Source organism: Rhinopithecus roxellana, chromosome 1 (assembly GCF_007565055.1).
Source record: "Rhinopithecus roxellana isolate Shanxi Qingling chromosome 1, ASM756505v1, whole genome shotgun sequence".
Taxonomy (NCBI): Eukaryota; Metazoa; Chordata; class Mammalia; order Primates; family Cercopithecidae; genus Rhinopithecus; species Rhinopithecus roxellana.
In genome coordinates, this window is record NC_044549.1 from 107,847,443 (window position 1) to 108,114,823 (window position 267,381).

At 39.1% G+C, this 267,381-nt stretch overlaps 4 protein-coding genes and 1 pseudogene across 14 annotated transcripts; 4 read left to right on the top strand and 1 right to left on the bottom strand.

Annotated features, from left to right (window-relative positions):
• The first annotated feature begins 16,160 nt into the window (after positions 1–16,160).
• TM4SF18 (transmembrane 4 L six family member 18) lies at positions 16,161–35,391 on the top strand. Of its 3 annotated transcripts, XM_010356834.2 has the most exons (6): positions 16,161–16,409; positions 16,518–16,711; positions 20,010–20,099; positions 21,184–21,326; positions 31,461–31,641; positions 32,406–35,391. In XM_010356834.2, the coding sequence occupies exons 2-6, from the start codon at positions 16,535–16,537 to the stop codon at positions 32,418–32,420; spliced, it is 606 nt and encodes a 201-aa protein (XP_010355136.2). In that variant the 5' UTR covers positions 16,161–16,409; positions 16,518–16,534; the 3' UTR covers positions 32,421–35,391. The 3 variants fall into 3 exon arrangements, with proteins under 3 accessions (XP_010355136.2, XP_030784832.1, XP_030784827.1); XM_030928972.1 differs by lacking the exon at positions 20,010–20,099 and having other exon boundaries at positions 16,270–16,409; XM_030928967.1 differs by having other exon boundaries at positions 16,285–16,711.
• Positions 35,392–68,910: 33,519 nt separating this feature from the next.
• LOC104657103 (ceruloplasmin-like) lies at positions 68,911–114,427 on the top strand. Its single transcript, XM_030939287.1, has 19 exons — positions 68,911–69,065; positions 69,883–70,118; positions 71,837–72,049; positions 73,727–73,897; positions 74,587–74,829; positions 77,808–77,979; positions 87,376–87,506; positions 88,384–88,524; positions 88,780–88,991; positions 90,654–90,804; positions 91,872–92,084; positions 94,747–94,954; positions 95,756–95,895; positions 97,445–97,573; positions 99,168–99,274; positions 100,467–100,668; positions 103,417–103,556; positions 112,634–112,796; positions 114,302–114,427. Exons 1-19 carry the CDS (start codon positions 68,911–68,913, stop codon positions 114,304–114,306), a joined length of 3,132 nt encoding a protein of 1,043 aa, XP_030795147.1. The 3' UTR covers positions 114,307–114,427.
• Positions 114,428–121,532: 7,105 nt separating this feature from the next.
• Positions 121,533–179,459, top strand: LOC104671562 (ceruloplasmin). Of its 4 annotated transcripts, none has more exons than XM_030928981.1 (19): positions 121,533–121,884; positions 131,112–131,359; positions 133,466–133,678; positions 134,460–134,633; positions 136,554–136,808; positions 145,929–146,100; positions 149,712–149,851; positions 152,145–152,297; positions 153,432–153,643; positions 163,718–163,868; positions 165,191–165,403; positions 166,868–167,075; positions 168,394–168,533; positions 169,782–169,910; positions 172,262–172,368; positions 173,293–173,509; positions 173,947–174,086; positions 175,510–175,684; positions 178,232–179,459. In XM_030928981.1, the coding sequence occupies exons 1-19, from the start codon at positions 121,739–121,741 to the stop codon at positions 178,246–178,248; spliced, it is 3,210 nt and encodes a 1,069-aa protein (XP_030784841.1). In that variant the 5' UTR covers positions 121,533–121,738; the 3' UTR covers positions 178,249–179,459. The 4 variants fall into 4 exon arrangements, with proteins under 4 accessions (XP_030784841.1, XP_030784845.1, XP_030784851.1 ...); XM_030928985.1 differs by having other exon boundaries at positions 175,510–175,672; positions 178,232–179,207; XM_030928991.1 differs by lacking the exon at positions 175,510–175,684.
• Positions 179,000–224,040, bottom strand: HPS3 (HPS3 biogenesis of lysosomal organelles complex 2 subunit 1). Of its 6 annotated transcripts, none has more exons than XM_010375065.2 (17): positions 223,687–224,040; positions 213,114–213,608; positions 212,422–212,593; positions 212,235–212,320; positions 207,589–207,781; positions 201,343–201,424; positions 198,428–198,582; positions 196,889–196,997; positions 194,608–194,789; positions 193,477–193,657; positions 192,048–192,281; positions 189,957–190,142; positions 189,420–189,608; positions 188,333–188,440; positions 185,044–185,250; positions 184,312–184,402; positions 179,000–179,843 (listed from the first exon to the last, which is right to left on the bottom strand). In XM_010375065.2, the coding sequence occupies exons 1-17, from the start codon at positions 223,901–223,903 to the stop codon at positions 179,716–179,718; spliced, it is 3,015 nt and encodes a 1,004-aa protein (XP_010373367.1). In that variant the 5' UTR covers positions 223,904–224,040; the 3' UTR covers positions 179,000–179,715. The 6 variants fall into 6 exon arrangements, 3 of the variants coding, with proteins under 3 accessions (XP_010373367.1, XP_030784874.1, XP_030784868.1); XM_030929014.1 differs by lacking the exon at positions 223,687–224,040 and adding an exon at positions 214,014–214,066; XR_004056859.1 differs by having other exon boundaries at positions 179,673–179,843; positions 184,312–184,406; positions 223,687–224,023.
• Positions 203,753–204,119, top strand: LOC115897531 (annotated as a pseudogene).
• Positions 224,041–267,381: the final 43,341 nt, after the last annotated feature.

A 267,381-nucleotide genomic window follows, 5' to 3' on the forward strand; every position in this document is an offset into this window, starting at 1 on the left:
AAGCACGAAAAAATTCTTATGACTGGGTTTGGAGATAATTATTTTCAAAGCTATAAAATGAGATACCAAAGCAATAATAGAAAATCTTGATAAATTTGACTACATGAAAATAAAGGTTTTTTTTTTTTTTTTTTTTTTGGCAAGGCATACATCATAAACAAAGTCAAAAGACAAATAAATACTAGTAAAAATACTTGTAACTTATATTGCAAAGGACTAATCTCTTTAATATATAAAGAGTGAGTAAAAATCAAAAGAATAAAATTTAGAAACCTGATGGAAAAATTGACACAATCATAAACAGTTCACGGAAAGAGATATATAAATGGCCCTTAACCACATAAAAAGATGTTGAACTTTACTGATAATAAGAAAAATGTACATTAAAAGTATGTAGAGATATCATTTATTATTTATTATACTGGCAATAATTCAAGCACTTGAGAACACACTTTGTTGGTGAGGCTGGGGGGAACCAAGCACTGTCATACAATGCTGGTGGAAATGCAGAATGATACAACCCCTGATGGAGGAAACTGGGAAATATCTAACAGTTATGATTATGGTTATTTACCTTCCCACCCAGAAAATGCACTTCTGGGAAACTACCTTGAAGGTACATCTCCACTAATATGAAAGAACACGCATACAAAATTTTTCATCACAATACCATTTAAACTGTGAAATACTGGAAGCAACCCAAGCTGCCATCATGTGGCACAGCTACATGATGGAGTACTATGCAGACACAATAACAATAACAACAAGTTTTTTTTTGTTGTTGTTGTTGTTTTCGTTTTTTTGAAACGGAGTTTCACTCTGTTGCCCAGGCTGGAGTGCAGTGGTGCAATCTCGGCTCACTGCAACCTCCGCCTCCTGGGTTCAAGCCATTCTCCTGCCTCAGCTTCCCCAGTAGCTGGGATTACAGGCGCATGCCACCACATCCGGCTAATTTTTGTATTTTTAGTAGAGATGGGATATCACCATGTTGGCCAGGCTGGTCTTGAACTCCTGACCTCAAGTAATCCACCTACCTTGGCCTCCCAAAGTGCTGGGATTACAGGCATGAGCCACCTCACCTGACCAACAACAAGATTTTTATAAACTAATATGCAGTGACTTCTGGGAGATGTTATTAAGTGAAAAAAAGAGAACATATATAGGACAGTACCGTGTGGAAAATAAGGAGAAATGTGTGTGTGTGTGCTTATTTTTGCAAAACAAAACAAAAAAAAGAAACAAAAAGGATAAAACAGAGACTAATGAAAATATCTACTTATGGAGGAGGGTAGGAACAGAATGGAAGCAAAGGATGGCAGTGGCACTTCTTTAAATATACCTTTTTATATTGTGCTGACTGTCAAACCAAGTAAAAGTGATTCATCTAATTAAAAGATTTTAAAAAGCAAACCCTAAAGGAGAATATAAAAGAAAACAAATGAATGTCTATGTCAAATTATTATCAAGATTTCTTTGCAAGACCCCTTTGTCCTTAGAACACAACTTACTTTGTCAGATGAGTAGATTGCAAAAATTTTCTCCCATTCTGTAGGTTGCCTGTTCACTCTGATGGTAGTTTCTTTTGCTGTGCAAAAGCTCTTTAGTTTAATCATATCCCATTTGTCAATTTTGGCTTTTGCTGCCACTGCTTTTGGTGTTTTAGACATGAAGTCCTTGCACATGCCTATGTCCTGAATGGTACTACCTAGGTTTTCTTCTAGGGTTTTTATGGTATTAGGTCTAACATTTAAGTCTCTAATCCATCTTGAATTAATTTTCGTATAAGGAGTAAGGAAAGGATCCAGTTTCAGCTTTCTACTTATGGCTAGCCAATTTTCCCAGCATCATTTATTAAATAGGGAGTCCTTTCCCCATTTCTTGTTTCTCTCAGGTTTGTCAAAGATCAGATGGCTGTAGATGTGTGGTATTATTTCTGAGGACTCTGTTCTGTTCCATTGGTCTATATCTCTGTTTTGGTACCAGTACCATGCTGTTTTGGTTACTGTAGCCTCGTAGTATAGTTTGAAGTCAGGTAGCGTGATGCCTCCAGCTTTGTTCTTTTGACTTAGGATTGTCTTGGCAATGCGGGCTCTTTTTTGGTTCCATATGAACTTTAAAGCCGTTTTTTCCAATTCTGTGAAGAAACTCATTGGTAGCTTGATGGGGATGGCATTGAATCTATAAATAACCTTGGGCAGTATGGCCATTTTCACGATATTGATTCTTCCTATCCATGAGCATGGTATGTTCTTCCATTTGTTAGTGTCCTCTTTTATTTCACTGAGCAGTGGTTTGTAGTTCTCCTTGAAGAGGTCCTTGACATCCCTTGTAAGTTGGATTCCTAGGTATTTCATTCTCTTTGAAGCAATTGTGAATGGAAGTTCATTCATGATTTGGCTCTCTGTTTGTCTGTTACTGGTGTATAAGAATGCTTGTGATTTTTGCACATTGATTTTGTATCCTGAGACTTTGCTGAAGTTGCTTATCAGCTTAAGGAGATTTTGGGCTGAGACAATGGGGTTTTCTAAATATACAATCATGTCATCTGCAAACAGGAACAATTTGACTTCTTCTTTTCCTAACTGGATACCCTTTATTTCTTTCTCTTGCCTGATTGCCCTAGCCAGAACTTCCAAGACTATGTTGAATAGGAGTGGTGAGAGAGGGCATCCCTGTCTTGTGCCAGTTTTCAAAGGGAATTTTTCCAGTTTTTGCCCATTCAGTATGATATTGGCTGTGGGTTTGTCATAAATAGCTCTTATTATCTGACAAAGGGCTAATATCCAGAATCTACAAAGAACTCAAACAAATTTACAAGAACAAAACAAACAAACCCATCAAAAAGTGGGCAAAGGATATGAACAGACATTTCTCAAAAGAAGACATTCATACAGCCAACAGACACATGAAAAAATGCTCATCATCACTGGCCATCAGAGAAATGCAAAGCAAAACCACAATGAGATACCATCTCACACCAGTTAGAATGGCAATCATTAAAAAGTCAGGAAACAACAGGTGCTGGAGAGGATGTGGAGAAATAGGAACACTTTTACACTGTTGGTGGGATTGTAAACTAGTTCAACCATTATGGAAAACAGTATGGCGATTCCTCAAGGATCTAGAACTAGATGTACCATATGATCCAGCCATCCCACTACTGGGTATATACCCAAAGGATTATAAATCATGCTGCTATAAAGACACATGCACACGTATGTTTATTGCGGCACTATTCACAATAGCAAAGACTTGGAATCAACCCAAATGTCCATCAGTGACAGACTGGATTAAGAAAATGTGGCACATATACACCATGGAATATTATGCAGCCATAAAAAAGGATGAGTTTGCATCCTTTGTAGGGACATGGATGCAGCTGGAAACCATCATTCTTAGCAAACTATCACAAGAACAGAAAACCAAACACCACATGTTCTCACTCATAGGTGGGAACTGAACAATGAGATCACTTGGACTCGGGAAGGGGAACATTACACATCGCGGCCTATCATGGGGGGGGGAGGGATTGCATTGGGAGTTATATCTGATATAAATGACCAATTGATGGGTGCTGACAAGTTGATGGGTGCAGCACACAAACATGGCACAAGTATACGTAACAAACCTGCACGTTATGCACATGTACCCTAGAATTTAAAGTATAATAAAAAAAAAAAGAAAAAAAAAGAACACAACTTACTAAGAATATATAGTCAGAGTACTGTTTTCAAAGTTACTTGAGAGCTGGACATGGTGGCTCATGCCTGTAGTCCTGGCTACTCAGGAGGCTGAGAAGGGAGGATTACTTGAGGCCAGAAATTTGAGACCAGCCTAGGCAATATAATGAGATTCCATTTTTAATATCTGAAAAGTAAAAATAAACCCAAAGGTTACTTGAATTACTCTTTTCCATTCCAAACACAATACCCTGATGACCTATGCTTAGTGTCTTTATATTCTAAAGAAAAAAAAGGACCACAAGAAATCTAAACTTTACTTCATAGATGTATAATTTATAGTTATGTTGGTATTGGAATTCTAAAATTATTTTATGTACATCGTAGAATTTTAAAATATGGTAATTCAATAAGGAATCAAGATTTTCCATTTTCAATGTGGCCATGTAGAAGAATGTTCTTGGTTTTAGAAGGTGCCTATGAAGTTTTTTTAGTGAAGTTTCATGATGTCTACAACTTTCAGATGGTTCAGAAAGAAATTATGTGAGAAAGATAAAGAGGATAAAACATGAACAATTGATGAATCTGGTTGAAAGATAAACGGTGATCATTGTGTTATTCCTTCAGTTTTTCAAAGTACAAAATTTTCAGGAGAAACATTTTAGAATAAAGTAATATATTTACTTTTTTGGAATTTTTAAAAACGTATGTTTTTCTATTTAACTCTAATCAGAAACACATCATTTATTTCAGCAAAATGAGCTAGATTATGCTTCAGTAAGCAGCAGTATCAAAATAGCAAGGGCTTAGAAAATCAGAGGTTTATTTCTTGCTTATGTGATATGCCCATTAGAGTCAATATAGAAAGTCTGTTCATCATACTACAATTGTAGAGTCATCTCTAACATTGCCATTCTCCATGCAAGACGCAAAAACCAGCCATGGAGAGTCTCTCACAATTAAAATGCTTGACTGGAAATGACACATACAGCTCATTAATCACATGACCCAACTCACCCCTAGGGGGAGTCAATGATTTGGAAATATCAGATGATTAGTGTTAATGACTATCACTCCATTCATTTGTTGTGTTTTATGCCACAGTAAACACTGATAGATGCAGTAAATTAATACAGGGTATGTAGTGGTCAAGAGCACAGATTTTGCCGCCAGATTATCACAGTTATAACTCTCACTTGCTTGAGAACCTTTGGCACATTATTTAGCCTCTTTGTGCCTCGATTTCTTCCTGTGTAAAAATTGGGTCTAATAGTTGTAACTGGGGAAAAAAATTTGGTGAGTTAATATACCAAAAGCATTTAACAATGGCTGTCATTTACTATCAGCAGTGTCATTATTCTTCTGAAGCATGAAACTCATACTTGATGCAGTAAGGAAATTTCTCAATGTTTTTCCCACAAATCAAGCAGTACAAAGATTTACAGTGAAAAGTAAGTTTCTCTCTCACATCTGAGCCTCATCATCCAGTTTTTCTCCCTAGATATGACTGCTACCAGCTGTGGCATTTATGAACCTATTGCCTTTCTGTGCCAAACGCACCCTTCCTTTCTCTGCTTGAGATACTGAAACATCTTTCCTTTGCCAGCTGACACAGTGTTAAGTTTTGCCACTAGAAGGCCTGGAGGGACTCTGGAAGAAAAAAGGGGATTCTCTTCCTTCCTGATTCTGGTAGACCTTCTGCTCTTGCTCCTGTGGTGTTGGGCTGGTATGTGAGCGACGCAGTGATGGAGCTCACACCAAGTTTGGTGGGTGCCCCAGCTGGTTTCCCTGTGACCAGTTCCTCAATGGTCCTACAGCAGCATCCTGGAAGCTTTCCAGTGTGTCCCCACAGTGGCCCAATCAGTTTCCCATAAGTTTAACAGCACTCCCCATGGGCAGTTTCCCCATGAATTTTGTCAGCACCCCTCAGCCATTGATTTCTTGCCTGCCAGCCTCAGCCTGCTGGTTCCCCCGTGGGGGGATTTCCACCTCGCTAGCCCTGGCTTATTACTCCCAACCTGTCAACTGGGGATCCGCTCTGACCTGGAGCAGTCCAGCAAAATGCACATCCAGAGGACTGCACCCTCTCCCAGGAAGTCTGGATCCAACCTTGAGGGACACCCCTTTCCAAGCTCATTTCTTCCTTGGTACTCTTTGTCAGCCCTAGGGTATTGTTTAGAGTTCTCTTAGTGTTCCTTTTTAGTAAATTCCCTGTAAATAATCATTCTTCATATTAAACCTTCTGTATTCAAATTATTTGTGGTTTCTGTCCCCTGAATGGATCCTGACTAATGCAACAGCTTTCTATTGTAGTCTTCCAGAGATCTTTTATGCCTATGCAGGTGTATGTGTGTATACACACGCTTTTGTTATGTAATGGGAACACTTTATACACAGTCTTTTTATTTTTATTTTTTTTGAAAATAGGGTCTCTTTCTGTCATTGCAACCTCGAACTCCTGGGCTCAAGCCATCCTTTTGCCTCAGTCTTCTGAGTAGCTGGGACTACAGGTGTGTGCCACCACGGTCAGCTAATTTTTAAATCCTTTGTAGAGTCAGGGTCTGGTTACTTTGCCCAGGCTGGTCTCGAACTTTTGGACTCAAGTGATCGTCCCACTTCTGTCTCCCAAAGTGCTAGGGTTACAGGTGTCAGCCACTGTGCCCAGTCACATGTTTGTTTGTTTGTTTGTTTGTTTTGTTTTGTTTTTTTTGAGACGGAGTCTCGCTCTGTAGCCCAGGCTGGAGTGCAGTGGCGCGATCTCAGCTCACTGCAAGCTCCGCCTCCCGGGTTCCCGCCATTCTCCTGCCTCAGCCTCCCCAGTAGCTGGGACTACAGGCGCCCGCCATCTCGCCCGGCTAGTTTTTTGTATTTTTTTTAGTAGAGACGGGGTTTCACCGTGTAGACCAGGATGGTCTCGATCTCCTGACCTCGTGATCCAGTTTGTTTGTTTTTAAACTTAGCTATCATTGCATATCAGCAAAAATATATTTATCTCATTTTTAACAATCGTATAGTAGTTCATTGCATAAATAATTCCATAATCTATTTCACCAGTGTTCTATGGATGGGGAGATAGATTTCCAGTCCTTTCTTTCCACAGTAGAATTCTTATTTGATAGGTTTGTATGCCCATGTGCAACCATATCTTATCTGAAAAATTCTTCCTGGAAAAGATTCTACTCTTAAATTATCTCCACGTTCAGTGCCACCACCATATTATAGGTGTTCCTCATTTATAAAAGATGGATGTGTAGTATTTTTTATTGATTAGAATTAAGAAAGCATTTTTATACATTTTAATTGTTTAAAGAACATATAAAATCAATGAAAAATATATCCCAAGGAAGTGCTTCTAGACAGGCATTCCCATGCATATATGCACACAGAGAAACTTAACTCTGTGTGATCCTAGAACACAAATTTCTTCTTGAGAATCCTTTATGCGCTTTTTAAAGTTATACACATTTAAAGTTAATAATACTTGTGCCAAATTGGCCTCTGCCTCCATTCAAGTTGCTATAACAAAATATTTTAAATCCACGAATTTACAAAGAACAGAAATTTATTTCTCCCAGTTCTAGAATCTGGGAAGTCCACGATCAAGACATCAGCATATTCAGTATCTGGTGAGAGCTGTTCTCTGCTCCATGGATGGCACCTTCTATGTGTCCTCATGTGGCAGGAGGGAAAGGCAGCTCCCTTCAACCTCTTTTATAAGGGCATTAATTCAATTCATGAGGCAGAGCCCTCATGACTTAATCACCCTCTAAAGGCCCCACCTCTTCATATTATTGCACTGTGAGTTAGGTTTCAGCATATGAATTTAGGGGGAATACCAACACTCAGATCACAGTAGCCTCTAACGTAACAACATGAAAATGGACAAAAATACTTTAGTACATTCTGAATTACGCCAAGATGTAACTTGGTTCAGCATTTCATCCTTGCGGTAGTCACTTGGCTGTATCAGGTGCTATTCTCTCATATCGCTACTTCTTTTATTAGTGTATCCATCTTTTGATCACTAAAACATCTTTCACTTTTCCTATAGAATGTTTCCATTGAGTAAAATTTACACTTATAGGTACACGGTTTTGATAAATGTATACAGTTGTGTAACTACCACCAGAAAGATACTGTAGAAAGTATTTCCATGACCCCAGCAAATTCTATGTGCCCCTTTGTCATCAACTGCTTCCCCTACCCCCGCTCCTCGTAACTACTGATCTGATTTCTGCTCCAACAGCTTTGTCTTTTTCAGAATGTCATATGAATGAAGTGACTTAGTATGTAGTCTGGCTTCTTTCACTTAGCATAAAGCTTTTGAGATTTATCCATGTTGTAGTATGAGCAGTTCTTTCCTTTTTATTGATAAGTATTCTATTTATGAATGTACAATTTGTTTAATTATTTGCCAGTCAATGCTTCCAGTTTTTGGTGATTATGAATAAAGCTACTCTAAATAGTCCTCTCTAGGTTTTTATGTGAACATATTTTCATTTTTCATTAATAGAAATCTAGGAGTGGAACTGCTGAATTATATGGTATGTGCGTGTCTAAGTTTGTAAAATAAATAAATAAATAAAACAAAAACAAACAAACAAAAACCAAAAACAAAACTGCCAAACTGCCTTCCAAAGTGTCTGTACCATTTTGTGTTCCCACCAGCAATGAATAAGAATTTCTGTTGCTCCCCCTTCACATCAGCATTTGGCCTTTATCTCTGATGGAACAACTGTAGTTGTCTCTGGACTGATCTCTTAGTCCTATACCTTCCAAACTCTAATCTGTCTTTCAAACAGAAACCAGAATGAGTCTCTAAAAATGCCCTCAAATCCTTAGTGTCTCTGACATCCTCAGGATAAAGTCCAAATTACTCAGCATGACATAGAGAAGATCCTTCAAGCTCTGAGCTCCATCCTCACCCACCCTCCCAATCATATCTCTTGCACCCTACGAGCAGCTGGACACAGCTAAGCTTAATTGGCTCCAAGTTACAGCGGGTGCCACTCTTTTCTAACACAGTGAGCCTGTGCTGGCAAGTGCAGTAGTTTGGACAGAGCATTTACTTTCTTCTTTGTATTCCCAAGATGAAATTATCCTCTGAATTCTGGAAAACATTGCCATTCATGTAACTGAGTGTCTGCTAGTTTCTTCTGCTGCAACTACTTTTTACGAAAATTTCAGGAAAGTGGAAAAACTAGTACAATGAACATTCAGATTTAAGTTCAACAATGGTTAATATTTTGTCACATTTGCTTCATTTATCTATCTACCATTCTTCTTCTCCTCCTCTTCCTCCTCCTTCTCTTTATTCTTTTGCTAAACCATTTCAGGGAAATTTAGAGCAACTCCTTCATAACACCATCATTACATCCAAGTTAATAACAACCTTCTAATATTGTCTAATACTGTCTACATTCATATATTCATATTTTTCCAATCATCCCCAAAATGTGTCTTACCATGTTTTTTCTAAACCAATATCCAATCAAGCTTCACACTGCATTTATCTACCAGTGAATATCTAGCTTTTTTAGTTTATTTTTATTTATTTATTATTTGTGTGTGACAGGATCTCACTCTGTCACCCTGGTTGAAATACAGTGGCACAATCACGGTTCACTGCAGCCTCATCCTCCCAGACTCAAGCAATCCTCTCACCTCAGCCTCCCAAATAGTTGGGACTACAGACATGTGCCACCATGACTGGCTAATTTTTTAAAAATTTTATTCAGAGACGAGGTCTCCCCATGTTATTCCGACTGGTCTCTAACTCCTGGACTCAAGTGATCCTCCTGCCTCGGTCTCCCAAAGTGTCGCGATTACAGGAATGAGCCACCACACCTGGCAACATTTAGCTTTGATGGAGGCTCAGTTTACCAGATACTTGCATCTTAACCTTGAAGACTCCGTTTTGTCCCCCAGACTTCCAAGAAATCTCACTTGAACTCCAGCTCCATTCAAGGTTCTTGTGTCTTTCAAAAAGCCTACGGTTGAATCTATTGGATATTCAACACTTTGTATTACAAATTTGTTGTTTAACTTTTTTATTTCCTCAACTAGACTCTGAGCATTTTGAGGGAATGAGTGTTCTTTGCATCAGTCATCATGTGTCTTCATGTAAATGTTTAATACACGTTTTAAAAATAAATGACTGAATACAGTTTCTTGCTCACCTACTATGAAGAGCTTCAATAAATAAATCAATTCTGGGAGGCAGGGAGCCAGTCAGAAGGGAGTAAAGGGAGGATTCAACAATGGTCTGAGAGGACATTTCAAATACAGGAAGCTGCTTTGGAGAACTTTGAATAGAAATAGGAATATTCTTCTCTCTGTCTCAGTAGGGAAAAAGCTTAATGTTTATCATTAATTAGAGATAAACCTGGAATCTATTGGCACTATGGACATTTTGGCCAGATAATTCTAGAGAAAGGACTATAAATACAAAATTCAGGAAAACTGCATCAAAACAGCACACTTCTGTTTACACAGCTGCCCTGCTGTTGCTTTTCTAATGTGTTTTTAAGCAAACATTCACTCCCAGTGGGTCCCTAAGTTGGACCCAGACCAGTGCTTTATGCCCATGCTCCATGGAAGAAGTCACAGTTTATCTACTTTAAACTCTGAAGGTGAGATTTCTCCCTGAATATTAGACTTTTCTGCTGTTAAAAAGTCATATTCATGGACAATTTCTCTTTTGGATAAACTTTTTTTCAGATATTTCCTTCTTCCCCACTTCCCATCACCTGTGGGGCTAATTCCAGGATCTTATATTAACTGATTTCAAAGTGAAGTGACTCAGAGACTGCATACCACGACTATTTTAGGTGGAGTCTTTCCTCCTGAGTCACCCTGTCCCCTGGTAGCAGGCATCCTGCGGATTTCCTCAACTCTGCTGTGGAGAACAGGAAGCCAAGGCCAGAAGCAGCCAAAAAGCAAGGCATCCCAGTGGCTCCTCCCAGTTACTGGAGGACTAGCAAGAAAACCCTGATTTAGTAAGAATTCTTTGGCAAAAAAATTAAGAGTTTACCGGAGGCGAACGGCTTTAAGAATGTTATTTATGAGCAAACATAGTTTTTTTCCAGAGGCAGGTTAAAAGTGTTTTCTTAGAAATGAAATTAAGTAAAATGCTGAGTTATCTGGGGAGACTTCATTAGCTATTTTCACTAAAAGGGTAACCAAAGACAAATAAATTACTCAACTCCCTTTTCAACAATTTTATCAAGTTTTCCAGCCAGGGATATCCTCTTCATTCACTTCTGTCATTCTTCTGGAACCATCTTCCAAATAACAATTGGTCATGTACTTTCTCACCAAGCCTTCATAACTACCTGTGACATGATACCATCAGTAGAGACATCGTTTGGGGCTGGACAAAGACTAGGGAATACTAGCCTTGCATGTTGTTCTTCTCTGACCCCATCCCCACAACAGACATCATTAATCTATCTAGCTAATCTGTATATCTCTCCCACTGTAACCAGTGTGCCTTTCTGTAGGAAGCTACTACCAAGGAATCAGAACCTCCAAATTTGAAATCAATTTACAATGAAGAAGAGAGGGGTAATGCACAGCAATGTTATCAGGCAAGGGTGAACATGACAGAATAGTATAAAGAACATGAAAGTCAGACTTAACTGCTAGTTTCTGAACAAGTTTTAAAATTTCTTTTGTAGAAAAATCCATGTTCTACCCAAAAGACACGTGTATGCTCATCACAGCACTATTCACAATAGCAAAGACATAGAGTCAACCTAGGTGCCCATCAATGGTAGATAGGATAAAGAACATGTGGTAGACATACACCATAGAATACTAGGCAGCCATAAAAAGGAATGAAATCATGTTCTTTGTGGCAAAGTGGATGCAGCTGGAGGCCATTATTCTAAGTGAATTAATGCAGTAACAGAAAACCAAATACCTCATGTTCTCACTTATAAGTGGAAACTAAGTATTAGGCACTCATGGACATAAAGATAGCAATAATAGACACTGGAGACCACCAGAGTGAAGCAGAAGGAAAGGAAGGACTTTAAAACTACCGACTAAGTACTATACTCACTACCTGGGTGATGGGACCATTTATACCAAATGGTCCAAAACCTCAGCATCATGCAACATACCCATGTAACAAACTTGCACATGTACCTTCTGAATCTAAAATAAAGGTGGAAATTATTTTTTAAATATCAATAAAGTAAAAAGGACAGTTTTTTTTTCTTATATCCATTTTTTTATACATGCAAAATGGGGTTAATAATTCCTTTACTTTAGTGTTATTGTAAGAATTCATTTTTTGGCTTTTTGTTTTTAATGCATGTGAAAACTTCTAGCATAGTGCCTCCACATAGAAGATATTCAATAGATGTCAATTTATCATAGTTAATTGAAAGGAGACCCTGACTGAGAGTGACAGTTCGCTTCACTGACACTGAAGATTCCTAGGAGCCACAGCATTTTTACAAGGCAGAAAATGCTTAATGATTCTGCTCACCACAAACGTTAACAAAACGTAATCTTAGTCACTGCTCTCCAAAGAGCAAAATATTGGCAATAAAAAGTTTTTAAAAATCTAATCACAATTAAGTTAACCATCCTTACAACCTTGCAAGAATGTCTGGTAGAACACAGCTACTTCTGGGTTTCCTGGTAGCCAATGACCCCCTTCAGCGATTATTCTGCCCCCACCCCTTCTTAATTCTCGTTTTGGTGCCTGTTAGAACCTCTACGAGACAAGGTTTCACATAGAGGAAAACTAAGAGCCAAATCAAACACTTTCTTTTTTTTTTTTAAACTCTTGTTAAAAATTATTGGGAAGGGAAGTGGTGACTACTGGTTTAAGAAACTGTAAATTTCAATGCTAGATGATATTTCCATCTCCCATCTGCAGTTCAGTCCCCCTCGAGATTACTTTCTTTCATTCCTTGAAGAGTCTAGCACCTGGCTTTCTATATGTAGTCATTCTCTCCCAAATTGACACTGTCTAATTTTTTTATTTTAGTATTCATTATAAATAATCATTCCAAATACACCGCCCTTTCCTTTCCTTTTCATCAGTCATCTTGTCCTCTACCTCCCTACGCTGCTCACTCCTAGGGTCACACCTTGTGTCAGCCTGCTAGGACTGACATAACAAAACACCACAGACTGGGTGACTTGAACATAAGACATTTATTTTCTCATGGTTCTGGAGGCCAGAAGTCCAAGGTCAAAGCAGATTTGTAAATTATGTGCCAAATCTTTGTTGGCAGATTGGTTTCTCCTGGGGCCTTTCTCTCTTTGGCTTGCAGATAGCCCCTTCTCACTGTGTCCTCACAAGGTCTTTTCTCTTTGCACCCCTGGAATCTCTTTGTGTGTCCAAATTCCCTCTTTTATAAGGACATCAATCTGATTGGATTAACCCCACCATGCTGGCCTCATTTTAACTTCACCACCTCTTTAAATGCGCTATCCAAATACAGTCACGTTTGAGAGTATGGGAGTTAGAGCTTCAACGTATGCATTTAGGAGAGATATGATCAGCCCATAACACACTTCCAAACTTTTTCTTCACCTATTCCTGAAACATCTCTAAAATCTCAAATTCCAGCATCACACTTCTCAATCACTACCTCCTCTCTTTCTAGCTCGCTCTGTTACCTAAAACCAGTAATTTTTCAGCCACACTGAGACACACAATTTACAAATCCAGTGCCTCTTTTACTATTATTTCTCACACTCCCTCACATCTTTACTTCCCTCCTTATTCAGCTTAAGTTCCACAGTCCATCATTGTAACCATTCACTTGCATATATTCTTGAATCCTTTGCCCATCCCTCTCTTCGTGGTATCTGCCTGGCAAAGTCCCAATCCAGGTTGACTCCAGCTTTCTTCCCACTTGCTGGCTACACCTCTGCCAGTGAACCTTACTAGGAAAAATACCCAAGTCTCCTGTCTAGTCTCACTATCCATTCACGGTCACAGACTCAAGTGGTCCCTCAGCACCTGCCACGTTTCTCTAGTCTGTTCACTCTCCCACTTTCCAAGCCAACTGTTTGAACCTCTCCTCTCTTCTTTTAAACCTTTAACACCTTCTCCCCATCCTCATTCTCAGCTGATAAAATTGCCTCCTGTTTCACTGAGAAAACAGAAGTATAATAATGAGAAGTTCCCACTGACAACCTCCAAGCCCATTGCTATGTCCCCCTTCTGTTGCTGACACTGACCTGCCCTGCTGCCATCTAAGGTCAGCTCCTCCATCTGTGCACACACTCCCACCCTTTCTCACCTACTCAAGGCGCCTGTGCCAGCAATTCTCTCCTTTATCTCCTTTATGGTAAATACCTACCTCCCCTCCCTCATCCCCCCTCCCATAACAGTATACAAATACGCTACAATTTTTTCCATTAATTTTTCCCCTTGACTTCTACTTTTCCTCTAGCTGCTGCCCAATTTCTCTGCTCTCCTCTACAGCAAAGCTCTGCAGAAGAGTTACCTCTTCTATTTCCAATTTCTGTCCTCCCATTCTCTCATGAACCCACTCCAGTTGTACTCTCATCTCATCTCTAACTCACCAAGAAAGCTCCTGTTATCAAGGCCACCAGTGACCTCCACATTGCTCAACCCAGTAGCCGATTCTCAGTTCTTTCATATGATGTGCGCTTTGGCAGCATTTAACTTAGTTGATCATGCCTTCTTCTTAGAAAGTCAACTTTGAGAATAAGCTCCGGATCTTCATTTCTGACTCACTGGCCATTTCTCAGTATCCTTTCTGCTTTCCTCTCATGCCCCCAAACTCGGTCCTGGGCTGCCCAGGATTTAGTCCTTGGGCTTCTTTTCTATCAACATGCATTTCCTTAGTGTCTCATGGCTTTAAATACCATTTATATGCTGACAACTGTCATATTTATATGTCACCCAGACCTCTTCCTTGAACTTCATATTTGTATATCCAGCCACCTAGTTGACATCTCCACTTGGATTTTTAAAAGGTATTTCAAAACCTAGTACGTTCGAAACTGACCATGTCATCCCTCTTCTCCCTGCCCTGCTCAGTCAGCTGACTTGCTCACTTCTGTTAATGACAATTTTATTCTCCCAGTTTCTCAGGCCCAAATTATGTCGTCTTTGACTTCTCTTTCTCTTACACCCACATCCAATCTGCCACCAATCTTGTTGGCACAAGCTTCAAAATATATCCCAAATCCAGCTTCTTTTCACCACTTCTGCTACTACTACCATCATGATCCGAGTCATCATCATCTCTTACCTGGATGGTGGAAATGGCTTCAGAACTCATCTCCTTTATCTCCTCCACACCCTTTACCACCTATTTACAACACAGCAGCCAGAGTGAACCTTTTAAAACATCAAGCACAATGCCTGCCACATAAGCGATGCTCAATGAATACTCAACCAAAAATATTATTCTCTTCCCAATCATCCCAGGAACTCTAGTAAATATGATTTTATGCTGCTTCTATGTGACTGGAAAAAATGTCTAATGCCCAGATTTTTTGATGCACTTAGATCAAAAGCACTAGAGGGAAAAAAATCATATCCACAAGGGGGTGCCAAGAAACCTCTTTGGAACCTGGACTGCTAGTTTCTTTCTTTCTTTCTTTCTTTCTTTCTTTCTTTCTTTCTTTCTTTCTTTCTTTCTTTCTTTCTTTCTTTCTTTCTTTCTTTCTTTCTTTCTTTCTTTCTTTCTTTCTTTCTTTCTTTCTTTCTTTCTTTCTTTCTTTCTTTCTTTCTTTCTTTCTTTCTTTCTTTCTTTCTTTCTTTCTTTCTTTCTTTCTTTCTTTCTTTCTTTCTTTCTTTCTTTCTTTTTTTTTTGAAACGGAGTCTCACTTTGTCACCCAGGCTGGAGTGCAGTAGAACGATCTCGGCTCACTGCCACCGCCATCTCCCAGGTTCAAGTGATTCTCCTGCCTCAGCCTCCGGAGTAGCTGGGATTACAGGCGCCCACCACCATGCCCAGCTAATTTTTGTATTTTTAGTAGAGATCAGGTTTCACCATGTTGGCCAGGCTGGTCTCGAACTCCTGACCTCAGATGATCCACCTGCCTCGGCCTCTCAAAGTGCTGAGATTACAGGAGTGAGCCACTGCACCAGCCCTACCTTTGTTTTCTTAATAGTAGGGAAAATATGCATTTATTTCTGTTATGATTTTTCAGAGAGGTAGAGATAATAGATGCAAACTCTTGGAAAGAAAGCTGTACTGATCTAACCAAGATATTTTGTTTTTCTCATCCACCAGTTCCTTTCTCAGTCCTTTCTGTATCCCTTGCAATTTGAGCAAAGCTTGGTGAATAGTGAGCACACAAAAGCATACTAGGTGAAAGACAGATACATAAAGAGGGTAAAGTCAGGACATTTTAACAAACATATCAAGCTCTAAATATAAGCCTCATTGGTAGTTTTCTCTTTAACCCTCTCTCCACTGTTGGATGAAATTTGCTACATTCAATCCCAGTCCCCACCCCAACTTCCTTCTTAACACAGGGTCAGGGTTAAGCCTTCAGTGCTTTAATCCAGAGGAAAATGACTTATTTTAAAAAGCAGTGAAAAACACCGCATTCCTTTGGCACAGGATGAAGACCAGCTCAGCTCTTCAGTTGTTGATCATTGTCTATTGTTCTCCAAACAGTAAACCACTATTTCACACTGAGATTGTCGGCTGCGGATATATTCCAATTCCCCGGCTCCTCATGAATATGAAGTGAAGGGCTCTGACCCTGAAAGTGGTAGGTAATCTCAAAAAACAAAAATCAAAAAAAGAGAGAGAAAAAAGGTCAGGTAGGAAGAAGAAAACTAGACTTTCTGTGGCTGTATACTCTTGAAATCTCCCACAGGTTCTAAGCAGGGCAAAATGGGGTCTCGGAAGTGTGGAGGCTGCTTAAGTTGTCTGCTGATTCCGCTTGCACTTTGGAGTATAATCGTGAACATATTATTGTATTTCCCGAATGGGCAAACTTCCTATGCATCCAGCCATAAACTCACCAACTACGTGTGGTATTTTGAAGGAATCTGTTTCTCAGGCGTCATGGTAAGTGTGATTTTGGAGACTTGGGAGAGAAGGGGGAGTTGTAATTGAGACTTACCTTGTACCTAGTAAAAATAATGAACAATGGAAAAATCATTCTGCTAATCTTGGGTGTAAGATTTGAAAGAGGGATGGGGATGAAGGGGCAGGTAATCTGCTAGGATTTGGGGCATAACTCTGTTTTCAATAAGCTGCTCAGCAATGCAGCTTCAGTAATGCAGGAAATTAGTCCTAATGAAAGTCTGTGGGACACTGGCCTGTAAAAATAATATGTTCTCATGAACACTGCATATCAATTTAAGCTATTTGATCTTCAATGGCATTACTGTTTTCTAGAATGGATTTTCTGTCTGCACTCATGTCTTTCTAGCTTGAATGCGCTTTAGGACAGCATGAAAAAAAAGCAGCAACTTGAATATTCAGACAAACCTGCATGTCAATCTAAGTTCTGTCGTTTGTGACATGGACCTTTAGCAAGTTACTCAGTATCTTTGAGCCTCAGTATTCTAATGTGAAAGATAAAATTCTAAAATTTCAAGATAAAATATGTATATATATAGATAAAGTGCCCAGGAGAGAGACTGACATGTAGTAGATAGTCAGTGACTGTTGTAATTATGATTATTAAAGAATGAGCTATGTCATCATTAAATAATCCTACATTGAGACCCTAATAATGGAGGGAGTTTTTAAAAAGTAAATTGAATTATCAATGGTAAGAATCCATGAACGTTTTCCTGATGACTTTGTGTTCTTTAAAAATAAAAAAACTGATAGTAAATCATGTTGGCAGCTCAGAGGAAAAGACAATTTCCTGGTCAAGTCATTTCTCTTTTTTAAATTTTTTTTATTATTATACTTTAAGTTCTAGGGTACATGTGCACAACGTACAGGTTTGTTACATATGTATACATGTACCATGTTGGTGTGCTGCACCCATTAACTCGTCATTTACATTAGGTATTTCTCCTAATGCTATCCCTCCCCCCAGCCCCTCCCCACAATAGGCCCTGGTGAGTGATGTTCCCCTTCCTGTGTCCAAGTGATCTCATTGTTCAATTCCCACCTATGAGTGAGAATATGCCGTGTTTGGTTTTCTGTTTTTGCGATAGTTTGCTGAGAATGATGGTTTCCAGCTGCATCCATGTCCCTACAAAGGACATAAATTCATCCTTTTTTGTGGCTGCATAGCATTCCATGGTGTATATATGCCACATTTTCTTAATCCAGTCTGTCACTAATGAACATTTGGGTTGATTCCAAGTCTTTGCTATTGTGAATAGTGCTGCAGTAAACATACATGTGCATGTGTCTTTATAGCAGCATGATTTATAATCCTTTGGGTATATACCCAGTAATAGTGCATTATGGACTGTAAGCTAATCAGACCACCAATAATGTAGAAGAAAATTCATTATGATCTATTTCTACATGTTTTAGGGGTGTTTAATTGTAATATTTGAATAGCTATGTTGTAAAGCAATTTTCATTTAGTTATTCATTTTGCACATTAAATTAATAAACTTTACAATATTAATATCCAATGCTATTGAAGTTGCTATGAAATAAGTACATAACTAATGTTGGCTGCACTACAAATAAATGTCAGTCTTTTGGGGGAAGAGTTTGGTGTAATATATCAAGATCCACGAAAATGCTTATGTCCTTTGACTCAGTAATCCTATGTCTCATCATTTATTCTGAGGAAATCATCCAAAATAAGGAAAGAGCTATGTGCACAGATGTTTGTGGCTGCATTGGTATAATAGTAAATAATTAGAAGAAGCATCTTACAGAGAAGTAGTGAAATAAATTATGGTACATTCACTTCATACAGTGGTGAAAATTATAATTATGAAGATGTAACAACATGGAAAATGCACATTATTTCATGTTAAGTGAAAAAAGGCACAACAACGTTGTGGGTAAATTACTATTGCAGCTGTGTCAAATAGACACACGTGGGAAAACACCAGAAATAAATGCATGATGACACACGAGGGTGGTGGAATTATGTGTAATTTACCTCCATTATTCTTGACTCCTCTACATTGCACTTACATTTTAAAACAAAAAAAGAAGGCAGTGTCTCTTTCGACAGTTGATGTCTGAGCAATAAGACTATAGGCTCCAGGTCTAATTATCTCTGTCAATATTGTAATGAGACTGGTTACTATGCTTTGGCCTTGTCTCATCAGTTTCCCTCAATATGCAATTGCAATAGATGGAAGAGTTGCAAGACATAACTAAGATTAGACCAGAATTTCTTTCAGTCTGTCATAACTAACGATGTTGAAAGGAGGGGAATATAGGACTCTTTTGCTTATATTCCATGTAAAAATTAAAACTGGGAAAAGAAACCTGTTCTCTATTTTTTTTTCGTTTTCCAGGAATTATTAAAATATATTACTATAACTACATCAAATCCTCTCAGGAGAAAAGGAGAAGAATATAGGTAAATAACTAAATGAACAAAAAAATTAATGAAAGCTGAAGAAATTTGGAAACTAGAAACATTGGCTGCAAAGAGTAAAATAACAGTGAACTCAGCTGTAGGATTCAGTCCTGAATAGTAAGAGTAAAAACTGGGTGGAGAATTTCCCATGAGCAATTCATGGTCTGTATCTAGCCTAACCAGAGATTATAATGGTAAAGAAATACGTGTTCTTTCCAGAGCTCTGGCCTTTTGCCTAAAATAAAATTTTAAAAAGGCAATAAGATGCATCGATTCTCCCACTTTGTTGGCTTGATACAGACAAAACACATTGAAACAATTTAAACCTGAGATGGTTTGAATGCATGGGGAAATTGAAGTCACTTTAAAGAGATATGGTTTCGGATTAACTGAGCCTCTCACCTGCATTCCCAGAGGACAGTAAACGAAGAGAGGTTGGCAAACTACCAAGCCTGCTGAATGATTTTCCTTGGTTCTCCACAACTGAGTCATTGAGAAAGGCAGGTTTTGCTGCCCAGGGTGGTATTCTCATGTCCACATCATTTACTTCGCCTTAATCGTTAGCTTTTGATGGTTGCTAACCAGGATAGTGATAGCTAACATTTATCAGTCACTTACTATCAATTAACCACTATACTCAAAATGTCACATATATTACCTCATGACAACCTCTTGATATGATTTTATAGAGAAGGTGTTTCAAATTCACACAGCTAGAAACGGGCAGAGCTTGGATTCAACTCCAGATCTACCTGACCCCAGAGTCTGTGCTTGAAGTCACTGTCCTCGAAGTACAAATGTAAACGAGCATTTCATTGCTAACAGTTTATGTCTTCCCTCCTATAGATGCTTATAGTAGCAACAGTTCTTCTGGTACTGGAGAATAATAACAACTATAAATGTTGTCAGAGTGAAAACTGCAGCAAAAAATATGTGGTAAGAGCGATAGTTTTTTGAGGATGGTTGAGTGGGTTCCAGCTTTCTTTCCTCTCACTCAGAAACACAAAAGTATTGACAGTATTGTACCCTCACTACTGTTGAGTACGGTACAGAGATCAAGAATTTACTGCCAAGATCATCTTCCATTTTGCTTAGTCTTTCCTCCATCTTTGTTCTACTGATGTGCTTTCAGAAAATCAACATTTAAAGATACCTAAAATTAGGAAATCTTACTTTTTCTTAACTACTGAGTTTCTATTAGTCTATTTTTTCTTTATAAACTTTATTGAGGGCTAAATTACATATAATAAATGGCATCCATTAAAAGTATGCAATATCATGAGTTTTAACAGTTGACTATACCCATGAAACCACCATTGCAGTCAAGATAACAGAATATTTCTGCCAAACCCAAAAGATTAACCGTTGATTTACTTTTTGTCATTATAGATTAGTTTGTATTTTATATATGTGGAATCACACAGTATTTGTCTTTTTTTATCTGTTTTTTTTTATCTAGGATAATAATTTTTAGATTCCTCCATGTTGTTGGGTGTATGTGATGTGCATTTTTTAAGTTGGCACTTTAAAAATAATGAAAATAGTATCAGGAAGAATAATACAACCAAATTTTCTAAGCCGGTGCTCCTGCATTTCTACCGTTCTCCTTATCCTCTTCCTCCTCTTCATCATTATTCATACTTGCATAGAGAACCCACTCTACCTAGAAAATAACAGGTCTTCAATAGATAGTTATGGGTTGATTGATCACGTCCTTCAGTGCATTTTCATAAGAGGTGATCATTATTTTGATATCAAAATTCCAGAAGGAAAGAATAAATTTAGTAAATTACCTAGTTACTTCTATGTGATGCCAAACAAAACGTTATTTAAAAACTTATTTTTAACATCAAATAGGTTTTGGTTACTTTTTTTTGTTTATTTGTATGTGGGCATTTAGTATTGTATAGACTGCATGAGCTTGGATGAATAGGGGAATGTAGTTCTCTGATAATTTATCCACAATATTCCCTTTTCATTGCATTCTATGCTACTAACCTGCTTCTGTGTTTTAATTTAGACACTGCTGTCGATTATCTTTTCTTCCCTTGGAATTGCTTTTTCTGGATACTGCCTGGTCATCTCTGCCTTGGGTCTTATCCAGGGGCCATATTGCCGCACCCTTGATGGCTGGGAGTATGCTTTTGAAGGCACTGCTGGACGGTAAGGAATAATTCCCCAAACCAAGGAGGTCAGAAAATCAGAAATACCTGGCCTCATGCTCATGCTCGTGCTCATTTTCCATGATCACTTTGGGGTTCTATGTGGCTGTTTTAGTGCAGAATTTTCCTGTTAGTTTACTAGCATCCAGACCAATTTATTCTTGCACAGATATTTGTTTAGATTTTTTTCTTCAGTCTTTTAATGCGCTTTTCATTCAATGTCTTGAGGCTGTCATGGAGCTATCCAAATGAAAGGTGTGTTTCTCCCTACCTCAGATTAAAGTCGTGTAGTTACTATGGTCTGGTCTGATAACAGCTGGAGCTTATGGCCTGGGTGGATCCAGGAACTCAGTTTTGTTTTATGGCCAGGTTGGACATATGGTCTGTTACAACTGTGAAAGGGCTTGGGAAGGAGAGAAACCATGGTGCTCTTGGATGGTGCCACTCAGGGCTATAGTAGGAGGGATGATAAACAGATAGAACAAGGCAGGGTGAGCAGGAAAGTGCAGTCTGCAATCCAGGGACATGATTAGGTGCAGGAGTTTGTGAAATGACCCAGAGCTTATGCAGTTTTTACTGGAGAAGTGTCTAAAGAGGTGGTCTTGCTCAGAAGGCTAGTAATTCAGTCAGGAGGTCTCACAACCCAAACCCAGATCTCAGAATGCCTCACACTAGCCTTGTGCTGGGCTTATTGGGTTCCCAGCACCAGATGCAGATTAGGAGGTAGCAGGGCCCAGAAAGAAATACAGAAGAAGTCCATTGAATCTCTCCTTGTTTTTATCCTGTGCTCAGAATTCTAATGGAGTAAAATGAGGGAATGTCTGTACCATTCACTGAGGGAAGTTACATTTTCTTCTCAACTCTCCATGATTGGCTTTATTGTTCAAGGCCCATGTCCATCTGAGGTCTTACATGTGCATCTAGGCCTGCATGGCAGAGTTGCTTCTGTGCCTGTACCTGCCTTCATTCTGAAGATTTTTACAGGGTGCTACATACCATGACCTTTCTTAGCAAACATGAATCTCCCTCAGGTCAGGAAAACCTAGACAATAACCTCAGGCTTTCCTGAGAAATTGGAAGAGACACTCCTGGGGGATTGGCAGGGCTCAGTAAAGAAGACCCTAATGTAGAAATTCCCACTAGGCGCGAGAGACCCCTTTTTAATGCCATCAGCCCCTGAACTTTTCCCTACCTCAAAACCAAAACTTCCCCTTTTAAGTCATGACTCTCTAGGCTGCCTGTATGCCCCTCCATTACTCCCTTAAGCTGCCCCGGAGGCTTGTTTTCACCTGTTTCCATCTATGTAAAAATGTTTCAAGGTGAAACATTGATAGGTGGCAACACAGGGAAGCTAAGTCTCTGGTCCCCTCAAGAAGTTTCCAAGGCCTGACAAATACAGTGTGGAGCAGGTGTTAATATTGAATTGTGCATATCAATTATTCATTAGTGCATTTATTCAGCAAATATTCATTGAGCACTGACTAGGTCCAAGCCTTGCACTAAGTACTGGAGAATCAGAGGTAAATCACACAGAGTCCTTTCTCTCCGGAAACTCACACAGACCTGACAGAACATTCTACTGAGATGGAAACCTTAAGGTGAATGAACATTGCCATTGGAGTACAGGTGTTTGGTGGTTATAGATCAAGATTCAAGTCCCTCCCTCCTACTTATAAGCTACATGACTTAGACAAGTATCTGGCTATCTCTGAGCCTCTGTAAGTTGGGAACAATAATCACTTCTACCTCATAGAATTTAGAATTAAATGGAAGTAATGGACAAATGTGATGTGATAAATTTTCAGGTTTTATTATTAACATTATTTCCCTGTATATTCCTTTATGCCACATGACATTCCCCACCTGCCAGGTAGCCGGCAGGTTTAGTCACTGCCATGGTGGCTGGTGAAGATCCTGAGTTAGTTTTCTTTTTTTTTTTTTTTTTTTTTTTTTTGAGACGGAGTCTCGCTCTGTCACCCCGGCTGGAGTGCAGTGGCCGGATCTCAGCTCACTGCAAGCTCCGCCTCCCGGGTTCATGCCATTCTCCTGCCTCAGCCTCCTGGGTAGCTGGGACTACAGGCGCCCACCACCTCGCCGGGCTAGTTTTTTTGTATTTTTTAGTAGAGACGGGGTTTCACCATGTTAGCCAGGATGGTCTCGATCTCCTGACCTCGTGATCCGCCCGTCTCGGCCTCCCAAAGTGCTGGGATTACAGGCTTGAGCCACCGTGCCCGGCCCTGAGTTAGTTTTCATTCAACAAATACTTACTGATCTTTACAATTTGTCAAGCATGACCTTAGAGCTTAGACCTGGCAATTCAGAGTGAACAAAACATAGTCAGTGCTCTCAGAGTACACAGCCTGCTAAGGAAATAGAAATAGATGCAGATACAGATGCAGCCACAAATAGATATATAGATACAGATAGAATTACAATGAATGAAGTAAATGCTGCCATAGAGCTGCATGTGGAGGTAGTGGAAGGAGTGGGTATCAGGGCAAGCTTCTATGTTCCTCCCCAACCCTGCCAGGGCACTTATGTCCCTCTGCAGCTTACAAGAAGGATTAAACAGTATCATAGTCTGGGAAAAAAACAAGAGCCTTGCAATATCGGGGGAACTCCTGCCAATATTTCAGTGTAGGTTCTTTCTATTTTCCATAAGTGTTGGCTGGCTGAGAAATAAAGGGAAAGAGTACAAAGAGAGGAATTTTACAGCTGGACTGCCGGGAGTGACGTCACATATCGGTAGGACCGTGATGCCCACCTGAGTCTCAGATCAGCAAATTTTTATTAAGGGTTTCGAAAGGGGAGGGGGTGTAAGAACAGGGAGTAGGTACAAAGATCACATGCTTCAAAGGGCAAAAAGCAGAACTACTAATAAGGGTCTAACAAAGATCACAAGGCAAAGGGCAAAAGCAGAACTACTGATAAGAGTTGATGTTCAGCAGTGCATGTATTGTCTTGATAAACGTCTTAAACAACAGAAAACAGGGTTTGAGAGCAGAGAACTTGTCTGACCACAAATTTACCAGGGCAGAGTTTCCCAATCCTAGCAAGCCTGAGGGTACTGCAGGAGACCAGGGCGTATCTCAGTCTTTATCTCAACCACATAAGACAGACATTCCCAGAGTGGCTGTTTACAGACCTCCCCCCAGGAATGCATTCCTTTCCCAGGGTATTAATATTAATATTCCTTGCTAGGAGATAAGAGTTGATGGTCAGCAGAGCATATATTATCTTGATAAACATATTAAACAACAGAAAACAGGGTTTGAGAGCAGAGAACTGGTCTGACCACAAATTTACCAAGGCAGGGTTTCCCAACCCTAGTAAGCCTGAGGATATTGCAGGAGACTAGGGCATATCTCAGTCTTTATCTCAACCATGTAAGACAGACATTCCCAGAGTGGCCATTTATAGACATCCCCCAAGGAATGCATTCATTTGCCAAGGTATTAATATTAATATTCCTTGCTAGGAAAAGAATTTAGTGATATCTCTCCTACTTGCATGTCTGTTTATAGGATCTCTGCAAGAAGAAAACTATGGCTTTTTTTGCCTGACCATGCAGGCAGTCAGACCTTATGGTTGTCTTTCCTTGTTCCCTAAAAATCACTGTTATTCTGTTCTTTTTCATGGTGCACTGATTTCATATTGTTCAAGCACACATGTTTTACAATCAATTTGTACAGTTAACACAATTACCACAGTGGTCCTGAGGTGATGTACATCCTCAGCTTACGAAGATAGCAGGATTAAGAGATTAGAGTAAAGACAGGTGTAAGAAATTATAAAAGAATTATTTGGGAACTGATAAATGTCCATGAAATCTTCACAATTTATGTTTGTCTGCCACAGGTCCAGCCGGTCCCTCCATTTGGGGTCCCTGACTTCCCACAACATCTCTCCCTTTCTTTTTATATAAATGTGCCATGGCGATGAAGGCTTGTTCATTCTCTCAGTTTTGATGCAGGATTCTTTGACTGCTCTGGCACACTAAAAGCAAGCCAATTAAACAGAGAAGCATAATTCCAAAATTTACTACAGTGGAGCCCCCAATAGACTTAATGCAAGTAGTGGGGTTTAGTGCAGAAATACTTTCTGCCACCTGATCTAATGCCTCAGCTCCAGACACAATGGATAAATGAGCTTGAGAGCCTTCAAAACTTTGTTTCTTTAATTTAGTTATGTCCAAGGATAAATTATCTTCCCTACCCAGAAGGTGTCCTGTGACCATTTCCTATGAATGGTCAGTCTCATTGTAGGAATATGGTGTGATACAGAAATCAGAAGTATTCCAATCATTCTGCATTTGGACATGCGATGTTCGAGACTCATTAGCCAATCTCCAAGCCAAATAACAGATTGTCTTAAACCATTAATTTGATTAGCAAATTTTTGATCAATGCTCTGTTGAGAATTCCACATTTGGGTGGAATTGGCTTGCCAATCATTAACAAAATGAGCTGTTTGAATAGATTGGTGTAATGCCAGTCCGGCAGTGGTAGCCAGTGCAGTGACTGTAATTAGGCCCATGATCACAGCGATTAAAGTGAAAACAAATCTCTTAGATCTTTTGAGAATTTGTTGTAATGCTTCATTAATTAAATGTACTGAGGGGGAAGATTCCCAGCGTCTGGGTAAAGTTACCTGTATCCAGATTCCTTCTCGAGCTCGAACCAACATTACACTTTTCCTGGAGTCAAAACGGGAGTTAATACAAGTATATAAATGACAGTTAATGCATTGGACAGTTTGATTGTTCATCCAAATTTTAATATTTCCCACTGATAGCATGGAAGGAGGCTTAACACAGCTCTATATAGGAATAGTGAGACTGGAGGTAAACAAAGCAGAATGTTTGAATCTACGTTGATACAGAGGGAAAGGAGCAGCAGTGGCAACGCCTGATGTTCTCTGCCACAAAGAAGCAATCCAAGGTGCCCAGGGATGCCGAAGAGGTAGAGGGGCATACCTGGGTCAAGAAGAATTATCATAATGCCAATCAGAGTCCCATAAAGGAGGATCAGCATCAAAAAGAGGAAAAGGGTTCAAAGGGGATTTATCATAGGGTTCAGAATCACAGATGCTAGGGTCAGTAGTGGTGACAACAGACAGAAAATTTCCCCTTCCCATACTTGCAGTCCGTACATGGCAATAGCCAATTTCCAAAGTTCTGGGTGTTCTGGGCTCAGAATGGGGAATATCATACGAGGCCTCAGGGGTGTTATGCCCTTATCTTCCCATTTTAAGAGAAAGAATGAGCTGAACCTTCTATGCAAAGTAGGATGATGATTCTTGTCCTCCCAATAAGAAATAAACTAAGTAGCCTCCAGGCATTCCCTTCTGCCAGATGAGCAATTGTTTCTTAAATAGCCTTTTGGTGCCCAGTCTATTACTAAACCATATGTGTCATTTTTTAATACCACTGCATGTGAGTTAACACAATCTTCTCAAATTAAAGTTTTAGATGGGCCCTCAAAATTTTTTGGACATAGTTTTCCTACAGGTTTATTTTGAAAGTATGGGGTATCTCCTATTACTCCCCTTCACATTTGTCTTAAGGGAGGAAAAGAGAGGCCAGAGACCAAATGTCCCTATTCTCTTGTGGCTAATCACTCCAGAAGAAAAGCAGCCCAGACTTGAGTTTCTAGATAGATACAACCAGGTGCATGTCCAAGGGACAGAGGAGGGTATTTATAACCCATAGTAACATTAAATGCAGTGCCTTCCTCTGTTGGTTGAATTGGGCAACAGTCATCTGTAGCTCCAGGCATCCACATACTATCATTAGTATAGATTTCTGCAGGAGCATCCATGCAGGTGAGAGGTCGAATAAGTGGAGGAAAAGGCACATAAGCCCAATAAGAATAATTTTGTGTAGCAGGTAAATCAGTATGAGGGGAAACTGGTGAGACAGAAAGTATAAGGAGGAGAATTATTAAATAAAACCTATCTTAAGTGAGATCCAGTGCTGAATGAGGAAGAGAACAGGGGGATATTATTTTCAGGCTAATAGAAATGGTGAGATTTTTAGATTCATAAGGGGAAAAAGAAAGGGAATTAGGAGAAGTGGAATTAGTTAGAGGGGTCTCCATTGCAATTAGAGAGGATTGAGCCAGACCCATTTTGACTTGGTGTGCCAGTTTTTGGAGTCGGCACAGATCTCACCAGGTATGAGGGTAGTCTCTGATGTGGACATCTTTTCCCTGTGGTTTTCATTGTTAGTATTCACACGAAGTTTAAGTCTTCTAGTGGGCACCCAGACAGGGGATTGATGATCTCCTGGTGAAACACAAGCATACCCTCTTCTCCACATTATAATTATTCCAGGTTCCCAGGTATTGGTCTGGGAGTTTTTCCATAATACTGGCTTGCCTTCATTTAGGGAGAATTTTTTACCTGTGTAATGGCATTCAGCTGCAGTCAGAGTATTGTCTTTAGGAACATTTAGAAAGTTTAAAATAAATCATGGCAAATGTAATTGAGGTAAATTTTGTCGTTGAATGAAATGCATGGCCACTTTACACTCATGGTTCGCATTCTCAAAAGCTAACATACAAAGGAGAATACCTTGAGCATGCTCATCAGAGACAGATTTTTCAACAGCATCTTGTAATTTAGCCAAAAATCAGGATATAATTCATTGTGACTCTGTTTAACAGTAGTAAAAGAAACAAGAGCTTAGCCCGGGGTGCATAACTTATCCCAAGCTCTCATACACAGTTTTATTGCTTGTTCTGTGGTAAGAGCATCAAAGCCTAATTGGCTGGTAGTGTCAAAGTAATTATAGGAGCCTGTGAGCTGAACCTGAGTAATTGGAATGCCATCAGCCCGATTTAGCTGAGCCTGCAGATGGGCCTCCTCTGATCACCAGGTATGGAATTGTAAATGCTGAGATGGAGTTAGAACAGCTTTTCCCAAAAGGTCCCAGGCTAAAGGAAGCAAAATGACCTCAGTAGAAAGAGTCTGTAATACCATTTTAACATATGGAGAAGTAGGACCATACTGAGTACAAGCATCTTTGAATTCTTTTAAAAAGGTAGGATTGAGCTGCACATATCGATGCACTTGTACCCCTTCAGCATTGGGAGGTTCGAGCACAACCAGATAAGCCCATGCCTCTAATCCACTTGTTTCTTTGTTCTGGCATAATAAGCATTGCATGGAAGTTTCAAGAACAGGCACATGAGAGTATGTGTAGATGAGGGAAACTAAGGCTGAGGAGGTCAGACCAGTATGAGAACATGAGAAAAGGGCATTGGGGGAGCAGAAAAGGCAGAAGCATACTGGTGATTATTGTCCCAATCCTGTGCAACCAAAGTGGCAGGGGCGTCCAGGTGTGAGAAGGGTACAGAGAAGCAGGTTGAGTGGATGGCAAAGTAACCAGTTGAGGGACTGAAATGACAGGAGGGTGAGGGACTGTGGTGGACAGGGGAGGGCCTGCAGAATTACAGGTAAATTGTAGTTTGGTCCTAGAGCCATTAGATGGCTCCAGAGGCAAAGGCTGCAAAGGTTTGAAGAGGGAAGAGTTAGCATAGATAGGTTCCCGGCTGTCCGAGTTGGGCCTTCGGGGGCTACAAGTACCGGCTCTTCGTGAAAAGAAATAAGATCATCAGGGGATGACGTTAAGCCAAAGTCAGTGGAGTTAGATATTGAATCTTCAATATTGTCAGGTGGGGGAGAAGTAGGTGAAGGGAGAGGCTGAGCAGATAAGGAAGGCTGAGTGGGAAAGGAAAGCCGAGGAAGAGGTAGATGGTCACCAGATTCAGAAAACTGTGGTAACTGCAGGGGGTCACAGGATTGGTATGTCATTAGGATGGCATGTACCAAGGCCCAATCACCCCAAACAGTGATGGGAGCATAATTCCCTGTCGGGACCAGTTCCTGGAATTTTGCACCAACACAATCCCATAGTTCCACATCTAATGTTCCCTTTTCAGGAAACCAAGGACAGTGTTTTTCCACCATTCCAAATAGGGTGACCATATTTTCCATGGGTACCCGAACTCCTCCCTGTTTTAAAAGGAGTTTAATATAGCAGAGATAAGCATAATATTTAGACTCCACGTGACCCATAGTTACCCTGGACAATAAATATAGGTACTGGTACCTCCCCCGACACAGGTATTGACTGGTCAGTGGTCATTTTCTCTTGCCCATTGAGCATGTTCCCTAGCTGCTCACTTATTTTAAGGCTACCTCTTCTAGTCCATCACACTCACCAATCATCAGGGAGCCAAACAAGCATTTCTGTGAAGTGGGCCAATGAACATTTCTATGCACCTACCAAAGGGAATTGGGTTCCCATATGCACTTAGGAAAAAGAAAACCATGTTGGTGCACCAGATGTTGGGGGAACCCGCCCCAATATTTCAAAATAGGTTCTTTCTATTTTCCATGTGTCGACTGGCTGAGAAATAAAGAGAAAGAGTACAAAGAGAGGAATTTTACAGCTGGGCCACCGGGAGTGACATCACATATTAGTAGGACCATGATGCCCACCTGGGTCTCAGATCAGCAAATTTTTATTAAGGGTTTCAAAAGGGGAGGGTGTGTAAGAACAGGGAGTAGGTACAAAGATCACATGCTTCAAAGGGCAAAAAGCAGAACTACTAATAAGGGTCTAACAAAGATCACAAGGCAAAGGGCGAAAGCAGAACTACTGATAAGAGTTGATGGTCAGCAGTGCATGTATTGTCTTGATAAACATCTTAAACAACAGAAAATAGGGTTTGAGAGCAGAGAACTGGTCTGACCACAAATTTACCAACGCAGAGTTTCCCAACCCTAGTAAGCCTGAGGGTACTGCAGGAGACCAGGGCGTATCTCAGTCTTTATCTCAACCATGTAAGACAGACATTCCCAGAGTGGCCATTTATAGATGTCCCCCAAGGAATGCATTCCTTTCCCAGGGTATTAATATTAATATTCCTTGCTAGGAAAAGAATTTAGTGATATCTTTCCTACTTGCATGTCTGTTTATAGGTTCTCTGCAAGAAGAAAACTATGGCTTTTTTTGCCTGACCATGCAGGCAGTCAGACCTTATGGTTGTCTTTCCTTGTTCCCTAAAAATTGCTGTTATTCTGTTCTTTTTCAAGGTGCACTGATTTCATATTGTTCAAACACACATGTTTTACAATCAATTTGTACAGTTAACACAATTATCACAGTGGTCCTGAGGTGACATACATCCTCAGCTTATGAAGATAGCAGGATTAAGAGATTAAAGACAGGTGTAAGAAATTATAAAAGAATTATTTGGGAACTGATAAATGTCCATGAAATCTTCACAATTTATGTTTGTCTGCCACAGGTCCAGCCGGTCCCTCCATTTGGGGTCCCTGACTTCCTGCAACATTGCAAGTCATCTTGTTTTAAATTGCTAGATGATCTGTGCAGAGCATGTACTAGGAACAGTCTAGAGGAGGGATCTGGAGGGACTGATTTCCCTGGTGGCTGAGACGGAGATAGGGGCAAATGGGGATATGAGATAGGTCTAGGGAAATTTAACAGAAAACCACATCCGTGTTGTACTTTACAGGTTCCAAACCACTTGTATACACACTCTTACGAAATATTCACAATTACTCTGGAGTTAGATATTTAACCCCATTATCAAGATAAGAGTCTGTAGGCCAGAAGGGTAAAGTTCTTTGCTCAACATCCTACAGATCCAGGAATTCTGATTTCATATTCAGTGTTCTTTCCCATTGGAGATAAGAGCCATTAACAATATAAAGTAATTCTCAGAGTGTCTCTGTTTCCTGGAGCATTAGAAGGTAGGAGATAAATAAAGGGGCAGAAAGAGTAAAAAAGAAGGAAGTAGGAAAGAAATGGAAGAGGGAGAAAGAAAAACGGAGAGGCCATGGGGGTGGTAAGGCAAGCACAACATTTATAGTAAACTATGTATCTAGCTCAGTGCTATGCATATGATGTGTCCAATATGTGTATCTGAATGATGTGTCCAATATGTGTATCTAATATGAATTAATATATTTTAGTCACACAGTAATTTTATATATTTATATAAAACTATATATTTTAGTCACACAGTAATTTCTCAAACATACAAATACCTGTAGCTTTCTTCCTTGGACCCAGTATGTAGATTTGGCTGTGGGTCTCTCTCAGTTTCCTTACAGATTCCAGCATATGGATTCAGTGCGTGGAACCTGCACATGTTGTGGAGTGGAATATCATTTTATTTTCCATTCTCATAACCCTCAGTGGGCTTCAAGTGATCATCTGCCTCATCAGAGTAGCCATGCAATTATCCAAGATACTGTGTGGAAGCTATTCAGTGATCATCCAGGTAACAGATTCTCATGGGCACCTGTAGCTCCTCCATATTATCCCCACTTCCCAGGATTCAATGAGGCTTTTTGAAAAGATTCTAGAATTCCATCACTTTCCCCCCATTTCTATTGCCCTCATCTTTATTCAAGCTCTAATATCTCATTTTTTTCTGATATCCCAATGTGTCTTGGCTTATGTATAAGGGTTGAATCACCTCAGTAATTGTAAAATCTGCATTTCTTGTTGTATGGTAAGGCTTCATAAGTGTTTTGAATGAGCAATGTTTTAGTATTCTACATAGAGATAACTCAAAGCATGAAGAAATTTTACCATTTATCAAGAATTTCCCTGTTCATAAGATAAGCAAAGGCTCCTAACCTTATCTCATTGAAATAACTTCTCTTCTGAATGCTGCTACATTCAACTAACAAACCTTTATCTTGAGTGCATAGTGAGTGCTTTTGAAGAAGAAGGGAAATATGTATGTATCCTCTTGAAATTACTTCTACTTCATCTGCTAAAATACTAATGTTAATTTAGTTATGGTTGAAACTGCTATGAACAAGTCCAGTGAGAAGAAAATTTATGAATGAGATATCTTGTATTTTGTTTAGCAACATAGAATGTGTAATACTTTTCCTACAAATTTCTAAGAGATGTGTTTCTGTTCTATCATATTTTGAATATGAAATATAAGTTTATGTTGCTACCTGGATTATGGATTACTAATCAAGCCAAGTTTATAACTTTAATCACTTTGTTTTTCCTTTTTTCCTATAGCCTGGAATCATTTGAATAAGAACAAAAATGTTTTCCATTATCAAGACATGGCCATCTATCTAAGTATTATATCAACTGTGTAGACTTAAGGACAATATTGAAATGATGGTGCTTTCTCCATTTGGTGTTTATTTGTAAAATTTGCAGTCCTCACTGCACATGCAAGTATGCCACTCTTTCATTTAAAATGTTTTTTAAGTAATATGCATCAGGAACTTCAGAAATATTGCTGCCCTTTGATCAAACAAATCCATTTCCAAGAATCTATACTAGGGAAGTAAATAAGAATATGAGAGAAAACTTTATGCAAATATGTATATTGCAGCATTATTTAATATTCTGGAAAATTAGAAACACCTCAAAATTCTAAATTCAGAGGAAGGATTAAGTAAAGAGTGGTACATACTGTAAATGCTTTCTGATATTAAAAAATAAATTAAATAAAAAATAAAGAGTACTAAATGGTTATAAAATTATAGTCATTACAAATGATGTTTTAAAAATTATGAATGCTAAATCAAAAAGCAGGTCACAAATTCATGTTTACAGTATAACTATTTAAAGCAAATGAAACACTAATAATCAAAATTTAGGATGAAAACTGAATCTAAAAGGAAATATAACAAAATGCCAATTATGCTTGGTTTGGGTCATTGATGGCCCTTCTTCCCACTTTTCTATATTTTCCAAGATTTCTTTATTGAATGTTTTACTATAAATCTTTTCTAAACTCATATTTCCACTATTAATTTTTTTTATTTTTCCAAACTTTAAGGCATATGCTCTTTCCACATTCCTCAACATTATTTGCAAACATCATGAAATGACACTTCCATTCAACATTCAATGAGGAAAGTAGTGATATAGATAAGCCAAAAAGAGTTTTATATAAACTTATACAATTTAAACTCTTGCTCTTCCTTTCTGACTCCTGATGGTGAGTGTCATGGACTAGAAGAGGTAGCCTTAAAATAAGTGAGCAGCTAGGGAACATGCTCAATGGGCAAGAGAAAATGACCACTGACCAGTCAATACCTGTGTCAGGGGGAGGTACCAGTACCTATATTTATTTTTAAAGTAATTAAAAAGTAGAACACTTACAAATTTTCCACCTATACATGCCATGATTTCCTCAGGGACAGTAGTCACATCTTATATTTTCCCACCATCCATAGGACCCAGTACACAGTGGAGCCGGTAGGCACTCAGTGTTGAATGCTCATACCAGGTTTTCTGCTTCCTGTAGTTACCCTGCTGAACACTGCTTCCATCACAGGTGCACTGGGCCTCTACACTTCTGCTATTTCCCCATTTGTCTCCTCCATGGACACTGTCAACAATGGTCTGTCAACACCTGCTCTGTGCCAAAGCCAGGGAGTAGGCTGGGGGGATACGGAAGAGAGTATCTTTCTCCTTGATGCCTGCTGTGCCAACAGCCCCCTTTAAGCCCTGTTTACAGCTTTTGCTGAAACAAGCATCTTGAAAGCAAGCCATGTTATATACCACGTGACCTTCATACTCTGGGCCCAGCTGACTGAACTGGGGCAAGCCCCAGAGTCTTGGGCAGCCTATTGTCTTGCTAATGGCCTCTGACTTAGGCTGGAGTAAAAGACTATCCAAGCAAGACTGGTGGCTATTCAAGCATGAGAATTTGAACTAGGAAGCCAAGAATGAAGCAACTGGAGTATTACCATCAAAAAGTGGTTAAAGGATGAAGAAGGAAGCCAATATTTAGAGAGAGTATCTGGTTCATGTTAATAACGGTATCATATTAAAAGGAAGATATGTGAACTTCTGCTCCAAAAGTTCCTAAAACTGCCTTTGCCCACAGTGACAGTGTACACTAGGCCTGGTTTCTGTTCTTGGATTCCTAGATAGTCTTTCTTCTTTGTCACTGTGCTGATCATTTCAGTAAACCCCACCACTAAATCAGTGCAGCTCTGCCTATTGCAACCAAAATGACACAACCAAAGTCTCCCTTTTCTAGATGTTGGGTTGGAGGGATGCTAAGACAAAGATGCTTAGGCTCCAGAGTTTTAAGGAGCTTCATTCAATAACACTCTACTTTCCAAAGAACTTAAACATGAGATCCGAAGGACTTGGTCCAAGAGACAAACCCACGCTACAGACACCATGTTGTACTCAGAGTGACTTCTCCTCTCTGACAACCCAGGATTTCTCTATCAAGTCCATAAGCTAGTCATATCCAGGACCATCTTGTTAAAGATTCTCCCAGAGTCTCCTCAGCCCTCTTGTAAACAGACTTCTGGAAGGTCCACCTCATCGGTTTGTCAGATACTTTCAGACTGTCTATCTGTTGTTTAGATTCAGCATGGCACCATACATCGAATGGACTATGAATAGATGTTTGCTGAATGACTCCAACACAGCATTGGACACATCAGGGGTGCAGCCAAATGCAGCATGATATCTCTATCAGGAAAATTAAATTTTAACACAGCCACCAAATATTCTATATTTGAAGAGTATATGCTAATCATGCAATTTTAAGTAAAAAAAGCTGAATACAAAAAAAGCTGAATATGTGTGTTTTATATCTTTGTGAATTCAAAGGAAAAAGGAAAAAAACTCAAAAACCCAATGTATGTACACAGTTTGAGGCCAAATTTTTAATTAAGTGACCATATAATTACATGTAGACATGCGTAAACCTTCAGATATGTAAAGACCAGAAAAATATTTAAAAGTTAATAGTTACATCATCTGTGGTCATAACACCCTGAAAATGCCTAATATTGGAAGCTTAAGCAGGGTTGGGCCAGGTTATTACTTGGATGGGATACCAGATGCTATAGGCTGAAAAAAGAAAGCATAAGTATATACAAGTTAATACTTAATAATTATCTCCTGATGATAGGACTATGAGTTAGTTATATCTCTTTTCTTTACATTGTTCAGTATTTTCAAATTTCCCTTTGAAAATGTGTTATGTTATTAGAAAAAATAAATGTCATTTAAAAAGCAATGGTCCTCTAATTCTTTCTGTAAAATTCATTTAAGGAGTTAAAATAGAAAATATATATAGGTATGTGTGTGACTGGCCTTCTCTTACCCTTTCCAGAAATAATCTTTCTACTTCCTAATTCTGAAAGAGAGTATTATCAGCTAATCCTAATTGAGAATGATTTATGTTTTATGCATTTCTGCACTTATTATTTATCTACTATTCTCCTTGCTTCTGTCTCATTGTTATTTTCCTAACTTCTTAAATTGAATACCTAGCTTATTGATTTTCTAACTTTCTTTTTCTTAAAACAAGCATTTAAGACTAGACATTTTTCTTTAATTACCGTTTTGGCTGAATCTCACAAGCTTTAAAATGTTGCATTTTCCTTGTTTAGTTACAAATATTTTCTAGTTTTCTTTATGATTTATTTTTTGTTCCGTGAGATTTTTAATGTGCTTCAAAATTTCCAAGTATACGCCTGGGTGCAGTGGCTCATGCTTGTAATCCCACGGCTTTGGGAGGCCGAGGAGGGTGGATCATAAGGTCAGGAGTTCGAGACCAGCCTGGCCAACATAGTGAAACCCTGTCTCTACTAAAAATACAAAAAAATTAGCCAGGCTTGGTAGTGGGCGCCTGTAATCCCAGCTACCTGGAAGGCTGAGGTGGAGAATCGCTTGAACCTGGGAGGCGGAGGTTGCAGTGAGCCAAGATTGTGCCACTGTACTCCAGCCCAGGCAACAATGTGAGACTCCATCTCAAAAAAAAAAAAAAGAAACAAACAAACAAACAAAAAAAACTTTCCAAGTATATGAGTTTATGTTATGTTTTTATGATTTTGAACTTAATTGTATTGTGATCATAGAAAGTGGTCTGTATGATTCCGATAATTTGAAAGTTTTTAAGATTTATTTTATGATTCCTTTTTGTAAATGTTCTATGTGCTGTAAAATTATGTGTTTTCTCCAAATATGGAGGTCAGAATTCTATATATGTACTAATATTAGGTCAAGTCGTTAATTTGGTTCAGGTCTTCAATATTCTGTTTGGTTCTTTGCTTGATTTAGGGTTGCTGTGAGGATTAAATGAATATATAGAGTAATTTTATACTTTTATTGATATACATATCAGAAAACAGTATATGGCACATAGATATGATTTATAAGTGGCCTATAGCACAGTGGAATAAAGATGTACTTTGGAGTCAAGTTGCTTGGGTTCGAATCTGGGCTCTGCCTTATTAGGTGTGCGACTTTGGTCAAGTTTACTTAACCTCTGTGAGCATCAGTTTCTGAGTCTGTAAAACAGGAATAATAATAGGGTTGTTGTGAAGATTAATTGAGTTCAAACATGTAAAGTTCTTAGTGCCTGGGTGACTTAAATCAGAACCCAGGTGCAGTTGGAGCAGATTTGGGATGGTGGGGACATGGAAATGCCACAAAAACAACAGAAGGGGAAGAGGATGGAGAAAGGTCATAGGGTCATAGAGACAGCAAAGGGTCAGCCCTTTTAGGAGAGAAAGAAGGTGAAAGTAGATAGGCATCGTTAGGCTAGACAAAGTGCACAAGAGGCCAGCACTGCCTTACCTTTTGTCACATACTTGGAGACGGTGAGCTTAGCAGACATCATATTCAGATTCCTAAAACCCCTGCCTCTGGCCTATACATTTCCATCCCTTTGGAAAGCTATAAGAAATAGGGGCAATCCAAGGTTACTATTGTGAAAACCATAACTATTTGTATTCAGAAAGAATCCTGCTAGCTCTGCTTCCTGCTTTGTGAGATGAAGGTGAAAATTAAGGACAAGATTCCAGTTCTAGAAGAACCGAGATCTATGGCAGGAAATTAAGTTAAGGAGTCAAGTTTGAGTGTGTGCAGCTGGACAGGCAGGGCAAGATACACAAACCTGGCCACTGAAATCTTTTTATGTTAGAAAGAGCACTGGATGTGGTGCCTGGCTACCGAGATCAGAGATCACACCATACCTAGTCAGTCCAAGGAACTTAACCAATTCAGATAAAATGCTTTATCTGGATTAAGATGAAAACACACACACACACACACACACACATTTCACTCCTGCCTAAAATCACACTAAATTTACAATAAAAGTTTTTTTTTATTAAGACATAAAACCACAAATATGGGGAGATTAGGAGAGGTGTCAAAAGAAATAAAATTTTGGAAGCTACAAAACATATTGATGACAGGTAACTTGATCAAACCAACTCAAGAAACATGAGAATCCTGAGCTGTCAGTGGGGGAAGCTGAAGGCTACCTGATTTATACCTCAGAATGTTCCAGAGACTCCCAAATTGATAGTGTCAGAGCCCTCTGGACTTGGAAGTGAAGGAAGACCATTAAAACAGGAATTCTGTGAGTCCCTGCATCCTTTCTCCTCTCCATGCCACTGGGAAGTGACTGGCATCTGAAAATTCTCTGGACAGGGTAAAATAGACGGTCTTCTCTGAGTTGGAGGAAACCAGATTCACTAAAGATGTGAATACAACCTCAAAAATCAGAAGAATTAAGTAAGTGGTATATCCTGAAGGATGAATGCTGAGGCACTCCTCCCACAAAGTCGTCTTAACCCACTCAGATCTCAGAATGCTGGTGGCCAGTCAGAGCTTGACCTTCCCAGCTGGAGACTCTCTAGCGAGTCTGCCTAGTACAAGGGGAAAATTTTAGATACTGGCTGTAGTAGGCTAAATAATAGCCCCGACAAAATGCCATATCCTAATCCATGAGACCTGTGAATATGTTACACAGGAAAGGAAGGAAATGCATTTTGCAGTTGTGATTAAATTAAGGATCTTAAAATGGGGGTCGAGGGGGTTCCTGGATTTTCCAGGGGAGCCCGAGGTAATCATACAATCCTTATAGAGGGAGGTAACAGTATTAGATTCAGAGAGAAAATATGTAAAGATAGAAGTAGGAAATCAGAGAAGAGAGAAGTCGCTACACTGCTGGCATTGACCATGAAGGAAGGGGCACAAACTGAGGAGTGCGAGGCCTCTAATAACTGGAAAAGACAATGAAACAGATTCTCACCTAGAGCTGCCAGAAGAACACCAGCCTACCAACACCTTTATTTTAGTCCAGTGCAACTGATTCTGGATTTTTGCTCTTTAGAACTGCAGATACTGCAAACAATAAATTTGTGTTTTTTGGTCACGAAGTCTGTGGTTATTTTTCACAGAAGCAATAAGAAACTAATATCTTGGCATTGGAAATTCTTCAGTCAGTGGTTCACCCAATTCACACAACAGTGAAATTCAGAGGAAATAAGCTCAAAGCTCACTCTCAGTTTCCAAGCAGCACTTTTCTTGACTCATAAGTACAAGTAAATAGTCAAGTGTCCTAGACATCTGATGAAAGTCTCTTACATGAAAGATAGAGAACAAATAAGTTTTTATTTTTTAAATTTATTTTCCATTTGAGTTTTAGATTCGAGGGTACATGTGCAGGTTTGTTATAAGGGTATATTGCATGATGCTGAGGTTGGGGGTGCTATTGATTCTATTACTCAGTTCGTGAACATAGTACCCAATAGGAAGTTTTGCAGCCCTTGCCCCACTCCCTTCCTCCCTCCTTCTGGAGTCCTCACTGTCTATTGTTTCCATCTTTGTATCCAAGTGAACCAAAGATTTCTCTCTCACTTTTACGTGAGAACATGCAATATTTGTTTTTCTGTTTCTGCATTAATTCGCTTAGGATAATGGCCTCCAACTGCATTCATCTTGCTGCAAAGGACATGAAATCATTTTTTAAATGGCTGCATAGTATTTCATGGTATATATGTGCAACAGTTTCTTTATCCACTCTCCCACTGATGAACATTTAGGGTAATTCCATGCCTTTGTTACTGCAAGTAGTGCTGCAATTAATATACATGTGCACATATCTTTTTTGTAGAACAATTTATTTTCCTTTGGGTATGTACCCAGTAATGGGATTGCTGGGTCAAATGGTAGTTCTATTATTAGTTCTTTGAGAAATCTCCTAACTGCTTTCCACAAGGGCTGAACTAATTTGCATTCCCACCAACAATGTATAAGCATTCCCTTTTCTCTGTAACCTCACCAACATCTGTTATTTTTTGACTTTTTAATAATAGCCATTCTAACTAGTGTGAGGTTATATCTCATTGTGGTTTTGATTTGCATCTCTCTGATGATTAGTGATGCTGAGCATCTTTTTCATATGTTTGTTGGCCACTTGCATGTCTTATTTTGAGAAGTGTCTGATCATGTTCTTTGACCACTTTTAAATGGGGTTTTTGGTTTTTTCTTGTTGATTCATTTAAGTTTCTTATAGATTCTGGATATTAGATCTTTGCCAGATGCATAGTTTGAAAATATTTTCTCCCATTCTGTAGGTTGTCTGTTCACTCTGTTGATAGTTTCTTTTGCTGTGCAGAAGCTCTTTCGTTTAATTAAGTCCCATTTGTCTATTTTTTATTTTGTTGCATTTGCTTTAAGGGTCTTCATCATAAATTATTTGCATAGGCCAATGTCTAAAAGATCACTTCCTAGGTTTTCTTTTAGAATTTTTATAGTTTTAGGTCTTACATTTAAGTCTTTAATCCATTTTGAGTTAATTTTTGTATGTAATGACAGATAAGGGTCCAGTTTTATTCTTCTGCATATGGTTAGCCAGCTATCCTAGCAGCATCTATTGAATAGAGTATCCTTTCTGCATTGTTTATTTTTGTCAACTTTGTCAAAGATCAGTTGGTTGTAGGGGTGTGGCTTTATTTCAGGGGTCACTATTCTGGTCCATTGGTCTATGTGTCTATTTTTGTACCAGTACCATGATGTTTTATTCATAGTTACTGCAGCCTTGTATTACAGTTTGAACTGGCTTTGTTCTTTTTGCCCAGGATTGCTTTGACTATTTGGGCTGTTTTTGGGTTGCATATAAATTTTAAAATAGTTTTTCTAATTTTGTGAAAAATGATGCGGTTATTTGATAGGAATAGTGTTGAATCTGTAGATTGCTTTGGGCAGTATGGAAATTTTAATAATATTGATTCTCTCAACCCGTGAGCATGGAATGAGTTTCCATTTATTTGTGTCATCTATTATTTCTTGCAGCAGTGTTTTGTAGTTTTCCTCATAGACATAGTTCACCTCTTTGGTTAGATGTATTTCCAGGTTATTTGAGTGTGTGTGTGTGTGTGTGTGTGTGTGCCTGTTATAAATAGAATTGCATTCTTGATTTGGTTCTCAGCTTGAATGTTATCAGTGTACAGAAATGCTACTAAATTTTGTACATTGATTTTTGTGTTCACAGACATTCCTGGATTTGTTTACCAGGTCTGGGAGCCTTTTGGTGGAATCTTTTGGATTTTCTAGGTATAGATCATATCTTCAGCAAAGAAGGGGGTCATTTAATTTCCTCATTTTCTATTTGGATGCCTTTTACTTCTTTCTCTTGCCTGATTGTTCTGGTTAGGACTTCCATTACTATGTTGAACAGGAGTAGTGAGAGTCGGTACCTTGTTCCAGTTCTTAGGGGGAAGGCTTCTAGCTTTTTCCCATTCAGTGTGATGTTAGCTGTGTGTTTGTCATAGATGGCTCTTACTACTTTAAGGTATGCTCTTTTAATACCTAGTTTGTTGAGGGTTTTTATCATGAAGGTATGTTGGACTTTATTGAATGTTTTTTCTGCATCATTGAGATGATCATATGGTTTTCCTTTTTAATTCTGCTCATGTGGTAAATTACATTTATTGATTTGTATATGTTGAACCTTACATCCCAGGAATAAAGCCCACTTGAAATAACTTTTTGATGTGCTGCTGGATTTGGTTTGCTAGTAGTTTGTTGAGGATTTTTGCATCTATGTGCATCAGGGATATTGGAATGTCATTTTCTTTTTTTATTGTTCCTTGATAGATTTTTGGTATCACGATGACAGATTTCATAGAATGAGTTAAGGAGGAGTCCCTCTTCCTCAGTTCAGGGCTTTTTTGACTGATAGGTTTTTAATTACTGCTTCAATTTCATTACTTGTTTCTGTTCTATTCAATATTTCTGTTCCTTCCTTGTTTAACTTTGTTCAGTCTTCCTTGTTCAATTCCTTGTGTTTCTATAAATTTATTCATTTCCTCTAGTTTGTGTAAATAGATATGCTCATAGTAGCTTCTGAGGCTCTTTTGTATTTCTGTGGGATCTATTTTGATGTCACCTTTATTAATTCCTAATTGTGCTTGTTTCGATCTTCTTTCTTTTTTCTTTGTTAATCTAGCTAGTGGTCTACCCTTTCAAAAAACCAACTTTTTATTTTATTGACCCTTAGTATGTTTTTTTAAAAGGACAATTTTTTTAAAAGATCAATTTGGATGAAACAATCTTGGAGAGAAGAAAACTTTTTAAAAAACTGTTATCAATATTGTTAGAGGGGTAAAAAATGATCCTCTGTTCAGGAAGCAATATGAAAATGCTTTAATAAAAACCCATTCACAGAGTAACACAAAAATAATTCTTGAGATTTAAAAATAAGATAGCATAAATGAGAAACTCAATCAAAAATTTGTGAAATGAAGTAAAGGAATCATCCAAAGACTAAAGCAAAAAGAATAAGAGGTCTTTTTTAATGGAGAAAAAAGCTAAGAAAATTAGAAAGCCAGTCAGTCTATGTAGTCCCAGCCCAAGTAATAGGAATTTCTTGAAAGAACATAGGATTGGAAGGCATAATTCACTATTTTAAAACTCTGAGGTGATATGGATAGTTACAAGCCTCCAAGAGAAATAGCAAAGGTCACAAAGAAAGTGTAGGGAATTACATTGGCTTTAGACTTCTGAATAGCTAAACTGGATTAAGACTGTGGAGCAATGCCTTTAAAATTCTGAAGAAAATTATTTCCATCATTTTCACATTTTCAAATGAGCAAATTCTCAAAAACTCTCCCTTCCAAGAAGCCAATGGAGAATGCACTCCACCAAGATGAGAGATTTCCTCTTTTTCCAAGAACAGGAAGAAATGGGATTCAGGAAACAGGGCACAGGAGAGAGGCAAGAGGAATGCCCAGGTAAGAGCGTCCCAGAATGACAGCCGTTCAGCAGGTGTAGAGCAATCAGTCCATGGGAGCCGTGTGACCTGAGAGTTAGCTATGCCAAGAGTGCTCATCAGCAAGATCCCTGCTACCAATGTACATTTCTTTTAACTTCAGAAAAGTATGCCTGGGTGAGAGTCTCATCTTTACTTGGCTTGACTTAACTTTGTGCTGAAGATGTTCCTGCTTTCCCTTCCACGTTCTTCTGTTTGGATCAGCTAAGAACACTCATTTTCCTACACAGAAGTGCTTCTCTTGGCCTACTTCTGAGAGCTGGAGTTAGGCCATGGGAGCTTTAAAGGGGAAAAGACAGCAGCTCATCACGCCTGGCATACTCTTGTCAAATATTTAGTAACTGGTCCAAACCACAAGCTTGCTAGCCTCTCTGACTCTGGCGAGCCCTGTGTTTAGCAGAAGTCACTCTTGACTTTCCAAGACTCTTAAAACTTCAGGTAACTGAAACCAAACTGTGACTTAAAAAAACACCTCAGCTGATCTTCTCCCAGGAACCTTCATCAAACAGTAGCACAGTTGCCCTTATCTCACAAATAGTTTTGTGAAAGGAAAATAAAAACTTGGGAACCTAATTCACTATGCCAAAAGGAAAATTTAAGCTGAAAGCTGAGTCATGCAAGAAGCTGCCTTTCCTTTTGTTCCTAAGTAAACAACTACAGAAAAAAGGTTAAATATCTTCACAGGCAACTGTTCTGTGTTCACCTCATCTTATGTAAAGTCCTGATTTACTGAGTATGAGATGGATACACAATTGGCTATTCCCCATCTGCTTATTTTCTCTTGCAACATGTGGATTCAGTATTGTGACCATACTCTTCATTTTCCCCTCCAGCCTCCTTTTTCCCTTTAAATACTGAATCCCTCAAAATCATCTTTGGAGAAAGACACAGACTAATTTCCCAGGCATACCCCAACCCTGGCAAAATAAACTTCTAAATTGATTGAGACTAGGTTATACTTGCTGGATTAGTACATTCTCACATTGCTATAAAGAAATACCTGAGACTGGGTAATTTATAAAGAAAAGTGGTTTAATTGCCTCATGTTTCAGCAGGTTGTGCAGGAAGCATGATGCCGACATCTGCTCAGCTTCTGGGGAGGCCTCAGGAAACTTACAATCATGGCAGAAGGCAGAGGGGAGCAGGTATTTCACATGGCAAGACCAGGAGCAAAAGAGAGAGGAGGGAGGTGCCACACACTTTTAAATGACAAGATATTGCAAGAACTCACTCACTATCACAAGAACAGTACCAAGGAGATGGTACTAAACCATTCATGAGAAATCTGCCCCCACAATCCAATCACCTCCCACCAGGCCCCACCTCTAACATTGGAGATTACATTTCAATATGAGATTTGGGTGGGGACACAGACCCAAACCATATTACTTGTTATACCTTTTTCTTCAAAAATAAACAATACATTGTTTAGTGTTAGAAATACAGGTGATACATGATACAGGAGAGAGTATTTTCCAGGAGATGAGCTGTGTTCACCAAGGTAGATTCCAGTGTCACTCTGGCTATTGCTGGGTCTTTAGCAATAAGTTCTGGATTTTTTACAAAAGGTCTTATTGGAGGAATCTTGAGGAATTCAAGTTTACAAAAAGCCTCAAGCACAGCAGCTGAAGAACTGATGTTAATACTGAGGTCTTGGGGCTTTATCATATTCTCCAAAATTTGTAAGTAACCTCTGTATAACTCAGATCTTGTTCTGCTCCATCTGCCTTCAGATGTTTAAGTACCTTTGAGAACCTTGGTTGTGGTAGAGCTCATAACCTAACATTCTAGGCACAAAGACTAATATAGTTGAGTGATTCTAAACATATTGAGAGGAACTCACTTGGGTCTATAGACAAATTTGGAGCCTGAAATCCTTACAGAGCAACTCGATACAGCTTCTGGGCTCCCCCACCCCCCTTTTATCTTCAGTGTGGTTCTGTTTCTCCACTTCCAGAAACACTATACCTAGTAGGGATATAACAGAAGGCACTCATTGGTAGTTAGAGCTTGTTTAGCTTTCCTTGGGCTGGGAGCTGGAATTTCCTCTGAGGATAAAGGACACAAAACCCTGCTAAATGGGAACTGAAGGAGCTTTCTTGGCCTTAGGGCATCCAGATGAAGCTATTCCTGAGGGATCTATGGGGAAAAAAGACCCTAGAAATGAGAAGCCTGGGAAATGAATGGGACATGGGAGCTTCCACCTCAGAAGGCAGGCTAGAGTATGTTAGCTGAGTCCTGCTGCTCTAGGGAATCCATCAAGTCTACCATAATGGGAACTCTAGTAAGTACAAACACTGCCTCCCATGGGACAGTCCTTCATGTTCACTTGAGCTAAAAAATGAGATTCCTAAGAGTCTCTTAGTGTTCTTGAATATGAGAGGGTAAGTCTCTTTGTTCTGCCTCTGAGCTCTAGGCCTTTCCTTTTTATTTAGTTTGGCAAAGTGCAGATGGACCCAGCTGTAGGCATAGGGACAGAGAGATTGAAAGAAAAACGTGTGCAAGAATCCTGGAGGCAGTTCCTGGCATCTTGGGTCAGATTCTATAACACTAGAAAAACTCTAGGGATGAGTTCCTTTGAACAGGAAGACCTGAGCTGATAGCCAGAGGGGAAGACTCAAAGGCATCAGGAGCTCAGGTGAGGTTAAACTTCATTAATTATAAATTTTTGGAGCCCAGAGATCAGAACTAGGATCTGATCCACTGTGTTAAGGAGTTATGAATGAATAATACTAAGATTAAGTGAAAATGTGCTTGGGTATTAAGATATTCATTTGATCTCAAAATCTTACCTTTGAGATTACTTATAAATTACAAAAGGGGAAAGATACTTTTATAATGAAGAGCTCTGGCAGACACCACCTTCTTCAAGTGACCAAGTTGAGTGTCACCATGGGCTAAAGTGCTCTGGGATCCCAAATAAATGAAAGGCAGCCTAGGCTGCAAGGATTGCAGCTCCTACACAAGTACTAGTGCTGTGCTGAGCTGGGAGCCAGTGAACTTGGGCAGCACATAACCTAGTGAGACACCAATCAGGGTGGCTAAGAGAATGATGGTACCACCCTTCCCCAACGCCAAGCAGCACAGCTTGTAGCAATGAAAGTGACTCTTTCCTTCTACTTGAGGAGAAAAGAGAGGAGTAAAGAGAACTTTGTCTTCCATCTTGGATACCAGCTCGGCCACAGTAGGATACGGCACTGGGCAGAGTCATGAGGCCCCCATTCCAGGCCCCAGCTCCAGGATGATGTCTCTTGACACACCTTGGGCAAAAAGGGAACCCATTGCCTTGAATATAAGGAACCAGTCTTTCCAGGATTCATCACCTGCTGACTAAAGAGCCCTCAGGCCCTGAATAACCATCAGCAAGACACCATGGGCCTTGGGTGAGACTCTGAGATGTGCTGGCTTCAGGTGAGACCCAACACATTCCCAGCTATGGTGGCTAAGAGGAAAGACTCCTTCTGCTTGAGAAAAGCAGAGAGCAAACTAAAGGGAACTTTGTCTTGCATCTTAGGTACCAGCTCAATGACAGTAATGTAGAGCACCAAGCAGGCTCTTGGGGTCCCCAATTGTAGGCCTTGACACTTGGGTGGCATTTCTGGACCTGCCCTGGGCCAGAGGGGAGCCCACTGTGTTGAAATGTGAGACTCAGGCCTGGCAGTGTTCACTATAAGTTGACAGAAGAGCCCTTGGGCCTTAAGTGAACATCATTAGTACCCTGGCAGTAGTGCCCAAGGGCTTGTGATGGTGGTGGCCATGGGGAGAGGCTCCTCTGCCTGTGGAAAGAGGAAGGAAGAGTGGAAAGGACTTTGTCTCCATGTTTGAGTGCCAGCTTAGCTCCAACAGAAAAAGCACCAGGTGTGGCCGGGCGCGGTGGCTCAAGCCTGTAATCCCAGCACTTTGGGAGGCCGAGACGGGCGGATCACGAGGTCAGGAGATCGAGACCATCCTGGCTAACATGGTGAAACCCCGTCTCTACTAAAAATACAAAAACTAGCTGGGCGAGGTGGCGGGCGCCTGTAGTCCCAGCTACTCGGGAGGCTGAGGCAGGAGAATGGCGTAAACCCGGGAGGCAGAGCTTGCAGTGAGCTGAGATCTGGCCACTGCACTCCAGTCCGGGCAACAGAGCGAGACTCCGCCTCAAAAAAAAAAAAAAAAGCACCAGGTAGATTTCTAAGGTTTTTAACTTGAGTTCCTGCCTCTCAGACAAGATCTCTGGACCCACCCAGGGCCTGGGGGAACTTGCCATTCTGAGGAGAAGGACACAAGCCTGGATGGCTTCACCACCTGGTGACTGTAGAGCCCTAAGGGTCTTAAGTGAACATAGGCAGAAGCCCTAAGGGTCTTAAGTGGGCCGGGGGCGAGACCCAGTGCTGTGCTGGTTTCAGATCTGACTCAGCACAGTCCCAGTATTGGTGGCCACAGGGGTCCTTGTGTCACCCCACCCCTAGTTCTATGGAGCTCAGTACAGAGAGACATTCCATTTGTTTGGGAGAAAGTAAGGGAAGAGACCAAGAGTATCTGCTTTGTAATCAAGAGAATTTTTCCAGATCTTATTCAATACCACCAAGGGAGTTCCTCTACAAGTTTGCAAGAACTACAGCATTATGAAGCTTGGGGTGCTCCCTAATGCTGATACAGTTTAGATCACAACACCCAATCCCTTCAAATACTTGAAAACCCTTCCTAAGGACAGGTATAAACAAGCCCAGAGTGCAAAAGTCTACAGTAAATATCTAACTCTGCAGAGCCCAGACACTTACAAACATCCACAAACATCAAGTCTATTCAGGAAAACATGACCTAACCACATGATCTGAATAAGGCACCAGGGACCACTTCTGGAGAGAGAGATATGTGACCTTTCAGACAGAGAATTCAAAATAGCTGTGTTGGGGAAACAAAAAAATTCAAGATATCACAGAGAATAAATTCAGAATTATCCCAAAGTGCTGGGATTACAGGCTTGAGCCACCGCGCCCGGCTGGAAAAAGTTTTAAAACTATTCCATAATTTTTACAATTATTTTAGTTGTCAGATTTGTATCTGAATTGTCTTCCATGATTTTTATTATAAATATAATTACATGAGAATGGAGTGTTTCTTAGAAGTGACCACTTATGATATTAGTCTCCATGTAAACATTTCTTCCCATGTGATGCAAAAATATTTCCATATTTATTGTGTCAATATATTTGTTATTCTCATGAAGCAGACAGAATGCCAACTAAATGCAAATAGCAGGATTTAAAAGTGATCAGATGTGATGAGGAACTACTTAAGTCACACATAAAGATTTGACAAATAAGAATCTGGTAAACGTCTGAAGAAAAGCAAAGGGGGTAATGATAGATTATGCATGTCAAAAGAACAGTTTGAATAGCATAGATTAAGAGATGCCCTTGGAAAAAGTGAAGTGCCCTCTAATATTTAGGCAAAATGACTCTATTTGTGAAGGTACTGCAAAAATTAACAGTGAAATAAAGGACTTGATATTGTGTTCCTCTTACAGCTTTGTCAACAAAAATTGTAGCATTCAAATCCAAACACTTGATTTATTCTTGGTTCATTCTAAGATTTGGTAAAGAGTTACAAACATAATCAAAATTGTGTTAAATATTGGTTTGAGCCACAATAACTGCCATTTTTAATAAATTTTAAACAGTAGGGTTTAACATAATATAAGATAAAATCAGCTTATTTTCTTGATTGGTTTCATTTCTCATGATAAAATCCTAATACAATATTTTGATTTGTTTCCAGTTTCCAATGGATTCATTTTAAATGGATAATTTTTAGTAGCAATTATCCTTGATTATTTTATCTACATTTGGGTTTACAATGGCATTGGGAAGGCAAAAATGAAATCCACCAACCACTTGCAACATTGCTTCAATGGAGAAAAGTCATTGTGAGGCCCAAATGATGAATTGCAAATAAATTTTTGCAATCGGCTTATATTTGTCTTTTTTAGCTAACAGTATGCTAAAAAGTTGTGACTATGACATACTGTAAATGTTTTCAATAGAAACACATTCAGCACTTTGGGAGGCCAAGGCAGGAGGTTCACTAGAGGTGAGGAGTTCATGGCCAGCCTGGGCAACACAGCAAGACTTTATCTCTACAAAAAAAAAAAAAAAGTTAAAAAGTTAACTGAGTGTGGTGGTGCATGTTCGTATTCTCAGCTACTTGGGAGGCTGAGATGGGAGGATTGCTTGAACCCAAGAGTTCAAGGCTATAATGAGCCATGATCGCTCCACTGCACTCTCGCCTGAGTGACAGAGTAAAACTAATACTGTCTCAAAGAAGGAAAGAAAGAGAGACACCAGAATGTGAATTTTCACATTCTGTAGGTGTAGGTCTTCCCAGAGTCATCAGTCTCAGAGGTTATATGGACATTTTAATAATAGGGGCATAGTCCCTAACAGTTGCTGGGTCTCCTCTGGAATTGCCCTGAAAAATTCTGTGGCAATAATTCTTTCTATTGTCTTTTTTTTTTTTTTTTTTTTTTTTTTTTTTTGGCAGAGTCGTACTCTGTCACCCAGGCTGGAGTGCAGGGTGCAATCTCGGCTCATTGCAACCTCTGCCTCTTGAGTTTAAGCAATACTCGTGCCTCAGCCTTCCGAGGTAGCTGGAATTACAGGCATGTGGCACCATGCCCGGCAACTTTTTGTAATTTTAGTAGAGACTAGTTTTCACCATGTTGGCCAGGCTGGTCACAAACTCCATCTGCCCATCTCAGCCTCTCAAAGTGCTGGGATTACAGGCATGAGCCACCACACCCTGCTTTCTTGCTGTCGTTTGAGTTGGCAAATATTCATCCACTGAAGATGGGGTTGCTTTTAATAAGTAAACAGGTAAATAAGTAAGTAAGCTGGTCAATACATATGAGAGTATAGAAAAGCATAAATACTGTTTGTATTTTACTTGTGGCTGCACCATGATTGCAGACCCTCTGTACTCATTATACTGGCTCCATTTTTAATATATATTAGCCATATATATAGCCAATAGCAGTTGGACAAAAGGCTAGAGGCACAGAAAGTCTCAAATATTTGCTGAATGTTGAATATATGGATGATCTGATTCCCTCTTTAGAACTGTCATTCACATATATAGTGAAGTAGGAATGGCTCATAGTTAGGGAACAAAGAAAGTAAAACATAGTTTTTTTCCCAATACAATTTTCTTTATCCATCCTGCCACTTTATTCCATCCCAGTATTTTTTGCTCATTGAATATCTCTAAGCTGTGCCAGATTCCCCTGGTCTCTTTCCCACAAAAGTCCTGATCTACTCCTAACCGCAGGAGTTGCGGCTTTGCCTAGTTTTGATTAACCTGTCTGTTTAAAATTGTTCTGTTTCCTTTGAAAAATAAAATGACTGTTTGCTTATCCTTAAGAATACTAGGACCATGGATAGTCGGAACTGGTTGTTATTGTATCATCATGCCACAGGGAAAAAAAAGTTTTCTCATACACACTTGTATCATTGCATTTGGAAAAAGGAGAGGAACATTGTGAAGGATCTACAATGTGAGGTCCACAGAAAAACAGAACAACTAGTTCCTAGTTCCATCAGGTCATTATCTGGCAATTTTGTCTGCAGTATATTGGTGAAGTGGATAAAATGGTGAAACAGAGTGATATATCATTTGTGGATCTGAAAGGATCTCTAAAAATAATCTGGCACAACAACTTGTAATAAAGGAGAAAATGCTTTTGGTGCAGAAAGGATAATCCTCTTTCCCACACAGCACGTTGATTAAGAACATGGCTTTGGAATCAAAGCATGGCTCTGCCTCTAACCAGCTATGTGAGCCTGGATAGGAGTCTTACATTTCTTCTGCTTTAGTTGGCTTGCACTTGGGATTGTAAGAATTGAATTGTCAACTAATGAATGATGAGGTTCAAACATTTGGAAAGGAGAGCTTTATTTCTCATAAAGAGTTGCAGCTGGCAGGGTGGCCATTCTGATAGGCCAGAAGCCAGCAACCAATACTTTGAGGGTTGGAAGAATAAGATAGGGATTGATGCTGAATGGGGTGGCCAAGCATACATATTCAATAAACTATAGGAGAAGTCATGAGTATTTATGAAAGGAGAAACATGTACTTGAGCTTCTTGTTCCTCCATGGGAGCCATGTTCAAAAAATGGTGGCATTAGCGTGATCTGAGGGTAAAGTTTTCAGCTCTGTGACATCAAAAGATGAAGCAGAGAACACAAAAACCCTCAGTGCATCATCCCTAGATGGGCAAGAACCACTCCATAGTTGGTTGTCTCTTATTAGGAAGGAAGGCTGGTCGGTTGTGTCAAAACCACTAAAGGGAGGGGCAGCGTCAGGCAGTTGGTTGAAAGCAGTGATGGTTTTTGGAAAAGGCTGGTTTCTGTTTGTCCTTTAGTAAAGAAACCTTAATGGCAGTGAGCAAGGGAGGAGGCATTACAGACCTCACATCCTATCATTGCCCAGAACTCAGCTTCCAAGGTTTCTCTGGGGTCCCCTTGGCCAAGGTGGGAGTTGGGTCAGTTGGTTAGGGAACTGAGAATTTTACTTTCATTTCTCAAAATGAATTAAGCTCATTAAGCACTTAACATACAGAAAGTGCCTTCAAAATGGTATCATTTATTATTAGCATCATTATTGTTGCTGCTGTTATTTTCCTAGGTCACAAAGCCAGTTTCAGAGTATCTCACAATACTTATATCCAACAAATATTTATTAGGCACCTACTTGTTGCCAAACACTGTTCCGTGCACTGGGGATATATCAACAAACAAAAATAACAGATTCCTGTCCTTGCAGAGCTTCCATTTTAGTAATGAGAGAAAGATCAGTTATAAACCTGATAACTAAGAGAAATTTTCAGTAAATCAGAAGATGACTATCACAATAGAGAAAAGAATAACTCTGAGGATGGAGAGACAGGAAACTAAACCTTGGGGACCCTGAGTGAGGGGTAGGGCAGAGGATACAAAACAGAGTAGACCTCGTTGAGAGGGTGACATTTGAGTTAAGACCTGAAGAAGGGGAAGACGGTAGTCATGAAGATATTTGAGGGAAGAGGATTCTAGGCAAGAGAAAGAGTTAGTGCAAGGGCCTTAAGGTGTAAACATGACTGGTATGCACAAGGAGCAGCAGGAAGGAAAGACTAGCTGGAGTAATGTGAGCAAGAGAGAGGAGTAGGAGATAAGAGAAAACACATAATGGGAGGTGAGATCTCTAAGGAGCTTTGAAAGCCATAGAAAGAACTATAGTTTTTACTCTGTATGAAATAGAAATAGGAGAGTTCCCTGATCCCCCTCGCAGGATGTGCGACAGCAGTGTGGCTCACCTGTTCAGTCGCCACTGCTGCGCAAACCCTTGAGGGGAGGCAGAGCACACAGACAGACAGGTGCAGGAGCCCAAGTGGGCATGTGTTACAGTGTGCCCTTTTAGTGCTGCCATCTGCAGATGGTTTCAGTGTTAACTAGCTCAATGGACCCTTTGCCTTTTTGCAAGGGCAGAGGGCCAGTGTGACAGCTTTCTGTTTCCCAACTTCTTGCTCAGCGTCCTGGAACTATCAGGTCACACATGGGTTTGAAGGATGAACGTGGGTTTTATTCAGTGGTGGAGGTGGTTCTCACCAGGATGGATGGGGAGCTGGAAAGGGGATGGAGTGGGAAGACTATCTTCCCCTGAAATGTGGCCGCCCGGCAGCTGAACTCCTCTCTGACTGCCCCCAGCCAAACTCCTCCTGGCATTCAAATGTTCCTCTTCTCTCTTTTTCTGCCACATCATTCTGCCATTCATCGGCTTGTCTCGTCTCCTTGTCTACTCATATGCTTCTGGAGCCTGGAGTTCAGGGTTTATATGGGTACAGGATAGGGAGCCATGGCAGGCCAAAAGGCAACTTTTTGGGCACAAAAACAGAAATGCCTGTTCCCACTTAGGGCCACGGGTCTCCAGGCTTGAGGGTAAGACCTTTGCCAGGGAACTGCCCTCTTCCTGTCTCCTGTCCATATCATCCCCACTCTGAAAAGGCACATCTAAGTGCCGTTAGAATATGGACCATGACCAATCTTAGCTACTTCCCGCTGACAGGGGTTGTTGTTTGGGGAAAAAGGCAATCAGATTTCTCCCAGAGGTCTAAGGGTCCCCAGGAAAAGGGAGCCATAGTCTGAGGCTCCAGTTGCCTGACCATTTGGAGTTTAATGACCTCTAGATGAGAGAGAGAGAGGAAAAAAAACAAGTTTTATAATGTTAAGTGTGCATGGATTAAACATGTGTATTACACAAGGAAAGAATCTAGTGCCAAAGATTACAGAAATAAGAAGTAAGATATACTATTTGTTCTGAAAACACTATTGTGCCCCATAGTATAGAACAGAACAAAGATAAGAACAGCAGGCATAGACAAGACAGTAAGGAGGATATCCACCGAAGGTTAGTTATTACCATTTATCTTTTGTGATTTTTAGCTTGAGGCCCCCAATCTCTTCACATTGGTACTTTGAGTGCTCTCCTGGGTCAACAGAGGTGACTCCATTGGTTTTCCAGGCCTTTACTCGGGTATAGTGAATCCAAAAGTCTATTTCAGTGACCTTCACTGCTGTAGGAGTAGAAAGAAGTACAATGTAGGGTCCCTCCTAACTTGGGCTATAGAAGGAGAAAGGGATGGAAGTACCTTTACTAGCACTAGGTCCCCTGGGTTGAATAGAGGTGGCCTGGTACGCAGGATTGGGCTTCCAACAGTTGTTTCAGTTCCTATTGGAAATGGGCCAAATATATTATGTACTTAATTAAATCAGGGGTTTCTTAGTCTAACAAGAAATCATTGGTGAGAAAAGATCAATCATACATCATTTCAAAGAGACTGAAACTTAGCTTTGAAGGAGTATTTCTAATACTTAACAGGGGCTATGGGGAAAAGGATAGTCCAGGGGAGATGAGTCTCCTGAGACAGTTTCCTGAGGTACCTTTTGATAATACCATTTGTCTTTTCTACCTTTCCTGAGGATTGTGGTCTCCAGGCACAATGAAGATGGTGCTGTATACCCAGTGCTTTGAGACACCCTGAGTGACAGCTGCCTTGAATGAAGGGTCATTATTGCTCTGGAGGTACTTAGGAAGTCCAAAACAAGGAATTATCTCATTGATTAGTACTTTTATTACCTCCGAGGCTTTCTTTGTCCGACATGGAAATGTTTCTACTCAGTTAGTGAAAGTATCTATCCACACTAGGAGGTACTTGCATGTACCTTTCCTTTGGCATATGGGTGAATCCATTTGCCAGTTTTCCCCTGGGTAGCCTCCTATCCTTTGGGTTCCTGGGAGAATAAGCTGTCAATTAAGGGGACTGTTTTCAAGGCAGGTCTTGCAAGTATTAATGACCTGTTTAACCGTTTGTATCAGGTTTTTACCTGAGAACAATCTCTGGGCAAGTTGATAGGTTTTATCCTTACCTAGGTGGAAGGCCTGGTGAAGGCTTTTAAGAACTTTCCATGGGTTGGCAGCTGGTAGATGAAGCTTGCCATCCTCTGATTATAGCCATCCTGAGGACTGAAGGATATATCCCTAAGAGGTGGCCCATCCTATTTCCGCAAGAGAATATTGAGGTTTTATTTCTATCATGGGGACCTCCTAGATCAGTGGGGCTTCAAATGGGTCAGAGACCTGGGGCCCACTTGCTGCTGATTGAACTGCTTGGTCTGCCAGCCTATTTCCCTCAACTATTTCATCTGTCCCTCTTTGGTAGTCTTTACAATGTATTACTGCCACTTCCTATGGGAGGAAAACTGAAGATAATAGTCTATTAATTTTCTGATGATATTTAATGGGAGACCCATTAGCAATGAGGAAGTTCCTCTTTCCAGATAGCGGCATAGGCATGGAGGACCAGGAAAGCATACTTATAATTAGTATAAATGCTAACGTTTTTCCTTTGCTTAATTCGAGCACCCTCGTGAGGGTGATTAGTTCAGTTAGCTGACCACTTGTGCCAAAGGAGAGAGGTGCATTAACAACAATATCATTCAGAGTAACTACTGCATACCCTGCTCTGTGGGTTCCTTTTTCTACAAAAACTTCCGTCCATAAACAGAATCCAGTCTGGGTTATCTAAGGGGGTTTCCTTGAGGTCCTCTCTGGCTGCATGGGTTTGTACTACTATTTGCTGGCAGTCATGTTCGAGTTCCTGGCTTCCTCTTGGAGGAAGGTGGCTGGATTTAGGGACAAGTTCTTAATTAGAAGGACTGCACCTGAGACTGTTGGGGTGGGGGTGGTGATGACACCTCTAAGAATAAACAGAAACCACATTGTTCTGAATTGCATATTTTTTCTTTTCTTTTTTTTTTTTTTTTTTGAGATGGAGTCTCGCTGTGTTGCCAGGTTGCAGTGCAGTGGCACAATCTCGGCTCACTGCAACCTCCACCTCCCGGGTTCAAGCAATTCTCCCGCCTCAGCCTCACGAGTGGCTGGGACTACAGGCACCCGCCACCACGCCCGGCTAATTTTTGTACTTTTAGTAGAGACAGGGTTTCACCATGTTGGCCAGGCTGGTCTCAACGTCTTGACCTTGTGATCTGCCTGCCTCGGCCTCCCAAAGTGCTGGGACTACAGGTGTAAGCCACCGCCCCCGGCCTGAATTGCACTTCTGATGGCTGAGTCAAATGCTCATTCTATTTAATATTGCGTAGCCTGAACGAAAACCTGTAACATTATAAAGGAAAAGATAAGAGCCATTTCAAACTGTGAGAGAAGAGAAGACACAGAGCAAAATCTGGGGGTTTTGGCCAACAGAATTCAGTCCTGGGGTCTTCCAGCAAAAAATACCTTCAATTGCCCCAGGGCTTTATAGGGTATGGCTCGCTTGTTCTGTTGCTACGCGCTGAAACCCCTAAGGGGAGGGGAGCACGCAGATGGACAGGTTCAGGAGCCTAAATGGGCATGTGTTACAGTGTGCCCTTTTAGCTCTGTTGTCCATGGATGGCTTGAGTGTTAATCAGCTCAATGGACCCTCTGCATTTTCACAAGGGCAGAGGGCCAGTGTGACCACTTTCTGTATCCTGAGCTCTTGCCCAGCATCCTGGAAGAATCAGGCCACACATGAGCCTGAAGGTTGAATGCAGGGTTTTATTGAGTGGTGGAGGTGGCTCTCTGAAGGATGGATGCAGAGCCAGAACAGGGGATGGAGTGGGAAGGGGAAGATGATCTTCCTGCTGGGCGGCCAAACTCCTCTCTGACCATCCTCCGCTGAACTCCTCTTGGCGTTCAGATGTTCTTCTTCTCTCTTTCTCTGCTGTGTCATTTCACCATTCATCTGCTTGTCTGGAGTGGTGAAGACAGCTGTTTGCTCATTCTAAACAACAGAGAATAGAGGTGTCTCCTCATCTGCTCATCTGCTTCTGGAGCCTGAGTTTTGGGGTTTATATGGGTACAGGATAGGGGAGCATGGCAGGATAAAAGGCCACTTTTGGGGTGTGAAAACAGAAATGGCTGTTCCCATTTAAGGCCATGGGTCTCCAAGCTTGAGGGTGGGGCCTTTGCCAGGGAACTGCCCTCTTCTATCCAGTATTTCCCTGTCTCCTGTCCATATCAAAATATGGGCCCGTTATAAGGCAATGAGCGGAGGAATTACCTGATTGGATTTATATTTTTAAAGGGCCACTCAGGTTGCTTTACTAAGAATAACCTGAAGAGAGGTAGAAGCAAGAAAGTCATTTAGGACACTATTGAAGTACTCTAGGGAGGTATACTGGTGGTTTGGACCTGAGGAGTATTAGTAAGAGATGGTGAGAAATTGCTTGATTTGGGGGATACTTTGAAGAGGTGACAGATTGGATGTGAAGTGTAAGACAGAGAGGAGCTAAGGTTTTGCAGCCTAAACTGCTGGAAGATAGGAGTTGCTATTAACTGAAATGAGAAAGGCAGTGGTTGAAGTGACTTTGGAGGGTAAGAAATATTAGTTAAGTTTTATAATTCTTACCCTTGTTTCCCTTGTGAACTCCCAAAATGTAAGATAGGTCTCGGTTAATTTAGAAAGTTTATTTTGCCAAGGTTGAGGACACACCCATGATACAGCCTCAGGAAGTCCTGACAACACGTGCCCAAGACGATCAGGGCACAGCTTGGTTTTCTACATTTTAGGGAGACATGAGACATCAATCAATATATGTAAGAAGTACAATGGTTTGATCTGGAAAGGTGGGACAACTTGAAGCAAAGACAGGAAGACTGGAAGCAGAGAGACAGTTTACAGGTCACAGGTAGGTGATACACAAACAGTTACATTATTTTCAGTTTCTGATTAGCCTTTCCAAATGAAGCAATCAGATACGCATCTATCTCAGTGGAGGGGGACTTTGATTAGAATGGGAGGCAGCTTTGCCCTAAGCAGTTTCCAGCTTGAATTTTCCTAGTGATTTTGGGGACCCAAGATATTTTCCTTTCACATTTCCCTCCTTTTCTTTTTAAAAATCTTTTGGAGAAAGCATTTTACAAGAAAATTGTTGTGGGAAGTCAGGGACCCCAAATGGAGGGACCGACTGGAGCTGCGGCAGAAGAACATAAATTGTGAAGATTTCATGGACATTCATTAGATCCCCAAATTAATACTTTTATAATTTCTTATGCTTGTCTTTACTGCAGTCTCTGAACATAAATTGTGAAGATTTCACAGACACTTATCACTTCCCCAGTCAATACCCTTGTGATTTCCTATGCCTGTCTTTACTTTAATCTCTTAATCCCATCATCTTCGTAAGCTGAGGAGGAGGTATGTTGCCTCAGGAACCTGTGATGATTGCGTTAACTGCACAAATTGTTTGTAGAACATGTGTGTTTGAACAATATAAAATCTGGGCACCTTGAAAAAAAAACAGGATAACAGCAATATTCAGGGAACAAGAGAGATAAGACTTTGGACTCTGACTGCCAGTGAGCCGGACGGAACGAGACATATTTCTCTTCTTTCAAAGGCAAATAGGAGAAATATCGCTGAATTCTTTTTCTCAGCAAGGAGCATCCCTGAGAAAGAGAATGAACCCTGAGGGTAGGCCTATGAATGGCCCCTGTGGGGGCGGTCGCCATTTACAGTCAAAGCCGAAGGGATGAAATAAGCCCTGGTCTCCTGTAGCACTCCCAGGCTTATTAGAATGAGGAAATTCCCGCTTGATAAATTTTGGTCAGACAGGTTGTCTGCTCTCAGACCCTGTCTCCTGATAAGATGTTATCAATGACAATGGTGCTCGGAACTTCATTAGCAATTCCAATTTTGCCCCATCCTGTGGTCCTGTGATCTTGCCCTGCCTCCATTTGCTTTGTGATATTTTATTACCTTGTGAAGCATGTGATCTCTGTGACCCACACCCTATTGGTGCACTCCCTCCCTTTTTGAAAATCGCTAATAAAAACTTGATGGTTTTAAGGCTCAGGGAACATCACAGAATCTGCCGACATGTGATGTCTCCCCTGGACACCCAGCTTTAAAACTTATCTCTCTTGTACTCTTTCCCTTTATTTCTCAAACCAGCCAAGACACTTATGGAATAGAAAAGAACCCACATTAAATATCAGGGGTGGGGTTTCCCCCATAGAAAATGAGTCTCTGGTCTCAGGTTTCATCTGATCTTTCGTGGCTAGGATGGTTTATTCCTAGATAGATAGGTCCCAAAAGCTCATTTTTAGCAGATTGTGAAGTCTCATGTCCTGTGAAGCTAAAATAAGTGGGAGGAAGGAAGAAAAAACAACAACAAACAAAAGAACAATCCTGGAAAAATTGATGTAGGCTACATTACTCTGAAGTCTATACATGAGTAAGCAGGAATGAAAGTGGCTTATGCATATAAACAGGTTTCTGCTACTTTCTTCTGAAGTTTAAGTTGTCTGGCTTCAGTTTGCAGGGTTTTAAGAAACCACAGCTTAGTTTTCAGGGACTCCAAATTAGTAAAAAACGGGGAAAAAACAAAGGAGGAAAAAATGAAAACATTATTCCGAAGACTTGTAGCCAAGAAAAATTAGAATTCAGTACAAACTGTAGAAAATAATAAAAAAAATTAGAAAACATTAGTTAAGACTAGAGTATAACAACAGGTCTACTGTAGTTTTGAAACATAATTTTTCTTTCTCCATTTTCTTATTTTTACTAAACACAAATCATGATAGGACTGGTTTGCTTTATTATATTTGGCATAATTATTTGTAAAGAGTGCAGCAAGAATAATTATTTTTTACATTGGCTTTTAAATGGACTTTGATGGAACTTTGTTCCAAAGGAGGAATCTCAGATTGACTTTTTGAAAGCTGAGCCGAGCCATGGATTTGTGCCGTTGGATACCTATGAGTTGGGTGAATTCCCTATCCTCTTGAGGTTCCAAGGTAAACCTGGGGCTTCTGTTCCTGTCAGAAGGTTATAGTCTTTACTACCACAGGTCAGAAATCCTGTACAGGAACTGTGTGTACAAAATATGAGATCAGTTTTTCCAAGGGCTTTATTGGCTTCCATAAGTCAAGTTTGATTTCTTAAAGGAAAGCACACCATTCCAGTCAAACCCTTGGTAAAATAACCAATTTCTCCAATTATGTCCTATTGTGAAACAAAAGATTCTTATTGTACTTATGCAAATAATTATATTGCCATAATTTAAGAATACTCACAAATAGTTTCAAATTCTGGAGAAATCACAGAAACAAATATGCTCCAAATTTTATTCACGGGAGTATAATTTGCTCAAGTGTTAAAAGCTATAAATAGCTTAAAAGAAAAGTTTTCCCTAACTCTGCAAAACAAAACAAAAACAATGTATCAGCGACCTTTTAAGCAAAAAGTCAAAAATATTACTTCAGTTTTCTATTGATTCAGTTAATTCAGTTAACTCCTGTTCTGTTTGGTAGTCATGAATATTTCAGCTCTCCGTGAGAGTTCTGAAATTCTTTTCCTTTATTCCAATGTCACAATTTCCAAAGTTAACAGAAAACCTGCATTTATGTACACCTGTTAGAATCCTATAGCTGATTATAAACCCACCTTTTAAAGAGGGTTTAAAACAAGACAAAACAAGACAATTGTCTGTGGATGAAAAACATAGTTTTAAGGCAGCCATAAATGACACAACTGACAAGGAAATTTGTGACCTCTGTGGCACACAATAATTTTAATGTAACAATTATAATTATTGCTGATAATGTACACTAAGTTATATCAGAATTTCAGGAGTTTCCCATAATTGTGAAACACATACCAATAACATATTTATATAAATACAGCAAATGCAGCTCCCCAAAAACCAAATGCCATTTCATAGTTGACAATGCTTCCTCTATAATTTGTATACCATATTATGTCATTTTTGAACTTTAGGGAGCCTAAACCTAACGTCTTAAAGGATTAATTACATTAGAAAAAGACATAATTTAACATTTGATTTTGGAAAGCCTGTCAAATATAAAAGGTTTTAAACACTTGGTATTGCAAAATAGGATTACAGGTCATCGTAAAGTCATTTATTTAACCAAAGTGATAATTCAAGGATTTCAGAAAACCATGAAAACCTTCATTCTTTGAGAGAGGAGACTTAATTTTCTAAACAAGAAGCCCTAATAGAAACAGCAGGAAGCCAATTACATTTGTTTTTCAAAATTCTGTGAACAATCTATAACATTTCGTCTTGATTATAAAATATAACTTTCATAAGCCTTTTATAACCTTTATAATCTTTATTGAGGAGTTGGTTAATGCTTTAAGAAAATCTTGTTAATCTGGCAGGAGTCCATATACTGGTTTTGCATCAGTGTGCCTTTGACATTAATAATTAATTTATAGAGAAACTGAACTTTTTTAATCTTTCAAAATCAGCCCTTACAATCTTACATGCCCACCTCTTCCACAATAGTCCTTGAGCTTTGAGGAGTTGAATAGCTTTAATTTCTTGCCCTGTGTCTCAGGAATGCAGTTTATTTTGACTGGCATCTTCTACGGGGCTTGAAGGTGAGGCTTTAATTGCTGTCAGTGTTTAAGATTTAGCGGGACTGTGTACTTTATAGACCAAGGTGTAAAAAACCCTGTAACTCAATGTTATGAAGATTCTAAAAGCATACACAAGAAAGATACATAAATATAATAACCTTAATTAAAAAAAAATTATCTGTTTTTTTCTAAGCAAACCAAAACTTAATAATAATATAACAACTTGATTATATAAAAGGTTTATGTATGTATTTCTAAGCAAACCAAAACTTAATAATAATATGACAACTTGATTATATAAAAGATATATATATATATATCATCTTATTGTGACTTATACTGACTGTTCATGACATGGTCAGGCTTTCTAATTTGTTCTGAACGTTCTTTTTAAACAACAAGCTATTTTATTTTAGGACTATATTTACCATGCAAAATTTTTTCTTACATAAAATTATTTCTCTTTAAGCTTTTTTACCTAAAAAAACTCTTTATTTTTATAACTTTTTATGCATTTTTTTATTTCCTGGTTCCTTTTACCTTGTTTTATACATGACCTTTAAATAAGCTTTGAATTAGACAAAACTTGTTCACCATTTTTTTAAAGACAAATTTTTTTTAGCAAGAATGTTTTCCTGCATTATATATTTATTGGAAAATACTCAAATAGTAAAATATCTATTATTTAATTGAGTATAACTTTATATTCTAAATTATGACCAGTTTGTCTACAAGTATTTATCCCATTACATTTACCTAATTATTTTGTTTTAATTGTTTACCTAGACTATTTATGAAAATTGTTTACCTAGATTATTTACAAGTATTTATCCCATTACATTTACCTAATTATTTCATTTTAATTGTTTACCTAGATTATTTATGAAAACTATGATAGTCATGATTTAAAGTTGTGAAACCACAATTGCAAAATTATAATTGAGACACTGAGAAAAGATTTGACCTAACTGGTTCCATCTTGCCCTAAGCTGTCCTTGCTCATTCCTCGGGCATAGGCCAAGCTAACTTTGGGAAGGAATTCAGTTCAAGGTTTGACTCTGAAACAAAATTGGTAGCAGCCCTTTCCCAAAAAGACCCCCCTTCTTGCCTGGGGTCTAGTTTGCCTTTGTAGGACTAACAAATTAAGTACAAGATTGGAAATAACAGTTTAGGGATAATGCAGACTCTGTCTCCAAGAGTCTAAACATCCCCAAATTGCCCCTGGGGGTAACATCACTATTGTAAAACCTAATAGTGCTTGAGATTTGTTGCAAACCCTGCACTCGATGGATCAGTGGACACCATTCCGATCTGGCCCAACCCGTTCTGCCATCGCACCCAGGAACAGAAGACATTAAGAAAACCTAACTTGACCCCCTATGATTCCATCTCTTACTTGACCAATCAACAGTCCCTACCTTCCAAGCCCCTACCTGCCAAATTATATTTTAAAACTCTGATCCCCAAATGCTCAGGGAGATTGATTTGAGTAATAATAAAACTCCGGTCTCCCGAACTGCGGCTCTGCGTGAATTGCTCTTTCTCCATTGCAATTCTCCTATCTTGATAAATCAGTCTGTCTTGGCAAGATGAATCCATTGGGTGTTTACAGTACATTTTATAGATTTACAAAGACTCCTTCCTTTTTTATTTTCCTATCTTAGACTTCTAGATTCTTGATAACCTGTTTCACAATCCTAGGCAGTTGTCAGCTAGATAGTCTAAAATGTGCACATTAAAGGAAACAACTCAGGTGAAAATCAAATAGCAAAATTTACATTATAAAATAGAAAGAGAAAATGTCTGGTGGTGCTAGAAGGAGACACTTTTATTTTTCTTTGAGCCAAATTAAACATAAAATTAATCTACACTCTTCCTTAAAATCCGAAGGGTAGCCTCTGTTGCAGTAACAACTTTAGTCAAAAAAACAAACAAATGAAAAAACCAGGTGAAAACAGAATTCAGTCAACTGAGAAAAAAAGAAAAAAATAAACTTTTGCTCAAAAAGACAAGGTCTTAGGAGAGAAAAACAAACCAACAAACAAAACCAAAAACATGAAGGCCTTTCAAATACAAACACGCACACATGCACCCATACACACACACACACATCTTGGATGTTAGCCTTTTAATTAAGCTGACTTTTATCCAGTCCAAACTCAGCCTCCAGCAGCTGTTAAAATTACCAGTTTATTTTGCCAGTGGCTTCTGCTCCAGGTAAGTGTATTTCTTCTGTGACCCTAGATTGCCTGTCTCTGCAGATTTGGGGATTTGCCCTACAAACTCCATTATCTGATGGGTTTAAGAAAAGCTGTTGATTTTCAGTTTGTCCAGTTTCTCTCATTGTAAAGATGATGACTTCCATGCTTTTTACATGCTGGAGCTGAAACTGGAAGTCTAAGGGGTTTGTATTTGGGCATGTTGAGTTTGAAGAGTTCATTAGACTTTTGCTTCTCAAAGTGTGGTTCATGGACTTGCAGCACTGGCATCATCTGAGAGCCAGTGAGGAAATGCACAATTTCAGACCCACCCAGACATATAGAATACAGATTTGCTTTTAAAAAAAATCTCCAGATAATTTCTTTGTGCGTGAACATTTAAGAAGTTGCTACATTAACCAGCTAAGTAGAAATGTGGCATAGATTATTGTATATACTGTTAGGCAGAGAGGTTCAAGCCGGAGACATACATTTCTGAGTTTTTTGTCATGTTGGCACTATTTTAAGCCATGAAACAGATTCCCTGACCTACATTATGGACTTTGGTATCAGTGCACTCCAACTAAACCACAGGAACACATCTGTATGAACAAGTTGTGTTTGTTGCTTAACGCATTAAGAGAGAACACACATGATATAGAACCTTGAGGTATCTCAGAAAAAAAAAAAAGGTGTTCAAAAGAACTTATTATACAATTGGGGTTTGTGTTAGGTGATTTGTGGGGGATGTTTGAGGAAGCAGGGCTTTGCTCTGGATCAGAGGCAGTGAGAAAGTGGGAGAAATTTATAATTGGGTATCTTAATAAATGTAATCTATAAGACAAGAAGAATGAAATAAAGCTAAAGCTATAATTGGTAGAGTAAAACAAAGTTAGAGCCATAAATATAGTTAGGGAATGCATGGTTATTTTTGAGATTTGGACAATGTTAATGTTTCTCATGTATACTGTAAACCAAAAATAAAATTCTAAGGCCCCCCAACCATCTGAAAGGACTTCCTCCTCAGCCAGGGCTCTTTTAAAATTTTGCCTGGAGACTGTTTCAGGCCTTGACGGGCAGCAGAGATTGGACATGCCTCATTACACCTCTCAGCATTAACACCAACACAGACTTTTAAGTCTGATAAAAAACATTTTTACAACCTATTGTCTCTGAAGCCTACTACCTAAAGGCTTCCTCTGCAAATAACAACTTGGGTCTTCACAATTCTTTATCTTAACCCAGACATGCCTTTCTGTTGATCCAAGGTCTTTAGACAAACTCAACCAATTTTCAACCAGAAAATGTTTAAATTTACTTAGAGCCTGGAAGCCCCTACTCCAGGTTGTCCTGTCTTTCTGACCAAACCAATGTATTTCTTAAATGTATTTGATTGATGGCTCATGCCTCTGTAAAATGGTATAAAACCAAGTTGCACCCAACCACCTTGGGCACATGTTCTCAGGACCTCCTAAGGGCTGTGTCACCAGCCAATGTCACTCATATTTGGTTCAGAATAAATGTCTTCAAATATTTTACGGAGTTTGACTCTTTTCATTGACAATATTTGGACATTTTCTAGAGTGGTATTGTTTTTTTTCTTTCTAGCTCCATTAGGGTCACAGCTGTCTGATGCTGGTGTTCTGGGAGATTGTTTATGCCCAAGAGGAGGACACCAGGGCCTAGCTGTGAGTGCCAGGCCAGCTCCTAGTTGGGCAAAGCTTACCCACTAGTACCAGGACAACTCCTGGATGTTGGGGGTTGCTTTTCTCTTTCTTACTGTTCTTCGGTATCTTCCCACTATTCCCTTCTGTGCCTTGCTTTGTAGGCCTCCAGTCTCTTATGTAGTCTACCCCATACTGCGAAAGCTTGTGATGTGCATAGCCTTAAACTGTGAAGGACTCAGAGCTCCAGCGCAAGTGGAACTCTCTGCCCCAGCTGCTAGTTGCTCTACTAATTTAAATTTTTCTAATCTTGTTGATAGTTTTCCATAGAGTAACCTCGATTATAAGGCAAGGAGTTTAATGATAGGGCATCCACCAGGCTTTAAGGCCTGGATTTAAATTCTGGTAATAACATTTAGTTGTTTTGGCTAGTTGTTTAAAACTTCCAAGTTCCAGTTTCCTTATCTATAAAAGGGAACTTAATAAGCTTCCCTTTCAGGGTTGCTGGCAAAATTAGAGCTAATATTTACAAAAGGGTTAAGGAAGAGCTGACTTTCAACGCATGGTGGTTATTGGTAGACATAATACAAAGAATAGAAATGGATCTAACAGTGACTGACATCCTCCATGGTGTCTTTAAACTCCCCATCTTGCCCCAGCATCTTTTATATCTAATTTATCAGCCTTATTGGAAGATATAATTAGAGCCATATACTCTGAGAAAAACTGAGCATTAGTAGATAATATAGAAGTCTACACACTTAAACTATTAAAGCCACTGCTATTACAGGTAACACGAAAAGAGCAGAAAATTTTATTTGGATCCAATAATCTTTATCTGACTACTGGCACTACAATTTGGAAATGTGCATTCTATAGTAAATTACTTGACCTTTTGAGTTTTTGATCTCTTATCTACAAAACAAGTGTAAAGAAGGGGCAGGAGTAAGGGAGAGACTGTTGGGAAAATTACATAGGGTAATAATTTTCATTTATAAAATATTTTCTGTATAGTAGAGTTTTTTACAAACATAAGATGCTATTATCACTAGTCCCTTATGTACATTTTTATTATCTCTATTTATTTAATAAACTTATTTACAGTTCTGGAATGGAACAACCAGGAAGGAATCTAAATTTCCTCCAAGGTATTTAGCCTCACAATCAGGTTAAATTCAGTGAAGTTTAGCTAAGTAAACTTACTAAAGTGAGTTATGTTCTTGAGCTGTAACCAAGAACACAATTAAATGATAGTGACCAACTTTAAACACTGCTGTACCAAAAGGCTGATCTACTGAGGGCTATTCAGGGGGGGACAGAAAGGACTGGAACAGTTATTGTCATCTTGACAAACAATAATATGTAACATGACCTAAGAAAAAGTGCTTGACCCTTCACCCTTCAACTGAGAAAAGAAAATAGAAGCCAGTTTTCCTAGTCACCTGTTGAGAAGAACCAAAACAACAAATATTTACCAATACCATGCTCTACCATTTTCATTGTCAGGGGGCCGAAAGCTAACTTACTCCATGTACCTGCTCTGTATCAGGTCCTCGCAGGAGCCATAAACTTTAATTATTATTACCCTTGCTTACAAATAACAGGTCTCTGGGTCAGAATGATTATGCAACTCGTCATTTACTAGATTATACAGTTAGTAAATGGTGGAGTTGAACTGGAGGTAGATCTGCTTGAATTGAATATAGGAGATTTTTTTGCACTTTCTGGGGTACCTTCTGTACAAAAAAACAATGCCAGCTGAATCAATCTTTTGCTATCCACATTCCAGGGTAAAATTAATGTTCCTATGAGAATGAGGAAGAAGTCATAGAATGTTGGGAGGAAGGGGCCTTTGAAAGCTCATTTAAAGAATCCCATTCCCACCTGGTGGGTGGGTCCTTTTACAGCTGCTGGTCCAGGCCACAGTAACAGGGTAGGTTTTAAGGTTCTTCCATATACAGAGCTAAATTTGTGGGCCTATAGCTTCCAACTATTCAAATCCAGTTGAGTTTCTCCTTGAGGCAGAGAACCCATGTGTAATCCTTTTCTCTTGTGACATGTTGTGCTTGACTGGGCTCTTCTTGCCAGCCCTTTCAACTGTTTCCCAAAAGGTGTGGAACGTGAATCTCTTCTCTTGGTTCTCCTGTGGGTGGTTTCTCCCAATGCTAAGGTCTCTCAAGGAGACCCAGCTTTTCTGAATTCCTTCCAAGATCTGCTGGTGACTTTAAATCTGCCAAAGCACTTGGTGGCTCAGGCAATTAAATGTATACACAATCCTAAATCATGGAATGTGATCTACTCCTTGAGAGCTAAAGTAACCTTGAAGTGAGGCTAGAAACATATAGATGGTTCAGCCCAATTTGGTATGTCTTTTAAAACAAAATGCCACATGTATTACTTGCTACATTTTATATTTGATCTCTTCATCCAAAACTCCAACACTTTTTGGAGTATCGATATTTGGAGTATGTGGCATTTTCTTAAATATGTATAGACATCTATGTGTACACATGGGAAAAATATACTTTGATTTTGTGTGTTTTGAAAAATAGGCCAGGTGTCATGGCTCATGCCAGTAATCCTGCCATTTTGGAAGGCCTAGGCAGGCAAATCACTTGAGGCAAGGAGTTTGAGACCAGCCTGGCCAACATGGTGAAACTCCGTATCTACTAAAAACACAAAAATTAGCCTGGTGTGGTTACACACACCTGTAATCCCAGCTACTCGGAGTCTGAGGCACAAGAATCTCTTGAACTCAGGAGGCAGAGGTTGCAGTGAGCTGAGATTGGACCACTGCACTCCAGCCTGGGTGACAGAGTGAAACTCTGTCTCGAAAAAAAAAAAAAAAAAAAAAAAAAAAGAAAAGAAAGTATAGTATATTTGTATATTAATAGTATATCCAAAATAGGAAAAGCTATGCTGCAGTTAAAATGAAAGAACTAGACTTCTAGGTATTGACATAAAAGACATCTAAGACATATAGTTGAGGAATAAAAGCAAGCTACAGAATTATACACACCATATTCTTTACATTTTAAAAAAATTTTGGTGGATATATAGTAGGTGCATATATTTATGGGGTACATGAGATGTTTTGATACAGGCATGCAATGTGAAATAAACGTATCATGAACAATGGGGTATCCATCCCCTCAAGCATTTATTCATTGAATTTCAAACAATCCAATTACATTCTTTATGTTATTTTATGTATAGTTGTTATTATTGATTATAGTCACCCTGTTGTGTTATCAAATAGTAGGTCTTACTCATATATCATATGATTGTGTTGTCTTAATATTTCTAACCATGGGTTTCTAAACCAAAATCAGAGTCTAACTTTTGAAACACACTGTGGCTTTCCAATTCTAAAATCTCAAACAATACCTAATAGTAATAGATATTACAATACATGATAATACCCAGATCATATCAATGGCTTATAAACACTCCTTCTCCTTTCCTTACTTAATGTATTCTCAGTCAAGGCACTCTGTTTGTTCAATAAATTTGACATTTAAATTTAACATTTCTTGGTAGCTCCAGGAAATAAAAAGAATAAATGCTTCCTAATCTATAGGAGTTATAACCTCCTGGAGTAAAGTAAATACCACATGGAAATGTAAGCAACAGTCTGAAGCAGGATGTGGTTGGCTGACAGTCTGTGTTACAGCTGGTGAATTCAGAGAGGAGCATGTTTGTAAGCTGAAATGGTCAGGGAAGTCTTTACTGAAAAGGTGAAGTTTCAGTTGAGCCTTGAAGAATGATAAAAATTTGGATTAGCTGAGAAAAAGAGAGGCAGAGGGAGGCAAAATCAGGCTGGGAAATGGGTACAAATAAGATGGGAAAAATTCAGAAAGCACATTATCACAAGAAGGAAAAGGAAGTACTGTAAATAACACTTGTTAAATGTTGCCTATGCATCAGCTTCCTTGTGTGTCCGCAAGCTCCTCTATAAGATGGCTGTCATTGAATTTACACAAGTTCCTAACTGAGTAGGTAATACTATCAATTTATAAATGAAGAAATGAAGTTACATAATTACACATTGCTGATAACTGACAGAGCTAAGAGTCAAACTCAGGCTGTTTGATTCCAGGTTTTCTGCATTCTGTCCCACCTCACACTGTGTTACTAGTAAGAAAACTCCCCAAAGGGAAGGGATCATATAAGTGAATGCTGGGGACAAATCTGGAATATCAGAGCTACCAGATTGGGGCCTAAATTATATGGATAATCTTAAATGCTAAGAAATTTGAGAATAACTTAATGAAAGTCTTAAATGACAAGAAATTTTCAATTATCATCTAGTAGTAAAACTTGATAAAGGTAGCATTTCAAGAATTTTCTGGGAATGATATGTAGAATGGACTAAGTAGTAAGAAAGTGGAGACTGGAGACTAGACAGGAGAATATTCCTGTAATTTAGGAATAGATAATCATTATCAAGGGACAGTGGATGATGGGCAACCTAACATCCAGTGTGTTGTGCAACATTTCACCTCACCTGACAATAAAATCCAAAACTACTTGAAATGCAAATGACATATATGCTAATGAAGACATAATATATGTAAATAGACACAAGTGAAAGAAGAAAGCCTGGATTATAAAAGGTGGGCAAGCCCTACTCAGTTAGCTTCTCCAGACTCCGAATTTGAAAATGAAGTCGCTTTTACCATTGATCTTTCTGTTTTTTATTAGTTTTCCAAGTTGGGCAATAGATAGGCACTACTACATAGGCATTGAAGAAAGCATTTGGAACTATGCTCCTTCTGGTAAAAACATGCTCAATGGAAAGCCTTTTTCTGAAGACCTGTAAGTAATCCTTTGCATTTAAAAAGTTACTATCTGAAGCAAAAGTTGGTAATTGTTGATCATTGATGAAATGCTGATGAAGACTTTCTCGTGACTGACACTTGCAGGGCACATATGCCATTAGAACCACATTTTTTTAGTTTGTTTAGCTTAAACATGGTATGGAAAAGAGGTAGTAAATCCAAAATTGCTCTTTCCTGGGATGATCACCACTCTTGTCCTCCTGACACGTTATTTCGCAGATCATAGCTAATTCTGTTTATCATTAATTTTGTTCACATGATAAGGTATAAAACAACACTTTCCTTTTGATATGTATGTGGCTGTTTTCTCGATTTTTCTCTTCAGATAATTGAGAGAGGGAAATATAGAGGACATGAGTGGGGTTCTGATTTACCATAGTTTAAGAGGAAAACACCTTAATGCTACCAACAAATCCACAAATCCATTTAAATGTGTAAACAGTCCTAAATCATGGAAATTGATCGACTATTTAAATGCTAAAGTAACCTTAAAGTGGGGTTAGAAACTTAGACGCAGTTCAGTTTAAAGCATTTCGTATGTCTTTTAAACCAAAATGCCACGTTTTACTTACTACATTTGTATTTGATTTCTTCATTCAGTATTTCAACATTCTTCTCACCAATTACACCTGTTTTTAACTCCCTTCACATTTTCTCCAGCCTCTGGGTTTTATCTGCCAAAATTAGGCTGTAGAGCTTCTGACTTCTCATTTTAGCTTATTTAACCTTTGTTTCTTATTTGCTTATTTAACAAAAGTCAACATTTGTTAAAGTTCTCTCTTGTTTGTTTGTAGAGAATTTCTACAAGGAAGTCAAGCAAGGAAGAGTTTTGTTTATAAAAAGGCGTTGTATTTTCAATATGCTGATAATACATTTCAAAGGATCATTGAAAAACCATCCTGGTTGGGATTTTTAGGTCCAATGATTAAGGCAGAGACTGGAGACTTCATTTATGTACATGTAAAAAATAATGCTTCAAGAGCTTATAGTTATCATCCTCATGGACTCACCTACTCCAAAGAAAATGAAGGTAAGCGGATCCTCTTTCCTGATATTCTTGAGTTTTGCTTATGGAGAGTATGAGCACATTGCATTAGAAAAAGCCAGGTGATCAGCATTATGAGCTACATGGAGTTTAGAGTGGATGCAGACTCTACTTCTCATATATTTAATGTTTATCCCCAAGACAGTCCTTTTTCAGTTTCTTATCTTGAGTGACAGCCCTTATGCAATTCCTAGAAAATAAAACACTTTCCCCTTAATCACCAGAAAAGAAAAAAAAAGGCGTTTTATTTTGTTTTGTTTTGTAGGAAACACAGCTAAATGTTAGGTTGGCAGAAATCCTGATCTGCCCCCACCTCCTTTCCATTTCCTAGTAGATGAGGATCACCCTCTGGGAAGATATCAGTGTCAAGAGAAATCACTACTCTCCAGACAGAATCTTCTCTCCTACACAATTATAGTCACAGATACATCATGATTTTGAAAAAAAGGAAGGGAAGAGAAAGCCAACAAATAGGATTTTGTGAGTTTTTGGAAGACAACAAGGAAAGCAAGGAAAAGAGAGTTTGGACTTGTCTTTAGTAGAACACAGATATTTTTTCCCAGTGTTTGAAATACGGTTTTTAAAAGGCCTATCATAAATCTTTAGAAAACTGGAACTTTAGGCCAAGTTGATAAGAGTACCACCTATAGGATATGTGCTCCTTCCAACAGAGGCTCTATGATAATACAGGGCAGTGGAAATCCCACATGCCATTCCATTCATTGTCATTATTATTTTGCCATGTTACATGACCATCTTGCAATGATTATTGCCCTTTAAATATATTCTATGAAAAAAATAAAAGAAAAATAGTCTATATTATAGACATAAAATGTGAAAAATGTTAACAAGAGTTTGCTTTATTTGTTTATTTTTTAATCAAGTTTTGAAACTTAGACTGAGGTTTGATGATTCCCTCAGGGAAGCATGAAGAAGAACTAGAAACAGGCCTTGAATTAATCCTCTGGACTGAAACAGACTCAGGAAACCGGACCATGACTGGAGCCAGTTCCAGATGGGCCGCTGGGTAGGAAGAAAGTACGAAAGTCAGTCAGTCAAAATTTCTTCATGATCAGTGTGGAACAGGAGGGTCCCAAAAGAAGAACAGAGAATCAGAGGCTGCTCATGTTTCAAAGTTTTTTATTGACTAAAGGAATTTTATTCATAGTTAGCAGGACCCCAGCCACAAGGGGTAAGGATCTGAGGCAACATTTTAGCCAGAGAAGAAGAAAGAAAGGAGAGAAGGGTCCAAAGTCAGAACTGAGGTAAAGTTCAGAGTAGTGGCGTGGGCCACCTTCAGATTGCAGTGGGCTACTTGGAAGTAACAAGGACATCTTTGGATGCCCTGGGTCCCAAGTCTGACTGGCAATGAAGAAAATATGGAGGGCAACTCGGGAGTCCAGAGGTTACCTCTGCATCTGAGATCTAGGCACATGGTAGGTGCAAAATAAATATTTGTTGTATCTATCAGTAAAGGTGATGATAATCTATTAATATACTGCCTGCCTCATTCTCATTTAGTCTAAAAACTGCAGCCAAGCTGAGCATTCAGGTAGAAGCCAACTAAAGGGGATTTAGGGAGGTAGGAATATGGGAAGTGGTGGGGAGAAATGCAAAATAGCTTAATGGAGGAAGCCCGAGTCACATTCAAAATAGTGTTATCCAATATTTACTGTAACCACAGTGCAGAATATGTTTTCCAGGTGCCATCTATCCTGATAATACAACAGGCCAGGAAAAGGAAGATGACTATCTGGAGCCAGGGAAACAATATACCTACAAGTGGTATGTAGAAGAACATCAGGGGCCGGGCCCCAATGACAGTAATTGTGTGACAAGGATTTACCACTCCCATATAGACACTGCAAGAGACGTAGCTTCGGGACTTATTGGACCAATTCTGACTTGTAAAAGAGGTAACTTTGTTAAAAAATCTCATTGCCGTAAAAGAGTAAACCAGAATGTGTAGGCTGTCCTCTGCTCTCCTAGAGGAATTTTACCATCCAAGGCACTCCATTTTCCTGCCGTAACCTTGGTCTTCCAGTCGAGTGGAAACTCGCCATCTTGGACTCTGAGCACTAGATGGCGATCTCAAATCCAACCCTCAGTTCAACCAATAATGCAGGTTGGTCACTAGATGGTAGTCAAACCCAATGAACCTCACTTCAGCCATCTTCATTCAAAATTACTGCCACCTTCTTGTGTTTATGTTTTAAGGTGAATCAGTTAGAATCATCAGTTTATTAATTCTTGCAAGGAGGAAGTTTTACCGATATGTTTCTAACTTGCAAGGGAATATAGAGTTTTGAAAATTCTGATTTGGTTCGTTAAAACAAGATCAACAAAGCGACAGCACTAGATTAATTATGAAGTTAATGAGCAAATTTAACTTCCTATGACAATCAAAGTTTAAATTTTAGGTGAATAAACAACTCTCCACAATAAATATTTTAACAATTGCAGTTTCCTGTGGCAAACACACATAGTCTCATGATTACAAATTACATTCCTTGGGAGATAACCTTTTTTTTTTGAGACAGAGTCTCGCTGTATCGCCCAGGCTGGTGTGCAGTGGCTTGATCTCGGTTCACTGCAAGCTCCACCTTCCGGGTTCAAGCAATTTTCCTGCCTCAGCCTATACAGACACATGTCACCACGCACAGCCAATTTTTTTGTATTTTTAGTAGAGGCAGGGTTTCACCATATTGGCCAGGCTGGTCTTGAACTCCTGACCTTGTGATCCTCCCGTCTCGGCCTCCCAAAGGGCTGGGATTAAAGGTGTGAGCCACCGCGCCCGGCTGGGAGATAACTTTTTAAATCAACTTTGGAAGAGCTTTTTGCTCTTCTCAAACTTGCAAGGAACTCAATTGCATAATGGCAAGACTGCTGAATGTTCTGACGATAAAGTCCAAATTCCTTTTGTCTTAATTGCTGCCTGTAATCTTCTCTACAGGTACACTCCAGCAAACTTCTCATCCTTTAACTATCAACTGAGGTGTTACTGCCTTCAGAAAAGATTTCCATACCCAAGATTAAATTAACCAGCTCCCAAACACTGAGCTCTTCCCTGCTATAGAACTTTACACACTATAGTATCTTATTAATTATAGCGTCCACCCTTGATTATATGCCCTGCCAGGGTAGATAACTGTTTTGTTCACTTCTATGAACTTAATTTGCCGTACTACCTAACACATTACAAATATTCAATAAATGTTTGTTCAATATAAGCATAGAAGAATAAATAAATTGGTATGAACTAAAGTTATCCTTCGTTTGAGGAAGTACAAATTTTGAGACTTTGAACAATCTCATGCGATAATGGTCATCAGATGCAGACACTGCAGAAAGTTACTGATTTGATGTAGAGATGAGTATGGATTATTTAAATATGGCTTCATATAGATAATATGCTTTTAAAAGTTTGTTATGAACTTTACAAAAACTGGCATCCCACATCCCAAACATTTACCTTTTTCATGTGCCCTAACAATTAACAAAACTGTAGATCATAAAAGTAGTTTAGTTATATCTGTAACAATGGTTCTAATTAATGTGTATATGAAAAGTAAGAAATGTGTTTTTTGTTTCAGGGACACTGAATGGAGACACTGAAAAAGATATCGACAGGTCTTATTTTCTGCTGTTTTCTACAACTGATGAAAGCAGAAGCTGGTATAGTGATGAAAATATTCGTGCATTTACTGAATCTGGCAAAATTAATACTAGTGATCCCGGTTTTGAGGAGAGCATGAGCATGCAATGTACGATTAAAAAGAACTTTCTCATACATAATATCTTATAATTCTAACTTCTATGATCGTATTCAGTCATTTCCCTTTGTTCAAGTTTATTTAGTTGAGTTTATATTTTGCAGCGTTTCACTCAGAGCATACTGGGTTGACATGCAAATGCAAATCACTAGTTAAAGCCTACTCATTTCCTAAGTCCTATAGCAAGTAAAGTTTGGCCAACATTTGTTTTCTGAAGTCTGATATTGATATAAATAGATAGTAAATACCTAAGAAAGATGTAACTTTAAGTAATAAAATATGGAATAACAAAGACATAATTGACCAAATATTTTATGAATATGTGTTTTTATCCGACATAGAATTTTTCAGAAATGATGTTGTCATAATCCGTCACCCTTATCCTTGCTTTCTTCTCTCATGAACGTAGTTTCTATTTTTTCCCCTTTTCACTGCCTTCCTGCCTTTCAGCTGACTTTTTCTCCTCTTGCCTTTAAACCTTTGTGCTCTGCTCACTTCTCATCATACACAATGCATATGAACTCCTTTCCCATGAAACACAAATCAGATGTTGTAGATTATGTATGAGAACAATGTTGACATTGTGAGGTTTGTATTAATATAACGAGGAAATACATAGAATTTTTACAAGGTTGCACTGATCTATCATGCCTGATTGATTAATACACATTTATTTTCAGCAATAAATGGATACATCTATGGAAATCTGCCCAATCTCACCATGTGTGCTGAAGATAGGGTCAAGTGGTATTTTGTTGGCATGGGTGGCGAGGCTGACATACACTCCATCTACCTCCATGGACAAACTCTGATCTCTCGGAATCACAGAAAGGACATCATTGTGGTCTTCCCCTCCTCACTGGAAGATGCCTTCATGGTGGCCAAGGGCACTGGAGTGTGGATGCTGGGATGCCAGATACATGGTAGGGATTTATTAGTTTTGCATAACACAGAGTCAGAGAACTTCCAAGGTCATAGCCCATTACAAATGTCTTACCTTACAAATGAAGAAACCGATATCCAAGAAAGTGATATGATTCCTTTTGGAAACAGTCGGTGATGGAGCCCAGGACCCTGACAACTTTTCACTCGATTACTATAAATCCTTTTAAGTATATAGAATTGGGTTGCTGTTTTTACAAAAACTTTTATATTCATTGTGAGAATATAAACCCTGAGTGTCAGACAGAGCAGATATTATTACAGCTTTTTCTTTAATTGAGGAAACAAGTGTCAAAATCCTATGAGAAGCAGAGCAAGAAATTATGCAGAACCCAATAATTCTAATTGATTACTCAAGTAAACCTCCTTATTTTTGTTTATTTCCCTCTCCAATCACATTTGCCATTTAATAACAGAATGGTCAGTTATGATGTTATTTATCTTTTTTATTCTCGAATATGACAAAACCTATATATGATCATGTAAATGTTCTGTGTTATTTTTCAATCAGAAAACATAATTTTCATTAGAATTAAGGAATTTAACTTTATTTTTTTGGTAGAAAAATGGAGTTTACTTCTCTGATGAAACCTTTCTTTTTGTAAGTCCTGAACTTTGGTTAGTATCATGTTTCAATTAATTATTCAAACTAGATGATAAGTATTTACAAGGATTTTCTATGTGCTGCATCCCTCCCAGGGGTGTAAGGAAAAGAAGAACCACTCACGACTATTATAACTCAAGGACTGAATTTAGTGATAAAAAGCTGTCACTTAGAAAAGATGATCATTTTCAGACTAAAATGTAAACTCGGCTCCACCAATACGTCCTATCTACCTTATTCTCAGATCATGCCCTCAAGCCAGTCTTTCCACCTCAGCCCTGCAGAAAGACTACTGTCAGCCCTAGACCAAGTGAAAAAATGCCTCAGAGCCTAGTTGGCTGATGGGATCCCATCACTTTCTCCTGTGTGTCTTCTCTTTCTATGTCCTTCTGAAGCTTTTCTGCTCTTTAATTTACTCCTTTTTTTTTTTTTTTTTTTTTAGTAATTACAAGAATATATAAATAGACCTTTGCTGGAAAGAAAGGTAGGAAGGAAAGAAAGGAGGAAAAAAAGAGAGAGAAATGGAAGGACGAAAGGAGGAAAATAGGCAGAAAAATAGGTGGAGGAAAGCAGGCAGAAAAAGTGAAAGAAGTCTAATGCAGCATACATTAGCCTGTTCATACCAGCTCAAAAGAGCTGAGAGTTGAGAGTTAAATAATCCAGCTGTTAAACTATTGGTAACTTCAAATTAGTCACAATGGGAGTGCTTACACTGCAAAAAATTAGCACATAAATCAGAGTTTGTGTTTAGTTTAGGAGAGCTGCTTTAAGGACACACCATTAGTCCAACTCCACCCCACCACCATCTAAGCCACTGTGATCAATTTGTGTAAGTATTTGAAAACCTGTTCACTATGCACTTTCACACAACATAAACATGAATATGTAGAAAAAAAACCACATAGCTATGTTTTGTGTTTGGTTTTATGTAAGTAGATCACACTGCATATAATATTCTGTTGTTTTCATCACTCATATCAAAGTCTTGAAGTCTCTTTCCATGCATTCCCTATACATTTAGCTAATTCTTTTTAACTGTTGCATAGTTTTCCATATTTTGGTTGTATTGTAATTTATTTAACCATTTGCGTACAGACAGATGTTTAAGTTGCTACTGCTTTTTTGGTTTATTAACAATGTTATAGTTAATACCTTTTTTATATATATTTTTATTTTTTGAGATGGAGTTTCCCTCTTGTTGTCCAGACTGGAGTGCAACGGCATGATCTCAGCTCACCACAACCTCTGCCTCCCAGGTTCAAGTGATTCTCCTGCCTCAGCCTCCCGAGTAGCTGGATTACAGGCATGCGCCATCATGCCCAGCTAATTTTGTATTTTTAGTAGAGATGGGGTTTCTCCATATTGGTCAGGCTGGTCTTGAACTCTCGACCTCAGGTGATCCGCCTTGGCCTCCCAAAGTGCTGGGAATACAGTCATGAACCACCATGCCTGGCCTTAGTTAATACATTTTTATATGTCTCTTCATGTGTGTGAAAATATTTCTCATGACTCTCAAGAAGTAAAACTATATAATGGCAGAGAGCTTTTTTTTTTTTTTTTTTTTTTTTTTTTTTTTTTTTTAAGTCGTGCTCTGTTGCTCAGGCTGGAGTTCAGTGGTGCAGTCATGGCTCACTGCAACCTCAATGTTCTGGGCTCAAGCAATCTTCCCACCTTAGCCTCTAGAGTAGTTGGCATTACAGGAACACACCATCACACCCAGCTGATTTTTTGTTTTTTGTAGAGATGGGGTTTTGTCATGTTGCCCAGGGCTGGTCTCAAACTCCTGGGCTCAAATGAGGCCACTTGCCTTGGCCTCCAAAAGTGCTGAGATTACACATGTGACCCACTGCCTGCCAGGGCTTTTAATTTTAACAAATTTTGCCAAATTGTCTTCCATAAAGTCTATATTAATTTCCATTCCTACCAACAGTGCCCCGAAACTAAAACGCAGGACTGATCTTCTCATGCCTTTAGTTTCTTTCTTCCAGCCAACTAGTTAATTGAATAAACCAACTAACTCATCAGTGACTAGTAGTAGTAATTTCATATTCATGAGGGAAGATGTTCTTGGACTCTCAAATTCTTCTCAGTATGTAGGTACCATCTTCACATAAGAGTTGGTCCAAAGCTGGTTATTATTCTCTAATAATATATATCCCTTTAATATTCATTTCTGCATCCTGACTTTTGTGCTTGTTTCATACATCTTAAATTTTTCCATACATTTCGTACATCATATTTCTCAAAGAAATAGGAAGTCTCAATATTGTTGGCTAAAATTGAAAATATGTATTGACCAAGAAAATTGTCTTAATGTTTTAATAACATTCTCTATCTGGGTTTATTGTTTTTCAGAGAGTATGCAGGCATTTTTCAAAGTAAGTAATTGCCAGAAACCTTCAACAGAAGCCTTTGTTACTGGGACACATGTTATACATTACTATATTGCTGCTAAAGAAATTCTTTGGAACTATGCTCCATCTGGTATAGATTTCTTCACTAAAAAATATTTAACAGCAGCTGGAAGGTAATGATTCACTGGCTAAAATATTTATAGTTAAATAATTAAGATAACTGAAATATTTCATAATCTAGTTCTTTCTAAAAAGGATTTAGGCATCTAATTAAAATATACTGATAAAATAAATATAAGAAAATAACTGGAAAATTTTGAAGCTAAGGAGCATTGCCAGACAAAATTCTTCTCTAAATGGCCTGGCCAACAATGTAAAGGAAAATATACTATTCATCTTTTTCCTAGCACAAAACTTTAAAATGGATTTATTTTATACTTATGAAACATTTAACAACATAGCAGACAATGTCATCAATAACATTTTATTAAAATTTTAAAACATTCTTTATGTGTAACTTATACACTCCTGCTAAGATCTGAAGGCATAATTAAATCATTGAACGTAATATCCTTCAACTATATTCTATAAATATTATTTACTCAATAACACCTAAGACTATGCTAGCAATTGTTGTCTTAATAACCAAAAACTAACACTAAAATACATTACTCTGGTATTAGCATTTAAAAGTGGTCAAAAAGTTTTTCTGATAGTCCAACTGCCAAGTATATTTACCATATTGAGGACAAGAGCAGATTTAATTCTTCTGGCTACTGAATGAAGATACATGTTAGAACAAAGTTCTAAAACCACCAGAAAATAACTTTCTTTATGATACTTATTTTTCTCTAATTCACTCAGGAATTTGAGAAAGCAAAGAATATTATGTCAAGTAGACATTTTCCCTTTTTTTTTTAATTGTTTTTTAATGATACATGATATTTGTACAGATTTAGGGGGTACATGTAATGTTTTGATATGTGCATACAACATGTGATAACTAAATCAGAGCATTTAGGATATCCATTGTCTCAAACATTCATCATTTCTTTGTGGTGGAAACTTTTCAATTTTTTTTCTTATGGCTATTTTGAAATATATGATATATTGTTGTTAACCATAGTCACCCCACTGAGCTATTGGACACTAGGACATATTTCTTCTATCTAATTGTATGTTTGTACCCATTAACCAACCTCTCTTCATTATCCATTACTCCCCACCACCACCCCCAAACATTCTTCCAAGCCTCTGGTAACCAGCACTCTATTTTCTACCTCCATAAGATCAACTTTTCTAGCTCCCATGTATGAGGACATATGATATTTGTCTTTCTGTGCCTGGTTTATTTTGCTTAATATAATGTGCCCTAGTTACATCCATGTTGTTGCAAATGACATGGTCTCAGTCTTTTTATGGCTGAATAGCATTCCATTGTGTATATATACTACATTTTCTTTACTATTCACCTGTTAATGCGCACTTGGCTTTTGGGAATAATACTGCAATAAACATGGAGGTGTAGTTACCCTTTGATATACTGATTTATTTTCCTTTGGATAAATACCCAGTAGTGGATTGCTAGATTGTATGATAGTTCTAATTTTAGTTTTTTGATGAAACTCTGTACTGTGTTCCCTAATGGCTGTACTAATTTACATTCTCACCAACAGTGTGTAAGAATTCCTTCTCAACAACTTCAGCAGCATTTGCTACTTTTTGTATTTTTGATAATAGCCATCTTAACTGGGGTGAGATGATATCTCCTTGTGATTTTGATTTGCCTTTCCTTGATGAAGAGTAATGCTGAGCATTTTTTCATGTATCTGTTGGCTACTCGTGTATCTTCTGTTGAGAAATGTCTCTTCATTTGACCCTTTGCCCATTTTTTAATGGGAAGATTATTATTGTTATTATTATTATTAATTATTATTATTATTACTGTTAAGCTCTTTGAATTCCTTGTATATTCTGGATATTCATCCTTCATCAGATGAATAGTTTGCAAATATTTTCTCTCATTCAGCGGGTTTTCTTTTCACTCTGTTGATTGTTTCCTTTGGTGTGCAGAAGCATTTTAGTTTAACATAATTGAAATTGTCTATGTTTGTTTTTGTTGTCTGTGCTTTTGAGATATTAGCTATAAAATATTTGCCTAGATCAATGTCCTGGAGTGTTTCTCCCACGGTTTTTCTGGTCAGTTTTTATATTTGGGTCTTACATGTAAGTACTTAATCCCTTTTGAGCTGATTTTTTGCATATGATGAGATATGGCCTCTAATTTCATTCCTCTGCATATGGATATCCTGTTTTCCCAGCACCATTTATTGAAGAAGGTGTCCTTTCCCGAGTGTATATTCTATGTTCTTGGCACTTTTTCTTAAAAGAAGGTTAGTTGGCTGTAAATATGTGGGCTTATTTCTTTCTGGGTTCTCTATTCTTTTTCATAGGCCTATATGTCATTGGGTTCTCTATTCTTTTTCATTGGCCTATATGTCATTGGGTTTTCTATTCTTTTTCATTGGCCTATATGTCGTTGGCCTATAGGATTTTTTTTTCTATTTTTGTGAATAATGTTATTGGTATTTTATAGGGTTGCCTTAAATCTGTAGATTGCTTTTTGTGTAATTGTCGTTTTAACAATATTAATTTGGATCCATGAGCATGGGTGTCTTTCCACTTTTTGTGTCCTCTTCAATTTCTTTCATCAGTGTTTTGTGATTTTCCTTGTAAACATCTTTCACCTCTTTGGGTAAATTTATTCTTAGGTTTTTTGTGTGGTTTGGTTTTTGTTTTGTAACTATTGTGAATGGGATTGTTGTCTTGATTTCTTCTTCAGCTACTGTGTTATTGGTATATAGAAACACTACTGATCTTTGTAGGTTGATTTTGTATCCAGCAACTTTACTGAATTCATTTATTAATTCTAAGAGTTATTTGGTAGTGTCTTTAGATTTTTCTATATATAAGATCATGTCATCTGCAAAAAGAACAATTTGACTTCCCCTTTTCTAATTTGAATGCCTTTTATTTCTTTCTCTTGCTTGACTGCTCTGGGTAGGACTTCCAATACTATGTCAAATAGGAATGGTAAAAGTGGGCATCCTTGTCTTGTTCCAGTTCTTGGAGGAAAGGCTTTCTGGTTTTCTCTATTCAATATGTTAGCAGTGGGATTGTCATATATAGCCTTTATTATGTTGAGAGTGTACTTCCTATGCCTGATTCGTTGAGAGTTTTTGTCACGAAAGGATGTTGAATTTTATCAAACACTTTTTCTGTACCTACTGATATGATCGTATGGTTTTTGTCCTTTATTCTGTTAATGTAATATATCACATTGATTGATTCGCATATGTTGAAACATCTTTGCATCCCTGGGGGAAAAAAAAACCACTTGATCATGGTGTATTATCTTTTTGATATTTGTTGGATTTGGTTTGCAAGTATCTTGTTGAGGATTTTTTCATCTATGTTTATCAGAGATAAGTAGTTTTCTTTTTTTGTTGTGTCCTTGTCTAGTTTTGGTATTAAGGTAATGGTGGCCTTGCAGAATGAGTTAGGAAGAATTCCCTCCTCTTCAATTTTCTGAAATAGTTTGAGAAGAATTGGTATTAATTCTTCTTTGTAAGTTTGGTAGAATTTGTCAGTAAAGCCATCCAGTCCTGGGCTTTTCTTTCGTGGGGGATATTTTATTACTGATTCAATCTCATCACTAAATATTGGAGTGTTCAGGTTTTCTGTTTCTTCCTGGTTCAATCTTAGTAGGTTGTCTGTGTCCAGGAACTTATCCATTTCCTCTAGGTTTTTCTGTTTGTTACTGTACAGTTGTTCATAATAATCTCTAATGATCCTCTGTATTTCTATGGTATCAGTTGTAATGTCTACTTTTGTATTTCTAATTCTGTTTATTTGTGTCGTTTATCTTTTCTCTTGGTCAGTCTAGCTAGTGGTTTATCTATTTTGCTTACCTTTTTTCAAACTGACTTTTCATTTAGTTGATCCTTTGTATTTTTTTTTTTAGTCTCCTTTTAACTGAATTCTGATCTGACCTTTATCATTTCTTTCCCTTCTACTAATTTGGGGTTTGGTTTATCTTGCTTTTCTAGTTCATTGAGGTGCATCATTAGGATGTTTACTTGAAATCTTTCTACTTTTTTTTTTTTTTTTGAGACAGAGTCTCATACTGTCATTCAGGCTAGAGATCAGTGGCATGATCTCAGCTCACTATAACCTTCACCTCCCTGGTTCAAGTGATTCTCCTGCCTCAGCCTCCCAAGTATCTGGGATTACAGGCACCCACCACCACACCCAGCTAATTATTGTATTTTTAGTAGAGACAGGGTTTCACCATGTCAGCCATGCTGGTCTTGGACTCCTGACCTCAAGTGATCCTCCCACCCTGGTCTCACAAAGTGCTGGGATTACAGGTGTGAGCCACCACACCCGATATTTTTCAACTTTTTTAATGTAGGCATTTATTGCTATAAAATACTCTCTTAGCACTGCTTTTGCTGAATCTTAGAGGATTTGTTATGTTGCATTTCCATTTTGATTTGTTTCAATAAATTTTTAAATTTCTTTCTTAATTTCTTCATTGACCCAGTGATCACTCAGGATCATGTTGTTTAATTTTAATGTATTTGTACAGTTTCCAAAGTTCCTCTTGATTTCTAGCTTTATTCCATTATACAATGATAAGATTTCAATGTTTTAAAAATTTGTTGAAATAGTTTGTGGCCCATCATATGGTCTACCCTGCAGAATTTTCCATGTGCTGATGAAAAGAATGTGTGTTCTACAGCTAGTGGTTAAAATGTTTTGTAAATATCTGTTAGGTCCATTTGGTCCAAAGTATAGTTTAAATCTAATGTTTCTTTGTTGATTTTCTGTCTAGATGATTGGCCCAATGCTGAGAATGGGGAGTTGAAGTCCCCAACTATTACTGTGTTAGAGCTTATCTCTTCCTTTAGCTCTAATAATATTTACATTATGTATCTGGGTGCTCTGGTGTTGGGCATATACATTTAGACTTGTTACATTCCCTCACTGAATTGATCCTGTTATCATTATAAAATGACATTATCTCTTTTTACATTTTTGACTTAAAGTCTGCTTTATCTGATATAAGGATAGCTACTCCTACTCACTTTTGGTTTTTGTTTCTGTGGAATATCTTTTTTCATCCCTTCGTGTTTAGTCTTTATGTGTCTTTACAAGTGAAGTGAGTTTCTTGTAGGTAGCATATATTTGGGTCATTTAAACAAATTCATTCAGCCAGTCTATATCTTTTAATTGGGGAATCTAATTCATTTATATTCAAAGTTATTATTGATAGGCAAGAACTTATTCCTGTCATTTTGGTAATTGTTTTCTGGTTATTTCATGTATCCTGTTCCCTTCTGTTTCTCTCTTATTGTTTATAATTTCAGTTTGGTGGTTTTCTGTAGTCCTTGAGTCCTTTGTCTTTCTCATTTGTGTGTTTGCTGTGCCAATGAGTTTTATGTTTTCATGTGTTTTCAGGATGGTAGATATTATCCTATTGCTTCCAGATATAGTACTCCCTTAAGCATTTCTTATAGGGCCTGTCTAATGATGATGAATTTCCTCAGTTTTTGCTTGTCTGGGAAATATTTTATTTCTCCTTCATTTTTGAAAAACAGCTTTGCTGAGTATAGTACTCTTTGTTGACTCTTTTTTCTTCTTCTTCTTCTTTCAGTGTCTTGAGTATATCATCTTATGCTGTTTTGGCCTATAAGAGTTCTGCTGAGAAATCTGCTATTAGTCTGATGGGGATTTCTTTATACGAGACTTGATGCTCTTCTCTTGCTGTTTTTAGAATTCTCTTTTTTCTGTCTTTGTTTTTGACTCTTGACTGTAATGTGCCTTTTCAAGTTGATCTATTTGGGGATCCTTGAGTTTCCTGTACCTGAATGTGTATATCTGTTGTAAGACTCTGGAACTTTTCAGTTTGTTATTATTATTTTGCATTAACAGTGTGTGTTGTGTGTGTGTGTGTGTGTGTGTGTGTGTGTGTGTGTTTCAACAAGGAATGAAAACAACATTTTTTCTTTCTTTTTTTAGACGGAGTCCTGCTCTGTCACCCAAGTTGGAGGGCAGTTGCATGATCACAGCTCACTGCTGCCTCAAACTCTTTGGCTCAAGTGATCCTTCCACCTCAGTCTCTCAGTCTCCCAAGTAGCTAGGTCTATAGGCACATGCCACCACACCCAGTTAATTTTTCAAATGCTCTGTAGAGATAGAGTCTTACTACGTTGCCGTGTCTAGTCTCAAACTCCTGGCCTCAAGTGATTTTCCCAACCTCCCAAAGTGCTGGGATTATAGACATGAGCTACTATGCCCAGTCCTCAGCTATTATTTTGTTGAATAGGTTTTCTATGTCTTTGTCAATTTCTTCTCCTTCTGGATTACCCAACATTTGAATATTTGGTAGCTTTATGTCACTCATATGTCACATATGCTTTTTTCATTCTTTTTAATTCTTCATTTCTTTCTCTCTCTGTTTCTTTTTCTTTTCTTTTCTTTTTTTTTTTTTTTTTTTGGTCTGACTGGGTTGTTTCAAAATACCAGCCCTTACGTTCAAAAATTATTTTTTCGAGTCTATTGTTGAAGCTCTAGATCATATTTTTAATGTTTAAAAAATTCTTCAGTTCTAGGATTTCTTTTTGGATTTTAAAAGTTGTATCTGTTGAATTTCTTATTCGGATCATGAATTTTTTCTGATTTCTTTGTATTGCTTATCTGTGTTCTGTTGTATCTCGCTGAGCTTCAATACTGTTCTTTTGATTTTCTTTTTTTTTTTTTTTGGCATTCCATGGATTTCTTTTTCATTGTAATCTGTTGCTGGAGAATCATTGTGTTCTTTTGGAAGTGTCATGTTTCCTTGCTTTTTCTTGCTTCTTGTGTTTTACATTGATATCTGCACTTCTTCCCATTTTGGGGGGACGGGGGTTGGCTTTTGTAGGAAAAGACTTTTTCTATAGATGTATTTATAGTGTGGATTGGGTAGGATGTTTGAACTTTGATTCTTGCTGCAGGCAGTCATGTGGTTTCTGTACGATTTCTTCAGCTGTAATCAGCATCAGTGGTGCTTGTGAGTTCCTTGGTGGCTTATGCTGTGGTTGTTAGTGGAGGCTGTGGTTTTGCTGGGGATGGGGATGCCAGATGGGACAGTTCTTGGGCCCCAGTGGTGGTGGCAGCAGGCTGAGTCTTCCCGTCCCTGGGGCCCAGCAGTATACATGGGCACTGGTGTTAGAGGATCCAGACAGGCTAATTATTGGGCCTCCAAGTGGCTTTCTTAGATGTCAGCAGTGGCAATGGTGATTTGGGCATGTCTTTGGGTCCCTGGGTGGCATGTATGGTGTTGGTGATGGCAGGAGTGGTAGCAGGCCAACCCTCAGGCCCCCAGATGACATACATAAGTGCCAGTGGTGGAAGCAACAGTCTGAGCAGGTCATTCCCTAGAGCCGCAGGTGGTACATGCAGGTGGGTGCTAGCAGTGGTGATGGCAGCAGGTTGGGCAGACCTGTCCTCATACCCTGGAAGTAGTGTACAAATTCAGCGGTGGTTGGTGGAGAAGGTTGATCCTCAGGCCTCGATAACACTTGTGGGTTCTGGCAGGCCAGGCAGGTCCCCAGGAGAAGTGCATAGATGCTGGTGATGGCAGGCAGGGCGGATCGATCTCCAGGTCCCTGGACAGCACATGTGGGCAATGGCAGAGGTGGCATCAGGCATAGTGGGCCTGTTCTCAGGCCCTCGATGATGTGCATGAGTGTAGACTGTGGTGGATAGGATGGGTCAATCCCTAGGTTCCCAGTTAATGTGTGTGGGCACCAGCAGAGTGGGCAGGCTCGCCCTCAGGTCCCTAGATGGCATGCCTGGGTGCCAATAGCAGGTGGGGCAAGACAGTCTTCAGGTCCCCTGATAGTGCACATGAGGAACAGCTGTGGCAGGCAGGGCAAGTTGATCCCCAGTGCCCAAGATGGCACACTTGGGTAGAAGCAGCAGTGGGCAGGTGTGCCTGTCCTCAGACTCCAGGACAGCATCTAGATGGGCTGGTTTCATGTCCACCAAAGGTGCATTCAGGTGTGTGGTAGCTCTGCTGCTCAAAGGGCAATGTTTGCTATCAGTGGCAGTCACTCCAGGCAGGTGGCTGTCAGGCTCTGGAGAGGGTATGCACAGCTTACCTTGTTCTGGGGTAGCCTCCCTGGTGCACTGCACAGCCCATCCCCCACAGTGTAGAACATCATATGGGCTGGAGTGTTGGAGACCCTGCCACTCTACTGGATCCGGCTAGTGTCACTGTGCTTCAGCCATCTGAGTAGGACACAGGGGAATTTCAGTGGGGTTCTAGGGATGTGGAGATACAGGGGCTGTTGGGCCCTGGGGCAGGATACAGTCTGGTGGGGGCTGGGAGCTCAAAATGGTGCCATGCTATAGCTATTTGGGTCTCGGGGGTTGCATGGGACCCAGCATGAACTCCCTCTCTGGAATGATGCCATTATATCAACTCCAAGCCACTCTCTCTACTGGTCTCACAGCCTGCAAGGGCTGAGGGGTTCTCCTGTGGCTAGGATTGCAAGAATCCATGGTTGAAGTATGGACTGCTGAAGATCTCTCACTTATCTTTTTCCCACACTGGGGAGCCTCTCCTGGCTCCCAGCCAGTCTGAGCAGTGACAGCTGCCTTGCTTCCCTTTCCTTCTGTGTCTCAGATGTTCTTTGACACTTCCCTGCCGAATTCCAGTGTTCTCTCTTCGATGCTCTATCCAACTTGTGATTATCTACTCAGTGTTTTGGTCCTTCTTTGTGAATGTGAGTGCTGGGTGCCTTTAGTCCTTTTCTTACATTTTAAGCTTATCAATAAATTACTCAATCTGTGTAATGGAAATTTTGTTATTAAATGTCAGAAAGATAACTGGGCTTAGAGCAAAGAACTAGATTTAGATTTAGGGCTTACTCTCATTTTATATCGACTAAAATAAGTATGAATTAATAGATTCATTTTGCTTGATCCTCCTGGCTGTAGAATTCTATGATGTTTTGGCACAGCAAGTTACCACTTCGTTGTTAGGAAATACTTCTTCTCAGAGGCTCCTTTTTATTACAATAATTTAAAAAATAATAACGTCTATCTTTTTAATATTATAGCATCTCTGCAAATAATTGTTTTAATAGCAATATTTGTTATTACCTGCCTGAAAAAAAGTCAGATATCATATCTTTTTAATTTTTATTCCAAAAGAAAGTTTGCAGACAAATAACTAGGTAAATACATATAGATAATTATATATATGTGCATAGACAAAAGACTGAAAGGATATTTACATAAAATATTGACTATAGTAACATATAGATGGGATTACGGAGATTTCTGTTTTCTTTGTTGTATTTTTCTTTCTTTTTCCAATTTTAGGTAATGAGCATGCATTACTTTTATAATCAGAAATAAATTAAAAATATTTTAAACATGTGTTTGGATTCTTTCTATCTTTTCACATGATAACTGTAAATATAAAAGTTCTTTGTGTATCTACCTTCTCTGCACAGTAAATCCCAGTTATTTTTTGAACGAAGTCCAATCAGAATTGGAGGAACTTACAGAAAACTCGTTTACCGTGAATATACAGATGCTTCCTTCCAAACACAGAAGGCAAGAGAAGAACACCTTGGAATCCTTGGTAAAATTCTATTCATAGCTTGTGGGGTTATAAACATTATTTATAAATATTCTGCAATCAAAATAGTATTCATCAACCCAGTTAGAGAGTTTAGCAATCATATTATAGCTTTATGAAAATAATACATCAATTCACCCAATGACTTTATTTTATTTTATTTGAGACAGTCTTGCTCTGTTGCCCAGGGTGGAGTGCAGTGGTGTGACCTCTGTTTACTGCAGGCTTTGCCTCTCAGGCTCAAATGATCCTCTCATCTCAGCCTCTGGAATAGCTGGGACTACAGGAACACACCATCATACTCAGCTAATTTTTGTGATGTTTTTGTTTTGTTTTTTTTTTTGAGACAGGGTCTCACTCTTTTGCTCAGGTTGGAGTGCAATGGCACAATCTCAGTTCACTGCAATCTCCCCTCTCAGATTCAAGCAATTCTCGTCCTTCAGCCTCCCAAGTAGCTGGGACCACAGACACACATCACCACACCCAGATAATTTTTGTATTTTTTGTAGAGACCGGGTTTCAACATGTTGCCCAGGCTGGTCTCAAACTCCTGGGCTCAAGCCATACACCAATCTCGGCCTTCCAAATTGCTGGGATTACAAGCGTGAGCCACTGAGCCCAGCCCACCGTGATTTTAACTACATTCTTTGTTCCTATAAATCCAAAGAGACTAATCTTCATCTAATATCTAATATCTTTGATTCAAAGTGACTTTATAAGACCTTGAATCATCTAGTCTTCTTGCAGTTGCACCCATTTCTGGGTTCATGGCATCATCCCTTTAATTTCTTCCTAAAAGAATTTTACTCAAGTAACACAACTTGACAATTAATTAACTTTATGAAAACAAAGGATAACTACTAACTCTGTTGGTTTCTAGGCCCTGTTATTAAGGCAGAGGTGGGACAGACCATCAAAATCACTTTCTATAACAATGCTTCCCTACCACTCAGCATTCAGCCTCATGGACTCCTTTACAACAAGAGCAAAGAGGGTTCATTCTACAAAACACCTGGAGAAAGTAAGTAGAGCTCAAGGGAGGTCCAAGTGAGCCATACCACCATATAATGCCAGCAAGAAATATAACTCCTATTGTGCAGCCTACCTGTCACAGTGTAACAGCTCTGCATACTTATTGTGGCAGAGTTATTACTTTAGTTCCTATTCCACTGTCACCTAAAGAGAAAGATCTGTTCTTGCTCTCAGAGATCTCACAGTCTAGACTAGTGTACTTATGGTTTTAGGTTATATTCTATAAATGTTTATCTCTTGTTAGGTACCCCTTCACCCTCTTCACATGTAAATCCTGGCACAACATTTGTCTATACATGGGAAGTTCCAAAAGATGTGGGTCCCACCTCCACAGATCCCATCTGCTTGACCTGGTTCTATTACTCTTCAGTAAATGGGAAAAGAAACATCAACAGTGGCCTTCTGGGGCCTCTCCTTGTATGTAGAAATGGAAGTCTTGGAGAGGATGGCAAACAGGTGAGTCCTGAGGCATATGGCCAGGTAACCCTTGGTGAGAGGTGCCTGAGACAGAACTGCAGAGGAATGACAATGTCTCAGGGCCAGAGGAATCAGCAGCTTCAACTTCTGTGTACTGATGTCTCCCAAGTCTATTCTTTCCTCAACTGAACACCTGGTTCTGCCCAATAAACATGCACTCTGGCATGTCCCACAGACATCTCATCCTTTTGGGCAGACATTTACCTCCCCTCCCTTTCCTAAATCAGCCTCTTTTCTTCCTCTGTTCTATCCCTTAGTTAATAATATCACTAAACCTTGGACTTTCATCAACAACTCCTTCTGTCTCATGTACACATTTATCACTAAGTCTCCAATACCTCTGCATTATTTTAGGCACTGTCATCTCTTTCTGAATTCCTTTCATTCTCAACTTCTGTCTCCACTCTTACCTTGCTTTAGTACAGCTAGTCCACATCCCTCCCTAAGGAATCTGGTTATAGCACTCCCTGAAACAAAAATCTCCCCACAATTTGTTGACTCAGAAGCCAACACATCAGATCCTGACAATTCCTTCAGATTTATGTCCCCTCCCACCCCTACACTGCAGAATTTGCTTCTTCTAAGTGGCAAAGTAGAATTCTGCATTATGGTGGAATTAGCTCCTTAGGCCCTGAGTAAGGAAGGTTATTTGACATCTCTGATTTTCCTCTCTTCTCTCCATCTGGAATGGCCTTTCCTCACTGTTTTATCTGCCAAAAGTGGGAGACATTTTTGAAACTCAGACTGAGAGTACCTTCCTTTGGACAATGTTCCCTGACTAAAGTTAGTTGAAGCTCCTGCAGGTTACCATAGTCCCTTAGGTATGTTTCTCTTAGAATATTTATCCATGCAATTGTTTTCATTGGTCTGTTTCTTCCACTAGGCTGTTTCTAGTGGAAGTATACACAAGATTTTCTAGAAAGTTTCTAGAAAGTATACACAAGATTTTATTAATTTTTTAATAATAACCACAGCTCCTCTTGGGCATATAATAGGTGCTCAATAAATGTTAATTAAATGAGTTTCCCTTTTTTCTCACTCAGAAGTGAACTAATATCTAGTTCTTTTCTACATTTATATAAAAAGTATAGGTAACAAAGCTTTATAAATCCATACATATATAACAATGTATATCTTATTCAAAATTATAAATATATATTTATATTTATATAATGAGTCATATTTATAGTGTCATCATTCTTATAACACATATAATTTTTACATTTAATCTAGTAATATGTTTATATTAAATTTGTTCAAAAGCCCTAAAAATTCAGACTTTCTAGAATTGAAAACTATTTATTTAACTTACTTTCCATAGAGTACATTGTGTTAAAAGCCACTATTAACATCTTATGGTTTAGTTTATGAAGTTTAGATATAGGAATCTCTGGAGTAAACACTTTATATTAAAAAAGTCATAGAGATTTCTCCCAACTTCTTAGTTCTGTGATAATTCATTCACTGGGACTTGTGCCTTTCTATGGACTATCCAAAATCAGGAAGTCCATTGATCAAATTTTTCACAAGTACACAATCTCCTTGTGTGGGACACACTGTATGCAGATCAACCATTTGGCTAGATTTGTATGTGGACTGTCTATACTTCATGTCTATTCCTTTTTCTATTCTCTTCCACAGAAAGGAGTAGACAAAGAGTTTTACCTACTTGCCACAATATTTGATGAAAATGAAAGTGATCTCTTGGAGGAAAATATCAGAACATTTATCACAGAGCCTGAAAACATAGATAAAGAGGATCCAGACTTCCAAGCCTCAAATAAGATGTACTGTAAGAAACAATTTAACTTACAAGATAAATGCATTAAACACTGAATTTTATTTTGCCTAAAGAACTATGGATTAAAACCGACTTAGGTTTTCCCCACAACGGTCGGCTAATACACTTATGTTTCCTTTAAATATCATTTCCCAGTCAGGTGCGGTCGCTCACACCTGTAATCCCAGCACTTTGAGAGGCCGAGGTGGGTGGATCACCTGAGGTCAGGAGTTTGATACAAGCCTGGCCAACACGGATGAAACCCCGTCTCTACTAAAAATACAAAAATTAGCCGGGAGAGGTGGTGCATGCCTGTAATCCCAGCTACCTTGGGAGGCTGAGGCAGGAGAATCACTTGAACCCAGGAAGCAGAGGTTACAGTGAGCTGAGATCGTGCCATTGCCCTCCAGCCTGGGTAACAAGAGCAAAACTCCATCTCAAAAAATAAATAAATATATACATAATAAGTAAATATCATTTCCTAAGAAGAATATTGTCTACTAGGGTGATTATTTTGAATTTAACTTAGCAAATATTTACCAACACCTTCTTGGTGCAATATATTTTATCTATAGCTAAATGTTAAAAGTCACTATACTTCTCTATTGCCAAATTCGAAGAGTGGGTGGAGTAGGGTGTTTGATGAGCTGGTTGGGTGGGTTGGTAGGTGGCTGGTTGGTTGGTTGTTGGTTTTTGAAGACTGCACAGTGCAGTGGGAAAAGGATTGATCCAGAATCTGGAGACATGGACTTCGGTCTTAACATTTTCGTTTATTAGCCATATGACATTGGACAAGTAACTACTTCTCTGGCCTTGGTTTCCTCAACTCTAAAAGGAAGGGCTTGACTGGAATGACCCAGTGAGAGTATCATGGAATTCTGTCATTCTCTAATTCTATAATGTCAGTTTTAGCCCCCATGAAGTGATTAAATAACAATAGAGGAGAGGCAAAGTTGAAAAAATTGCTTTGCTTTTTTTACATAAATGAGCTGCTTCATGATTAATGTTTTGTTGGGTTTCAAAAGATATCAAGTACTAGTACATTAAATACTCTTTCCTTTGTTACAAATGCCTTGCAGCCATAAATGGATACATGTATGGAAATCTGCCTGGATTGGATATGTGCTTAGGAGACAACGTTTTGTGGCACGTTTTCAGTGTAGGATCAGTGGAAGATTTACACGGGATATATTTTTCAGGAAATACCTTCACTTCTTTAGGAGCAAGAAAGGACACAATACCTGTGTTTCCTCATACTTCTCAGACGCTTTTGATGACACCTGATTCTATAGGTGAGCAGTGGGTCTTTTCATTCAGCCTGAAACATTAAAGTATGCAGAAGCACTATCTTTATATGCACTGAATATTCTGTACAGGAAAAAAAATTGAACTGATACAAACAATGCTTGAGAAACCTTTGCCCTGCTCCATTTCATTTATAAGAGCCTTAGTGTCACATTTTCCTGTACACATAAATCCCCTCAGTTTTTTCAGGTCCTCTTCCTAGTCCTTTAGGCTTTAAACCATCCCAATGCTCTTCAAACATAATGCAGATGTTTTAAACCCTTTAAACTCATTTTCATTCTGTTGTCTTCTGCATTTCTTACTCTTCGGTCCATTTGTTTCCCAGACCTTCCTCCTGCTTCGACCTTACCCTGCTGCCTTGTGCCTTCCTCTTTCTATCCTCCTTACTTGCTTTGCTCTCTAGATCAGTGTTTTAGCTTCAGTGAGGTTGATCCTTGCTGGCAACATTTTTTTTTTAAGAAGGCACCCCGTATCAAAGAACTTTGTGGGGATCAAAGGAAACCAGCCTTCTTTCTGAACCTCATTTTCTCATTTGTAAAACAGGAATTGTAAAAACTTGTAATTTGCAAAAAGGAATAGACAGTGATCAATGAGATAGGTAAAGTATAGTAAAGTGCCTGGCATATGTTAGACTTTCAATAAATGTGAGTTCCTTCTTTAATCCAGTAGATCAGCCCTTGTCCTTTATACTTGTCCCCCCAAAATCCATCTATCTTGGTCAAAAATGACTGATACCAACCAAAATCTGGCTATATGATAAACTACTGTATAAATACCATGAATTGGTATCTTGACTCTTTGTGATGCCAGATATTCATTTGACCACATTTTCTTCATTTCAACATTTAAAATTTTACTTTTCAAACAAGCAAAATTTGTGATTCAGAGTAATTGGAGGGGAAAAGAAAGAGATCTTTGGCCGGGTGCGGTGGCTCACGCCTGTAATCCCAGCACTTTGGGAGGCCGAGACAGGTGGATCATGAGGTCAGGAGATCGAGACCATCCTGCCTAACACGGTGAAACCTCATCTCTACTAAAAATACAAAAAACTTAGCTAGGGCGTAGTGGTGGGCGCCTGTAGTCCCAGTTAGTCGGGAGGCTGAGGCACGGAGAATGGTGTGAACCCAGGAGGTGGAGCTTACAGTGAGAGATCACACCACTGTACTCCACCCTGGTCAACAGAGCAAGACTCAGTCTCAAAAAAAAAAAAAAAAAAAAAAAAAGAGAGAGAGAGAGATCTTTCTCTGGTGCTTTTTTCCCTCCTCTTTGTTAGAGATGTACCTCCATGCTCATTCAGGGACAAGTTATTTCTTTTTCCTGCCCCAGTCCTTCCTCTCCTCTCCCCTGCAGGTGTTTTTCTGGATTTAAAAACTACCTTGTCTCATTCTCTTTTCCAAGGCATATCAACTGTAGCAAACAAGTGGAGACATGTACACTATATGTCAAACATGGTGCTAGAGCTTGTACAGGGATTATTTCATTTTAAACAAATTCTTTTTCTCAAACCCTCTGAGTCTGAAGGTTTTGCTTCCTTGTACATCTTCTTAAACCTTACTCTCCACAAAAGTCACAGCAACAACAGAAATATGTAGAGTTGAAAAGAGCATTCATCAAGAAGCAGTGTCAGCACGTGGTGGGCCTAAAATTACCAAGGTAAAAGAAAGAAAACTGGAATTCAGGTGGAATGTTCTGGTCGGAATCAGGCTAGAGTTTTTTTTTGTTATGGTGGTTTGTTTTCAGTTTTTGTCATTGTTTTGGATTTTTAATGTATTTTTAATGTATTCAACTTTTTTTCACTCCCTCCTCTGCTACCTACTACTCTGATCAAAGCCATCATCTCTCATCGATTATTTTTGATAGCCTCTCAACAGATCCCGTTTCTTCCACCATTGTACACGCCAGTCTATTCTCAGCACAGCTGCTAGAGTATCCTTGTACCCTTCATTGACTTAAAATCCCACAGTGGTTCTCCATTTCACTCAGTGAAAGCTATCATGTATTCAGTGGCCCACAAGGGCTCCACGACCCGGCCCTCCTGCTCACTAGTACTTTCACCCTTGCTCCCTCCCTCCAGACACACTGGCCTCTTGGGTGGTCTTCATACACACCAAACAGTCTCCTGGCCTGGGGCCTTTGCTACCTGTTTCTTCTGCCTAGAGAGAACACACTTTTATACTTTTCCTCCAGACCCACCTCATCTCTTATAAACTTTTGCCCAGATATCACCCTCTCATCAAGGCCTACCCTGCTTACCCATGATATTGCTCACTGCTGTCTTGAGCCCTTCCCAACATCCAGAATTCTCAGTCCTCCTTACGCTGTTTTCCTTTTTTTCTTTAATCATATCTCTTACCACCTTTCAGCATACATACAAGTTGCTTAACATGTTTCTTGTCTGTCTCCACAACACCTTGCAATATGAACTCTGAGAGCAAGAATTTTTAACTATTTTGTTCTCTGATGTTTCCTGAATGCCTAGAAATACGTCTGACACAAAGAAGGTGATCAATAAATATTTGTTGAATTAATGAAAGAATGAATGAATGATTTTACTGTACTTCTTTTGAGGGTTGCAGCTTATGAATAATTTTACAGAGGAAAGAAATCTGAAGGCAAAGCTTTAACCATTCCTTTCTTACTCATCTGTAGGAACTTTTGATTTGGTTTGCATAACAATAAAACACAATCTAGGAGGTATGAAACATAAATATCACGTGAGGCAATGTGGGAAGCCAAACCCTGATCAAACACAATACCAGGAGGAGAAAATTATTTACATTGCAGCTGAGGAAATGGAATGGGATTATTCTCCTAGCAGAAACTGGGAGAATGAACTCCACCGCTTACAAAGAGAGAAGTATGGTGATAGCTCCAGTCTCTAAATGGGAAGGGTTCTAAGGGTTCTTTCTGAGTCTTCCTCTCTTTCCTTTCAGTCTGTCTGTGTGTGTCTGTGTCTGTGTGTGTGTTGTATTTATTTGTGTTTGGTATGGTGGGTGTGTGTGGTATATTTACTTGTGTTTGTTATGGTGTTTGTGTGCATAACGGGTATATGGGTGTGATATTTGTGTGTTTAGGATATTCTCAATTATAAATCACTTCAAAATTTGTGTGTGTGTATATGTGTGCGTGTGTGTGACATATTCAATTGCAAAGGGCTTCAAATCTTTCTAAATGTCTATATAACTTACTTATGGGTTTTATTTCTTCCTGCCTGTCTTTTCACTTCTTGCATCCTTCCTGGACGTATGTTACTGTCTGATCTCACCACAGGAACAGTAACATAACTTCAGCTACTTTCAGTATTTACAATCTGTCAGGTTTTTCTTTTGTCTTCATTTTCTTCTACCTCTGTTCTTCTGAGAACTTCAAATTAAAGACACCCGTTTTTCTCTTTTTGTACAATTTGATTTCTTTTTCTGGTTTTTCTCTTACTATTTATAAAAACTAAATTTTATCCAGAAAATATGCTTTAAAATGTAGAGTGAATAACTATCTTGCTAAAATTAATATATTTTTAAAAAAGATGACTTACAGTTCTAGGTAAAACCGCTTCCAGATATAAGAAGTTCTTCCATATGAGTTCTTTGTCTAAATTAATGGTTAAATTAACGAACTCTGTGGGGTTTTTTTTTTTGTTTTTGCTTTTATTTTCTTAAAGCCAAACGAGCATGTTTGTGGATAAAAGTGGAACACTTCTTGGGTCCAAATACAAGAAAGTCTTATATCGTCAATATGATGATGACACGTTCACAAATCAAACAAAAAGGAATGAAGATGAAAAACATCTCGATATACTAGGTATTGATATACCATAAGATTGGTTTTTGAGTTTTTCTTGTCTTCAGCCATTAGAAATTGTTGTACGCATGGAGGCCGTTGTCAACCTCTACTTTGAAAGAGGAAAGTTCCTGTAATTCTAATTTGTTTGCTGATAGGCATTTTCACTGGGGAAAAAAATGATTCAAGTGTTGTTTCCTAAAAAATAAGGAGAATGTGGAAAAGTAATGTGCTCAGTGTCAGATTACCTGGATTCTTGCTCTCAGAATTAAAAAATTCTAGAAAGGAGTTTAGAAGTAGCATTTAGGGATCATTTCAATAAAATTAAAACAAAGTCCAGGGGACCCTAATATAGTGAGGAAAGGAACTTCTTTATGTAAATTTAAGTGTTTTCTGTCTGAGTGAGGAAATTACAACTCTTTCTTCCACCCTTGATAGATCAACTAGGAAACCTCTGAGTCACCCCAGGTGCCCACATGTGACATTTCCACACGACCAACTCCTGTTTCAGTCTTAATATCTATGTGTATGTGTATGTTAGAGGTTATTTTATGATGTGGGACTCTGAGGAGATGGATTTACACGCTGATGAAGAGGAACTTTTGCTCCTCTTGGCTCTCCATGAGCCTCTAGAGCTTGTCTCTTTGTGAGCCCTGGAGGGAAGCCTCTTTGGAGGGAAGCCTACGCTATCCTGTTGCTGCTGCTTTTGAGTGGGCTCCTATCTTTAGTAACCACAGGATGTTTGTTTTCTCTAGGATTCTGGCTAAATGCATGAAGATAAATAATGCAATCTGACCCTCAAGGTTCTATTATTATGTATGCAAAAAGGAAAACACTTATTAAAAAGAAAAAACATGCATATTGTTTGGGGAGGTGAAATGGTCACAGGGAGCAAAGAGGCCCTGTCTTTAGCTAGCATTTAACCTCCAGCAGGCATCTTCAGGGCTCTAATTTTAGTAACTGTAGCACAGGTTTGCAGAGTTCTTGCTGCTTATCTCATCTCAAAACCACCTGTGTTTCAGAAGTTTTCAGAGCCACTGATTCAATCTGCTTCCAAATAGAAAGAAGATTTAAAATTAATTTTATATCTGTAGTTCTTGGCTTAGGATGAAAGGGAGAGAGAGTAAAATGAAGGTTTTTAGTCTGTAAGAGAGAAACTCACTTTGGGTCAATAAACAGGCCTTGCAGTGCCTTGCAATCCTCCAGTAGAATAAGGAGCAAGAGAATAAAAGCCTTGAAATTTGAGATTGGTCAAGAAAGAAAAGAAAGGGTTTCATCTTTAAATTGTATGTTTTCATAGGCATAAACCGATGTTCATTAAAATAAGTTTTCTGGCAAAAACAAAACAAAGCAAAAACTCATAAAATCCTAAATGATTTAAAAATTTCAGGCAAAAATCATGTCTCATAAATGAGCAGTGATCTACTTGTTAAATGTTTTTATTTCATTTGGCTACATGTTAAGTAAAAGGATAAGAATAAGTCACTGTGTAAATACTTAAGAAGACAGATGACTCATAATTTAAAATAAATAACAATTATCCAGACATATTCCTTTTTATATTCTCTAGGTCCATTAATATTGCTCAACCCTGGTCAAAAAATTCAAATTATCTTTAAAAATAAAGCCTCAAGACCGTATTCTATTCATGCTCATGGAGTGAAAACAAATAATTCCACTGTTGTTCCAACTCAGCCAGGTAATTACTCTGGGAGAAAAAAAAAATCCCCAAAGCTTTTATGCAGGACTACGAGGCTAATGTTCTTTTAAATATATGGGTGCAGTTCCAGATGAGAGAGACCAGTGGACTAGTAAGATGGGCCTGAAGAAACATTTGGCGGGGAAGTTCCTTCTGCAAGTCAAGTTTACTTCCAGATTGGGGCACCATGAGCAGAACTGTGAAGTGAAGGTTTGGTCTTCAGGGACCACCTCCCCAGTGTATCAATTTATCCTCTAGATCCACCCTCCCTTCCACCTCTTTACCTATCCAGCTGCCAGGTATTCTTATACTATATTTAATCTCTCCAACTAAGGTGCTAAAGTAGGAGTTGAGTACAAGATGCAATATGTGAGAAAGTAGGGGAGGATTGAGCCAATAAGAGGAAATGATGGACCCCATATATTAACATTTCCATGAAATGGAATCACTGCTACACAGCATGCCGTTCAACATAAATAACTCAGAAGAACATTAATATTTTTTAATAAAAAATGCCCATTAAGCAGACTCTGATATGAGGATTTGTGTGTAGATAGTGCTCTTGGAATCAGCTAATATGGAAAGAATGAGAAATGAGTAGGATTGGACAAGGAGTGAGGTTGAGCAGAGATGCAGCCTCAACAGAAGTCACAGCCAACCCCGCTCTGAAGATAGGGTGACCCTCAGCTGTCCTAAGCTGGAGTGAGAGAGCTGGGCTGTTATGTCCCTGCAGCAGTCATTAGATGCAATCTTGAGCGAGGTGGCTTTCTTCAGCCAAGTCTCTCTCTAAAGCGGGCTACACCTGCTGGAGTGAAATGTTCTTCATTCTTGATTGCGGATCTAGGGGTGGCATCAGAATGTCCACTATAGTTGCTCACCAAAACAAGTAGTTTTGGAAATTAAGAGTATCAATGAAAGCCAAATTCAGAAAGAAAAGATTTGTAAAGCAGAGGGACTGATGATAGACTTTGATGGTGGGCGAAATATTTCTTTTTGTTTTTAAAAACAGTCTTATGGTCTGTTGAGTCTTGTATTAAGGGAGTTTGCAAGTCAGCCCTCTGTTCTGATTAGTTAGGAAAGGATCTACTACATGCATTCCACAAACACTTCTGACTACTCTACCTGCTATATGCCAGGCATTGTGTGGTGTACTGGAAGGCAAGGGTTAGTGCTAAGTAGATTGTTACAGATTTGGGAGCTGGGGGTAGGGTTGGTTAATGTCACAGGACCATAACTCCCATGGAGCTTTGGAAGTGGGAGACACAGGATTATGGTGGGAAGGGAGCAAAAGAATTTTACTGCAAGAATATAGAATTAAGATCCAATGGGACTAATATGCACAGCCTTGAGGGCAGGGAGGAGGTACATGTGATCCACACATTGGAAGGTTCAGAACTGGGATTCAAGGCTTTGTCACATTGAGTAATTGCCACATTGACTAAGATCAGAAAGCAAGAAGTGAAACCAGAAGTGAAAGCTAGGACTATGCTGCCTACTATTTTTATAGCTTTAGTGTTTGCTCATCGTCTGGTTCTCCGTAAAGAAGTCTGATTTTAAAAGCTCTATTTAAATACACTTCATTTGTCTATTTCAGGAGAGATTCAAATATATAATTGGCAGATACCTGATAGAACTGGTCCTACCTCACTGGACTTTGAATGCATACCTTGGTTTTACTATTCAACTGTATCTGTGGCTAAGGTAAAGTTTAAATCAAATAAGAGTTCTTATCCTATCTCCTCCTAGAAATTATAATGGAAGAAAGAAGGTGTTTATCATTGTTCTTAAAAATCTTAGTTCTGTGTAAACTTTCCATTAAGTAACTTAACTACTGTTCAGCTTTTATTCCTACATGGGTCTGCATTTTTCAAAAGCAAAATAAATTATTACATTATGATTACTTAAGTTTATAATTCTTTGCATAATCTCACTGTGAATTGAAAAATATAACTAATTATACAATAATAGACTATACTTTGTTCCACTGAATAGTATTTGAATTACAGAAAACAACATACTGTAAAGAATTTTAAAATTCAGTTGGATGTGGTGGCTGATGTCTATACAAAAAGTTTTAAAATTAGCCAGGCGCAGTGGCACATGCTGTAGTCCTAGCAATGGGAGGCTGAGATAGGAGGATCGCGTGAGTCCAGGAGTTCAAGATTATGCTGAGCTATGGTCACACTATTACCTAGGTAACACAGCAAGACTCGGTCTCTAAACAATAATAATAATAGTAACAATAGTAATAATAAATGAAGAATGGTATAATTCTATGATTAATAAGAAATGAATATATACATATTGTGTGTGTGTGTGTAGGGGGTGTATGTGTGTGTTTATATTTAAAACCCTCAACTATAGGGTTCAAGTTTGTTTGCACTAAAAAAAAAAACAGTGCAAGCGTTCTGTTTGAACTCTTATCTTGGCCCACTCTGCCTGAAACAAGAATCCACACAGAGATTTAATTCAAAAACAAAATGAAGACTCTCAACTAAAAGTTGCTGCAGGGGCAAAAGCACAAAGGTGAAAGGACTAACTCCTTTAGACTTCCTGCCAACCAACTTCAATGCCAGGAATTCTAATTAAAACCAAAATTCTTTTTTTATTAAAATGTCAAAAATAGAGCTAAATCCACTGAAAAATGTATCTAAAATCCCTTTCAGAGGTCTGTTGTTCTCTTTAGACTTCAACTCTAATGAATGAGGTTACAATTTTTCTTCAATCAAGCATTGAGCACGTCAAACATTTTGTTCCTAAATCTCAGAATCCTGATAATTAAAAACCCAGGATCTGACCTCATTAAAAAGTAAAACTTGAATCTACCTCTTTTATTTTGTGAGGGAAAATGTTAGTTGTGGCCACAGTGAATGATCTTGCTTTGCCTCCTCAGGACCTTTACAGTGGACTGGTAGGCCCTCTGATTGTATGCCGCAAAGACATCAACCCCAACATAGTTCACCGTGTTCTTCACTTCATGGTTTTCGATGAGAATGAATCCTGGTACTTTGAAGACAATATCAACACCTATGCTTCAGAGCCAAACAAAGTGGACAAGGAAGATGATACTTTTCAACTCAGCAACCACATGCATGGTAACATTCACTCACTGACTCACCAATGGTAACCCACAGGTTGCTCTGCATAAATGAAACAGATGAAAGGGCCTCACTCAGCACAGTTTATAGAATTCAACTACATAGGTCTGGTATAGATCATGTAGACCAGGGATCGGCAAATTTTTTCTGCAAGGGCTAGATAGTAAAGAAGTTAGGCTTGCAGGCCACATGGTCTCTGTCATAAGCCATACTCTACTCTGCCACTGTAGAACGAAAGTAGTCATAGACAATAGGAAAGCAAATGAAAGTGACTGAGAACCAAAAACTTCATTTATGGATGCTGAAATTTTTATCTCATATACCATGTCAAGAAATAATATTATTTACCTTTTTTTCCAACAATTTAGAAATTTTAAAACCATTCTTAGCTCATGGGCTGCAGTAACAGAGGCAGTGTGTTGGGCCTTGCCCATATGCCACAGACTGCTGACTTAGCCAGCACAGCAAATGCTCATGCTTTCTAGAGCTATGCAGACAATGTAAAACCAGGAACATCAGCTGTCATTTCAGGAAGGCCTTACTATCATAATTTTCTAAGTATTTTGCCTGGATGAACACAGGGAGAGGTGGGGCTTGGAGCAAACCAAAGTGAACATGGCCCCACCCACCCTTCCATCACATTACCTTCACAGGCAGAAGTTTTGAAAACTTCATACTCATCAGCCAAAATTATTTTATAGGTTGACTGTGACTAGATGCATCTAGGTACACCTAGATGACCTCCCCCCATCTAGAATCACAGTAACAAGACAATTATTCCAATAGAAAGCACATAAACAATCTCACTTACTTTCTTAGCCAGGGAAACTTCTGGTCTTCAGCCGCTCAGCTGAGGGGGCTCAGAGATATGACTGGGTAAAAGATCCTTAACTAAGGCAAATTCAAATATAGTAATTTCCCACTTCTAAGGTTTCTTTTTTCTTTTTTAGAAATATATGTAAATTTAAAGTTAATTCAAGGGTGACATCCATTTTACCAATAGTCTTTTTAATAAGTGTCATAGAGGGCACAAAACACCTTGCAAGGCCCTAAAGAGATACAAAGGCCCATAATATTGGTCATCTGCCCTCATGTTGTTTACAGTCTAAGAGACGCCAGACTTGCGACAATCCAAGGAGTATGACGCGGGGTGGGATGCTGTCATGGGAATTTAAACACAGTGCAGTGCTTTAAATCCTTATTTGGAAGATTTGGAAAGCCTTCATGATAGGGAAGAGACATTCAAGTTGATTTTTTAAGGTTGCATAGGAGTCTGTCCACTTAGAAAAGGAGGGAAATGACATTCTGGGTAGATGGAAGAATGTGATCTAAGTCACATAGCGCTTGGGAAGAAAGAGCCAACAGAATTGTGGAAGACCTCAAACACCTTGTTAAGAATTTAGACTTAATCTAAACCAGAGTTTCTTAACTTCCTGACCTTTTAGGTTAAATAACTCTTTGTTGTATGGAGTTATCCAGTGCATTGTAGATGTTTATCAGCATCTATATCCTCCACCTACTAGATGCCAGTAGCATCTCCCTACAAGTTATGACAACCAAAAATATTTCTAGGCATTGCCAAATGTCTCCTGTGGAACAAAATCACTTCCTGTAGAGAACCACTGTACTAAAGCACCAAGTATACTGAGCTAGGGATTGGTGGGGATAGATTTTAGGAATAACTCTGGCACTCGTCTGGGCACTTGTACTCCAAGTATATGGCCCAAGGACCAGCAGCATGAGCATCATTTGGGAGCTTGCTAGAAATACAGAATTTCAGGCTTCACAGACCTAAGTCAGAATCTGAATTTTAACAAAATCCCCAGACCATATTCACATTAAAGTGTGAGAAGCACTAGTCTAGAGCAGTGTCTTCTAGTTTCTTCTATTACATCCCTCCATCAGCTGAAAGCATTAGAGTTTAGCCTCCATAGATATATTAGTTATAGATTATATACTTGCACCACTGTACCAATGCATTTTATACATTTTAAAGATGCACACAAAATAGCAAAGTAAAAAGAGGATATGTGTGTGTGTATGTGTGTGTATATATGAGTGTGTGTGTGTATGTGTGTGCGTGTGTGTGTATGTGTGTATATATAATCTTCATATTTTATTTACATTACCCTTTGGAGACCACACCTATAGAGGATAAGAGGGGGCCCAGACCTCACAAATGGCCATTCCAGACATACAAGTGGCAGATCACAGAGGTTTGACTTAGGGCAGTTAAATAAGAATGCATGCTCTTAATATTTTTCTTTGTTTTTTATGGAGACAGGGTCTCACTATGTTGCCCAGGCTGTTCTTGAACTCCTGAACTCAAGTGATCCTCTTGCCTCAGCCTCCCAAAGTGCTAAGATTAAAAGCATGAGCCACCATGCTTGGCCATTCCTGATATTCTAAGTCTCTTGTGATAATTTTAAATACACAATTCACCAATATAAGTATGCTTAGCTGTGAAATAGTCAAATTCAACCCGATTGTGTTAACACAAAGTCAGTGCCTCAATTCCTTGGGCAAAATAAACTCCTTAGAATTAGACACATCCATGAATGGATGTCTTGGTCACATTTAACAGCTTCCTCAGGCTGGGTTTAAGATCCCCATTGCTTCTGAAAACATCCATGATATTTTCTATAAGGATGATTATGCTTTCTTAAGTGGTTATTTTTTAAAAGCCCACATTATTTTAAATCCTTGTTGAATATAATAAACTGTGCCTTTCCCTGCCACTCACAGCAATTAATGGAAGACTGTTTGGAAATAACCAAGGTCTAACATTTCACGTTGGGGATGTAGTCAATTGGTATCTGATTGGCATGGGAAATGAAGCTGACGTGCACACAGTTCACTTGCATGGCCATAGCTATGAATACAAGGTAAGAGCCTTTAACGGGTCCATATACTGTGAGGCCTTGTAAACCAGTTATGGGGTAGTATGGATAACAGGGCTGGAAAGAAAATGACCAAGTCAGAAATTTGATCCATATCATCTATATCAGGTACAAGAAAATAATTATAATTTAGCTCTTTATATCCCATGGACACTTGATAAATGCTGACCAAAGAATGAAATGACGACCAAAGAAAGAGATTCTCACTCTAATCTAGTTAGTTAATAGATAAATAAGACTTTTATAGTCATTTCTAGTTTTTCACTTTCTATCCCAACTTAAAAATTTTTTTTATGCCCTCAGTAACATAAAGAAAAATACTCTGAATGCTCATATGCATTTTGCCACATTAGCTTTCTCTTCTATGTTTTTTTCTGAATGCAATTCAAAGTACGTTGCAAACCTTATGACTCTTTACCCCTAAATACTGAATCATCCCTAAGAATAAGGACAGTCTCCACCCCAACTACAATAAAATGATCACACCCCCAAATTAACATTAATTCAATAATATAGTCTAATGTACAATCCATTCAAATATCCCAAGTTGTCCTAAAAATGTTCCGTATAGCTGTTTTTTTGTTTGTTTGCTTTTAAAATCTAGGACCTGATCAAGATGCATACATAGCATTTGGTTGCCATTGCCATACCGTTCCTAAAATCTGAAGAGATCCCCTTGCCTTTTAAGAAAATTCCTCCCTCATAACATTTCATTTTTGAAGGGTCCAGGCCAGTTGTTTTGTAGAATGTTCCATATTCTGCATTGGCCTGATAGTTTCCTCATGATTGGATCCATGTTTAACAAATTTGCCAAGAACACCACAAAGGTGATGTTGTATGCTCCCCATGCATCGCATCAAGAGGTACATGATGGCAATAGGTCCTCATATTGCTGAGGCTAAGTTTAAGAACTTGATTAAGGTGATTCTGAGAATATAGGAATAAAAACCATATCAAAGTGATTTTCCTGTTCTCTCTCACTCAAAATCAGTTACACAGAAGACTTCTTTGATCTCTGGTCACAAATAAGTGTGTGGAGATTTCTCTCCCTCTGCAACCAATCAATCAGTTCTGCATTGGACACCAGCTAGGTGTCCTCCAATTCAATTTTGACACTATCTACCTGGATACAGCATCAGATCCCACAGGTTCTACAAGGCTGCCCCCACTTCCAATGCCAATCATAAGCTCCAGGTTGTTTTCATATGCTTCTGTGCAGCAGGCTATAAATTGGGATTCCTATGACCCATCCTTGAATTCAATTAATTCCCTAGAATGACTTACAGAATGATGGGAAATACTTGCTTGCATTTACTGGTTTATCAAAAAGGATATTAGAAAGTGTATTAATGAATACCAGGTGAAGAGATGCTAGGGTAGGGTATGGGAGGAGCACATGGAACTTCTATCCCCTCTCCAGGCAAGCTACCCTCCAGGAACCACATGTTTGGCTATCTGGAGCCTCTCTGTCCATTTGGGTTTTTATGGAGGCTTCATTACATAGGCATGATTGATTAGATGATTGCCCATTGGTGATTAACTTAACCTTCAGCCTCTCTTCCCTCCCCAGAGGTTAGGGGATGCGGCTGAATGTCCCAATCCTCTAATCCTGCCCTGGTCTTTCTGGTGACCAATCCTCACTGTAAACCAAAAATAAAATTCTAAGCCCTCCAAACAATTGAAAAATTGAATGAAATTCTAAGTATCCTCTAGACCAAGTGCATTCCTAAGTTAACCTGAAGAACTAATTCAGGCCATGATGGGAAGTGAGGGTTGGATATGCCTCATTATACTCTCCACCCTTTGGAATTCATTCTTAGCTGACCAGCATTAACATTAAAATGAAGACCTTAAGACTGAAAGAACAGACTCTTTGTAGTAATAAGATACCAACATGACAGTTAGCAGGCCCTAAATTAGGAAATCAAAGTATTTTACTCCAAAATATATTTCTTTGATATTTTTTGAAACAGCCCTGCAAATCTAACTGTTATGGGGAAAATCTGCATTCTGCAGAGAATCCTCTTCCCTTTCCAGGTCTTTTTCCTGATCCAGGAGAGAATGAACTTACAAGAGTCTGGTACTTTTTTTTTTTTTTTTTTTTTTTTTTTGAGATGAAGTCTCGCTCTGTCGCCCAGGCTGGAGTGCAGTGGCATGATCTCGGCTCACTGAAAGCTCTGCCTCTCAGGTTCATGCCATTCTCCTGCCTCAGCCTCCTGAATAGCTGGGACTACAAGTGCCTGCCACTACGCCTGTCTAATTTTTTTGTATTTTTAGTAGAGACGGGGTTTCACTGTGTTAGCCAGGATGGTCTCGATCTCCTGACCTCATGATCTGCCCACCTTCGCCTCCCAAAGTGCTGGGATTACAGGCATGAGCCACCATGCCCGACTGGTTTGGAATGAATTTCTTAAAATGGATCTCTAATTTGATAATGCTGTGGTCTGAGTGACTGTTGTGGTTTTAATTATTTTTGCATTTGCTAAGGAGTATTTTACTTCTGATTATGTGATCAATTTTAGAGTTAAGTACCATGTGGTGATGAGAAGAATGTATATTCTTTTCTTTTTGTGTGGAGAGTTCTGTAGATATCTGTCAGGTCTGCTTGATCCAGAGCTGAGTTCAGGTTCTGAATATCTTTGTTAAGTTTCTGTCTTGATGGTCTGTCTAATATTGTTAGGAGGGGGTGTTAAAGTCTTCCACTATTATTGTGTGGAAGTCTAAGTCTTTTTGTAGGTCTCTGAGAACTTGCATGATGAATCTGGGTGCTCTGTATTGGGCACATATATATTTAGGATAGTTAGTGCTTCTTGTTGAATTGAACCTTTTACCATTATGTAATCCCCTTCTTTGTCTTGTTTTATTTTTGTTGGTTTAAAGTCTGTTTTGTCAGAAACTAGGATTGCTTTTTCTGTTTTCCATTTGCTTGCTAAATTTGCCTCCATCCTTTTATCTCAAGCCTATGGGTGTCACTGCATGTGAGATGGGTCTCTTGAAGACAGCATACAGATGGGTCTTGGTTTTTTATCCAGCTTGCTAGTCTGTGTCTCTTAACTGGGCCATTCAGCCCATTTACATTTAAGATTAGTGTGTGAATTTGATCCTGTCATCATAATGCTAGCTGGTTATTTTGCAGACTTGTTTATGTGGCTGTTTCATAAACCACTATATGGTTGCTTCATAGTGTCACTGGTCTCTGTACTTCACTGTGGTTTTATAGTGGCTGGTAATGGTTTTGTCTTTCCATATTTAATGCTTCCTTCTGGAGCTCTTGCAAAGCAGGGTGGTGGTGACAAGTTCCTTCTGTATTTGCTTGTCTGAAAAGAATCTTATTTTTCCTTCACTTACGAAGAAGCTTAGTTTGGCCAGATATGAAATTCTGGGTTGGAAATTCTTTTCTTTAAGAATGTTGAATATTGGCCCCCTATCTCTTCTGGCTTATAGGGTTTCCACTGAGAAGTCCACTGTTAGTCTCATGGGCTTCCCTTTGTAGGTGTCCTGGCCTTTCTCTCTGGCTGCCCTTAACATTTTTTCTTTCATTTCAATCTTGGAGAATTTGATGATTTTGTGTGTTGGGTTGATCTTCTCATGGAGTATCTTACTGGGGTTCTCTGTATTTCCAGAATTTGAAACTTGGCCTGTCTTACTAGGTTGGGGAAGTTCTGTATGATAGCCTGAAGAATGTTTTCCAATTTGGTTCCATTCTCCCCATCTCTTTCAGGTACCCCAATCAGTCATAGGTTCAGTCTTTTTATATAATCCCATATTTCTCAAAAGTTTTATTCATTCCTTTTTATTCTTTTTTCTCTCTTCTTGTCTGCCTGTCTTATTTCAGAAAGATACTCTTCAAGCTCTGAGATTCTTTCCTCCATTTGGTCTATTGTACTATTGTTACTTGTGATTGCATTGTGAAGTTCTCGTGTTGTTTTTCAGCTCCATCAGGTCAGTTATGTTCCTCTCTAAACTGGCTATTCTGTTTATCAGCTCCAGTATTGTTTTATCATGATTCTTAGTTTCTTTGCATTGGGTTACAAGATGGACCTTTAGCTCAGTGAAGTTTGTTATTACCCACCTTCTGAAGCCTACTTTTGTCAATTCAGCCAACTCAGCCTCAGTCCAGTTCTGTGCCCTTTTTGGAGAGGTGTTGTGGTCATTTGGAGTAGAAGAGGCACTCTGGCTTTTTGAGTGTTCAGCATCTTCACGTTGATTTTTTTCTCATCTTTGTGGGCTTATTTACCTTTGATCTTTGAGGTTGCTGACCCTTGAATGAGGCTTTTAAGGGGTCTTGTGTCATTGTTGTTTTCTCTTTGTTCTCTTTGTTTATTTTTAACAGTCAGGCCACTTTTCCATAGGGCTGCTGTGGTTTGCCGGGAGTCTGCTCCAGACCCTAGTTGTCTTGGTTTTTCCTGTACCTGGAGGTATCAACAGTGAAGACTGCAAAACAGCAAAGATGGCAGCCTGATACTTCCTCTGGAAGCTCCATCCCAGAGGGGTACTAACATGTTGCTCGCCCGAATGCTCTTGTAGGAGGTGTCTGGAGACCCCTGTTGGGACGTCTTGCCCAGTCATGAGGAACAGGTTCAGGGATTTGCTTAAAGCAGCAGTCTGGCTGCTTTTTGGTAGGGCAGGAGTGCTGCATTGCTGGGGACCCTTCCTGGACTCTTCAGAGCCAGCAGGGTGGAATGGCTGAGTCAACTGAACTGCAGAGATGGCAGCTGCCCATTTCCCTGGGAGTTCTGTCTCAGGGAGAGGTCAGAGTTCTGTCTGTATAACCCTGGCTGAAACCAGTTGCTGAAACCCCTGCAGGGAGGCCTCGCCCAGTAGGAGGAATGGATCAGGGTTCCACTTAAAGAAGCAGTTTGGCCATGCATGATCTGGCACAGTGACTGTGCTATGTTGTAGGAGACCCCTCCTCATCCGGATTGCCTGGGCTTTCCAGAGTTGGCAGGCTGAAACAGCTGAGTTGACTGAACCACAGAGATGGTGGTTGTCCTTCCCCCTAGGAATTCTATGCTGTCCCAGGCAATTTCCAACCTGTTGCCATTGGCTGCCTGGAATTCCAAGCCAGTGGGTCTTAACTTGTGAGGTGCCATGGAATTGGGGCTTGCAGAACAATGCTGCTTGGCTCCTTGGATTCAGCCCCCTTTCTAGGGGAATGTATGGATGGATCTCCTGACTTGCCAGGATTCCTGGGGCCGGAGTATATAAAACTTCTGGGTCTCTGTGTGTGACTCCACGGCTGCTCTGCTGAGTCCATACAGTTTTGTGTATGGGGCCAAGGCCCTGGTGGCATGGGCTCATGAGGGGATCTCCTAATCCTCAGGTTGCAAAGATCCATGGGAGAAGCATGGTTTCCTGGGTGGTGTCACACAACCACTTACCACTTTCTTTAGCTGGGGTTGGGAGTTCCTTTGGCTCCATGCCACTCCCACATGCCATGGAGCCAAAGGGCTATCGCCACACCCTGCTTTTCTTCATTCTCCATGGATCCGAGTGGTTTGCCTAGTCAGTCCCAATGCAAGAACCTGAAAATTTCAGTTGAAGTTGCTGAATTCACTTGCTTCTTTCATTCCTCTCCACGAGTGCTGCAGACCACAGCTGCTTCTAATCGGCCATCTTGGCCCCTCCCCCATACTTCTTTACAATTGTTATCACGGCCACTTTTGACTCATCATTTCTTTATGATAATTATTTTAAATTTTATCCTTCCTCTTTCAGTTTCCAAGTTCGTATCATTCATTAATGTTTACTTAAAGAGCTTTTTATTTCTTCATCCTAATTCCTTATATAAACATTAATGTATAATTTAGGATCAATTATATTCTCTGTGTTTCACACCTTAGACATTTAATCCAACCACTAGGCATTAGTACAGTTCACATTTTCCACACAGATAAAAGTTTCAGATAAAGCTTTCCTGAATTCCCTATGTATCATGTTAATAGCTTCTTTAATGCAGTGTCTATTGTACAAATAAATTAGATAAGCAAGCACCTCTTGGTTTGCACAAAGCCTTATTGGTGTGCTGCTTTATTTCCCACCATTTAATGAACAAATTTATTCCTCTTAAATTTATTTTTGGCATAAAAACTCTTTATTATGGAGAATTTTATATAATAAACAGAATAATGTAACAAACCCCTAATACCCAAATCTAATCACCATGAACTCACTACACTTTCATCTACACTCCCCAGTTTTTTTAAAGCAAAAGCCTACATATTAGGATTACTCATTTCATAAGTGTTTATATTAAAGACTTTTAAAATTGGGCCAAAAGAGGGCCGGGTGTGGTGGCTCACGCCTGTAATCCCAGCACTTTGGGAGGCCAAGGTGGGCAGATCACAAGGTCAGGATATCGAGACCATCCTGGCTAACACGGTGAAACCCCATTCTACTAAAAATACAAAAAATTAGTCGGGCATGGTGGCAGGTGCTTGTAGTCCCAGCTACTTGGGAGGCTGAGGCAGGAGAATCACTTGAACCCAGGAGGTGGAGGTTGCAGTGAGCCAAGATCATGCTGCTGCACTCTAGCCTGGGCAATAGAGTGAGATGCTGTCAAAAAAAAAAAAAAAAAAAAAAAAAAAAAATTGGGCCAAAAGAGATATTTAAAATCTGGTCATCATGTTTTACAGATTATCTGATTTTGTCAAATATAATAGTTCAGTCCAGCAAATGCCTCTAACATGCCTAGAACCGTGCTAAGTGTTGCATGGAGCTGAAAGGAAATCAGAATTGTTTTTCAGGGACAATTGCAGGGAAATTATATGAAGCATTAACAAAATAAGGAACTTTCCTACAAGCAGGAAGTGATAGAAGTTGGATGTAAACCCTGGCTCTCACTCTAGAGTCTGAACTCTTTAGTGCTTCACAAAACTACCTCCCTTAAGTATAATCCTATTTATACCACAGAGCCTAGTATCACTGGCTCTCCACTTTAACCACTCACTCTAAACCCATTGCAGGATATATCTAGCCTCCCACCTTGAGGCAGAATGCTATCACACCAGCATCTATGCAGACACTGGGCTCTAATCCCTGAAACTCCCAGGGCAGTGAAGCAGCCCTTTGTGGTTACTAACCGAGTTCTGGGACAAGCCAGCCAGTCACAGCTTGTTCCCTAAAGCTACAGTCTTCTTGGGTGCCAGGGCTCTAAGAATATTTTCCCCATTTACTGGAGCTTTGGACATTGTCAATTTGTAGTTAAATTTTTTTTTCATACTGTTCTCTACATTTTTCTGATATCCAAAAAGTGTATCCTAAGTCATCTGTATTATTTTCACTTTAGTTGCAAAATTAATGTTCCTAAGTAACCATGGCTTGAGCTCCAACTTTGCATCCAGTAAGAAACAGCTCAGTCTTCCTCCTGTCTGCCTTCTGATATCTGCAGGGAGTCTTGAGAGCTTAAATGTCTTCTATTCACCCCAACTCTAACTTCCTGCTTCTGCTCATCTCCCTTGCCTCTCAACTCCTGTGGCTGGTATTTTTTCATATCTGTGTGCAATTCCAAACATGGAGCACATCCCATTTCCTTTGGTACTCTTAAGCAACCACAACATCAACGTCATCGTGAGTCACAGACTTTTAGTGAAAGAGTGGGGATAAATGAAGTTTTTTTTTCAGTGCTACATAATGAAAGCACTTACCATTTGACATTAGATGCCCCACCCCCAATTACCCTTTCACCAGCATCACTGAGAGCCTCTAGCTCATTTGCCTTTCACGCTCACCCTCAGGACTTGTTTTTATCACATTTTTCCTCTCTAGACTCTCTGGCATCCCTTCTCTCCTCAAAGTATTCAGAATTCTTGAGCTGCAGTTCCCCAACCCACCCCTACCACCATCCTCCAGATACTTCCCATTTTATTTTGTAGAGCAATTCACCTTCCTTTTAGTCTCTTCCAATCCATCTGGACTAGGGCCTAGGACTTCATCTCTAAAACTCTAAGCAGCCTATAGAGATAGTTTCCTAAACATTGGGTTCTCTGCTTAGGAGAGAAATTAGCTAAAAAGTGCCCTCAGCCCTCAGCCCTCAGCCCTCAGCTCCAATCTCCAGAAGGCAGACTTGGTTGCAGATGCCAAGGGAGCTCCTCTTCCCTTCTCCTCCCTTTCCCCTTCTCTTTCCTGTAACAATGAGTTTTTCTGATTAGCTGCATCTCAAGAAATGACAATCCTTCACATCAACATGTTATGTCACATCTACATAACATCTTGAGTTAGAAATATGTCAGTTAGAACCTTTGGGATTTGAGACTAGAAGTTCTCTGAAATCTAGAGTGCTCAGTGGTGTGAGACATTGGCAAGTTTCTAACACCAGTACTAATTACAGGTACCCTTGTAGAGTGAAACATTTTCTTTGCGTTCTACCTAACACTGGAATATTCTGGGACTTACTTCTCCAAAGCCTCAAGTGTACTCAGAGAAGAGGACAAAATAGCTTTAATAGCTTAATCCTTCCCTTCCCTTCCCTTCTCTTCCCTTCCCTTCCCTTCCCTTCCCTTCTCTTCCCTTCCTTTCCTTTGCTTTCCCTTTTCTCTTCCCTTTTTTTCTCCCTCCCCTCTCCTCCCCTCCCCTCCCTTCTCTTGGCTTCCACTCCCTTCTCTTGCCCTCCACTCCCTTCCCTTCCCCTTCCCTTTCTTTTTCCTTTTCAGATGGCATCTTGCTCTGTCACCCAGGCTGGAATACTGGAGTGCAGTGGCATGATCATAGTTTACTGCAGCCTTGAACTGGACTCAAGCAATCCTTCCACCTCAGCTTCCCAGGTAGCTGGGACTATGGGCATGCACCACCGCCTGGCTAATTTTTAAAATATATATTTTTTTAGAGATGAGGAGCTTGCTATGTTGCTCAGGCTGGTCTTGAACTCCTGAGCTCAAATCATCCTCCCCTGCCGCCCCAGCTTCCCAAGTGATGGATTACAGACATAAGCCACCGTGCCCAGCCCAGCACCTAATGCTTTCTAATTGTCACCTAATTAGGTATATCAGAATTTGGGAATTATAGCAAGTGGTAAAGTGACATCTTTTAGAAGCCATGTAATGGTGTTTAATCTCCTTGTGAAGGATTGGGGAGTGTATCGATCTGATGTTTATGACCTTCCTCCTGGGGTCTATCGAACTGTAAAAATGTATCCAAGAGATGCTGGAACCTGGTTATTTCATTGCCATGTTTTTGAGCACATTGGTGGTGGAATGGAAAGCACTTACACTGTACTTGAAAAAAAAGGTAAGATCCATTGGCTAAATTAATTAGAAGTGATATTTAAACAAATGCAGTATTTCTATAAGGATATTATAAATGCATTGTACAGTCACATAATTTGATGTGTCACTCATTCATTCAAAGATTACTATTTGGAGATGACCAAGATACTCTAGTTTTATTTTCTTCGTAAAACTCAGATAACTTTTCATGATCTGATAAAAGATACTCTAGAGTTAAATGTAATTTCCAGATTCACATAAGATATACATACAAGGTATAAACAGACAATTCATAGAAGATCAAAAACAAATATCTTTTGAACCTATAAAAATATCCAAACTTGCCAATAATCAAATCACTTCAAAATCACATTTAAGCAACAATAAAATACCTTTTTGAGTATATTTTGGCAAATATTTATCTATTTTTAATGATAGCATCAATAACAGTGCAGTGAGATAGGGTGCATTGCATATACTTTGGTGGATGAGTAAATTGGTTCTGCAGATCTTGCAGGAACCTAAATCATGATCCCCATATTTTGACTCAGTATTTCCACCTGGCATTTGATCTCAGAAAATTATCAACAATGAAGAAAAATATGTATCACCACATTATTTTATGCTAATGGAAAACTGAAAACAAGCAAATGATATACGTAATGTGTGTAAAAATTGCAACATATCATCTAAAATATCCAACTTTAAAAATTATGTCTTAAAAATTTTAATCAGTAAATGCTTATAATACCATATTGGGTGGCAAAAAAAGCAATCTACAAAATAGTATCTGAAATATATATATGAAGACTGAATAGAAATTTAGTGAGATATTACTGATGACTCTCTCTAGGTAGTGAAATTATTAGTGAGATTTATTAAGAAAATAATAAGATATATATTAAGAAATAATATATCTCACTAATAATCTGTTTCTTCCAAGGTTTCTGTAAAGTTTAAGTTACTTTCAAAATTAGGAAAACAGTTTCTCAGAATCTTCTCTCAATATCAGGACTACATTTGTCAACAAAACCAAAAACTGATTAGCCACCAATATAATTTTTATCTACAACATCCTATTAATGTCAATAATATCATTATTGATACAATTCTAATAATCATTACCTTTATTCCTATCAGTGTTCATGCACATTCTTAGTAAAAGAGACTTTGGTGTGCTGTCCATGAAATAAATCCCCCATTGCTAACACTCTTTCTTTGGGAAAGTAGATTTTGCATTTCAAAGAATATGAAGTCAAGTTTGATTGGATTTATAGGTCATCTGTTCCCACAGAAGGGTGATATTGATGTTGCTATTAACTTAGTAAGTAAACTTTTTGGGGCAAAAGTGATGGTAATCAAAAAAAAAAAAAAAGTGATGGTAATCATTTGAAGGATGTTCCTAAGACTAATATATATTTTGTATTTATTCCTTAAATGTATGTAATCATTTTGGTTTAGTATTTTAACTTAGAACTGCATGCTATTATATAATATTATCTATTTTTGAAACTTCCTTTTCTACAGCATAAATATTTGATATGATATGAATATTGACAAGCTTACAAACCAAGGTAAAACTGCCAAAGTAGGAAAACTCCAGGGACAAAGGAGTCTGGGAGGAACCAGCTAAAGACTTTCATGACAATGTGCCAGGAAAAGTAGTTTGAAATAAAAGTTTTCTTAGTAAGTTTTGTGTGAGAGCTGCTTCTTGTTTTCATAAATTGACCCTGAAGTGGTGTCTGCATTGTCTTGTGAGTGATGTAATAAGGTTTTAACCAATGCAATGGGGGTAGGTAGGAGAGACAAAGAGAGCAAGAGCAAAGTCTTGCTCATTTATAAAATGTACCAAACGTATGCAACCCAAGACTTTACCCTAGACTGCAACATTTGTAAACCTTTAAAAAATTAAATTCTCATAGCATGTGTAAGCATTTAAATCAATCTTTGAAATGTAAATCTATATATTATATTGTTCCTTAGGATTGGAAGATGATAGATTACAGAAAATATAATTTTCAGTTTTCCAGAACAAAAAAAAAAGGGGGTGGGGTGGGGAGACTCAAGTTCTGAGCTCATATCTGGCAGTACTAACCAGTTAGGATGTGTTCTATAAGCAACAGAAAACCCAGCTAAGAGATGATTATCAGTGCTGTTTGTCTTACATAATAAAAAAGTTTGGAGATAAGTGGCTGCTAGGATTGGTTTAGCAATTTTTTAAGACAGAATCTCACTCTGTTGCCCAAGCTGGAGTGCAGTGGCATGATATTGCCTCGTTGTAACCTCCACCTTCCTGGTTCAAGCAATTCTCCTGCCTCAGTCTCCCCAGTAGCTGGAACTACAGGCGTGCACCACCACACCTGGCTAATTTTTGTATTTTTAGTAGAGACAGGGTTTCACCTTGTTGGCCAGGCTGGTCTTAAACTCCTGGCCTCAAGTGATCCACTCGCCTCAGCCTCCCAAAGTGCTGGGATTACAGGCATGAGCCACTGCACCCAGCCTGGTTTAGCAATTTGATGATATGAGGGCCAGTGTCTTTAATTCCCTTGGCCTTTTCCTCATAATTGTTGCCTCACGGTTGCAAAATGGTTGCTGCAGCTCCAGATATTACATCCACATTGAAGGCAGAGAAGATGGAAAAAGGGGGAGCATCAGTCACATCTGAGGAGACACCAGCCAATTTCTGCCTTTGTCTTATTGGTCAAAACCATTATTAGCTGGCTACTCCTAACTGCAGAGGAGACTGGAAAAGAATTTTGTAGCCTCTATCATGAAAGGAACCAAGGGAGACTGGGTTAGAAATGTCTTGTGGGTTGGCTAACAGCCTTTACTTTAGACAATAAGTAAGAATACTTGAAATCAGAGCTTGGTTAAACAAAAGAGTTCATGTTTTTACTTTCTAGCTTCTTAGCTGTGTAGGCAGTACATGAAAACCTGGAGTGTAATCAAGCAAATTCCTGATATTGTATCATTTCACTCCAAAATACTCCACTATGTATCTCCAGCATAAAAGAACTTTAAAAAAGTAATATAGTGGCTGGGTGTGGTGACTCACGCCTGTAACCCCAGCACTTTGGGAGGCCGAGGCAGGCGGATCATGAGGTCAAGAGATGGAGATTATCCTGGCCAACATGGTGAAATCCTGTCTCTACTAAAAATACAAAAATTAGCCAGGCATGGTGGCACATGACTGTAGTCCCAGCTACTGGGGAGGCTGAGGCAGGAGAATCACTTGAGCCCAGGAGGCAGAGGTTGCAGTGACCTGACATCACACCACTGCACTCCAGTCTGGCAACAGAGCGAGACTCTGTCTCAAAAAAAAAAAAAAAAAAACGTAATATAGTAATAATGCTATTATAAAATCAGACAAAATTAGCAGTAATACCTCATTATTTGATATTAAAACTATTAAGAACTTATGAAATATGGATGCAATTAACTCCCTCCATAGAAACATTCAAGTCTGAGACTTTCAAAGGTGCTGATAAAACCAGAACATTCTTTAAGAAACTGCAAAAGATATTGCCCAAATTTCACCAAGAATAATGTTTAATTAACTCATTCATTCATTCATTTAAGAACACAGTTCCAAACTTTGACTTATCAGGTGGACGAAGTATGATTTAGTAAATGGAGTTGAATGGAAGGGTAGTAATCTGTATGAATTCTTAACAGAAGAGAGTCAAAGACTAAGAATGTGTCAGTGGAATGTGTCACCTGCACAGCTGTTGGAAGGTGCTCTTATTCTAATAATGAGTACCCAGTATTTAGACAGAAATCATGTTAATTTTTAAAATGTCAAAGAAAAAAGGAAAGAAACATGCTTTAAGAGTATCTTCCCTTTTGTGAACGAGATCATGTCCTCTGCAGGGACACGGATGGACCTGGAAGCCATTATCCTCAGCAAACTAACGCAGGAGTAGAAAAACAAACACTGCATGCTCTCACTTATAAGTGGGAGCTGAACAATGAGAACACATGGACACAGGGAGGGGAACATCACACACTGGGGCCTGTCGGGGGTTGGGGTGAGGGGGAGGGTGAGCATTGGGAAAAATAGCTAATGCATATGGGCTTAATACCTAGATGATGGATTGAAAGGTGCAGCAAACCACCATGACACACATTTACCTATGTAACAAACCTGCACATCCTGCACATGTACTCCAGAACTTAAAATATAAATTAAAATTAATTTACAAAATTAATTACAAAATTAATTTCTAAAAAAGAATACTTACCCTTTTGCTCAAACTCTATACTTGGGAAGGAAACTGTGTTCCATAATACAATTTTCTGAGTGAATCTATAAACAAGGACAGAATGCCCCTAAATTGAAAAAAAAACACAATAATTTAAATGATATAAATTATGGCTATTATGCTTTATTATACTTTAATTTTACATGAATTATTTAACTTTATTAATGAATAATGATTTATTCTCCAAGGTATTCACAATCAATCAGCCCCTTTAAACCCAGTCACCTTTAAGTAAACTGACAAAATGAAGGTTTGGAATCTACCATGTGACGACATCAACCCAGGCAAACTCCTTCTAGAGTGCAGACAGACTGGGGAGCCCGGCCTGGAGCTGCTCCGGCGCTTTCCCACATGACCCTCTATAGTGTGCTGTGTCTTCTGCTTCCAGGGGAGCCACGAGTAGCGGTAAGCTTTTCTCTCAATGGCATTGGCCTCTCAGAATTGTCACTCAGTCACCTTTTGTAAATTAAGACCCGGACACAAATCAGTGTTAAGAGCTATGCAGTGTATATAACCCTCACATGGGGTCAAAGCAAGAGAAAATGGGCCAGGGGTGTTATGAGAGGAGAGCATTTCAAGAAAGTCATGCAATCAATTTCTGTGTAGTCAAAGTAGTGAATTAAGTTATTCCTTTAAAAAGGGTTGTTTTTTAATCTTTTTAAAACTTATAATTATATTATTGTGGTTCTATTTCACTTTTGATAAATCACATGCTTTGATTTCTATAACAGTCAAGGTAGTGAGAGAACAAGAATGAAGGATTCAGCTAAATTCTTATGCTGTTTTTTTAAAGTCTCTTTCCCATAGTACTACTGTATGTTAAGGCTTTCTGTATGTTAGAGTCTGGGCTTTCTCTCTTCCCTTGCCTGGGACCATTTTACATCCCAGGAGGTGACGACTAGGGCCATGACCCCATTAATGTGCAGCCAAAGGGGGATGGTGACATGACTGAAGACCTATCTGACAGATCATTTTCAAAATAGTCATGACCTGACTGATAGGGGAGAATAGTATCAGCAATGCTCACACTGTGCTAGGGCAAGTCAGTGTACTCATTAGCAAAGTCTGTACGTGACCACACTCACCTCTAAAATTCCAGAGTTACACAATTTCCTGTGAAAAAGAAAGCAGCATGGTTATCTGTCCAATTGGTCATAGTCAGAATGACCTGCTATTTTGTACTTAGAGTCTCCAGCTGTCACAAAGTGAAGGACAGTTCTCGATGGTTTCCTAATAATTCTGTTGGCATGGAGTAGAGGTTAAGAGCCAGTTCTCAAGGGTCAGCAAAAAATGGAACTAGAAGGTATATACAGGAATAGTGGCAGTAAAGAGAGATTGCATCCTGCCAGACAGAAATAAACAGAGGGGATATTCTCTAAAGAAGGCAGCTTCCTTGACGTTAGCCATCCACAGTCTCAGAATCGTGATTGCCAAATGCAGGTAGGATTCACCCAGTCCAGAAATCCTTAAGATGACAAAAAAAAAAAAAAAAAAAAAGAAAAGAAAATGTGGAAAATGATTAAAACTTCTGCTACATAACTGTGCTCAGGTTACTAAGCTGTTAACTTAGACATACACTAGTTGTTTATAACGAAGATATACCCTGGGATTCTGAGGTAAAAACCTTTTGACAAGCACAGCGAAGAGGACACGCTGTTTCGCAGTCTAGAGTCCTCTCTTTCTTGCAACGCTCTAAGTTTCCTAGGCTGCTTCTGGTGCCCCTCTGCTCCTTCTTGTCTCACCCCAGTCTGTGCTGTTGTGGTGCATTTCTTGAGTGCAGAAAACTCTCAACTGCAACATTATCCAAAGTTCATTTTAAAGTACTGTCTCTGGAATCACTGTAATGAAGTTTGCAGTGCAAAATGACTCTGCCAATGGCTGAGCTTAATAGCTCCCAGGGGCTTCTCCCTCCTATTTGTATTTATTTATTTATTTATTTATTTATTTATTTATTTATTTATTTATTATTTGTTTAGTTTTTTGAGACAAAGTCTTGTTCTGGCGCCCAGGCTAGAGTGTAGTGGCGTGATCTAGGCTCACCACAAGTTCCACCTTCCGGGTTCACACCATTCTCCTGCCTCAGCCTTCGGAGTAGCTGGGACTACAGGCGCCCACCGCCACGCCCGGCTAAGTTTTTTTCTCTTTTTTTTTCTTGGTATTTTTAGTAGAGACGGGGTTTCACCGTGTTAGCCAGGATGGTCTCCATCTCCTGATCTCGTGATCTGCCTGCCTCGGCCTCCCAAAGTGCTTGGATTAGAGGCGTGAGCCACCGCGCCCGCCCCTCTCCCTCCTGTTTAAATAGTCCTAAGGCTCAGAGAATTCTCCCCACTTCCTGTCACATGCCATTTGATGACAAGAGTAATTACCACAAAACAGAATAGAAATATGGACTGCATGACCTTTTTTGCGTTACACCATTAAATGTTCACAAGGGCACTGGTCACAGTGTTACTGTTTAACCATTTCATTTCACCACCAATATGAGGGGTGTGCTATGCATGCATTCTGGAACCTTCAGCAACTATTTGAACAGGTTTGTTTGTTGGATGGTTGGTTGGTACAATTTGCTGAAACAAGTGACTTTGGGCATGGTTACTGTGCTCTGATCAACATCTTTCCATCCACAGGATTGGGGTGGAGTTTGCGCACTGAGTGAAAAATGAAACGCAAATGGCTGGGACAGTTGCTGGTTCACATCGTGGCTTCATGCCAATTAGAAAAAACACTGTCTCCCTTCCCCATGCTCTGGGGAGGATAAACGGCTGAAAGATGCCCCCTATCTGTGTGAACCATTAGCTTCTTGCAAGGCACAGGGTTTGGCCAAGGGCAAACCTTGGCCAGGGGTTGACATCTGGGCAAGATTTTAGTCCCTCGTCAGTCCTCTTAGTGGACATGATGGCACAATTGTTCAAGGCAGTCCTAGAAGGAGGTCTTGGGGCATCCTGGGCAACATGATTCAGTTTTCTGTATCATGCCATTTAGTTAAGGTTATTACCAGCTGGTGAGAGAAGCTCTTCCACCGTCTGTCTTAACATGGGTCATTTCAATTAACCTGAGATTTTCAGATGAGGAAACTGAGGCTGAGCTGAAGTATCTTACTGGAGGTCATGTGGTAGCATCAGATTTTGATCTTTACCCTGCTGTTTTCCCTAGCATTCCTTATTCTCCTTCTCTGATTTATTTTTCTCCATAGCACTTACCACTAATATTGTGTATTTCATTTTCCATTTTCATATTGTCAGTTTCCCCCAAGTAGAATGTAAGTTCCATGATGGTAGGTGTTTTATTCACTGGCTGTATTCCCAATGACTAGAACAGAACTTGGCACACAATGAGGCTCATTCAGTAATATTTTCTACATGAATGAATTTTTCAAATATCAGGATGCTTTCTTCTATACCAATCTATTTCAACAAGTGACCTTTAGCAAATACACAATATTTTGAGGTATTTGAGAGAAAAAAAATTATACTAACACAGTGTCAACTGTTATCAGGATTTTCTTCAGCTAAAAAAGCCACTTCATACTTTTAGACATATACTTCTTGACTAAAAACAGGGTTTTAAGAAAAAGCCTTCCACCTTAAAATTCATGTCCACTTCAAAGAGAGAAATCTCAGTCTAATATAATAAACTGGGGTACTTTCTATTTACTAAGATTAATCTTTGCTTCTGAAGACAGGTTTAGTTATGGTTGGTTTATTTGATGATTAAAATAAAGTTATTAGCCCCTGTTAGGCTCTGCTAGTTATTTGCATATAGCAATACAGAATGATCTGGTAAAGTTTTTATGCAGATGTGGTCCAAGCTCATAAAATAGGTACATTCTTCCAAATTAAATTCTTATTTTTGTTTACTTAAATTCGGCATGCTAGATATCATGTTCCATATCATAAAGCTGCAATTAATCACTTGTTAGACTTTTAGAAATAGTCATGAACCACATAATAATGTTTCAGTGTATGACAAACTGCATATGTGATGGTGGTCCCATAAGATTATAATAATGTATTTTTACTGTACCTTTTCTATGTTTATATATGTATAGATACACAAATATAATTGTGTTACAATTGTCTACAGCATTGAGCATAGTTATATACTGTACAGGTTTGTAGCGTAGGAGCAATAGGTTATACCATATAGCCTAGATGTATAGTAGGTTGTATCATCTAAGTTTGTGTAAGTACATCTATGATAGTCACACAATGAAAAATGAGCCTAACAATGCATTTCTCAGAACATATCCCTGTCATTAAGAATGACTGTAGTAAAAAGCTACATGTTTTTGATTCATTTTACATAATCCTTACCCTGATTTACTAAAAGTGCACTGTGTGCAGGACTCTGTGCTGTGACATATTGTCAGAGGAACAAAGGGAGCATTTAGACATGTTGTCTGCCCTCCTGGAATTTACATGATGAATGGAAAAAGGCGCAGAGTTATGCACACTCTAATGTCTCCAACAATAACTGTTGACTTTTTATTTTCAGTCAGAGAAGCCTGGCAACCAAGAACTGGTTTTTTGGTGGTTTACGAGAACTTAACTGAATTGGAAAATATTTGCTTTAATGAAACAATTTACTCTTGTGCAACACTAAATTGTGTCAATCAAGCAAATAAGGCAGAAAGTCTTATTTATAAAATTGCCTGCTCCTGATTTTACTTCATTGCTTCTCAGGCTCCAAGAAGGGGAAAAAAATGAAGATTTTGATACTTGGTATTTTTCTGTTTTTATATAGTACCCTGGCCTGGGCGAAAGAAAAGCATTATTACATTGGAATTATTGAAACGACTTGGGATTATGCCTCTGACCATGGGGAAAAGAAACTTATTTCTGTTGACACGTAAGTCACTATTTTTATTGTTTATAGACCAAAATTTTAAATTATTTTTAAAGAATAGAGCCAATAAAATGAAATATTTTTAAAATATCTTATATACAGAAACTGCAAAATGTGGGCTTGAAACCCAGGACACTTGAATCAATCTCCCTTATATTCCTGTATATTTTTTATTTGGGGGACTACTCTGCTTCTTTCCTGTTGTTCCTGGGATCTGTGTTCACCTCTTATTACCTCCCATGGTCATTACTCCATCTCTGATTAGGATTCTGTCTTTTTGTCTGTTTATGCAGAAGTTCTTTAATTTAAACAATTACTGTATAAAATGTTATGTTTATTACACCATTTAATGGTTATTCATGATAGAGATAAAATTTTTTATATCTTTCCAAACATCACTTATAGAAATAAAATATGATTTTAGCAAATATGATTCTGCCTGATATTTATTGAGAGACTCCGGACAGTTAAGTAGGTTAATCTTTGACAGTGTCAGAGTCCTAATTTGTAAAATGAGGATAATAAGCATAGCTCATAAGGTTATTGAAAGAGCGAGTGCATGTAAAGCTCTTAGTACAATGCTTGGCACATACATGCATAAAAAATGTCAGGCACTTATTAGGATGGTCCTCAAAAAGCTCCATGTAACTTAAATGTCTTCATATTTCAGTTGGAAAATCCCCTTATTGAAAGCAATATTCACTACACAGAAAAACAAAAAATGTTTAGTTCTCCTTGAAGTTTTTTGTACAGAAGTTAATCTATACTGAGGTCTTCACTTTTAGTAATGTTAATTAAACATTAACCACCAAATGGGAACTTGGAATTCAAAATCAATATTCACTACATTAAAATGTGTTTCAGTGGTAATAAAACATAAACAAGCCTAATGACCATCAGCTGCTAAGATTATATCTTTAAAAAATAACTAAATAAGGATGCCAAAGTTTGTAATTATTGAATGTTATTGATGAGTATATACTATTCTCTTTAACGTTATGTAAAGTTGAAATTTTTCACCATAAAAATAAATACATAACTGATAATAATATCCAATTATTATATTATGAAGTTAATAATATACAGTAAGGAAAGTTTCTGACCTGAAGATAAGTGGTTGTAAATAAAACTAATACATCTTGTAATTATTTCTTTTTTTAACTTGTTTTTAAGGTGGTATTATCTTCTAAAGAATATGACATATTTTTACAGCCTCACCAAAAACATTATTTTGCATGGATTCAGTATTTTCTTGATTAAATATAATATAAATTATACATGATTTTTATTTCCAAGGAAAAAGTCAGACACATTAAAAAATAAAAATACTATCCTTCTCCATGCCCTCCCTCACCACTACTCTGTCATTGTTCATGATCAAAAATCAAATCAGCTTTATCAGGCATAAACTAAATGCAAGACATTGCCTTGACTACATTTCAATTTAAAAAAAAAATCTTTCATTCTAAAAATCAGGGAGTAGAAGAGTGAAGGAGTTTATTTAGAATTTGGTGAATGGGGGCAGAGGAAATTCCTTTGTTTTTAATTACTCCCATGGCCTGTCTGTGCCAGGGAAGCTATCCAATGAGTACAAGCTTGTTTACCCCATTGTGACTACATTAGTCTCTTCTTATGCTGCTAATAGAGACATCCTCAAGACTGGGTAATTTCTAAAGAAAAAGAGGTTTAATATACTCACAGTTCCACATGACTGAGGAGGCCTCACAATCATGGTGGAAGACAAAGGAGGAGCAAAGGCATGTCTTACATTGCAAACTTTCCCACACCTTCCTGTCTTCTGAGCCCTCCAAGTCCCTAGGAAGTTCCAAACTTTCCCACATTTTGCTATCTTCTTCTGAGCCCTCCAAACTATTCCAGCCTCTGCCTGTTACCCAATTCCAAAGTCATTTTCACATTTTTAGGTACCTTTACAGTAGTGCCCCACTCCAGGTACCAATTTACTGTACTAGTCTGTTCTTACACTGCAAATAAAGACACACTCAAGACTGGGTAATTTATAAAGAAAAAGACGCTTAATGGACTCACAGTTCCGCATGGCTGGGAAGGCCTCACAATCATGGCAAAAGGCAAAGGAGGAGCAAAGGCACATCTTATATGGCAGCAGGCAAGAGAGAGCTTGTGTAGGGGAACTCTTATTTATAAAACCATCAGATCTCATGAGACTTATTCGCTATCATGAGAACAGTATGGGGGAAACCACATCCATGATTCAATTATCTCCACCCGGCCCCACCCTTGACATGTGGGGATTATTACAATTCAAGTTGAGATTTGGGTGGGGACACAGCCAAACCATATCAGTTACTTAAAAAGCATACTTAATAGCGATACTTTAGGATCCTTAAAAGGAAAAATGGAGCATCTTCTAGTTGCAAAGTCCACCTCTCTTTTTGTCATTGTCCTGTGACTTTAACATCTCCCTTGGCTTCAACAATATGCTACAGTTGTGCAAACTCTAGGTGGGACTGCTTGCTCTGTGATTTTTCCCCCCATATATCTGACCAGTGAATTTTGAATACAGCTTCAGCAATTTTGCCAATACTATGCTAAACTTTTTGCATAGATGTATGCAGATAGCAACCTTTTGGTCCCTTCTTTGTCCCAGATTTGCAGCATGTTTGGCCCAGTCAGTGAAGGATGATGGAGTATCACAAGACACGGTTGTGACTCCTTATTGTGTGATGACTACAAAGGAGTGGAAATAAATGGGCTGAAGAATAAGATATGAAAGAGTGCAATATAAGTTCTAGGTAAAGAATTGAGTTTAAGCTGAATGTTGATCTTCAAGGTCTCGGATGATTAACAGGAAAATATGCATTGAGATGACAGGAACTAGTGTTTGGTCACTAGTACCTAGAATATAGAAGGCACTAAATAAACATTTCTGAATAAGTTTAAATGAGTAAGTAAAAGATACATAGGAAGATAAGAGAAATCATAAACTGTATTGTAAAAACTTTTCCTTGCTCCTCATGTGGAGAGATTCATGCTATAGAACAAATCAAGCAACAGAATAAAACAGAAAAGTCACCTTAGGGGATTATATGCAGGGTTAGTGCAACTGAAAACACTGACAGATATTAAAAGACAAAAATGTATAGGTTTGGGGGAACTAAAAAAATAGAGTTTACTTCTCTGGTATTAATGCCAATGATACTTATTTCTAAAAGGGTGAAGTGGAAAATAATTTCCTTATACTCAATACTGCCATTTACTTGGGTTAGTGCCTTATCTGTCTCTTCAACACATCAATAAATACTTAAAGACTTTATAAGATATAATTCCAGATCCTAAGTTATATATATTCAATTAAAAACAAATAACATACATATAAAAACAATTAGTAAACACAGTAGTGTGTTCTGGGCCCATAGTAGGCATTAGTTAATTATTTACTGACTTAACTGACTATATAATAGCAAAAATTATAATAATTCTGATATCTTCAGATTACTTTTTTTTCTGATGACCTCTAGGAAGCTGGAAATAAGTCAAAAAAATTTTAAGCATAAGAACAGCCATCACAAAACTCTTTTACACTTGACTTCATAGGCTCTCACTCAGGCTTGGCGACTTTCTTAACATAGAGTTCTTACAAACATTATTACCGGGTTTTTCATTCCATTGTAGGTTTCCAAAACAAATGGTACAGTGAAGATGTCACTATAAGCAGGCCTAATGACCAAGAAGAAATAACAGGTCAAATCCTGACCAAAAAACTAGACAATAAAGAACGTTCCACCCTATAGTAATCATAATTCCTATAATTATGATCTTGAGTGATCAGGATGTAATAAGTATTCAATAAGTGTTCATTTCACTATTATTGTCCAAAAAGTTACTTTTTTCCCATTATATCCCCTGTTTTGGAACACAGGGAAGCAAATAAAATATTTTTAAAGAAAGAGCTTGCACCAAAGGCATTGATTTTACCCCTATTAAAAGACAAACTTGGGCATATTAAAAGTTTAACAAGTTTATTCAAGCATTCAGCCACATCAGTTGGGTGCCCTAGGACCACAAGCAGTTCAAACAGTATTCCTCTAGGCAGGGAGGAAACTTTTTTTTTTTTCTTTTTCTTTTTTCGAGACGGAGTCTTGCTCTGTCGCCCAGGCTGGAGTGCAGTGGCGTGATCTGGGCTCACTGCAAGCTCTGCCTCCAGGGTTCACGCCATTCTCCTGCCTCAGCCTCCCCAGTAGCTGGGACTACAGGCACCTGCCACCACGCCCGGCTAATTTTTTGTATTTTTAGTAGAGACGGTTTCACTGTGTTAGCCAGGATGATCTCCATCTCCTGACCTCATGATCTGCCCGTCTCGGCCTCCCAAAGTGCTGGGATTACAGGCGTGAGCCACCGCGCCCAGCCAGGAAACTTTTATAATGTATTCTCAGCCTAAGAAATAGATATTAGACTGGTTAAAGTGGAGACTCCCTAGTTAGATGTTAGTTGGTGGCTTCTGATTTGTAAAGTCTCTAGTTACAGATTAGAAGTTTCATTTTACTGTTTACCACACTGAATTGGGTTTTGGTTTGCTTAGGCAGGAACCCAAAGAACTGACACTGTCTCAGCCTAATGGCCTCCCAATTTATTACCATTCCTTCAAAAATGATTTTTAAATATTTAAATGATTCTTAAATAGGTACAATTACTAGCTAAAATTCTCTGGAAAATTTAGTTTAAATGACTCATTCTCCAAGGTTGCCAAATAAAAAATAGCAAGCAATAGGGCTGGGCATAGTGGCTCACACCTGTAATCCCAGAACTTTGGAAGGCCAAGACGGGTGGATCACAAGGTCAGGAGTCCGAGACCAGCCTGGCCAACATGGTGAAACCCCGTCTCTAGTAAAAATACAAAAATTAGCTGTGCGTAGTGGCTTGTGCCTGTAGTCCCAGCTACTCGGGAGGCCGAGGCAGGAAAGTTGCTTGAACCCAGGAGGTGGAGGTTGCAGTGAGCCAAGATCACGCCATTACACTCTAGCCTGGGCGACAGAGCAAGATCCCATCTCAAAAAAAAAAAAAAAAAAAAAAAAGCAAGCAATCGCTAGTGCAGTACAAACATTTCACACAAGACAGCTTGTGTGGAAGAGCTAATTAAGTGACTTACATTTCACACGTACCAAACTCCATTTATTATCAAGTTTCTATTTCTCCTGAGAACACAGACAAAAGAAAATTCATCACTAGGTACTGCATTCGTGCTGTGCCAGTGGAGGAAGGCTAGTTAGAACTGGCAAATCACTTGAATTTGTGTTATATACACTTAGGTTGAATCTCTGCCATATTTTTGCAGCAGTTAATTTTTGACTCTTTTCCTTATGATTCTTGTTTATGGCAGGCAGCATTTCCAAAGTGGTTCCAGGAAGAAATTCTATCCTAAATCTCCAGAACCTGTGAACAGGATGAGACATCACCATCATGATTTATGTTTTAGTCAGTGAGATTATCTGGAGAGTCCACACAGTGGAGCTGACTTGAAGATGAAAGGGGCCATCTAGGAGGGCATACAGGTGACCTTAAGAAACTGGGAGAGGCTCTTGGCCCATAGCCAGCAAGAAACAGGAATTTTAATTCTATGACCCCATTGAACTGAATTCTGGCAATAACCCAAATGAGCTAGGCAGATTTCTCCACAGAGCCTCAGATAAGTACTCAGCCCAGCAGCCTCTTGATTTCAGCTTGGTGATGCCCGAGGCAGTGAACCCTGCCACGCCATGCCAGACTTCTGACCCACAGAATAGTGAGATTATAAATGGGTGTTGTTTCAACCTACTTTGTGATAATTTGTTATGCAGCAATAAAAAACTAATATATTATGTCTCAATTAATGAAGTCAAAAATCCAGAAACTTTTCACCTATAATACCCAAGTTTTGGGAACCATGTCTAAGCATAAACCAAGAGTGAATTCTAAATTTATGGGAGGGAATAGCATTATTAATATCTTACTAAAGCAATACTAAAAATAATTATCCTACTATTAAAAACTCTTTTCTGGGTCTAAGACTACCAGAAATTATAGAAGCAGGCTTTTCTTTTTTAAAATAAGGGGCTAAAAAGAGGGAATGTGATTGATTACTTGAAGAGAAATACATCTATAGTAATGAATAGAAAGGAACATATTACAATTGTCAACAGGAAGAACTACAATTAAATGTGAATTATTTGGTTCAAAGAACAGCTATAATAGATTCTTGTGGCTGAATATCTGACTGGCAAACTTCCCGCAAGCTTCCAGTAACTGACCCTTTGTCCCCAAGCTGTGCTGTCGAAATTAAGTAGAGAGCCTCTAATGACCTTTTAATGTTTATTTGGAGACAAAGCATAAACAAATAGACTTCTCCCGAAGTGTCACACAGCGTAAAATATTTTCCAATTTGGTTAAGACAGTTTTTTTCACAATAAAAGGCAAGATGCAAAAAGCAGTTTGCATATTGCAATGTGTATAAAAGGAATTTCAAATGTTAAAATGCCTAGACATGTTATACCTTCAGATCAATAATTTTAAAAGCAATTTTAACCCCCCCAAAAAAACTTTGCTTAGAAAAATTAGTTACAAAGCCTAGGCAATGTAGGTCTTGGTCTTGGTGTTAGGTATTGGTTTATGGCAATGTTCTTCCTATTTTAGGAAATGATTAATACAGGAGCATTTCAATGCAATAAAAGCGTTTTGACAAAGTCTGCTATAGTTGATCAAAATAGGACGTGATGTATGCCAAAGTGTATTTACATTCTGAAAACATAAATACACATTTTATTTAAATGAAGCCTTAAGAATTTGAGGGTTAACTTTTAACTTTGGCCTATGTAAGATGTGTACCAATAGGACATGGTAAAGCACGGAGCAAAGTCTCCAAATATTATCAAATTCATCTCTCAGAAATAAAAGTGTGTTCAGACTCTTAAGAAAGTTTACCCTGGGGCTCAGACAAGTCTCTGTGAGATTGATTGGTCCGGGGTGCTGGTGGGACCAGAGTGGAATTGTACCTTTGTACTGTAGACTTTGCAGCTGCAGTTGTGTACCTAACTGAAATTGCACTCTTTTTGACCTCTTATCAGTCATATGGACTGAATGACTCTCTGCTTTTAATCTCAGTGGTCTTTGATGCAACAATTTTGCTCTTGTTAAGGCATATATTTATTAAGACTCTTTCTGTGCGTTCCTTGCTATGGGTTTAGGGACAGAGTTCACACCAGTGTCTTGCCCTTTTCCCATGCCTACCTGTGTCCATGAAGTCTCTCGCAATCTTTTCCTGTTTTGCTTTAACAAATTGGGAAATGGCAACAAACAACTGGAAGGTGAAAACAAATAGGAAAAATGAGGGTATACCCACAGTTTTGCTGCTCCACACAGGCTGCAAATGAGGACACTTTGTTTTTCTAACTTCTAGCTTAGCCCTCCCACCAGGATGGGGGATGGGCAGGGAAACATCATCTCAATCATTTTCTTAGTGAATAATTTTATCTTCTTTGGGAATTCGGGTTTATACAATTCAGAGAAATTGGCATTCCCAGTGTATTGGTATATGGTAGTGACTAGGAGGAAACGCTTATCACAGAAACTGCTTGATCAATCCAGAGAATGGTGGCTCTTATTTCCAACACCTGCTCACTCTGCCCAAACTCAGCCACCAGGACCATTGCCAAGTGGCTATGCTACCTGGCCCCAGCACTCAGGCTTAATCTACACAGCCACCACCGCAGAGGTCCTGCCACCACCAGGTATGACCTGGAAACAGAGCTTTCTACCTTTCTGCCTCATGGTATCAGAAATCCCACTGCCTCTGGGATTGGGCAGCTCTCTTAATCTTCAACCTTAGAGCCTCTTCAGCACAGGTTACCCAGGGGCCCAGAGCAGCCTAGCTCATCAAAAGACACCAGTGTGTTGGTTAATAATGCAGATGCCTGGGCCCTGCCCCAGACCCACAGAATCAGAATCAATGGAGTTGTGCCCCAGGAGTTTCCATTTCACTAAGTTCATCAGTAGATTCCTGTGCATTTCAAACTTAAGAAACACCAGGCCTTAGACTTTTGAAAAACCACATCTTCAAATTCTGTAGCAGTGAAAGTCCAGAGCTCTCGCACAAGCTCTGCTCTTGTCTTGAAGAAGGGAAAGAAAAATATATCTCACTTTTACCAATGAGCTTACAACTGAGGAAACAAGACAAAATTTATTCCTCAGTCAGGTTACTCAGCCCCACAAATGTTGAATAAAAATTGGTAAAGTATCAAAGATCACTAAGATGAAAGAAGGCAACACACACACACACACACACACACACACACCCACGATGATGAGCAGTTTTTATTCAAATGGAAGAGCCTTGGTTGTGGAGGGGCTTGCCAAAGGCCAGAATCTAAGTGGGTCCTGCCAAATGGCTACATGATATTGCCCACGAATAGATCCCACTGGGCTATATACAGCCTTCAGTTGGATAACACAAGAAATCAGTTCAAATCAAATTTACTTTCTTTCCATCTTTTCTTTTCCAGATTGCTATTTTCTTCACTGATACTTTTAAGAAAGTTTTAAGCAACTATTAATGGACACTCACTAGAATACAAACATTCAATGTTAAATATCTGTACTAGTGAGGGATTAAAAAACACAGGGATTATTTAAATTCAAAAGTAACTTAAAAACCACACACATTGCATGCATCAACAACTCTAGCTTTGATTTAGTGCTGTTAAAGGAAATTAAAAAGAATTAATTTAGCTTTATTAATCTTACTTTAAGGAAAAAATATATAAACACACACACACATACTTTGAAGTCTCAAATATCCAGATTGATTAGTTGTAAACTCAAATTTTTCCAGTAGCTAAGAGAAGTATAAGTGAAAAAATGTCTTAATTAACCGCTTTATTTTAATATTTCAGCTTCAGTTTGTATTCTATTCCATTACATAATATGTCTGTGTTTTAGTATAAAAATCATGGAGAGAATACTTCAGTAAGATGCAATCTATTTCTATGATGCCTTCGCAGACAGTTCTCTGACATATATCTGATAAGGAATCCTCACATAATTAAAATAACAGGGCTAACGGCCAGCCCTCCACTTCAATTTTGGAGGCATCCCTACAACAGGCAAACATTCAATGTGATGTGGTCATTAATTTCTCTAATTATAATGTTATTAAATTATAATGATAATGTCATCCCTAGAAATGATGGCTTCTGATAGAGTTGTCTTCTTTCTCTTTGCAGGGAACATTCCAATATCTATCTTCAAAATGGCCCAGATAGAATTGGGAGACTATATAAGAAGGCCCTTTATCTTCAGTACACAGATGAAACCTTTAGGACGACTATAGAAAAACCGGTCTGGCTTGGGTTTTTAGGCCCTATTATCAAAGCTGAAACTGGAGATAAAGTTTATGTGCACTTAAAAAACTTTGCCTCTAGGCCCTACACCTTTCATTCACATGGGATAACTTACTATAAGGAACATGAGGGTAAGTTCAACTCATGTATCTGGAATTTCCTCTTACTTCTCAGTAGAAGTGCCTTTTAGCTTCTAAAATTGTGGACTTCTCTCCTGGATAAGACCTATAACTGCCATTCAGTTCTTAATTATTTTATTTTATTTTATTTCATTTCATTTTATTATTTTATTTTATTTTATTTTATTTTATTTATTTGAAACGGAGTCTCGCTCTGTCGCCCAGGCTGGAGTGCAGTGGGGCGATCTCGGCTCACGGCAAGCTCTAAGTCCGGAGTTCACGCCATTCTCCTGCCTCAGCCTCCTGAGTAGCTGGGACTACAGGCGCCCGCCACCTCGCCTGGATAATTTTTTTTTTTTCATTTTTAGTAGAGACGGGGTTTCACCATGTTAGCCAGGATGGTCTTGATCTCCTGACCTCGTGATCTGCCCGCCTCAGCCTCCCAAAGTGCTGGGATTACAGGCATGAGCCACTGCACCCGGTCAACTATTTTATTAATAGGTACTTTGTTTCCATATAATAATGGCATATTTCTCTTGGTTGCGCCCATTTGTGGAAAGTGTGAATGTGAGAGAATTTCTAGGTGACTCAGTGAGAGTCAGAGAGAGCTGGAGCTTCTTACCCTGTGCCCAATCCTTTCTGGCCAAATAGTCAGAATAAGAGAAATGGACAATGTGCTTTAGAGCCTAGAAGAGGCAAAAATCCAGAGGGAAGAGAAAGAAGGACCCAAGATGTGAATTGCCCTATCTCTGAAGTTCCTACATGTAAACATACTGTGGCTGTTGTTACCTCCCATTCTAACTTTAGATAAACTCTGCCCCAGCTAAGGTGGCATAAGTAGTCTCATATGTCAGTCAAATGGTACATGTGCCTGGATGACTCTAGTCACATATGAGACACAATTAAATGAAAAAGTCATTTGAATGTAGGACTTGGAAAACTTGAAAATATTACCTGAAAAACAAAGATGAGGTTTGGTGCCAGTGATCTTACTCTTAGTCCTTAACAATGATGGTAAAAAAGGTGATATTTTGTAGTGATGAAGAGCAAGGTGAAATTAATAGACCAAAGTCTGAGCCCCAGCCTTACCTTTTACTGGTTGAGTGACCTTGGACAAATTACTTAAATTCTTTCAGCTTCAGTTTCCTCACCTATAAAATACAGACAATAAGAATACATAGTAATACCGCAATAAATATCAGCTGTTTTCATAAGCAAAAATGCTGAAGTCATGCTACAGTTCATTGAAATTATAATGATCAAGTAGGGAAATCAATTTGAAATTAGATTTGATTCATTATTAGTTGTCTTTTTTAAAGAGATATTGTTTTAGAAGGTGAATGTGTTGACTTTTCTTGTTTTTGTTGTTGTTTAGGGATAATTACTTTCATAGCATAAAAGGCTGACTGCCATCCTATTTCTTTTTAATAATTTCATGGTTTATTAGGGAATTACCATTCATTTTAAAGTTATGGTAATGGTACTGTGGTTTTATTAAAAGAAAAAAAGAGTTTCTATCTTTTAGAGATACATATTCAAGTATTTATGAATGGAATATGATGTCTGAGATTTGCTTTAAAATAATTTGATGATACTGGGGATAAGAGTATGTGGGGATACAGATGAAACAAGGTTGGCCTTGAGTCGATCACTGTTAAAGCTGGTTTGATGGGTGCACAGAGGTTCAGTATTTTCTTCTCTCAACCTTTGTGTATGTTTGGAAATTTCTAAAATTAAGAGTAGAAATTTTTTTAATTTTATGGTTAATTCATGGGCAAAATTCTGAGATCATATAAGAAGTTTTGAATTTAGAAGAGGGTAGCCATTTTTCTCAGACTTCCATACCATGACCCGAGTTCTTTACATTGCAAACAAAAAGTCATTTTGCTTTCTGAAAACCCAGTCAAATATTTAAAAAAATTAAAAATGTCTGTGAAGCTTCTAAACACCCTAGCCATTAGCCTTTCATTTTCCTGTGTCCAAATAGGATATCACATCCCCAAGGATCACACAGTAGATGCTTAATAAATGTTTGCTGAATGAATTAATGGACTATTTATTCTCTCATTTAAGTTCAAACACATTCACTTTGCACCTTCATTGCATGTTGCTTCCTAGGGGCCATCTACCCTGATAACACCACAGATTTTCAAAAAGCAGATGACAAAGTATATCCAGGAGAGCAGTATACATACATGTTGCTTGCCACCGAAGAACATAGTCCTGGTGAAGGAGATAGCAATTGTGTGACTAGGATTTACCATTCCCACATTGATGCTCCAAAAGATATTGCCTCAGGACTCATCGGACCTTTAATAATCTGTAAAAAAGGTACATCTTCTTATTGCACATGCTATACGACCAAAAGACAGGGGCAGGGCAGTTTGTCTTTTAAAAATAAGCCAAGTCTTCTGTGTTGAGATTGAGTAGGTAAGTTAGAGAGGTGGTGACTAGAAAAAAAGGAAGGGAAGAGCCAGGCAAGACTAGCAGAAAAGGGATAAATGGAACAAACATTCATATGGGGAAAATGCCAATGAAGCTAAACTGAAAGAAATATATTCTCCCAGGGATCAGTTTGCTGTATCTAACTTCCAACAGTGGTGCTGAAGAGACATATGACTTTACCAAATGTGACTACCAAAAAGGCACTTCACGGTGATAGATCTGTAGTTACTCATACTATATTGGTAAACATAATATCATAGTATTTATTTCTAACATCATGAAAAAGACAGCGTAGCTCAAGAGCCTGAAATACAATTCTAATTTGAACAATAGTTACCTATAAAGACTTGTCTCAGTTTGTGGCTATATGTACCACAAAACAGAGACAGAAATTTGAATTCCAATCTTCCCATTTGCCAAAAAGCATTTAATAGTTATGTGGTCAGCGGATATCCAGATATAGGAATGTCTTCCAAGCAGCAGATACTGATCATAAAAATTCCCTGAGTGTTTCTATGTCTGTAAAACAGGAGTGACTGGTCCAGACTTGTGATTTAATAGAAAAAAATAAATATTAAAAATTTTAAAAACTATAAATCACCTGAAAACATAAGTCAAAATACATGCTAAAAGTTTAATCTTACTAAAATCGTAATTTTAACTCCAGATTCTCTAGATAAAGAAAAAGAAAAAAATATTGACCGAGAATTTGTGGTGATGTTTTCCGTGGTGGATGAAAATTTCAGCTGGTACCTAGAAGACAACATTCAAACCTACTGCTTAGAACCAGAGAAAGTTGACAAAGACAATGAAGACTTCCAGGAGAGTAACAGAATGTATTGTAAGATTATAGAAGACATGTTAACTTTACTTTTTTTCCCCTTAATCCATTAATTCTGCTAAGCTTATTCCCTCATATAAGTAAATACTGTGTGTCTAGTCTGTGGTCCCTATAACAAAGCATATTGGATGTGCAATTTGATATTCAGCCAAGTGAGTCCAAATAAAAATTCTAAGCCAGGTAAAGCCAGATGCACCAAACTTGTTCCCAAACTGGTAAAGATAAAACATCAATTATGGTTTAATCCATATGTATGTGACATTAATATATTTATTTATCCACTAGACTCCTTCTAAAAATTATTTGAGGCAGCTCCAAATTATTGAACTAAATACTTAAAACTATATTATATTTTAAAGCATCTAACTATATTTAAGAAAATAGTTCAAACCATGAGTTCTGAAAGGTATTCATTCTACATACTATGTTGCCCTCACTGGGCCCCCTAGTCTACATCATTCTTTTCTACATTTCAGTTCACTTTACTTTTCTAGAAATGCTTTTTCTACAGTTTAGACTTTTTCTTAATTCTCAGACACAAAATAACGAGCTTAGTAAGATTATCTATTTCTCATAATTTGCATGAGAAACAGAATCCCTTAACAACAACTAGATCAATAAGTAGAGATTTTTGTTTGTTTGTGTTTAACTTCTTCAAAATAACCTGTACTCAGAAACCGAGAGCACAAAAATAACTATACTACCAAAGCAGAAAAATAAACTAATTAACAAAGTACAGATTTTGTTTCTAACTTTTACTTATATCTGGGTGGAAGGTCCTCTTTCCATACTTTAATCCTATCTCTGTTGTGTACCAACAAAAATAGTTGCTATAAAAAGATACTCAAAATTCTAGTCTGAGCAGGTTTGATTTGGTACCAGTGTCACATGTGGTAAACTCAGGATTCTTCCCAGAACTAATTTCCACTTTGGAAATGTTTAGGGCCACCCAGTTTGAACAATGACCACAAGTTTCTTCTGGGTATTTCAGGCCACCTTGAACTTTTAGGGCTTTGTGGCTCTGTCCCTGCTGTTCTTCTATATTTTTTTCCTCCTTCATATCTCTTCCAATCTTAAAAATTTTGTCTGGCAATCTTTTAAAAAAGCGATTCTTACATTCTTTTTACAAAAGAAATTTATGGTAGAAAATTGGAAAATTTCCGATAAGCAAAAACATCTATACTACTACTACCAACATGATTAATAACTGATTGAATACTAATCTTCAATCTTTTCTCTATTAATGCTATGTGTGTGCTTTGTTTATATGTATGTATATATGCACACATCTGTATTTACACACACACACACACACAATGTGTATGGTTTATAACGAAGACAGCAAATAGGTTTTATCTTCAGTATTGTGTTCATCTGTTAATATGGTATTGACAAGAATCCTCAGGCTGGCCGGGCGCGGTGGCTCAAGCCTGTAATCCCAGCACTTTGGGAGGCCGAGACGGGCGGATCACGAGGTCAGGAGATCCAGACCATCCTGGCTAACACGGTGAAACTCCATCTCTACTAAAAATAATACAAAAAACTAGCCGGGCGAGGTGGCAGCGCCTGTAGTCCCAGCTACTCGGGAGGCTGAGGCAGGAGAATGGTGGGAACCCGGGAGGCGGAGCTTGCAGTGAGCTGAGATCCGGCCACTGCACTCCAGCCTGGGCAACAGAGCGAGACTCCGTCTCAAAAAAAAAAAAAAAAAAAAAAAAAAAAGAATCCTCAGGCTGAATTCAGTTCCAAAATGAAAGAGTGCTGTGATTGATTAGCAATGTCTGACATGAGTATAGGAGGGAGGAACACCAGCAGGTGTGCCAGATATTTTCCATTCCAAATTGACTCTATTTATATAGAGGTAACTCTCACTATCTCAAGCATTAATCACTATTAGTCACAAACTCTGCTCTTGACTTACAGCTGTGAATGGATACACTTTTGGAAGTCTCCCAGGACTCTCCATGTGTGCTGAAGACAGAGTAAAATGGTACCTTTTTGGTATGGGTAATGAAGTTGATGTGCACGCAGCTTTCTTTCACGGGCAAGCATTGACCAACAAGAACTACCGTATTGATACAATCAACCTCTTTCCTGCTACCCTGTTTGATGCTTATATGGTGGCCCAGAACCCTGGAGAATGGATGCTCAGCTGTCAGAATCTAAACCATCTGAAAGGTAGGACATCTTTATCTGAAATTAGCAGTTAGCTGAAAAAGGTGGTTACTGGGAATCAGAATATAAAAGCTAAATATCTTTGAAATAATCTGAGCATTGAACTGGCATCTTAGTGTTATTCCTATGATGGTATATATGAAATAATGTAATTAAAACGACTGTAAGACAAGAATATTATAAAGTAATGAAATCTGAAAATATATTAGTTTTTGGAAAGAACAACTGGCCCTGAAAGTATAGTACTATATATACTTACTCAACTTTGTCAAATCTACAGTGTTGTAAAATCCAGAAAAATTGTATGTTGCAGTGGAAGGTACCCTGTTTTTCGACTTATTTCCATCAAGTATAATTAACTTTGTTCTTTATTTGAGCCTGGCCATCCCCTAGTTAAACTCGATAAATTCTTCCTTTATCTCTTTAACTTAGGCAATAAAAACATTCCCTGTTCTTGAAAAATATTAGTTTTTAATATTGGTCTACTGAATAAATTAAGTTTAACATAGGAGTTCGGATACTTTACTTTGACTTGCAAATATAATTGCTTTTATCAAATATGCTCTGGGCCACAGAAGGTCCAGCACAGCAGATGCACAACCATCTTGTACAAGAGAGCAATAATACATGCTCATTTGGTACCTCCTCCTCCACCCAATGCAACCCCTTAAAATATGTCAAAGCCCCCCATTGTCTCAGCCCAAAATCTCCTTAAGCTGATAAGCAACTTCAGCAAAGTCTCAGGATACAAAATTAATGTGCAAAAATCACAAGCATTCTTATACACCAGTAACAGACAAACAGAGAGCCAAATCAGTAATGAGCTTCCATTCACAATTGCTTCAAAGAGAATAAAATACCTAGGAATCCAACTTACAAGGGATGTAAAGGACCTTTTCAAGGAGAACTACAAACCACTGCTCAGTGAAATAAAAGAGGACACAAACAAATGGAAGAACATACCATGCTCATGGATAGGAAGAATCAATATCGTGAAAATGGCCATACTGCCCAAGGTTATTTATAAATTCAATGCCATCCCCATCAAGCTACCAATGAGTTTCTTCACAGAATTGGAAAAAACGGCTTTAAAGTTCATATGGAACCAAAAAAGAGCCCGCATTGCCAAGACAATCCTAAGTCAAAAGAACAAAGCGGGAGGCATCACGCTACCTGACTTCAAACTATACTACAAGGCTACAGTAACCAAAACAGCATGGTACTGGTACCAAAACAGAGCTATAGACCAATGGAACAGAACAGAGTCCTCAGAAATAATACCACACATCTACAGCCATCTGATCTTTGACAAACCTGAGAGAAACAAGAAATGGGGAAAGGATTCCCTATTTAATAAATGGTGCTGGGAAAATTGGCTAGCCATAAGTAGAAAGCTGAAACTGGATCCTTTCCTTACTCCTTATACAAAAATTAATTCAAGATGGATTAGAGACTTAAATGTTAGACCTAATACCATGAAAACCCTAGAAGAAAACCTAGGTAGTACCATTCAGGACATAGGCATGGGCAAGGACTTCATGTCTAAACACCAAAAGCAATGGCAGCAAAAGCCAAAATTGACAAATGGGATCTAATTAAACTAAAGAGCTTCTGCACAGCAAAAGAAAATACCATCAGAGTGAACATGAAACCTACAGAATGGGAGAAAATTTTTGCAGTCTACTCATCTGACAAAGGGCTAATATCCAGAATCTACAAAGAACTCAAACAAATTTACAAGAAAAAAACAAACAACCCCATCAAAAAGTGGGCAAAGGATATGAACAGACATTTCTCAAAAGAAGACATTCATACAGCCAACAGACACATGAAAAAATGCTCATCATCACTCGCCATCAGAGAAATGCAAATCCAAACCACAATGAGATACCATCTCACACCAGTTAGAATGGCAATCATTAAAAAGTCAGGAAACAACAGGTGCTGGAGAGGATGTGGAGAAATAGGAACACTTTTACACTGTTGGTGGGATTGTAAACTAGTTCAACCATTATGGAAAACAGTATGGCAATTCCTCAAGGATCTAGAACTAGATGTACCATATGACCCAGCCATCCCACTACTGGGTATATACCCAAAGGATTATAAATCATGCTGCTATAAAGACACATGCACACGTGTGTTTATTGTGGCACTATTCACAATAGCAAAGACTTGGAATCAACCCAAATGTCCATCTGTGACAGACTGGATTAAGAAAATGTGGCACATATACACCATGGAATATTATGCAGCCATAAAAAAGGATGAGTTTGCATCCTTTGTAGGGACATGGATGCAGCTGGAAACCATCATTCTTAGCAAACTATCACAAGAACAGAAAACCAAACACCGTATGTTCTCACTCATAGGTGGGAAATGAACAATGAGATCACCTGGACTCGGGAAGGGGAACATCACATACCGGGGCCTATCATGGGGAGGGGAGGGATTGCATTGGGAATTATACCTGATATAAATGACGAATTGAGTCTCCAACTCCCAGCGCGAGCGACACAGAAGACCGGTGATTTCTGCATTTTCAACTGAGGTACTGGGGTCATCTCACTAGGGAGTGCCGGACAATCGGTGCTGGTCAGCTGCTGCAGCCTGACCAGCGAGAGCTGAAGCAGGGCGAGGCATCGCCTCACCTGGAAGCCAAGGGGGAAGGGAAACCGTTTTCCTAGCCAGGGGAACTGAGACACACAACACCTGGAAAATCGGGTAACTCCCACCCCAATACTGCGCTTTAAGCAGACAGGCACACCAGGAGAATATATCCCACACCTTGCCGGGAGGGTCCCACGCCCACGGAGCCTCCCTCACTGCTAACACAGCAGTCTGCGGTGATCTATCCGCAAGGCAGCAGCGAGGCTGGGAGAGGGGCGCCCGCCATTGCTGAGGCTTAAGTAGGTAAACAAAGCCGCTGGGAAGCTCGAACTGGGTGGAGCTCACAGCAGCTCAAGGAAGCCTGCCTGTCTCTGTAGTCTCCACCTCTGGGGACAGCGCACAGCTGAAGACCAACAGGGGAAGCAGCGGGGGCCGGTGCAGACGCGAACGACTCTGTCTGACAGCTTTGGGGAGAGCCGTGGATCTCCCGACGCGGAGGTTGAGATCTGAGAACGGACAGACTGCCTGCTCAGGCGGGTCCCTGACCCCTGAGTAGCCTAGCTGGGAGACATCCCCCACTAGGGGCAGTCTGACACCCCACACCTCACAGGGTGGAGGACACCCCTGAGAGGAAACTTCCAAAGGAAGAATCAGACAGGTACACTCGCTGTTCAGCAATATTCTATCTTCGGCAACCTCTGCTGCTGATACCCAGGCAAACAGGGTCTGGAGTGGAGCTCAAGCAATCTCCAACAGACCAACAGACAGTCCTTCTGACTGTCAGAAGGAAAACTATCAAACAGGAAGGACACCTATACCAAAACCCCATCAGTACGTCACCATCATCAAAGACCAGAGACAGATAAAACCACAAAGATGGGGAAAAAGCAGGGCAGAAAAGCTGGAAATTCAAAAAATAAGAGCGCATCTCCCCCTGCAAAGGAGCGCAGCCCAGCGCCAGCAATGGATCAAAGCTGGTCAGAGAATGACTTTGACGAGATGAGAGAAGAAGGCTTCAGTCCATCAAACTTCTCAGAGCTAAAGGAGGAATTACATACCCAGCGCAAAGAAACTAAAAATCTTGAAAAAAGAGTGGAAGAATTGACAGCTAGACTAATTAATGCAGAGAAGATCATAAACGAAATGACAGAGATGAAAACCATGACACGAGAAATACGTGACAAATGCACAAGCTTCAGTAACCGACTCGATCAACTGGAAGAAAGAGTATCAGCGATTGAGGATCAAATGAATGAAATGAAGCGAGAAGAGAAACCAAAAGAAAAAAGAAGAAAAAGAAATGAACAAAGCCTGCAAGAAGTATGGGATTATGTAAAAAGACCAAATCTACGTCTGATTGGGGTGCCTGAAAGTGAGGGGGAAAATGGAACCAAGTTGGAAAACACTCTTCAGGATATCATCCAGGAGAACTTCCCCAACCTAGTAGGGCAGGCCAACATTCAAATTCAGGAAATACAGAGAACGCCACAAAGATACTCCTCCAGAAGAGCAACTCCAAGACACATAATTGCCAGATTCACCAAAGTTGAAACGAAGGAAAAAATCTTAAGGGCAGCCAGAGAGAAAGGTCGGGTTACCCACAAAGGGAAGCCCATCAGACTAACAGCAGATCTCTCGGCAGAAACTCTGCAAGCCAGAAGAGAGTGGGGGCCAATATTCAACGTTCTTAAAGAAAAGAATTTTAAACCCAGAATTTCATATCCAGCCAAACTAAGTTTCATCAGTGAAGGAGAAATAAAATCCTTTACAGATAAGCAAATGCTTAGAGATTTTGTCACCACCAGGCCTGCCTTACAAGAGACCCTAAACAAGGAAGCCCTAAACATGGAAAGGAACAACCGGTACCAGCCATTGCAAAACCATGCCAAAATGTAAAGACCATCGAGGCTAGGAAGAAACTGCATCAACTAACGAGCAAAATAACCAGTTAATATCATAATGACAGGATCAAGTTCACACATAACAATATTAACCTTAAATGTAAATGGACTAAATGCTCCAATTAAAAGACACAGACTGGCAAACTGGATAAAGAGTCAAGACCCATCAGTCTGCTGTATTCAGGATACCCATCTCACATGCAGAGACATACATAGGCTCAAAATAAAGGGATGGAGGAAGATCTACCAAGCAAATGGAGAACAAAAAAAAGCAGGGGTTGCATCCTAGTCTCTGATAGAACAGACTTTAAACCATCAAAGATCAAAAGAGACAAAGAAGGCCATTACATAATGGTAAAGGGATCAATTCAACAGGAAGAGCTAACTCTCCTAAATATATATGCACCCAATACAGGAGCACCCAGATTCATAAAGCAAGTCCTTAGAGACTTACAAAGAGACTTAGACTCCCATACAATAATAATGGGAGACTTCAACACTCCACTGTCAACATTAGACAGATCAACGAGACAGAAAGTTAACAAGGATATCCAGGAATTGAACTCATCTCTGCACAAAGCGGACCTAATAGACATCTATAGAACTCTCCACCCCAAATCAACAGAATATACATTCTTCTCAGCACCACATCGCACTTATTCCAAAATTGACCACATAATTGGAAGTAAAGCACTCCTCAGCAAATGTAAAAGAACAGAAATTATAACAAACTGTCTCTCAGACCACAGTGCAATCAAACTAGAACTCAGGACTAAGAAACTCAATCAAAACCACTCAACTACATGGAAACTGAACAACCTGCTCCTGAATGACTACTGGGTACATAACAAAATGAAAGCAGAAATAAAGATGTTCTTTGAAACCAATGAGAACAAAGATACAACATACCAGAATCTCTGGGACACATTGAAAGCAGTGTGTAGAGGGAAATTTATAGCACTAAATGCCCACAAGAGAAAGCAGGAAAGATCTAAAATTGACACTCTAACATCACAATTAAAAGAACTAGAGAGGCAAGAGCAAACACATTCAAAAGCTAGCAGAAGGCAAGAAATAACTAAGATCAGAGCAGAACTGAAGGAGATAGAGACACAAAAAACCCTCCAAAAAATCAATGAATCCAGGAGTTGGTTTTTTGAAAAGATCAACAAAATTGACAGACCGCTAGCAAGACTAATAAAGAAGAAAAGAGAGAGGAATCAAATAGACGCAATAAAAAATGATAAAGGGTATATCACCACCGACCCCACAGAAATACAAACAACCATCAGAGAATACTATAAACGCCTTTACGCAAATCAACTAGAAAATCTAGAAGAAATGGATAATTTCCTGGACACTTACACTCTCCCAAGACTAAACCAGGAAGAAGTTGAATCCCTGAATAGACCAATAGCAGGCTCTGAAATTGAGGCAACAATTAATAGCCTACCCACCAAAAAAAGTCCAGGACCAGATGGATTCACAGCTGAATTCTACCAGAGGTACAAGGAGGAGCTGGCACCATTCCTTCTGAAACTATTCCAATCAATAGAAAAAGAGGGAATCCTCCCTAACTCATTTTATGAGGCCAACATTATCCTGATACCAAAGCCTGGCAGAGACACAACAGAAAAAGAGAATTTTAGACCAATATCCCTGATGAACATCGATGCAAAAATTCTCAATAAAATACTGGCAAACCGGATTCAGCAGCACATCAAAAAGCTTATCCACCATGATCAAGTGGGCTTCATCCCTGGGATGCAAGGCTGGTTCAACATTCGCAAATCAATAAACGTAATCCAGCATATAAACAGAACCAAAGACAAGAACCACATGATTATCTCAATAGATGCAGAAAAGGCTTTTGACAAAATTCAACAGCCCTTCATGCTAAAAACGCTCAATAAATTCGGTATTGATGGAACGTACCTCAAAATAATAAGAGCTATTTATGACAAACCCACAGCTAATATCATTCTGAATGGGCAAAAACTGGAAAAATTCCCTTTGAAAACTGGCACAAGACAGGGATGCCCTCTCTCACCACTCCTATTCAACATAGTCTTGGAAGTTCTGGCTAGGGCAATCAGGCAAGAGAAAGAAATCAAGGGTATCCAGTTAGGAAAAGAAGAAGTCAAATTGTCCCTGTTTGCAGATGACATGATTGTATATTTAGAAAACCCCATTGTCTCAGCCCAAAATCTCCTTAAGCTGATAAGCAACTTCAGCAAAATCTCAGGATACGAAATTAATGTGCAAAAATCACAAGCATTCTTATACACCAGTAACAGACAAGCAGAGAGCCAATTCAGGAATGAACTTCCATTCACAATTGCTTCAAAGAGAATAAAATACCTAGGAATCCAGCTTACAAGGGATGTAAAGGACCTCTTCAAGGAGAACTACAAACCACTGTTCAGTGAAATAAAAGAGGACACAAACAAATGGAAGAACATACCATGCTCATGGATAGGAAGAATCAATATCGTGAAAATGGCCATACTGCCCAAGGTTATTTATAAATTCAATGCCATCCCCATCAAGCTACCAATGAGTTTCTTCACAGAATTGGAAAAAACTGCTTTGAAGTTCATATGGAACCAAAAAAGAGCCCGCATTGCCAAGACAATCCTAAGTCAAAAGGACAAAGCTGGAGGCGTCACGCTACCTGACTTCAAACTATACTACAAGCCTACAGTAACCAAAACAGCATGGTACTGGTACCAAAACAGAGATATAGACCAATGGAACAGAACAGAGTCCTCAGAAATAATACCACACATCTACAACCATCTGATCTTTGACAAACCTGAGAGAAACAAGAAATGGGGAAAGGATTCCCTATTTAATAAATGGTGCTGGGAAAATTGGCTAGCCATAAGTAGAAAGCTGAAACTGGATCCTTTCCTTACCCCTTATATGAAGATTAATTCAAGATGGATTAGAGACTTAAATGTTAGACCTAATACCATAAAAACCCTAGAAGAAAATCTAGGTAGTACCATTCAGGACATAGGCATGGGCAAGGACTTCATGTCTAAAACACCAAAAGCAACGGCAGCAAAAGCCAAAATTGACAAATGGGATCTAATTAAACTAAAGAGCTTTTGCACAGCAAAAGAAACTACCATCAGAGTGAACAGGCAACCTACAGAATGGGAGAAAATTTTTGCAACCTACTCATCTGACAAAGGGCTAATATCCAGAATCTACAAAGAACTCAAACAAATTTACAAGAAAAAAACAAACAACCCCATCAAAAAGTGGGCAAAGGATATGAACAGACATTTCTCAAAAGAAGACATTCATACAGCCAACAGACACATGAAAAAATGCTCATCATCACTCGCCATCAGAGAAATGCAAATCCAAACCACAATGAGATACCATCTCACACCAGTTAGAATGGCAATCATTAAGAAGTCAGGAAACAACAGTTGTTGGAGAGGATGTGGAGAAATAGGAACACTTTTACACTGTTGGTGGGATTGTAAACTAGTTCAACCATTATGGAAAACAGTATGGCAATTCCTCAAGGATCTAGAACTAGATGTACCATATGACCCAGCCATCCCACTACTGGGTATATACCCAAAGGATTATAAATTAGTCTACTACAAAGACACATGCACACGTATGTTTATTGCGGCACTATTCACAATAGCAAAGACTTGGAATCAACCCAAATGTCCATCTGTGACAGACTGGATTAAGAAAATGTGGCACATATACACCATGGAATACTATGCAGCCATAAAAAAGGATGAGTTTGCGTCCTTTGTAGGGACATGGATGCAGCTAGAAACCATCATTCTTAGCAAACTATCACAAGAACAGAAAACCAAACACCGCATGTTCTCACTCATAGGTGGGAACTGAACAATGAGATCACTTGGACTCAGGAAGGGGAACATCACACACTGGGGCATATCATGGGGAGGGGGGAGGAGGGAGGGATTGCACTGGGGAATTATACATGATATAAATGATGAATTGATGGGTGCTGACGAGTTGATGGGTGCAGCACACCAACATGGCATAAGTATACATATGTAACAAACCTGCACGTTATGCACATGTACCCTAGAACTTAAAGTATAATAAAAAAATAAATAAATAAATAAATAAATAAATGACGAATTGATGGGTGCTGACGAGTTGATGGGTGCAGCACACCAACATGGCACAAGTATACATATGTAACAAACCTGCACGTTATGCACATGTACCCTAGAACTTAAAGTATAATAAAAAAAATATATATATATATGTCAAAGCCTCTCTTCTCTGCTTATCTACAGATTTGTTCTTTTTCTCCCATCAAAAGAACTATCAAGTGAAACCCCACAGAAACTGGTACATATTTTGAAAACACATATGCTTAATATCTCTATGCTGTATGTACATAAAAAACAAAGCATGTCTGTTTTAAACTTGAGTTTTCCATCACAAATTTATTTACAGCTGTTTGCCCTCCTTTACAGTACTGTTTCTATCTGTCTATTCTTTCAATTTCTACTTGTCATCACCCGAGCAGTGTTTACAGGGCAATAGGAGAGAGAAACATTGGCTCCATTAATCAATGTCTTTTTCTGTTTCATTTCAGCTGGTTTGCAAGCCTTTTTCCAGGTCCAGGAGTGTAACAAGTCTTCATCAAAGGATAATACCCGTGGGAAGCATGTTAGACACTACTACATTGCTGCTGAGGAAATCATCTGGAACTATGCTCCCTCTGGTATAGACATCTTCACCAAAGAGAACTTAACAGCACCTGGAAGGTAATTCACAAAAAGAGTACTATTTCAAAATATGCTCTCCCCCACACAAAGGAACTACAAAAGGCTAATTCAGCAATTACAATTTTAATTGGTATCTGAAATTGAGTAACTAGACTGCTAAATATTTATTAAGGTATTTGGTGTAAGAGTCTGAGTTTGAGAACTATGAGTTTTGAGTCCATGAAAAAAATTGGGTTCAAAAGATATCAAATGCTTGACAAAGTCCTAAGAAAACACTGAATACAATTAGATAAATCAATTAATTTGCTCTCCATTTCAGAAAACATGGCCCTGTACAATTCAGCAGCATTAAGTACATTTACAGTGCTATATAGCCATCACAACTATCCATTTCCAGAACTTTTTTTTATCATCCCAAATAGAAACTCTGAACCCTTTAAACAGTAACAACCTTCTCCCTCTCTTTCTCCACTCCCGATAAGCTCGATTCTACTTTCTGTCTCTATGAGTTTTCCTATTCTAGGCAACTCATACAAGTGGAATCATACAACATTGGTTCCTTTGTGTCTTTTATATCACTTAGAATAATGTTTTAAGATTTGTTCATGTCGTAGCATGCATCAGAATTTCATTCCTCTTTAAGGCTGAATACTGCTTCATTGTATGTATATACCACATTCTGTTTATTCATTCATCTGTTGATAAACATTTGGGTTGTTTCCAGCTTTTGGCCATTGTGACTAATGTTGCTATGAACAATTGCTATACAAATATCACTGTTCAAGCCTCTGCTTTTCATTCTTTTGCATATCCAGCTAGAAGTGGAATCGCTGGATCATATGGTAATTCTATTTTTAATTTTTTGAGGAACCACATTACTGTTTTCCATAGCAACTGCACCATTTTACAGGCTCATCAGCAATGTACGGGGTTCCAACTTCTTCACATTCTTATCAACACTTTTTATTTTCTGTTTTTTTTTTTTTTTTAATTAATAGCCATCCTAATGAGCATGAGTGATATTTCATAGTGGTTTTGATTTGCATTTCCTTAATGACTAGTAATGTTGAGGATCTTTTCATGTACTTTTTAGTCATTTGTGTATCTTCTTCAGAGAAATATCGATTTAAGTCCTTCAGCCATTTTTGAAGTGGGGTTTTTTGTTGTTGTTGACCTGTAGGAGTTCTTTATATATTCAGAATATTAATTCCTTATCAGTTATTTGCAAATGTTTTCTGGCATTTTATAGGTTGTCTTTCACTTTCTTGATAGTGTCCTTTAATGTACACAAGCTACTCTTTGTACATGTCTGAATGACTTCCACAGCCTCCCAGCCATTCTTTGTTTGTCTTCCTTTCCTACTATCGATTTTTTGCAAAGCAGTACTGTGATCTTTCAAAAATGTCAATGAGATGATGCCACTCCCCTGCTCCAAGTCTTTACTCATATATCACTTCCTCAGAGAAGCCCTGTTTGCCCTCCATATTAAAAATACCCTCCTTGGAAAGGTTAAGTAATTCATCCAACATCACGCAATAAATGGACAGCTAGGCCTCGCTCAGCCCAGACCTGTGACTCCTGAAGCTGAGATGTCAGTCCCAGGCTACACTGACACCTACATGTGATTACTCCTAAAGCTGCATCTCCAACTCAGAAGGCTCTTGTGAATTTCAGATTTGCATTTCGAACTTTAACTTAGTGACATCCCCACTTGGATGAGGCTGTTCAAACTTCTCTCCTCATCAAGTACTGCCTCATTTTATAGAAACTATCTCTGAAAGCTATCTACTTCTCTCCATCTTCTTTGCCAATATCTATGAACTCATCTCTGCCTCTTACTGAGATTAGAAAAGCAGGCTCCTGACTGGTCTCCCTACTTCAATCTTGTATTTTCCAACGCATTCTCCAAACAGCTACCAGAGGGATCCTCCTAAAATGCTAATCCTGGATGCTTAAATCTTTAAAATGCTTCTCACTGCCCTGGGATGGGCTGAAACCTTAACTAGGTCCTCCTGCCTATCTCCCATCTATTTAAGCCTCATTCTTCACTCCTCTGCCCTGCCCTGCATACTATGCTTCTGCCATATTTTCTAGAACATGGCACGCTCGCTCTTTTCTCTAAGCCTTCTCATAGGCAGTTTCTTCTTTGTATACAACTGCCCTAGTCTCCGCGCTACACACACACACTTCATCTTGCTAACTCTACTTCCCCTTTAGATAGTTTTAAGTAATCACTTCCTCTGGAACATCTCTGTGGCCTCTTCGCTGCACTTTTCCCCAACCTCAAAGAAATGCTCCATAATACCCTGTGTTTATTACACTGTATTATATTGATGGGTTCTGGTCTGTCTTCTCTGCTAGATGTAAGGTTCATGTGGATAGGGATGAGTTCACCTTGCTTATGGTTAAGTCATCAATACGTAGCAGGATTCCCAGCAAAGAGCAGGTGTTTGATACAGTTGTCAAATGAAAGAAATGATGAATGAGGTGGCTTTGTGCAAGTCAAATAATTACCTTTCTGAAATTTAATTTCTTCATTTGCAAAATAGGGAGAATAATACTGACTTTGTGGTGACGTCACGTGAGTTTCAGCTAATAAACAAAAGCTCCTGGCCAGGCGTGGTGGCTCACACCGGTCATTCCAGCACTTTGGAAGGCCAAAGCGGGTGGATCACTTGAGGCCAGGAGTGCGAGACCAGCCTGGCCAACATACCAAAGCCCCATCTCTATTAAAAACCAAAAAATTAGCTGGGCATGGTGGCATACCCCTGTAATCCCAGTTATTTAGGAGACTGAGGTATGAGAATCACTTGAACCAGAGAGGCAGAGGTTGTAGTGAGCCAAGATCACACCACTGCACTCCAGCTTGGGCAAGAGAGGGAGACTCTGCTTAAAAAACAATAAATAAATAAATAAATAAATAAATAAATAAATAAATAAATGCTCCTGAGTGGCTGGCCAGTGCTAATACACAACAAAGAGTAGCCACTGTGGGCCAGGCGCAGTGGCTCATGCCTGTAATCCCAGCACTTTGCAATGCCGAGGCGGGCGGATCACGAGGTCAGGTGATCGAGACCATCCTGGCTAACATGGTGAAACTCTGTCTCTACTAAAAATACAAAAAAGTAGCTGTGCACGGTGTCACATGCCTGTAGTCCCAGCTACTCGGGAGGCTGAGGCAGGAGAATTGCTTGAACCTGGGACACAGAGGTTGCAGTGAGCTGAGATGGCGCCACTGAACTCCAGGCTGGGTGACAGAGTGAGACTCCCGCTCAAAAAAAAAAAAAAAAAAAAAAAAAAAAAAGAAAAAGAGTAGCCACTGTGTTTTTAAACATTTCACAATTTGATAAAAAGATTCTATGGTAGAATCCTTTGTTAAGGAATTGACAGAGGCCCTTTTGAAAATTTTCTCTTCACTTGAAAAAATAAACATCCTCCATGATTCTCTGCTTCTTAACTGACCATCCTTCTATGAGTGGCCTGGAACTGTCTTCTTTGTTTGAGTAACTGGTACGGATTGCTGTAAATCATGGATAATATTCATCTCTAAGCACTGGTCAGAATTTTTCTCTTAAATTAGCACCTTAAGTGAATACCTGCTTTCTGTTCTACTTCAACCCCAGCATTAAACAATTTTTTCCCCCTGGCAGTGACTCAGTGGTGTTTTTTGAACAAGGTACCACAAGAATTGGAGGCTCTTATAAAAAACTGGTTTATCGTGAGTACACAGATGCCTCCTTCACAAATCGAAAGGAGAGAAGCCCTGAAGAAGAGCATCTTGGCATCCTGGGTGAGTCCGTGCAGAATATTTATGGCTGGTGTACACTTCCCATGGGCTAAATCAACCTCAGAAAGAATAGTAACTGCAGGACCTACTGCATGATTTCTATGTATAAAGTAGGCGTGTGGAAGATAAAACAATAAAATGCAGCAGCTAATTACTTTTCCAAATGTAAATTACCAATAGTAAATTCTCATCATCAAAAGCCCTGCTGACGGCTGGGATTGGTAGCTCACACCTATAATACCAGCGTTTTGGGAGGCTGAGGGGGGCAGATCACTTGGGTCAGGAGTTTGAGACCAGCTTCGACAACATGGCGAAACCCCATCTTTACTAAAAATACAAAAATTAGCAGGGCGTGGTGGCAGGTACCTGTAATCCCAGTATCTCGTGCCTCCATGCTGAGGCATGAGAATCGCTTGAATCCGGGAGGCGGAGGTTGCAGTGAGTCAAGATCCTGCCACTGCACTCCAGCCTGGGAGACAGAACCAGACTACATCTAAAAAAAAAGAAAGAAAGAAACATACACACACACACACACACACACACACACACACACACACACACACACAACCCATGCTGACCTGACTTCAAATGGTTATTTTTTTCTTCAAAGAGGAAGGGGAATTGTGTGTTGTGTGTTTATGTGACTTGGTTTAAATAGATAACTAAGTTGTGAGCCTCCGCACTTAAAGATGTGTTCCCTTAGAAATAAAATCCAGGCTAGGGCCGGACGCGGGGGCTCACGCCTGTAATCTCAGCATTTTGGGAGGCCGAGGTGGGCAGATCACAAGGTCAGGAGATCGAGACCACCCTGGCTAACACGGTGAAACCCCATCTCTACTAAAAATGCAAAAAATGACCCGGGCGTGGTGGTGGGCGTCTGTAGTCCCAGCTACTGGGGAGGCTGAGTGAGGCAGGAGAATGGCATGAACCCGGGAGGTGGAGCTTGCAGTGAGCTGAGATCCTGCCACCTCACTCCAGCCTGGGTGACAGAGCGAGACCCCATCTCAATAAATAAATAAATAAATAAATAAATAAATAAATAAATAAAACCCAGGCTACTAATGAGACAAGCAGGATCTGTCCTAGAGCCCTCTGCAGGCTGCCCCTAGACAGAGTCCAGAGACCTCTTCTCACCAAGGCACTCAGGCAGAAAAGCCTAGTGGGTGAGCAGAGTATGGATTCAGATTGTCCTGGCTCTTCACTTTTATTTTTCTAGCAGTGACTCAGAGGTATAATACTTTTTGAACAAGGTATTACAAGAATTGGAGGCTCTTATAAAAAGCTGTTTTTTTGTGAGTACACAATGCATACATTAGCTGCGTGACCTTTGAAAGTTACTGAACTTGGCTGCGCGCGGTGGCTCACGCCTATATTCCCAGCATTTTGGGAGGCCGAGGCGGGCAGATCACTTAGGTCAGGAGTTCGAGACCAGCCTGGCCAACACGGCGAAACCCCATCTCTACTGAAAAAAAAAAAAAGTACAAAAATTAGAAGGGCATGGTGGCGAGCACCTGTAATCCCAGCTACTCAGGAGGCTGAGACAGAAGAATCGCTTGAACTTGGGAGGCAGAGGTTGCAGTTAGCGGAGATCATGGCACTGCACTCCAGCCTAGGCAACAGAATGATACTCCCTCTCAAAATAAAGAAAAAAGAAAAAAAGAAAATTACTCACTGTCTGTCCCTGCTCCCTTCTGTAAAATGGGAACAATAGTTACTAAAGTTGGTATAGGGATTAAATGAGTTAATAGACATAAACACTCAGAAAAACAGATAGGAAGCTCTCAATAAATATCATTTTATATATTGCATAAAATATTTATGTAAAATATGTATTTTTATTCTATAATTGGTAATCATTAATTTTGGTCATGGAAAATCCAAAACAGTGTTATCCTTCACATCCAAAACAATTCAACTTACCTGCTTTGGGTGGTCAAAGTTTATAGCACCTAACTCTTGGTACAAATGACACACCTCCAGCCAACAGAAGATTAGGCTGAGGAGTGTCAACATTCTGAATAGTTTTTGTAGATGTGTAAACTTACTAACTGGCTTGTACAAAAATGATAATCAATTTCATTAATCTGAAGTTGAATTAAAAAGCCCTTCTCTCCTTCTAACCTCGACATATCAGATTGATTATGGATTTTTCAAAAACCAAGCTTTCCATTCACCACAAATAAGCATGTTGCTCCTAGTAGTTCTTGCCAGAGAACACAGTCAAAGAAGATAACTGTCTTCTACATTCTGCATGTTATATACCAAGGAAGGATAATAATTCTCTCTTTGTTCCCAGGTCCTGTCATTTGGGCAGAGGTGGGAGACACCATCAGAGTAACATTCCATAACAAAGGAGCATACCCCCTCAGTATTGAGCCGATTGGGGTGAGATTCAATAAGAACAACGAGGGCACATACTATTCCCCACATTACAACCCCCAGAGCGGAAGTGAGTACAGCACTGTAACAAATCAACAATGTTTAATAACCCACTGTACTGGTCACTTACAGTGTCCTGCAAAAACTGAAGGCAGGAACTCCCAAGGAAACTGCTCATATATCATTTCTAGGCATCATGTCAGGAAACAAATAAACCCCTTCTCCGACCTCCAATTGGCTTATGGAATTTTGTCCTGCCTTAATTGGATGATTATTGACAATCCTGAGAGTAATTTAGTTGGGTTGTATCAATTATACATTTCTGGAGTACTCTGGGTGATTTTTAATTTTTAAAAAAGTTCTTATAAGACTGTACCACGTTAACTTTAGAATATTTGAAGAATTTAGAAAGGTGTAGCCCAAAATATTAATTTTCTATAGTTCTATAAACACTCATATTTTTATATAATTCTTCCACTTTCATCTGCATAATTATAATATATATTTTAAATATGGTTGAGATCATAGCAAATAAATGTTATTTTAATTTCATAAGCAGAGTTTGTTCTTTTAGCATTACAAGGGTTTTAGAAACATAATTTTAATGATATAAAATATTTCATCATGTGGATTTTTTCACTATTTTTACATATCAAGAAGGACCAGTGAAGACTGGAGACTTTGCTACCACTTGCAGTATGACTGTGAGCAGGTTATTCAATCTTTCTGGCTTCAGTTCTCTCGAGTGTAAATTTGAGAGATTTAAATAGGATCACCTGCAAAGTTCCTTTCAGTTCTACGATTATTTTCAGTTTCATTTTATTCAATAGACAATGCATTGATTACACTGTATTGCCAGGCATTGTTCTAGCTAATAGAAATAGAGACAGCACTTGCCTTCAAGAAAGTTAAACTCTGTTCGAGAGAAATACACACAAAATAACATGAAAGGTGCTAGGGACATTCCCGGAAGATGTGTGAGCACAAAGAGGGACACCAATCCCAGGAGAAGGTTTAGAAGAGTCTGTCTGGATGCAATCACATCAGTCTGTTATCTGACACCAGGGCATAAGTGGGATTCCATTCTAATTTATAACAAAGAACTCAAAAGTGGGTTATTCTAGACTAAACTTAGTCTACTTTGTGGCTCAAATGACCATATTAGAAAGCACACTTCACCTCTCTACTGTGACCTTTCTCACAGGTGTGCCTCCTTCAGCCTCCCATGTGGCACCCACAGAAACATTCACCTATGAATGGACTGTCCCCGAAGAAGTAGGACCCACTTATGCAGATCCTGTATGTCTAGCTAAGATGTATTATTCTGCTGTGGATCCCACTAAAGATATATTCACTGGGCTTATTGGGCCAATGAAAATATGCAGGAAAGGAAGTTTACATGCAAATGGGAGACAGGTAAGTGCAATTGGGGGAAACAAAATTGTTCAATCTCTTTGAAAATGATCCTTTGACAGAAATAGAAATATCTAACTTCATCATTATCTCCAAAAATACTTTAGTATATACCTTTAAAAGATAAGGACTTCTTTAAAAATGCCCACAATGATCACACCTTAAAATAATAACCACACACATCATAACTCTTTAAAGTTATCAAATAGCCAATCAATGTTCACATTTCTCCAATTGACTTATTAGGTCTGTTGTTTGGATCAGTATCCAAACAATTACACATATTACAATCAATTTATATGTTTCCTAAGATTGTTTACTTGCAGTTTTTCTGTTGCAAGAGTCATCCATCTGGTAGAAGTTTCCCATGTCTTGATTTTATTTATTTTATCGTATGGTATCATTTAACACAGGGGTCCCCAACACCCCCCGCACACACACCCATGGGCCACACAGCAGGAGGCGAGCCTATTAGGTGTCTGTTAGGAACTGGGCTGCACAGCAGGAAGTGAGCAGCAGGTAAGCAAGCATTATCGCCTGAGCTCTGCCTCCTGTCACATCAGTGGCAGCACTAGATTCTCATATGAGCGCAAACCCTACTGTGAACTGTGCATGTGAGGGATCTAGGTTGCACGTTCCTTATCAGAATCTATGCCTGATGATCTGAGGTAGAATAGTTTCACCCAGAAACCACTCCCCTTTCCCAACGTTTTGTAGAAAAATTGTCTTCCGTGAAACCGGTCCCTGGTGCCAAAAATGTTGGCGGTCGCTAAAACATGTTTCTTTCCCTCTGCTTCTATTTCCTATAACTAGTAGTTAGATCTAAAAGTTTGATCTAATTCAGATTTTTTTTTTTTTCTTTCAAGACTGCTTCAAATGTGGTACTGGGCACTTCTATCAGGGAGTACATAATTTATAGTTGGCCCTTAACTGGGGATGTTATCAGCTACTGATGATGGTTTCCTAGATTCATAAACTAATCAGGGTTGCATAATGGCAATATTCTAATTCCATCTTCCTTTCTTTATTAGCTGGCATACTTCTCTATAAACAGAAACTTCTTAATGAATTATTTGGTTACCCTGAGGTACACAGTATACAGAAAGGGTATGACAAATACTTGATTCATTCCTTGTATTTACAAGTTTTCAAATTAATCACTCTCCTCTAGCATTCTTCAAAAGCCTCTCAATAATTTTTTTTACTTTTAAGTAGCATTGTGCACTCATGGATTTAAGCATATTGGTGTGTTATGATTCACTGCCATTATTCCTACTGATGTTCAAAGTATCCTTTTTGACACCGAAGGACTTGTTCAGGTTGATTCCTTTATTTTTACATCATAGTAGTCTGAAGATTCTTTGCTTTCTAGTATAACGAGACACCAGGCTAATTTTGCACATTTTCTGAGCCAGAACTGGAACTAACCATTTGTTTCCAAAAGCCCTGTTTTTTGTTTGTTTGTTTTTTTGGTGAGGAATCATTTTTGGAACCACAATGTGGGCACTAGAGTTGCTTGTTGCTATTGGGCAAACAATTGTTTTGGGGCCTTTTCAGTGGAAGAACATGGGAAAAGACTTTTCAGATAAATTCATCATGATTTCATACTAATACTTTCTACTCAAATTTGAGTCTACAGACTTTTTGGTTTGTTATTGACTGCATCAATCTTATATTTGTATCTGCCTTAAACTGCACTGAAAAATCTTATTTTTTTAATGACACCCACATATTCACTTGATTCATCTTACAATATACACACAACAGTGTCAGAATCACAATTACAACACTACAATCAACAATATGATTACTAAAAACAGTTTAAGATTTGTTTGCCAATCTTTTTGTCCTTAGGGTAGATCCCACTAGAGATTTTTAGCCAAATTACATATTTAAAGTCACTTGGAATAGTTTTTCTCTACATAGTTTTGCCATCACTGGATATACAGGTTAATTTATTATACTTCTCTGTTTCAGCAATTGCTTTTAAAACTGTAATATTATTTTATGTAAAATATTCATAACTCACTATAGTTAACTTATTATTATTATTATTATTTTTGTTTTATGGTTTATTTATTTAATTTTTTGAGACGGAGTCTCGCTTTGTCACCCAGGCTGGAGTGCATTGGCAGGATCTCAGCTCACTGCAAGCTCTGCCTCCCAGGTTCACACTATTCACCTGCCTCAGCCTCCAGACTAGCTGGGACTACAGGCGCCCGCCACCACACCCGGCTAATTTTTTTTTTATTTTCTGCACGCCTCAGCCTATCCTTCCATTTTTAAATAAACAAATGTGTGTGTATTCATATCTTTGCTTTTTTCACTTCACAATAGAATCTGAACATCTCTTCATGGTATTGTATGGAAACATTGCTCATTCCTCATTTCTTTGCATAGTATATATTACTCTGATGTGTGGACATGCTACAGTTTATACAATCAGTCCCTTATTTGGTGAGTGTTTGGGTTGCTTCTAGTCTTTGCCTTCACAAATACAAAATAATGTACAGCTTTGTTAGCCTTGTTCACGTCTCTTTGTATCTTTGCCAGCATACCTTAGTGATAAATTCCTAAAAATTGTATTGTTGGAACAAAAGGTAAATGCTTATACAGTTTTGTGAAATATTGCCAAATCCCCCTCTGTAGTTGTGCCAGTTTGTATTTCCAGAAGTTACAAGTGAGATTATCTGTGTTTCCACAGCATTATTACAAACTATATTGTCAAATTTGGGGATTTGCCCAAATCTGATAGAGAATAAATGGTACAGTCGAGGAGTGGATCCTATTTATCTTTTTCTGTTTTTTTGTTTTTTTTTTTTTTTTTGGTGACGGAGTCTCGCTCTGTCGCCCAGGCTGGAGTGCAGTGGCCGGATCTCAGCTCACTGCAAGCTCCGCTTCCCGGGCTCACGCCATTCTCCTGCCTCAGCCTCCCGAGTAACTGGGACTACAGGCGCCTGCCACCTCACCCGGCTAGTTTTTTGTATTTTTTAGTAGAGACAGGGTTTCACTGTGTTAGCCAGGATGGTCTTGATCTCCTGACCTTGTCATCCGCCCGTCTCGGCCTCCCAAAGTGCTGGGATTACAGGCTTGAGCCACCGCGCCCGGCCTATTTATCTTTTTCTATATGGCTATCCAGTTATCCACAAAAAAGCTAAACTTTCCCGCATTGATTGAAATGCTGTCTTTATCATCTACTAAAATATTTATACATAAGTGAGTCTATTTCTAGATTTTCTATGCTGTTCTGCTGGTCTTTATCTATTCATGCACCAATACTATACTGCTTTAATTAGAGGGCCCTTTAGTATATTTAATGGCTAAAGCTATGTCTCATTTCTCTTCTTTTCCTTCATTTTAATGACTAATTTTGCTTACTTATTCTTTCTACTGAACCTTAGAAAAACTTACCTAGATCCAGAAAAAGGCTTGAGAGTGTTTTATTGGGATTGTTTGAAATAATATAAGTAGGGAGAACAGACATAATTATGAAGTTGAGTCATCCTACATAAGAATGTATGTCTTTCCATTTGTTCAAGTCTACTTTTGTGTTTTTCAAGAGTATTTTATAGTTCCTCTTATATGGATCTTGGATATTTTTTTAAGATTACGCCGAGATGTTTTATTTTTATTTGGCCTTTGTAAATGGTAATACGATCACTTAAAATTTTAAATATGTGGCCAGGTGCGGTGGTTCACACCTGTAATCCCAGCACTTTAGGAGGCTGAGGCCAGTGGATCACTTGAGGTCAAGAGTTTGAGACCAGACTGGTCAACATGGTGAAACCCTGTCTCTACTACAATTACAAAAATTAGCCTGGCGTGCTGGCACATGTCTGTAATCCCAGCTACTCAGGAGGCTGAGGCACGAGAATTGCTTGAACCTGGGAGGTGGAGGTTGCTGTGAGCAGAGATTGCGTCAGTGCTCTCTAGCCTGGGGGACAAAGCTAGACTCTGTTTCGAAAAAAAAAAAAATTTTTTTTAATATGTAACTGAAAAAGAATAAAAAGGTTTTCTACTTTTAGATTCCTATTCTTGATCTCCTGCTTATTTTGGAAGGAATAAAACAAGACTAATATTTATTAAACTCTCTCCAGGTATTGTCACACATATTACCTTATTTAACCTTTGCAACAAAACAAGAGGCTGTGTATTTTTATGCTCATTTTGTGGACAAAGAACTGATGCTCAATGAGTTGAGATTTAAAATGAGATTTACCTTTTGCATATTTCATTATCTTCATTTTGCAAATGAAGAAATCACAACACAGGAAGGCCTACAGAGGCATCAGAAGTCCTTATCCTGGTTTTCTCAGTTACTAGTCATGTGGCTACAGATTAGTTATTTAATATTTCTCATGTCCATCTGAATCATCAGTAAAATGGAGATGAAACCTGCCCTGCTGATGCATCTTGATGGGTTGCATTCTTTCTTTTTGAAAGAAACAAATGGAACGAATATAGGTTAAAGCACTGGGTAAGCTAAAATATATTAAGCTGACAAGGAACGGTTATCTTGTCTAAATGCATAAAACACAATGTGAAGTCAATCAATTTCTAAAGCAAGTTCCTGACCTTTATAACTATTATTTTTTTAAAAAAATCAGTTTAATATGAAAGTATTTCATAAACACTGTTAAAATTATGAAAATATATGGAAGTAAAAGAAAATAGTCTCAACACAAAAAAGGGATCACAATTGAATATATTGTTTGCAATTTGCTTTATACACTTAAAATATTATGACTATCCTTCTATATCATTAAAAAAACTTCGTCATTATTGTGAATGACTGCAAAGTATTTCATGATATGAATGCACCATAATTTATTCAGTCAGTTCCCTATTGTCAAACATTTAGATGGTTTGCAATTTTTTACAGTTATGAACTCTGTGTATTTGGCATACTATTTTTTGTTTTAACTAAAGAGTAGGATAGGTCCATTTTTACTTCATGGGAACAAACCTTAGGACTTAAATTTCTAGGTCACAGGCTAGGCACAACTTATGTGCTTGTCAAACTGCTCTTCATAAAGTAGTATTTTTCAAACTGCAGATCATGACCCATTTAGTCGGTTGTAACTAGCGAGTAGAATTTTTTGAAGTATCAAGTGGGAAAGAAGAGACAATGTCAAAGTATACCACATACAGTAAGTACCAAGTAAGTGTTGTCAAAGTATACAACATACAGTAAGTACAAGTAAGTGTTAAGGAAATTTCTTTTCTGGTGTGTGTGTGTGTGTGTGTGTGTGTGTGTGTATAGGATCACAACATGAAATGTACTTCTTATGTGGTTGCAATAGAAAAGTTTGAAAATCACTGCATAAAGTGTAGGAGAGAGGCTGTTCTCTGCCATTTTACTAATACTTAGTTTTACATTTTTACAAACAGCATAGGTGAATTACTGCACCTCATTCTCATTTAAATTTATAGTTTAATAAAGTTTTTTGACCATTTGTACTGCTTCTGTCAATTTCTTGGTGATGGCAGATATTCATTTTCAATTATTAATCCATAAAATATCTACATATTAAGTCATATAATATATATATGTGTGTGTATACACTACATACATATTACCTTTGTTATGTATAATGCAGGTCTTTTTCTTTTTCGTGTTTTTTCATATTCCATTATTGCTTACAGTTGAGTGTTTTTATTTTTTGTTTGCCTATGACGATATAGCTGTTTTCAGTGTTGCATAGCCAAATTATCAATTCTTTTATTTTATTTTTTGCCTTTTGTATCATACTTAGAAAATTATTTTCTATTCTATAGGTAAGTAAATATTCATCTACATTTTAGTCAGTATCTTAAAATTCTACTTGTAACACATTTTGAGTTTGGTGAGTAGAGCTCTGAGGCTCTAAGTTTACCTTTTCTAAACAACTATTAGATTATCTGAGCATTATATATTAACCAATCTATTCTTTACTCACTGATTTGAAGTGTCACCTTTATCACATTGTAAATCTTGCATATATCTGGATGATTTTTCTAGGTTTCCTAGTTTACCATGTGACCTATCTGTACCCTACCTATACCACATTGTTTTTATTATTATAGCTTGTAAAGTTTTAAATACATGATAGAACATGTTCATCCATTACTGAAAAGAATTATTTTCTCTTTTATTCTTAGATGCCCTCACGTACACATTCTTCTAGATCAATTTTAATAAAATTTTGTTAAACTAAAAAACTGCCATTGGTAGTTTTTATTATTATTACATTAAATGAATAGCTTTAGTTGGAGAGAATTCATCTCTTGCTATAATTCATCTCTTAGCTATAGTTAGTCTTTCACTCAGGAGCCCTTTAATTCAAGTTGTCTTTTTAATTATTCAGTAAATTCTTACAGTCTTTTTCATATTTGTCCTGCATGTTTCTTACTGAATTCCTATTTTTTTAATATTATGCGTTACATGGCATTTTCTAATTGCATATTGTCATTATAGAAATAGCTGTTAGTTGCTTAACATTTATTTTGGAGCTGGACATCTAAATATTCATTTCTTAGTTCAAGTAATTTCCAACGGATTCATATAGGTTCTATATTATCTACAAATAATGCTAATTCTCTTTGCCAGTATTTCAAATTTCTTCTATGTTCTTGCCTTATTATGATGGGTAGAATACTACAAATAATATTAAACAATAGTGGTAATAGCCAGTAGCCTTGTTTTGTGTCTGATCTTAATGAGAACATCTCTATTTATTTTACCACTAAGTATGAATTGGCTAGTGGTTGTGCTTTATTCTACTTGCAGTTTACACAGAGTGTTTTCAAAACAAATCACTTATTTAAAAAACAAATCACTTGAGCTGCTCAAAAAACATCCTGTGCTAGGCACAGAATTCACTGGTAAATAAGACAAGTAAGTTTCCTGTTCTGACAGGTTTTTATTCTAGTGTATATGGGAGGAAGGAGGGGGATGGGAGGAGAGGAGATGAAGCTAAGCAAACAAAAGAAAATGAAATAGATAACTTCAGAAAGTGACAAGTTCTGTAAAAAAAAAAAAAAAAAGAAAAATATGGTAATGAGATAGTGAACAGAAATTCTAGTTCAGATAATGTGGAGATAATATTTAATGTGATGCCTAAATTTCAAAGAGACAGCCTTGCAAAGATCTGAGAGGAAAGCAAAGGGAAGAGCTAATGCCAGAATGTCATATTTTATAAAAATTTCTTTTTAGATTTTCTTGAAATTATTATATAATTTTTCTCCTTTAATGTGATCAACTACAAATAAATATGACCAGCTACATTAAGGACTTTCTAATGTTAAACTATCTTTGTTAAACTATCCTTGCACTCTGGGGGAGAAAAATACTTGAGTATGGTGAATTTTTCTTTAATATATTGGTGGGTTGAGTTTGATCGTGTTTGATTTAGAATTTCTCATTTAAGCTTATAAATGAAATTAATATCCATGGTTATACTATCTTTATTAAATAAACTAGGAATAGTTTAAATAGTTGGGAACCATCTGCTCCTTAGAGAGTTGAAAGAAACTACCTGTAAAATTATTTTGACTTTTAAAAAGGAGTAGTTTTGTTGTTTATGTATGGGGCTCCCCCCATCCTATTTTTTTTCTTTTTTTTTAGACAGAGTCTCGCTCTGTCGCCCAGGCTAGAGTGCAGTGGTGTGATCTCAGCTCACTGCAACTTCTGCCTGCTGGGCTCAAGCTATTCTCGTGCTTCAGCCTCCTGAGTAGCTGGGACTACAGGTGCCCACCCCCACACTCAGTTAATTTTTGTATTATTAGTAGAGATGGGGTTTTGCCATGTTGGTCAGACTGGTCGCAAACTCCTGACCTCAAGTGATCTGCCTGCGTTGGCCTCCCAAAGTGCTGGGATTACAAGTGTGAGCCACTGCACACAGCCTGTTTATGTTTTTAATCACTATTTCATTTCAGCCATGAGTACTGGTCTAGTCAGGCACTTCTTTCTAAGTCAGTTGATCACACTTATTGCATATAATGGTTTACGTGTTTCTTCCCTATATATGTGATTATATTCCTTTCTCATTTCTAATGTGGTATTTTTTGGTTCTCTCCACCTTTTTTATTAGATTTGCCAGAGATTTATATATTTCTCTGGTCTTTTCACAAAATATATTTTTGGGTTTAATCATTTTACCTGTGTTAAATTTGTTAATTTATGCTTTTGTCTTTATTAATTTTTCTCTGTAACTAATTTAAAAAAATTTTCAGATATTTACATTTATTTTTATTTGGTTTTAAGATAAAAAGCTTTTCAGATTCTTAGTTTATATGTTTACATTCCATACATTTTTCTTTACAGCGTTCTCACAGACATTACTTTATCTGAATTACTTGAGATTTGTTATCTCAACATTTCATTTTCTCTTTGATCTAAGAGTTATTTGGATCAAAAATGACATTCTTTTTTTACTTTTTGTCCTTGACTAGTAATTTTTAATTTTATTGCATTATGATCAGAAAACATGCCTGAAAACATTTCACTAAAGTTTTCTCTGTTGATCAGTATATAGGTGATTGTACCAGTCCCTGCTGGAATCCTTATACATCTGAAAATGACTTTTGTTGTACTTTACCTGGTGTTACATTTTTGTATCATAATATTTTTTTCTCAAAAAGATAAATGCTACTTCACCTTCTTCTGGCATTTATTGTACTTGGTAATTTCAATGTCAACCTGATTTTTTCCTTTCATGATAACATTTTTAAAATGGAAAATTTACCAGGACATTTTTAGGTATAGATCTCTATTATTAATTTTGTCTTGTTTTCAGGAAGCTTTTGAATCTGAATCCTCTAGTCTTTTCCCTTTGTGGTGGCAAACACTTCCATTAGTATTTCTTACGATTGTGCCTCCTCCTTTTATAACTTCTTTCTAAAATTATTACAATGTGTATATTTTTCATCTTCAAATGCTCTCATCCGATTTATGGGAGCTTTCTTTTTTTTTTTTTTGAGATGGAGTCTCGCTCTATCACCCAGGCTGGAGTGCAGTGGCGCGATCTCGGCTCGCTGCAAGCTCCGCCTCCCGGGTTCACTCCATTCTCCTGCCTCAGCCTCCCAAGCAGTCAGGACTACAGGGGCCCGCCACCACGCCCGGCTTTTTTTTTTTTTTTTTTTTTTTTTTATGTATTTTTAGTGGAGACAGGGCTTCACCGTGTTAGCCAGGATGGTCTCAATCTCCTCACCGCGTGATCCGCCTGCCTCGGCCTCCCAAAAAGTGCTGGGATTACAGGCGTGAGCCACCGCACCCAGGTAATGGGAACTTTCTTTAGATCACCTTCATCATTGATTCAGTTCTCTGCAGGATCTAACCTTCAGGTCTTTGCTTTAGTTCGATTTTTTCAATTTGATAATCACCTTATCATGTATCTGAAGGACTGATCTCAAGGGAAAGACAGGCAATAATCTCTATTCTCTCCTTTGAGAGTCAATTGTTCTCAGGGGCTCATTTGCTTTGATTCCTTTGACTGCCTTCTTCTGAACTACTGAATCATTTCAAAGACCAGACAGCATTTCTGCTTCCTTTTTTTTTTTTTTTTTTCCCCACTGGGAGAAGTGGGAGGAGGTGATAATGTTTGAACAGCTGGCTGGAGATTGTTTGAATGTCTGTTGGAATTCATTGGGAGGTTATTTCTTCATCCAAGATGATTTCTTCCTCAAATCTGCTTCCATCCTGCTCTGCCTTACAGAAATTCTTCCGGTTTTCATGAATGTGGATGGCATCTTCCCTGATTTCCAGCACAGACCCATATTCTCTCGTATTTTAACAATTTTTTTTCCTCTGGTGGCTTCAATTGGTATGTGCAACGTGAGCAGGAAGGCAGAGTTAGAACCTTTAGATGCAGAGAGAGGCTCAGATTACTATATTGAACCACGAATCCACTAAACAGATACCAAAGAAAGCTCTGGTGGTGAACTGAAATATTTCATGAACCCTAGTTTACAAAGAGCAACAGAAACTTCTGTTCTCATTCCTTCCCTTAGGCGTGTTTGTGCACAAATAGTATTGTGCACATGGAAGTCTTCTGTTTTACTCATTCTGTCTTCATCTCATTTTGTTTTGATTTACAGAAAGATGTAGACAAGGAGTTCTATTTGTTTCCCACAGTATTTGATGAGAATGAGAGTTTACTCCTGGAAGATAATATTAGAATGTTTACAACTGCACCTGATCAGGTGGATAAGGAAGATGAAGACTTTCAGGAATCTAATAAAATGCACTGTAAGTACTGCATCATCCACCAATCTACCAAGTTATTTTAGTACTGCATATGTAATGCTTTTAACTAAACCAAAATGTGAAGAGCTTTGCTCATTAATTATTTTTCAATAAATGATGACAATAGTGTCCTGAAGGTAATATCATTGGTTATTTGATGTGTCAGTCAATTAGTCATTATTTCACTTAATTCAAGATATGTCAATTACATGAATGGTCCTTAAAGTGTGGTCCCTATATCAGTAGCCTCAGCATCACTGAGGGACTTATTAGAAATGCAAATTCTTGGACCCCTACCCTGAACTACAAAGACCGAAACTTTGGAGATGGATCCCGGCAATCTATTTTCAACAAACTCTGCAGGTGATTCTGATGAACGCTACAGTTTGAAAACTACTGGATCAGATGCTTTTCTCATGTGTGGCTCAATAATGACAGGCTCATTTGATTATTCAATATGCAGAAAGAGATGATCTCAGCCCTCAATGATTCTAACTCTTGACTGCACATTAGAATCACCTGGGAGCTTTCAAAAAATGACCAGTGCCCTGGAATACCCCCAGAGATTTTTATTTAAGTCTAATATTAGATTTTTTTAATACCTAGTGTAATTCTATAAAGTGGTTAGAGCTCAGAGACAGTGAGTTCATTATTCAAAAGGCCTACACCACTAATGGACATCAGTAAAAATTACTGTAGCTAGTAGAAGAAAAACATGTAAAGTTGTGTTACAAACTGATATTTTCAAGCTAGGTACTAGTCATGCTACTCACAATCTTTAAAATATTTCTTTTGATTCTGCATTTTTGTATATTTGGAAGCACTGAGAATATTATTCATCAAAAATAATTAAATATGCAAGATAAAGAAAAAAACCTCCCACATATGACCTTCCCTGTTATTCAAGATGAATTACAGACTTTTTCATCTAGAACATTGTGCACCAGTATATGGTGCACAGAAAAAGCTGTTATAATTCGCAGATTTGGGTGCTCACAAATATAATCACTTAAAGAACTGGAAATGACAGAATCATTGTTTTAGCCAGGAAGAGCAGTGGGATTCCCAGGTTGCTAGGGACACTAGCATAGAACTTCAAGAACTATGCATTCAGCTCTGGTCCTTGCAGCCAGCGTCTGCTCTGGAAGTGCCAGGAATGGCAAGGAGTTGCAAGGACACTCCTGACACATAAAGCGTGGGCAGGCCTGAATAGGTCTTTCAAAAATTAAAAATTAAAAAAACAAAGTTGGTCCTGGAAAGTCTGTGAGGTTGTCATGTAGTAGAATCTAAACCACTTCCAAAATGTTACTTCCCAACTTTCATAGCCATGAATGGATTCATGTATGGGAATCAGCCTGGTCTCAATATGTGCAAAGGAGATTCGGTCGTGTGGTACTTATTCAGCGTTGGAAATGAGGCCGATGTACATGGAATATACTTTTCAGGAAACACATATCTGTGGAGAGGAGAACGGAGAGACACAGTAAACCTCTTCCCTCAAACAAGTCTTACACTCCTCATGTGGCCTGACACGGAAGGTATATTTATTTAAAGCCAAGTCTCTAGTGGATGAATTTGTGTAGTTTTGGTTTAAAATTCTGTAGCAGAATGTGTTGGGTGATAAACTTATTCCTTCCCCAAGCCTCCCAACTACCCTTCCTATCTCTGAAAGAGCAAGTCCAGGCTACTATCAGCTGAAGTATGTACCAGATGGGTCTGTTTCGTAGTTACTGAGGAGAATGCGGAGTACGAAAAGAACAGGGTGTGGTTTTTCTCCGTTTCCATAGGCTCCTCAAGATGATCCCTTTTTAGATTACGGTCCTTTTAAAGACAGCTGGAAAATCAGACTAGAAGGGGAATGACTCCCATAAATATTCTGCACCTAAACTTTTCATGTCTCTGTAGCCTAGATGCAGGCTGTAAGTAGAGGCTTGTTGGTTGCAAGTGAATATTCTATTTTAGCCTTGCAGCCATGCAGATTCAGAGACATCTATAGACCTGGTTCTGAATGAGTAAAACAAACTAAAACAGAAGAGAAAGAATTTTAATCAAAATGTGAAAATATGCTAGCTTGTTTCAGGCTTTATTTGGTTTACGATATGCCACTGAAACTTAAGACCAATCCAGTGTCACCCTTTCCTTCCTTCAGCAAATGTAAATACAGCGATGAACAAAAGAGATAAGATGTCTTGGCCGGGCGCGGTGGCTCAAGCCTGTAATCCCAGCACTTTGGGAGGCCGAGATGGGCGGATCACGAGGTCAGGAGATCGAGACCATCCTGGCTAACACGGTGAAACCCCGTCTCTACTAAAAAAATACAAAAAAAAAAAAAAAAAAAAAAAAAAAAAAAAAAAAAAAAAAAAAAACTAGCCGGGCGAGATGGCGGGCGCCTGTAGTCCCAGCTACTCGGGAGGCTGAGGCAGGAGAATGGCGTGAACCTAGGGAGGCGGAGCTTGCAGTGAGCTGAGATCCGGCCACTGCACTCCAGCCCGGGCGACAGAGCGAGACTCCGTCTCAAAAAAAAAAAAAAAAAAAAAAAAAAAAGATGTCTTATGTTGCTGCAGTTCTAAAGCAGGGAGACAGACAAGCAAGTATATTAATGCATGTATGTCAAGTGATTATAAGTACATAAAGAAAAATAACGCAGGGGAAGGGGGTGGTGACTGAGAGGGGAAAGGGTCAAGATTCTCTCAGGAGGTGCTACTTAAGGAGAGACCAGAATAAAATGAGGACATGAACCATGAGGATATTTTGGGGAGACAGCAGAGGAAACAGCAAGTGCAAAGGTCCCAAGGCAGGCACACACTTGACCTGTTCTAAGAACAGCAAAAGGCGTTGGTGTATGGAGCAGGGTGAGCAGGAGGGGATGTAATCAGAGGTGTGGAAAGCTAGATCACCTAACTGAGACCACAATAAGGACTTCAGCATTAATTCTGAGGAAGGTGGAGAGCCCCAGGGGGCACTAGCAAAGAAGTGACATGTTTTCTTATTTACCACTCCAGGGACTTTTAATGTTGAATGCCTTACAACTGATCATTACACAGGCGGCATGAAGCAAAAATATACTGTGAACCAATGCAGGCGGCAGTCTGAGGATTCCACCTTCTACCTGGGAGAGAGGACATACTATATTGCAGCAGTGGAGGTGGAATGGGATTATTCCCCACAAAGGCAGTGGGAGAAGGAGCTGCATCATTTACAAGAGCAGAAGTAATTCTCCAGACTCTGATTCCCAATTTCAGCTGTAATTTTAGGTTTCCTTTTCAGAGAAGTAAGAATTACACCAAATTTTAGAGAAAAAAAAAAAAGTTGCATTATACAATAACAACAAAAACAACAAAAAAACACTTCCTAGGAACTTGTCCTCATTCATTTCTGTTTCTCTCAATTTCCTCAAGGGAAAATTTCCATTTACCTCCTTTGATCCTTTGGAGTCTTGCTTTCTTTTCTGCTGCAGTGTCTTCTCACATTCATGTGCCCTCACGTATCATTTCTTTTCAAACTTAACAAAAGTTAATTCCCAAATTCAGAGCAGAAATATTATTCCCCTTAGCAACAGTTTGTTGCTTATTTTTCCTTCAGAGTTTTCATTGTTAGTCTAACAGTCATTTCACATTCTTAAAACTGTAATGTATGGAATATTTTAAATGCTTAAAGGTGATATAGCAGATATAGTCTCTACCCTCCAAGAACTTACAGGAAAATATGGCACAACATTACCAGTAACATGTGCATTATGGAAAAGTACAAAATAAATTCTGTATGAATAGATGTAAGTAGAGGATGATTATTAGAGCTTCAGAAACATTAATTTAGAGCAGCATCACTCATCACTTCTAGTTAGCCCCTTCTTCATACTTTTCCAAGCACCTTCCTCTCCATCATCCCCCTTACATCATGCACTGACTGCATGGAGATGATCTGAGGGATTGGGGTGGGCAGGTGTTCAGATCCAGGGTGCATAGCACAACTGGTGACTTGTGGCTACCAGTGGTTACCTGGTTAGCTTGACAGCAGTAGTGAGTATGATTTGCAGTGTAAAGGAATAAACATTTATTTTGTAATTGGGGTAAAATGGTTAAAAGGCTACAGGTGCCATTAGAAATGAAAACTTCAGGAAAAGGGAATGTCTGGGAAAATATGTCCATTTCAGTTCCTATAAATCAGAAATACTGGACTCATAAAATTTTAGAGTTATAAAGTAATCTTAGAGATGATCTGTTCAAATATCTCATTTTAGGGATGAAAAAACTGAAGTTCCAATAGGCAGTGACTAGCTGGAGGAAATTTTCACTAGTGGCAGGGTAGAGGCCAGGACTCAGACGACTACACTCAAATGGCTAGGTGTGCCTTCTACCACACCTAAAGTCTTATTATTCTTTCTTACTTGGATAGAAGAGTGATGATTAAAAACTACTATAATTACTCTAATAAAAACTATATTTTTATTCAAAATTTAAAGTTTAAAACTTGTTACATTTTCATTAAGACAAATATTAACCTTAGTTGTTTTTTTTTTTTTTTAAAGTGTTTCAAATGCATTTTTAGATAAGGAAGAGTTTTACATAGGCTCAAAGTACAAGAAAGTTGTGTATCGGCAGTATACTGATAACACGTTCCGTGTTCCAGTGGAGAGAAAAGCTGAAGAAGAACATCTGGGAATTCTAGGTATGTTAATAGCTCCAGTTTATCAGGTGTGGGTTAATGATGTGATGCTACCTGCAGTAACAGTCAATTCATATCTATGGGTTTCGTTTTCTTGGTTCATATATCAAAGTTGTTCAAATAAAAATTTAAAAATTAGTTATCTAATAAAAGAAGACCTAAGTTTATTACATAACATGGCATAGTAAAATATTACTTATTTCTCTTAGAAACAATGTATTATCCCGTATACTGATAAAATTATATATATTTTGTTTTTATCGAATTGATGCCTGTAGTTTTAGTGAAGTTCCCAGAAACTATTTTCTAATGAAATTCTGTATTTTGACAGAGTCTTGCTCTGTCAAAATACAGACAGAGTGCAGTGGCGTGATCTCAGCTCACTGCAACCTGCCACTCCTGGCCTCAAGTGATCCACCCACCTCAGCCTCCCAAAGTGCTGGGATTACAGGCATGAGGCACTACACCTGGCCCTAATGAAATTCTTAACCAAATTCTCCCCATCATCCTACTCATTTCTCGCAAATTATAGCTATTTACTTTTAAAATTAAAATATAAATGATTAATTACAAGAAGAAATATACAAAAGGAAATTAATTACAACAGGAAATAAAGAAAAGAAAAAATGGTACCACACACTGCACAAAGCAGAGGAAAAGCTGCCTTCAATTTTTTAGGATTCACTTTAAGACAGAATGTCTAGATCTCGAGCAACACTGGTCTTGAAACATTTCTTTGAAACTATCAATTGCAGGGATCCCCACTCCTATCCTCACCCCACTGTGTTCCCATACGGTCAGCATTCCCCTGAGGCTTGGTTATCCTCAACCCCTACATTAAGACACCAAGGCAAAATGGCATTGTTCCTGGAGCACAAAAATCCTACCAGACATGAGACAAGCTAAGATTTGATAAAGGGTAGAAATGGGAGGGGTATCCCCACAACAAGGGCTGCAAAATGACTCCTGGCCAGATATCCAACCCACCATGATTAAATGACCAGTACTCTGCAAAGGACTTTCAGGCCAAACCTCCCCTGGAACTCTTAAGAGATAAACAAATGGTCTCCATCTTTATTTCCAGTGTGTTGATTCCAAATTCCCTGGGATGCAGTATAAATCCAAGAGTATTACAGCACAAACCCATGGGGAGAGAAACAAGTTATCTTTGCTGATCTTTGCTTTTATTACTAAGTTAGACCTTCTGCTTGGACAGATATACAAGCCACTTTTCCTTTTCACTTTTGCCAGGTCCACAACTTCATGCAGATGTTGGAGACAAAGTCAAAATTATCTTTAAAAACATGGCCACAAGGCCCTACTCAATACATGCCCATGGGGTACAAACAGAGAGTTCTACAGTTATTCCAACATTACCAGGTACTTGTGGTGTGGGGTTGCGGGGGGGGGGGGGTGTCATTTTAACAGGGGTATACAGCCTTTCCGTAGATTACTCTCATCATAGAGAGTCTGGACCAAGAAAGTGAAAAGGGAGGTAGTTGTGAAGAGGGGATACAAGGAGGTGTCTGTGTGTATGCAAGTACATGCACATGTTCATACTAAAAAAAAAAGTCCACAGGAGAGCTTAAGAGAAAAACCTGAAGGTAGTGGACATCTATGAATCCTCAAGGGTGAATCAGAGAGATGCTGTCTCCTCGCTCAGCTAGAACACAGCTCAAACGACATCTACCACACCGCATGTGGCTGGATGTTCCCACGCCTGCCTCCAGCACATGTGGTTCTAACGGCCAGAGGCTGCTACTTGGAACTCTAAATTCCCCCTATCTAGATATGCCAGATATCTAGTCCAGTATCTGGCATGTATTAGGGGATCATCAAAGGTGAGCATTTTCTTTAACAAGAACCGTATTTTTCTTCTATTAGTTATAAAACTGGCTTCCAGGAAAAGACTATTTCTCAATAACTTACCAGGGAGTAGCAAGGGTGCTCTTTTAGGTAGAGTGGTCAGGAGGGCTTCCTTGAGGAGGTGGCATTGTTGAAAACACTTAAAGATTGAGAAGTAATGAAATTCAGGTAATTGTACACAAAGAGATTCTAGGCCCTGAAGATAGGAGCATGCCTGGTGTGTTTGAGCAGCAGCAAGGCAACCAGAGGATAGAGAAGAGCACACAAGGGAAAGAATGCTAGAGATGAGATCCAGGAAGAGCTTGGACCAGATGGAGTAGGGAGGACCTCAGACTCGAGATTTAAGACTGATGTTCTGACGGACACTTTTTAAGGGGCTGTTCTGGCTGATGTGTGGTTAAGTGACCATAAGGGGGTAAGGACAGAATCTGGGGTCGGTTAAGGACCATTGCAATAATCTGGGTAAAATAATCATCATCATCATCATCATCATCATCATCATCATCGAGATTTGGAACATGGTGGAAGCAGCTGAAGTGGTGAGATGTTATCATATTCTGGTTCTATTTTAAAGGTGGTGCTAAAAGGACCTGCTGGAAAATGGGCACTAGGGAGTGTCAGGGAAGAGAGGAGTCAAGCATGATCCCAAAGTTTTGGGCATTGACCACTGGTAGAAGAGCAGGTTGTAAAGGGGTGTGGAAAAGAGAAGGGAATGTTATTTTGCAGCTTATGAGAATAAGTAAAAGCAGAGATGGCAAGACAGTAATATGTGCAGGTGGTGAATCAATACTTTATATTCTAGTGAAATTTTCTGCTTAGAAAAAGGGTGAGGACGTAGGAACAGCTCAGACTGAGGCTTGAAGAAAAAGTAAGATGTCTACCACATCACTTGAGATCATCTCTGTCATCTTGCTTGATTCTCTAGTGAATGTCTGTCAGACTCTGGCAGGTTAGTGTGAGAGCATGAAGATGTAATGGTGTGGTCTAAATAAATGGGATGGAAAATGAGTGTGGCTGGGATTGGTGAGTGCGCATGGCCAAAAGCCGAGGTCTGTGAGCAGTTGCACAGGAAGCCCTGAAGTGACTGGAAACGCAGATCAGTCTGGAGAACAGCCCAGAGCACATGCCCAGAGCCTTGGCAAAGTAGGAGGGTGAAGCAACTGGTTGTCTTCAAAGTGCCAAGGCCCAGGGTGTGGTTATGTCCTGTATGTGGGAGTAGTGACAAAACAGCACATGGTGTGATCGAATTAGAGGGACTGGAGGGGGGGTAAACAAAACTGTGGCAAATCGGTGACTCATGAGATCAAGAGGTCTAATGGCTCCTCGCCAGGAATCATGAGCTCACTAAGGATGATGGTGAGAGAGGACAAGGAAAGGAAGACCATGCTGAAGCTGAGGGAATTACACAACATAGTCCAGATACACACATGCAGAGAAGATTACGGGAAAGGTGCCAGCCACTGGGGAAAAAGCACTTGGTATCTGAAGAGAAAAAAGTATATTAGGAAAACATACTTCATACTTCAAGCTAAGAAGAGATTGGTTGCAAAGTTTTTTCAAATTGTAATATTGGAAGTGCACCTCCTAGCTTTGTGGTATGGCAAGTGGGTTATAGCTAGTTAATTTATAATTAACTCAAAAAATGACAAAATGTTGTCTTAGTTTGTCTTAAAACTAAATTCCTGAAAAGAATCTTGAGTACTACAATTTTTAAAAACTAATTACACTGACATTTCCAGTTCCTGGGTCCTAGTTATCCAGGCTCTGTGTGTGTGTGTGTGTGTGTGTGTGTGTGTGTGTGTGTGTGTGTGTGTGTGTAATATAAACCAAATACAACCAGATCCATTAACACTTGATGAATTTAGGTGAAACTCTCACTTACATATGGAAAATCCCAGAAAGATCTGGAGCTGGAACAGAGGATTCTGCTTGTATTCCATGGGCTTACTCTTCAACTGTGGATCAAGTTAAGGTAAAGTGTAAATCATTTGTTTTATGACACTTCCCAAAACAGACACACAATTGAAGGAAGATGAGGTTAGCATTTTCCTGTGGTCCAATTATATGTTAAAATCCTAGGAAAATAAGCTGTTTTGCAATCTACTTTAGCAAATATGCTGCTACCTATGACACACAAGACAAAAATCTAACATTTCCTAATATGATACAGCTCAAAGGCCTTTCAAGATCATATTCGGGAAGTTTCGATATTGTCTTGTGGGTCACAGGTAGCCACTGAAAAATTGACAAAGAATGGCAGTATATTTGCATTTCAGATCATTCATTCTGGTGGAATGAAGGCAGGCTTGGAGAGGGAAGAGACTGGAGGTTGGGAGCCCGTTGTAATACATGAGGCAAATTTCAAGGACCTCTACTGTGAGGAGGGAGAAAAGAAACGGAGTGAGTTATAGATAGGTGGGTGAAGTGCCTGAGTGAGCCAGAGGGAAGCAGCTCCTTGATAATTCAGAGTTCTGGCTCAAACAAATGAGTAAATTTGGTATTTGTGGTGCTATTTATTATTACACATTTCATTCATCTATGAATTTTTTAGAGACTGCCATAGTGCTTGGCTCACACTCAAGAGTTCATGAGTTTACAGAACAAACCAACACTGTTCATTTGGGATTCTTTTAAAATCACTGCTCATTCGCTGAGTTAATTTTTGCCTCTGCAGACATTCTGTTATGTCAGCATCACCACATGACCTACTTACTACTCACCATTGTTCCAATTTAACTACTTCAAGTGAAAAGTTCCTGAATTGGCAGTACCACATTGGGCAAAGTCTACTTCAATCAGTCTCTCCAAAATTCCTGAGGCCGTGGGTGTAAAGTCTCAGTTCTCTGAAATCCTGACCTACATCACAAGGGTTACTGAAGATTTTCCTTGTTTCCAGGATCTCTACAGTGGATTAATTGGCCCCCTGATTGTTTGTCGAAGACATTACTTGAAAGTATTCAATCCCAGAAAGAAACTGGAATTTGCCCTTCTGTTTCTAGTTTTTGATGAGAATGAATCTTGGTACTTAGATGATAACATCAAAACATACTCTGATCACCCCGAAAAAGTAAATAAAGATGATGAGGAATTCATAGAAAGCAATAAAATGCATGGTATGTTACATTATTCTAAAAGAATTTTTCTACTTTTTTATCATTTTCTCTTCCAAATAAAATTATTTTGGAGACTATTCATTTGTTTTGTCTTAAAATAAACCACTTCTGCTTCACTTTGTATGTGAGGTAGAATTCTGTTCACAACAAAAAGGGGATTATGCTCAAAATCTTTTGCTAATTTATTTTCCAATTCCAAAATCTCATTTCCTTTGAAATAATCCACAATTAAGATTAAGACTTTTGGTGCAAAGTGCCTAGAAAAGCAGTGTATGATATTATTCACTTTAAAGTATCGATTTCCCTCATTTGTAGTAAAATAAGTCCTATAACATCAAAAAGATTCTTTACATTAACCTAATAATCATATTTTCTTTGAAATAGCCATTGGTTTAAAATATCCTGAAAAGTAACATAAAACCATATGCTTTCCCTAGCTATTAATGGAAGAGTGTTTGGAAACCTACAAGGCCTCACAATGCACGTGGGAGATGAAGTCAACTGGTATCTGATGGGAATGGGCAATGAAATAGACTTACACACTGTACATTTTCATGGCCATAGTTTCCAATACAAGGTAAGAGCTATCCATGGCAATTACTCTTGCTCTGTTTGAAAATGTTTTAATACAAGTGAAGAAAATATTTCCTCAGAGAGACTTATGAAAAATTAAAAGCTGCAAAGAGTATAGCTGGTGCTTCCTATCCGTGGATTCCCCATCCAGGATTCAATCATGGATTGAAAATACCTAGGAAAAAATTCTGCAAAATTCCAAAAAGCAAAACTTGAATTTGCTGCACTGAGTACTATGTGGAATCCATGGAAATGAAATGATTTGTAGGCATTGTATTAGGTACTATAATAATCTAGAGATGATTTAAAGTATATGGAAGGATGTGCGTAAGTTATATGGAAAATGCCATTTGATATAAGGGATTTGAGCATCCATGGACTTCGGTATGGGGGCATTCCTGAAACCAATCCTCCATAGATACTGAGGGATGACTATATAAGGCACAGCAATTTCAACGGACACACCAGCCTTTGTTACACCTTGAGCTCTTCCTGGGATTTGGATTTTTAACTGAATTTTCATGGAGTTCTGCTCACAGATTCCCGATTAAGGCAACTGAGTGGAATTGCTAACAAAGAGGGTCGGAATGTTCACATAATGATGGATAAGAGTAGAGACCACAAGACTTTATTATAACCCTTGCCCTGCCTGTTCTAAGTTCTGTATCTTAAATGGTTTGAGGTGAGCAAGATTAGTTAGGTGACAAGCAACTTGGTCTGTACATCTCAGTCTTACTTCTGCTCTTTCTCAGTACTGATTTCAGCAGAAGCCAGTGGCCCTCCTGGAAATGCTTTTTCCTTATGCTTTGGGCTAATTTAGAAAATGCAGAAGTTAACAAAAAGCATACTGCAGAAAGCCTGTTTTGTTATCTGCATTTTATTTTACATAGATATATTGTATTCTTAGAGGGCTTTCAATTCTATCCTTGTAGAAACAGACTATTAGCACCCAACTATTGTTTCCAGTTGAGACTCCCTGAAGTGCCTCTGGTTTTTGTCTTTTTCATCAGCCTCCTTTTCTGCTTCCTTTATTATTTACCTTGACTTAAAGCTTCACAGACAAGCTAGAATAGATTCGGCAAAAGTGAGGCTAGGGCTGAAATGGGGCCACAGCTGAGTTCCTTTTGTGTAGCTTAAGTGCTATGACAAACAGGCAAACCAGAATCAAGGTATAGGAGGTTTGTGGGTAGTCCTGATTGATGAATTCATTCTCATCACATCTTCACACCCACTTGATGTGGATATCAAAGACTTAGTAGGAAGACAAAAACCACATTTTACCGTTTGTATTAAACACAGAAACGAGCTCAATTTTTTAAAAACAGATTTATCCATTTTTTCAATATCCTTGAGCTGACCATTAACAAATGACATGAGTGAACTCTCATATACAATATTATACATTATTTGTCATTTTTCTAATTAAGCACAGGGGCGTTTATAGTTCTGATGTCTTTGACATTTTCCCTGGAACATACCAAACCCTAGAAATGTTTCCAAGAGCACCTGGAATCTGGTTACTCCACTGCCATGTTACTGACCACATTCATGCTGGAATGGAAACCACTTACACTGTTCTACAAAATGAAGGTGAATATCCAGGTAGTAATTCTCGAAGCCATATATAAAAGATATAATTAAAGGAACTACTTTCCTAAATACTTCCCCCAATATGAAGCATCAATATGAAGCATTTGTGAATCTGCTCCACTGATTTCTTCCTTCTCTACCTCCAAACAGGATTTTTTTCCTGCTAAATGGTGAGGGATACTGCTCATTTCCTGACAGCCAGAGCTTGTAACAGCACCAGTCATTTCAAGTTAATACAAATGTGTAATTATACCTAAAGCTGATATAAGGGAAGAGTCATGTTATTTACCAAGAAACAAACCACTATTTACATACGACACATTTAAAATCTAATTTCTTTCTTAATAAAAAAACAATTTTTTTTTCTAGATGGCACCTCCATGTAAAAGAAGCCCAAGACAATCCCAAATAATGTAATTTCAAATAGGCAGTGTCTTTCTGTGCTTCCAAGGGAAAGGAGGAACCTTACTGATTATTGTTTGTGAAAGATCCAGGGAAGAAACAAAATTTACATGCACTGCTCCCCAACCCCTGCAATAACCCTCCCCATGTGTAGGTACACACACACACACACTCACACACACACACACTCACACACACACACACACACAACTTAAAATGGAGAAAAATGAACAGTTTTTTTTTTATAGGATTCCTGCACTGTGGCTGCAGGTTTTGGTCTTTCCTGGGTCTTTCGAGTTGAAGATTGTTGTAATTGGAAATGGTAAACCCAAAAGGAGGAAATTATGTAAAGAAAACCAATCTATGTCTTTCCTCCCTAAAATGGGGAAAAAAGGGAACATACAAATAAAGAAAATATAAATGTAAATATATTTCAAGATTTAAAAAGCTCTGAAGGGTTAACCTTTAGTGTAAATGAAAAGTTTTAATTTCTACTCCTGGGTCTTACACTAACAACTTATATCATGAAAAACTATTTACATTAATGCCCTTTTTATTAGAGCAGTCACTGATAACACTAGAATATCAAAGACTCTGACAAGCCACTAAATTTAATGCCAATAACTTGAACAAGGTGAAGAGAGCCAAATATGATGAGAAAGAAAACTTTAGTCTTTAAATAACACTAGTAAACCATGTGGTTACATGTGGTTGCATGTAAACCACACAAAAGGATACTCTTGCTCAGAAAAATAATGGTGAGTAAGTAACATGGAGGTATTTGGGGAATTCATGTGTGCAAATGCCTGGCATGCAGAGTATGGTACTATAGGGTAACCCTACACACACAGCCACAGAGAAGATTCCTCCTGTGTATAACAACCGTGAAAGAAGAGGGAGATTACTGCTTGGTTAAGAAAGTTGAGATGGTTTTTAAAGCTATAGGACAAATTACAGAACAAATAGCAAATATGAAGGAAAAATCAACACTGGATAAAGACTTAAATAGAAATTTGACTTTTGCAAAGAGAAAAAGTATTGCATGAGACTGAAAGAAGCAGACTGAATAAAAAAAGATAGTTTGAACTATCTTTGGCCCATAAAATCAGTAGCTAAGTTTATCAGTCTGAATCATCTTTAAATAAGTCCAATAAAGCTTTGAGCAAGTTTACATTAATTATGAGCCTTAGAAAAGTCTGCTTAGCTTTAAATTTCTTACAGGCAGGGACTATGTATTCTGTATTTCTAGCTAAGTACCCAAATCCAATACAATAGTTTGCTTATTGAATATATAACAACATATTAATAATTCAATGAAGAGAAACTTTTAAAACTATTTTTGACATAATTTCAGATTCCCATATACCTTTCACCCAGATTCCCTAAATGTTAACGATTTGTGTAGCCACATTGGCTTTCTCATTCTTTTTCCTGTCTCCCTCTCATGCTCACCTTCTGTATGTATACACACAGACATGTATAGACACATACAACCATCTTTCCTAAAAACAAGAATATTCTTGTACATGACCACAATACAATGATCAAAATCAGAAAAGTAACAATGATTTAAAAACTAGAGATCTTCTTCCAACGTCACTAATAATCCTACTCATGTTCTTTATAGAAAAAGAAAATCCCAGATCATGTACTGCATTGTTGGCATGTCTTTTAAGTCTCCCTTACTCTGAATAGTTCCTTAATATAGGGCAGCAACTTTGTAGAATGTCCTTCAATTTGAGTTTATCTAATGTTTCCTCATGATTAGATTTAGGCTATGCACTTTTGGCAAGACTATCATGGCATGATGTTGTGTTTTTCTTAGTACACCATATCAGGAGGCACAAGATATTGATCGGTTCCCTTACTCGTTAACTTCAAGCTTTGGTTAAGGTGGTGTCTGCCAGGTGTCTCCATTGTAAAGTTATTCATCTTCCCTCTACAATTAATAAAGATCTTGTAGGGAGGAAAGTAATCTTTCTTTAAATAAAGCAGCAATAGAATGAGAGATTTTTAAACATATAAAAAATAGAAAAATATAAATGAATCGGGAATAAAGTAACATTAAAAAATTAGAATACATTTAAAGAACCATCTACTAATTTTTTAACCATATTACTATTTTTAATAATGGTCTTAAAATTTCTTTTTCTATAGACACCAAGTCTGGCTGAATGAAATAAATTGGTGATAAGTGGAAAAAAGAGAAAAACGAATGATTCATAACAGTGTATGTGAAAGTGTAAAATAGAATGTTACTTTGGAATGACTATAAACATTAAAAGAAGACTGAAAACATACAACTTCGTGCATTTGTGGGGGAAAACTATTAATTTTTTGCAAATGGAAAGATCAACAGACTATATAATGATACATGACTGACACTTGTACATTAGTTAATAAAATGGATTCATATAGTCTAATCATATCACCACTATTAGGGTTGTATAAAACTGCATTTAAAAAAAGATCTATGACCAGATATTCTCCTGGGTGCTCCTCAAAGGAACACTATTAAGGTTCATTGAAACGTTTTCAATCATTGCCTTCCCATTGATCCTTCTAACATGCCATTGACATGACACCTAATATTCAGAGGGAATGGGCAAGGAGAAAGAAATAAAAATAAAATAAATAAAATAGAATGACGCAAATCTGAGTTTTGTGAACCCTTGAAGAGATGGTCTAAAGGACATTATCTGGAACGTCCAACTCTGAAAAGCAGAGTTGAGAGACAATTCTATACATCAAATCCTGGTAAGGATAAACATTGCCATTAGAAGAAAAGCTTCAAAATACACCTGTGGCAGACGTCACGTGAGCAGAATTTCTGCCCAGCCTTAACTGCATTCAGAGGATAATATCAATGAACTAAACTTGAACTAAAAATTTTTTAAACAAGAAGTTATAAATAAAGACACATGGTTGTGAACACAATGATATATTTATTTATTTTCACATACACGCTAGCTAAAACAGCAAGAGTACACATCAACAAAAAATGGAAACAAGGCTTTGGCTGAAAAAACATGCATTTGACAAATAATGTTAATAGCTAGACAAGAAGAAAGTTAGCTCTGTAAACTTCTTCATTTGATTCAGAGAAACAGAGCATGAGTTTTCTTAAAGTAACGAGAAAAGGAACAAAAAAAAATGAGGTTTGAAATTTTTTACCATGGCAAAACATTAACATCTTTCTCAAAAACATAGAGAAATCTGGAAAAATCAAGAAGATAAAATTCTGGACCAGTTAGTGACATTCTTTCAAGCATACTTGCAAAATGTTTCCTTAAAGTGTTCTTGGGATGAAAATGATTGTCATGTCTCCAACAACAGTGAACTGATGTTGTTTCTTGGAATAAAAGTCAATCCCCACCTTAAAAAATATATGGCTTCTCCGAGGAATTCTTATGTCTTAAAGACTTTTTATATTCTAGACAATTAAATTGATCGAGGTCATAAGTTAAGAAATGAATAGTTACCACTACAGGGTAAGGTAAGCAGTCTGAAAACATCTGCATCATAAATGCGTGTGTGTGTGTGATATATATAAAGTCAAAAACTCCTCTACTTGTACTTTGGCATTCAATTTTTAGAAATTCAGTCTCAAATGCCATTATGGTATTTTTCAAATGATACCTTTAAGTCAATGATTTCTTTCGACTGCAATAGAGAAGATATGGCAAGAAAAATGCTGCAGTACCATCTTCTGGGAGAACATTCATGAAATCCTTCAGTTCTAGTTCCACAGCAACAATTGACAATGTTTCTGTTTGTAGAAAAGAATATGTGAATTAGAACTGAAACTCTGTCTTTCATTCAATCTATTTTTTTTTTTTTTTTTTTTTTGAGACAGAGTCTCGCTCTGTCGCCCGGGCTGGAGTGCAGTGGCCGGATCTCAGCTCACTGCAAGCTCCGCCTCCCGGGTTTACGCCATTCTCCTGCCTCGGCCTCCGGAGTAGCTGGGACTACAGGCGCCCGCCACCTCGCCCGGCTAGTTTTTTGTATTTTTTAGTAGAGCCGGGGTTTCACCGTGTTAGCCAGGATGGTCTCGATCTCCTGACCTCGTGATCTGCCCGTCTCAGCCTCCCAAAGTGCTGGGATTACAGGCTTGCGCCACCGCGCCCGGCCCATTCAATCTATTCTTACTTAACCAACCAATTAGAAGCCAGTTCAGGCTGGGCGCAGTGGCTCACGCCTGTAATCCCAGCCCAGGGGGCTGAGGTGGGCGGATCATGAGGTCAGGAGTTCGAGACCAGCCTGGCCAACATGGTGAAACCCTGTCTCTACTAAAAATACAAAAAAATTAGCCGGGCATGGACCTGTAATCCTAGCTACTGAGGAGGCTGAGGTAGGAGAACTGCTTGAACCCATGAGGCAGAAGTTGCAGTGAGCTGAGGTCGCGCCACTGCACTCCAGCCTGGGTGACAGAGCAAGACTGCATCTCAGGGAGAAAAAAAAGAAGCTAGTTCAGATAACAAAAGGTTATAACTTCAAAGAAAAAAATCAATCTCTTAAATCCATAGGCTTCTTTATGCTTGTAACTTATTTTTCCTTACTAGAATCCTTTGCAGTTTATTTTATATCAGCCACATGAAATTTGGATTTATTATTTCATTGCTGAATTACTCTATTATTTTGCAATCGATTTCTACTGTCCTCTAAAGAAAAGTACAATCATTTAAATACTTTTTTTTAAAGCTAAGTCTATACTGAAGCCAATTTATAAAGATTGTTTGATAGGATAACACCAGTGTTTTCCCAAATTAGTTCCTATTGAAACATTTCATGTTGTTAATAAGCAAAAATCTGTTTTCACGACCATTTACTTCTTTTTTCCCCAAACTGCAATAGTGCTCTAATGAACATTTTTTTTTTTTTTTTTTTTTGAGACGGAGTCTCTCTCTGTCACCAGGCTAGAGTGCAGTGGCACGATCTCAGCTCACTGCAACCTCTGCCCTCTGGGTCCAAGAGATTCTCCTACCTCAGCCTCCCGAGTAGCTGGGACTAAAGGTGTGCACCACCACACCTAGTTAATTTTTGTATTTTTAGTAGAGATGGGGTTTCACCATGTTGGCCAGGATGGTCTCGATCTCTTGACCTCATGATCCGCTCACCTTGGCCTCCCAAAATGCTGGGATTACAGGCATAAGTCACTGTGCCCAGCCCCAATGAACATTTTTAATATTAAGGAATGTAACATACATTAAAAAAAAATGCAACTTTATGCTTCTCCTGCTTCTTAATAGATACATGCTGCCCTCTCCTGGAATAGAAGGGTAAAAGTTATGAACAATGTTCCCAATAAACATCCACTTGGTCTTACATCTTCTATCCACATGTCAGTGCCATTCCCTGTGTGATCGTTGCATGCCTGTCACTTACTCTATTTGCAGAGTAAGTGAAATATAAGATCCATTCCAAAGTCATCCATCCAATATGCAGCAAGCTAAATTTTTCTTTATACAAAAGAATGAACTGCCTTTGTTGCTAAAGAGTTAATGAATAAAGCAGCAATGGTTTATAGAAAAGACTCCTAGTTCTGTAATTCAGAGAGACTTGGGAAGAGATCCAGACTCTTCCACCTACTCACTGACTGGCTTTAAGAAAGTCACTTCATCTCCCAATCCTAGGTTCCTCATTTATAATGTAGTTGTACTGTTTGCTAGCTTCCACAGTTCCTGTGAAAATTCAGCTAAAATACAATGATGCAAATCTGACATAAAATCAGACCTTAATAAATAGCAACTACTAACTAGCTTGCAAAATATATGTGAAAAATATGAATTATTGATGTTCTCCTATCAAAGCAGTTTACTTACCTAAATGTGGAACCTGTAAGTAGTATCTCAGAAACAAAAAAATTAAGTTGGAGGGCTAGTGTGGAGTTGCTATAGAGTCAACAAAAATCTCACCACTTCCCAATTCTCCTCTTCTCCCAAATAAGGGGGGGATAATACAGGTTATCACTCCAAGAACAAGGTCAATATCTTAAATTCATAGAGTACTTTAAAAATTAATAAAGTACTTTCATATATAACTTCTCTTTAATTCCTTCTAGAATCCTTTGAGGTTTTTATTTAATCCAAGCCCCATCCCAAACAGGGTAAACTAATGGGTATTAGCCCTGATTTAGAGTTGGGAAAATTGAGGTTAAGAGAAGGTTAAAATTACTTGCTCTACTCCACTCACCAGCTACCTAAATCTACAAGTTACATATAAATGATCTATCGAAATGTAAACCTGTACCCTTAAAATCCTCCAGCATGTCTAGAAACTATTTGTCAAAGGTTGAAGATAGTTATTTCTGGATGGTGGATTTTATTTTTAAATTTAATGTTTGTAATTTACTACAGTACCAGAATTTTAAAAAATAAGCATGGTTCATTACAAAAACAGTACTGAATATTTCCTTAAAACAAACAACCAATCCACTAACCCCTGTTTTAATGGTTCTACATTAGTGTGGTAGCTGTCAACCAGGAAAATTTTGTCCCACAGGGGACATCTGGCAACATCTGGAGACATTTTTGCTTGTCGTAACTGGGGCAGTAGTATTGACATCTAATGAGTAGAGACCAGGGATACTGTTTAATATCCTAAAATGCACAGGGGAAACCCCTATGCACATGGACAATTATCTCGTCCAAAATGTCAACAGTGCCAAGGTTGAGAAATGCTGTATTACAGAGATAAGAAATCCAAACTCCTAAGCATGTAAGTCCCTGAGCTCCATCTACAACCTCACCCTCTTGTAATTTTGCCTAACATTTAACTTTTGATTCAGTCCTGAACTTCTCATTTAGTCTCATGACACTAGAAAACTGGCTTGCGCTAGCACACTTCTAAGTAGCACACCTAGAACTCAGTTCCAATTCTCCAGATCCCAATACAGGGCTATTCTCAGTGTACAGGTGTTAAGAAAACGCCCTTCTGTGAAATAAACATTAAGTTCTTTAGCTGTCTCTGTTTCTAATCAATGAACAGTTACAGAATGCTTCCTATAGGAGAGGCATATTGTGGGTGAGGAAAGTGTAACCATGAAAAATGAATAAAACACTATGCCAGCTCTTGAGGTATTACAGTCTAATAAAGGTAAATCACACATGGCACTTAGTCTCATTAGCAATACACACACACACACGTATGCACACAAATGTATTCTGAAGACACAGAAAAATGTAACATTTGGAGGAATGATTATGGGTGAGTTGGGGTGGAGTGTGTGGATGTGGATCAGAAAAGGATGAAGAGTCTTCTGATTAAGATAATGATGATGCTGAGATGTAAAGATGCGGGATGTCTGTACTGGAAAGTGCTCCACCAACACAAACAGTCAGTGATAAATTATGTAAAGGGTATGCAAGTAGGGCAAAGCAATCAGACACCTGACACTTCCATCTTCTGAAAACCTAAAGCAATCAGGGAGATGGGTAGGACTGAGAATAAAGTCACCCCTTTCCCTTCCCAATCACAAGCATACAGCTTTAATTAAAGGGAGATCTTCAGAAAAATAATCTGCAATGGCCACTAGGCCTTACATTTTAAAAATCATTGCCTCGGCCTTACATTTTAAAAATCAACTGTCTTGGCTAGAAAACACAATTTCAACACTGTTAATTTCTAATATTTTATGTGCTCTGCAATCGATATACCCATACCCTTTGTCATCAGGAAAGCAATTCACTAATTATATTAATGCACAGCAGTATAGAAACGGATTACATATCTATCAAGATTTATGATTACGAATTATGAAAATTCCAATAACTACTATGCTGTAAAATACTGTACAATCTAGATACTCAACTTTTAAATCCTTGAGGTTGTTATTCATGAATACTTGCTTATAATTATATTTAACAGTAATGATCTTAATTTCCTACATGAAGTAAATTAAGTACTCTGATCATTGATAAAATGTGTAATTGCCTTAATGACTACTCACATTTTAAAACATTGATGCTGTCATTTTCTATGACTGTGATAATTTGTTAAGTGTTTGAAAGGATTAAGTTAAAAGAACATAGTTCTGTGACTAGGGGATAAATGAATACCAAATGTTAAGGGGAGGGTACGTGAATGCTGAAAACAAGCTCCCCAGACGGTTCTGAAAGGCCCTCAGTCTCACTTGAGAATCACATGAAAATACTTGAGAAAGAAGGCTTCACCAAATTTAAAACTGAGATTCTTAAGTTTATAATCAAGCAAAAAAAAAAAAAAAAAAATCATTTTACCTTTTAATGATGACAGGTAGAGCTGATATTTCTCTCCACCACATTTTATTCTCTGACAAAGTTCAGGTAGCAGTTTTTTCCACCACAGAGTCTATCTTAGGAAAAAAAGAAAAAATTTTAGTTTGATGCATTTTATTCTCAGATTTCAAACAAGAATAAGAAGATTGTGCAGGAAAGCACAGGGCAAAAATACATCATTTTGTCTAAGGCAGCTAACTTTGTTATAACAGAAGTTATATCAGCAGCCAGTCTTCTGCCTTAACTATAAAAGTCAGGTTTGTAACTTGAAAACCCAGTAATACATATGTTGTACATATGTACATGGCTATTTTCAAGAAGTAACAGACATATCCCATTATCTCTTATGTGGCAAGAAGGAAGGAATGAAGAAAAAAAGAACCAAGGTCCAAAATTATTCTAATTTCTAAACTAAAAACCGTATGGCAGGGAAAACATTTTCCCTTCATACACTGTTCCCAAATATTCAGGTAATCAACTACTTCATCTTCAAACAAAAGATTTTTAATGATGATAATATACCATCTCCATATATTTAACAGCATTTAATAGTACTCAAAACACATAATATTATTAAACATATATGCTCACTGGACCCACACAGCCCTGAGGTTGGATTAGCATAAATTGTCCCCGTTTTGCAGGAAAGGAAATGAGGTTATCAAATCTGATTATCACTGATCAAGCCTAAAAACATAATCTGAAAAAGCATACCCGGTTCTCTTCTTTCAATTCATGATTAGCATATGGAATGACTGCCTCTGGGCATCTCTCTAACAGTATGTCTATGCACTGTTCATACTCTTTCAAGCGTGTACGACACAGAACATGGACACTGAGGCCGGCAATAGTGTCTTCTGAAAGCGGTTCCAAGAACGGAATAATGGAAGCTATGTCAAATGAAGGACCACATATAAGAGACTATGAACAGAAAAGTGAAATGTTATGAAATGAGGCACCTCAAAAACTAAAACACAACATACAGAATTTAGTTTCTTAAGACTAAACACTCACTTGCCGAAAGTAAAATAGAAAGAATGCCATATTAGAGTACATGCATGTGGTCCTTATTTAATAAATCTAAGTAAAGTATAATCTTGAAACTACCTCTAGTATAAAGATCTGTTTAATAGAAAGCAATCATTGTTAAATAACATTATCTTATTTGCTTTGTGTGGACTGCAAATTAAAACCAATGGACATTCTTTAGGACTCTATCCTAAGGGAATAATCAACATTGTGGTTAAAGATCTATGTCCAATGATGTTCACCGCAAGAGTATTCACAATATTGAAAATTTGTAAGTAATCTATATGTTTAACAACAAAAGATAAGTAAACACATATGGTACACTCAGATAATGGAACATTACACAGCCATCAAAACTATGTTTTCAAAGGCTAGTTAATAAAAAAATGCCTATGATAAAATGAGTAAAAAAATTTCAGAATGAAATTATATTCTGAACATGATCAGTTTTATAAAATCTACGTAGGTAAATGCACATACAGAAATACTGTCGGAAGAGCATGGCAATTTGAAACAGCACACAGGATGGGACAACAAAGCCTACTCTTTGTTTTCTTTACATCCCTTCCTGCATTTTCCAAATTTTCTATAATAAGCACGTGCTACATACATATGCAAAAATACAATTTAACACTTAATAAGATTAAAGCGATTGTTTAGAACTAGTCATTGTTATCAATACCACTCTGTCACAAGATGAATAACAGCGGGCAGTATTATCTCGGAATTTACAACTTCACCAACATTTACTTTAAGCAATTAAACTATATACACTACTTTTGATTCTACCACAAAAATAATCTCCACTTTCCCTTTCTCCAGGATAAAGATGAGATGGTCATATCCTAATTTTCTTGTCCCTGCCTCCTTTTTGCTACAGCATCTTCTGAGGCTCACAGGAGAATATGGAAAGTGATCTATCCAATCACAGTCAGTGTGATTATTTTATTCCAAATATCTACCAAGGAATGACCAGGAGAATAAGGTTGGTCCCTTCCTGCAAGTTTAATAAATTATTCATGTGAATAATTTCCTGACAATCAGATGGCAGAGATGAAATAAGGTTGATAATCTCTCACTCAAAGTGTCTTCCAACATGGAAGAAAAGAGATTATCTCTCTATCTAACTCTTGACTAATCCAGATAATGGGGGAGGGAATGGGGGTAGTAGGAAGGAGCAAGGCATGTGTACCAAATTATGACTAAAAAAAAACTAGTCATAACTTCAACTACCCATGAACTTTTACTTAGTTTTATCCATGTAATCAGGAAGTTCGAAAATAAGGCCAGGTGCAGTGGCTCACACCTGTAATCCCAGAACTTTGGGAAGTCGAGATGGGAGGATCACTTGAGCCCAGGAGTTCGAGGTTACAGTGAGCCATGATTGCCACTGCACTCTAATTTGGGCAAAAGAGTGAGACTCTGTATCTTCAAAAAAAAATTATAAAAGTTTAGGCAGATTATGTTTCTCCTTCAATAGCAAAGATTTTGCTATTTAATAGCAAAGATTTTCCACCTTTAATAGCAAAGATTTTCCTTTTAAAATATTTTGAAACAAATTTTAAAAGATCACTGAATTATACTTTTTCAAGCAATGATTATAAATATACTTTAAAGATTTATCAGGAAAATTTAATAGCACTTATTCCAATTACAATTTTAAATATGTAATTAGTGTATATGTTCTAGGAAGGCAAAGTTCCACTGTCTTGTCCAATGCTCCCCATAACATCTACAGCACATGCTCAAGCGATATTTGTGAGGTGAACAAAATCTGAGGCTAGGCCCTCAGAAGGCTTTGTATCACAATGGTACTAGAGACAAGAGACAAGAAGAATCTTCTTTTGTTATTTTTTAAAGAAGCACATAAATAATGCCATCTCTGGGAACACCACAGCCCCACCTGAAGGCTGAGTCTAAGCAGTATGGCCTCTTCAGCTTCCCTCCTCTAAGTCCCATTCCCAATTTGATATTAAGTAACAACTACACTTACATCAGTTCCCATAGTGTAAATGAGGCATTGCAAATTCAAAAGCCTACAGAGGCCAATCAAATGATGAAGATGCATGAGGGCAGCTGGGATAAGGAAAACAGACACTCAGCATTTGGGTCAGGATGCCACAAAGATGATAACTGTGCAGGAGGACAGTGTGAGCACTGCCCAAGGAGGGGCTCCGGGTCAGTCCCAACCCTCAGGTCAGAAGCAATGAGGACCTTGGGTTAACAGAGCTGCTAAATTTTTCAATAGTGACTTGAAACTCAGAATTCTTAATAGGAAATCTTAATTTTTGTATGTTAGCACCTACACTGGGAAGACCAAAGAAAATAGATGTGGGAATTATATTCGGTCTTTGGGCCACTCAACTGCATTAAATAAAATCATATGCTCATGTGGCCCAGCCTGATCCACCAAAAATGTGGACTTTAATTCTCACTGACAGCCAAAACACTGCTGCAGTCAGAATTATTAAAGGATGATCCACATTCTCTAATCATCCCCTTCATTTCTGAAAAATCCTTTTCAGGAGCTGGATAAACTGACTACTTTGACCTGTTTCTTATAAGAGAAATAGCAGTGCCTGGCTTGGGTGAGAGGCCTAAAATGTGTAAGTCAACACTAACAAAAACAAACTACATCAATAAAAACACCACTAAACATTTGCCACACTTTCATTTCACAAAGTGTTTTCAAGCGCATCCTGAAAATGAGGAAATCAGCCAGGAGACTTGGTGAAGTTTGTCCATCCACCTGCAATGAAACCAGCCACTCAGCACAGGTGTCCCATCCATCATCAGTTTCAGGCAGAGGCAGGAATTCCCTCCAAGTCTCCTGAGTATGCCTAACTATGGATTTTGCCCCTCAAAATTCTACATTCTAGATTAACAGGACACCTGGGGTCTCAGCAAATTTAATCTTACACTATATTGTAATATGCATTTTCATAAGAAAAGAAAAGGAGGTATTTTTACTTACCTGTAATTTTGAAAGATCTTCTGTATAATTTTTATCCGCTAATGAATCAGATGATATTAAGATGTGAACCCATGGATAAATTAAGCCATAATGACTACAGGCATTTATCTAAAACATAAAAGAATTTCTCATAAACAAAATATAACAACAAAAGCTTGCTTATCCATTCCACGAAGAGCAAGCAATCATTAATTCTCTGCCATGTCATAGAATTAGGTATACACTTTCCTGGGAATGGGAAGGACAGTTTTTAAGAATGTATTCCCCTGGAAACTATTTCAGTCTTGCTTGCTTCTACACTAAATATTTCCATATATTTTAAAATGTAAATACTCCAAACACGCACTTTCTAGCAAAAAGAACAATACTGCATTTAAGCCAATTATACCTAGTAAGAATACTGGAACTAATTTTTATTAATACTACTTTCTTTAGAAGGCAAAATATCTTTCATAAATTCTCAAGACAATTCCCAAGAAGCCTTGCTTACTCAAGAAGCTGGTAACTTTTCCACTTAGCCCTCCATTAGCCATGGCTAATGAGCTGTGAGAGAAATGAGCTGTGAGAGAAATGGGCTGGGAGCAAGAAGGGTAGCAAGAAGGGTAGAAAGAGTTATGACTGGCTGCCTCAAGTGCCACAGAACAGCTCCTTTATGTGAAACAGACAGGAAATGGGGGCTCACTAAGGAAGTCTCCCTCCCACAGCCTTCTGCAGTTCCTCTCCCACCAATGAGGTCTGCAGATGTCTTCTCTCTTATGTTCTATTTAATGATCCTCTGCTGAGGAAGGACAGATGTGATGTTCTGGAAGAAGTCCCTTTCTCCATGCTTTGGCAACTGAGCTACCACTTCAAGTAAGTGAGGGAAATTAATAAGTAGAGGACATTCTTTAGAGTACAAAATTATTTAAAATGTAGGCCACTTCAGTTATAGACAAATTTTAAGTGTATTTTTAACTCCTGCGTAAATAAGATACCTGGTAATAGAAAACTAGGTTATATTTTATAATAAGTTATTAAAAATAAGAAGGTATGTTTTTGTAATGGGCAATGCATAGGTTAAATTTAAGGTATTATTCCATTATCTTACCAGATCCTCCGACGTTCGCAATGGTGTGGTGTCAGGAGGCTGCCTCTTAGACAATCTCCAGATGTACTGTGATGTGAGCTTGAAAAAGAGTTCCTGAAGGACCACATCTGGGAGACATGCCACTAGCTGAGCTTCCCAAAAGTCTACCAAGAGCTGGGGAGTTGTATCTTCATCCTTAGCACAAAGCACCTTGAAAACAGTAAAAGAAGCCTCTATATATAGCAGACAAATATAGCACTGATAAAGCGACAGCTGGGCTGAATATCAAAGCATCACATGGGCCATGCAATTAATAATTTACCATTAGCATTAGTGCCATGGTGAAATAAAATTTACACATTTTTTAAAGGAAACAGATTCTAGGTTGTACAAATAAAGTTTCTTCAGATATAATCTTTTAATTAGTACTTTTATAACTGATTATGTATGTCTCTTTTTTCAATAAACAAATGAAAAACTCACTTCTTTTATGCTGTCCCTCCCCACCACCAATTTAATGAGGCCATCCAGAAAAATCACATTTTCAAAGTGACAAACCTTAAAAAAGGAATCTGCTTCTTCAATTCCAATTTTGTTGTTCTTCTGCAAGCCCAGAACTGAAGCCACAAGCAATCCAGGCTGAGTCTCCTTCAAGTGAAGTGCAAGCTCAGTTGGAACAATCTGTCCCTTTCTCTGTTGAATCAATAGCCGAGGTTCCAGAATGAAGCCACATACCAACTTCATCTTCAGATAAGAAAGAAATTTAGGAACAAAAGGTACATTGTATTTAGATTGTCAACCTTAGAAATACTAAACATGCTAGTGCATTCACAATTCATGGTTAAGCTATTAATAATTTAATCACAATGTTTTCTTTGACTATAAAGGCTAGTTCTTACCCAAAGAAGGACACCACTGACTGTCTTACAGAAGTTACTAACATTTCACTAAGCATCAAGGTGTCCTATTTTTTGTAGAGAGCTTTATATTTAGGTCTACTTGATTTGAAAATGCAGTCAATTTTCTGTCTCTGTGGGTTTCACATCCATGGATTCAACCAACCACAGATCACAAATATTCGGGATGGCTGAACGCAGTAGCTCATGCCTGTAATCCCAGCACTTTGGAAGGCCGAGGAGGGCAGATCACTTGAGATCAGGAGTTCAAGACCACCTTGGCTAACATGGTAAAACCCCGTCTCTACTAAAAATACAAAAATTAGCCAAGCACGGTGGTGCACACCTGTAATCCCAGCTACTTGGGAGGCTGAGGCAGGAGAATCACTTGAACCCAGGAGGTGGAGGTTGCAGTAAGCTGAGATCGCACCACTGCACTCCAGCCTGGGCCACAGAATGAGGCTCTGTCTCAAAAAAACAAACAAACAAACAAACAAACAAACAAAATGGCGGAGGGAAACTACCTCTGTTCTGAACATTTACAGATTTTTAAATTATTATTCTCTAAACAATTCAGTATTAACAACTATGTATACAGCAGTTGACATTATATTAGGTATTATAAGTAATAGAGATGATTTGAAGTATATTGGAGAAAGCAGATAGGTTATATGCAAATACTATGCCACTTTATACAAGCAACTTTAGCTTCTGTGGATTTGGTAACTGTAGAAGGTTCTGAAACCATTCTCCTATAAATACCAAGCGATGACTAATATATCTTAAGTTTTTTCAAAATTATGAAAAGTCATTTTTCTAGAATTCTACTCTTCAAAACAGAAGACATCCCGATGTTGACTTGCTCTCCTCATCATAACAAAGCATGTCATTTGTACAGCGATAAAGCACTTATGTTCTTCCTTTTTTAGCAACCCAAGTCACACTGTGGGCTTTGGCCACAATCTGGCAAGAAAACAGTGCAGGAACACAGGTTCTGAAGTCAGGCTGCCCAGTTCAATTCTGGTTCTACCACTTAATAGCTGTGTGATCCTGATGAGTTACTTAACCTCTCTGTGTCTTAATTCCCTCATTTGTATAATACTTAATTCCCTCATTTGTATAATACTCCTACCTTATAGCATTATTAAGAATTAAATAATATATGCAAGGAGCTGGTAAATAATAAGTGTTCAATTACACTACCTCTTATGTTCTTCCCTTAAATGATTAACACCTTTGGTAGTGTCCCTAAATGACCTCTTTTCCAAGGGGAAGCCTGTGTTTCTTGGTACAACATTCAAAAGTCCAATCCTCCATAAAGTTATCTGTGATTTTACCAAGTGGGGGTTATTTCTGCAACTACTAGACTTCTAAAGTCCATGGCTAATATGCCCTTTGCTGTTCTTAAACACATATTACTCTGTTCTTTTCCAGTGCACACACCATATCCCTGATGCCAGATCACATCATCCCCTCGGAGCAGAGCCAGTTCTTCAGTAACAAGCTCAGTGCTCTGAACACACCTGACACTAAGTTGAAGTCTTTGGATATCCACTGCTGTCATTTATCAGTCTTATTTCTTTTTCATTTGCCAGATTTGAAGTCCCATTTGGATCACTTTGTTTCTAATATTGTCTGTTTTCCATTACAACCAAGAACATATGAGCTAGAAAGAAGCCAGAAGACAGCTAAACACTTCAGGATTACCAGGTCCTATTTCAGCCTTCTGTTAGCACTGGGCAGGGCTCCATACCTCTGAATGGCTTTTCATTTCATTTCTGTGCATGTCAAGATCTCCCATTTTCAGAGCCACTGCTGCCTTGGTCAATGTCACTAAGATTGATGAAAACCCAGAAGTATCCAGCTTCCTTAGATAGCTCATGGCAGTTAAGGGATTAATATTCTTCATAGAAGGACTACAGAGAATATGGGGCACTTGCTTTGGCTCAGCCACATAAAACATCTGAACCACTTTTGCTGCTAATTCCTTTGGTGAGCACGAAGGAATAAAAGGAATAAAAGGTCAGTCAGTCAGAAGAAAGCAACAAAATCAGCAAAACGTGCAAAAAGCCAAGACACAAACATTCCAAGTAAGATAATACTACAGTATTATGTTCTAATTTTAAAAAGACAAAACTGATACTAATACAAGGGAGGCCTGAGATAACCTGAAGTGATCTCTTTGCTGATTATAATGAAGAAAAAACAATGAAAATATGTAACAGGTTATGACCAGCATTTCTAATTTCAACACTTCAGAAGAAGAAAATAAATATTGGATTGAATTACAATAAAAATCCATCATAAAAACCACTATTTAGTTCAAAATATGCCCAATTAAGTAAACTGTATGAGAAAATTTCACTTCAAAACCTTAGAACATTTGATACCACAATTTCTAACTTGGCATATTTGCATCCAACTATGTATGAAATACATGAGGGGTTATCTTTTCTTTTCTCTCTCTAAGACAGGGTTTTTCCATATTGCCCATGCTGGAATGCAGTGGTGTAACTGTGGTTCACTGCAGCCTCAAACTCCTGGGCTCAAGCGATCCTCCTGCCTCAGCCTCCTGAGTAGCTGGAACTACATACTGATGTATGCCATCAAGCCCAGCTAATTTTTTAATTTTCTGTAGAGATGGGGTCTTGCTATATTGCCTAGGCTGCTCTCAAACTTCTGGCCTCAAGTAATCCTCCCACCTCGACTTCCCAAAGTGTTGGAATTACAGATATTAGCCACGTGCCCGGCCCTAAAAATAATCCCTAATAATGTCTTAAGGTCACTGGCCTAAGGTCAGAGTTTTGTAAGTGAAGTTTTGGACACACGGAGTAAGGGATAATTAGGGTTGCGGGAAGGACTACAGATGAGAAGATGGAAGGCAAGGGCCGCATTCTGTGTAGCTCTTCTGAGGACATACTACTGTCACTGGCAGGTGTTGAGACTACAACAGACCACATGTCCCTGACTGTATAATGAGAAAGTATGAGAAGATTACCCATAAGTTCTTTTCCAAGCTATAATTCTGTCTTCATTAATGAAGAAAACGGCACATTACTTTTTTAGAAAAAGAATATCAAAGAAGAAAAATATTTGGAACCTGATTTCTAAACAGTACTACATAAAATAAACCACTAAAATGAAAAGTTAAAAATAGATATAAAACAAAAAACTATAATCACTTCACTTAATTCTTCATCCAGGTTTTCATAAAGTGAATGATTAATGTAAAAGATTAATCCCCTCTCGTATTTCTGTAATCCATCCTCTACTGTCCAGTCCATGCGGGCCAGAACTTCAGCCATAGACAAACCAGACATCTTATAGTATGGCAAGGTGAGATGAGAATGCTGGGAGTCAAGCCTAAATGGAAGGAAATAAAAACCCTGAAATTTGTCATTTTTTTAAAGACAGAGTCTCACTATGTTGCCCAGACTGATCTCAAACTCCTGACCTCAAGTGATCATCCCACCTCAGCCTCCCAAAGTGCTAGGATTCCAGGTGTGAGCCACCATGCCTAGTCAAATTTGTAATTTTCAAACTTGGATATCTAACACATTCTATAATAGAATATATCATGCTTTCCAGAAGATATAAATTCCAAAATACTTTTCTACTGCCATTAGTAACTAAAACAAACTCCTAAGTTTTATTTTACAAACTTCTAATTAATGCAGTTTCTTTTTGCCTGCTCATAATAGAAACAAAAACAACAATTTAAGTTAATTCTAATATTCATGATCAGACTCTAAAATAATGGTGTTTATAGGAGGAAAAGTCTGTTTTATTAATTTTTAACCATTCATGTGGATCAAGTAAGTCTGAAAACAATCATATGCAAAACAATGTGTAAACATTACTCTCAAAAATAAGAACACTATTCATACTAGTGTCCCTTTCTGATATCATAAAAGCACTGACTACTAAGATCAAAATCATAGACTGTCCAACTGGCAGCTCTCCCTTAAGCTACAGACAATAAACTAGTCATACAGCTATGTCAGGGATTTTCAAAGCCTGAGAAAAATGTCAAAGTTCTAAGTTAAACAGTGGGAAAATCACAAACTTGAGACTTACTGCTCATCTTCTAAACTGTGACTCCTTGAGAGCAGGAAATGGGTCACATTCATTTTTGTATGTTTAAGCCTAGCACAGTATCTAACAGAGTATGTGCTCAATAAATGCTTGTGGAAGAAGTGAATAAATGAACCACCTCCCCATTTATCAGGTAACTACCCGAGATGGAAAAGCTAACAATTGTACCCAAAGTTCAAGATGGCTTCTGTAACAAGGTTTCAAGAGGTGTTACCCACCTGCTGTAACAGTCCCCAAGGTGCCCACAGCTTTCCTTAAATGCTTCCAAAAGCTCCGCCTTCTCTCCAGGTTCCAGCTGACTGGCATCCATCAGGGCAGCTCTTACTAACAGATGAGCCTCACTGAGAAGGTGAATGCAGCTCTGGGTTTTGACAGTCTTATAGGTATTGCTATAATCTATCTAAAACAAAAAAGACAAACACTAATGTTGCTGAAGAGAGACTCTCAAAAGTTCCTCAGTTCTTAAAATAATTTATATATTTTGTTAGTAAAGTTAACATTTGGATATATTAAACTCTAAAAGTAAACAAACTAGTTATTTACCATTCTGACAAGGGCTTAGCTGAATGGCTTTTTTCCCATCATCTATGAGCCAGTTTAATACATACATGATTATAAATAATACCTTGTTAAACAGCTCTAATCATTAGAGAGGTCCAAATAATATTGTAATACTAATAATATTGTAAACTTAGCAACAATTTTATCTCAATAAGACTAGTGAAGGTACTAATATTTGAAATAGTTAAGCTTAAAAAAAATTGTGATTTAATTCTTTCTCAAATTTAGACTGAGTATTCTTCCCCTATTTTAGTTTCAGTTTGTAAGTTTAGGCTCTACTACATCTATTTCCATAACTCATAGAGAGCTCGTAAAAATTATCACTAGCTAATCTGACTCAATCAATATATTCAGACTCTAGCACTCAAATCACCTAAATGAAGACTTTCAATTAAGCAAGACTGAAAATACAGGGCACAGCTGACATAATAATTGGCATTAAATTATTGGCAGGGACAAATCAGGCAACACCTTGATCTGATGATCAAAATTAACATCACCAAAGAGGGGCAGATGAACAGCATGTGCCTCCAGATGTGATACCCTTAACACAAAAATCACCTATGCAATATTCTGGCTGAAAATGCATAATCTGAATCTAACCATTGAAAAAAAGAGCAAACCCTAAATAAGGAACACTCTCAAAAAAAAAGTAAAGGGGAAAACTGTATTTTTCAAAAATATCCATGTCATAAAATATAATGAAAGGCTATAGAAATATTCGAGATTCAAGGAGGCTAAAGAGACACACTATCTGATCCTAGACTGGGTCTTGAACTGGAGGAGGGGGAATGCTATTAAGCCATTGAGTCAGCTGACAGAATTAGACTATGAACAAACCAGATAAAGCACTGTGCCAATGTTAAATGTATGAAAACATACTACTGTATTGTGGTATGCAAGAGAGTATCCTGATTCTTAGAAAATATATGCTGAAGTACTTAGGGGCAAAAGACTGATGTATGCAGTTTACCTCCCAAAGAATCAGAAAACAGTGTATGTATATGTGTGTGCACAGAAAGCACAGAGTGCATAAGACAGAGAGAGAGAAGCAAATAGGGTAAAATGTTGACTGTGGAGAAATCTGTGTTGGGAATGGGAATATACAGAACATTCCTTTTTGAAGTCAAAAGAATCAGGGTCTTGCTGTGTCACCCAAGCTGGAATGCAGTGGTACGACTGTAGTTCATTGTAGCCTTGAACTCCTGGGCTCAAGTGATCTTCCCATCTTAGCTTCCCAAGTAGCTAGGACTACAAGTATGTGCCACCACAACTGGCTATTTTTTTTATTTTTTGTACAAATGGGACCTCACTATGTTACCCAGGCTAGTCTCGAACTCCTGGCCTCAAGCAACCCACCTGCCTCAGTCTCCCAAAGGGTTCAGAACAATATACTTATTCTTGTAACTTTTCTTTAAGTCTGAAATTGTTCCAAATAAAGAGTAAAATAATTGCCAGGGATGAGTAGGAAGCTGTCACTTTTAGATCAGGAATAAGGATGCTCCCTCTGGGTCCCTCCCCCCAGGACAATGCTGCAGTAGCTGTAGTGCCCTGGGACAATCTGCTAACATTTCTAAATAAGAAGAGTGGGACAGGGATATACAATCCTAGATTTTTTTTCCCTCCATTTCTTAGCTATCTTTGCCAGGGTTCAAAGTTAAGGTCAAAGACTATGTTTAGATTGGCCAATCGATCTTCTTCGGAGAGTGGGTATGAATAAGGCAGTCTTATTCTAGTGAACGGAATTTCTACTGGTTCCTTGGATGTCAGAAGCTGTAAAAATGAAGACGCAGAGACAGACACACATTCCACTGTCAGACAGAGTCAGGAAGCTGAATGGCTGCAGCATCCTGAATGTATGATAATTAGAATCAATTTCTGATCATTAATTTCAGTCTAAATATCTACAAACAAGAATCAGAAGTTTGAAAAGAGTACCATCTCTTTGTACAGTTGCACTGGTGAGATCGTATTCACAATATACAAATTCCACCCAGCCTCAGCTACAGGAGGTATTTTGATCTTAACACTGGTATCTTTTCTAGAACTAAAAGCAAAACAAAGGACAATAATTTTAAAATGACATTATTAATAAATGGTAGTTGTAAATGGTAAATACTGGATATAAAATAACTATAAAATCATTTTCATTTACTATTTTCTTAAGTGATTAACTGTACACTCTATTTTTATGGAATATTAGTTCACAATACTACATAGGCTAACTGCAGTTAATATTCTGTAATTTTCATGTAATGATAAACCAACTGCTTCCAATTCACTCCACAAGTATTCTCAAATGAGCAATAAGTTCAAAGAACAGGCAAGTCCTATCAAAAGGAAAAGATCCTTGACTGCATAAGTCCCCATGCCCAGGCTCATTTCTGCATTTGACTTTCACGAATCTAGCATGCCCTAAGCCACAAATCTAAGCAGAAGCAACATCATGGCTGCTGAGAATATTATGAAGACACATAAAACTGTTAAGTTTGCTTAAAGCACTATCTTATCTCTTGCTTTCATTACGTGATGCATTTTCTTTAGTGTATAATCTTTTAAAATTGTTTATCAAATGAATTAGAATTTTTAAAAGATCATTTAAAAAATTATATCAAATGTGCAAGACTACAAACTGCTTTTCCTCTCGCCAGAAAGCTTTTAGGATCAGTAAGCCCCAGACCACTCTGTGTACACTCAAAGTGATCAGTTACCAAAAGTCCCCCTCTGATTCCTGTTGAAGCAACAAAGCATAGCCACTAACAATTTGAAAATGTTATTTTTAACATGGATTTTTAAAATAAAATGTTTGATATGACATACACCATATGCTTCACTCCCTGAAGAGATTTCTTTCTTGATTAAATTTTCCTTAGCGAAATTAGATTGCATTCTCTACCACTAAGTAAGAAAACATCAAATAGAAGCATAACTAGTCTGGAATTAAGCATTCTATTCTAAACAGTGGGAAAGCAGAAACCTAACAGATAACAAGAGATGAATGTTATCAAAATACAACTTTATTTTCAGATAGATCACATATCTATAGATCATCAATGTGCTTTAAGGTAAAACATACATTATTAATTTCTTTTGTAATATCAGAAAATAATTTTAGATAAAAATGTAACTACTGAAAGGGTCAAAGAAGAAAGACAGTAAAAAGTCCTGTAGTTTCAATTAGTATTACAGGCTCAGTCTTTCCCATTAATTACACAGAAAACCTTTCACTAATGTAAAACACCTTTGATTTTTACTGAAACTATTTTATAATCCATTTTCTCCTAAAAGTTCCCAGGTCAGTTATAAAGTGTATTACAGAGATTGTTAGAACCTCTTTTCTTTCTCTGGAAAAAGACTACCATAAAAAAGCCATTTGATCATTCCAAGTTATGATTTAAAAAAAGATAAACACAAAATATACCAGTTACAATTCATTCCAGAAACTGGCAGGAATGCCTGGGGCAAGGGGATGCTTACAGAAGCCTCTTGGGTGACTGTCTTCTCTCTGGAATGGCCTCAGGGTCTGCTTTAGTCAAAAGTATGATGTGGTTTTTGAAGTGACAGATGGCTTTCAAGCCTATGAAAAGCTGTATTCTTAAAGCACAGACATCCATACTAACAGGTGGGCAAGCCTAGTAAAGGAAAACCACAAATTTAAGCAAGAAATAAAGGTACATGCACTTCAATCTTCAAAAATCAGTCAGTTTATTTGATAAAATCTCTTCTGCTGCCACCATCCCATACCCACCACCACCAAAAAACAAACAAACAAAAAACAACCTAAATGCCTGTTCTTAACAGAGGAGGTTATCTAAACCTATGTAACCAATAGCGCATTCTATAGAGTTACTCAGTCAACAAACTCAGTTATTTATTGATTGAATTAATGTGGAAAGAGGGTCCCACAGCTGCAGGAACTTCTGTGTGTGCCCCACAGATACCTCCATGAGAGGAAGCTGGTACCCTGCCACCCAGGGAAACCCCTACTACTAGCAGGATGGTTAGGGGTATGCCGAAATGGGGTTTTTAGGCAAAACCAGACACTATGAAAGGACATTCTACTGCATGTAGAGTACACAAAATGGTTTCTTTGTGGATGTGTGTGTGAAAGAAATGCTTGTAAGTTCCGATGGCCCCTGACTGTTAGTCTGTTAGGTATGAACAGTGAGTGCATGGAATGGCTGACAGGCTGGAACATGTCAGATAAACTAGAGGAGACAGTCTTTTGCTCTTGTAAAGGACCATTAATTCAAGTAGAATGAATAAGAAAACTAATGGAAGAGCTCTATTCTGGCATGCTGCCAGGACCCTGCCTTCTTGTCCACGCATGCTGTTTTGATTCTGAGGTCATCTTCACTGTTACCTCCATGTAAAAATAGTTCAGGTGGCTTGGCTAGTGCTGAGCAGCCAGAATCTCAGAGGAAAAGGAGACAGACCACATGCACTTTCAACCAGACTCTGAGGTTGTGAAACTTTTTCCAGACGTCACAGCTCCAAAGTCTGAGTCGGCAGGTGGGCTAAATGTGTGCTTGTTTAACTGGCACCTAGGGCTTCAGAACTGGTGGAGTTGCAGGAAAGGAGGAACCGTGAGGTGTGATCATCCCTTCTCCCTCCTACCTCCACTGGCCTCAAGGGCAGCATACCCCCACCAGATGCCCACCTCTCCTTATCCCTCCCCTTTGTCTCTCCCTTGTTCCTTCGCTCTGCTTTTATAAGACTCTGAAAATACATGGAATTATTTTTTCCCAAATTTACATTGATCCTACTTCAATCTATAAGGTACTTTAAATCACACCGTCACCCATAGATAGGCCTATGTCTTTCTGAGGTTTGAAAAGGCAAGGAGGGAAAAGAAGAGGACAAAGAATGGAAGTTTTATTTTTTTAATGTTACTTTTCTATTTTTACAAAGGAAATAATCCTGATTTTAAAATAATCTCTCAAAAAGGCCGTGTGTGTATCTTATACAAACAAAGGCACAGGAAATCTGTGGTTCTGGTTTCCCAAGAGGCTGAGAGCAGGCAGTAAGCCTGGTCAGCAACAGAAAACCACAGGCAGGCCATTAAAAAGGGTCACTAGGAACTCAGAGACCATGCTTTCCATAAAACACTATCATATGACATGATTTGGGCGACAGTGACTGTGAAAGAGTATCTCAGACACATTAGGCACTGTGTCGGGGCTGGCTTGTTAAGATAACCATCATTATTGAAGGCTTATTTTTCTGGAAAAAGGTATTCCAGTTTCCAGACAGATATAAACCAATTTTTGAAATGCAGAGCATCATGATTTGGGAGCTTCTTGCAGCATGTATATTCCTAACAAACAGCCAATTCAAATAGCTTATACTTCAGAAGTAAAATAACATAGGTGAATATAATGTACATGATCAGCATATTTCTGAGAACAGAAATTCAAAGTCAGGAAACACAGAATCTCAATATAATAATGTCTACATTTATTTTGTGGTCAAGAGGATTTTTTTAGAGACCAAGCACTTTACTTCTCACTAAAAATGAGATTATTGATCTACCATATCCATTAACTCTTAGATTAAGTATAGAAGGTTATCAAAGGCTTATAAACTACAGAATTACAGGCATAGCTGATAATAGTATAAACAAATCATTTTAATGCATTGTATTCAATTTTGTGCTCTTAAGTATATTGATTTCTGGACTGTTTTGTTAACAGCTCTGTAAAACTGCCACCTATATTTCCATTTAATAAAATACAATTGCTCCAGGCATGGTGGCTCATGCCTGTAATCCCACCATTTTGGGAGGCTGAGGCAGGTAGATCACTTGGGCCCAGAAGTTCAAGACTAGCCTGGGCGACATGGCAAAACCCCATCTCTGCAATAATAATAATAATAATAATAATAATAATACAAAAGAAATGAGCAGGGCATGGTGGTGCACACCTGTAGTCCTGGCTACCTGAGGGGCTGGGGTGGCAGGATCACTTGAGTCAAAGAGTTCGAGGCTGCAGTGAGCTATGATTGTGCCACTGACCTCCAGCCTGGGTGACAGAGCAAGACCCTGCTTCGAAAAAATTAAAAGTTAAAATTAAAAAAATAAAAAATAAAATTGTAGTATACTATAGTTGTGAAATGCTCTCAGTTCACACTTTTTATATTCTTTACCAAACTTTAAAAACTATGCACTAAATCAATTCAGAGTGCAATGTTTGCAAAGCAATCTTAAAAACTGTCAACTAAGCCATGAATCACAAAATCCTTACTATTTTATATCCAAAAGTTCTAATTCAATACATTAGACAACCTTAAGTTCTTTCGTTCTTGCCTAGCTTAGGTCTGAGAGCAAATCTACGAGTATTCATGTGCTCCTTTGTGATTGTAAGGTTTCACTGTCTTCATAAGCCAGTTCTTACCTTCAGGGTGGTGTCCATGTACGGGTCCTCCTCACGAGCTGCCGCCGCACTGCACCGTACAGTGAAACACTGCAGGTTGTTACTGAGGAGGAAGAACCAGGCTGCTGAGCAAAGTGAGGCCAAGAACCAACATACCCGCACCAGGGAGGGTTTCACAGGCAAACAGGCCAATGGCAGGGGTGGCAGTCAAGTATCTGTCAAATATTGCCAAGTTAAACTGCTTCTCAGTAAGAGGAATGCCTCAGAATCCCTGTGGTTTTTAAAAATATACAACTGGTCCCCATAACACTCCCAGTGAATCACAATCTCTAGGGGCTGAATCTAGACGTGTAAATTTCTACAAAACTCCATATGTGACTCTGATGTGCATCCCTAGTTAGGAACCACGGAACTGGGTCAATATCTTCATTTTACAGACAAATGATGCCCCCAGTATCTGCCCAAGGTACAGAAGGGTGTCTATCAAAACCAAGATTAAAACCCATTTCTTAACTGTTGTTCTTCCTCACCCACCTCATGATGAAATCCATCCTGGATTATGCTGGACAACATAGACTATGCAAACTCAAATCCAATGGTCAAATTGAAAATGAGAGACTATCTAAAGGCATCTTCAGAATTACCTAGTCCAGCAGCTTGTTTTAAAGATTGGGGCATGAAAGCTTCATGACTGGTCCACAGCCTCTCTGGAGAGTACAGTCAATTAGATCCCAGGTCTCCTGACCCCTCACACTCCTCTACCTCTTTCCACAACTCCAGGCTGCTTCTGCATACCAAAAGGACCTAGGGACTCCACAGTAAGTGTCTGGTTGTCATCTAGGTCAACCCTCGAATATTGACATTAAAAACAGTTAATTAACTTAGAAATTGCTACACAATGATGTATATTTCTGTGCCATTATGTGATGGGACAGAAATTAATATTTTTATTCCTTCCTTCTCCCTCCCTTTTTACAAAAAAACTGTAAAGTGGGAGAAGCAAAAATGAACTCTAAAATAAAAAAAAAAAAGGACTAAAGCAAACCTAACAGTAATATTAAATTTAAAAAAATTTCCTCAAAAAGGCATTCTGATGTTTTTAGTTAGGAGACTTAGCACAATTTAAGAGGTAGTCAGGCCTCTCTCCATCTGCTGGTGCTTCCACTTCAGCCTCAGCCCACTGCCATCTCTATCTCTGCAAAGTTCTAGGAAATGACCTCTGGAGTCCTGACAATAACTAGGACAGCAGCACCACCATTTACAAATCTGGAGTACAGTTAGCAACCTTGGGAAGTAAACTGAGAGAGAGGGAAGCAAAAAAGCACCTGCAGTGGGACCAGAAGGACAGTTGAGAATAGCTATGACCACAAAAACAAATGACCTTTAGATTCTAGAGATAAAAAGGCAGGGTTTCGGCTGGGCATGGTGGCTCAACCCTGTAATCCCAGCACTTTGGCAGTCCGAGGCGGGCGGATCACGAGGTCAGGAGATCGAGACCACCCTGGCTAACACAGTGAAACCCCGTCTCTACTAAAAATACAAAAAAAAAAAACCACATGGCCAGGCACGGTGGCTCATGCCTGTAATCCCAGCACTTTGGGAGGCTGAGGTAGGTGAATTGCCTGAGGTTAGGAGTTTGAGACCAGTCTGGCCAACATGCTGAAACCCTGCCTCTACTAAAAATATAAAAAAATTAGCTGGGCGTGGTGGCAGTCGCCTATAATCCCAGTTACTCAGGAGGCTGAGGCAGGGGAATTGCTTGAACCAGGGAGATGGAGGTTGCAGTGAGCCAAGATCATACCACTGCACTCCAGCCTGGGCGACAGAGCGAGACTCCACCTCAAAAAAAAAAAAAAAAAAAAAAAGAAGTCTTGATATACTTAACTGTGGGAGAACAGGATTTCATGGGGGGCTTTCTTACTTACATATTTCTATAAAGTTGGCATTTTACATGATTTTATTTTGTTCTTTGCTTCTTAAAAAATCTCTATTGCTTTCTTTAAGCATATACCAATCTTTAAGAAACTTTTCAAGACCACCTTACGGGACAAGAGATTTTGAAACATTTATCTATTGGGTAAAATAAAAAAGATGGGCCAGGCGCAGTAGCTCACATCTGTAACCCCAGCACTCTGGGAGGCCGTGGCGGGTGGATCATCTCAGGTCAGGAGTTGGAGACCAGCTTGGCCAACATGGTGAAACCCCATCTCTACTAAAAATACAAAAAAATTAGTCAGGCATGGCGGCAGGTGCCTATAATCACAGCGACTTGGGAGGCTGAGGCAGGAGAATCGCTTAAACCCGGGAGGCAGAGGTTGCAGTGAGCTGAGACCGCACCATTGCACTCCAGCCTGGGCAACAAAAGCGAAACTCCGATTTGATTTGAAAAACAGGAGTGGAGATTTTTATTAAGAATCTGAATGTAGAGCAGTGTGAAGAAGAGGCAAGAACGACCCCCGGACCGACCAAAGTCTGCGCGCGCTGCATCCCGCGTCCAGCACCTACGTCCCGCTGCCGTCGCCACCATGCCCAAGAGAAAGGCTGAAGGAGATGCTAAAGGAGATAAAGCCAAGGTGAAGGACGAACCACAGAGAAGATCCACGAGGTTGTCTGCTAAACCTGCTCCTCCAAAGCCAGAGCCCAAGCCTAAAAAGGCCCCTGAAAAGAAGGGAGAGAAGGTACCCAAAGGGAAAAAGGGAAAAGCTGATGCTGGCAAGGAGGGGACTAACCCTGCAGAAAACGGAGATGCCAAAACAGACCAGGCACAGAAAGCTGAAGGTTCTGGAGATGCCATTTGAAGTGTGTGCATTTTTGATAACTGTGTACTTCTGGTGACTGTACAGTTTGAAATACTATTTTTTATCAAGTTTTATAAAAATGCAGAATTTTGTTTTACTTTTTTTTTTTTTTTAAAAAAAAACTATGCTGTCAGCACACAGAACACTTCATTGTTGTTTTGTGGGGAAGGGGCATATGTCACTAATAGAATGTCTCCAAAGATGTGGGGAAAACACCTTTCCCTTCTAGTTTTGAGAGACTTCCTCTTGGTTCCCAGGAGGAGGGATTCCCTAACTTTGACACACATGGCCATCTTGGCACAAAAGCCTTGCGATATGAAAAACAGATTTGTTTTTATGTCCTCTTCTCCCTTTCCATCTTTCAGCATAGACTTAACTCCCTTAAGCCCAGACATCTGTTGAGAACTGACCCCTAGTCATTGGTTACCAGTGTGTCTGGCAATCTGGACTTTCCAGTGATGCCACTGAGATGGCACCTGTCAAAACAGCAGTGGTTCCATTACTAGATTACGGATCTTCAGATAAATTGCCATTTTCATTTCACTTCCTGAAAGTCAGGGTCGGTTTGTGAAAAGTTTTTAAACAACATGCTAAATGTGAAATGTCAACCCTCACTCTATACTTTCCCTGTTCAGAGCATCAGATGAAGACTTCATTGGGTTTTACAGTGGCTTTCTGATTTTTGGCAGTCCATTGAAGAAGGGAGTTTGAAAGTTGTTGCATACTGTTAATGATTGTCTGCCCATGTCCTGCCTGAAATACCACGATTGTTTATGGAAAGTATCTTTAATAAAGCTGGATACAGTTTGGCTTGGAAAAAAAAAAAGAATCTGAATGTACATAAAACAACTGCTATTCTAATGTCTAATGGTTTCACAGTCAAGTTAATGATGTCAGTCTCCTTTAGTGCTGATAATAAGCTCAAAAATTTCCTATCTGGAGGCAGTCAAAATGCACGATTTGTTTTTATGTCCTCTTCTCCCTTTCCATCTTTCAGCATAGACTTAACTCCCTTAAGCCCAGACATCTGTTGAGAACTGACCCCTAGTCATTGGTTACCAGTGTGTCTGGCAATCTGGACTTTCCAGAAATCAGGTGGAGAAGGGAGTACAACCACTAAGAGTGGATATCAGAATCTCCAGATTGGTTCTATGCAGTTTGGAATCTCCAGCACCTGCTAGAGATTCTGATACTACCACTCAGTGGTGGGGGGATCTCTGTCCTGTGCAATTAACTTTTGGATGTTCCTAAAAACTTGATACAGTTTTTGTTTATAGTCTTCCTTCAATCTATAATGTCCATTCAAACTCATAATATAATGCTTTCAGGACTCTACACTCCAAACTTGTACATAACTTATAAACAAGACAGATGGGACAACAGATTTAGTGGGTCCACTCACTAAATTCTCAGTGTACTTCAAGTATACGCAATCAGAGGGGAAAAAGATGGATAGTCTTTTACATCTATATGATGGGACAGAAATCAGTATTTTTATTCCTTCCTCTTCCCTTTCTTTTTCCATTGTTTCTGAGATGGTATAGTTTCCTAGATTCTTCTGCATCCTTAAAAGTTTTCATCTTTCTCCTCTTGCTTACTGAGCAAGACCTTCACTAGAGTTTAATTCTTTGATAACTTTTCACTATCTATATACACACTCACTACTTTAACAATCAACTGTTTTGTTGGTGGTAATAAAACTTCTAAGCTTTCCTCTTTACCCTAATCTACAGTTCTATGTGCCCAAAAGCCTACTTAGCATTCTCTCGATAATCTATAAGCATCTCAAACTCAAATGTCTAAACCAAACATCTCTTTTGCCCCACATTTCACCAGCCTCCATTGTTTCATAAAAGCAGGCAAAACCATGGTGGGATTTTTCATGCCTCCTACATCCCCATTATCCCATCAAACAAGTCTTTTAACTTTCCCACTGAAGCCTCTCCCATCCATCCTCCCTTCTCCTTTCATTACCACTACCCTGCCTGAATACCGCCCCTTAATATCTTTGCCTGAACTATTCCAATAGCTTATTTATCTATGTTCAATCCATCTTCCACCACAGCCACCATTAATTTTCCTAAAGCAATGTTCTGATCATATTACTTTCTCTGGTTAAAACTTTAAAAAGTCCTTAGTTTAATTTTCAAATCGTTGAGCTCTCTCTCAAGCACTGTTTTCACCACCTGTCTACTTTTCAGCTTCTTCATATTTAAAGAACATCACTACCCAACACTTTGGACATTGGAAAGACTAGCTACCTCCACATTGTTCACTTAAGAAACACACCACCAAGGGCAGCATTTCTCTTTAAGCCAGAAATCAGGTGGAGAAGGGAGTACAACCACTAAGAGTGGATATCAGAATCTCCAGATTGGTTCTATGCAGTTTGGAATCTCCAGCACCTGCTAGAGATTCTGATACTACCACTCAGTGGTGGGGGGATCTCTGTCCTGTGCAATTAACTTTTGGATGTTCCTAAAAACTTGATGATACAGTTTTTGTTTATAGTCTTCCTTCAATCTATAATGCACATCTCTTTCCATCTTCATCTACCAAAATTCTAGCTAGCTTTCATGCTTCACTTCAAACACAATCAGCTATCTACAACTTCCCCATACAACTTAGCCAGAAGTAATTTCCCTCCTCTCAATGTCAATGGCACTTTTATGAGGTCTTAAGACATTTTTCACAAATCTCCCAGTGTCTATGACTCTTGTATGTCTCTCTAACCTTCTCTTCTATTGTTGTTGTAGAAAGTGGTTGGTGTATCTTATTCACAGTTGCTTGGTCAGAGGACACAACGAAGTGCCCTGAACATAATCTAAGCTCAAAAAACAGGAAATAGAACCAAAACCATCATATGCTGCTGAGATTAAAAGGAAATGAAATCAAGTTACTGCTTGTGAACCTAGTTTACATGCCAGCATAACAGGGGAAGGCAACTCAACACATCTGCCACCAAATAGCACATGACTTTGACCAATTCTAACCTCTCTATAACTACTTCCCTATCTGTGCCAATGAGGGAGAGAATAAGATCATCTCTCTGGCCCCTTCACAGTTCTAAACTATTATGAAATAACTCAATTTATACTAGAAAAATATGGTAGCAGTGAGGAAAAAAAAATAGGAAATCTAAAAAGAAACATAAAGAGACACTCTGACTGGCTGCATTGACTTTTCATTAAAATTCCCTATGAAAGTCTTCCTTTATGGAAGAACCTTATACTTCTTTACAGGGATCCCCATTCAGTCTAAGGAAACAAAACAAAGACAAAACCAGGGTCTAAATCTTTGACATTCAAAAGGCAGGTATGGGTCACCAACAGATGGACTTGCAATGACATATAACTCATGCATTTAGAGTACTCTATGCTAGTTCACAAAATTCTTACAGATTTAGGCAGTACCTCAAAAATTTACAAATAAGTGGCTCACAGGCCAGCAAGTAACCCTGTAACAGTACCTTGTAATGACGTGCAAAAACTGTGGCGTGAGTACTGCCTGCTGAGACTTCTCAGGATACTGGTAGACTGACATCAATTCAACAGATTTCACAACCATGTAGAGATAGCCCACATGAGGTAAGGAGAAAAAGCAAAAGAGACTCAGCAACTCTTTTTCCTGAGACAAATTTTTTCCATCAGAAGTAAGAGAACCTGCATGCAAAAATGAAAAAAATAAAACACCATGAAACCAGTAAAGAAGGAAATAATCATATACTGACTTTGCTATGCAAACTGTATCAGCGGGTAACCAAAAAGTTGCAAAGGGGAAGTTGCTCTTTATAGAAGAATGCTGACAAGAAATAAAAAAGGAGTAATATAATTAGAATATCAACATTGTACAACCCCTACTAAATTAACAGATCTAAGTAATGATCATCAATGGCTGTTAACATCACAAAAAGAGTCCACTGGCAGAGCTCAACACTACTTGTGTTTCAAAATAATAGCAATAATAATAAATAAACTGAGCAAGCCTGAGGATAGAACAGCAATGTTGATAGAAACATGTAAGCCACATCTGTAATTTAAAGATTTCTAGTAATCGCATTTTAAAAAGTAAAAAGAAACAGCTAAAATTTTAATAATATTGTATTAACCCAACATATCAAAAATATTACCATTTCAAGAAGCAATAAACAAAAAAATTAACGAGATATTATATACATTTTTGTACTAAGTCTTCAAAATCTAGTGTGTATTTTTTACTTATGCCATATCTCAATTCAGACTAGTCATATTTCAAGTACTTAATAGCAGCATGTGACCAATGGCTACCATACTAAACAGCATACATTTCCATCTACCAACTCACATGGAAATACAGTGGACAGAGAAACATGTTAAATGACACTGTAAGGATTCAATTAGCAAAATTCAGACTGTGGGAAATTTTATAGTAAAGAGTCTAATTTCTTGTTAAATAAGATGCAAAGAAAAGAGAGGAGGGAAAGCCTAGATATTGAAAGAGCCTTAAAAGACATAGCAATCAATTGCAATGTATGAACTTTATTTGGAATAGGATTCAAACAAACGAATTGCAGAAGTTTTTTAGTCAATCAGAGAAATGTGACCACTTATTGGATATCTGTTGGTATCAACAAAAAAAATTTTTTTTTTGAGACAGAGTCTCACTCTGTCACCCAGACTGGAGTGCAGTGGCGTGATCTCGGCTCACTGCAACCTCCGCCTCCTGGGTTCAAGTGATTCTCCTGCCTCCCAAGTAGCTGGGACTACAGGTGCCCGCCACCATGCCCGGCTAATTTTTGTGTGTGTATGTATGTGTGTGTGTATATATATACATATATATATATATATATATATTTTTTTTTTTTTTTTTTTTTCAGTAGAGACAGGGTTTCACCATATTGGCCAGGCTGGTCTCGAACTCCTGACCTTGTGATCCACCCACCTCAGCCTCCCGAAGTGCTGGGATTACAGGCATGAACCACCGCGCCCGGCAACAATTTTTTTATAATGTGAAATAGTATTTTGAGTTTAAGTAAAAGAATTCTTTTAGAGACATATGTTGAAATATTTATGAATGAAATAGTATGAACTCTGTGATGTGCATCAAAATAATGTAGCATGGAGCAACACTGTTGAAGCTGTTTGATGGGTACATGGGGGTTCACTGCACTATTTTCTATCTACATGTGGCTGTAATGTTTCATAACCAAAGTTGTTTAACAAGTACCCTGACTAACACCCTTCAAGGACACCAATTAATAGCAGAAGTCCAATTCTGTACTCTCCATATTTGGCAGAAAGCCAACTGTCCAGTTTTTTTCTCCCTATTCTTTTTTTTCACACATCTGTGCTCTGGCCAAAGAGAACTGCTCACGAATCTCCAAATACACATAATTTTACACCTCCTAAAATGTTGGTTCCCATTATGTAGTATCTTACCAAAATCTCTGTCTTCTAAAAATTCTACTCATCCATTAGGGCCCAGCTCAAATACATATCACCCATCCATTCGTCTATTCAGTCAGTGTTCATCATGTACTTACTAAGTGCTGCTGTTCCAGATTCTAGGGATACAACAGTGTATAAGACAATGTAATTGCTTTCACAGAGCCTTCATTTTAGTGATGGGGATTGGGATGGAGAGTAAACGAGTAAACCCCAGTGTGAGTGGAGAAGGGATATTTTAAATTGAGAGGTCACAGAAGTCCTCTGTGATGAGGTAACACTTCAGCTGCAAATTGAATGACTTAAATGCACCAGTCACACAAGGTCTGAGGGGAGTACACTCTAAGCACAAGAAGAGCAAATAATAGGTCTTAGATAAGAGTGCATGTGGCTCTCTAAAGAAGAGAGAAAGGCCACTATGGATGAAGAATAGTAAGCAGGGTGAGAGTGGGACAAGATGGGCTCAGAGTTAAGGTTATGTAGGCCATGGAGTGCATTTGGAGTGTTTATTCCAACTACTATGGGAAGCTCACTGGATCTTTAGCTGGCCCTCTAATATGGCTATTGGCCCTGTCTGGTCTCCAGCCCTGTCTCACTGCTGCCCCCTTAGTTTTGCTTCTCTCAGTTTCTCAGATGTGATCCTCCCTCTGCCACAAAGCCTTTGTTGCTGCTTCTGCCTGGAAGGCTCTCTTCCCCTCCCCTGCACCAACCCAACCCTACTCCCAAGTGCGTCCAATTTGCCCTTCAGATCCTCTTTCTCAGGAAGCCTTCTTCCTCTTCTTGAGGAAGACCTCATCTTGAGGTCAGGGTCTTTTGTTATAGGCTCCCAAAGGGAGGTTTACCACAGATAACTCATTTCAGGGTGCAACTGTGAATCTGCCTTTATTCAACAGTCTCCCTTCCCCCATTAGACAACTGGCTCCATAAGAGCAAGCACTTCACTCACGGTTAGTTCCCTAGTATTCAGCACAACGCTCAACATAGTAGGTACTCAATGAACATTTACTAAAAGAAAGAAAAAACAAATGAAAGCTAGAAAGACATTTAATCGGAATAATATTTGTATCTTTCTCTAGATAATATCTAAAGATGTTAATCAGACCAGAACTGAGTGCAGGGCCTATTAGTGATTCTCAATCACGGTGCCCATTAGACTCTTGGGGGGCTTTTAAAAAATACTAATGTCCAGGCCCTGTAACTGATATGCTGCATGTAGAGCCTGAGCATCAATATCTTAAAAAGCATTCAGGTAAGTCCATTGTGTGGCAGGGTTGAAAACTGCTCTAAATTATTTTCCATTCAGTCCACATTTTTACCCCTAGTTCACAAGCCAATCATAAGCTTTGCCAAATACCTAGCTAGAACCCAGACATACCTCAGCTCTAACAGGTCTCCAATTTCCTTTTTGGGTCTAGAGGCCATTTCAAAAAGGGAAATGAGTTCAATCTGTCACACCTTCTCCATGGCTTCTCGAACTAGCAGGCATGACTTCCCTTTCTAGTACCCAAAGGTATTTGCTAAGAATTTTGGGCCAGTCGTGGTGACTCACACCTGTAATCCCAGCACTTTGGGAGGCTGAGGCAGGCAGATCACCTGAGGTCAGGGAGTTCAAGACCAGCCTGACCAACATGGAGAAACCCCATCTCTACTAAAAATACACAATTAGCTGGGCATGCCTGTAATCCCAGCTACTCGGGAGGCTGAGGCAGGAGAATCGCTTGAACCCAGGAGGCGGAGGTTGCAGTGAGCCAAGATCATACCATTGTACTCCAGCCTGGGCAACAAGAGCAAAACTCTGTCTCAAAAAAAAAAAAGTAAATAAAAAATAGTAATAATAAAATAAAGGTTGGGCGCCATGGCTCACGCCTGTAATCCTAGCACTTTGGGAGGCCAAGACGCGCAGATCACAAGGTCAGGAGGTCAAGACTATTCTGCCCAACATAGTGAAACCCCGTCTCTGCTAAAAATACAAAAAAATTCAGCCGGGTGTGGTGGCAGGCACCCATAGTCCCAGCTACTCGGGAGGCTGAGGCAGGAAAATCACTTGAACCCAGGAAGCAGAGGTTGCAGTGAGCCGAGATTGCACCACTGCACTCCAGACTGGCAAGAGTGAGACTCCGTCTCAAAAAAAAAAAAAAAAAAATCTATTGTCATCCTCGCCATTGTTCCAAGCTTCAACTCTTGGGATTTTAGCATTCATGATACCACTTTACTGGTGCATACCGCTCTTTTATTGTTATCCTTGCATATACCTTTCTTTCCATCTTTTTTATTACATAATACATTTTTACGAACCTGAACTCGGGAGGCTGAGGTGGGCAGATCACAAGATCAGGAGATTGAGACCATCCTGGCTAACACAGTGAAATCCCATCTCTACTAAAAATACAAAAAAACTTAGCCGGGCGTAGTGACACACGCCTGTAGCCCCAGCTACTCGGGAGGCTAAGGCAGGAGAATCACTTGAACCCAGGAAGCAAAGGTTGCAGTGAGCCGAGATCGCGCCACTGCACTCCAGACTGGCAACAGAGCGAGACTCCGTCTCAAAAAAAAACTTGTTAAAGGGCCACAAGGAGACTCCAGTGGAAGAACCAAACCACCAAACCTATTACCCACATGGGTCTCCACTTCCAGCCCAGACAGAGCATTTTCACCTTGCTGCACTGTCACACTCCTGCACTATCACGCTTACCAGTCTGGTAAATGGGCAGCAGCTGGAGGGAATGTAGCTTGATGTCATCAGACAATACATAGGATGAAATATCAGGAGCAAAACGTCTATGGGTTTAAAAAGACAGAGAAAGGGAAAAATATAACTTCCATGTACTTTAAGCAGGCATATATACATTAAATGCTGTAAATAAAAAGCACTATAATACCTATAGAGCAGGTGTTGAAAGTGGGAATATTTTCTTTTTTCATCAGCTAATCCCGTAGACTCCAGTGTAACAGATAGTCCAGACTGTTCACTTTTTTCACCAAGAAGTTCTAGGGGCTTCTGGCAGATAACAAAATCATCTGACTCAAGCTGTGAAATTTCATTACTGATGCCTTAAAAAAATAAAATGTAACAGTCCTGCTTGAATGAAAATTAGATTTTACAACATCCTCTCACCAATTAAATAGACATAATTTTATTTATTTATGATATGCACACATTTACAAGGCACTATGGTTGTGAAAAGACTTAGCGTTTGCTCATTTAACCTCCACAACAACTGATAAAGTACAACAGGGTAGGTATTATTATCCCCATTTTACAATTGAGGATACTGAAATTCAGAGATGGTGTTATTAACCCAAGGTCATTCAACTAGTAACTATGAGGACTAGGACTAGAAGGCCCTCATCTAGCAGTGGTCATTCCTTTACTTCTACTGATAAATATATTCACGTGCTACAGAATAAGATATGAACAGCCAGATCATAAACTCAAATCCCATGAAATAGGAATAACTAAATCTATAAATAACATGGCCGGGCACCATATATACCACGGACCTTCAGACTGCCAAAGGTGAAGGTTTTCTATATTTCTAAAACAAGAAAGCAAGTCAGATTTATTATTTACCTTCTTCCGTCCGTCTCATTCGATTGTTGGTCTTATGTGGATTGTGGTGAACTCTCTCTCCATTTTTAGGGCCCGGCTCCAGTTTTAGGATTAAGACTTCTAAGTCTGACATGACAGCAACATATCCAACACAAAAAGAAATCTCAACAGGAGTGATATTATCTATGTGTATAATCAAAGAACGTTCAAAGTCCAATAGTGAGAATTCCTCATTAATGATCTGGTACTTCAAACTAAATAAGACTAATTTATTTGTGCAGCCAACAAGAAGGTCTCCTTTCACAGGGCAGCAGGAAATGCACAAAGGGACCTCCGAAAGCGGCATTTCAATAATGTACATCTGGTCTCTGAAGGCTTTGCTGAAGGCTCCCTCCACATTATGCCCAATCATTCGGATACACACACGAGAGTTTTCAGTCCTTTTACTTCTCCAGTTCACATAAGCACGTAGAAATGTAGCTTTGTTTTTCTCTTCAATTGCTACCAAATAATCTCCTGAGAAGGAATGAAGATTATACTGAGAATTTGTAATTAGAAATTCAACCACTTCCCTTGCTGACACGAGTACTATTAATGAATTCTAACACCAACGGTTGAATTAAAGACTGAGTAGAATAAAATCCTAAGTAACAAAATCTTAGGTGTATTTTTAACCGCCATTAGGCTTTGAGGTTCTGAAATGCAATCTCTCCCCATTTTAGTGTCTTAAGACAACCTATTAATAGTCCACGTAACATAGAGAAAGTTAATATAAGGAATAAAATGTAAAATTAAGTGTTTACTGTAGCTCTAAATCTGCAGTTCCAACAAAGCTCTACTTACACAGAATTCACTACTAGTGTGACATGTGACACCAAAATTAAGTATACATTAAGAAATTCTCAGATTAGCAGAACTTACACTTCAAACCCTCTCCTTCCCACAAGTCACAAGTCTGAGAAACATGATAAAGCTGGAAATAGCAAAGAAAATACAAATCCAAGTTAATTTTCTCTAAATTGTTGATCGTATAAGTTTTAACTTATAAACATATATTGGTTGTGGGAAGTCAAAATGGTAAAGTGGTAAAGAAATGCAAAATGAAAAGCATAATGATCTCCCCCTTGGGGACCCAATGTTAACACACAGCCTGGTTGGTATGTGCCTTTCAACACCCTTCTCTCATATAGAGATCACAGAGCGGTATTTTGTCTTTTTTAAAAACAAAAACAAAAATGTAATCACATTAAACATATTTAACAATCTGCAACTTCCAAAAATTATTAATAAATCTCTCCCTCCAGGCTGACACATGGATATCTAACATCCTTTTCAATATGTTCAACATCCCATATATACATATGCATAATTTATTCAATAATTCCCTTACTGATAAGCATTCAAATGTATTTCCAGGTTTTTTTTTTTTTTTTTTTTTCACTATGCTTCATAGTAATACATAGGCTTGTATCTATATATTTCCTGGGGGGTTTATTGTAATGGTACAGATTCCCAAAAGTGAGATATGTTGGGCCAAAGGACATAAGCATTTTAAATTTCAATATTGCCCGATTACTATCAATTAGATAATAGAAATTCATGTCGCCAGCAGCACTGCTTAAACTAACCTGTTTCCCCACATCCTCACTAGCACTGACTCTACACAATGGGAGAAACATGGACTCTCATGGCTATGATAACTTACATTTCCTAGACCTTTTTATAAAGCTGGCCATCTTTTCCTGTGTTTATCAGCCATGTATAGTTTCTCTTCTGCATAATGTCCAATTTGTATTAAGTTGTTCATTTGTTTTTCTTATGACACTGTAGCTCTCTACCTAAAAGGGATATAAACCTTTTGTTGTCTATAAATAGTAAATGCTTTTAGATAGTCTATTGTCTGATTTTGACTTTGCTGATGGCATCTTTTACCATACCCTTTTAATTTAGTGCTATATGTATCTTTTCCTCCTTGCCTTCTGAGTTCCCATCCATGTCCTCCAAATTACATAAATATGCTCCTATATTTTCTTCTATTTTAGTGGAGGTTTAGAAAATAGACATTTTTACTCTTTAGAATTTTGTGGGTAAAGAAGGGGATAAGTCAGACGATCTAATCTCACTTCTTTCAAATGTAGACTCTATATAATTAACACTATTAAGCAAATTGGCCCTTTTCCAATGAATTGAAATTGAAATGCTGCCATTACATTGACTTCCCATGTACTTAGGAGGCAAGCAAGCAAGTGCTGCCCCTTTCTGCAGACATTCACTGGGCTGACCAGGCTCCCTCCTCCAAAATGATCCCGCCTTCTAGAGGTAGCAAGCTTTCTCCTGATGATGGTTCTTTTTACGCCACAGAGATGCAGCCTGAACCTGTTCTTTCTCTGGAGATCGTAGAATGCCTAAAGGGATCCTGTAGCTGCCCTAAGTTTGTTCAATTTTCCAGGGAAGCAGTTTGGACAGAGCTGGGATGAAGTTGAGGCCTCCATCTTCCTAAAATTCCTGTAGTAAATAAATTAAGCTTTTTTTTTTTTATTGTAGTACAATACACACAACATAAAATGTACATTTTCACCATTTTTAAGTCTACAGATCAGTGGCACTAGTATCTTCTCATTGCTGTGCAACCATCACTACCATCCATCTCTATAACTTTTTCATCTACTAAAAAACTCTGCACCGGTTAAACAATAATTCCCTATTCCTCTCTCTCTCCCCAGGGCGAGACCACCATTATACTATCTCTATGAATTTGACTACTCTAGGTACCTCATGTAAGTTGAACTATATAGTATTTTTCCTTTTGTATCGGGCTTGTATCACTTAGCATAACTTCTCCAAGATCTATCCAGGTTGGGGCATGCATCAGAATTTCACTGCTTTTAAGGCCAAATAATACTCTATTGTATGTTCATACAATATATTTTATTTACTCATTTACCAGGCAATGGATCCTTGCACTGCTTCCACCTTTTGGCTCTTGTGAATAATTTTGCTACAAACACTGGTATGCATGTATTCATTCAAGTCCCTGCTTTCAATTCTTTTGGGTGTATACCCAGAAGGGGAATTGCTGGATCATATGGTAATTCTATGTGTAATGTTTTGAGAAACTGCCATACTGTTTTCCACATAGGCTGTGTTATTTTACATTCCTACCAGCAATGTATAAGGGTTCCAATTTCTCCACATTCTCCCCAACACATGCTAATTTGCTTTTTTTTTGTTTGTTTGTTTGTTTTAAATAACAGGCATCCTAATGGTGTGAGGTGCTATCTCACCGTGGTTTGGATGTTGAGCATCTTTTCATGTTTTTTGCTGTTTATGTATTTTCTTCTTTGGAGAAATGTCTATTCAAGTCCTTAGCCCATTTTTTAATCAAGGTTTTTTGGTTGTTGTTGAGTTGTAAGAGTTCTTTATTATATATATTGTAGATATTAATCCCTTACGAGATACATGATTTGGAAATATTTTCTCCCATTCCATGTTGTCTTTTCAATCTGTTGATAAGTTTTTTGATATACAACAGTCATTAATTTTGATAAAGTCCAGTTTGCCTATTTTTCTTCTGTTGCCTATACTTTTGGCATCATATTCAAGTTAGTAAATAAATTTTAAAACTAAGAATATTTAATTACAATACAACCTTTTTATTCATATACCTATAAATACATGCCCATTTCTTCTATAAAATTCATATATTAACTAATGTTTATAGTCTGCAAATTGTAGATAGTGTCCATGTTGTGTTGTGTGTTTTCAGATTAATGACCTGGTCTTTAAATGATGATCCAGCACTTGCTAAATGTGCCTACCTGACAATCCTTATGATCAGAGCTTTAGAGTTCCTTCAATTAATTCTCACAACAGCCCTTCAAGATATAAATCTCCCTCCTCATTTTATACATCAGGAATCTGAAGCACAGACAAGCAAAGTAACTTGCCCAAGGCAACACAACGAACAAATTAGGAAACTAGGACTCAAACCTAGATCTGGTTAGCTCCAAAGTTTATGTTCTTTGCCCAACAATGCTGTTTCCCCAACTGATAGAAGGGAAATACAAGTCTACAGGAGAGTCTGTGGAGGCTATAACCCTTTACAAGGGAACTAAATTTTTTTAAGCATTATGTGTGCGGTGCTTCATTTTACCTTTTTAAAATTTAAGTGTCTTGCTCTGTTGCCCAAGTTGTCTTGGTTCACTGCAACCTCCAACTCCAGAACTCAAGTGATCCTTCCACCTCAGCCTCCCAAGTAGCTGAAACTACAGGTGTGAGCCACCACACTTGGCTAATTTGTGTGTGTGTGTGTGTGTGTACACACATATGTAGAAACAGGGTTTCACTATGTAGCCCAGGCTCAGCTTCTGTCTTTATTAAGTACACTGAAAAATCATTCTCATTTTTACTCTTGAGCTTAGAGTTACTGATTTTTAAAAATAAGCTTTCCCTTTTACGTAGCAAGATCACAAACATGGCTAACAGTAACACCAGATTACAGGTTGTACTCCTATGACAAAATTGTATCACAAGGCAGAAATAATTTATAAGGCATCTAAATATGTTTTAAGACTTCAGGAAAACTGAGAGAAAGTAGGGCTTGTGGGAGGGGTAGATGGGCTGGGGCTGGTTTAGTACACTTGTGCTAATGGCCAGGCAATGACAGCCTTGCGGTCTGTGTCCTCCATGCCCCACCACCCCTAGACACCCCATAAACAAGTGTCTACCACCAAAGATCCGCACACAGCACTTGACCCTGGCCACCAGGTCTTTTTTCAGGAGTGGGGAGTTCTCAGGTCTCCTCTCTTCTTTGCTTTACACACTGTATTAGTCTATTTTCACACTATTGCTATAAGCAAATACCTGAGACTGGGTAATAAAGAAAAAAGGTTTAATTGACTCACAGTTCCGCATGGCTGGGGGGACCTCAGGGAACTTATAATCATGGTGGAAGGCACCTCTTCACAGGGCAGCAGGACAGAAAATAAGTGTGAGTAGGGGAAATGCCAGACACTTAAAAACCATCAGATCTCATGAGAACTCACTCACTGTCATGAGAACAGCATGGGGGAAACTGCCCCCATGATCCAATTACCTCCACCTGGTCCCGCCCTTGACACGTGGGGGTTATGGGGATTACAATTCAAGATGAGATTGTAGGTGAGGACACGGCCAAACTGTACCACACACAGAGCCTAAATTTATTTTCCCTTACTGATGATGATGTCAGGGGCCCCCGTCCTTCAAAATGTCTACCTACTTTATCCCTAATACCCCCAAATTTTATTTTAAAAACAACTTTCAGCTAATTTGAGATTTTTTTTTAACGTGAGAATGTTTTCTGCTTGAGTAGAGACCTGAAAAGCATTTTTAGTAAATACAGATGACTGATGTAAGATTCTTTCCATTTTTGATGAGGAGACTTGCTACAGAGGAGGACACTGGGCATTGAGCAGAAATCCTCATGTCCCAGTTATTGTGAATGGAAGGAAGGGGCCAAAAGGGAAACGCTGTGAAGTGGAAAACAAGTTATCTGGATACCATCATAGCCAGAGTCAGCCCTATTTATGTTCCTTTACGGGTAGATTAATAGGAGCTGTACCCAGGGGGTTGAAGTTCAAGCTGTGGACTGAAACTTACCCTTGAGCCACATGACCCGTGATGCTAATTCCATCCCACATGACTCTTGAACTTGCTTTAAGGCAGCCAACTGGATTACAAAAACATCTTTATTCTTTAAGGCCTCGTTAATGAGGTTACAATGCCATTCATGGCCTCCTGCAGTCAGTAGTGCTCTAGGTCAGTGGTTCTCAATCCTGATTAAATATTTGACTTACCCCAGTGCTGGCCTCACTCCAGGGAAACTACTACTGTTATCTCTGAGGGTGTGGCCCGGGTATGGGGATTTTTAAAAACTCCCCAAGTGATTGGTATGCATAGGTAGTGGCCATCCAAGGATCCAATAGGCAAGAAAGCTAGAAGTTTACATAATACCTGCCACTCCAAATTCTAAAATACACATCCACGTGGAAGAATGAAGTAAATCATGTAAACATACTATCTGTTTATGTGTATGCTTGTCTCTGTCTCTCTCTCTCTCTCTCTCTCTCTCTCTCTCTCTCTCACACACACACACACACACACACACACACACACATAAAAGTTGAAAGTGGTGAGTTTGTTACTCAACAGAACTCTTGAAAGTGAGAACTTAAGTTATGGCTTCAAAGGGGTGGCGTAGAGAAAACTACCAATGTTGTAACAGGTCTGACCATTAAAGACAGATTTTATAAGAAATACCAAAATTGGAGTATTCCTGCTAAAAGGGAACTTAAAGAGTTAATGAGAGGTTTTCAAACAGGTCCGTGGCCCAGTGCAGGCCTGTTGATGCTGTCATTAGGCAAAAACAAAAACAAAAAAACCAATGACAGCAGAGTAAGTTGCTCACAAAGCTAAAGATATCCAATGTTTGATGCTAAGTGTTTTTTCTTTTATAAATAATGACAATAAATAGTAAGGCTTTTCATTTAAAAAAAAAAAAACACAGGCATATCCCAGAGATATTGGAGGACTGCTTCCAGACCACTGCAATAAAGCAAATAACACAATAAAAAGAGTCACATAAATTTTTTGGCCTCCCAGTACATAAAAAAAGTTATGTTTGTACTAGATTATAGTCTATTAGGTATGAAATTGCAACAAAAAACAAAGCAATGTAGATACCTTAACTAAAAATACTTTATTAGTAAAAATGCTAATGATCATCCAAACCTTTAATGAGACATAATCTTCTTGCTGGTGAACAGTCTTGCCCCGATGCTGATGGCTGCTGACTGATCAGGGCAGTGGTCACCAGAGGCTGGGGTGGCTGTGGCAAATCCTTAAAATAAGACAACAATGGGCTGCACACAGTGGCTCACACCTGTAATCCCAGCACTCTGGGAGGCCAAGGTGGGTGGATCACCTGAGGTTGGGAGTTCAAGACCAGCCTGACCAACCGTGGAGAAACCCCATCTCTACTAAAAATATAAAATTCGCCAGGCATGGTAGTGCATGCCTGTAATCCCAGCTACTCGGAGGGCTGAGGCTGGGAATTGCTTGAACCCAGGAGGTAGAGGCTGTGGTGAGCCGAGATCACACCATTGCACTCCAGCCTGGGCAACAAGAGCGAAGCTCTGTCTCAAAAAAAAATAATAAAATAAAATAAAAAAACAACAATTAAGTTTGCTCCATCAAATGACTCTTCCTTTCACAAAAGGTTTCTCTGTAGCATGCAATGCTATTTGACAGCATTTTACCCACAGTAGAACTTCAAAATTGGAGTCAGTCTTTTCAAACCTTGTCACTACTTTATCAACAAAGTTTATGGAATACTCTAAATCCTTTGCTGTCATTTCAACAATGTTCACAGCATCTTCAATAGAAACAGATTCCATCTCAAGAAACCACTTTCTTTGTTTATCCATAAGAAGCAACTCCTCATCCATTCAAGTTTGATCATAAGATTGCAGGAATTCCATCACATCTTCAGGCTCCACTTCTAATACTAGCTTTCTTGCTATTTCCACTACATCTACTGTTATTTCATCCACCTAAGTCTTGAGCCTTTCAAAGTCATCCATGAGGGTTGGAATCGACTACTTCCAAATCTTGTTAATGTTGGTATCTGACCTCCTTCCATGAACCCTGAATGTTTTTAATGACATCTAGAATGGGTGAATTCTTTACAGACGGTTTTCAATTTATTTTGCCCAGATTCATCAGAAGAATCACTGTCTGTGGCAGTTATAGCCTTACTAAATGTATTTCTTTAATGAGACTTGAAAGTCAAAATTACTACTTGATCCATGGGCTGGAGAATGGATGCTGTATTAGCAGGCATGAAAACAACATCAATCTCCTTCTACATCTCCATCAGAGGTCTTGAAGGACTAGGTGCATTGTCAATGTGGAGTAATATTTTGAAAAGAATACTGTTTTCTGAGCAGAGCAAAACAGTGGGCTTAAACAATGCTGTAACAGCTGTGCTGTCACCCAGGCTTGTTTCATTTCTAAAGCACAGGCAGAGTAGATTTAGCATAATTTTTAAAAGGGCTCTATGATTTTCAGAATGGTAAATGAGCACTGGCCTCAGTTTAGTCACCAGCTGCATCACCCCCTAACAAGAGTCAGGCTGTTCTTTGAAGTCAGGCATTATCTTCTCCTCTCTAGCCAAGAAACTCCGAGATGGCATATTCTTCCAATTTAAGACTGTTTTGTCTACATTGAAAATCTGTTGTTTAGAACAGCTGCCTCCATAAAATCATCTTAGCTGGATCTTCTAGACTTGCTGCAGATTCTACATCATCACTTGCTGCTTCACCTTGCACTTTTATATTATGGAGACAGCTTCTTCCCTTAAACCTCATGAGCTGAACTGCTAGCTTTAAACTTTTCTTCTGCAGCTTCTCACCTCTCTCAGCCTTCATCACAGAACTGAACAGAAGGCCTTGCTCTGTATTAAGCCTGGGCTTAAGGGAGTATTTTGGCTGGCTTGATCTTCTATCTAGAGCACTCAAAGTTTTTTTCCCAACAGCAATAAGGCTTTCTAATCATTTGTGGTCACTGGAGTAACACATTTAATTTCAAGAACTTTTGCTTTGCAGTCACAACTTGGCTAAGTGTTTGGTGCAAGAGGCCTACCGTGCAGCCTATCTCAGCTTCTGACACGCCTACCTTCCTCCCTAAGCTTAATCATTCTAGCTTTTAATTTAAAGTGAGAGATATCCAAGTGTCACTTGAACACTTAGAAGACATTGTAGGGTTATTAATTGGCCTGATTTCAATATTGTTGTTCAGGGAATAGGGCAGCCTGAGGAGGCAGAGACTATCAGAGCAGTAATCAGAACACACACAACACATGTCAATTAAGTTCACCATCTCACATGGGCACAGTTCATGGCACCCCAAAACTATTACAATAGTAACATCAAAGATCGCTGATCACCATAACAGATATAATAATAATGATAAAGTTTGAAATATTGCCAAGAATTACCAAAATGTGACTCAGAGACATGTAGCGAGCACATGCAGTGTGAAAAATGTAACTGGCAGATTTGCTCCACACAGGGTTGCCACAAACTTTCAATTGGTAAAAAAACAAAAAACAAACAAACAACGACAAAAAAAAAAAAAAAAAAAAAAAAAAAAACAGTATCTGCAAAGTACAACAAAGTGAAATGCAAAAAAATAAGGTATGCCTGTATATGTCTTGACAAAATAAGCAGTCAGATACTATGTATGGTAACCCCACAGTTTTTAATTGAGCCACAAAATCCCAGCGTCTGGATATCACTAACACAAAATCCCAGTGTCTGGATATCACTAATCTATTAATTCAACTTTTTTTTTTTTTAACATAAATTCAGACCCCACGGTTTCTATAAACTCACACAGAACCAGCTGCAGGGTAGGGATTAGAGACATCTCCAATCTTCCAGGTTCAAGCTCTCCGCTTCATTAATACCACAGCCACCAGCTTTTGCACCTAAATATCGAACTTTACACCCATCTTGTAAAGTATGAATCGAAGGTAAGTGTATTAAAGGAATTCTATGGTAAATTCTTCTGTGACTTAAAAGGGATCTAGTTTTAAATGTTGGATTTTTCTAAAATAGGATTCACCCACACAGTATTTCCTTGGCATTGCTTCACATTTCTGGCGGGAAAGAGTAATGGCTGCTCTTACAACTGTTTTGTTTTTGTTTGAGACGGAGTCTCGCTCTGTCGCCTACACTGGAGTCCAACGGCGCAATCTCCGCTCACTGCAACCTCCGCCTCCCAGGTTCTAGCCACTCTCCTGCCTCAGCCTCCCCAGTAGCTGAGATTACAGGCTCCCGCCACCACGCCCGGCTAATGTTTGTATTTTCAGTAAAGACGGGGTTTCACTAAATTGGCCAGGCTGGCCGAACTCCTGACCTCGTGATCCGCCTGCCTCGGCCTCCCAAAGTGCTGGGATTACAGGCGTGAGCCACTGGCCCGGCCACAGCTGTTTAAGAGAAGGGGCGCAATCTAAGACTTGAGTTCTACTTACAGACATTTAAAAATCAACACATAATGTGAGCTTTCAAAAACCGACCGGAAGTGGATGGAGCTACAGATGTGAAAGGACTGGCCGTGAGTTGGAATAACTGTTAAAGCTGGGAGTACTTGGAGGTTCAGGATACAGTACCAGTCTCCTTACTCCTACTTTTTTTTTTTTTTGGTAAGTCTTTGAAATCTTTGCACTAAATAGTCTTTTGTTGTTGTTTGCTGAAGTATCCGAGATGAGTGGAATCCAGCCAGAGGCCTTATTGCGGAGACCCAAAACGAAGAGGAGATATCAGCGTCTCCGCCCCGACAGAAGCAAGCTCATACCTATGCTTGCCGCGACAACCGCATAGCTCAATGTGACTTCAAGCAATCAGATGCCAGACCCAGGGAGACGATCCGGCAAGTCCCGGAAGGCAAGAAGTCCCATCCCCAGCTAGAGCTGCAGCACGGACGCTCGGTCCGCTAGCTAGGAGGCCCCAAGCCGGGCGCCAGGCGGCCCCTGGCTCTCCGGATTACTCACCCGCCTCGCTGTAGGCCAGGCGCAGCACCCGGCCCAGCGTGGAGAACGCGCACCGCGGCTGGCACAGCTCCTGGCCCGCCACAGCGAAAGCCTCCACCTTGCAGCCCGCCGCCACGAAAAGCGCGTCACGCCCCCCGCCGCAGAACCGCTCCGGCTCCAGCTTGCAGGGCACCACCTGCTGTGACCCGAACGGGTGCAGGTTGTACAGCTGCACCATCCCGACCTCCGGCTGCTGGATGGCCCAGCCTGCCCGCCCCGCAGGGCGCCCGGAGACCCCGCGCCGAACGCGAAGGTAGGACCACTTCCGTGAGCGAGCCGGCGACGCCGAGTCACGTGAACGCCAGCCGGCCAGCCCGCGGCTAAGCTACTTAAAGGGGCCGCCGCTGGGCGTGGCGGGCTCCGGGAAAGCGGTCACTGCCGTCTGGCTCGCGCTCAAGCGCTGCAGTGCTTTCGGTCTCAGCGCCCCGTACTCTGCCGCCCAGAGCTCGCCACCGCTCTACGCTCAGTGGCTGGTGGGTGCGGGGACCGCTGGGTCCTGCCTTTTACTGCTTCGGGCCAGGCGAGATGTTTTGACTTTTGAGTAAGTTCTGACAATTCATCATCTATCTTGTAACATTTTGTACTTACTTTCAGGAGAGTTATTAATGTCTCTTCAGTAGCCCCTGAGCTTCTGGAGGATGGGGTTGCAAAAACTGAAATGGGGTGCAACTCGGGTCTAAACACTCTGAAGAGTTGCTAAAAAAAATAGTGGAAATTCTAGAATAGTTTAGCAGGAAAGAGCAACGCCTTGAACGTGCTTGGCAAAAAGATATTTGTTGAATGAAAGAATTCATGGATTTACTTTTGTAGGCATTTGACAAAAGACTAGTTTGAACCCCAGGGGATAGAAGAACTAGGAGGGAAATCCCCTGGCTTTCAGTCCAGTGCTCCTAAAACTATGTAGTAAATGATCCATTCCTGACATCTCAACGTGGAGTTAACGATCGCAATGCTTTCCCCTTTTTTTTTTAAACAGATTTAGATGAAACAAGTAGTATAACTTTTTCCAGTTCACCTAGAAAATATATGTGTTAGCATGGATTGAGGGATGCTGTTTTGTTTAGGCACACAGGGACATAAATGAAAGTGCAAAATTTTCTATAGTCAGTTTCCATTTCAATCACCCTCATGAGCCCTTTATTTAAAGAATTTGTAAATTAGATGCAATTGGATTGCAGTTAAACTTGCCTCCCTTCCTAGGCCCTTCAGATGAATAAAGTATCTCAAAGTAATGGGAGACAACAGGTTCGTCAAACTGAGTGAGGCAGAGAAGTAGACATGGAGGTATCTCAGGTCAGGAACTAAGGCTGCAAAAAATCACAGAAAACGTCTGTGGAAAACAACCAGACTAATACTCCACAAGTTATTTGTTCTAGATACAACACGTGAGAGCAAATATCAAAATCAATAGTAAAAAAGGTTCCTTTCTACAAATATCTGCCATATTACTCTTTTTGGCTTAATTTTCTCCTTCAAGACTTAATTCTCCTAATTCAATTTCCTCCTAATGAAGACTGATACTGACTTTAATGTAATCTCACCTGCATAAAAAGAATATCTATTCTGGATAAAGAAGTGAGATTTGCTCAAAGCCTGGAACCCCAGTCCTTCCTAGAGATAGTGTCTTCTTCCTTAGTATAGTCACTGCACCTGACCCATCTAAAATTCTTTGGGAAGAGACATGCTACCCAAGGGAAGGTGGGGCATGTGTCTGGTTTCCACATTTGTCAGGAGCTGTGAGCAGGAGCTGCCCACTTGTATTCCTGTTACGAATGCAGGGGCAGCAGTGGCACACCATCAATTCCTTATGGGAGGTTGTATTTGTTTGCAAGGACTGCCATAATAAAATACCACAGACTGGGTGGCTTACACAATAGATATTTCATTTTCACAGGTCTGGAGGCTAGAAGTCCAAGATGTCAGCAGGTCTGGTTTCTCCTGAAGCACCTCTCCTTGGCTTGAAGATGACTACCTTTTTATTATGTGCTCATATGGTCTTTCCTCCGTGTGCCTGCATCCCTGGTGTCTCTCCCTCGTCTTATAAAGATACTAGCCGTATTAGATTAGGACCCACCCTTACAATCTTATTTAATCTTATTTCTTAAAGGCCCTATCACTATATATAGTCACATTCTGAGGTAATGGAGGTTACAGCTTCAACATATGAATTTGGGGGCAAGACACAATTTAGCCCATAGCTAAATTTAGGGTAGCACTCTGTTGAAAAAGGTTGTCTTGAGAACATCCCTCCCTCCCTCCTTTCTTCCTTCCTTCCTCTCTCTTTTTTTTAAAGAGATTGGGTTTCGCCTGTCACCCAGACTGGAGTGCAGTGGTGTGATCTTGACTCACCGTAGCCTTGACCACCTGGGCTCAAGCAATCCTTCCATCTCAGCCTGAAGATTAGCAGGGACTATAGGCACATACTGCCATGCCTGGCTAATTTTTAAATTTTTTTGAAGAGATAGGGTCTTTCTATAGTGCCTACGCTGATCTTGAACTCCTGGACTCAAGCGATACTCTTGCCTCAGCCTCCCAAAGTGCTAGGATTACAGGCATGAGCCACTGCACCTGGCCCTAGAACTTCTTCAAGCTATATTTGCTGGGGAGATTTAGGATACTATATGGGTAAAAAGCTCCCCCCAGTTTCTTCTGGGTGACAGCACTGCTAGGGATGGCTACAAAAATGGTTCTGCAACAACATGGACAAAGAGCTCTACTCAACCAGCCTAGAAAAGAAGGATTCTGGATCTCTGGAGCACTGATTCCCTATCCCATCTGTGAGGTACCTCGGGATATCTGCATTGATCTTAGAAAACGTGTTGAGAAAGTCACTCACAAAATGCCATTTACTTCTCATTTATTTCTATATTTCCTCAAAGTTCTTTCTGGAAAAGTCACAAAAATCAAACAAGGAAAGTGTATAGGAATTCCCAAAAGGTAGCTGACCACTGTTTGCATAGGTGGTTCCATTATTTTTGCTTCTTAAAAAAGGGGCCTCTGAAAGATTTTTTAAAAATTAGGTTGCTGTTGTAAGCTTGCTTCCGGAAGAATAGAACATGACTCTCTCAGAGCAATGGATGAAGTGGTTTCTGCATCTCTAAACAACACCATCTCGACGGTCAGAGAAGCCCAAGGCACTTGGGGAAATCAAGCGCCAGCATTGAAGTGTCCAGCCCTTAGCCTTCAGATAGAGCAGTTGGTGGGGTGTAAGGAGGTGCAAACAACAGCTCCAAATGGCCTTCCTTCTCTCTTCCCTAGCCTCCTCTTCTCTCCCCTCTCTTCCCTAGTTTTCTTTGCCAAAGTGGTACAGGCAGGCCACTTCTGTAGTTTTCCTGGCTTGCTGCATTTAGAGGGTATCCTTGCCTTTAAGATCCACCACATTGCCAAAACTAGTGCTCGCATCTTGACCCGTCAGCACCATTGTATTACTCTCTCTTCTTAAATCATTCTCTTCACTGGGCTTCTGACAGTCCACTTCAGATTTTCCTCCTCTGTCTACTTTACTAGATCCTATCCCTCCTTTCTCTGAACTCTAAAATTAGATGAACATGTTCTCTCCATCTATACTCACTCTTTCAGTGAAATCAACCAATTCCATCACTTAAAAAATTATCTAAATATTAAGAACCCCTGGATTTATATCTCCAGCTCTCAGCTTCCTTGAGCTCTTACCTTGAATATCCAGTTGTGTTAGGCTATTCTCACATTGCTATAAAGAAACACCCGAGACTGGGTAATTTATAAAGAAAATAAGTTTAATTGGCTCATGGTTTTGCAGGCTGCGTAGGAAGCATGATGCTGGCATCTGCTTAGCTTCTGGGGAAGTCTCAAGAAACTTAGAATCATGGCAGAAGGTGAAGGAGGAGCAGGCATGTCACATGGCCAAAGCAGAAAAAAGAAAGGAGAGAGGTACCACACACTTTTAAACAGCCAGATCTCTCAAGAAATCACTCCCTATCATGAGGACAGTACCAAGGGGAGGGTATTAAACCATGCATGAGAAATCCACCCCCATGGTCCAATCACCTCCCACCAGACCCCACCTCTAACGTTGGAGATTGCAATTCAACATGAGATTTAGGTGGGGGCACAGATCCAAACTATGTCACCAATTTAACATCTTTATTGCCTAACAGTCATTTTCAGACTTCAGATGTCCAAAACTAAACTTCTGATTCCTTCGTGCCCTGCATCCACCTCTTATCTTCCCTAACTAGGTAACTAGCACTAGTCACTTAGGCTAAAAGCCCTGGAATGTCACTGACCCATCTTTTCCTGTATTTTTTTTTTTTTTTTTTTTTTTGAGACGAAGTCTCTTTTGTCCCCCAGGCTGGAGTGTAATGGCACGATCTCGGCTCACTGCAACCTCCACTTCCCGGATTCAAGCGATTCTCCTGCCTCAGCCTCCCGAGTAGCTGGGATTACAGGCACCTGCCATCATGCCCAGCTAATTTTTGTATTTTTAGTAGAGACTGGGTTTCACCATGTTGGCCAGGCTGGTCTCAAATTCCTGACCTCAGGTGATCCACCCGCCTTGGCCTCCCAAAGTGCTGGGATTACAGGTGTGAGCCACCACGCCCGGCTGACCCTTTTTCTCTCACACCCTACATCCAATCCATCAGCAAGTCCTGTCTGTTCTGCCTTTAGAATCTGACCACTTTTCACAATATCACGATTACCATCCCAGTCCATGTCACCATCATTTCTTACCTAAGCAAATGCCTTCTAACTGGTTTCTCTGCTGTACTCTTTGCCCACCTCTAGTCTATTCTTCATAGAACAGCCAGAGACCTTTTTAAAAAGTACTGCACCTTCTCGTCCCTCTCCTTTTCTCTATCACCCAAAAAAAAATTCATCTTAAAACTATTAAGTGGGGTAAAGTAAGACCACCATAGTGGGGGGAGGAGGAATCCATGCAAGTGAAGAGGCAGAGCCAAATGTAATGAAAAGGGCATCCATGATGGGGTGGTACAGCCTAGTGTGGGGAGTCAGAGGCCACAGTGGGTGAAGAGGGCATTGCCATGGTGTGTCAGAGCCTGATTAGTGAGGAGAGCACACATGCAGGACAACGAGGGCATCCACACATGAGGTGGGCTGGTTTGAGGTGTTAGAGCCTGAGCAGAGAGGAGGAGTGTTCATGTGAGGGTGTTCGTGTGAGAGGGGCAGCCTGGCGTGGAGGGTTGGTCTATTCAGTAAATACAGTATATTAAGAAGAGTGGGAGGCAAGTTTCTCCCTGCTGACAAAGGAAAGGACAGTATAATTACCAAAAGGAGAAAATCAGAATTAGTCAATAGGAAAAATTGAAATTGTGTATCATGTGATGGGAAGCAATAAGAATACAGCATAATTTCTGAGATGCTTTTATTAAAATTGCACAATTTAATAATGAGGAAAACATCAGACCAATGCAATTGGTTTTTTTTTTAGACGTAATTTCGCTCTTGTTGTCCAGACTGGAGTGCAATGGCACGAGCTCGGCTCACCTCAGCCTCCCGAATAGTTGGGATTACAGGCATGCACTACCACACCCTGCTAATTTTTGTATTTTTAGTAGAGACAGGGTTTCTCTATGTTGGTCAGGCTGGTCTCGACCTCCTGACCTCTGGTGATCTACCCACCTCGGCCTCCCAAAGTGCTGGGATTACAGGCATGAGCCACTGCGCCTGGCCAGACCAATGCAATTTGAGGAAGATGCTATGATGAATTAAACTACAAATTAATGACAGAAAGATGTCTGGAAGATCTCCAAATATGTAAGAACCAAATAGCATACTTCTAAAGAAGCCATAGTTCAAAGAATTAACCAAATGGAAAATCAGAAAATATTTTGAACTGAATGAAAATGAAAACAAACAAACAAAAAACAATACCTACATTAGAAAAGATGAACGGCTTCAAATTAATGACTTCAGCTTCTACCTTAAGAAACTAGATCTCAGAATAGGGGAAAATGATTTTAAAAATAAAAATTTTTTTTAAAAAGAAACCAGAATAAAGAAGACTAAATTTAACCCAATGTAATCAAAACAAAGGAAATAAAGTTCAGAGCAGAGTTCAGAGAAACCAAATACAGAAAAACTTTGGATAAAGTCAGTAAAATCAAAAGCTGTTTCTTTGAAAAGATCAATAAAATTGGTAAAACTCTAGGCAGACTTATCAGGGGAAAAAAAAGAGTAAAAATACATATTACAAGTATCAGGAATGAGAAGGATGACATCATTAAAGATTCTTCAGATATTAAAACAATAATAAGGGAATATTATAGATAATTTTATGCTAATATAGTGAACAAAGTACATGAAACGGACAAAAACTCTTGAAAGCACAAGCTACCAAAGCTCACTCAAAAAGAAATAATCTGAATAGCTGTATCTATTTAAGAAATTGTATTTGTAGCTAAGAACCTTCTCAAAAAGAAAACTCCAAGCCCAGATGATTTCATGTAAACATTTACCAAATATTTAAGGAAGAAAAAGCAAATACCAATTCTACAGAATCTTTCAGGAAATGTTAAAAGAGAAAATGCTTCCCAACTTATTCTATGAGGCCAGCAGTACTCTGATGACTAAGCCAAAACCATCACAAGAAAAGAGAACTACAAACCAATGTACCTCAACAGATGCAAAAATTCTAAACAAATGTTATCAAATTGAATCTAACAATATATAGGAAAAAGAATATATTAACAAAGAAGAGTTTACCCCAGAAATGCAAGGTTAGCTTAACATCTAAAAAAAATCAATATAATTCACTATATTTAACAAAAATATATTGACATTATTTTTGACAAAGGTACAAATGCAATTCAGTGTAATAAGGATAGTCTTTTCAACAAGTAGTTCATGAAAACAGTTAATCAACATGCAAAAAGCAAACTTGGAAACATCGCACCATATGAAGATTAACTCAAAATAAGTAATAGACAATGCAAAACCTAAAACTTTTAGATGAAAACATAAAAGAAAATCTTTGTGACTTTGAGTAAGATAAAAATTTCTTAGATACAACACCAAAAATACAATGCAGAGAGAAGAAAAAAATGGATATATATTACAGCTCGGGCTCGGTGGCTCATGCCTGTAATCCTAGCATTTTGGGAGCCCGAGGCAGGCAGATTGCCTGGGCTCAGGAGTTCGAGACCAGTATGGGCAACACGGTGAAACCCCGTCTGTACTATAAAAGAAATTAGCCAAGCGTGGCGGCCTGTGCCCATAGTGCCAGCTACTCGGGAGGCTGAGGCAGGAGAATTGCTTGAACCTGGGAGGCGGAGGTTGCATTGAGCTGAGATCACACCACTGCACTCCAACCTGGGTGACAGAGTGAGACTCCGTCTCAAAAAAAATATATAAATATATATATATATATATATATATATATATATATATATATTATGCATATAGGATAATATGTATTGGATTTCATTAAAATTGAACATTTCTGTTTCTTGAAAGACATTGCTAAGGGAATGAAAAGACAAGACCAGAAGAAAATATTTGCTTGTTTCCAGAAATATATAGAACTGTCTTTAAACACCACAATGGAAAAAAAATTAAAATGGGCAAAGGATTTGAACAGATATTTCACCAAAGAAGATACATAGTGGCAGATCAACACATAAAGGATGGATGCTCAGCATCATTAATTAAGAAATGCAAGTCAACACCACCATTAGAAACTACTACAAACTTACAATGACTAAAATGAAGAGGACTATCATAAGTGTAGATGAGTATGGGGGGCAACTGGAGCTCTCATACACTGCTGGTGGGTATCCAAAAGGTATGACAACTTGTAAAAACTGTTTGGTAGTTTATTACAACATTAAACATATACCATACACCTACCACATGATCCAACCATTCCATCTCCTAGGTATTTACCCAAAAGAAATAAAAGCATTTGTCTTTAAGAAGACTTGTGAACACATTCATAGGAGGTTTATGTGTAATAGTAAAAAACTGGAAACAACCCAAATGTCCATCAACAGAGGAATAGATAAACAAATTGTATTTTATCCATACAATGAACTACTACTCAGCAATAAAGAGAAATGAACTATTGATATACACAACAACATGAATGGATCCCAAAATAATTATGCCGAGTGAAAGAAGCCAGACAAAAAAAATAGTTCATCCCATATAATTCCATTTATATGAAATTCTAGAAAATATAAACTATAGTAACAGAAAGCAGTAGTTTGCCTGGGTCCGAATAGGGGACAGGGGTGTGAGAGGGGGAGAGATTACAAAAGAGCACAAATAAACTTTTGGGAGTGATGGATATGTTCAGTATCTTGATTGCAGTGATGGGTTTATAGGTATATGCATATGTTGAAACATTACAGGCATATACCTGTAAGGATAAACTTATATACTTAAAATATGTGGATTTTTTTTAAAAGACCACAAGACATATGACTAAGAAAATTATTCCAAATTATACTTCTACTTAAAGGTAAAGCTCACTATTTGTACCTAACTACACAGTAGATACTTAACAAATATTTGTTCACAAATTTAAAATGTGAGAGAGCGGGAGAAAGATAGTGCCACTTTCCTACTCAGAACATCCCAGTGGCTTCCCATGATACTGAGATTAAAAGTAAAATTTCTTAGGTTGACCTGCGAGGCCCTGCATTATCTGGCCTGTGTCTCTCTCCAACTTCCAACCAAGCTTTCCTACCACTATCTTTCATTGCATCCTTGACACGGAACCCCTCTCAAAATGCCTAGACATTTTTAAAGTCAGTATTTTAAAAAGATTCCAATAGGAACCACTGAGTTTATAGACCCCTTTTTTTCTGTGCTTAGAGCACTGAATAAATCGAAGCCCTTACTCTAAGATGTTGTTTCACTTTTCTAACTAATGTGTATAAAACGATGAAAGTATGTCCTCAAGTTCTAAACAGACTAAATAGCTCTTCAGACGAATACTGTTAGTCAATAGCGACCTCTGGCGGTCTGATGAGAACCTAAACGAATAATCTAATTTTCTTGGTGTAGGACCACTCTTAACACAGGAAAACACTTCCCCCCGCCAACACACCCCCTCCCCTACATACACATATTATACAGAAGGGGAAACGGAGACCCAGAGAGTAATTGATAGCTGTGGAACTGGAACCTGACTGGTCCACCTACCTCCCCTTCCTCTCAAGGGCATCCTCCCCTAGAGTGGCCTCATATTCACATCTTCCCATTATAAGGAACACCAGCATTCACTAATAGCTTCCAGGGCTTTTCTAGCTCCCAAGCATGACCGTGGTTGATACCTGCAACTGCCAAACACAGCCACATGACTAACCTCAATCAGAGTATCTGGAGAGTAATGGTGGTCCCTCTCCTCTATACCCTAGGGTTTTGATTTCCCCTGTGGGTAGAAGGAAAAAGTTGCATTGTTAGGTAGGAAAATCTGATGGATGGGGACAACATATAGGCTGATTTTTCCAGTTAACAATAATGGTTCCCGTTTAACAAATTTGAGGACTAAGGCCCATTAAAGGTAATTGCCAAGACCATTTATCTCCACATGTTCTTTCTCTCTGTCCTGAATCCAAGGGCCTTCATACCAAGTGGGGAAACTGAGACCCAAGTACAGAACTATGCTTTCCAGGTAGGCTTCTGAAAGCCCCTGGCTGACTTGTAGCACCAACAGTAATGGGACACCAGAGGTGTGACATTCTCAATATGAACTAACAATGGGTGATGCCAGAGTCCAAAGGAAAAGTAGTCTGAAAGAAGCTAGGATATCAGAGTTGGAGGGCAGAGGTTGAAAATTCATGCTGGAGGGGAGGGATCCTTGAACCTAGACTGGGGGAATTAGTTCCTGAAGCAGGAACTGAGTGGAATTTGAGGACTGAAGATCCAGGAGCAAGAGAAAAGGGAAGGCTGGGGCCCTATGTACATGTCCCCTCTAGAGACAGAGAACAGCCAGTGGCTGCACTGCTCCTACCTCATTTTGTGCAGCAGATGCCTAAGGTGTGGATGCCAGGGCACTGGGACCACTAAAGAACAAGCGACCTTTCAAGTCAGTGTGAGCAAGAAAAGACCTGGCGGATAGATAGGGTCTCCTATCCCTTTCTATTCACCTGTCTCTGCTTGACACAGGAGAATCCAGCAGCAGCAGTGGAGAGTCCTCCCCTTTCCACTCCATCCAAAGTCTTAATTTCTTGGAACTTTTATTGACACCATGAGGTGCCAAACTGTCAAGTCTAAGAGAGGCTTCACAGACACCTTCACCAGGAGAAAGCTAGGGGCTGCCTTTGTTTCCTCCGCAAAGGGAAAGATACAGATTAATCCTAGTCTCTGTAGTGCAGATGAAAGAAAGGCTTTGAAACCCAGCACAAAGCCCTGTGGAGCTTTCAGGGAAGCGTAGTCCTGAATGAAGAGGGTACATTTTCGAAGCTCCCTGAAAATAGTAGTTTTTGTGCTCCAGATGCTCATGATCTGCTTGGCATCTGTGCTGCACTTAAGGCTGGGGCCTGATCTTGTGCCAAGCAGGCACATATGGCCATCCTTCAAGGCTGGCCTGGTGCCACTGTGTCCAGAATTGATGGGTTCTTGGTCTGACAAAGAATGAAGCCACAGACCCTCGCAGTGAGTGTTACGGTGCTTAAAGATGGTGTGTCTTGCTGACTTCAGGAGTAAACCCGCGGACCTTTGTGGTGTCACAGCTCATAAAGGTGGCAGGGACCCAAAGAGCGAGCAACAACAAAATTTATTGTGAAAAAGAACAAACCTTCCACACTCTGGAGGAAGACCTCACAAGGTTGCTGCTGACGCGTTGGTGGCTTGCTTTTATTCCCTTATCTGGCCTCACCCACATTCCTCTGATTGGTCCATTTTACAGAGAGCTGGTTGGTCCGTTTTAACAGAGTGCTGATTGGTGCGTTTACAAACCTTGAGCTAGACACAGAGTGCTGATTGGTGTATTTACAATCCTTTAGCTAGACACAAAAGTTCTCCAAGTCCCCACCTCTCCTAGAAGCCCAGCCGACTTCACCTCTCACTGGCGTTCCCGGTGGATTTTGCGGCACCCTGCCCAGGCACTCTGGCAGCCCAGAGGCAGCTCCTCACAGACAGCCAAGAGGCAAAGAGAGGAAGTGAGAGTCAGAGACCGGCAATCGTGGCCAATGATCCCACGAAGAGGGAAGGGCAGTCCACGCATGGGACTAGACTCCGATCAGGCCCAGCAGTTGCCTGCCAGCCGTGCCCAGTGCAGACACCGCCGCGTCCGTGCCCACCGGAACCTGTGCGGCCCGGGTCGCGCGCAGCCCGGCTCCCGCGGGCACCTCTCCCTCCACACCTGCCCGCCAGCAGAGGGAGCCGGCTCCGGCTTCAGCCAGCCCCAGAGAAAGGCCCCCACAGCGCAGCGGAGGGCTGAAGGGCTCCTCGAGCACGAGGTGGAGGAGGCCCCGAGAGCGTGAGTGCTGGCTAGCACGTCATCGCCTCTCACCACCAGGGGTGGAGTGGGTGCGACTGTTACCCTTAGGTTTGCCTGTCTGTCCAGGGTGGAAGGTCGTTAAGACTTTACTGTAGCATGGGACTTAGTGTATCCAGAGCTCACAATCTGGAAAGGGCTAACAAGCAAACCAACAAAACAATCATATGTCACAATTGCTATGTTGGGCAGAAGTGCGTGGGTGGGAAAATTTCCCAGAGGCACTGAAGTTGGAGCTGAAATCTGGGGAAGCTGGAAGCTGGCAAGGCGTACAGGCAGGCCCAAGGACCAGAGAGGAGTTAACAGAACTTAAACCTTTGGTGGGGAGAGTAAAGAGGTAAGGAGAGATGTGGGAGTAGGGAGAAGGACCACCCAAAGCTAGACTGAGCAACTTGGACTGTGTGTCTAGGACAGTATGGAGAAATTAGAATTCTAGGCAGAGGTCTTTTCTCCTCGAAATTGGATTTTAAAACAATCCATTTCCATTGTGGAAGGTAGATTGGAATGACTGACATTGGGGTCAGGAATTCATGGGAAGAAAATGATAGTGATCTTGGCTAGAGCAGAAGCAGTGGAGATGGACAGGAGACGATATTATGGCAATGAGATGTATTTAGGAGATAGGCTGGGGGAAAAAATGGTCATTGATTGGGTGGGGGGTGGTAGATTACTTTGGGCCTCTTGGGGGTAGGGTGGGTGCCATTCATTGGGTGGAGAAATTCACACACGTGTTGCCCATTTTTCTTGCACAGGATATCCTTATTTATAAACTATCTTATTCGAATAAATAAACTGAAGATTTCCAGCCATTTGCACAACATGTGCATGTGAACACATAATATGCAATGCACTGATAGACATAAATGCAGAAGTTGTGTTAGATTTGGAATGACAGACTACGTCCTTGCCACCTCACTCCTCCCTTTATACACCTCAGGGTCTGTTCCTCTTCATGGTGAGCTCTTATGCAAGCTGCTTAGCCTCTTTTGGTTTAATTTCCAAAAGGCAACTGCTTAGAGATGGACCAGTCAATTGTTACAAGCATGTGGCGCTTTAAGCATGACCCTTAAGTACTAAAGGAATCCTAGTGTGTTTATTGATAATGGCATCTGTAGAAGAGATGCCCACTTAGAAAAGAGGAACCCAGCATTGTGTCCAGAATTAGTGGGTTCTTGGTCTTGCTGACTTCAAGAATGAAGCCGCAGACTCTCGCAGTGAGTGTTACAGTTCTTAAAGATGGTGTGTCCAGAGTTTCCTTCTGATGTTCAGATGTGTTCAGAGTTTCTTCCTTCTGGTGGGTTCATGGTCTCGCTGACTTCAGGAGTGAAGCTACAGACCTTCGTGGTGAGTGTTACAGCTCTTAAGGTGACACGTCTGGAGTTGTTCATTCCTCCCGGAGTTATCCATTCCTCCCGGTGGGTTCGTGGTCATTCTGGCCTCAGGAGTGAAGCTGCAGACCTTCATGGTGAGTGTTACAGCTTATAAACACAGTGAGGACCCAAAGAGTGAGCAGCAGTAAGATTTACTGCAAAGAGCAAAAGAACAGCGCTTCCACAGTGTGGAAGAGGACTCAAGCGAGTTGCCACTGCTGGCTCAGGCAGCCTGCTTTTATTCCCTTATCAGACGCCACCCACATCCTGCTGATTGGTCTGTTTTGACAGGGTGCTGATTGGTGCGTTTACAAACCTTGAGCTAGACACAGAGTGCTGACTGGTGCATTTATAATCCTTTAGCTATACACAAAAGTTCTCCAAATCCCCACTCCATTAGCTAGACACAGAGCACTGATGGTGTGTTCACAAACCTTGAGCTAGACACAGGGTGCTGATTGGTACGTTTACAAACCTTGAGCCAGGCACAAAGTGCTAATTGGTGCATTTACAATCCTTTAGACATAAAAGTTCTCCAAGTCCCCACCCAACTCAGGAGCCCACCTGTCTTCCCCTAGTGTATCCCATGCCCTGGCCGTGGGCAGAGCTGCCCACCAGTCCCACACTGCACGCCCACACTCCTCAGCCCTTGGGCGGTTGATGGGACCGGGTGCTGCCCAGCAGGCGGCAGGACGCATGGGGGAGGCTCAGGCCATGCGGGAGCCCACTGTCGGGCGCGGGGCGGGGGCTCAGGCATGGTGGGCTGCAGGACCCGAGCCCTGCCCCGCAGGGAGGTGGCTGAGGCCCAGCGAGAATTTGAGTGTGGCACGGGTGGGTCAGCAGTGCTGGGGCACCTGGTGCACCCTCCGCAGCTGCTGGCCCGGGTGCTAAGCCCTCGTGGTTCGGGGCTGGAGGCACCAGCCAGCTGCTCCAAGTGCAGAGCCAGCTGAGCCCATGCCCACCCGGAACTCGCACTGGCCCACTAGCGCCACCCACAGCCCCCGGTTCCCGCCTGCGCCTCTCCCTCCACACCTCCCGGCAAGCAGAGGGAGCCGACTTCGGCCTTGGCCAGACCAGAAAGGGGCTCCCTCAGTGCAGCAACGGGCTGAAGGGCTCCTCAAACCTGGCCAGAGTGGGCACCAAGGCCAAGGAGGTACCCAGAGTGAGGGCTGCTAGCATGTTGTCACCTCTCAGCGTGACTGTACAAAAACAAGTGAAAAGAAGGGTTGAAATAAATATGTCTTCCAGGGTTTAAAAATGCAAACATGGAACTTCGGGAACATTTGATGAAATGGAGATTATGGTGTAAAAATTAACAAGCATTCACAGCCTCCTTCTGACCACAGAACTGTCAACATATATACTCGTGTTGTTGAAGGGTGGACTGGGAAATGGCAGAGAAACCAAAAACCTGTTTTCTTCTGGGGCTGACCCGGAGGCAGAAGTAGGCCATAACCAATGCCAGATGAACAAGGGAAGGTAGGTTTCTTCCCCAGTAAATGCCAGATTCTTGTTGACCAAGCTGATGAGAGGTTCCACGGGGTCTGTAGCACAGTCCTTGATAGGAAGAGGTTAGATGTCCCAGATCTCCCTGGGATACCCACAGGGAGAGAAAAGTAAAAACCAGGCTCTCTCCTTTCTGGGTGATGGGGAAGTACCTCCCGGAAATAACTGGTAACTCATGCAACTGTGCTAATGGTTTTATTACAATGAAAAGTGGAGAAGAGTATAGAGGAGACCTCAAATGGAGCAGAGAAGAGGTGACTTCCCTTTTAGAAGCAACTTAAGTCTTCAGTAACATAACTCCTTCTGGGCCAGCTCCTAGGTATGTGGTAATTCTAGGGGGACCTATAGCACAGTAAATCTCAGCCTCTTGGCATTGCAAAGAGGGTGGTAGAGGAATGATTTTCTCTGGGGATTGTATGAGGCTTTAGGTCCCTGAGGAATATCCACACCTGGAGGAAACCTTTCTAAACAGAAAAGGTCTTTGTTAGTGGAGTACCTTCCCAGAGATATCTTGGAGGTCCAAGCTGCTTCCTTACAAGTATCAGGGGTGTCGGGGAAGGACAGATAGAGGTGCATTGGGCAATGGAGGAAAGGAGGCTACCACTCAGCAGAACTCCCCTATGCAACTAACCCATGAGAGAACCTTATAGCTCCAGAACATTTATCCTTCTGAAGTATTCTTCCTGGTGACTCTCAATGGGATAGTCCAATCCATTTTCCAATGACAGCCTGGAACTGAATCAGGCTGGCTCATAAACAGTACTAAGACCTACCCAAATAAGCTGGATTGTCAGCTACTTGTCTCCTCTGTAACTCCAGTGTTTAGTAGAAAAGGCTCTGTCACCTGACCAATACATACTTTTCAAATAACTAAATGAAAAATTCAATACAAAATATGCAGTACTATCTTAGGTATTGCAGTAAAATAGTCTTGGTGGAAAAAAATGTAAGGGTGGTCTAGCCTGGAGAGAAAAGAACTCCCTAATTTTGCTAAGTCCTAGAGGGTCATACTTTAACCATTTATCATGCCTCTTGCTTAATCTTTTTTAGATAGGCCAAGTATAGGCCTCATTTTTTATTAGTTCCTCCTTTAGCTGGTATTCTCGGGTTTTCCCACCTCTAGCTTCAGAGAATAAATTATAGTATTATTCAAAGTTCATTTTAAGAGTTGAATAAATTTTGAATTGGAAGGCAAGTAGAAATAATTTTAGATTTAAATTCCAAAAAACACCTTACAACTTCCTTTACCCAAAAGATATGAAAACTTTTAAGCCTTGATACTAACTACAGTGATCTTCTATTCAAACTATTTGTCAGTTAGGCCAGGCACGGTGGATCGTGCCTGTAATCCCAGCACTTTGGGAGGCTAAGACAGGTGGATCACTTGAAGTCAGGAGTTCGAGACCAGCCTGGCTAACATAGTGAAACCCCATCTCTTCTAAAAATATAAAAAATTAGCCAGGTGTTGTGGTGTGTACCAGCAGTCCCAGCTACTTCAGCAAGTAGGAGGATCACTTGAGCCCAGGAGGCGTTGGAGGTTGCCGTGAACCAAGATCATGCCACTGCACTCCAGCCTGGGCGACAGAGTGAGACTCTTGTCTCAAAAAAAAAAAAAAAAAAAAGTTATTTAAGTGGTTTAATTCCAGAAACATTTTGAGGTCTAAAAATACCCACAATGGGTGCTACTGATATTTTTATGTTTCTTGTAAAAGCACAAATTCTAAGTGGAAAAACCTAAGGAATGGCACAAAGAAGAAAAGAAAAGAAGGGACACAATTGGGAGAGCAATTGGAGGTGGGATGAGAAGGGGATATTGAAACTGATCCAGTAGCCCCATGGACCAGCGGTCTCCAACCTTTTTGGCACCAGGGACTGGTTTCGTGGAAGACAATTTTTCCACAGACTAGGGCAGGAGGCTGGGGAGGGGCATGGTTTTGGGATGAAACTGTTCCACCTCAGATCATCAGGCATTAGTTAGATTCTCATAAGGAGCACACAACCTAGATCCCTCGCATGTGCAGTTCACAATAGGGATCAGGCTCTTATGAAATCCAATGCTGCCACAGATCTGACAGGAGGCGGAGCTCAGGTGGTAATAATGCTCGCTTGCCTGCAACTCACCTCCTGCTGCGCACAGGCCCAAATTCCTAAAAGGCCATGGACCAGTACCAGCCTGCCACTCGAGGGCTGGGGACTCCTGCCACAGACAGTTCTTTTGGATAAACATAGAAACTGACCCTCTGGTCTTAAAACTTGAAATTTATATTTCTTTTATCCCAGTTCCTTCCTCCTGAGAAGATCCCCAGGCCACTTAAAAAGTATCAAAGAACTGAAACTCACCAGATCACCACATGCAGGCAATTAGAATCCAGACTCCTCATTTTGTTTCATTACCCCTCCTTAGTTTCTGTTTTCCAACACATTGTTACATATGTTCCCTGCTATATAAAGCCCTAATTTTAGTGGGTCAGGAAGATAGATTTGAGACTGATCTCCCATCTCCCTAGTCAGTACCTGCTGAAAGCTTTCTTTCTTGGAAAAGCCTTGAACCTTGGCAATAATCATCTCAGTGATCGGCTTTCTGTGCCATGAGCATCAGGACCTAGATTGAACCCCTGGTGTTTCAGTAACAGATTTCATTCCCTGATGTGGAGTGCATTGCTCAGCTGCTTTGGGGCAGGTAAGTCTTGGAAAACCTCTAATCAGCTGACCTCCCAGTTTTGGCGAGAGGTAAGTTCTGGTCTGTCTATGGCCTTGTGGCAGCCAGCCCCAACTATGTGCCTGACAGCCTACAAAGAACAGCCTTTGAAATTTGACGTATGTGTACAAATAGGTGAGTGTCCTTTGTGGGCCCAGACAGCAGGATCTGCTCCTCTCAGTTTGGGAAATTTTTAAAGGAATTTCCATTTGCAGGATGAACAAGCCCAATTTAGTAAGAGAGTGAAACACCTTGTTTCAGTTTGGACCCTCTTGGGGGCTTGTTTGTAATTGTGTGTGCGTCCAGGCTTGTTTGTAACTGTTGTGTGTATGTCACAATTGTTGTGTGAGTGTCTTTTGTGGACATCAGAGGGATTGGCTCCTCTTAATTTGAGAAATTCCGAAGGAATTTTTGTTTGCAGGTTGACCAAACCCAACCTATTGAGAGAGGACACTGTTGGAGCTAGTTTGTGGCTGCAGCAGTTGGATTGTGTTTTGGTGATTCTTTTGTGTGTGTGTCAATATAGTCATGGGAAATTTGAATTTGATAAACTAATATCCTTTTGTAATATTGTTTCACCCCAATATTGTTTGGAATCTGGAGTTTGCTGTTAAATGGGCAAGTGAAATGGAGTTCCATGTGTTCAGGTTTTTGTGTTGCTTTTCTAAGCAGGGTCTGGCCTGGTTAGTATGTAGTGTTCTCCTGTGGTGCTGCTGTTTGGCCTCAGTGTTCCTTGGAGCCTAGGAGGCTTGGCCTTTAAAAATCAAACTGCCATGGAAACTGCTTTAACCAAAATTTTGGTTCACAGCGTTCACTGAATGATACAGTTTGGCTGTGTCCTTACCCAAATCTCATCTTGAATTTTTCTCCCATAATTCCCACATGTTGTGTGAGGGACGCGGTGGGAAATAATTTGAATCATGAGGGCAGTTTCCCCATACTGTGCTCATGGTAGTGAATAAGTCTCATGAGATCTGATGATTTTACCTGGGCTTTCCGTTTTTGCATCTGCCTCATTGTCTCTTGCCGCTGCCGTGTAAGAAGTGCTTTTCACCTCTCGCCATGATTGTGAGGCCTCCCCAGTCATGTGAAACTGTAAGTCCAATTAAACCTCTTTTTCTTCCAAGTCTTGGATGGGAAGAAAAAGAGGTTTAATTGGACTTACAGTTAAATCTTATCAGCAGCATGAAAACAGACTAATACACTGGATTACCTATTGAGACAAAGCATAGCCATGTAAACTGGTGAGTTTGTATTGCTATCTCATGGCTAGAGTTCTGAGGTAAAAGCTATTGGATCTTTGTTTATGTGTGTGTATTCATGTCTAGATGTGTTTATGTATGTACATTTATTATATGTTGTGTCTACTAAATTGGCTTATAAATAAAAGAGCACTTCATAAATTAAGCCCAAAGTATTTTTCAAGTTCATGTGACTTATGTAAACCTTTAATAAACAAGCTGGCTTTAAAATTATTGATAATATAAAAATGGAAATCTTTTCAGAATTGTCAGCATACCTTTATGTCTGGATTTTGTATTTGTCTCTGCTAGATATTTTGAAGTATCAGGCTTTGGCATAGAAGGTTATAAAACTATAAACCCAGCCAAAACAAAATGATCTTGGTTTGTGTGCCTTGACAAATGAGACTAATTTAATGTTGTTAGCTGAATCTTCTGAGTTACTGGCAAAAATACCTATGTATTTAAGGTTCTTACGTAGGTGAGTACCTGATGTTCACTGGCTGTAAAAAAAAAAATAAAACAGGCTTGTGCAGTGGCTCAAGCCTGTAATCCCAGCACTTTGGGAGGCTGAGAAGGATGGATCATCAGAGGTCAGGAGTTCGACACCAGCCTGGCCAACATGGTGAAACCCCATCTGTACTGAAAATATAAAAATTAGCTGGGCATGGTGGCGCACACCTGTAATCCCACCTACTTGGGAGGCTGAGGCAGGGGAATCACTTAAACCCAGGAGGCGGAGGTTGCAATGAGCTGAGATCGCGCCAGTGCCCTCCAGTCTGGGTGACAGAGCAAAACTCCTTCTCAAAATAAACAAATAAATAAATACATAAATAAATAAAACAAAGGCTAACAAGGAAATAACTTTAAATGATGATTAGCTGTGACTAATATCTCAGTTTTCAGAAGTAGTCTAAACTGTTAAAAATGAAAGAATTGAGTACTTGTAAATGGGATAAATGTTGTAGGTTTTTTTTGTGTAATTTAAAATCTTAAAATGATTTTTAATGCTCATTAGATATCTAGATCGCTTCCAATTAAGAAAAGGTTATGATATGGTGAAACATATTTGTAAAAATTATGGAATGGTTTTCATCTATAAAATGATAATATCTGATAGGCAGCTCAGGATTTTTTGTTTCCCAGGTTTTCACTAAAATTTAAGGTCTAGGGATAAGAATTATAGTTAATATATTATTCTGTATATAAAATGTACCAAAAAGAGGTGTTCTTAGTGAGAAAAATAATAATTTTTGTTTAATTCATAAGTTATCTAAAGTTTAATTCAAAATATGGACTTGAAAAGGTACTTTGTGAAACAAAGTAGTAAGAAATAGGGGAGAGTGATGTGAAGAAAGTTACAGATATGAAGATGTGTTTTTGGTAAGGAAGGTTATAAAGAAAAGAGAATACTTTCATATGAGAAAGAATGGTAAATTGAAAGGTAAATTTTTGTCCTAAAGTAAAATGACTGGTTATTAAAAAAAAAAAAAAAAAAAAAAGTTGAAAAAGTTTGGATAGTAAAATATTCTTTAAAGCCTGCTAGAAAATTGGAGAAATTCAGCAAATTAACACTGCTCATAAATTTCTTAATCTTGAAGAAAGTAAAATAAAAAATATTGTAAAGAAATACATTGGCAGTTTGGCCATTCTTTTTTAATGAAGTTAAGCATGAAGCCAGATTTAGTTAGCATGGAGCCAAATTTCACATATATGCTTGCATTGCTTGACACTATATTTGCTATTCTGCATAGATAGTTTCAGCACTAAAGTACTTACTGGTCATGTACCTAAAGTGAATTTCTCAATTGCAAAAAATACATAAAGGTATTGGTAGACTTAAAGACATTAAATTGGGTATCAGGAACAAAATATTCATCATGTGTTTTTTTAGGCTCCAGGCCATACTATAGCCTCCCTGGTAAACCAAGTAAGAGAAAAATTGGGAAGTGGTTTCCTGTTTATTAGTTGTTTTTCTTCTAATTTTCATTTATTTGCTGTTTTTTCTCCTTTGCATTTTACTTATACAAACACATATAACACCATTGATTTTTTTAGTTTCTAATGGAAGGCTTTTATTTGGTTCTATGAATAGTCATTTTGTTTCCTATGAATTTCCAAGAATCCAAAAATCCCTAAGCTACCATTATCAAGCCTCTAAAAATTGATAGAGGATACCAGGTATTTGAAATTTGATTGATTTTGCTACTTCTGAGGCTCTCGAGAGTTATGAGAGCTTTAGGGTTCCTGGCAAAAAAAAAATTACATAAAAGACTTACTTTTATAAGTTCTAAGCAGAAATAGTATATTATATATCTTATTATTTGGAAAAGTAGATGAGATTAAGATTTTTAAAATGGTGTTTATTTCCAAAGAAATTCAATTCACTCAATAATTGGAATTGATTTCAGATCTTTTCCTTTAGGTCATGAAGAAAAACTGTGATATGGGTGCAAAGTTTTAATGTTCAGGGAAGATTAGCCTTGTTCTTTTTTTTTTTTTTTTTTTTTTTTTTGAGACGGAGTCTCACTCTGTTGCCCAAGCTAGAGTGCAGTGGCGTCATCTCAGCTCACTGCAACCTCCACCTCCCGGGTTCAAGCGATTCCCCTGCCTCAGCCTCCCAAGTAGCTGGGATTACAGGCATGTGCCACCATGCCTGGTTAATTTTGTATTTTCAGTAGGGATGGGGTTTCACCAGGTTGGTCAGGCTGGTCTCGAACTCCACACCTCAGGTGATCTGCCCACCTCAGCCTCACAAAGTGTTGGAATTACAGGCATAAGCCACTGTGCCCAGTCAGCCTTGTTCTTAAAGAAATTACTTTGACGAGGATTTCTCTGAAATTACTTTAGTTGCATTAACCATTATTAAAATTAAGTGACAGTCACTTGAATTAAGTAGTAATTTTTTTTTTTTTTTTTTTTTAAGGAGAGACTTTCTAGTGATCTTTGATCCTAAGCTTTTTATCACTGTTAGGCCTTCATGTGTGTACTTGAAAATAAAATATGTACAAGTGTTAAATTGGTTTGAAGATTTTAATGGTGAAAGTTACCTAAACAGTTGTCAGTACTATATCTAGAAACCAATCTTGGAAATGCATGATGATGCTCATTTAAATAGCTGAAAATAAATTATTGTGTGCTTGTTCTTACTTTGTGACTGTTTTGTAGTATAGAGTTTAAGGGAAGGGAGATAATTTATCTTCATACTGAGTTTCCAGAACTGATATTTGCATTTGCCTTTTTTTTTTTTTTTTTTTTTAATAATGGAGAGAAAGGTTAGTTGTCTTACTTTGGTGAGTTGGCATAGGACCTATCACTTTTTGATGCTTTTGGTCACAGATCTACCACTAGAATGCTAGAGTTAAACATATGCAATGAGTAATCTAACTACTTTAATACAGTGGTTTGAAGTGCTATAGGCAGTAACTCCTATACACCAAATCACAGTGTTTTAATTTGTAACATGTTAGAGAGAGTGATAGGAATTTCTGCAGTATAAATACCCTATTAACTAATCCTTGTGCTGTTAAGGGCTTTGACTCCTGGGTCTTAAGAAGGCACTTACCCCTTCTAAATTTTGAGCGTTGACACAAGTTGAAGCATCGTCTTCAGATGCTGGAGAAGGCAATAATGAAAATTTACTGCTTTCATGAGACACAGGGCTGGAAATTAAAACTATTTAGTCCCTCTAGGCCCAGGGACTATAGTGGAAGAGGTGGGCACATGAGATTGTTAAGTGCTGATTTTGAGGGATAAGATTAGTTTAGACTGTTTCTGTAAATTAAACATTAATATCAAAAGCATACTGATGCAAGGCCAGCATCTGGGACCATATGTCTGAATAACAGGGTTTTCTTGGAGCATTAATCAGCTATTTAATAAAAAATAGTAAAAGGTTATAAAAATTTTATGGAAATCTTACTTTATGGTCAGACTGATTAAAATTAGATTTGTTTATAAGGTTTACTTAAATCAGCTTTAGTATTAATAATATAGCATATAAATATAAAATTTGGTTTTTTCTTTTGAACAAAATTTTCATGTAAGAGATCTTAAGAGATTTGTGTTTACCTTTTGAGTAAACTGCAGGAAAAATAATAGACGGCGAGGAGACACATTTAGTTGACTTCATGTTGAGTTTATTAGATATTATTGTTTGGGAGACTGGGTCTGTCCCCTATCAAAGAGTAAACATTTTTGTTTTATCATTTCAGCTAGATGAATGACTATTTCATAATGACCTATGGTCCTATTTTGTGATATGAAGTGTCTTAAACTTTCAACAGACCCCAAGAGTGGAATTTCAGGTTTTAAATTCAATCTTTTTGACCTTAAACAAACTTTTTTGGATATTGGGTTCCCTGAAGTTACCTGTCTCTCTCTCCAAAGAGACATATTAGGCTTATTTGTTCTGTTAGAATTATGCAAAAAGCACTGTCAAATCTGAGGTGGTAGTTAGCTTCCTTTGGGTCATATTTCTAGATGTGTTTCCAACGTATTCCAGGATTGTATGAGATTCCTAAAATTCTGGTATGTCCTAATATATATGTCACCAGTAATAATTATAATTATTAAATTGTTGTATGCCATGGAAATAATCAAATTATCTTGTCAACTGTGTCTTTACGGCCGTGCTAAATTTTGCCATCTACAATTGTTGTTTTGTTTTGATCCTTCTCAAAAAGTGACTTATAATTGGCTACAGTCCACAGAACTTTGGGGGAGTTCATGAAAGGACTCTTGAGTGCAGGCTTCTGATAACTTTGGAGACTGTACCATTGCATTAGAAAGAAAACTTCCAGGGCACTAATTGAAAGGCTGATATGTTCATAAAGATTGCTAACCCTTTATGAAGCAGAGCAAGAGTTGATTGCATGGACTGAACTAATGGAGGACTGAAATAACTTTTATAGCTTTTTTTGTTTGAACTATTGCTGATTCTTTTCAGTTTTTTTCAGCGTCTGGAGAAATTTTTTTTCTTTTAAGCTATTTATAGCCTTTAAGGATACTTTAAGTATATTGAGTAGAATATACTTTTGTAAGCAGACTTTGAGGCATATTTCTCTTTCTGCCTAATTTCTCCAGAATTTGTAAACTGTTTGTGAATATTCTTAATTCTTGGCAATATGGTTGTTTGCATGTGGTTAATCAGAACCTGTTTTCTTTTCTGATGAGACACAGTTAGAGGAGCTTGTTATTTTCCCAGAATTTTGACTGAAATGTCCTTGTGAGAGGTTCCAGCAAAGTCAGTTTAGGAGGCCCTATATGGACAATGGTTCTTGCTGTATTTATGGGGGTAATCAGGCCAAGTATAGTGACAGAAGCTTATTTTGCAAGTAGGTTGTTCTTGCTGTGGCTTGTCTTTGGTGGAAATGGGAAACTGGAGTGAGAAAGATTGTGTTTCAGAAAAAAACTATAGTATTAGATTCACCTTGGATTCCTAGCTGGCCATGTGGTCACCCATGATATGGAGTCACAATTCCCCTCCTCAGCAGTCAGAAAGATCAATGACCAGATTCCCCATAATTAAGGAACTGATAAATAGAATGCAGGGATTGAGACCAATCCAATAGTCAAATAGATTTTTTTTTTTTTTTTTTTTTGGATAAACATAGAAATTGGTCCTTCTGGTCTTAAAGCTTGAAACATGTATTTGCCTTTCTCTGAGTTCCTTCCTCAGGAGAGACCCCCAGGTCTCTCAAAAAGTATCAGAGAACTGAAACCAGATCCCCAAATCCCCAAATGCAGACAGTGAGATGCCAGATCCTTCATTTTGTATCTTTACCCCTTTCTAGTTTCTGTTTTCCAACACACTGTTATATTTATTTACTGCTATATAAACTCCTAATTGTATTGGTAAGGGAGATGGATTTGAGACTGATCTCCCATCTCTTCCACTGCAGCACTGGATGAAAACTTTCTTCCTTGGCAATAATTGTTGTCTCAGTGATTAGCTTTGTGTGTGGTGAACAGCAGGACCTAGACTGAACCCATGGTGTTTTGGTAACAATACGATTCATTTTGTATGTATTCTAGTGAAGGAGACCTCCTCTACTCTCCTCTAGGTTTGTAATTTTTATCAAGATTGTCAGATTTGTATGACTTTATTCTACTTAAAAGTAAACATGTTAGATGTATTTTGTGTAATTTACAGCAGAAGTTCTCACTGGAAACAGCAGTGATTTGGATAAAATTTCTAAAATATCTAAAACAAAATGTTGGATAAGAAATTGCTTTCTGAGAAGTTTTGGGGGATTATCAATTGTCTTTTTTCAGCTACAGATTGAGTGTCCCTAATCAGAAAATCCCTAATCCAAAAATCTGAATTCCAAAATGCTCCAAAATCCAAATCTTTTTGAGCTCCAACATGACAATGAAGATGATGTTGTTATATTGCAGAAAAACTGCATATGGATAACATGGTGAAAAAGGTATGATGGACTTATCAAAGGACTAGAGCAAGGCTGGGTACGGTGGCTTACGTCTGTAATCCCAGCACTTTGGGAGGCAGAGGTGGGTGAATCGTTTGAGGTCAGGGGTTCAAGACCAGCCTGGCCAACATGGTGAAACCCCGTCTCCACTAAAAATACAAAAATTAGTTGGGCGTGATGGCACATGCCTGTAATTCCAGTTACTTGGGAGGCTGAGGCAGGAGAATCGCTTGAACCTGGGAGACAGTGGTTGCAGTGAGCCAAACTAGCAGCACTATACTCCAGCCTGGGCAAGAGAGCAAGACTCTGTCTCAAAACAAACAACAACAAAACAAACAAACAAACAAACAAGAAAGGACTAGAGCAGCATGCATTTATCACAGAACAAAAAACCATATCAGTTTATGAAATCAGAGACTTTTAAGACAAAAACTATTGTTAATGAGTCAGATGACTCTGGAGGAAATATTTTAAAAAGTCATCCAGCAGAATGCCTTCTTATCCCTTGAGGACTCATTTCCTGGACCCTCAACAGTTTCTGATGTTTCTTCTCATCTAAAAATATAAAATACAGTGTACAGCAACCTTTTAATCAAAATAGAGTTGACTTTTGAGCAATGCAGAGGTTGGAGCACTGACCTCCTACACAGTAAAAAAAAAAAAAAAAAAAAAAAAAAAAAAAAAATCCACATATAACTGACTGCCCCAGAATTTATATACTAATAGCCTACTGTTGACTGGAACTATTACCAATAACAAAAACAGTTGATTAGCATATTGTCTTATATGTGATATGTATTATATGCTGTGTTCTTACAATAAATGACAGCAAAGAAAATTTTATAAAGAAAATCATAAGGAAAACAAAATATATTTACTACTTATTAAGTGAAAGTGGATCATCATTAAGGTCTTCATATGTGTCATCTTCATATTAAATGGGCAAAGAATGAGGAAGAGTAAGAGGAAAGATTGTTCTTGCTATCTCGGGGGTGGCCGAAATGGAAGAAAATCTGCATATAAGTGGACCCGCACAGTTTAAATCCATGTTTTTATTTTCAAAGCTCACCTGAACAGCATTGTAAGTGGAGACTGAAAGCCTGCCATTGTTTGTTGATGTTGTTCTTTAATGGATGGTATAGGCATTCTGGTAATGCTACTGTGCTGCTTACCTCCAAAACATTATTTTTTTTCAGTATCTTAATGATATGTCCCCCCCCTTTTTTTTTACTGTTAAGTACTTATGTGCAAATAAGTGTAAGAAAATGATTGCTTTGCTACTGATAGTAGCATATAAATTCAGAATCAGGAATGACAGTGATGCCAGTCAAAAACAGATTGTCCACATGGATGACTGATACAATGACATCTTTGCTTTTTGATAGTTTAGTGTACACAGATTTTGTTTTATGCACAAAATACTTTTAAATGTTGTATGATGTTACCTTCAGGCTATGTGTATCAAATATATAAGAAACATAAATGAATTTCATGTATAGACTTGGAGACCATCCTCAAAATATCTCATTATGTATATGCAAATACTTCTTTAAAAAAAATAGAGACAGGGTCTCTTTCTGTCACCTAGGCTGGAGTGCAATAGAGTTGATCATAGTTCACTGCTGCCTCGAACTCTTAGGCTCAAGCGATCCTTCCACTTCAGCCTCCTGAGTAGCTGGAATTACAGGATCTCACCATATTGCCTAGGGTAGTATCAAACTCCTGGGCTCAAGCGATCCTCCCTCCTTGGCCTCCCCAAGTGGTGGGATTACAGGTGTGAACCACTGCACCTGGCCACAGATATACCAAAATAACAAAAATTAAAAAATTAAAAAAATCTGGGGCCGGGCGCAGTGGCTCAAGCCTGTAATCCCAGCACTTTGGGAGGCCGAGGCAGGTGGATCACGAGATCAGGAGATCAAGACCATCCTGGCTAACACGGTGAAACCCTGTCTCTACTAAAAAATACAAAAAAAATCCAGCTGGGGCGAGGTGGCGGGCGCCCGTAGTCCCAGCTACTCGGGAGGCTGAGGCAGGAGACTGGCGTAAACCCAAGAGGGGGAGCTTGCAGTGAGCTGAGATCCGGCCACTGCACTCCAGCCTGGGCGGCAGAGCAAGACTCCGTCTCAAAAAAAAAAAAAAATTAAAAAAATCTGAAACCTGAAACACTTCTTGTCCTAAGATTTCGGGTTAGGAATACTCAATATAATAACGCAAGAATCTACAGGAGAAAGTATATTTCATGGCAGGATATAATTTGATTTTTTTATATTATTACTTTCCTAAGTTATGCTTAGATGCAAGAAAAGGTGATTTACTTCATTTATTTAATCAACAAATATTTAATATTTACTAGATCCTCTTCTAGGTGCTATAGGATCAGCTGTGAAGAATGTAAGTTCTTGCTTTGGTGTTTAGGAGAAAGAAACAGGTGGTGATCAAGAAAACAAAATAATAATTAATTCCAGTTAGTTATAAATTCTGTGAAGATAATATAACAGGAAATATGAGATAGAAATGGTAGGCAAACTGTGTCTGGCTGGCTGTTTTGTAAATAAAGTTTTATTGGAATGCAGCTACTCCCATTATGTATTGCCTGTGGCTATTTCTGTGCTACTATAAGAGAATTGAAAAGTTGTCACAGAGACTTCATGGCCCACAAAGCTGAACATATTTACCATCAGATTTTTTTGTTTGTTTGTTTGTTTGTTTTTTTTTTTTTTTTTTTTTTTTTTTTTTTTTTTTTTTTTTTTTGAGACAGAGTTTCGCTCTTGTTGTCCAAGCTGGAGTGCAATGGCACGATCTTGGCTCACTGGAACCTCCGCCTCCCAGTTTCAAGTGATTCTCCTCCCTCAGCCTCTCAGCAGCTGGGATTATAGGCATACACCACCACATCCAGCTAATTCTTTGTAGTTTTAGTAGAGACGGGATTTCTCCATGTTGGTCAGGCTGGTCTCAAACTCCTGACCTCAGGTGATCCACCTGCCTCGGCCTCCTAAAGTGCTAGGATTACAGGTGTGAGCCCCCATGCCCGGCCTACCATCTGATCTTTTACAGAAAAAAATCTTTGTTGATCCCTGAGATAGAAAGTAACTGGGGAATAGTATCATAGATCAGGAAGTCAAGAAAGACCTATGAGGGTGGCTTTTGAGCTGGAGTCTGAAGCAGGAGAAGGAGCCAGGCATGGAAGGATCCAGAGGTGCACATATAGGAAACTTCAGAAACCTGGAGGTCTGAACAAGCTTGGTAGTACCTATGTCATAAACAGAAAGAGGGCCAGTGTTGCTGGAGCATAGAGAACTGAGGAAAGTATGATGTGAAATAGGATGAAAGAGATAGGCTGGGGTTAGATAATGTGCTGTGGAAGAATTTGGATATTGTTTTAAGGCAAACATAATTCATTGGAGCGTTTTAAGCAAGATGATGATATAATATACTTTACATTCTAAAAAGGAAGGCATTTAGTCAAGAAGGTATTGCAGTAGTTCAGATGAGAAGTCACAGTGGCTTAAATGGTATAATAATAGTATAGAAGGACATAAGTAAGTTGTGATATATTTTGGAAGGAGAGTAAATAGGAGGGATAAGACGCATATGGTATGAGGGAAAGTAAAGAATTAAGAATAGCTGACTACAAGTTTTTTGGCATACTATTTACTGAAATGTGGGAAGCTGGAAGAATAAGCCTGTTGAAGTGGAGAGGTGGAATCAAAAGTTCTGTTTTTTTATTTATAAGCTTAAGATGTCTATTAAATATGAACCTGGAGCTCAGAGAAGTCAGGGTTACTGGAAGACAACTAGGCAATACCATTCAGGACATAGACATGAGCAAATATTTCATGGTGAAGATGCCAAAAGCAATTAAAACAAAAACAAAAATTGACAAATGGGATCTAATTAAACTAAAGAGCTTCTGCACAGCAAAAGAAACTCAACAGAGTAAAAAGAAAACCTATGGAATGGGAGAAAATTTTTGCAAAGTATGCACTTGACAAAGGCCTAATATCCAGCATCTGTAAGGAACTTAAACCGATTTACAAGAAACAAAACAACCTCATTAAAAAAGTGGGCAAAAGAAAAAAATGTAGTCAAAGGACATGAACAGACACTTTGTAAAAGAAGACATTAATGCGATCAACAATCATATGAAAAAAAGCTCCAACATCACTGGTCATTAGAGAAATGCAAATAAAAACCACAATGAGGTACCATCTCACACCAGTTAGAATGGCTATTATTAAAAAGTCAAAAAACAACAGATGCTGACAAGGTTGTAGAGGAAAAGGAATGCTTATACACTGTTGGTCAGAGTATAAATTAGTTCAATCATGGTGGAAGACTGTGGTGATTCCTCAAAGACCTAAGGACAGAAATACCATTTGACGCAGCAATCCCATTACTGGATATATAACCAAAAGAGTATAAATCATTCTATTATAAAGTCACATGAATGCATATGTTCATTGCTGCACTATTCACAATAGCAAAGGCATGGAATCAACCTAATAGACTGGATAAAGAAAATGTGGTACATATAAACCATAGAATACTGTGCAACCATAAAAAAGAAGGAGATCATGTCCTTTGCAGGGAAACAGATGGAGCTGGAGGCTGTTATCTTTAGCAAACTAACATAGGAACAGAAAACCAAACACGGCATGTCCTCCTAAGTCAGAGCTAAATGATGAGAACACATGAACACATAGAGGGGAACAACATACACTGGGGCCTGTTGGAGGGTGGAAGGTGGGAAGAGGCAGAGAATCAGGAACAATAGAACTAATGAATACTAGGCTTAATACCTGGGTGATGAAATAATCTGTACAACGAAACCCCATGACACATGTTTACCTATGTAACAAATCTGCAAATCCTACACATGTGCCCCTGAACTTAAAAGTTAAAAAAAAAGCAGTCCGGGTTAGAGAGATATATATTTGGGAGTGATCAGCATATAGATGGTATTTACAATTGTGTTAGGTTTGGAAGGTGGTGTTATTTTAAATAAAAAAAGAAGTCATGTGTGAGTGAGATCATGTAAGGCAGTGTTTCTTAATGGAGAGTGATTTTTCTCCCCTCTTACCGGGTCATTTGACAATGTCCAAAAAACATTTTTGACTGTCAAGTGGTCAGGAGGGGGTGCTACTAGTATCCAGCGTATAGAGGCCAGGGATACTGCTAAACCTTCAGCAATGCACAGGACAGATATTTCCCCTTCGCAACAAAGAATAATCCAGTCTAAAATTTCAATAGTGGCAGAGTGTGGTGGCTTATGCCTGTCCCAGCACTTTGGGAGGCCAAAGCAGGAGGATCGCTTGAGCTCAGGAGTTCAAGACCAGCCTGGGCAGTATAACAATGTTGTCTCTACAAAATATTTTTTAAATTTAGCTGGGCATGGTGATGTGCCCCTATAGTCCCAGCTACTTGGGAGGTTGGAAGATCCCTTGAGCCTAGGAGTTTAAGGCTGCAGGAGTTGAGATGAATGATTGCCCCACTGCACTCCTGCCTGGGTAACAAAGCAAGACCCTATCTCTAAAAAATAATAAATAAATAAATAAATAAATAAATAAATAAATAAAATTTCAACAGTGTCCATTTTGGGAAATCCTGATGAAGGGTGTGGATGTTTTATGTTAGAGAAACATGGACATGTACTGCTGAAGTTTCAGTGGGTTATATATTCCTTCCTCCATTTTCCCTAAAGATCATTGAATGGATGAGCTGACATACTGCAGTAAAACTTGCACATTTTGACTGGATCTGGTGCTGGAAAAAATTACAAAGTTGTATCTTCTGTATCTGTGCCATCCAATGTGGTACTCACTAGCTACATGTGTTTAATTATATTTAAACTTAAATTTAAAAATCAGTTCCAGTCGGGTGTGGTAGCTCATGCCTGTAATCCCAGCACTTGGGGGAACCAAAAGGGGCAGATCGCTTGAGGTCAGGAGTTTGAGACCAGCCTGGGCAACATGGTGAAACTCCACCTCTACCAAAAGTACAAAAAATTAGCTGGGTGTAGTGATGTGCACCTGGGGTCCCAGCTACTCGGAAAGCTGAGGTGAGAGGATCTCATGAGCCTAGGAGGCAGTGGTTGCAGTGAGATGAAATCACACTGCTGCACTCCAGCCTGAGCAACACAGCCAGACCCTCTCTCTCAAAAAAAAAAAGAAAAAAAGAAAAAAAATTCATTCCATAGCTGCACTAACGACATTGCAAGAACTCAGCCACCACACATAGTTTGTGACTACCCTATTGAAAGCATAGATACAGAATATGTCTATAATTGTAGAAAGTTCTATTGGACGATTCTGTTCTAGATATTTGGATAACAGTTGATGTGGAATTACATTTCTTTTGGTTTCTTGTATTTGTGTAGAAATTTGATTTGTTTTATATAACAGCATTAAGACTTTCAAATATGTTTGTATGAAGTTTTTCTGCATAATAACTCTTCTACATGGTAAATGCTATCTAACATCTACTCATACACTTTTGCATTTAAAAATGGTAGTTAAAATCTACAGAAGAAAATGTAGAGACAAACCCGTATTTGTTTGTCAGGTTTGGCTGTATAACAAAATAGACTGGGTGGCTGAAACAACATAAATGTGCTTTCGCACTATCCTGGAGGCTGGAAGTCTGAGATCAGGGTACCAACATGGCTGGGTTCTGTGAGGATTCTCCTCCTGGTGTGCAGCTAGCTGCCTTGCTGTGTGCTCACATAGACTTTCCGCTGTATGTGCAGAAAGAGAGAGAGAAAAAGAGAGAGAGAGAGAAAGTCTGTACTGCTGATTCTAATTTTGCATCTTTTCTGTTACTTTGATTCAATGACATAGGTATTTTACCATAAAAAACTTTTGCATTTCATCTTGTATACTTGTCAAAAGTTATGTCGACCCGGCGCGGTGGCTCACGCCTGTAATCCCAGCACTTTGGGAAGCCAAGGCAGGCGGATCGCGAGTTCAGGAGATCGAGACCATCCTGGCTTACACGGTGAAACCCTGTCTGTACTAAAAATACAAAAAATTAGCCGGGTGTGGTAGTGGGCGCCTGTAGTCCCAGCTACTCGGGAAACTGAGGCAGGAGAATGGTGTGAACCCGGGAGGCGGAGGTTGCAGTGTGCTGAGATCGTGCCGCGGCACTCCAGCCTGGGCGATAGAGCAAGACTCCATCTCAATAAAAAAAAAAGAAAAAAAAAAAGTTATGTTATTGAACGTTAAGATTTGTAGAAGATCACTAGTTGTACCCCTAAATGCCCTAGATCTGTTCTCTCTTCCATGGTAATAAACTTCTAGCTGGGCTCATCACTACCCAGCCTCCCTTGCTGCAGGAGTGGCTACTCCACTGACTAAACTTTTTTCAGTGGCATATGAAACATCAGTGAGGTGTGTAATTTCCCTGTCATTTGCTTAAGATGATATCACTTGTCTTGGACTAATTTTTTATGACTGTTAATGGCACTAATCAAGGAGAAATTCAAACTGATGTTGAGAAGTGTATCCAGAAGTTTCCAGGTATTGCAAGACAGAACTTTTTTTCCTACCAAAAAATATTGCAGTTATCTTTCAGAAAACCAGAGCAAGGCATCCAAAAGGATGTGTTGGCATTAAGGAATAAATTATGATGGAAAGATGTTCTGGTCAAGAAACATTTGATAAAACAAAGGCAGGTGCAGGACAACATCAACAGGCAGCACAAAAACCTTCAGAAATTCGTCAAGAGTACTTGATGTACTGGAAAAAGCTTCTGCTAATATCCCTGCACCTGTGAAGCAAGCATGAAGACAAGTACAAAGTGAATTGGCTTGAAAATTATCTTGTCGGGCGCGGTGGCTCAAGCCTGTAATTCCAGCACTTTGGGAGGCCGAGGCGGGCGGATCACGAGGTCAGGAGATCGAGACCATCCTGGCTAACACGGTGAAACACCGTCTCTACTAAAAAAATACAAAAAAACAAACAAACAAACAAACAAACAAACAAAAAAAACTAGCCGGGCGAGGTGGTGGGCGCCTGTAGTCCCAGCTACTCTGGAGGCTGAGGCAGGAGAATGGCGTAAACCCAAGAGGCGGAGCTTGTGGTGAGCTGAGATCCGGCCACTGCACTCCAGCCTGGGCGACAGAGCGAGACTCCGTCTCAAAAAAAAAAAAAAGAAAATTATCTTGTGTATGATTCAGCCTAAGAAGAGGGTTTCATAAGACATTAATTTTTGCAGACAAAACATTTTGCAGGAACATTCTACCAAGTATGAGACAATTTTAGTTTTCAGCACATTTTTACCCTATTTTTCATTTGTTTGTTTTTTGAGACGGAGTCTCTATTGCCCATGCTGGAGTGCAGTGGCACAATCTCAGCTCACTGCAACCTCTGCCTCCTGGGTTCAAGCGATTCTCCTGCCTCAGCCTCCTGAATAGCTGGGATTACAGGCGCCCACCATCATGCCCATCTAATTTTTGGGAGGCGCCCGGCCTTACCCTATTTTTATAAACTTAATTTCTCAAGTACTTTCTAAAATACTATAGCTGTAGTTTAAAAAATGTTAAGTGGCTGGGCGAGGTGGCTCATGCCTGTAATCCCAGCACTTTGGGAGGCCTAGGCGGGCGGATCACGAGGTCAGGAGATCCAGACCGTCCTGGCTAACACGGTGAAACCCCGTCTCTACTAAAAATACAAAAAAAAAAAAAAAAAAATTAGCTGAGCCTGGTGGAGGGCGCCTGTAGTCCCAGCTACTTGGGAGGCTGAGGCAGGAGAATAGCGTTAACCCGGGAGGCGGAGCCTGCAGTGAGCTGAGATCGCGCCACTGTACTCCAGACTGGGTGAGAGAGCGACACTCCCTCTCAAAAACAGAAGGTGAGTTTTGGATCTTTTGCTTAGTCTGTTAATATGCTGCCACTTACAGACTTTTTTAGTGGATTTTTTAAAATTTAATTTTATTTTTTTTTTGCTATTTATTTAACTTGTGATTTTTGTGTGACTTTTAATCTCCATGTGTACAGTTGTTAGATTAAATTGCATGATTGGAGGAAAAGCATTCTACTGGCGGTGTGAGGAAATGAGGACTTTGGTGGTAGGCCTTTGGGGATAATTACTCTTCAGTGGTGGTATAGAAAAATATGTCATTTTGCTGTGTTTATTTCAGGACTTTGAACTATCTCAAGTAAAGCAGCAATTTTTTTTTTTTTTTTTTTTTTTTTTTTTTTTTAATGAAACAGAGTCTCGCTCTGTCTCCAGGCTGGAATGCAGTGGGGTGATCTCAGCTCACTGCAACCTCCACCTCCCAGGTTCAGGCAATTCTCCTGCCTCTGCCTCCTGAGTAGCTGGGACTACAGAAGCGCGCCACCACGCCCAGTTAATTTTTGTATTTTTAGTAGAGACGGGGTTTCACCATGTTGGCCACGATGGTCTCGATCTCTTGACCTCGGGATTTGCCTGCCTCCGCCTCCTAAAGTGTTGGGATTACAGGCGTGACCCACTGCGCCGGGCCCTAAAGCAGCAGTATTTGTAATGATTCTCTAGCTCTCCGAATGAGGGTATTTTGTAAACAGGTAGAAGGAGGATAACAAGATCCTCATTATGTAGTAGTATTACAGTAGGATCCTTAGACTTATGTGACCTTTATTTTATTCTTTCAGTGATGTTTAATGATTTGGGGGATGGTAGGAGAGGAAATATGCTGGGGACATAGGCCAATTATAAGGAGTTAAAGTTTGCTGTGATAGTCTCTCCGTTTTGTTTTGTTTTTGTTTTATTTTGTTTCTGAAATACATTTTCATTAAGGAAGATTTTGCTAATAGGCAATATTGATTCCAAGGGACTGCTGGAGTGGGTGGTGGCCATCAGGACAGCCACTCAGCAAAATAACCACAAGAAAAACCATGTTAAGCCTTACTGCTTAGGAAAATATTTACCCTTTTTCTTTTCATTAGCCACCTCAGATCCTATATTGAGAAATACAAAACTGCACTGTTTCTGGCTTTAGTTGGATGGAGTTTTCAATTCATTGTTTTATATAGTTTCTCATTAGACGTCCTTCTACTCAAAACAAACATTCCATTCATCCATCATTTTTTCTGTGGACTCTGTGACTTGGCTTTGAAGACCCATTTGCAACATAGGCATTGAAATCCACTCATCATTCCTGGTTCCCCTTAGCTGTCACCTAGTCCTTGAAGCTCAGAATACCCAAGGCAAGGCCTTGTTCCCAGAGCACAATACTTTTTATCTTTATCACTGTACTTTGTTAATCTCCCTGGTAGTTTAGTGATTTTTGTCTCTTTTTATGCACCTTTGTTTTATAAGCTCATGAAAGACAAGCACTACTTTCCTTTGTGTATTTAGGGACAATTCATTACTTACCATTTATTTATTTATTTATTTATTTATTTATTTATTTATCCAGCCTGTCGTCTAGGCTGGAGTGCAGTGGCACGAGTTTGGCTCACTGTAACCACTGTCTCCCGGGTTCAAGTGATCCTCCTGCCTCAGCCTCCCAAGTAACTGAAATTACAGGTGCGTGCCACCGTGCCTGGCTAATTTTTGTATTTTTAATAGAGAGGGGATTTCACCATGTTGGCCAGGCTGGTCTTGATCTCCTGACGTCAAGTGATCCACCCACCTCAGCCTTCCAAAGTGCTGGAATTACAGGCATGAGCCACCATGCTGGGCCGCATTACTTACCTTTTATATTTCATGGCCATGTATTTTTGTTTTTGTGTGTATATAGCATCATCTGTAATTCCCAGTCTAAGGCTAGGAACCCTTGGCAAAATACTCATTACCTACTTTTGATGTTAAATATAATTAAATATATCTCATTAATTAGAATGTATAGGTTAAACAAAGCCTTTAAAATTGTTTTTACTCAAATTATATCATTTCAAGTTTGTTAGTGCTAATTTGAAGCTTTGATTGGCTTTTAAAATTTCTTGATTAAAAACTGAACAACCTGATCAAGTTTTAGATGATCTTTCTACAATAAAGGGGTACTTGGTGAAAAGATTGGGAACAATTCTATTTGGTATCTAGTTAAAAAATATATATGTACCAGGGTTTGTTTTTTAGACAGGATCTTGCTCTGTTGCCCAGGCTGTAGTAAAATGGCATGATCACAGGTCACTGCAGCCTTGACCTGCCAGGCTCAAGCGATCTTCCCACCTCAGCCTCATGAGTTGCTGGGGCTACACTATAGGTGCGCACCACCACACCCAGCTAAATATTATATTTTTTTGTAGACACAGGGTTTGGCCATGTTGCCAAGGCTGGTCTCAAGCTCCTGGGCTCAAGTCATCCTCCTGCCTTGCCTCCCAAAGTGCTAGGATATCAGGCATGAGCCATCACACCTGGCCTGTACCCAATTTTGCCATTTCTTTTCTAAATCCAAATTTTTGTTCAAATAAATAGGAAATTTTAAACAAGTGCATAGTCATTTCTTTTCTACCAGAAATATCTTGAAGAAGTCCTCTTAAAACACCAGGCTAACTGTGTTTCTAATTCTTTTAAAAAATCTAAAGTTGGCTGGTCTGAAGTTAGTGAGTTATCTCAATTGTTCAGTCAGTTACAGATCGAACTCCTTGTTCTACTCTTCCCTCCCCCCCCTCACTGCAGCATTTTAAAAAAATCTGAACTACTTTTATGAGTAAAAATATGTCTGGTCCTTTTTGATTATCTTTCTTTTTCATAGATTGCTAATTTAGCCAACTATTGATGTTTCCTGATAAGCTGAATTTTCTGAATATTTACAGCCAGCTGTAGAGACTTCAATACATTAACCTAGGTCATCAGTGCTTTAATGTTTCTCTTGGGGGATATCTCACCTTATTCCTCTTCAACCCAATGCCTTACCTAAAAATGTTTAAGAAATGGAATTTTTTTTTTTTTTTTTTTTTTTTTTAATTGACGATAGAGTCTTTCCATTGCCCTGGCTGGAGTGCAGTGGTCATAGCTCCCTGCAGCCATGAACTCCTGGCCTCAAGCGATTCTCCCACCTTAGCTTCCCAAAGTGCTAGGATTACAGGTAGGAGCCACCACACCTGGCTAGAAATTTTACTTGTAAATGTTACCAAGTTAGCAACTCAATATTAATTGAGATAATTAACATGTGTTTGCTAATTTAATATACACATATGATAGCAATAGGATATCAATATATTCTAACCCTAAAACTTCATCAGTTTATTAATTTGAGTCTCTTAGAGTTTCTAATTCTATTGGATCAGATTAAGTTCCTCTCAAAATCTATTGGAATGCTTAATTTTTTAAATTTTTTTGAGACAGGGTCTCACTCTGTTATCCATGCTGAGTGCAGTGGCATAAACACAGTTGACTGCAGCCTCTACCTCCTGAGCTCAGGCCATCCTTTCTCCCCAGCCTCCCAAGTGACTGGGACTTCAGGTGCGTGCCACCATGCCTGGCTAATTTTTGTGTGTGTGTGTTTTTTTTTTATAGAGATGGGGTAGTCTTAAATAGGCTGGTTTTAAATACCTGGGCTCAAATGATCGTCCCACCTTGGCCTCCCAAAATGCTTGGATTACAAGTTTGAGCCACAGCACCCTGCTTTTTTTCTTCAAATTTGAGAAATGTGTTTTTTGTGAGGTTTTTTCTTAATTTTCTAACAGGCTATTTGAAACAGCAAGTTAGCAAGTTAAATCTTAATTTTAGGGTTAGCATAAATATTGCTACAGGATGCAATAGTTTGGTGAATTGTGATAAAAATGACTTTTAAAAAGCCATTTACAGACAGGTGAGATGGCCCATGCCTGTAGTCCCAGCTACTTGGGAGGCTGAGGTGGTAGGACAGCCTGAGTTGAGTCTAGTTTGGGCAACATAGTGAAACCCATTTTCTAAGAAAAAAGAAACCAGTGAATTATTATTACAATATAATTGCTCACTTTCTAGGCTAGGTGCAGTGGCTCATGCCTGTAACCCCATCACTTTGGGAAGCTGAGACAGGCAGATCTCTTGAGCTCACGAGTTTGAGACCAGCCTGGACAACATGGCAAAACCTCATCTCTACAAAAAATACAAAAATTAGCCAGGCGTGGTGGCATGCACCTGTAGTCCCAGCTACTCGGGAGACTGAGGCACGAGAATTGCTTGAACCCAGGAGGCGGAGATTGTAGTGAGCTGAACGCGCCACTGCACTCCACTCTGGGCAACAGAGCAAGAGTCTGTCTAAAAAATAAATAAATAAATAAAAGTAGTATTTCTTTATTATATCAAAAGTGCATTTAGAGTTGAAGTTTTAATTTTCTAGCCATAAAGGAGGCAGAAAGGCTGGGCGTGTGGCTCATGCCTGTAATCCCAGCACTTTGGGAGGCTGAGGTTGGAAGATCACTTGAACCCAGGAGTTCACGACCAGCCTGGGCAACCTAGAGAGACCCTGTCTCTCCAAAAAAGAAAAAAAAAAATGCAAAAATTAGCTGGGCATGGTGTTGTGTGCCTGTAGGCCCACCTACTTGGGAGGCAGGTAGGATGATTGATTGACCCCAGAAGTTTGAGGCTGCAATGAGCTTGTTTGTGCCACTGCACTCCAGCCTGGCCATCAGAGCAAGACCCTATCTTGAAAGAAAGAAAAAAAAGGCAGAAAAAATGTTTATTAATCCTTGCAGTATTCATTAAAATAAAAAGATTACTTTGGCATGACCATGACAGAAACCCTAAATCATTCCAGGGCCTAGAGTGGTACTTCCCTAAAGCTGGGGAAAGGACCCTGGGCAGAAAGCAAAGGAGGGAGCAGATGCCTGGCTGGCCTGATGCCTTGCAACCCTGGGCTTGAGCCACGTAAGAGCATTTAGTGAGTCAAGGCCCTAAAGGAGGAGGGAACAATTATCTCCTGGGAAAGGCCTGTATAATCTGGAACACCATAGATTTCTCAGAGACGGAGTTGAGATTAGAGTGTCTCCTAGTGCTTGATGAAACAACTCAGTCTACTTCAAGGACGTGCACCTGGAAAAATGACTGGCTTCTGCAAACAGTGTTATTCTGCTATTTAGGAACAACCTTGCTGATTGAGCCTCAATCAGGAAATAGGCCTCAATCAACCATATTTCTTAAGTGCTAGAGGACTCGTTAGACAGTAACTCTATTACAACAATAGCACTTATTGAGTGCTTACTCCAGGGCAGCACTTCATATTCATTTTATTATTTAATTAGAATATTTTTACTTGGCATTAATTTTATATCACTTTGGCCCTGTCAGCTGTGGTTTTACTCAGGATTTTGCCCAAAATCTAGAGAAATCTGATTAACTGTAGGAAAATTTAGTAAGTCAAAAAATATTTTATTTTCTATCATTTCCACAGCATTGTCTTGGTTATTTTTAAAAATGGTTCAGAAATAGTATTGTACCAATGTTCCTCATTTTGGTCATTGTACTATAGTTATGTACAGTATTAAAATAAGTGGCATAAAGGATATGAGGCAATAATTTGTGCTAAATTTGTAATTTTCTGTAAGTCTACAATTAGATAAAAATAAAGTTGAATAATAGTTCATCATTTCTTTAATTTATTTAATAAATTATTTTATTATGGCAAAAAAGAAATACATGTTTAATGTAACAAATATTTTATATACATATAAGTAAAAAGAAGAAAATGAAAATTCCCTAATTTAACCAGCTAGAGGTATTTACTATAAATATCTAAGTATATATTCATCAAAATGTGTGCATATGGACATATAGCATGTATGAATTTCAATCACCGACTATATTTGCAAACATAAAACTTTATATTTCTTTATTGAACTTATTTTTTCTTAAATCTTCAGTCTGCCTAATGGCAGGTAACCTAATTTAGTCACTTCTGAATAGTTTAGTCATTTCAAGATTTAAAGTCATTTAAATGCAGCTTTCAGATTTAGTTCCCTTCCTCTTATCCGCCAGGGAGGTTATGTTTGGACTCCATTCATCTTCTGCAGGTACCCATTGCAGATGTAACTCATCTCACCTCATCGTTGGGGACCAGCATCCTGCTTTTGTTTGCTTGAACCATGATCCTGGTAACGCCCTCCAGCCTTTGCAGGGCTAGAGGTTCACGAGGCTGCCCTGGGTCACCTTAACAGAGCCAACTCAGTCACCTTTACTCCTTTACTACCCTGGCACATTTCTAGTTTCTGAGGTTCTCTCTGAGATCTGCAGAATACTGAGGCCACTCTCTGGGAAATGTGGCATAGCTTCCTTTTCTTGTGTAATCTACAGAAACTTTGCTAGACTTTCTAGCACTCTCCCTTTGTGGAGACTGGCCCAGTGTGTATTCCAGGTCTTCTCTCTAAGACTCACTTAAGGGATTTACTCTGCAAACCCTCCTGCCTGTCATTCTTGAAAATTCTCCTCAATTGAACTTTTATGTCCTTTGCAGCGAAAGAAGCGAACAAACAAGCAAGCTCATAAGTCATCCTACTTTCTTCAGTCTATGAGTTATGACATAAGCTTAGAAGTTTCTGTATTGAAGCCAGACTTCTAGATATTCAGATTCTTCTCTTAAAGCCCCTCCCTGCTGCCTGGTCCCTGCCCCCACGCCAATGGCTTTAAAATTCTATTTTGCAAAATGTAGAAAACATTTTTTTTTTTTTCGAGAGGGAGTCTTGCTCTATCATCCAGACTGGAGTGCAGTGGAACGATCTCGGCTCACTCCTGTCTCTGCCTCTTGTGTTCAAGTGGTTCTCCTGCCTCAGCCTCCCAAGTAGCTAGGACTACAGGGGTGGCACCGTCATTCCCTGCTAATTTTTGTATTTTTAGTAGAGACAGGGTTTCACCATGTTGACCATGCTGGTCTTGAACTCCTAGCCTCAAGTGATCTGCCCGCCTCGGCCTCCCAAAATACCAGGGTTACAGGCGTGAGCCACCACACCCAGCCTAGAAAAGGCCTAGAAAAAGTGGCTCACACCTGTAATCCCAGCACTTTGGGAGGCCAAAGCGGGCAGATTGCTTGAGCTCAGGAGTTTGAGACCAGCCTGGCCAACGTGGCAAAACCCCCTCTCTACAAGCAATATAAAAATCAGCCTGGGGGTGGTGGCACTGTGCCTGTAGTCACAGCTACTTGTGGGGCTGAGGCTGGAGGATCGCTCGAGCTCAGGAGGTTGAGGCTACAGTGAGCTGAGATCGCACCACTGCACTCCAGCCTGGGCTACTGGAGTGAGACCGTCTCAAAAAGAAAAAAAAAAAAAAATTTTTTTTTGAGACAATTGTGAAAATTTGATTATGAACTAGTTATTAGAAGATACTAAGAAGTGATTTATTATTAATTTTGCCACGTCTGTAGTTTTTAGAGAAATTAGTGAAGGCCATTATCGGCAGAGTGGGTTGGGAAGTGACCCGAGAAATGAAGCTACTGTGGGAGGAAGAGCCACATATGCCATTCTTGGATTTCAGGCTCACTGAATCAAACAGGGGAGTGACATGACATTATTAATTTGCATAAAGGTTCTGTGTGTGTGTGTGTGTGTGGCGGTGGGGAGGGGTGCAGATGAGAAGTGTGCTTGTCACTGGGAAGCGGCTGACTGGAGAAATTTTGGATTCCTTTCCTTTCCATACCATTCCTACCCAAATTTATCATTAAACCCTTTGGTTCTCTTGGCTTCATCACCTTCCCTTTCCAAGCCACCACCATCTCTTATCTGAACACAGTAATTTCCTATCAGTTGCTTCTATTCTTGTTTCCTGTAATTCTCCCCAGAGCTACCAGCATTTTTAAAAGCCTAAATCAAGTCATCCTCCTGCTTGAAACATTCAATGGCTTTCCATTGCAGTTAAAACACAATCTTTACTGGAGACTCTTAAGTTCCTATGTAATCTGGACCTTATCTTCCCCACCATCCTTTTAGTGCCACTTTCCTCCTTACCGGCCAAACCCCACAAGCCACCCTACAGTTCATTTTCCAGTTACAAGTGTTCATTTTTCATATGTACATATGATGCTGTTATTAGAATAAATCAAGAAAAAAACAAAAAAGTTAATTTCTCAGAAAACATTATCTAGTATAATAGTTCCTGAAATTGTAATTGCTGTAACATTTTAATCAAACTAGTACAAATTGTACTTGATCTTTGAAAATAAAACAAAGAATGATTAAGGGAAAGAATGTTCTACTCCTGGTTCTGGGATATGAAATACTGATAACATAGAGAAAACTGTTGACTTTAAATAGCAAATTTTAGTTCATTCGAAGCACATTCTTTAACCATGGGACAGTCATTACTCATAGATCTTAAGTCTTTTTATTTTTTTGAGACAGAGTCTCACTCTTGCTCAGGCTGGAGTGTGGTGGCTTGATCTCAACTCACTACAACCTCTGTCTCCCTGGTTCAGGTGATTTTCCTGCCTCAGCCTCCCACGTAGCTGGGACTACAGGCTTGCACCACCACGTCCGGCTAATATTTGTATTTTCTTAGTAGAGTCGGGCTTTCACCATGTTGGCCAGACTGGTCTCGAACTTCTGACCTCAGGTGATCCACCCAACTCCGCCTCCCAAAGTGCTGGGATTACAGGTGTGAGCCATTGCGCCTAGCCAGTCTTAAGTCTGAAAGAGCTACGTTCTCGCATTTGGAATTTTTTCTTTGTCTAGTGAGCCTGACTTTCTTACTCTTACACACAAAACATCAATTTGAGCAATTTCTGGCATATTTTCCAAGAATTTATTTAAAATCTGGCATACCAAATGCTGAACTGTATTGCCATTTGCCTCAGTACACTTCAAGAAGAACATAAAACAATTAAAATAATTTGAAATGCCATTGTCTTTATCTTCTTCATCAACTTTGGTCAAATGAAATAATACATTGCTTCAAATTCTATTGCTCATCCAAGGTTCATGATTACAGATCACTACAGTTTATTTATGATAATGAACAAATGTCTCTTGAAAAGCTGACTACCGGCCTGGCACAGCGGCTAACGCCTGTAATCCCAGCACTTTTGAGAGGCGGAGGCGGGCGGATCACCTGAGGTCAGCAGTTCAAGACCAGCCTGGCCAACATGGTGAAATCCCGTCTCTACTAAAAATACCAAAATTAGCTGGGCCTGGTGGCGGGCGCTTGTAATCTCGGCTACTCCAGAGGCTGAGGCAGGAGAATCGCTTGAACCCGGGAGGCGGAGGTTGCAGTGAGCCAAGATCCCACCATTGCACTCCAGCCTGGGGGACAGAGCGAGACTTCGTCTCAATGAAAAAGAAAAAACAGAAAAAGAATAAAGAAAAGAAAAGCTGACCACCTAATATTATTGTGTTGACGGACGTGTAATGTGGACTTCTATGTGACGGGCAAGTATTCTCTGGCAGTTACACGGCACCGCCTGTGCAGATCGGCGCCACCACCAGCTTCCCGCCCTGTGCGATTAAAAGGCCACCTTCGGGGACAGCAGCCTCCTCTCCATCCCCAACGTGCAGGGACCAGCCCTGACAGGCGTCGGCTGCAGCTGGTCCAAGGCTGACGGTCCCAGGGCTGCATTCTCCTTCCAGTCACCTCAGACTCTGGAAAGTGAGCCGTGGAGAGCCTCAGAGCGCCCCTCTGCAGTTCCTTGGGGAAAACAAGGGTCTCCCCAGCTGGGCTGGAACAGCCACGTGCCCACGGGGAAAATGGTCCTGTCCACCATTTCCGGCAAACGCCCCCATAGCTGTGATAAACATGTGATGGCTTTCCTGTACCAAGAAAGGAAAATTTTCCTTAAAAATAACGGAAAGAGGTGGGGAGGGGACTCTTAAGTTCCATTTAAGATTTTCCAAACTCGTTGTGTCTCATGCATTCGCTGAGGCTTAACATGAAAATTTGGAGCGAAAGTCCCCAGAGTTCACCACAGGGAATGAAACAAAGTATCTGGCCGGTAGCTCCAGGTCTCGTAAACCGTGGAGCTCCTTCAGTATACGGCCCTATTATGTGCCACATTAGATGAGCAGAAAATAAGAGGAAGGATACGGTAGAGGCTTCAGAATGGGGTTGAGTCTTAGGACTTGTGGGGTAAAGGAAAGTCG

What these genes read in the sequence shown, in the direction of transcription:
- TM4SF18 (XM_010356834.2), top strand. Translation starts at nt 16,535, where the DNA reads ATGGGGTCTCGGAAGTGTGGAGGCTGCTTAAGTTGTCTGCTGATTCCG. An exon ending in TCTGTTTCTCAGGCGTCATG is followed by an intron (nt 16,712 to 20,009) that starts GTAAGTGTGATT and finishes TCCCTCCTATAG; the next exon opens with ATGCTTATAGTAGCAACAGT. An exon ending in ACTGCAGCAAAAAATATGTG is followed by an intron (nt 20,100 to 21,183) that starts GTAAGAGCGATA and finishes GTTTTAATTTAG; the next exon opens with ACACTGCTGTCGATTATCTT.
- LOC104671562 (XM_030928977.1), top strand. Translation starts at nt 121,739, where the DNA reads ATGAAGATTTTGATACTTGGTATTTTTCTGTTTTTATATAGTACCCTG. An exon ending in AACTTAACAGCACCTGGAAG is followed by an intron (nt 146,101 to 149,711) that starts GTAATTCACAAA and finishes TCCCCCTGGCAG; the next exon opens with TGACTCAGTGGTGTTTTTTG. An exon ending in AGAAAGCAATAAAATGCATG is followed by an intron (nt 173,510 to 173,946) that starts GTATGTTACATT and finishes TGCTTTCCCTAG; the next exon opens with CTATTAATGGAAGAGTGTTT.
- LOC104657103 (XM_030939287.1), top strand. Translation starts at nt 68,911, where the DNA reads ATGAAGTCGCTTTTACCATTGATCTTTCTGTTTTTTATTAGTTTTCCA. An exon ending in AAGCCTTTTTCTGAAGACCT is followed by an intron (nt 69,066 to 69,882) that starts GTAAGTAATCCT and finishes GTTTGTTTGTAG; the next exon opens with AGAATTTCTACAAGGAAGTC. An exon ending in ACTCAGCAACCACATGCATG is followed by an intron (nt 100,669 to 103,416) that starts GTAACATTCACT and finishes TGCCACTCACAG; the next exon opens with CAATTAATGGAAGACTGTTT.
- HPS3 (XM_010375065.2), bottom strand. Translation starts at nt 223,903, where the DNA reads ATGGTGCAGCTGTACAACCTGCACCCGTTCGGGTCACAGCAGGTGGTG. An exon ending in CAGTCACCCAAGAGGCTTCT is followed by an intron (nt 196,998 to 198,427) that starts GTAAGCATCCCC and finishes TTTTGCTTTTAG; the next exon opens with TTCTAGAAAAGATACCAGTG. An exon ending in AAGATCTTTCAAAATTACAG is followed by an intron (nt 185,251 to 188,332) that starts GTAAGTAAAAAT and finishes TTCTGTTCATAG; the next exon opens with TCTCTTATATGTGGTCCTTC.